The sequence below is a fragment of the Heteronotia binoei genome, chromosome 13, assembly GCF_032191835.1.
Source record: "Heteronotia binoei isolate CCM8104 ecotype False Entrance Well chromosome 13, APGP_CSIRO_Hbin_v1, whole genome shotgun sequence".
Lineage (NCBI taxonomy): Eukaryota > Metazoa > Chordata > Lepidosauria > Squamata > Gekkonidae > Heteronotia > Heteronotia binoei.
This window is the reverse complement of record NC_083235.1, coordinates 7,337,761-7,621,552: the sequence shown is the minus strand read 5'-3', so window position 1 is coordinate 7,621,552 and position 283,792 is coordinate 7,337,761. Positions and strand designations below refer to the sequence as shown.

The 283,792-nt window shown below is 50.5% G+C and overlaps 6 protein-coding genes across 6 annotated transcripts in view; 3 read left to right on the top strand and 3 right to left on the bottom strand.

Annotated features, from left to right (window-relative positions):
- LOC132581438 (ceramide kinase-like) overlaps window positions 1–32,435 on the top strand; it is a 33,642-nt gene extending 1,207 nt beyond the window's left edge. Inside the window, exons 2-12 of the mRNA XM_060252679.1 lie at window positions 167–292; window positions 3,601–3,729; window positions 5,240–5,303; window positions 7,999–8,144; window positions 8,840–8,914; window positions 14,885–15,037; window positions 16,868–16,973; window positions 20,285–20,361; window positions 25,181–25,380; window positions 28,642–28,835; window positions 31,686–32,435. Coding sequence (XP_060108662.1) covers window positions 167–292; window positions 3,601–3,729; window positions 5,240–5,303; window positions 7,999–8,144; window positions 8,840–8,914; window positions 14,885–15,037; window positions 16,868–16,973; window positions 20,285–20,361; window positions 25,181–25,380; window positions 28,642–28,835; window positions 31,686–31,749 — 1,334 coding nt within the window. The 3' untranslated portion in view covers window positions 31,750–32,435. The remainder of the gene's footprint in view (window positions 1–166; window positions 293–3,600; window positions 3,730–5,239; window positions 5,304–7,998; window positions 8,145–8,839; window positions 8,915–14,884; window positions 15,038–16,867; window positions 16,974–20,284; window positions 20,362–25,180; window positions 25,381–28,641; window positions 28,836–31,685) is intronic.
- Window positions 32,436–32,930: 495 nt separating this feature from the next.
- On the bottom strand, window positions 32,931–97,569 carry G6PD (glucose-6-phosphate dehydrogenase). The gene is made up of 12 exons (XM_060252739.1): window positions 97,398–97,569; window positions 64,701–64,738; window positions 64,506–64,614; window positions 62,738–62,955; window positions 60,530–60,688; window positions 59,567–59,692; window positions 58,068–58,161; window positions 54,104–54,290; window positions 52,391–52,626; window positions 44,248–44,324; window positions 37,709–37,801; window positions 32,931–33,544 (listed from the first exon to the last, which is right to left on the bottom strand). The coding sequence occupies exons 1-12, from the start codon at window positions 97,524–97,526 to the stop codon at window positions 33,454–33,456; spliced, it is 1,557 nt and encodes a 518-aa protein (XP_060108722.1). The 5' UTR covers window positions 97,527–97,569; the 3' UTR covers window positions 32,931–33,453.
- Window positions 97,570–123,454: 25,885 nt separating this feature from the next.
- On the top strand, window positions 123,455–158,608 carry IKBKG (inhibitor of nuclear factor kappa B kinase regulatory subunit gamma). Its single transcript, XM_060251906.1, has 14 exons — window positions 123,455–123,633; window positions 125,188–125,396; window positions 126,708–126,806; window positions 133,175–133,348; window positions 133,498–133,562; window positions 135,514–135,576; window positions 141,091–141,181; window positions 142,429–142,547; window positions 145,516–145,668; window positions 145,803–145,899; window positions 147,632–147,781; window positions 150,216–150,358; window positions 154,461–154,522; window positions 157,842–158,608. The coding sequence occupies exons 1-14, from the start codon at window positions 123,459–123,461 to the stop codon at window positions 157,997–157,999; spliced, it is 1,758 nt and encodes a 585-aa protein (XP_060107889.1). The 5' UTR covers window positions 123,455–123,458; the 3' UTR covers window positions 158,000–158,608.
- A 48-nt stretch (window positions 158,609–158,656) lies between these two features.
- On the bottom strand, window positions 158,657–187,821 carry SEPHS2 (selenophosphate synthetase 2). The gene is made up of 8 exons (XM_060251907.1): window positions 187,508–187,821; window positions 181,785–181,888; window positions 180,456–180,563; window positions 178,216–178,370; window positions 176,055–176,145; window positions 171,477–171,576; window positions 160,751–160,963; window positions 158,657–159,423 (listed from the first exon to the last, which is right to left on the bottom strand). The coding sequence occupies exons 1-8, from the start codon at window positions 187,779–187,781 to the stop codon at window positions 159,194–159,196; spliced, it is 1,275 nt and encodes a 424-aa protein (XP_060107890.1). The 5' UTR covers window positions 187,782–187,821; the 3' UTR covers window positions 158,657–159,193.
- A 9,476-nt stretch (window positions 187,822–197,297) lies between these two features.
- SHFL (shiftless antiviral inhibitor of ribosomal frameshifting) lies at window positions 197,298–240,671 on the top strand. The gene is made up of 9 exons (XM_060253104.1): window positions 197,298–197,454; window positions 212,533–212,674; window positions 215,318–215,367; window positions 222,444–222,491; window positions 227,316–227,345; window positions 231,891–232,046; window positions 235,299–235,402; window positions 236,295–236,443; window positions 239,741–240,671. Exons 1-9 carry the CDS (start codon window positions 197,425–197,427, stop codon window positions 239,956–239,958), a joined length of 927 nt encoding a protein of 308 aa, XP_060109087.1. The 5' UTR covers window positions 197,298–197,424; the 3' UTR covers window positions 239,959–240,671.
- A 13,183-nt stretch (window positions 240,672–253,854) lies between these two features.
- ANGPTL6 (angiopoietin like 6) lies at window positions 253,855–276,921 on the bottom strand. The gene is made up of 5 exons (XM_060251916.1): window positions 276,349–276,921; window positions 264,175–264,370; window positions 256,007–256,197; window positions 255,147–255,417; window positions 253,855–254,060 (listed from the first exon to the last, which is right to left on the bottom strand). The coding sequence occupies exons 1-5, from the start codon at window positions 276,919–276,921 to the stop codon at window positions 253,867–253,869; spliced, it is 1,425 nt and encodes a 474-aa protein (XP_060107899.1). The 3' UTR covers window positions 253,855–253,866.
- Window positions 276,922–283,792: the final 6,871 nt, after the last annotated feature.

The window sequence follows — 283,792 nt, the reverse complement described above, 5'->3', positions numbered from 1 at the left end:
TCTCTCAGCCCCACCCACCTCACAGGGTGTCTGTTGTGGGGGGGAAGGTAAAGGAGATTGTAGGCTGCTCTGAGACTCTGAGATTCAGAGTTAAGGGCAGGATGTAAATCCAATATCATCATCATCTGGTGAACCTTTCAACGGTCTCTTCTCTTCTTGTCCACAGTGTTTTTCATTCAGAGAGAGAAGGAAAGACGTTGGAGCCTGGGATCGCTGGAGTTCACTGCCCCACCTGGGTCGGAGCTGGCCCTCCACTGGGTCACAGCCTTGCAGAACTGGATTTCTCACCACGGTCAGCCCCAGATATCCTGGGATGGAGGAGGGAGGGAGGAGGATGGAGGAGGATTGGAGCTGCAAAGAAGAGGGCACTTTACAGGGGGGGCTACACCGCAGGGCACGGTTGCCTTGGCAAAGGATTAGACCAGTGAGGGTCCATCTAGTCCAGCATCCTGTCTCACCCATTGGCCAACCAGCTCTTCCAGAGGGCCAACAAGACAGAGAGGCTGAAGCCTTCATAAGGACATCAAAAGAGCCTTTCTGGATCAGACCAGTGAGGGTCCATCTAGTCCAGCCTCCTGTCTCACACAGTGGCCAACCAGTTCCTCTGGAGGGCCAGCAACAGGACAGAGAGGCTGAGGCCTTCCCTTGAGGAGAACAGAAGTGCCCTGCTGGATCAGACCAGTGAGAGTCCCATCTAGTCCAGCATCCTGTCTCACTCAGTGACCAACCAGTTCCTCTGGAGGGCCAGCAACAGGGCAGAGAGACCAAGGCCTTCCCCTGAGGAGAACATCAGAAGAGCCCTGTTGGGTCAGACCAGTGAGGATCCATCTAGTCCAGCCTCCTGTTTCATTCAGTGACCAACCAGTTCCTCTGGAGGGCCAACAAGAGGGCAGAGAGGCTGAGGCCTTCCCCTGAGGAGAACATCAGAAGAGCCCTGCTGGGTCAGACCAGTGAGGGTCCATCTAGTCCAGCCTCCTGTCTCGGTGACCAACCAGTTCCTCTGGAGGGCCAACAACAGGGCAGAGAGGCCAAGGCCTTCCCCTGAGAAGAAAATCAGAAGAGCCCTCCTGGGTCAGACCAGGGAGGGTCCATCCAGTCCAGCCTCCTGTCTCACACAGTGGCCACCCAGTTCCTCTAGAGGGACAACAACAGGCCAGAGAGGCAGAGGCCTTCCCCTGAGGAGAACATCAGAAGAGCCCTGCTGGGTCAGACCAGTGAGGGTCCATCTAGTCCAGCCTCTTGTCTCAAAGAGTGGTCAACCAGTTCCTCTGGAGGGCCAACAACAGGGCAGAGAGGGTGAAGCCTTCCCGAGAAGAACATCAGAAGAGCCCTGCTGGGTCAGACCACTGAGGGTCCACCTAGTCCAGCCTCCTGTCTCACACAGTGGCCAACCAGTTCCTCTGGAGGGCCAACAACAGGGCAGAGAGGCCGAGGCCTTCCCCTAAGGTTGCCTCCTGGCTCAGGGATTCAGAGGATTAGTACCTCTGAATGTGGAGGTTCCCCTCAGCCACCATGGCTAGTAGCCATTGATAAACTTCTCCTCTATGAAGCTATCTAATCCCTTTGAAAGCTGTCCGTTTCTCTGGCTGTCAGTACACTCTCTCTGTGTAAAGCAGTCTTTCCTGAACCTACTACCCATCAGCTTCGCTGGATGCCCTCGAGTTGTAGTCTTTTAGGAGAAGAAGAAAACATTCTCTTTGTTAACTCTCTCCACTCAAAATCCCTCATCATCTTGGTCGCCCACCTCTGTACTTTTCCCAGCTCTGTATGCAGCATTCCAACTGGGGCACACCATTGAACCCTGGAGAAAATAGCTGCTTTGGAAGGTGGGTTTTATGGCATTATATGCTCTGAGGTGCCACAGGGTGTAGATGGAACTCTCTGTCTGGGGCAGCGATGCTCTGTCTGCTTGGGAGGGCCACAGTGGAAGGGCTTCTGGTGTCCTGGCCCCACTGGTGAGCCTCCTGATAGCAGCTGGGTTTTTGGCCACTGTGACACAGAGTGTTGGACTGGATGGCCCACTGACCTGCTTCAACATGGCTTCTCTTATGTCTGGAGCAAGTGATGCTCTGTATTCTTGGTGCTTGGAGGGGGCACAGTCGGAGGGCTTCTAGTGTCCTGACCCCACTGATGGACCTCCTGATGATGCCTGGGGTTTTTTGCTACTGTGTGACACAGAGTGTTGGACTGGATGGGCCATTGGCCTGATCCAACATGGCTTCTGTTACCTTCTTATGTGACACAGAGTGTTGGACTAGATGGGCTACTGGCCTGATCCAACATGGCTTCTCTTATGTTCTTATATGACCCAGAGTGTTGGACTAGATGGGCCACTGGCCTGATCCAACATGGCTTCTCTTATGTTCTTATGTGACACAGAGTGTTGGACTGGAGGGGCCATTGGCCTGATCCAACATGGCTTCTGTTATGTTCTTATATGACACAGAGTGTTGGACTAGATGGGCTACTGGCCTGATCCAACATGGCTTCTCTTATGTTCTTATGTGACACAGAGGGTTGGACTGGAGGGGCCATTGGCCTGATCCAACATGGCTTCTGTTATGTTCTTATATGACACAGGGTGTTGGACTAGATGGGCCACTGGCCTGATCCAACATGGCGTCTCTTATGTGACACAGAATGTCAGACTGGATGGGGCATTGGCCTGATCCAACATGGCTTCTGTTATGTTCTTATATGACACAGGGTGTTAGAGTAGATGGGCTACTGGCCTTATCCAACATGGCTTCTCTTATGTTCTTATGTGACACAGAGTGTTGGACTGGAGGGGCCACTGGCCTGATCCAACATGGCTTCTGTTATGTTCTTATGTGACGCAGAGTGTTGGACTGGAGGGGCCACTGGCCTGATCCAACATGGCTTCTCTTATGTTCTTATGTGACACAGAGTGTTGGACTGGATGGGCCATTGGCCTGATCCAACAGGGCTTCTCTTATGTTCTTATGTGACACAGAGTGTTGGACTGGATGGGCCATTGGCCTGATCCAACAGGGCTTCTCTTATGTTCTTATGTGACACAGAGTGTTGGACTGGATGGGCCATTGGCCTGATCCAACATGGCTTCTCTTATGTTCTTATGTGACACAGAGTGTTGGACTGGATGGGCCATTGGCCTGATCCAACAGGGCTTCTCTTATGTTCTTATGTGACACAGAGTGTTGGACTGGATGGGCCATTGGCCTGATCCAACAGGGCTTCTCTTATGTTCTTATGTGACACAGAGTGTTGGACTGGAGGGGCCATTGGCCTGATCCAACATGGCTTCTCTTATGTTCTTATGTGACACAGAGTGTTGGACTGGATGGGCCATTGGCCTGATCCAACAGGGCTTCTCTTATGTTCTTATGTGACACAGAGTGTTGGACTGGATGGGCCATTGGCCTGATCCAACATGGCTTCTCTTATGTTCTTATGTGACACAGAGTGTTGGACTGGATGAGCCATTGGCCTGATCCAACATGGCTTCTCTTAGGTTCTTATGTTCCCCAAACCCCACCCTCCCCAGGCTCCACCCCCAAATCTCCAGAGATTTTCTAACCCGGGGCTGGCTCCCTGTCTCCTTCCCTTTCTCCCTTCCAGGCATCGCGAGGCCCAAAAACCTTCTGGTTTTCATCAACCCAGTCGGGGGACGCAAGAAGGCTGCGAGGATCTACCAGGGCCAGGTGGCTCCGCTTTTTGCCCTGGCAGGAATCCATGCTCACGTTATAGGTTAGCCTCAGTTCTCTCCCCCTTCATTCCCACTGTCGACCTGTCCTTTCGCTGGCTCCTTCCTTTCCTAAAAATGGCCCCGTGGTCCAGAATGGTAAAGCAGCAGTACTGCAGTCAGAGACCTCTGCTCATGACCTTAGTCCGATCCCAGCGGAAGCTGGGTTCAGGTAGCCGGCTCAAGGTTGACTCAGCCTTCCATCCTTCTGAGGTTGGTCAAATGAGGACCCAGCTTGCTGGAGGGAAAGCGTAGATGACCGGGGAAGGCAAGGGCAAACCACCCCGTAAAAAGTCTGCCATGAAAACGTGAAAGCAACGTCATCCCAGAGTTGGAAACGACTGGTGCTTGCACAGGGGGTTACCTTTACCTTTTAAGAGCCCCGTGGCACAGAGTGGTAAATCTGCAGTACTGTAGTCAGAGCCCTCTGCTCATGACCTGAGTCCGATCCCAGCGAAAGCTGGTTCAGGTAGCCAGCTCGAGGTTGACTCAGCTTTCCATCCTTCCGAGGTCGGTAAAATGAGTTCCCAGCTTGCTGGGGGGAAAGTGTAAAAGACTGGGGAAGGCAATAGCAAACCGCCCTGTAAAAATGTCGTGATGCGATGTCACCCCAGAGTCGGAAATGACTGGTGCTTGCACCTTTTTTTTACTAAATTTGATCTCTGGCTTAAAGGACCTTTATGCTGAAGCATACACTACTAAGAATTGCGAGTGGAGTCTGCTCTCCTGGTTACATTTTGCTCCAATAATTTATGAACGAAGACCATCTTTGTGCCCATCCATTGCCTCCTCTTAGCTGCTTACAAATGGCTATTTTTCCATACCCATGATTAACCAACATTTCTGCAGCCCGATTCCAGTAGATGGTATAGGAATAGGTTTCCACTGGCTCGTGACTAATAATCTTATTTATTTAATATCTTGCTTTTCTTCCCAATGGGGACCCGAAGTGGCTTTTGCATCATTGAACATATGAACATATGAAGCTGCCTTATACTGAATCAGACCCTGGGTCCATCAAAGTCAGTCTTGTCTTCTCAGACTGGCAGCGGCTCTCCAGGGTCTCAAGCTGAGGTTTTTCACACCTATTTGCCTGGACCCTTTTTTTTGGAGATGCTGGGGATTGAACCTGAGACCTTCTGCTTCCCAAGCAGATGCTCTACCACTGAGCCACCGTCCCTCCCTCATCGGCGCAGAGTGGTAAAGCAGCAGTACTGCAATACTGTGATCTGAACTCTCTGCTCACAACCTGAGTTCCATTCCAGCAGAAGCCGGCCCAAGGTTGACTCAGCCTTCCATCCTTCTGAGGTCGGTCAAATGAGCACCCAGCTTGGTGGGGGGAAAGTGTAGATGACTGGGGAAGGCCATGGCAAACCAACCCGTAAAAAGTCTGCCGTGAAAATGTTGTGAAAGCAACATCACCCCAGAGTCGGAAACGACTGGTGCTTGCACAGGGGACCTTTCCTTTCCTTTCTTAAAGCAATGACCTGCGTTCCCTTTTCTCCCCCCACCCAGAGACCAGCCGTGCCAACGAAGCTCGCGAGTACATTTTGCATCAAGACCTTTGCAACTTTGACGGGTAAGGAGGGCAGCTGGCCTGCGGGTGCCCGTGTGGTGCTCCCTACCTCTGAGAGGATTGACCTTGGATTCAGTTTCCAGCCAGAAGGTGGGGCTACCTTGAACCCAGATCCTCGTCTGTGACGTATAGACGTCAGGAGCAGGACAGAAACCAACTCCAGTGGCGGACTGGGTCTAAAAATATTGGTTGCCAGGAGACCTAGGGGGTCCACCCACAACTTTAAGGCTATCATTTAATTTCTGTAAGAAATAAATAAGATTTTCAAAAAATACATGTGGAAAAAATTACAATTAAAACTATATATATATATATATATATATATATATATATGTATATATGTATATATATATATATATATATATATATATGTATATATATATATATATATATATATATGTATATATATATATATATATATATATATATATATATATATATATATATATATATATATATATATATATATATATATATATAGTTTTTATGGACAGAAACAGTGGACAACAATCCAAGTGCCATCAGGAGGTCCACTAGTGAGGACAGGACACTAGAAGCCCTCCCACTGCCCCCCCCCCAAGCACCAAGAATACAGAGCATCACTGCCCGAGACATAAGAACATAAGAGAAGCCATATTGGATCAGGCCAATGGCCCATCCAGTCCAACCCTCTGTGTCACAAAGTGGCCAAAACCCAGGTGCCATCAGGAGGCCCATCAGTGGGGCTAGGACACTAGAAACCCTCCCACTGTGCCCCCCCCACCCCCCGAACCAAGAATACAGAGCATCACTTGCTCCAGACATAAGAACATAAGAGAAACCATGTTGGATCAGGCCAATGGCCCATCCAGTCCAACACTCTGTCTCACACAGTGGCCAAAACTCAGGTGCCATCAGGAGGTCCACCAGTGGGGCCAGGACACCAGAAGTCCTCCCACTATTGACCCTCCCTCCCCAAGCACCAAGAATGCAGAGCATCACTGCCCCAAACATAAGAACATAAGAGAAGCCATGTTGGATTAGGCCAATGGCCCATCCAGTCCAACACTCTGTCTCACACAGTGGCCAAAACCCAGGTGCCATCAGGAGGTCCACCAGTGGGGCCAGGGCACCAGAAGTCTTCCCACTGTTGACCCCACCTCCCCAAGCACCAAGAATACAGAGCATCACTGCCCCAGACATAAGAACATATACATATACATATACATATATATATATATATGTAATTACAGTGTACATATATTGTACATATTACTGTCAATACAGGTTGCATTTTTTCAAGCTACTAAAAGGTCATTAACCTTTTTAACATATTGCCTAATGATTAAGGGGGCCCACTGGCCATCGGGCAAGCCGACACCCTGGCCAGTCCGCCACCGACCAACTCATAGAGCATTTGGCTTCAGATGGCTTGTAAAAACATAGGGGGGTGGAATTAACCCAATACAATTGAATCAAGAACCTAAAAGGTAAGAAAGAAACTTAGTAGAGCCGGGGTGTCGAAGTCATTTGTTAGGAGGGCCAGAACTGACATAAAGGTGACCTGGTTGGGCCGGGCCATGTCAGGCTGGGCCATATGTGTACCTATTTAAAATTAGGTAGCAGAGATATCATCATCATCAGTTTTATTTATATCCCGCCCTCCCCGCCGAAGCAGGCTCAGGGCGGCTATATAAACTATATAAAGGACACAGACAAACACAGATTTAAAAAAAACCCTTAAAACATGCTCAAAACATTAGCACTCATTGATCTTAAAGATGCTTTCTTTGTATCTCTCCCATGGGATTCAGGGAACTGGACAAAGGAAGCTCTGGCTCTTTCCTTCCTTCCCCAAGGGACCAGGTGGGGGAGGAGCCTCAGCCAATAGAAGGAAGAGAGGCTTGGCTCAGTAGCTCTGCTGTGCGACTGAGAGAGCCTGGCGAAGCAAGCTCTCCCTTCCCCCTTCCTCCTCAATGGAGGAGCCTCAGCCAATGGAGAAAATAGAGGTTTTGCTCAGTAGCTTCTGTGTGATTGAGCAAGCCTGGCAAAGCAAGCTCTTTTGCAGAAGGAAGCAAGAGAGGGAGAAGGAAGCAGATGGCATCTAGTTGCTTGGGGGCCTGATAGGAGCCTCCCGGAGGCCTGATTTGGCCCCTGGACCACATATTTGACACCCCTGAAGGGTCACTAGTTAAAATCTAGTGCATTCTTGTTATTAATAAAAATACACAATAATTGTATGTGTGTCATTTGTACTTTATAGCAAGGCTTTCCTTGGGCCCCTGTGTGTTTTTTTAAACTTTTCTCAAAATAAGTACATGTATTTTTACTTCTGAAGAGCCCCATGGCGCAGAGTGGCAAAGCTGCAGTACTGCAGTCCGAGCTCTCTGCTCACGACCTGAGTTCGATCCCGGCGGAAGCTGGGTTCAGGTAGCCGGCTCCGGGTTGACTCAGCCTTCCATCCTCCCGAGGTCGGTCAAAGGAGTCCCCAGCTTGCTGGGGGGAAAGTGTAGATGACTGGGGAAGGCAATGGCAAACCACCCCGTCAAAAGTCTGCCGTGCAAATGTCGTGATGTGACGTCACCTGAGAGTCGGAAACGACTGGTGCTTGCATAGGGGACTACCTTGACCTTCTTATTTTTACTTCTAACAAGCATATCTCAGGCTTTAACTATTGGCCTTCGACTCAGTTTCTTTCTTACCTTTTCGCCCTCCACAGCCTGGTGAGCGTCGGAGGCGACGGCACTTTCAACGAGGTGATGGCCGCGTTGATCGAGCGGACGCAGCGCAAGGCGGGGGTCTCGGAGGAGGACGGGGACGCTGAGCTTCTTTCGCCGCACCTTCGTATTGGCATCATCCCCGCAGGTGGGGAAAAGGGTCATCGCCGGGGCTTTTTTGGGGCGGGAGCACACAGGAGCACAGCTCCACCTCAAAAAAGACATCCTAGCATTGGGGAAAGTCCCAAAAAGGGCAACTAGAATGATTAAAGGGTTGGAACCCTTTCCCTAGGAAGAAAGGTTAAAATGCTTGGGGCTCTTTAGCTTGGAGAAACGTCGACTGAGAGGTGACATGATAGAGATTATGCATGGGATGGAGAAAGTAGAGAAAGATGTACTTTTCTCCCTTTCTCACAAAACGAAAGCTCGTGGACGTTCAATGAAATTGCTGGGCAGTCGGGTTAGAACGGATAAAAGGAAGCACCAAAGGGTGATTAACATGTGGAATTCACTGCCACAGGAGGCATAGATGGCTTCAAGAGGGGATTGGATCAACATCTGGAGCAGAGGTTCATCAGTGGCTATTAGCCACAGCATATTGTTGGAACTCTCTGTCTGGGGTAGTGGTGCTGTGCATTCTTGGTGCTTGGGAGGGGCACAGTGGGAGGGCTTCTAGTGTCCAGGCCCCACTGATGGACCTCCTGATGGCACCTGGGGATTTTTTGGCCCCTGTGTGACACAGAGTATTGGACTGGAGGGGCCATTGGCCTGATCCAAGATGACTTCTCTTATATCCTTAACATAGAGCTGGCAACCTGACTTGTCTTATATTCCTGCCCCCAGGCTCAACGGACTGCGTCTGCTTTGCAACCGTGGGAATAAATGATCCCGTCACCTCTGCTCTGCACATCGTTATAGGTACCCTTTGGTTTTCTTCTTCTTCCTCCAGGCAGGGACAGCTTCAGTGTTCCTTCAGGTGGGACAGTGCCAGGGCTGCAGGGGCTTAATAGTGGTGGCCCTCCTGGTAGGCACAGTGGTGGTGTGGAGGAGAATCCTAGAGTTGAAAGGGACTTCCAGGGTCATTGTCCAACACTCTGCACAATCCTGGAACTTCACAAATACTTCTGCTGGAAGTATGCAATGGCCTTGGGTAATCCATAGCTCTGGCAGAGGTTGTCTTAGCTCTGAGCTGTTCAGAGTGATTCAGAGAGAAGGGCGGGGTACAAATCTGCAATTCAATATAATCTTATTCTTCACTCTGAGCTGCTCAGAGCTTCTGATTCAGAGAGAAGGACGGGGTATAAATCTTCAATAAAATCTTCAGTCTGAGCTGCTCTGAGTCTCTGATTCAGAGAGAAGGGCAGGATATAAATCTGCAATTCAATATAATCTTCTTATTCTTCGCTCTGAGCTGCTCAGTCTCCCATTCAGAGAGAAGGGTGGGGTATAAATCTAAAATTCAATATAATTTTCTTATTCTTCGCTCTGAGCTGCTCAGAGTCTCCCATTCAGAGAGAAGGGTGGGGTATAAATCTTCAGTTCAATATAAACATCTTATTATTTGCTCTGAGCTGCTCAGAGCCTCTGATTCAGAGAGAAGGGCGGGGTATAAATCTGCAATTCAATATAATCTTATTCTTCGCTCTGAGCTGCTCAGAGTCTCCCATTCAGAGAGAAGGGCAGGGTCTAAATCCACAATTCAATATGATCTTCTTATTCTTTGCTCTGAGCTGCTCTGAGCCTCTGAGTCAGAGAGAAGGGCAGGGCATAAAGCTGCAGAGAGGAGGACGGGGTATATATTGAATTGAGCTGCTCTGAATCTCTGATTCAGAGAGAAGGACGGGGTATAAAGCTGCAATTCAATATGATCTTCGCTCTGAGCTGCTCTGAGTCTCTAATTCAGAGAGAAGGATGGGGTATAAAGCTGCAATTCAATATGATCTTTTTCGTCTTCTTCGCTCTGAGCTGCTCAGAGTCTCTAATTCAGAGAGAAGGACGGGGTATAAAGCTGCAATTAAATATAATCTTCTTCGCTCTGAGCTGTTTAGAGTCTCTGATTCAGAGAGAAGGACGGGGTATAAAGCTGCAATTCAATATAATCTTCACTCTGAGTCTCTGATTCAGAGAGAAGGGCGGGGTATAAATCTTCAATAAAATCTTCTTTGGTCTGAGCTGCTCTGAGTCTCTGATTCAGAGAGAAGGGCAGGATATAAATCTGCAATTCAATATAATCTTCTTATTCTTCGTTCTGAGCTGCTCAGAGTCTCCTATTCAGAGAGAAGGGCGGGGTATAAAGCTGCAATTCAATATGATCTTCTTCTTCTTAGCTCTGAGCTGCTCAGAGTCTCTAATTCAGAGAGAAGGACGGGGTATAAAGCTGCAATTCAATATGATCTTCTTCTTCGTTCTTAGCTGCTCAGGGTCTCTGATTCAGAGAGAAGGACGGGGTATAAAGCTGCAATTCAATATGAACTTCTTCTTCGCTCTGAGCTGCTCAGAGTCTATGATTCAGAGAGAAGGACGGGGTATAAATCTGCAATTCAATATAATCTTCTTCTTAGCTCTGAGCTGCTCAGAGTCTCTAATTCAGAGAGAAGGGCAGGGTATAAATCTGCAATTCAATATAATCTTCTTCGGTCTGAGCTGCTCAGAGTCTCTGATTGAGAGAGAAGGGCGGGGTATAAAGCTGCAATTCAATATAATTTTCTTCTTCTTCGCTCTGAGCTGCTCAGTGTCTCTGATTCAGAGAGAAGGGCGGGGTATAAATCTGCAATTCAATATAATCTTCTTCTTCGCTCTGAGCTGCTCTGAGTCTCTGATTCAGAGAGAAGGACGGGATTTAAAGCTGCAATTCAATATAATTTTCTTCATCTTCGCTCTGATTCAGAGAGAAGGGCGGGGTATAAATCTGTATTTCAATATAATTTTCTTCTTCTTCGGTCTGAGCTGCTCTGAGTCTCTGATTCAGAGAGAAGGGTGGGGTATAAGTCTGCAATTCAATATAATCTTCTTCTTCGCTCTGAGCTGCTCTGAGTCTTTTTGAACTTGCCAACAAACCTGGAAGGTGGTTGGCTTATAGGATGGGAAAAGAGAAGAGCAAAAGATTACGACGTTGAAAGATGAGAACAATAAAGAGAATAATCAAAAGCAAGATATATGTCAAATTGTGGAGCAGTTTTATAAAAAATTATATGAAGAGAAACAAGTTCAGAAACCGGAGTTAGAAGAATATATTAATCAAAATAATCTCAACAAATTTACAGAGGAACAGCAAAGAATTCTAAATGAGCCAATAACAATAAGGGGATTTCTTGAGAGTAGTAGAAGCAATATATTCCTCACAAAATGCAAGGGTGACAGTGAATGGTGATCTAACAGATGTTATATTCAAAAAGGTACAAGACAAGGCTGTCCGTTGTCACCTCTACTCTTTATCTTATCTTTAGAGATGTTGAATAATCAAATAAGGGAAGATGCAAATATAAAGGGAACTGTGATAAAAGATGAACAATATAAACTCAGAGCCTTTGCTGATGATTTAGTCTTTATACCAGAACAACCGATGGATTCAATTTACTGTCTTTTAAACAAGATTAAGCAATTTGGCTATTATGCAGGATTGAAGATTAACTATCATGAAACAAAATTTCTGACAAAGAATATGACGATGGAACAAATTCAATCCTTCCAGCAAAAATCAGGATTTTTGTATGAAAAAAGAATTAAATATTTAGGTGTTGTTATTTCAAATAGATGCAGCAACTTAAAAGCAGACAATTATGATAAACTACTCAAAGAAATTTAAAAAGATTTGGAAAATTGGCACGATTTGAACTTATCTTTAATGGGAAGAATAGCCCTAATAAAGATGAATATTTTACCAAGATTGTTATTTCTGTTTCAAACCATTCCAATTTTTTTAAATAGTGAATTTTTTCAAGAATGGAACAAGATGGTTGCCAAATATGTTTGGCAAGGCAAAAAACCTAGAACTAAACTAAAGATACTGCAGGATTCTAAATTAAGAGCAGGCATGGGCCTGCCAGATTGGCAGGTATACTATAAAGCATCTGTACTTTTATGGGTAAGAGACTGGATACTTTTGAATGACAAGAGACAATTGATACTAGAAGGACATGATTTGACTATGGGTTGGCATGCATATTTATGGTATCAAAGACTTGAAGGCCACTCCTATTTTAAGAATCATTGGTTTCAAAAATCCTTGTATCATACGTGGTCGTGTTTAAAAACTAGAACTTACCAAAAGATTGCAAGATGGGTTTCCCCAGTAGAAGCATTTACCCATCCAAATCTCCTAAAACTAAATCAGAATTATAGGTATGACGACTTGTTGGGAAAAGATAACCAATTGAAAAACAAAGAACTGGAAAATGTGGTTATTAAAATGAATTGGCGGTTGAGAATGCGAGTGGAATCTAGATATGCCAAAGACAAGGTGATAGGTTTTAATACAGAACAATATGTGTTTGACAAAAAAATTTTGGGCCCACAAGAAATGTTAATCTCCAATTATATGCATATCTACTTCAAATGAAGACACAAGATGGTAAAGGATTGTATGGTCCAATGGGCAAAAAACTTTGGTTACAATATTGCATTAGAAGACTGGGAAAGACTGTGGAAGCTTAACGTTAAATTAACTAGGTCAGTAACTTTCAAAGAAAATCTATATAAGATGTGTTATAGATGGTACCTGACTCCACAGAAATTGTGTAAGATTTATACTACTATGTCCAACAAGTGTTGGAAATGTACTAAACAGATTGGTTCCTTTTACCATATGCAGTGGGCATGTGAGATTGTGAAAGACTATTGGAAAATGGTACATGAAATGCTACAAAAGATCATGAAGACACAAATCCACTTCAAACAAAAAGTATTTTTATTGAATATATTTCCTGAGGACTATTCCAAAGAAATGAGATACGTTGGCACACTTTAACACAGCAGCTAGGATTCTTTTGGTGCAGAGATGGAAATCGCAGGAAATCCCCATGAAAATGGACTTGGTGGGAACATTTTGGAAACAGCAGAGCTATACTTCCTGTCCCAGTTCTTGGCTGGGAAATCTAAAGAAGAAGCAAGAAAATATTGGATGAAATTTTATGCCTGGTTAGATAATCAAGACTCTTAAATTCTCTGATGTTAACTTATTTTTTTTCTTATTTTTTCCTGTATTTTCTACTGTCAAATCTACCTTTATTGGAATTGTCGAAATTATTAGATAGCTTTAACAAAAGGTGTATACTATAAAATTGGAAAATGGATTATGTACCGTTGAGACAAAAATAATAGGGGACAATTTATGTAGAGAAAAATGGCAGAATGAAGCTTTTTGAAAGTATTTTTTATGCAAAATAATACCCGAATGTATTGTGCTTTTTATTTTCCTATTCCCCATCCCTGTCTTTTTCTGAAACTAATAAAACTTTTTGAAAATCCAAGACTGACTCAGCTTTCCGTCCTTCTGAGGTCGGTAAAATAAGGACCCAGCTTGCTGGGGGGAAAGTGTAGAGGACTGGGGAAGGCAAGGGCAAACCACCCCGTCAAAAGTCTGCCGTGAAAACGTTGTGATGCGACGTCACCCCAGAGTTGGAAACGACTGGTGCTTGCCCAGGGTTACCTTAACTCTTAGCCACTACACCACACTGGCTCTGCAAAGTCTCTTTTTCTGTCGAAGTCCGGTTTGTGTTTCCCCTAGTGGAAAGGGTTCTGGGGGAGAGAATAGATCCAAGTGGGCAGCTGTGTTGGTCTGAAGCAGTTGAACAAAGCAGGAGTCCAGTGGCACCTTTAAGACCAACCAAGTTTTATTTAGAACGTCACCTTCCGTGTGCTCTCTAAGCACACGTCATCAGTCGAGGGGATCGGGTATTGTGGGCTGAAATACAAGCGGTTTGAAGATTAAGCGTGCAGACTGGTCACATGGTAAACCAGTGTGGCTTGGCCATTTGGCCTGGAGAGCCATAAAAGGTAACCAAGTCCTCTGCCAATTGGTGTTTCTGTAAATCTAGGTGAATCACAAAAGGACACGCATTTCCCAGTTGTAGTCCACCTAATTTACTTATCAACGTCAATCTATACATTATAAACATCGTTCTAGTCTGCCGTTAGAAAACGAGAACGCATAAAATGGTGTTTTAACAATTTATTGATAACATATGGTTACAAAACTTAATTATAAATTTTCTGTACTAACCCATCTGGTATTTCAATCCCCCCTCCCTCCAATGTTGACTTCCCGAAGTTATAGATTTAAATTCAATACTAAAGCTACTACTGACCGATCAAAGTTCAATATATATTTTTTCTCATTAATACTAAAAAATTGTCCAATGTCTTTTTACATTCCACTCTTTCTCCATATATTCTTTACATTTCTTCCACTCCTTTTTAAACACGTCCAAATCATAGTCTCTTAGAGTTCTAGTTAATTTGTCCATCTCACTCCACGATAAAACTTTCTTGATCCAGTCCCATTTCTCTGGTATTTTTTCTCGTTTCCACAGCTGCGCATACAATGTCCTAGCAGCTGAGAGCATGTACCAAATTAAAGTCTGAGAAAATACATAAAATGAACATGGGTTAAGTATATGTAATGAGACAAATAGCCAATATCCCTTATTTGAATATGTCAATATAAAACATTATTCTGATACATTATTATAAAAGAGAAATAAATTGGAATACTGAGAGGGGGTTTAGCATATGTAGTGAGATAAAAAACCAATATCCCTGTTCAGTCCTGGTGGGGGGGTGTTTGTTCCAAGTTTCATAATAATTTGTAGTTAGTTCCTTTGCAGTAAAACAGGAAGGGGCCGCTCTCTTCATCTCTGTCTCCTGAGCCCCTCTCCTCTGTCTTCCCAGGGGACAGCCAACCCCTCGATGTCTGCAGCATTCGGCACAACGGAAAGCTGCTCCGCTATTCCGTCTCTCTGGTGGGCTATGGATTTTACGGCGACGTGGTGAGCGCCAGTGAAAAGCATCGTTGGATGGGACCAGCACGCTACACCTATACAGGTACACTGGGAGATGGGAGGGAGGAGGAAAAGACTGGGATGAACTACATTAACATAGGCTGGGACCGATTTCGCACTTAGACCTTTAATTCTGGTTTAGCTCTGTCCCCAAACTGACATTCTGCATGAGAATCAGAGAAACTGACTCTATGATTCTATGAATTTAGTGCAGAATGTCTGCTTGGGGACAGGGCTAAACCAGGATTAAAAGTCTAGTGAGAAACTGGTCTGTCTTGTCCATTTCCCCATGGGCAGCCCAGTGATTAAAGGAACCTCGCAAAAAAAAGGCATGAAGTCAACACGACTTTCCCCTCTTTTTGGAGGAAAGGCATTCAGAGATATCCCGCCTCTAAATTTGAAGGCTGAGATGACTGGACAGCGCTACTGATGTAACAACACAAATTTGAGCAGACTTTGGAGGATGGCGGAAGACAGGAGGGCCTGGCGTGACTCGGTCCATGGGATCACAAAGAGTCAGACTCCACGGTGCTGCTGAGCAACAACAGGAATAAACAGCTTTAAAGGGGGATTCATGGAGGAGAAGTCTATCAGGGGCTACTAGCCATGGTGTCTCTTTATATTCAGAGGCACTAATTCTCTGAATCCCAGAGCCAGGAAGCAACATCAATGGCCTCTCTACCCTGTTGTTGGCCCTCCAGAGGAACTGGCTGGCCACTGTGTGAGACAGCAGGCTGAACTAGATGGGCCCCTGGACTGATCCAGCAGGGCTCTTCTGATGTTCTCAGGGGAAGGCCTTGGCCTCTCTGCCTGTTGTTGGCCCTCCAGAGGAACTGGCTGGCCCCTGTGTGAGACAGGAGGCTGGACTAGATGGACCCTCACTGGTTTGACCCAGCAGGGCTCTTCTGATGTTCTTCTCAGGGAAAGGCCTCGGCCTCTCTGCCCTGTTGTTGGACCTCCAAAGGAACTGGTTGGCCACTGTGTGAGACAGGAGGCTGGACTAGATGGACGCTCACTGGTCTGATCCAGCAGGGCTCTTCTGATGTTCTTCTCAGGAGAAGGCCTCGGCCTCTCTGCCCTGTTATTGGCCCTTCAGAGGAACTGGGTGGCCACTGTGTGAGACGGGAGGCTGGACTAGATGGACCCTCACTGGTCTGATCCAGCAGGGCTCTTCTGATGTTCTTCTCAGGGGAAGGCCTCAGCCTCTCTGCCCTGTAGCTGGCCCTCCAGAGGAACTGGGTGGCCACTGTGTGAGACAGGATGCTGGATGGGATGGACCCTCACTGATCTGATCCAGCAGGGCTCTTCTGATGTTCTTCTCAGGGGAAGGCCTCGGCCTCTGCCCTGTTGTTGGCCCTTCAGAGGAACTGGGTGGCCACTGTGTGAGACAGGAGGCTGGACTAGATGGACCCTCACTGGTCTGTTCCAGCAGGGCTCTTCTGATGTTCTTCTCAGGGGAAGGCCTCGGCCTCTCTGCCCTGTTATTGGCCCTTCAGAGGAACTGGGTGGCCACTGTGTGAGACGGGAGGCTGGACTAGGTGGACTCTCCCTGGTCTGACCCAGCAGGGCTCTTCTGATGTTCTTCTCAGGGGAAGGCCTCAGCCTCTCTGCCCTGTAGCTGGCCCTCCAGAGGAACTGGGTGGCCACTGTGTGAGACAGGATGCTAGACTAGATGGGCCCTCCCTGGCCCAGCAGGACTCTTCTGATGTTCTTCTCAAGGGAAGGCCTCAGCCTCTCTGCCCTCTTGTTGGCCTTCCAGAGAAACTGGTTGGCCACTCTGTGAGACAAGATGCTGCATTAGATGTACCTTCACTAATCTGATCCAGCAGGGTGCTTCTTTTTACATTCTTATATTCTCCAATCTTGCCTCCAGGAACGAAGGCAGTGCTAAGCCACCGTAGCTATGAAGGCACAGTGGAATTCAAAGTGGCAAAGCTGGGGGAAGCCAATCCGCGGGACCAGACACGCTGCCGGTCAGGGTATGTTGATGGAATAAGGATCCACCTCATAGCTTGTTGCGAGGATTATGTAGTTGTCACAAAGAAAACCCTACAAAACCTATATATGTTTAAGAGCCTTTATGTGCCAGGCATTCAAAGCAATGACCTCCTCAACTGATTGAGAGCTGGTTTAGGGCAGCGGCTAGGCCAAGCTCGCTTAACGTAAGGGCCACATAAACGAAACTCCAGATGTTTGAGAGCTGCAAGACATGAACAAATATTTCACACACGTCTTTCCTAAAAATTCTTAATACTTTCTTTGCACAGAAAGATAAAATACATATGGATGCACTTGACAACATGACCATGCTAGGAGGAGACGTTTTAAAATACAAAAGCTGGGAATAACAGTCCCTGTAAAACCAACACAGGGAAAGGTTTAGGAATGATCTTTTAGCGCCCATGGGAGAAAGAAACACACGTGTACCACATAAATCACTGACCACCGTTTGCATCGTTATGCATCTCTCTTTTCCTTGACACAAAGGCTAGTAAATACAGCTCCTACAAGAGCTATGAATCTTAAGGGGTAACCCTGTGGCCCCCTCTTTAATTCCATCCCTCCTTCCAGCGGCTTCCTTGTCTCTTGTGCTCGCTTTCCCTTCTCGACGTCTCTGGGTGACCACTGTGGTGGAGAAGGGCTTGCAAGCCTGCCAGTTTCCCGCTCCTTCCCTGCTTCACACAAGGAGGAAATAGTTGGCGACCTATAGGTCAGCGCTCAGAGGGTGACTGAGGTCGCAATACTAAGTAAGCTTACTTCAGAGTAGGCCTGCATTAAGTTCCTCCTTGGCCTCCAGGAGCTGCAGTGAAAGAGCCACATGTGGCTCCCGAGCCACAGTTTGGCCACCCCCAAGCTAGGGGGTTGGTCTAGAAGGCTGGAGACGCCAGTTCAAACCCCCACTCTGCCACAGAGTTTGCTGGGTGACCTTGGGCCAGTGGCTGTCTCTCAGCCAATTGCAGTAACCTTTAATGGCGTAACAATAGTTTACAAAAAGGGAATGAGCATGCAATTTGCCCATATGTCAAGATAAAACAATACAGACACATCGAATTGTAATGCCAATTGATAAATGATAGGGATTAAAAAGGGCAGTAATCTTAATCTTGAGTATCACAGACAACAAAAAAAGAATGAAATTTTTACAGTAAAAGGGCTTAACTGGGGACATGATTAAACATTTAAAAAACCCTTTAATGGGATGAAACAGAGACAGGATTCAAAATGGGCGAAACTGAGTAAAAACTCAGCCTAGGGAGCCAGTTTGGTGCCGTGGTGAAGTGTGTGGACTCTTATCTGGGAGGACCAGGTTTAATTCCCCACTCCTCCACTTGCAGCTGCTGGAATGGTCTTGGGTCAGCCATAGCTCTGGCAGAGCTGTCCTTGAAAGGGCAGCTTCTGGGAGAGCTCTCTCAGCCCCACCCACCTCACAGGGTGTCTGTGGTGGAGGAGGAAGGGAAAGGAGATTGTAGGCTGCTCTGAGACTCTGTCCTTGAAAGGCAGCTTCTGGGAGAGCTCTCTCAGCCCCACCTACCTCACAGGGAGTCTATTGTGCAGAGAGAAGATATAAGAGATTGTAAGCCGCTCTGAGTCTCTGATTCAGAGAAACGGCCGGGGTATAAATCTGCAATTCCTCTTCAGTTCTTCTAATCTGCCTCACAGGGTTGTTGTGAAGATATAGACGAAGAAGGGTGGAATGTATGGAAATGAATACCTGGATCCAGGGCTTTTTGGGTAGAACTCATTTGCATATTAGGCCACACACCCTGATGCCAAGCCAGCCGGAACTGCGTTACTGCTCAATAAAAGCCCTCCCTGGGACAATTGGAGTCCTGGAAGCTCACCAGGGAACCTTGGATCAGTCACGCCCACTCAGCCTAGCCTGCCTTGCAAGGTCGTTGTGAGGATAAAATGCAAAAGAGGAGAATGGCATCAGCCACTCTGGGTCCCTCTTGGGGAGAAAAATGGGATACAAATGAAATAAATAAAAACAGAGAGAGATAATATGATCACCATCTTCAAGTCCTTGAAGGGCTGTCATAGAGAGGATGGGGTGGAATTGTTTCCTGTGGCCCCGGAAGGTAGGACGGGAACCAGTGGGTTGAAATTAAATCCAAAAAAGTTCCCTTCCAACTCTGGTGAGGGGTCTGAAGACCAAGTCCTATGAGTAAAGGTTGAAGGAACTGGGGATGTTTAGCATGGAGAGCAGGCGGCTGAGAGGTGATAGGATCCCCATCTTCAAGGACTTGAAGGGCTGTCCTATAGAGGATGGTGTGGAATTGTTTTCTGTGGCCCCGGAAGGACAGACAAGAACCAAAGGGTTGAAATTAAATCAGAAGAGTTTCCAGCTCAACATGAGGAAGAACTTCCTGACCGTTAGAACGATTCCTCAGTGGAACAGCCTTCCTCGGGAGGTGGTGGGCTCTCCTTCCTTGGAGGTTTTTCCACAGAGGCTAGATGGCCACCTGACAGCGATGAAGATCCTGTGAATTTAGGGGGAGGTCTTTGTGAGTTTCCTGCATTGTGCAGGGGGTTGGACTAGATGACCCTGGAGGCCCCTTCCAACTTTAGGATTCTATGATTCTATTATTCTAAGCTGGAACGGGTCCAGAGGAGGGCGATGAAGATGGTGAAGGGTCTGGAGACCAAATCCTATGAGGAAAAGTTGAAGGAGCTGGGGATGTTTAGCCTGGAGAGGAGGCGGCTGAGATGTGATAGGATCACCATCTTCAAGTCCTTGAAGGGCTGTCCTATAGAGGATGGGGTGGAATTGTTTTCTGTGGCCCTGGAAGCTCGGACCAGAACCAAAGGGTTGAAATTCAATCAAAAGAGTTTCCGGCTCAACATTAGCAAAAACTTCCTGACCGTTAGAGCGGTTCCTCAGTGGAACAGGCTTCCTCCTTGGGAGGTGGTGGGCTCTCCTTCCTTGGAGAAGGAAGGCTAGATGGCCATCTGACAGCAATGAAGATCCTGTGAATTGAGGGGGAGGTCTTTGTGAGTTTCCTGCATTGTGCAAGGGGATTGGACTAGATGACCCTGCGGGGGGGGCTCTGTGATTCTGTGATTCTATGCAGGGGTAGTTTTGTAGAAAAAAAGGTGGTGGAGCTCATCCAGGGATCATTAAGCAGCTGCACCTACTATTCCATGGACAAGGGAGGGGGGAGGAAAGGGAACCCTCAGAAAGGTTCAGGAGCTGCGCTCCTGTGAGCTCCTGCTGAATCAGAGGCCTGATTCTATGACAGCCAGGAACATGGATGGGAAGATCAGTAACGACCTTCTCCCCTCTTTCCAGCTGCCTGGTCTGTTCAGAGTCTAGCAGACACCTCCTGGCTGAAAGCGAAGAAGAGACGGAGTCGGAGGGATGCGCAGGTGAGAGCGCGGAGCGTTGGGATTGGCATTTCGGGGCTGTTCAGCTACTGACAGGGCTTGGGTCTGGTTCAGCTCCCAGAGAGGCCGGCCAGCCAGATAACAGTCAGCTGCAACCCTTTTCGCTCCGTACGATGTCTCAGAGCCAGGGATAGAATTTCCACTGTAAGCAGTGGACAACCGAGGAATGACATGATAGAGGTTTACAAGATTATGCATGGGATAGAGAAAGTAGAGAAATAAGTCCTTTTCTCCTGTTCTCACACACCCCCTGATGCCAAGAACTCTTTGGGACTTGGAGAAATGAAAGAGCAGCCGGGTTAGAATGGATAAACGGAAGCCCTTCTTCACCAAAAGGGGGATAAACATGTGGAATTCACTGCCGCAGGAGGTGGTGACGGCTACAAGCATAGCCAGCTTGAAGAGGGGATTGGATAAAAATATGGAGCAGAGGCTATTAGCCACAGCGTATTGTTGGAACTCTCTGTCTGGGGCAGTGATTCTCTGTATTCTTGGTGCTTGGGGGGACACAGTGGAAGGGCTTCTATCCCCACTTGTAGACCTCCTGATGGCACTTGGGTTTGTTTTTGTTTATTTGGGGGTTTTTTTCTGTGGCCAGTGTGTGACACAAAGTGTTGGACTGGAGGGGCCATTGGCCTGATCCAGCATGGCTTCCCTTATGTTCTTATGTGACACAGAGTGTTGGACTGGAGGGGCCATTGGCCTGACGCAACATGGCTTCTCTTATGTTCTTATGTGACACAGAGTGTTGGACTGGAGGGGCCATTGGCCTGATCCAACATGGCTTCTCTTATGTTCTTATGTGACACAGAGTGTTGGACTGGAGGGGCCATTGGCCTGACCCAACATGGCTTCTCTTATGTTCTTATGTGACACAGAGTGTTGGACTGGATGGGCCATTGGCCTGATCCAACATGGCTTCTCTTATGTTCTTATGTGACACAGAGTGTTGGACTGGATGGGCCATTGGCCTGATCCAGCATGGCTTCTCTTATGTTCTTATGTGACACAGAGTGTTGGACTGGATGGGCCATTGGCCTGATCCAGCATGGCTTCTCTTATGTTCTTATGTGACACAGAGTGTTGGACTGGATGGGCCATTGGCCTGATCCAGCATGGCTTCTCTAATGTTCTTATGTGACACAGAGTGTTGGACTAGATGAGCCATTGGCCTGATCCAACATGGCTTCTCTTATGTTCTTATGTGACACAGAGTGTTGGACTGGATGGACCATTGGCCTGATCCAACATGGCTTCTCTTATGTTGTTCTGTGACAGTGTTGAACTGGGTGGGCCATTGGCCTGATCCAACATGGCTTCTCTTATGTTCTTATGTGACACAGAGTGTTGGACTGGAGGGGCCATTGGCCTGACCCAACATGGCTTCTCTTAGGTTCTTATGTGACACAGAGTGTTGGACTGGAGGGGCCATTGGCCTGACCCAACATGGCTTCTCTTATGTTCTTATGTGACACAGAGTGTTGGACTGGAGGGGCCATTGCCCTGATCCAACTTGGCTTCTCTTATGTTCTTCTGTGACACAGAGTGTTGGACTGGATGGGCCATTGCCCTGATCCAACATGGCTTCTCTTATGTTCTTATGTGACACAGAGTGTTGGACTGGAGGGGCCATTGCCCTGATCCAACATGGCTTCTCTTATGTTCTTATGTGACACAGAGTGTTGGACTGGATGGGCCATTGGCCTGACCCAACATGACTTCTCTTATGTTCTTATGTCATGAACATGTGGAATTCACTGCTGCAGGAAGTGGGCAATGTTACCTCTAAGCCAGTCGAATTCATTTGTAATGAGGGTGTCGAATTTATTTGTTATGAGGCCCAAATCTGACATAAATGAGACCTTGTCGGGCCAAGGCATGTCAGATTGGGCCGGGCCATGTCTGTACCTATTTATGATTAGGTAGCAGAGATATAAACTTTAAGGACACAGACAAACACAACGATTTTTTAAAAAAAAACCTTAAAACATTAACATGCGGTTTTAAAGGTGCTTTCTTTGTATTTCTCCCATGGGATCCAGGGAACTGGGCAAAGGAAGCTCTGGCTCTTTCTTTCCTTCCCCAGGGGACCAGGAGGGGGAGGAGCCTCAGCCAAAAGAAGAAAGAGAGGTTTGGCTCAGTAGCTCTGCTGTGTGATTTGAGAGAGCCTGGCAAAGCAAGCTCTTCCCTCCACGCCTTCCTCCTCAAGGGAGGAGCCTCAGTCAATGGAGAAAATGGAGGTTTTGCTCTGTGGCTCATGTGCTGTTGAGCAAGCCTTGCAAAGCAAGCTGCAATGCAGAAGGAAGCAAGAGAGAAGGAAGCAGATGACAGCCAGTTGCCCAGGGGCCTGATGGGAACCCTCTGGGGGCGTGATTTGGCCTTCAGGCCGCATGTTCGACACCCCTGGGTTAGATCATCTGGTTTGCTGCTGGCCTAACAAACTGGCTCAGCGTCGCCACCTGGTCTTTAGGTCTGAGACTGCGAAGGCCCCTTGCCTATAAAGAAGTCGGTCTTCTAGTTCCTTCTCTAGCTTAATGGTGACTGCTTGAGATCCTGAGAGACAGCCACTGTTTGCTGGCAACGCTGTTTGGCATTTCCTGCTTCTGCCTTCCATCGGTAGTCGGGTCAAGCCTTCACTCTAAACTTTGTACCCCACCCCCAAAAAGACCTTATTGTCTCTAAGGTTCTAACAGACGTTGATCTAGGGCGGGGCTGAGGAATGTCCAGCCCGAAGGCCATTTACGGCCCTCAAGATGACTTGGTCTGGTCCTTGGGGATTGCTGGTCCATTTCTCCCCCCTCCCCATTTATTTCCGCTTATTTGGGTTGTGGTAGATAACGCACTGAAAATGTCAAGACTGTGTGCGATTGCGATAAAAAAGGCCAACGCCCTGCTGGGAATTATTAGGAACGGAATTGAAAACAAATCAGCCAGTATCATAATGCCCCTGTATAAATCGATGGTGCGGTCTCACTTGGAATACTGTGTACAATTCTGGTCACCGCACCTCAAAAAGGATATTATAGCATTGGAAAAAGTGCAGAAAAGGGCAACTAGAATGATTCAAGGGTTGGAACACTTTCCCTATGAAGATAGGTTAAAACACTTGGGGCTCTTTAGCTTGGAGAGACGTCGACTGCAGGGTGACATGATAGAGGTTGACAAGATTATGCATGGGGTGGAGAAAGTAGAGAATACAATACAAGAACTCATGCGCATTCAATGAAATTGCTGAGCAGTCAGGTTAAAACGGGTAAAAGGAAGTCCTTCTTCACCCAAAGGGTGATTAACATGTGGAATTCACTCCCACAGGAGGTGGTGGCGGGTACAAGCATAGCCAGCTTTAAGAGCGGATTGGATAAAAATATGGAGCAGAGGTCCATTAGTGGGTGTTAGCCACAGCGTATATATATATATATATACGTGTGTGTGTGTATGTGTGTGTATGTATATGTGTGTGTGTGCATACACACACACATATATTGGCCACTGTGTGACACAGAGTGTTGGACTGGATGGGCCATTGGCCTGATCCAACATGGCTTCTCTTATGTTCTTATTTCCTTTTCTTCCATTTCTTTATTTTCCTTTATTATTCTTTCTTCCCTCCATTTCATTTCCCCTTTCTTCCCCCCACTCCTTTCTTTCCCTTTCTTCCTTTTTCTCACTTCCTCCCTCCCTCTCTCCTGGCTTGTTCTACAAAAAAAGCTCTGGACCTAGGCATTTGCCTAGGACCGCAGGCCGGTGTGTGTGTGTGTGTGCCAAATAAGCTCTCCCCACATGACTTCAAATAGAAGAACAATTATTTGCATTAATTTTGCCAGCCTGATTCCTTCTCCCTCAGCGGAACACTGTTTTTTTAAGTTAATAATTTTGTATGGCCCACAAATGATGTTATAAATATCCAAATGGCCCTTGGCAGAAAAAAGGTTCCCCACCCCTGATCTAGGATATGATAACGCTCTAATATTAACAAAAGGGAAACCATAGAATTTTTATGAACAAGCCATGGAAATGGATGTTTAAAGGCAGGAATAGCTGCAGCACTGGTTTCTCTTCCGGTTGCCTAAACTTTTCTCCCTTTACTAAAGATTTGCTGAAGGAATGTTTATGAGTGTTTGGTGAATTTTTTGAGGCTCTGTTGTGAGTCAGTTTGGTGTAGCAGCTAAGAGTGCGGACTTATCTAGGAGAACCAGGTTTGATTCCCCACTCCTCCCCTTGGAGCTGCTGGGATGGCCTTGGGTCAGCCATAGCTCTTGCAGGAGTTGTCCTTGAAAGGGCAGCTTCTGTCAGAGCTCTCTCAGCTCCACCCACCTCACAGGGTGTCTGTTGTGGGGGGAGAAGATATGGGAGATTGTAAGCCGCTTTAAGTCTCTGATTCATGGAGAAGGGCGAGGTATAAATCTGCAATTTTTCTTCTTCTAGAGCCAGTTGGGAGTAGTGGTTAAGTGCGCGGACTCTTATCTGGGAGAACCGGGTTTGATTCTCCACTCCTCCCCTTGCACCTGCTGGAATGGCCTTGGGTCAGCCGTAGCTCTCGCAGGAGTTGTCCTTGAAAGGGAAGCTTCTGTCAGAGCCCTCTCAGCCCCACCCACCTCATGGGGAGAAGATATAGGAGATTTCAAGCTGCTCTGGGTCTCTGATTCAGGGAGACGGGCGAGGTATAAATCTGCAATTCTTCTTCTTTACAACTTCAGTACCAGAAGCTCACAAAGTGGAATTGTTGCTCCCAAGACTTTTGCATCTTAGAGGGAAAAGGGATCACGGACAGGCATTTCTCCCTTCCCGGTTTCCCCTGCAGGTGGGGAGTGGCAGCGGGTGCGAGGCCGATTCCTGGCCGTCAACGTGACTTCCATGAGCAGCGCCTGCCCCAAGAGCCCTGAGGGCCTGTCCCCCTGCGCCCACCTGGCCGACGGGACGGCTGACCTCATCCTGGTGCGTGAATGCTCCTTGCTCTCTTTCTTGCGGCACCTGACAAGGCACACCAACGCTTCGGACCAGGTATGGAAAACATGGAGGGAGCAGGCTCTCCCACCTCTCCTCTCTCACTGTACGTGGGTCAGGGCGGGAACTGTTTGTTCTAAATGCACAAGCCTCAGAAGCTAAGCATGGTCGGCGCTAAGCGGTACCTGGATGGGGCACTGCCAAGGAACTCAAGTCAGTTGGGTGTCGTGGTGAAGTGCACGGACTCTGATCTGGGAGAACGCGTCTTGATTCCCCCACTCCTCCACTGGCAGCTGCTGGAAGGGCCTTGGGTCAGCCAGAGCTCTCGCAGGAGTTGTCCTTGAAAGGGCAGCTGTTCTGAGAGCTCTTTCAGCCCCATCCACCTAACAGGGTGTGTGTTGTCGGGGAGGAAGATAAATGAGACTGGGAGCCTCTCTAAGACTATGAGTGAAGGGTGGGATATAAATCCAATATTGTCGTCGTCATCACTTGTCCTTGAAAGGGCAGCTTCTGGGCGAGCTCTCTCAGCCCCACCCACCTCACAGGGTGTCTGTTGCAGGGGAGGAAGGGAAAGGAGATTGTAGGCCGCTCTGAGACATTGTCTTTGAAAGGGGAGCTTCTGAGAGAGTTCCCTCAGCCCCACCCACCTCACAGGGTGTCTGTTGTTGGGGAGGAAGGGAAAGGAGATTGTAGGCTGCTCTGAGTCTCTGTCTTTGAAAGGGCAGCTTCTGGGAGAGCTCTCTCAGCCCCACCCACCTCACAGGGTGTCCTTGAAAGGGCAGCTTCTATGAAAGCGCTCTCAGCCCCTTCCTCACAAGGTGTCTGTTGTGTGTGTGTGGGGGGGGGGGAAGTAAAGGAGATTTTGACCATTCTGAGATTCAGAGTATAGGGTTAGGGTAAGCCACTCTGCAACTCCTAGATTCAAAATGAAGGGTGAGATATAAATCCAATATCATCATCATTTATATCCCACCCTTCACTTTGAATCTAGAAGTCTCAGAGTGGCTTACAATCTCCTTTATCTTCCTCCCCCACAACAGGCACCCTGTGAGGAGGGTGGGGCTGAGAGAACTCTGCAGAAGCTATGCTTTCAAGGACCACCCCCTGCAATAGCTAAGGCTGACCCAAGGCCATTCCAGCAGCTGCAAGTGGAGGAGTGGGGAATCAAACCCGGTTCTCCCAGGTAAGAGTCTACACACTTAACTGCTACACCAGACTAGCTCTCCTGACATCTTTAGATGGAAGGAGGTCTGGCCTGTGAAAGACCTCTGCTGGAGACTGTACAGGGCTAGAGGAACAAATGCTCTGTCCAGGGGTGGTTTTGTGGAAAAATAGGTGGTGGAGCTCATTAGCATAACTCATTAGCCACCTCCCCCACAGCCAAAAGCAACCCAATGCAAGAAAGGAGAGCCCCGGGCGAGCGAGGCCTGCATCAGCTGGCTAGAGATCCAGCCAGCCCAAGCAGGCCTCGCTTGCCTGTGACTCTCCTTGGCCAACACCCCACCAGTCAAAAGACCAGCAAGCCGCCCGCTGCCCAAAATCACATAAGAAATGGAGAAAGGGTGGTGTGGGCTTCTCCAGGGGTGAATGAGGGCTGCTGGAGGTATGACAAAGCCCCTGGGGGCTGGCTGGCTGGCTGGCTGCCCGCTCTCCTAATCCAAGGATTGTTATGCAGCTGCATTTACTATTTAATGGACAAGACTTTTAAGGCCTTGAGCGGTCTGGGACCGATGTCTCTACGGGGACCTCCTCCTCCGCTATGTCCCCGGAAGGGCGTTGCGCTCCAGTGGTCGAAATCTGCTGGTGATCCCGGGCCCGAAAGAGGTCCGGCTGTCCTCAACAAGAGCCAGGGCTTTCTCAGTCCTGGGCCCCGACTGGGTGGAGCACTCTGCTTGAAGCCATCGGGGCCCTGCGGGATCTTTGACAGTTCCACAGGGCTTGTAAGGCAGAGATGTTCTGCCAAGCCTTTGCATGAGGACGGCAACAGTTGCCATGGTGACACCTTTTCGTCCCCACCCCCTCTTCTGCCTTTAGGTAGGAAAAATCCAATGCATGGTTATAGGATGGGGGAGACGTCTTAGCAGTAGTCTGTGCGAAAAGGATCTAGGGGTCTTTTAGTGGATCATACGCTGAACATGAGTCAGCAGTGTGATGCGGTGGCTAAAAAGGCAAATGCAATTTTGGGCTGTATCAACAGAAGTCTAGTGCCCAGATCATGTGATGTGATGGTATCACTTTATTCTGCTCTGGTGAGACCTCACCTGGAGTCTTGTGTTCAGTTTTGGGCACCACGTTTTAAGAAGGATCTAGACAAGCTGGAACGGGTCCATAGCAGGGCGACGAAGTTGGTGAGGGGTCTGGAGACCAAGTCCTATGAGGAAAGGTTGAAGGAGCTGGGGATGTTTAGCCTGGAGAGGAGGTGGCTGAGAGGTGATAGGATCACAATCTTCAAGGACTTGAAGGGCTGTCATATAGAGGATGGAGTGGAATTGTTTTCTGTGGCCTCGGAAGGTAGGACCAGAACCAATGGGGTTGAAATGAAATCTAAAGAGTTTCCAGCTCAACATTAGGAAGAACTTCCTGACCGTTAGAGCGGTTCCTCAGTGGAACAGGCTTCCTCCGGAGGTGGTGGGCTCTCCTTCCTTGGAGGTTTTTACAGAGGCTAGATGGCCATCGGACAGTGATGAAGATCCTGTGAATTTAGGGAGAGGTGTTTGTGAGTTTAGAGCGGTTCCTCAGTGGAACAGGCTTCCTCCTTGGGAGGTGGTGGGCTCTCCTTCCTTGGAGGTTTTTACAGAGGCTAGATGGCCATCGGACAGCGATGAAGATCCTGTGAATTGAGGGGGAGGTGTCTGTGATTGTGCAAGGGGTTAGACTAGATAACCCTGGAGGTCCCTTCCAGCTCTATGATTCTAGGATTCTTGGGGGGATCCCCCCACCCCTGACATGATGTGCTAAGAGCACTCTAAAGACGCCATCAGCGTTTGTAATTTTTTACTGTAATTGATATGTATGTATTTTTTACTGTTGTGCATTGCCCTTAGCCTGGCGATTCATTAAATGTAAATAATAAAAAGGTAGGTGGGGAGGAGGGGGGGGACCGTCAGAGAGGTTCAGGAGCTGAGCTCCGGTGAGCTCCTGCTGAATCTGAGGCCTGGCTCTGTCGCAGCCCGAGGGTGCTGGCCATGGTCTTCCATTCATTTGAATGGGAGCGTAAGAACTGAGAAGACGACAGGCGAAACATTTGGCCTGCAGCTGTTGCACACGGACACCCATCCCGAGAGGTCAGGTCCGGATCGTTCTTGTTTCGCCCCTCAGTTTGACTTGCCGTTCGTGAGCGTGCATCGGGTGCGAGCCGTTCGTTTCACTGCCGCGGAAGACAGCGAGGAGGAGGGAGAGCTGCCTGCCCAGGCGCAGACGGGGCTCTGCGGGGGAATATGCCGGGGAGGATCACGGCGTAGCTGCTGGACCTGTGACGGGGAGACCCTGAACCACACTGACATCAGCATCAGGTAGGTGGTCTGAACGGAGGGGGCAAAGGTTCCTGGGCTTGGTCGAAGTAGCTCAGGTGGAGAGGAAGACGAGGCAGTGACCTTACCAGAATCTGGAATGGGGGTCTTCCAATCTTTTTGAGCCTATGGGCACTTAGAATTCTGACCCACATAGAAGATTGCAGATTTATGCCTTGTCCTTCTCTCTGAATCAGAGTCTCAGAGCGGCTTACAATCTCCTGTATCTTCTCCCCACACAACCCTGTGAGGCGGGTGGGGCTGAGAGAGCTCTCCCAGCAGCTGCCCTCTCAAGGACAGCCCTGGGAGAACTTGTGACTGATCCAAGGTTACACCAGCAGGTGCATGTGGAGGAGTGGGGAAATCAAACCCAGTTCTCTCAGATAAGAGTCCACACACTTAACCACTACAAAGTGGCTCTCTAGGAAGAAGATATTGGATTGATATCCCACCCGTCACTCTGAATCTCAGAGCGACTTACAATCTCCTTTACCTTCCTTCCCCACAACAGACGCTCTGCGAGGGGGGTGGGGCTGAGAGAGCTCTCCCAGAAGCTGCCCTTTCAAGGATAGCTCTGTGAGAACTTGTGACTGATCCAAGGTTACACCAGCAGGTGCATGTGGAGGAGTGGTGAATCAAACCCGGTTCTCCCAGATAAGAGTGCACACACTTAACCACGACAAACTGGCTCTCTAAGAAGATATTGAATTGATATCCTACCCGTCACTCTGAATCTCAGATGGCTTACAATCTCCTTTAGCTTTCTCCCCCACAACAGACACCCTGTGAGGTGGGTGGGGCTGAGAGAGCTCTCCCAGAAGCCCCCCTTTCAAGGACAACCTCTGCCAGAGCTATGGCTGACCCAAGGCCATTCCAGCAGCTGCAAGTGGAGGCGTGGGGAATCAAACCCAGTTCTCCCAGATAAGCCCTTTCAAGGACAACCTCTGACAGAGCTCTGGCAGATAAGAGAGCTCTGGCTGACCCAAGGCCATTCCAGCAGCTGCAGGTGGAGGAGGGGGGAATCAAACCCGGTTCTCCAACATAAGAGAGCTATGGCTGACCCAAGGCCATTCCAGCAGCTGCAAGTGGAGGAGTGGGGAATCAAACCCGGTTCTCCCAGATAAGAGAGCTATAGCTGACCCAAGGCCATTCCAGCAGCTGCAGGTGGAGGAGGGGGGAATCAAACCCGGTTCTCCCAGATAAGAGAGCTCTGGCTGACCCAAGGCCATTCCAGCAGCTGCAGGTGGAGGAGGGGGGAATCAAACCCGGTTCTCCCAGATAAGAGAGCTCTGGCTGACCCAAGGCCATTCCAGCAGCTGCAGGTGGAGGAGGGGGGAATCAAACCCAGTTCTCCCAGATAAGAGAGCTCTGGCTGACCCAAGGCCATTCCAGCAGCTGCAAGTGGAGGAGTGGGGAATCAAACCCAGTTCTCCCAGATAAGAGAGCTCTGGCTGACCCAAGGCCATTCCAGCAGCTGCAAGTGGAGGAGTGGGGAATCAAACCCAGTTCTCCCAGATAAGAGAGCTCTGGCTGACCCAAGGCCATTCCAGCAGCTGCAAGTGGAGGAGTGGGGAATCAAACCCAGTTCTCCCAGATAAGAGAGCTCTGGCTGACCCAAGGCCATTCCAGCAGCTGCAGGTGGAGGAGGGGGGAATCAAACCCGGTTCTCCCAGATAAGAGAGCTCTGGCTGACCCAAGGCCATTCCAGCAGCTGCAGGTGGAGGAGGGGGGAATCAAACCCAGTTCTCCCAGATAAGAGAGCTCTGGCTGACCCAAGGCCATTCCAGCAGCTGCAGGTGGAGGAGGGGGGAATCAAACCCAGTTCTCCCAGATAAGAGAGCTCTGGCTGACCCAAGGCCATTCCAGCAGCTGCAAGTGGAGGAGTGGGGAATCAAACCCTGTTCTCCCAGATAAGAGAGCTCTGGCTGACCCAAGGCCATTCCAGCAGCTGCAAGTGGAGGAGTGGGGAATCAAACCTGGTTCTCCCAGTTAAGAGAGCTCTGGCTGACCCAAGGCCATTCCGGCAGGTGCAAGTGGAGGAGTGGGGAATCAAACCTGGTTCTCCCAGATAAGAGAGCTATGGCTGACCCAAGGCCATTCCAGCAGCTGCAAGTGGAGGAGGGGGGAATCAAACCCGGTTCTCCCAGATAAGAGAGCTCTGGCTAACCCAAGGCCATTCCAGCAGCTGCGAGTGGAGGAGTGGGGAATCAAACCCGGTTCTCCCAGATAAGAGAGCTCTGGCTGACCCAAGGCCATTCCAGCAGCTGCAAGTGGAGGAGTGGGGAATCAAACCTGGTTCTCCCAGATAAGAGAGCTCTGGCTAACCCAAGGCCATTCCAGCAGCTGCAAGTGGAGGAGTGGGGAATCAAACCTGGTTCTCCCAGATAAGAGAGCTCTGGCTGACCCAAGGCCATTCCAGCAGCTGCAAGTGGAGGAGTGGGGAATCAAACCCGGTTCTCCCAGATAAGAGAGCTCTGGCTGACCCAAGGCCATTCCAGCAGCTGCAAGTGGAGGAGGGGGGGGGAAATCAAACCCGGTTCTCCCATGTAAGAGTCTGCCCATTTAAACACTACACCAGACTGGCTCTCATAAGAATCCGCACACTTAACCACTGCACCGAACTGGCCATAGTCCGCCCTCCAGAGCAGACGTTTTATCCAGGGGAGCTGATCTCCGTTGATCAGTTGTAATTCCAGAAGATCTCCAGGCGCCTGGTGGGAGGTTGGTGACCAGGAACCCAAAGGGGGAAGGGCCAGGCTGCCCGAAGGCCGATCCGAGAACTGCAAAACCAGCCGGAGGCTCTCAGGACGGTTACCACCCCGTCTCTTGACTTCTCTCCCTCTCTGTCTGCAGGGTGCACGCGCGGCTCATCCTCCTCTTTGCCCGGGGCATTGAGCGGGCCTGCTGCATGCCCTAGGGAACCAGCACAAGGAACTGACAGCTAACGACCAGCACTGAAGCGTGAGCGCTGCCCCAGGATCCGGGCGGCTGTGGATGTCGGAGAGCCGGCGGCAGAATAATTCCCAGCTGCCCCTGCTTAGTGCGGCCCTTCCTGGGGACGTTCCGGCTCCAAAGGAGGCTGTAGAAGAGGCTCAGCTGCGCCCCCAAAATACATACCTGCCGTGCAGGTGAAAAACTCCAGTCTCTCCCATTTGGCCCAGCTGCTGTCACTATGCCCAAGATCGACTCCTTCCTCCTCTGAGGCAGACTTAAGGCTCCAGTGGTTCGCACCAGCGGTCCCCAACCTTTTTGGCACCGGGGACCAGTTTTGTAGAAGACAATTTTTCCAGGGTCTGAGGTGGGGGTGCGATGGTTTTCTGCACTTCTAGTAGTTGGTGTGGTGGTGAAGTGCACAGATTCTTAACTGGGAGAACGGGGTTTGATTCCCCACTCCTCCACTTGCACCTGCTGGAATGGCCTTGGGTCAGCCATAGCTCTGGCAGAGGTTGTCCTTGAAAGGGCAGCTTCTGGGAGAGCCCTTTCCAGCCCCACCCACCTCACAGGGTGTCTGTTGTGGGGGAGAAAGATAAGAGAGATTGTAGGCCGCTCTGAGGTTCAGAGTGGAGGGCAGGATATAAATCCAATGTTGTCGTCGTCTTCTTCATCTTATTGTTGTTGTTATTATTATTATTACTAAAAAAAATAACAGTAGTCCCCTGTGCAAGCACCAGTCATTTCCGACTCTGGGGTGATGTTGCTTTCGCGTTTTCACAGCAGACTTTTTACGGGGTGGTTTGCCGTCGCCTTCCCCAGTCATTTACACTCCCCCCCCCCCCCCCAGTAAGCTGGGTCCACATTTGACCGACCTCGGAAGGAAGGAAAGTTGAGTCAACCTGGAGCTGGCTACCTGAACTCAGCTTCCGCTGGGGATCGAACTCAGGTCACGAGCAGAGCTTAGGGCTTTACCACTGAGCCACGGGGCACCCTATTATTATTACTGCGCCATAATATAGAATGAAATAATTATATAACTCAACGCCCAGTTGCTAACAGGCCGTGGACTGGCACGGCCCATGGATCCGGGGTTGGGGACCCCTGGTTTACATGAACACCCCCCCCGCAAGGAAGAAAATGCAAAAGACCACAGACACCTTCAAATAATTCTCTCGGTTTATGGAAGCCCAGCAAGCAGCCTGGGCGGGAATGTAACAAGTAATGCAGCGAGAAGCGACGCTAGTGCAATTGACAGAGCAGCATGTAGACAGGGGGGGAGGAGACAGAGCCCTTCCTTCCCAGAAGCCTCTCTTCCTCGCCTGGGCAAGGATTCCCTTCAGAGCAGTGCCAGAGTTTGGAAGAGGACGCTGGGCCAGCCCAAGGGGAGTGGCTGGGTATGGAGCTCAGCTAAGATGGAAGGGGGGTTGAGGCCCGCAGCACGGGCCGGAGAGGAGCGGCAGCCTGGTCTGCGGGAGTTTCCGGTACGACGGGGCGGAGTGCATCGGTAGCTACACCCAGCCAAGCAACTGCGGGAGACACCCCCACGCTTCCTACATGGTCTCCTGGGGAGGGGGGGAGAGAAGAAAAGGCTGGCGCTAGCCCCGCGGCCAGCTGGCCGGGCCAGCTTGGCGTCTGCTGGGAGGAGTGGGCCAGACAGATTGTCCTCACGGCAGGAGAGACCCAGCGCTCACAGCTTGTGAGGGTTCACCCAGCGGTAGGTTCCTTCGTACTGGAATCCGACCCTCTTCATCAGCTCGTCCGCCTCGGGAGGGCCGCGGCTGGAGAGAAAGAAGCAGAAGTCCCTGGCTCGTTATTTAAGAACATAAGAACAGCCATGTAGGATCAGGCCAATGGCCCATCCAGTTCAACACTCTGTGTCACATAAGAACATAAGAGAAGCCATGTTGGATCAGGCCAGTGGCCCATCCAGTCCAACACTCTGTGTCACATAAGAACATAACAAGCCATGTCGGATCAGGCCAATGGTCCCTCCAGTCCAACACTCTGTGTCACATAAGAACATAAGAGAAGCCATGTTGGATCAGGCCAGTGGCCCATCCAGTCCAACACTCTGTGTCACATAAGAACATAAGAGAAGCCATGTTGGATCAGGTCAATGGCCCATCCAGTCCAACACTCTGTGTCACACAGTGACCAATATATGTGTGCGTGTGTATACACGCACACACATATATATATTCTGTGGCTAATAGCCACTGATGGAACTCTGCTCCATATTTTTATCCAATCCCCTCTTAAAGCTGGCAAAGCTTGTAGCCGCCACCACCTCCTGTGGCAGTGAATTCCACATGTTAATCACCCTCTGGGTGAAGAAGGACTTCCTTTGATCCGTTTAAACCTGACTGCTCAGCAATTTCATTGAATGCCCACGAGTTCTTGTATTGTGAGAAAGGGAGAAAAGGGCTTCTTTCTCTACTTTCTCCATCCCATGCATTATCTTTTCACCCCGCAGTCAACCTTTCTCCAACGAAAGAGCCCCAAGCGTTTTAACCTATCTTCATAGGGAAAGTGTTCCAAACCTTTAATCATTCTAGTTGCCCTTTTCTGCACTTTTTCCAATACTATAATATTCTTTTTGAGGTGCGGTGACCAGAATTGTACACAGTATTCCAAATGAGACCGCACCATCGATTTATACAGGGGCATTATGATACTGGCTAATTTGTTTTCAATTCGCTTCCAAATAATTCCCAGCATGGCGTTGGCCTTTTTTACTGCAATCACACACTGTCTTGAAATTTTCAGTGAGTTATCTACCACGACCCCAAGATCTCTCTCTTGGTCAGTCTCTACCATCATCATCAAAGGCTCCTTAGAAAGCTTGAGAGTCATGGAGTAAAAGGACAGGTCCTCTTGTGGATCAAAAACTGGCTGAGTAATAGGAAGCAGAGTGAGTATAAATGGGCAGTCTTCACAGTGGAGGACGGTAAGCAGTGGGGTGCCGCAATGCTCGGTACTGGGTCCCATGCTCCTTAACTTGTTCATAAATGATTTAGAGCTGGAAGTAAGCAGTAAAGTGGCCAAGTTTGCAGATGACACTAAATTGTTCAGGGTGGTGAGAACCAGAGAGGATTGTGAGGCACTCCAAAGGGATCTTTTGAGGCTGGGTGAGTGGGCGTCAACGTGGCAGATGAGGTTCAATGTGGCCAAGTGCAAAGTAATGCACATTGGGGCCAAGAATCCCAGCTGCAAATACAAGTTGATGGGGTGTGAACTGGCAGAGACTGATCAAGAGAGAGATCTCGGGGTCATGGTAGATAACTCACTGAAAATGTCAAGACAGTGTGCGTTTGCAATAAAAAAGGCCAACGCCATACTGGGAATTATTAGGAAGGGAATTGAAAACAAATCAGCCAGTATCATACTGCCCCTGTATAAATCGATGGTGCGGTCTCATTTGGAGTACTGTGTGCAGTTCTGGTCGCCGCACCTCAAAAAGGATATTATAGCATTGGAGAAAGTCCAGAAAAGGGCAACTAGAATGATTAAAGGGCTGGAGCACTTTCCCTATGAAGAAAGGTTGAAACGCTTGGGACTCTTTAGCTTGGAGAAACGTCGACTACGGGGTGACATGATAGAGGTTTACAAGATAATGCATGGGATGGAGAAAGTAGAGAAAGAAGTACTTTTCTCCCTTTCTCACAATACAAGAACTCGTGGGCATTCGATGAAATTGCTGAGCAGACAGGTTAAAACGGATAAAAGGAAATACTTTTTCACCCAAAGGGTGATTAACATGTGGAATTCACTGCCACAGGAGGTGGTGGCGGCCACAAGCATAGCCACCTTCAAGCGGGGGTTAGATAAAAATATGGAGCAGAGGTCCATCAGTGGCTATTAGCCATAGTGTGTATATGTGTGTATATATATATATATAAAAAAATTGGCCACTGTGTGACACAGAGTGTTGGACTGGATGGGCCATTGGCCTGGTCTAACATGGCTTCTCTTATGTCCTTATGCCAGTTCACAACTCATCAACTTGTATTTGTAGCTGGGATTCTTGGCCCCAATGTGCATTACTTTGCACTTGGCCACGTTGAACCTCATCTGCCATGTTGACATCCACTCACCCAGCCTCAACGGATCCCTTTGGAGTGCCTCACAATCCTCTCTGGTTCTCACCACCTTGAACAATTTAGTGTCATCTGCAAACTTGGCCACTTCACTGCTTACTCCCAACATTAATGAACAAGTTAAAGAGCATGGGACCCAGTACCAAGCCCTGTGGCACCCCACTGCTTACCGTCCTCCGCTGCGAAGACTGCCCATTTATACTCAGTCTCAGCTTTCTATTAATTTGCCAGTTTTTGATCCACAAGAGAACCTGTCCTTTTACTCCATGACTCTCGAGCTTGCTAAGGAGCCTCTGATGAAGAACTTTATCAAAAGCTTTCTGGAAGTCAAGGTAAACAACATCTATCGGGTCTCCTTTGTCCACATGTTTGTTCACCCCCTCAAAGAACTGTAACAGGTTAGTGAGGCAAGATCTTCCTGTACAGAACCCATACCGAGTCTTCCCCAATAACTCGTGTTCATCAACGTGCCTACTCATTCTGTCTTTGATAATGGTTTCTACCAACTTTCCCGGTATTGAAGTCAGACTGACTGGCCTGTAATTTCAGCGGGAGCGGGAAATGGGTGGGGCTCCCTGACTTCCTTGAGCCTGGGGACACCTTTGGGATTCTGACATGGTGTGCTGGGCGCAGCCACAATGGAGTGAGGACCCCTGTGCTGTGGTGATTGTTGTTCTGTCGCACAGTCGAGTCCGACTCTTTGCGACCCCACGGACCGAGTCACGCCAGTCCCTCCTGTCTTCCACCATCCTCCGAAGTCTGCTCAGATTTGTGTCAGTGACATCAGTAACACTGTCCAGCCAAGGTAAAGGTAGTCCCCTGTGCAAGCACCAGTTGTTTCCGACTCTGGGGTGACGTTGCTTTCACAACAGACTTTTTACGGGGTGGTTTGTCATTGCCTTCCTCAGTCATCTCCGCTTTCCCCCCAGCAAGCTGGAGACTCCTTTTCCCGACCTCGGAAGGATGGAAGGCTGAGTCAACCTCGAGCCGGCTACCTGAAAACCCAGCTTCCGCCGGGATCGAACTCAAGTCATGAGCAGAGAACTCGGACTGCGGTACTGCAGCTTTACCACTCTGCGCCACGGGGCTCTGTGGTGATGGCTGCTGCCAAAGCAACACTTCAGCCAATCTATCAGAAGCCATACTGGGCAAAAGCCTGCCACCGGGTTTTCATAGAAACTGTCCTGAACATATATGTTTGTGTGTATACAATATAACTCTCACCTGTGGATTTGTAAATCCCTTCCCCCTAGGGCTGCCAATCCCCAGTTGGGGGCAAGAGATCCCCCGGTTTGGAGGCCCTCCCCCCACTTCAGGGTCATCAGAAAGCAGGGAGGGGGGGAGGGAAATGTCTGCTGGGCACTCCATTATTCCCTAGGGAGATTGATTCCCTTAGGGTATAATGAATTGATCTGCGGGTATCTGGGGCTCTGGGGGGTGGTTTTTTGAGCTAGAGGCACCAGATTTTCAGCACAGCATCCAGCACCTCTCCTCAGAACACCCACCAAGTTTCAAAAAGGTTGGACCAGAGGGTCCAATTCTAGGAGCCCCCCAAAAAGGTTCCTTTATCCTTCATTATTTCCAGTGGAGGGAAGTCATTGAAAAGGCGTGCGGTCCCTTTAAATGGGATGGCCAGCACTCCCTTTGGAGTTCAATTGTGCTTGCCACACCCTTGCTCCTGGCTCCACCCTCCCCATGTCTCCTGGATCCACCCCCAATATCTCTTGGCTCCACCCCCAATATCTCTTGGCTCCACCCCCAAAGTCCCCAGATATTTCTGGAATCGGCCCTGGCAACCCTACTCCCCTCCCCACACACGCACCCCCCCTCCTCTTCCAAATTTACCTCCCATAGCGATAGGGAATCGGTTTGGTCTTCTCGGCCTCGATCTTGTGGAGCAACGGAGTGAAGATTCGCCAGGCCTCGCGGAGCTCATCGCTGCAGGGGCAGAGAAGACAACGTTAGGCTGGCTCGCGAGGAGCTCGGCCGAAGAAAGTGAAGAAGAGGACGGCTGAAATGTTTTTAACTGTTTGATTGTTTGCGGCAGGGGTGGCCCACGGTAGCTCTCCGGATGTTTTCTTTGCCTCCACCTCCCATCAGCCCCAGCCATCGGCCATGCTCGCTGGGGCTGATGGGAGTTGTAGGCAAAAAAAAACATCCGGAGAGCTACCGTTGGCCGCCCCTGGTTTACGGCATTTATAGACTGCCCTTCTCACAGTTGGAAGACCTCTCCCCTAAGATCAAACCCTCCCTCCAAACTGGACAAACTGGGAGTCTGGGAGAACACGGAAGAATATTTTCTCTTTTGGAATAAGCGAAATTCTGTTCAAGACAAGGTTTTATTCATTCAAATTGTCACAGCACACGTTCTAAAAAAGAATCTTCAGCGTGTTTTTGTGTGTGTGAGTAAAATGTGGTCATGTCACAGCTGACTTTGGACAAACTCCAGCAAATGGCTTTCAACTTGGCAAGCAAGGAACAGAGGTGGTTTGCCATGGCCTTCCCCTGCAGAGTCTTCCTTGGTGGTCTCCCGTCCAAGTACTGAGCCTGCTTAGCGTCCAACTTCTGGCGACCCCAGCAAGGGGCTTTCTGGGCAAGGGAGAAGCAGAGGTGGTTTGCCACTGCCTTCCTCTGCAGAGCCTTCCTTGGTGGTCTATCCAAGTACTGACCCTTCTTAGCTTTCAACTTCTGGCAAGCCCAGCAAAGGGCTTTCAAGGCAACTGAGAAGCAATTTTGCCACTGCCTTCCTCTGCAGAGCCTTCCTTGGTGGTCCCCCATCCAAGTACCAACCCTGCATAGCTTCCAGCTTATGGAGACCCCAGCAAGGGGCTTTCAAGGCAACTGAGAAGAAGAGGGAGTTTGCCATGGCCTTCCTGTGCAAATCTATCTTGGCAATCTCCCATCCGAGTACTGACCCAGCTTAGCTTCCAAAATCCGATGCTATATCAGGCTCTAGCATCCCACATCCTCAAGTCCTCAAGCGGGCGGAGGTTACGAGCATCGAGGCATTGCTGTTGAAGACGCAGCTGCGCTGGGCAGGGCGTATCTCCAGGATGGAAAACCACCGCCTTCCCAAGATTGCCCTGTATGGCGAACTTTCCACCGGCCATCGAAATAGAGGGGCACCAAAGAAGAGGTACAAGGACTCCTTGAAGAAATCCCTTGGCACCTGTCGCATCAACCATCACCAGTGGTCTGACCTAGCCTCAGATCGCAAAGCATGGAGGCACACCATCCACCAGGCTGTCTCTTCCTTTGAGAACGCACGCACAGCTGGTCTTGAGGACAAAAGGAGATTGAGGAAGAATCGTACTGCTACAGCACCAACCCCAAATCAGACTTTTCCCTGCAGCCACTGTGGCCGGACCTGCCTGTCCCGCATTGGTCTTGTCAGCCACCAGCGAGCCTGCAGCAGACGTGGACTACTGCACCCTTCTTAAATCTTCGTTCGCGAAGTCAAGCCGAGAGAGAGAGCGAGAATACCACATCCCCTCCTCTCCAGCATTACACAGCGCTAATCCCTGTGTGTACTGCTGTACACATGTACCGTTTTCAAGGCTGCCTGTCCTTAAACGCAGTGTTGTGCCCAAAATTAACCATCTGCCGCGTGTGACGAAAATATGGCCGTATTACAGTTTTCTGGGGTTTGGTTTTTTTTTTTAATTTGCAACTTTCATTCCCCCCCCCCCTTCCTCTCAAGATACGCGTGGGCAAGCTTACACAGTTACTCTGTTTGGCACTGACGTCGTTGCAATTTGGTTTGTAGAGCATTTTGGCATTTCGAGCTCTGACCGGGATGGCCCGGGCTAGCCCAAGCTTGTCAGATCTCAGCAGCTAAGCAGGCTGGATCCTGGTTAGCCCGCGGATGGGAGACCGCCAAGGAAGTTCAGGGTTGCAGCGCAGAGGCCGGCAATGGCAAGCCACCTCTGTTCGACTTTTTCCTCGAAACCCCTCCTGGGTCACCATCAATGTTCCCTCTAAGCTGCAGAGTCTTGCGAGCAAAAACTCTACGTTGTGAGCTGCTGGCATGAAAGCGGCGAGCTCCTGCATCCATCAGTGCGCTCTGGGGCCAGCCTTCCTGAGCGAAGACAAAAAGGCGTGAGCCGGAGGCTAAAGATCGGTGAGCTGGTTCACCCTCACTCAGCTGAGAGGGAACGCTGGTCGCCGCAAGTCAGCTGCAACTTGACGGCATGTAACGGACGTATCGGCAGGATGGCTGTACCATGCCACCTAGTGGTACATTGATTCGAACGGAACTGGAGTTTAACTGTGTCGGGTTTCGTCAGGTAGTGTTGTGCCTTCACTGTGCATACATTATTTTATGTTTGTTTATTTATTTATTTATTCGAGATTTATATCCCGCCCTTCCCACAAGTGGCTCAGGGCGGCTTCCAAAATTGATCAAACATGAAAATTAAACAATTTTAAGTATAAAAACAATTAAATATTTAAGCAATTAAAACCTTAAAAACCAATAACATTTCAATTACATATAAACAGATGGCTGGCCAAGTTACATCAAGTTTTCATCCTAGCTAGGTGTAAGCTAGCCGGAAGAGGGTCGTCTTACAGGCCCTGCGGAACTGAACCAGGTCCCGCAGGGCCCTCACCTCTTCCGGCAGCTGATTCCACCATGTGGGGGCCATAACGGAGAAAGCCCTTTCTCTGGTGGATTTCAAGCGGGCTTCTTTTGCCCTGGGGATAGTGAGGAGATTTTGTGTTCCTGACCTCAGTGCTCTCTGGGGAACATGTGGGGAGAGACGGTCCTTCAGGTAGGCAGGTCCCAGGCCATATAGGGCTTTAAAGGTATGTTCTGATGTCTGTGCATGTCGTGTGCTGCCCTTGTGGGAAATGGAACGGTGTGGCCAAACAAATCACTTCATATCTTGAACAAATTTACTTCAATAACCTTGAACGTATGAAGCTGCCTTCTACTGAATCAGACCCTGGCTCCATCCAAGTCAGTATTGTCTACTCAGACTGGCAGCGGCTCTCCAGGGTCTCAAGCTGAGGTTTTTCACGCCTACTTGCCTGGACCCTTTTGAGTTGGAGATGCTGGGGATTGAACCTGGGACCTTCTGCTTCCCAAGCAGATGCTCTACCACTGAGCCGCCATCCCTCCTTCTATACAGAAGTATCCTATGCAATACAAAGTGCCACAAGGCAACACATAAATAATCTCAAAGTCCAAAGAGTCTTGTAAAAAAACCACTAAGGTGTGGTCAAACCATGATAGTTCCAAACATGAACGGAGCGGTGAAAATATGGACTTTGAGATTATTTATGTGTTGCCTTGTGGCACTTTGTATTGCATAAGATACTTCTGTATAGAAGGTTATTGAAGTAAATTTGTTCAAGATATTAAGTGATTTGCTTGGCCACACAGTTGCTTTGTGTTTTGGTTTGAATTTTCGACTGTGTTCTGCTTTATTATTGCTCACATCTTGTGGGAAATGGGGTAAGACAGAAATTAAATATTACTATAATATTTACATGGCATTTTAAAAGTGTCTTCATTATGTTGGAACAGTATTCTAAGTCAATAACGTTATTTCAGTAGTTTCAGAAACGTTCGTTTCCTGCAGCTAAACAACAGGATTGCTGGTTTGGTGTAGTGGTGAAGTGTGCGGACTCTTATCTGGGAGAACCGGGTTTGATTCCCCACTCCTCCACTTGCACCTGCTGGAATGGCCTTGGGTCAGCCATAGCTCTGGCAGAGGTTGTCCTTGAAAGGGCAGCTGCTGTGAGAGCCCTCTCCAGCCCCACCCACCTCACAAGGTGTCTGTTGTGCGGGAGGAAGGTAAAGGAGATTGTGAGCTGCTCTGAGACTCTTCGGAGTGGAGGGCGGGATATAAATCCAATATCTTCATCTACCTCACAGGGTGTCTGTTGTGGGGGGGGGGAGAAGGGAAAGGAGATTGTGAGCCGCTCTGAGACTCTTCGGAGTGGAGGGTGGGATATAAATCCAATGTCTTCATCTATCTCACAGGGTGTCTGTTGTGGGGGGGGGGAGAAGGGAAAGGAGATTGTGAGCCGCTCTGAGACTCTTCGGAGTGGTGGGCGGGATATAAATCCAATATCTTCATCTACCTCACAGGGTGTCTGTTGCGGGGGAGGAAGGGAAAGGAGATTGTGAGCCGCTCGGAGACTCTTCAGAGTGGAGGGCGGGATATAAATCTAATATCTTCATCTACCTCACAGGGTGTCTGTTGTGGGGGAGGAAGGGAAAGGAGATTGTGAGCCGTTCTGAGACTCTTCGGAGTGGAGGGCGGGATATAAATCCAATATCTTCTTCTTCTTCTTACACCCAGTGTTCCCTGTAAGCTGAGTTAGTGTGAGCCAGGTCACAGTTCTTTAGCCTCCACCTCACAGATATTTGTCTTAGCTCAGGAAACATGGCTCCAGAGCAAGCTAATTGATGTAGCGGCTCACATCTTTAATGCCAGTAGCTCACAACGCAGAATTTTTGCTCACAAGGCTCCACAGCTCGAAGAGAGTAGTAGCAGTAGAAGAAGAAGATACTGGATTTATATCCCGCCCTGTACTCTGAACCTCAGAGACTGAGAGTGGTTCACAATCTCCTTTATCTTCTCCCACCCAAAACAGACACCCAGTGAGGTAGGTGAGGCTGAGAGGGCTCCCACAGCAGCTGCCCTTCCAAGGACAACCTCTGCCAGAGCTATGGCTGACCCAAGGCCATTCCAGCAGTTGCAAGTGGAGGTTCTCCCAGATAAGAGTCCGCACACTTCACCACTACACCAAACTGGCTCTCTAAGAAGATGATATTGGATTGATATCCCGCCCTCCACTCCGAATCTCAGAATGGCTCACAATTTCCTTTATCTTCCTCCCCCACAACAGACACCCTGTGAGGTGATTGGGGCAGAGAGGGCTCTCACAGCAGCTGCCCATTCAAGGACAACTCCTGCAAGAGCTACGGCTGACCCAAGGCCATCCCAGCTGCAAGCGGAAGAGTGGGGAATCCAACCCGGTTCTCCCAGATAAGAGTCCGCACACTTAACTATTACACCAAACTGGCTCTCCTGCCCTTCATTACCCAAAGGAATCTCAGAGCGGCTTACAGATCTCCTTTCCCTTCCCCTCCCCACAACAGACACCCTGTGAGGTAGGTGGGGCTGAGAGAGCTCTGACAGAAGCTGCCCTTTCAAGGACAACATGTACGAGAGCTCTGGCTGACCCAAGGCCACTCCAGCAGGTGCAAGTGGAGGAGTGGGGAATCAAACCCAGTTCTCCCAGATAAGAGAGCTCTGGCTGACCCAAGGCCACTCCAGCAGGTGCAAGTGGAGGAGAGGGGAATCAAACCCAGTTCTCCCAGATAAGAGAGCTCTGGCTGACCCAAGGCCACTCCAGCAGGTGCAAGTGGGGGAGTGGGGAATCAAACCCGGTTCTCCCAGAGAAGAGAGCTATGGCTGACCCAAGGCCACTCCAGCAGGTGCAAGCGGAGGAGTGGGGGGAATCAAACCCAGTTCTCCCAGATAAGAGAGCTGTGGCTGACCCAAGGCCATCCCAGCAGGTGCAAGTGGAGGAGTGGGGAATCAAACCCGGTTCTCCCAGAGAAGAGAGCTCTGGCTGACCCAAGGCCATTCCAGCAGGTGCAAGTGGAGGAGTGGGGAATCAAACCCGGTTCTCCCAGATAAGAGAGCTCTGGCTGACCCAAGGTCATCCCAGCAGGTGCAAGTGGGGGAATCAAACCCAGTTCTCCCAGATAAGAGAGCTATGGCTAATCCAAGGCCATGCCAGTGGGTGCAAGTGGAGGAGTGGGGAATCAAACCCCGTTCTCCCAGATAAGAGAGCTATGGCTGACCCAAGGCCACTCCAGCAGGTGCAAGTGGAGGAGTGGGGAATCCAACCCGGTTCTCCCAGATATGAGAGCTATGGCTGACCCAAGGCCACTCCAGCAGGTGCAAGTGGAGGAGTGGGGAATCAAACCCCGTTCTCCCAGATAAGAGAGCTATGGGTGACCCAAGGCCACTCCAGCAGGTGCAAGTGGAGGAGTGGGGAATCAAACCCGGTTCTCCCAGATAAGAGAGCTCTGGCTGACCCAAGGCCATTCCAGCAGCTGCAAGTGGAGGAGTGGGGAATCCAACCCGGTTCTCCCAGATACGAGAGCTATGGCTGACCCAAGGCCACTCCAGCAGGTGCAAGTGGAGGAGTGGGGAATCAAACCCCGTTCTCCCAGATTAGAGTCTGCACACTTCGCCGCTGCACCAAACTGGCTCTCGCTACCCCAAACTGAGTACTGGATGCCGCAGGAGCTTTTGTGGACTGCAGCCTGCTTTCCCAGAGCCGCCAGCACCTTGCTGGCAACGGACCCGCCCCTGTGCTTGCCCTCCGCTCCTGCCGCCAAGTCCTGGGCCACCTACCTGCGAACAAAGTGCATCTGGCTGCCGCAGAAGACGTCGAGGATGAGGCGCTCGTAGGCGTCCGGGAGCTTCACATCCTGCGGAGAGGAGAAGGGGACAAGAGCCATCAAGGGGGGGCGGAGCTGCGGCTCTCCAGGGAGCCTTGCTTACACCATCCGTTGCCATGGGTACTGAAGGGGAGAGAACCTGGGTGAAAGCTAGCTACGGGGTTCCCAGCTCTGGGTTGGGAAAGACCTGGAGAGTTTGGGGATGGAGCCTGAAAAGGAGGGGGGGGGCTATAACACCACAGAAGCCACTTTCTGAAGCAGTCGGGGTCTCTGTCACCCAGGGATCAGCTGCGATGCCAAGTCTCCAGCCGCCACCTGGAAGCTAAGCGACCGAGGTGAGAGATCTGGATCGAGGCGGCTCGGCAGTACTGATGTCGTTGGACCTGTCGGCAGCGTTCGATACGGTCGACCATCGGCCGCTGACCCGCCGTCTCGCCGACGCGGGGATTCGGGGGTTGGCCTTGCGACGGCTTTCCTCTTTCCTTGACGGTCGGGGACAAAGGGTGGCGATTGGCGGTGAACTGTCCCGGAGGCGCGCACTTGACTGCAGGGTGCCTCAGGGGGCAGTGCTTTCCCCAATGTTGTCCAACGTCTACAATGCGCTCCCTTGCCCAGATTGCCCGGAGGTATGGGTTGGGTTGTCATTGGTACGCTGATGACACCCAGCTCTATCTACTGATGGACGGACGGCCTGACTGTGTCCCAGAAAATTTGAACCTGGCGCTACAAGCCGTGCCTAGATGGCTTGGGCTGAATAGATTGAAGCTCGATCCAGTGAAGACAGAGGTACTTAGCTTGAGTCGTGGTGGTCCGGGAAGGGAAATCCTCCTACCGGCGTCTGACGGTGCGCCACTGGCAATGGCGCACAAGGTCAAGAGCTTGGGGGTGCTACTGGAGCCTGCCTTGACAATGGAGGCCCAAATAGCAGCCACTGCTAAATCCACATTTTCCATCTTAGGTGGGCAAGGCATTTGGTCCCCTTCCTGGAGCACGGTGACCTGGCAACAGTGATCCATGCAACGGTAACCTCGAGGCTGGACTACTGTAATGACCTCTACATGGGGCTGCCCTTGTGCTGAACCCAAAAGTTGCAGCTAGTGAAGAACATGGCCGCCCGGCTGTTATTGGGGCTTCCCAGGTGGGAGCACATTCAGCCAGGACTACGTGAACTGCACTGGCTGCCAATAGTATACCGGATTCGTTACAAGGTGCTGGTTATTACCTTTAAAGCCCTATATGGCCCAGCACCTGCCTACATTAGGGACCGTCTCTCCCCACATGTTCCCCAGAGAGTACTTAGATCGGGATCACAAAATCTATTAGTAATCCCCGGGCCGAAGGAGGCCTGATTGAAATCAACCAGACAGGGCCTTCTCAATCGTAGCCCCCTGCTGGTGGAACCGACTGCCAGATGAAGTGAGGGCCTTGCGGAACCTTGTGCAGTTCCGCAGGGCCTGCAAGACCTTCCTCTTCCGGCTGGCATTCAATTGGCTCGGGACCCGGTACTTAAGAGAAGTGGAAGAAGGCCGTCGCCACCAGAATAGCGCCAACTCAATATTCTGTTTTAATCATTGTGTATCTATTTTATTACCGAATGTGTAATTTTAATACTTGTTAATTTAATTCTTTGTGGGATTTTTATAAGGCCAGTTATATTTCTGCATTAGAGTAACTTTATTTGTGCTAGCTTTCAGAAGCACAATTGAGGCTAATTCATACACGGAAGCGTTGGTTTATATCTGGAACAAAGGAAGGAATTCATTCCTTCTAACTCGGTGCTACGTCTCTGATCCAGTTTGACCAGTTCCTTTGCGGCTAATTCCATAGGAAGCTTAAAGAGATGGGTAACCTGAGCCTGCTTCGGTGGGGAGGGCGGGCTAGAAATCCAATCAAATCAATCAATAAATAATAAAGACAGACAAGGGTGGCAGAGATACCAACCAACGCTTCTGTGTATGAATTAGCCTCAATTGTGCTTCAGCAGGAGAAGAGGGAGGGACAGTGGCTCAGTGGTAGAGCATCTGCTTGGTAAGCAGAAGGTCCCAGGTTCAATCCCTGGCATCTCCAAAAAAGGGTCCAGGCAAATAGGTGTGAAAAACCTCAGCTGGAGATCCTGGGGAGCCGCTGCCAGTCTGAGTAGATAAGGCAGCTTCATATGTTCATGGGGAGGGACGGTGGCTCAGTGGTAGAGCATCTGCTTGGTAAGCAGAAGGTCCCAGGTTCAATCCCCGGCATCTCCAACTAAAAAGGGTCCAGGCAAGCAGGCATGAAAAACCTCAGCTTGAGGCCCTGGAGAGCCGCTGCCAGTCTGAGTAGACAAAACTGACTTTGATGGGCTGAGGGTCTGGGTCAGTATAAGACAGCTTCATATATGATAGGGAAGGCAGGTGGCTCAGTGGTAGAGCATCTGCTCGGGAAGCAGAAAGTCCCAGGTTCAATCCCCAGCATCTCCAACTAAAAGGGTCCAGGCAAGTAGGCGTGAAAAACCTCAGCTTGAGGCCCTGGAGAGCCACTGCCAGTCTGAGTAGACAAAACTGACTTTGATGGGCTGAGGGTCTGGGTCATTATAAGACAGCTTCATATACTCATATGATAGGGAAGGCAGGTGGCTCAGTGGTAGAGCATCTGCTCGGGAAGCAGAAGGTCCCAGGTTCGATCCCCGGCATCTCCAACTAAAAAGGGTCCAGGCAAGCAGGCATGAAAAACCTCAGCTTGAGGCCCTGGAGAGCCGCTGCCAGTCTGAGTAGACAAGACTGACTTTGGTGGACCGAGGGTCTGATTCAGTAGAAGGAAGCTTCATATGTCCAAGAGCCAAACACCTAATGATGTATATGTATATATATATATATTTTTAAAAGTCCACAGAGGCAATTTCCTTAGGTCAATTTCCTAAAAGGTGCAGGTTCAGTCTCCTGTGAAGCAAATGGGACCACCGTCAGAACGCCAAGGGGAACAGGCAAACATCGACTGGTCAATGCAGATTCTTAGACGTGCAGAAAATGTCTATTTTTACTGCATAAGAGCTAAGCGAGGTATCCGCAAATTCAGAACCCGTTTTTGCCTTCCAGGCTTCCTCTAAGCTGTGCGGTAAAACACCGTATTTAAAAACGGCACATACGTAAATCGATACGCGATACGCAAACCTGGCTCCCCTCCTGCTGAAGTTTCGTTTGCTATAAATATATTTTGATCGGGACAGTTCTATTTTGGCGTTAAGAGTGATTTTATTCGTGCGACATTTCAGAAGCACGACGGAGACTAATTTATACACGGAAGCGGTGCTTTGTATCACCCGGAGGTTGGCAACCCTAAATACCGGGTGGGTCACTGCCTGGGACTGCACAGGTAAGAGTTCAGAATGCTGAACGGTCTAAGGCATCGTCCCCGTAGGCGTGTCCGTTCCTTGACGAGCACAAAAGGGAAGCGATGGTTTTTGCAGGTGTCGAGGACTGTCGTAAATCAAGCGCTGTAGAGTAGACTGTCTGAAGACAGCTCAACAAAAATAAGAGAGGGATTAGAGCTCTTAGATTGCCCATCTCTTTAAGCTTCTTGTGGAATTAGCTGCAAAGAAACTGGTCAAACTGGATTGGAGACGTAGCACCGAGTTAGAGGGGATGAATCACTTCCCTCGTGCCAGGTAATGTAAATAATCTCCAAAGCTGCTATGTGTGCTCCATCAGGAAAAAAAATTAAAAAGGGAGTTTTGGTGGATGTGTACCATTCACGTGTACACGGGGGAAACGGGGTGCCCTCTTCTCCTAAGTCTAATTTCCACCCTCGTGAAGATTGCTAATAGAAATGTGAAGAAAAGGGAGATGCAATCGTAGAACTTCAAGGCCTCATCTAGCATGGCCCTGTATGTTAAGAAAGCAAGGATGAATGGCCTCTGGGAGCTCACCTTAACAGGGTGTGGAGGGTGGGGTTGTCAGGGGGAGGGGACGGTTCCCAGCTCCAGGTTGGGCTAGACCTGCAGATTTGGGGATGGGGCCCAGGGAGGACAAGAGCCTCAGTGGGGCCCAAGGCCACAGAGTCCCCCCCTCACTCCAAAACAGCTATTTTCTGCAGAGGAACTGATCTCTGCAGTCTGGAGATGAGATGGAATTCTGGGGGATCCCCAGGTCCCACCTGGAGGCTGGCATCCCTGAACCTCAGTGGGGCACAAGGCCACAGAGTCCCCCCTCCAAAGCAGCCCTTTCCTACAGGGGAACTGATCTCTGCAGTCTGGAGGTGAGCTGGAATTCCAGGGGATCCCCAGGTCCCACCTGGAGGCTGGCATCCCTGAACCTCAGTGGGGCACAAGGCCACAGAGTGCCCCCTCCAAAGCAGCCCTTTTCCTCCAGGGGAACTGATCTCTGCAGTCTGGAGAGGAGCTGGAATTCTGGGGGATCCCCAGGTCCCACCTGGAGGCTGGCATCCCTGAACCTCAGTGGGGCACAAGGCCACAGAGTCCCCCCTCCAAAGCAGCCCTTTCCCCCAGGGGAACTGATCTCTGCAGTCTGGAGAGGAGCTGGAATTCCAGGGGATCCCCAGGTCCCACCTGGAGGCTGGCATCCCTGAACCTCAGTGGGGCACAAGGCCACAGAGTCCCCCCTCCAAAGCAGCCCTTTTCTCCAGGGGAACTGATCTCTGCAGTCTGGAGAGGAGCTGGAATTCCAGGGGATCCCCGTTCCCACCTGGAGGCTGGCATCCCTGAACCTCAGTGGGGCACAAGGCCACAGAGTCCCCCCTCCAAAGCAGCCCTTTCCCCCATGGGATCTGATCTCTGCAGTCTGGAGAGGAGCTGGAATTCCAGAGGATCCCCAGGTCCCACCTGGAGGCTGGCATCCCTGAACCTCAGTGGGGCACAAGGCCACAGAGTCCCCCCTCCAAAGCAGCCCTTTCCTCCATGGGAACTGATCTCTGTTGTCTGGAGAGGAGCTGGAATTCCGGTGGATCCCCAGGTCCCACCTGGAGGCTGGCATCCCTGAACCTCAGTGGGGCACAAGGCCACAGAGTGCCCCCTCCAAAGCAGCCCTTTTCCTCCAGGGGAACTGATCTCTGCAGTCTGGAGAGGAGCTGGAATTCTGGGGGATCCCCAGGTCCCACCTGGAGGCTGGCATCCCTGAACCTCAGTGGGGCACAAGGCCACAGAGTCCCCCCTCCAAAGCAGCCCTTTCCCCCAGGGGAACTGATCTCTGCAGTCTGGAGAGGAGCTGGAATTCCAGGGGATCCCCAGGTCCCACCTGGAGGCTGGCATCCCTGAACCTCAGTGGGGCACAAGGCCACAGAGTCCCCCCTCCAAAGCAGCCCTTTTCTCCAGGGGAACTGATCTCTGCAGTCTGGAGAGGAGCTGGAATTCCAGGGGATCCCCGTTCCCACCTGGAGGCTGGCATCCCTGAACCTCAGTGGGGCACAAGGCCACAGAGTCCCCCCTCCAAAGCAGCCCTTTCCCCCATGGGATCTGATCTCTGCAGTCTGGAGAGGAGCTGGAATTCCAGGGGATCCCCAGGTCCCACCTGGAGGCTGGCATCCCTGAACCTCAGTGGGGCACAAGGCCACAGAGTCCCCCCTCCAAAGCAGCCCTTTCCTCCATGGGAACTGATCTCTGTCGTCTGGAGAGGAGCTGGAATTCCGGTGGATCCCCAGGTCCCACCTGGAGGCTGGCATCCCTGAACCTCAGTGGGGCACAAGGCCACAGAGTCCCCCCTCCAAAGCAGCCCTTTCCTCCAGGGGAACTGATCTCTGTAGTCTGGAGAGGAGCTGGAATTCCGGGGGATCCCCAGGTCCCACCTGGAGGCTGGCATCCCTGAACCTCAGTGGGGCACAAGGCCACAGAGTCCCCCCTCCAAAGCAGCCCTTTCCTCCAGGGGAACTGATCTCTGCAGTCTGGAGAGGAGCAGGAATTCCGGGGGATCCCCCCTGGAGGCTGGCATCCCCAGCTGAGGGGCTTATCCAGGGCAAATGCCACCTGCTGAAGTTTCTTTTTCTTTAGCTGGGCAGCGCCTTCCAGTATACTTCGGCAACGACTTCTATAGCACGTTAGACTGGTTATCGCCAAGGGACTGATTCAGCGTAAATATTTACTGAAGGTTTAAGTAATGGCTTAGAAAATAAGCAGAAAAACCTCAAGAAAAATCCTGAATTCAAAACCGTAACTGCTGTACTCAAAGGCTGCCCAATTCGACATCGTGAATTTATGACTACACCATAAAATGCTTTCTGAGGCTGCTTTCTCTTCCAGGTCTCCTTCTGTGCTCAGCTTCCTTCCCCCCCCCCTTAAAAACAAAACCCAAATTGCCTTCCCCCCCCGCCCTCACAGAGACATATTTGAAAACAGGCTAGCTGTAGTTTGGCTTTCTAGTCAGTGGAGGGAAGGAAGGGGGCACCCCTGCAACCCCCCACCCCCCCAAAATTAACCTTCTACGGTCATCGTTTCCCTCATAGTCGTCAACAGGTGACAAGTATTCAAGAACAGAGGGGCAGAGCATCATAAGAACATAAGAGAAGCCATGTTGGATCAGGCCAGTGGCCCATCCAGTCCAACACTCTGTGTCACACAGTGACAAAAAAAAATTGTGTGTGTGTGTGTGTGTGTATATATATATATATATATACACACACACACATACACACACGCACACACACACACACACACGGTGGCTAATAGCCACTGATGGACCTCTGCTCCATATTTTATCTAAACCCCTCTTGAAGGTGGCCATGCTTGTGGCCGCCACCACCTCCATCACATGCCAGATTGTCACCTAACCCAACCCAAAAAGCCTAGCAGGAATGCCTTTGCATGTTAGGCCACACCCCCTAATGGCCATTGTTTCACATCAGGCTTTTTTTTGTAGAAAAAGCCCAGCAGGAACTCATTTGCATATCAGGCCGCTCCCCGATGCCAAGCCAACTGGAACTGCATTCCTGCTTTTAAAAAAAGAAAAGGGAGAAAAAGCCCTGATCCCTCTACTTCCCTGTATTTAGGCTTCCCTTGTGCGCACAGCTCCACCTCCTGGGGCAGCCGTTTTGTGATTACTTCCACCACAATTCCAAAGGTGCCCACAAGCTCAAAAAGGTGGGGACCTCTACTTTACAATGCATTCCAAAATGTTCTGCAGCTACGCAAACAGGCACATATGAAGCTGCCTTCTGCTGAATCAGACCCTCTTTGGTCCGTCCAAGTCAGTCGTCTACTCAGACTGGCAGCAGCTCTCCAGGGTCTCAAGCTGAGGTTTTTCACGCCTCTTTGCCTGGACCCTTTTTAGTTGGAGATGCTGGGGACTGAACCTGGGACCTTCTGCTTACCAAGCAGATGCTCTGTCACTAAGTCACAGTTCCTCCCTTATCATACGAACAAATGAAGCTGCCTTATAGTGGATCAGACCCTGGGTCCATCAAAGCCAGTATTGTCTATTCAGACTGGCAGCCGCTCTCCAGGGTCTCCAGCTGAGGTTTTTCACACCTACTTGCCTGGACCCTTTGGAGTTGGAGATGCCGGGGACTGAACCTGGGACCTTCTGCTTACCAAGCAGATGCTCTATCACTGAGCATCTGTCCCTCCTCATGAACGTATGAAGCTGCCTTCTACTGAATCAGACCCTCGGTCCATTCAGGTCAGTCTTGTCTACTCAGACTGGCAGCAGCTCTCCAGGGTCTCAAGCTGAGGTTCTTAACTCCTACTTGCCTGGACCCTTTTGAGTTGGAGATGCCGGGGATTGAACCTGCGACCTTCTGCTTACCAAGCAGGTGCTCTATCGCTGAGCTGCCGTCCTTCCCCAAATGAATATATGAAGCTGCCTTCTACTGGATCCATCAAAGTCAGTCTTGTCTACTCAGCCTGGCAGCGGCTCTCCAGGGTTTCAAGCTGAGGTTTTTCACACCTACTTGCCTGGACCCTTTTTAGTTGGAGATGCCGGGGATTGAACCTGGGACCTTCTGCTTCCCAAGCAGATGCTCTGCCACTGAGCCACCGTCCCTCCCCTAAGCATGGAACCAGGTGCCCAGCTTTATACAAAATTTACAATCTTCGCCTGCTACGAGTGTGAGGCTCCCGTGGGCCCTTCGCATGGGGCTAGCCCTCCCTCAACGCAGAGAGCCCCGAGAGCTCTTTGGACCTTGTAGCGGTTGCCGTAAGTGAGGTCGAGCTCCGACTCTTCCGGGTTGAAGAACATGCCGGGCTTCTTGGTCATCATCTTGGTGTAGACGGCCTCGTTGGGCTGCACGCGGATCACCAGCTCGTTGCGCTTGCACTGCCGCTGGAAGATGTCGCCTGGCACGTCCCGGAACTGCAGCCGCACCTCGGCCTTGCGCTCGTTCAGAGCTTTGCCGCAGCGCAGGACGAAGGGCACGCCTGGATGGGGAGGGTCAGAAAGAGAGAGGCGATCTCAGAGAGAGCTAGGGTCTCCCCCCTCACCCACCCCTACGGGTCACGACCGTTTCCTTAAAGCTGGAGAGTTTTGTGAGTAAAAATTCTGCTTTGTGAGCGACTGGCATTAAAGTCGTGAGCTACTGCATAAACTATTGTGCTCTGGGGCCATTTTTCCTGGGCTGACAAAAATGTGTGAGCCGGAGGCTAAAAATCTGTGAGCTGGCTCACACTAACTCAACTTAGAGGGATTCCTGATCACAATCCAAGTTCCCTCTAAGCTGCCGAGTCTTGTGAGCAAAAATTCTGCTTTGTGAGCTCTTGGCATTAAAGTCGTGAGCTACTGCATTAATTATTGTGCTCTGGGGTCATTTTTCCTGAGCTAAGACAAAAATGTGTGAGCCGGAGGCTAAAAATGTGTGAGCTGGCTCACGCTAACTCAGCTTAGAAGGAACACCGATCACAATCCAAGTTCCCTCTAAGCTGCAGAGTTTTCTGAGCAAAAATTCTACTTTGTGAGCGACTGGCATTAAAGTTATGAGCTACTGCATAAACCAGGGGTCCTCAACCTTTTTAAATAGGGGGCCAGTTCACTGTCCCTCAGACTGTTGGAGGGCCGGACTGCCGTTACGGTACAAGGCCGCGGGCCGTCAGTTCTCCGTCTTCTGCATCTCTCTCCCTTCCCCACACCACACACCCCGGCCTGGGAACTCACCTCACCTCGGTATCGCCTCACACTCTGTCTCCGCCGCCTCAGCCCAGTGCCGGAAGTGTGCGTTGCTAACGCAAGTTTAGGTCGAACGTCACTTCCGGTCTGATTTTGCCATAACCCGGCGGGCCGCATAAACGTCCTCAGCGGGCCGCATCTGGCCCGCGGGCCGTAGGTTGAGGACCCCTGGCATAAACTATTGTGCTCTGGGGCCAATTTTCCTGAGCTAAGTCAAAAATATGTGAGCCAGAGGCTAAAAATGTGTGAGCTGGCTCACGCTAACTCAACTTAGAGGGAACACCAATCACAATCCAAGTTCCCTCTAAGCTGCAGAGTCTTCTGAGCAAAAATTCTACTTTGTGAGCAACTGGCCTTAAAGTTATGAGCTCCTGCGTAAACTATTGTGCTCTGGGGTCATCCTTCCTGAGCTAAGACAAAAATGTGTGAGCCGGAGCTTAAAAATCTGTGAGCTGGCTCACGCTAACTCAGCTTCGAGGGAACACTGATCACAATCAATTTCAAGCTGCAGAGTCTTGTGAGCAAAAATTCTACTTTGTGAGCGACTGGCATTAAAATCATGAGCTCCTGCATAACTTATTGTGCTCTGGGGTCATTTTACCTGAGCTGACAAAAATGTGTGAGCTGGAGGCTAAAAATGTGTGAGCTAGCTCACACTAACTCAACTCAGAGGGAACACTGTTCACGACACCTGTGTCCGGATGTTGCTCTTCCCTCCCCTCCCGCCGTGCTCACCATCCCATCTTTCATTGTCCACGTAGACCACCGCAGCAGCGAAGGTGGGGGTGGTGGAGCCGGGCGGGACTGTCCGGTCATCCAGGTAGCCCTTCTGAGCTTCCCCCTGGCCCACCGGGTCCCCCACGTACTGGCCGAGCACCACGTTCTCCGGCTGCACCTCCGAGATACACTTGAGCACCTTGACCTGGCGGGGGGGAAAAAGAGGACAGTGTCAGAGATCTTCACAGGACAGCAAAGTGACATGGCCTAGAGAGCCAGTTTGGGGCAGTGGTTAAATGTGCAGACTCTTATCTGGGAGAACCGGGTTTGATTCCCCACTCCTCTACTTGCAGCTGCTGGCATGGCCTTGGGTCAGCCATAGCTCTGGCAGAGTTGTCCTTGAAAAGGTAGCTTCTGGGAGAGCTCTCTCAGCCCCACCCACCTCACAGTGTTTTGATTCCCCCCTCCTCCACTTGCACCTGCTGGAATGGCCTTGGGTCAGCCACAGCTCTTGCAGAGGTTGTCCTTGAAAGGGTAGCTTCTGGGAGAGCTCTCTCAGCCCCACCCACCTCACAGTGTTTTGATCCCCCCCTCCTCCACTTGCACCTGCTGGAATGGCCTTGGGTCAGCCACAGCTCTTGCAGAGGTTGTCCTTGAAAGGGTAGCTTCTGGGAGAGCTCTCTCAGCCTCACCTACCTCACAGGGTTTTGATTCCCCCCTCCTCCACTTGCACCTGTTGGAATGGCCTTGGGTCAGACACAGCTCTTGCAGAGGTTGTCCTTGAAAGAGCAGCTGCTGTGAGAGCTCTCTCAGCCCCATCCACCTCTCAGGGTGTCTGTTGTGGTGGGGGGGAGGTAAAGGAGATTGCAAGCTGCTCGGAGACTCTGATTCAGGGAGGGGTATAAATCTGCAATTCTTCTTCTACTGGGGAATCTATGCTTGTATCTTCTAGCAAAAGGGTCCCCAGATCTTGTTGAGACAGTAGAAGAAGAAACTATTGGATTTATGCCCCCACCCTATACTCGGAATCTCAGTCTCAGAGAGGCCTACAATCTCCTTCTTCCCCCACAACAAACGCCCTGTGAGGTGGGTGGGGCAGAGAGAGCTCTGACAGAAGCTGCCCTTTCAAGGACAACCTCTGCTAGAGCTCTGGATGACCCAAGGCCATTCCAGCAGCTGCAAGTGGAGGAGTGGGGAATCCAACTTGGTTCTTCCAGATAAGAGTCCGCACACTTCACCACTATGCCAAACTGGCTCTCCCAAAGCAGGCACTTTTGGAATGTCGAACTGCTGCCGTAGGGGTTTAATTACAGGACGTCGGGAGGCTCCAAGCTACAATACCCTCTTTTATTTGGAGCAACTATTTCTGAATGTGTGCACCTTGCAGATTCCAAAAAAAAGATAGAGCTTCTGGCATCTTCTGAAGCACTTCCTGTCCACAGGGGGAAAGGAAGTTTGGTGTAGTGGTGAAGTGCGCAAACTCTTATCTGGGAGAACCGGGTTGGATTCCCCACTCCTCCACTTGCAGCTACTGGAATGGCCTTGGGTCAGCATAGCTCTGGCAGAGGTTGTCCTTGAAAGGGCAGCTGTTGTCAGGGCCCTCTCAGACCCACCCACTCACAGGGCGTCTGTTGTGGGGGAGGAAGGGGGAGGAAATTGTGAGCCGCTCTGAGACTCTGTCCTTGAAATGGCAGCTTCTGGAAGAGCTCTCTCAGCCCCACCCACCTCACAGGGCGTCTGTTGTGGGGGAGGAAGGGAAAGGAGATTGTAGGCCGCTCTGAGACTGTCCTTGAAATGGCAGCTTCTGGGAGAGTTCTCTCAGCCCCACCCACCTCACAGGGTGTCTGTTGTGGGGGAGGAAGGGAATGGAGATTGTAGGACGCTCTGATACTCTGTTCTTGAAAGGACAGCTTCTGGGGAGAGCTCTCTCAGCCCCACCCACCTCACAGGGTGTCTGTTGTGGGGGAGGAAGGGAAAGGAGATTGTGAGCCGCTCTGAGACTCTGTCCTTGAACGGGCAGCTTCTGGAAGAGCTCTCTCAGCCCCACCCACCTCACAGGGTGTCTGGTGCTTCCATCCAAGTATCGCCCCTGCTTAGCTCCCAGCTTCTCACAACCCCCAGCAAGAGGGCTTTGAGGCAAGTGAGAAGAAGAGGTGGTGTGCCATCACCTTCCTCTGCAGAGCCTTCCTTGGTGGTCTCCCATCCAAGTGCTGACCCTGCTTAGCTTCCAGCTTATGGAGACCCCAGCAAGGGGCTTTCGAGGCAAGTGAGAAGCAGAGGTGGTGTGCCATCGCCTTCCTCTGCAGAGCCTTCCTTGGAGGTCTTCCTTCCAACCCTGCTTAGCCTCTGAGATCTGACCAACTCTATACCATGCTGCATTCCTTCCCCATAAACTGCTTACATTTGGTCAATTCAGAAGTGCTACGCGTATTTCTTCAGTAATATGCATGACCGAGGCTTTTTTGGTAGCAGGAACTCCTTTGCCTGTTAGGCCCCACACTCCTGATGTAGCCAATTCTCAAAGAGCTAACAGGGCTCTTAGTACAAGGCCTACTGTAAGCTCCAGGAGGATGGGCTGTATTAGGGAGGTGTGGCCTAATATGCAAAGGAGTTCCTGCTGAGTTCCTGCTCACAAAAAAAGCCCTGTGTGTGACAGATTACAAATCTCTCATAACCATCATGTGTCTTGATCCTGGGTTTCCAGGGCACATCCATATGGCACAACAAGCCTACTGCGCATGCATATTTGGAAGTGATAATTGTGCTGAAAATGAAACTTAGCTAAAGAACCCATTGTTTCCAAAAGGGGCGGAAAGTTGGAAATTGTGACCGATTTTGCACTAGGCTTCCTCCGGGTGGTCTCCCATCCAAGTACCAGCTTATGGAGAGCCCTTTTGCTCCCGGCGCTTCTCTTGGGTTTTGCACAAGAAGAAGATGATGATATTGGATTTCTATCCCGCCCTCCACTCCGAAGAGTCTCAGAGCAGCTCACAATCTCCTTTCCCTTCCTCCCCAACAACAGACACCCTGTGAGGTAGATGAAGATATTGGATTTATCTCCCGCCCTCCACTCCAAAGAGTCTCAGAGTGGCTCACAATCTCCTTTCCCTTCCTTCCCCACAACAGGCACCCTGTGAGGTAGATGAAGATATTGGATTTATATCCCGCCTTCCACTCCGAAGAGTCTCAGAGCAGCTCACAATCTCTTTTCCCTTCCTTCCCCACAACAGGCACCCTGTGAGGTAGATGAAGATATTGGATTTATATCCCGCCCTCCACTCCGAAGAGTCTCAGAGGGGCTCACCTCTCCTTTCCCTTCCTCCCCCACAACAAACACCCTGTGGGGTAGATGAAGATATTGGATTTATATCCCACCTTCAACTCCAAAGAGTCTCAGAGCGACTCACAATCTCCTTTCCCTTCCTCCCCCACAACAGACACCCTGTGAGGTAGATGGAGATATTGGATTTCTATCCCGCCCTCCACTCTGAAGAGTCTCAGAGTGGCTCACAATCTCCTTTATCTCCCTCCCCCAAAACAGACACCCTGTGAGGTGGGTGGGGCTGAGAGGTCTCTCCCAGAAGCTGCCCTTTGAAGGACAACCTCTGCTAGAGCTATGGCTGACCCAAGGCCATGCTAGCAGCTGCAAGTGGAGGAGTGGGGAATCAAACCCGGTTCTCCCAGATAAGAGTCTGCACATTTCACCACTACACCAAACTGGCTCTCTAAGAAGAAGGAACTGGATTTATATCCCACCCTATACTCTCTGAATCTCTGAGTCTCAGAGCAGCTCACAATCTCCTTTACCATCCCCATCCCACAACAGACACCCTGTGAGGTGGGTGGGGCTGAGAGAGCTCTCCCAGAAGCCCCCCTTTCAAGGACAACTCTGCCAGAGCTATGGCTGACCCAAGGCCATTCCAGCAGCTGCAGGTGGAGGAGTGGGGCTGAGAGAGCACACTGAATCTGGACTTGCTCTTACCTTTTCATCTCGCACGTCGTCGGAGCTGGTGGAGGCTGGTTTCTCCATGGCCACCAAGCACAGCATCTGCAGGAGGTGGTTCTGCATTACATCCCTGCAAAGAGACGGGAAGAGTCCCTGTTGGACCACGCAGCAGGACTCAGTCGTCGATCACGGCAGCCCCTGGCATGAGCCCTGACGAGGAGGAGCTGGAAGGGTTAACAGACCTGGAAGAGTTGCCAGCCAGTTCCTCAGCTGAACAAACAGCAGCTGGCCCATCAATCACTCTCCAGGCACCAGTGTCAGCTGTTGACCATCAATCTCCTCCAAGCTCCCCTCATCCCATCTCAAGAGTTCGAAGCAGGCTCTGGAAAGAACTTTCAGAGCGAAGACATGAGGCACACTGAGGCTTCAGATCTCTCAGCCCTGAGTTCTAGCAGAGTCACTGCCACCCTGGGAGCAGGCTGATTGAGACTCCCGTATAGCTCCCACCCAGCACCTGGTAACCTTGTGGAAGCAACAAGTCTATTCTCTGGCTTGCATCCACGCTCCTTCCTGATTCCTGACCTGCTCGATTTCCTTGGCACCCTGACCTTTTGGCTTTTGGACACTGACTTCTGATTCCGGTTTGTGATTCTGCATTGGTGACTCGGCTCCTGCTTGACTTCCTGGACTTTGACCTTGGACTGGCTTTGGGTTCCTGCCTGCCTGCACCCGGAGAAGGTGACAGCCCCACGCAGTGTTGTGCCGACTCTGTTCCTTCGATCCAGGCCAGTGTTTTAGACCAGGGGTCCCCAACCGCTGGGCCGTGGTCTGCTAGCAACTGGGCCATGGACGTTGGAGCAAGGCAGAGTGGCCCCAGACCAAAGAGGCAGCACAGCCTTGCACGGAAGGCGGGCTTGGAGCGAGGCCGTGCTGCCTCTTTCATCCACCCAGGTCCCGGGCTGGCAGAAGGGGCAGCGCTGCTGTAACCTCAGCCTACCCCTCATTTATAGACCAATCAGCTGATTGGCAGGGGTCTTTAAACGGGAGGGGGAGGCAGAAACAGCCTCAGTCTCCCCTCCCCATTTAAAAACCCCTGTGGGGGGGAGGGATGTGATGTGGGCGGCAGGGGGGGGGGAGCCTGGGGTGGCAAAACCTCCAGTGCCGCCTCCCCCGCCAGTCTGTGGAAAAATCATCTTCCATAAAACTGGTCCCTGGTGCCAAAAAGGTTGGGGGCCACTGTTTTAGACCACCCTAGTTCACTCAGGAAATGATGGTTTCATCCGCAGGGACAACGTCACCCCTTCTGATTTTCCAGCTGCACACAATCCAAAAAAGCCGTCAACTCCAGAAACAGGAGATCGGTGAGACCCATCAAGGACCAGTCATCGTGGCCAAAGCTATTTTGCAGGAACTCTGTGGAGACCCAGCCCCACACACAGGGCTCATAGCCCCGGTAAAGCGTTCATGGTTTTCCCACACACAGAAGCACCCCCCCCCAGCAAGCAGCCAGGCTCCTCCCGCAAGCCGCCCCTCACCGGATAATGCCAAACTCATCGAAGTAGCCGCCACGACCCTCGGTGCCAAATGGCTCTTTGAAAGTCAGAATGACGCAGGCGACGTTGTCTCTGTTCCAGACGGGGCCGAAGATCCGGTTCCCAAACCTGCAGGGGAAGGAGAGGTCTGAGTCAGATGCTGCAGGGTGGGGGCACAAGAACTGCACAGCCCAAGGCTGGAGGGGCCAAACCTGCTCAATAGAAGAGCCACACGGAATAAACACCAGATGTTGAAGAGCCACAAGACAAGGGAGGGAGGGAGGGAGGGAGGGAGGGAGGAAGGAAGGAAGGAAGGAAGGAAGGAAGGAAGGAAGGAAGGAAGGAAGGAAGGAAGGAAGGAAGGAAGGAAGGAAGGAAGGAAGGAAGGAAGGAAGGAAGGAAGGAAGGAAGGAAGGAAGAACGAGAGAAAGAGAGAGAGAAAGAGAGAGAGAAAGAGAGAGAGAAAGAGAGAAAGGAAGGAAGGAAGGAAGGAAGGAAGGAAGGAAGGAAGGAAGGAAGGAAGGAAGGAAGGAAGGAAGGAAGGAAGGAAGGAAGGAAGGAAGGAAGGAAGGAAGGGAGGGAGGGAGGGAGGGAATGAGGGGGGGAGAGAGGAAGAAAAGAAGGGAGGGAGGAGGAAGGAAGGAAGGAAGGAAGGAAGGAAGGAAGGAAGGAAGGAAGGAAGGAAGGAGAAAGGGAGGGAGGGAGGAAATAAATGGGGAGGGAGGAAGAGGTGGAAAGAAAGCAATTTTAACTTTAAATGCCTTCTCCAAGCTGTTCTGATGGGGTAGCGGGGGCTTTGAGAGCCGGAGTTGCAGTTTGGCCACCTGTGGTCAAATGAAAGGGCACCCCTCCCCTTTTAAAAAATAACTAGTGTCCCACCCAACAATGTTCCAGCCAAGTCTACATCCTGCCCCACCCTCCATCAAAAGTCCGTTCTGCTGCCACGTCCCAAGTTCCCCATCGTACCTGAGCACCATCAGGTTCTGCACCATCTCTTTGCCCAGGTAGTGGTCGATGCGGTAGATCTGGTCTTCCCTGAACAGCGCCGAGATGTGATCCGACAGCCTGTTGGAACTCTCCAGGTCCTTGCCGAAGGGTTTCTCCACGATGATGCGATTCCAGCCGCTGGAGACAGATCAGGGAGGGGAACAAGCGTCCGTTTTTCAGTGGACGTTGCAATCGGGGCGGGGGGGGAGAGATGAGGCCAAGTGACCGACACCCTGCAACACTCCCACATGCGGGACTCTGAAAGTTAAACCAGGCTCAGCGGATTTCCTTAAGGCTCCCTTACAACATTTATACGGTTTCTCTGGGAACTTTCCAGAGCGTTGAAATCCCATTCTCTGATCGTTGTAAGCCTTGCTGACTTGCTAACCCCTGGCTTTTAACCCAAGCAGGTCTTGGGTCGCTGTGCCTCTATTTCCTTCCCTTTCTCCTTTTAATCCACTTTCTGCCTTCCCCAGGCACAGGGCCGGTGCGTGGGAGTAGGCAGTCGCCTAGGGCGCCACCTGGCGCCCCCTCCCTGACGCATAACTCTGGCTCCTGACCACCGTCGCCTTGTCCTCTCCCATCACCCAGCTGCCCTCAACAAAGCCAAGCCGCCACCCCCCCTCTCCCCGATGTGTGACTTAGCCTCCCGCCTTCATCCTGTCCTGCCACTCTCCTTCCTAACATGGCCGCCAAGCGCTTAACCTCACAATTTTTTTTTATAATGTCACTTTTTTTAAAAAAAAAAAATTAAAAATCAGTCAATTAAAAATGTGAAAAGTTTCACGTTTGGCGCACTTCAATTTCCCTATTTTTTAATAATTGGGGGGGGCACTAGGGGGTGATTCGCCTAGGGCGCCAGAAAGCCTAGCGCCAGCCCTGCCCAGGCACACAGCAGGGCCAAGTACTGCCAAGTTCTTTGGCACTAAAAGGTGCCAAAGGTGCAAAAGGTGACTCTGGGGTGACATTGCTTTCATGACGTTTTCATGGCAGACTTTTTATGGGGTGGTTTGCCATGGCCTTCCCCAGTCATCTACACTTCCCCCCCCCCCCCAGCAAGCTGGGTCCTCGGAAGGATGGAAGGCTGAGTCAACCTGGAGCCAGCTACCTGAACCCAGCTTCCGCCGGGGATCAAACTCAGGTCGTGAACAGAGAGTTCAGACCACAGTACTGCAGTACTGCAGCTTTACCAATGGCAAGAAAAGGCGGGATATAAAAATAAAGTTATTATTATTATTATTATTATTATTATTATTATTAAAGGATGTCCCCTGCAAAAGCACGAGGCATGACGTCTGGGGTGACGTCGCATCACAACGTTTTCATGGCAGACTTTTTACGGGGTGGTTTGCCATGGCCTTCCCCAGTCATCTGCACTTTCCCCCCAGCAAGCAGGGGACTCCTTTGACCGACCGCAGAAGGACGGAAGGCTGAGTCAGCCTTGGGCCGGCTACCTGAACCCAGCTTCCGCCAGGGATCGAACTTAGGTCGTGAACAGAGAGTTCAGACCCCAGTACTGCAGTACTGCTGCTTTACCAATGGCAAGGAAAGGAAAGGTTCCCTGTGCGAGCACCAGTTGTTTCCGACTCTGGGGTGACATTGCTTTCATGACGTTTTCATGGCAGACTTTTTACGGGGTGGTTTGCCATGGCCTTCCCCAGTCATCTACACTCCCCCCCCCCCCCAGCAAGCTGGGTCCTCGGAAGGATGGAAGGCTGAGTCAACCTGGAGCCAGCTACCTGAACCCAGCTTCCGCCGGGGATCAAACTCAGGTCGTGAACAGAGAGTTCAGACCACAGTACTGCAGTACTGCAGCTTTACCAATGGCAAGAAAAGGAAAGGAAAGGTCCCCTGTGCAAGCACCAGTCGTTTCCGACTCTGGGTTGACGTTGCTTTCGCGACGTTTTCATGGCAGACTTTTTACAGGGTGGTTTGCCATTGCCTTCCCCAGTTATCTACACTTTCCCCTCCAGCAAGCTGGGTCCTCATTTGACCGACCTCGGAAGGATGGAAGGCTGAGTCAACCTGGAGCCGGCTACCTGAACTCAGCTTCCGCTGGGATCGAACTCAGGTCGTGAGCAGGGAGCTCAGACTGCAGTACCGCAGCTTTACCAGTCTGCGCCATGGGGCTCCTGCTCACTGCCAGTTCTCAAAAATAACCCCACCCCTAGCAAGCCAAGCTCTTACACTGTACTCATGCAGCTATCCCGGATGTTCTGGGTGACGTCCTCGTAGACGCTAGGTGGCAAAGCCAGGTAGAAGAGCCGGTTGGCTTTCTCGCCGTTGTGCAGAGAGTTCAGGTGAGCGTTGAGCCGTTCAAAGGAGGCCCGGTCATCGTACTTTCCTTGGATATAGGAGTTGCGGGAAAAGAACTCCTCCAACTTCTCTTGTTCGTCGGGGGTGGCCTAGAACAGTTACACGCAGGGGTGTCAAGCTCATTTGTTACGAGGGCGGGATCTGACATAAATACCTTGTAATGTAATGCCAGGTAGCAGAGATATAAACTTTATAAAGGACAAAACCAGAATTAAATGCTTGTTTTTTAAAAAAAAAACTTAAAATAAAACATGGTTAAAACGTTAGCGCTCGTTGGTCTTAAAGGTGCTTTCTCTGTATCTCTCCCATGGGATCCAGGGAACTGGGCAAAGGAAGCTCTGGCTCTTTCTTTCCTTCCCCAGCGGACCAGGAGGGGAAGGAGCCTCAGCCAATAGAAGGAAGAGTGGCTTGGCTCAGTAGCTCTGCTGTGTGATTGAGAGAGCCTGGCTTTTGGCGGGGGAGGGCGCCTTTTGGCGGGGGAGGGCGGGATATAAGAATAAAATTTGCTTTGCTTTGCAAAGCAAGCTCTCCCTCCCCCCTTCCTCCCTAAGAGAGGAACGTCAGCCAACGGAGAAAATAAGAGGCTTTGCTCTGTGGCTCCTGTGCGATTGAGCAAGCCTGGCAAAGCAAACTGTGATGCAGAAGGAAGCAAGAGGGAGGGAGAAGGAAGCAGACAACAGCCAGTTGCTTGGGGACCTGATAGGAGCCCTCCAGGGACCTGATTCAGCCCCATGTTGACACCCCTGAGTTACGGCATTCTTACAGTAAGAAGGGCTACTTGTCTTCTACTATCCTCTAGACTTGAATGCAGGCCTCTCACTAAGACTGCAGTTGCTTTCTACCCCACCATCATCCAGGCAGAGAGAATCAGTCATGCTGTCAGCTTCTCATGGGCACACCATGAAATTAAGAAGCAGTAGGCTTAGAACAGGTAAAAGGAAGCCCTTCTTCACCCAAAGAGGAATGAACATGTGGGATTCCCTGCCGCAGGAAGTGGCGGCGGCTACAAGCACAGCTAGCTTCAGAAGGGGTTTGGATGAAGATATGGAACAGATGGCTATGAGCCACAAGGTTTAGATAAAACACTCTCTCTGGGGCAGTGATGCTCTACATTCTTGGTGCTTGGGGGGCAACAGTGGGAAGGCTTCTGGAGATCTGGCTCCACAGGTGGACCTCCTGATGGCCCTTGGGTTTTGGCAACTGTGTGACTGGATAGGTCATTGGCCTGATCCAACATGGGGCAGTGATGCTCTGTATTCTTGGTGCTTGGAAAAGCAAGCGTGGGACGGCTTTCTGAGGTTCTGGCCCCGCTGGTGGGCCTCCTCGGGTCACCTGGGTTTTACGGAATGTTGGACTGGATAGGCCTTTGGCCTGATCCAGCATGGCTTCTCTTATGTCTGGGGCAGTGGTGCTCTGTATTCTTGGTGCTTGGAAAGGTAAGAGAGGGAGGGCTTCTGAGGTTCTGGCCTCGCTGGTGGGCCTCCTGGGGTCATCTGGGTTGGACTGAACGGGCCATTGGCCTGATCCAGCATGGCTTCTCTTATGTTCTTGTTGGAGGATATACTTCAGCAAGCTTAAAAGCATGAGCAACATCTAGTGGACACGGTGAAGCGGTGCCGGGCTACGAGTGAATTCTTACCTTGAGGTATGGCTGGCTTTGCTTGCGGATGTCGGCCACGGTGAGCTTGGACCGGGCATAACCCACCACATACGTGTCGTCTGGAAGCAGCCCATCTCGGAACAGCCACCTGCACAGGAGATCAGAGAGGCTGCAATGTGAGAACAGGTAAACGAGAAGGCGAAGAAAGCTTGTGGATAGCAAAATGGGACTTACCAGGTGGTGGGATAGATCTTCTTCTTGGCTAGGTCTCCCTGGAAATGGAGCGGGGGGTGGGGAAGAGAAGAAACATTCCATCAGTGCTAGGGAAGGAAAAAAAGGTGTGCGAAGAAGAAGAGGAGGAGGAGAAAGAGGGGAGCAGGAAGAAAAAGAAGAGAAAAAAGAAGAAAAAGGAGAAGGAAAAGAAGAAGAGGAGAAGGAGGAGGAAGAGGGGAGCAGGAAGAAAAAGAAGAGAAAGAAGGAGAAAAAGGAGAAGAAAAAGAAGAGGAGGACTGCAGATTTATACCCTGCCCTCAGAGACTCAAAGCAGCTTACAAGAAGAAGAAAAAGAAAAAGAAGAGGAGGAAGAAAAAGAAGGAGAAGAAGGAGAAAAAGAAAAAGGAGAAAAAGAAGAGGAAGAAGAAGAGGAGGAGGAGGAAGAAAGGGAGGAGGAAGAAAAAAAAGAAGAGAAAGAAGGAGAAAAAGTTGAAGAAGAAGAAGAGGAGGAGGAGGACTGCAGATTTATACCCAGCCCTCAGAGAGGCTCACAATCTCCTTTATCTTCCTCCCCCACAACAGACACCCTGTGAGGTAGGTGGGGCTGAGAGGGCTCCCACAGCAGCTGCCCATTCTTAAGGACAACCTCTGCCAGAGCTATGGCTGACTCAAGGCCATTCCAGCAGCTGCAAGTGGAGGAGTGGGGACTCAAACCCGGTTCTCCCAGATAAGAGTCCACGCACTTCACCACTACACCAAACTGCCTCGGCTGGCGTTCAGATGACCCGAAAAAGAACTGTCCCTTTAGATAGATAGATAGATAGATAGATAGATAGATAGATAGATAGATAGATAGATAGATAGATAGATAGATAGATAGATAGATAGATAGATAGATAGTCATTGTTCTCAACAAAAAGAGAGCAACGAAATGAGGTGCTCTTCCACAAAACATACCAACACATCAAACACACATATTCATATTCATACCATTTAAATACATCTAAAACCATTAAAACCATTTAAATACATCTAAAACAGATAAACATTCATAAAACCATTTAAACCATTTAAACCATTTAAATATATCTAAAACAGATAATCCTTCATAACCCTGCATTTAGCCTAACCACAGCACTTGGATAGAAACTGTCCTTAAATCTGTTTGTCCTAGCCTTCAACACTCTATATCGTCTACCTGACGGTAAGATCTCAAATAGCAAATGGTCCAGATGTGAAGGGTCCCTTAGGATCATTTGTATCTTCCTTTTACATCCCATATTATACAGATCCACCAATGAGGGGAGAGAACATCCACAAATCTTTTGTGCTCTTCTCGTCACTCTTTGGAGCACCCTTCTCTCTGCTTCTGTGCAGCTCCCAAACCACACGCAGAGGCAATAAGATAAAATGCTCTCAATGGAACTACGATAAAAGGCAACCAGCAGACTCCCTGACAGTTGTAGTGATCTTAAGAGTCTTAAGTAGTATAGTCGTTGCTGGGCCTTTTTCTTTAGAGCTAAAGTATTTGCCCCCCTTGTTAGATCCTGTTTCATGGTAATTCCCAGAAACTTCCATTCTGTCACCTGTTCTACCATAACACCATCAATAAACAACGGCTGGATGTCCAAACTATTCTTCCTGTAATCCACTATAATTTCCTTCGTCTTATTTATATTAAGCTGAGTTAATTATTATATATTTAAGCTGAGTTAGTGTGATCCAGCTCACAGGTTTTTGGCCTCTAGTTCAAACATCTTTGTCTTAACTCAGGAAAAATGGCCCCAAAGCAAGCTAAGTTGTACAGTAGCTCACAACTTTAATGCATGTAGCTCAGAAAGCGGAATTTTTGCTCACAAGTCTTCACAGCTTAGAGGGAGTATTGGTCCTAATGTTCCTCTTTCCCCATGACCAGGCAGTCCCATGACAAGAGAGAGAGTTTGGTGTAGTGGTTAAGTGTGCGGACTCTTCTCTGGGAGAACGGGGTTTGATTCCCCACTCCTCCACTTGCACCTGCTGGCATGGCCTTGAGTCATCCATAGCTCTGGCAGAGGTTGTCCTTGGAAGGGCAGCTGCTGTGAGAGCCCTCTCAGCCCCACCCACCTCACAGGGTGTCTGTTGTGGGGGAGGAAGGGAAAGGAGATTGTGACCGCTCTGAGACTCTGTCCTTGAAAGGGCAGCTTCTGGGAGAGTCCTCTCAGCCCCCCCCCCCAGCTCACAGAGTGTCTGTTGTGGGGGAGGAAGGAAAAGCAGATTGTAGGCCGCTCTGAGACTCTGTCCTTGAAAGGGCAGCTTCTGGGAGAGCCCTCTCAGCCCCGCCCACCTCACAGGGTGTCTGTTGTGGGGGGGGAAGGGAAAGGAGATTGTAGGCTGCTCTGAGACTCTGTCCTTGAAAGGGCAGCTTCTGGGAGAGCTCTCTCAGCCCCACCCACCTCACAGGGTGTCTGTTGTGGGGGAGAAAGATAAAGGAGATTGTAAACCACTCTGAGACTCTGATTCAGATAGAAGGGCGAGGTATAAATCTGCCATTCTTCTTTTTTTTTCATCTGGATTACATTTAGAAGGACTCAGGAGAGAGAAAGAGGCCTTCCGTCAGAGTCTCAAACACATTATCCCAAGTTTAACATCATTATATGCAGACAACGACGGTACTCCAATCCAATCCAGTCCCACCTTTATTGGCATAACGAAAAGAGATACGCCGGGACTTGTCAACCAAACAACAATCAGGCATGTCTGTTCAAAGCATAAAAGGCTAAACTAAGGTTAAGATCACAATTAAACCCGCTTAGAATAATTTGCAACGATTCCAGCCAAGAATTTAGCAACAGCTTTTGTGATATCGATTATGTTGTACTTTAATAGGAAACGGCAATCAATCCTATTTCCTTGAACGCAGGACGGTACTTGAACGACTGAGCTACTCATTACAACCAGTGACATCAACCGCAATCAGGAACAAGATAACGGAAAGCCACATCCCCCGTTCAGTTCATTCCTCTTCCGTCACAAATATCCATCTCTGCTGCAACCGCATCACTACCTCATGATCGCCTGCTTCCCGGAGGTAATATTGGGGGGTTAACAGGAGCAGAGTACGAAGGGGAGCACGTCTAGCCCCCTCCTATTCATGCTCCCACAGTCTGCCAAATTTCACGTCCCTCTTTCCTCTCCCAATCTTTCATGAAACTTCTCTCCTCTCCTGTAATACTAGAAACTGAGGTCATCCACTGAAGCTGAAGGGTGGGATCAGGGTTTTCTTTTTTTGGAGCAGGAACTCCTTTGCATATTAGGTCACACACCCCTGATGTAGCCGATCCTAAGAACCAAAGAGAAGCCATGTTGGGTCAGGCCAATGGCCCATCCAGGCCAACACTCTGTGTCACACAGTGGCCAAAACCCCAGGTGCCATCAGGAGGTTCACCAGTGGGGCCAGGACACCAGACGTCCTCCCACTGTTGCCCCCCAAAAAATACAGAGCATCACTGTCCCAGACGTAAGAACATAAGAGAAGCCATGTTGGATCAGGCCAATGGCCCATCCAGTCCAACACTATGTGTCACACAGTGGCCAAAAAACCCCCCAAGTGCCATCTCCAGAAGCACTGGCACTGTTGACCGACCCCCCCCCCCCAAGCACCAGGAATACAGAGCATCACTGCCCCAGGCATAAGAACATATGAGAAGCCATGTTGGATCAGGCCAGTGGCCCATCCAGTCCAACACTCTGTGTCACACAGTGGCCAAAGGACAGCTTCTGGGAGAGCTTCTCAGCCCCACCCACCTCACAGGGTGTCTGTTGTGGGGGAGGAAGGGAAAGGAGATTGTATGCCACTCTGAGACTCTGTCCTTGAAAGGGCAGCTTCTGGGAGAGCTTCTCAGCCCCACCCACCTCACAGGGTGTCTGTTGTGGGGGAGGAAGGGAAAGGAGATTGTAAGCCGCTCTGAGACACTGATCAGAGAGAAGAGCGGGGTATAAATCTGTGGTTGTCTTCTTCTGATTCTTTTCTCATTGTGCCTGATCTGTCATCCTGCTCCCTAGAGGCCACTGGTTGGCTGCCATGGGGACAGAATGTTGGACCTGACAGACCTTTGGTCGGATCCAGCAGGGCTCTACTTAAGTTCTTAAGGTCTGCACATGCTTTGTGCACGCAGAGTTTCGGAGACCTTCGGGAAGAGGTGAGACTTATACCATCCCGAAGTTCCAGCAAAGTTCGGCTCCCTCTTTCGTGCAAGCGAGATCTATGCCCATTGGTTTGTTTGCTCTGGAGCAGGGCCCGGATTCCGTTGCCCAACCCCTCTGCCGCCCAGTGCCTTTCTTCTCACATCTCACGCCACCCTTGTGTCTGGCGGTGCTACTCTCCGGGTCTTTGTCCTTTCAAGGGGCACCAGGCGGGAGCTTTGCTTCCACCCAATGCTGTGCCTGACGGCAAACACGCCGAGTCATGCTGCGTTAACCAAGCTGGAAGCCGCGCCTTCGGGCTCTCGGCCTGGCGCCTCGCACCACCGGGGCGGATCGGCGCTCGGTTGCTAAGCGGCAGAACAGGCCAAAACAATCTGGAGGGGGGAGGGGGGGAAACCCTGCCTGGCCCTGTCGTGAGAGGAGTGACAGGGGCAGCTGAGGCCAAGTTGGAATTTCAAAGGAAGGGAGTCTTCACAAATATCATTCAGGATGAGGGACGTCTGGGCAGGAGGGACCACAAAGAGAGAACCCACCCGCTCTTCTATCCAGTTGCGGGGAAGTGGGGGGGGGGGGAGCGCATTGATATTTGAGCACCAGTGTGCCTTTTTTTAGATGCCTTGTCATTTCTCTGTATCGAAGACGACGATGATGGCAGATTTATACCCCGCCCTTCTCCCTGAATCAGAGACTACGAGTGGCTTACAATCTCCTGTATCTTCTCCTCCCACAACAGACACCTTGTGAGGTGGGGGCAGATTTATACCCCGCCCTTCTCCCTGAATCAGAGACTCAGAGCGGCTCTCCTCCTCTCCTCTTCCTCTCCCTTTAAATTGGGGTGTGTATGTGTTAAGCTCTGTCAGGTAGCTTCTGGCTCATGGGACCCTATGAATTAATCATCTCAAAACATCCTACTGTGAACAGCTCAGTTCTTGCAAATTGTGAATTAATGATGTCAGAACAGCCCGTCGTTAACAGCTCAGGTCTTGCAAACTGGGGGGGGGGGGCGTGGCTTCTTGGTTGGCTCTTCCTTGTTTCCTGCTGACTTCAACTTTCCCTAGCATGATGGTCTTTCCCAGTGATTCTTTGTCTTCTTATAACGTGACCAAAATAGAAGATGATATTGGATTTATATCCCGCCCTCCACTCCGAAGAGTCTCAGAGTGGCTCACAATCTCCTTTCCCTTCCTCCCCCACAACAGACACCCTGTGAGGTAGATGAAGATATTGGATTTATATCCCGCCCTCCACTCCGAAGAGTCTCAGAGTGGCTCACAATCTCCTATACCTTCCTCCCCCACAACAGACACCCTGTGAGGTAGATGAAGATTTTGGATTTATATCCCGCCCTCCACTCCGAAGAGTCTCAGAGTGGCTCACAATCTCCTATACCTTCCTCCCCCACAACAGACACCCTGTGAGGTGGGTGGGGCTGGAAAGGGCTCTCACAGCAGCTGCCCTTTCAAGGACAGAGGCTCAGAGCGGCTCACAATCTCCTTTCCCTTCCTCTCCCACAACAGACACCCTGTGAAGTGGGTGGGGCTGGAGAGGGCTCTCACAGCAGCTGCCCTTTCAAGGACAGAGGCTCAGAGCAGCCTACAATCTCCTTTTCCCTTCCTCCCCCACAACAGACACCCTGTGAGGTAGATGAAGATATTGGATTTATATCCCGCCCTCCACTCTGAAGAGTCTCAGAGCGGCTCACAATCTCCTTTATCTTCCTCCCCCACAACAGACACCCTGTGAGGTAGATGAAGATTTTGGATTTATATCCCGCCCTCCACTCCGAAGAGTCTCAGAGTGGCTCACAATCTCCTATACCTTCCTCCCCCACAACAGACACCCTGTGAGGTAGATGAAGATTTTGGATTTATATCCCGCCCTCCACTCCGAAGAGTCTCAGAGTGGCTCACAATCTCCTATACCTTCCTCCCCCACAACAGACACCCTGTGAGGTGGGTGGGGCTGGAAAGGGCTCTCACAGCAGCTGCCCTTTCAAGGACAACCTCTGCCAGAGCTCTGGCTGACCCAAGGCCATTCCAGCAGCTGCAAGTGGAGGAGTGGGGAATCAAACCCGGTTCTCCCAGATAAGAGTCCGCACACTTAACCACTACACCAAACTGGCTCTCCAATAGTTTAGTTGTTTTAACTTGTAGGGAGAGTTCAGGCTTGACTTGATCTAGAACCCACTGATTCTGGCAGTCCACAGTATCCATAAACTCTCCGCCGAAGCCACATTTCAAAGGAATCTACTTTTGTCATAGAATCACAGAATCATAGAGTTGGAAGGTACCTCCAGGGTCATCTAGTCCTACCCCCTGCACAATGCAGGAAACTCAAAAACGCCTCCCCCTAAATTCACAGGATCTTCATTGCTGTCAGAGGGCTGTCTAGCCTCTGTTGAAAAACCTCCAAGGAAGGAGAGCCCACCACCTCCCGAGGAAGCCTGTTTCACCAAGGAAGAAGAAGAAGAAGAAGATAGTGGATTTATATCCCGCCCTCCACTCCGAAGAGTCTCAGAGCGGATCACAATCTCCTTTACCTTCCTCCCCCACAACAGTCACCCTGTGAGGTGGGTGGGGCTGAGAGGGCTCTCACAGCAGCTGCCCTTTTCAAGGACAACCTCTGCTAGAGCTATGGCTGACCCAAGGCCATTCCAACAGGTGCAAGTGGAGGAGTGGGGAATCAAACCTGGTTCTCCCAGATAAGAGTCCACACACTTAACCACTACACCAAACTGGCTCTCTACACCAAACTGGCTCTCTACACCAAACCGCTCCAATGATCAGGAAGTTCTTCCGATTGTTGAGCCGGAAACTCTTTTGATTTAATTTCGACCCATTGGTTCTGGTCCGACCTTCTGGGGCCACCTTCTGCCCTGTCAGCTTTCTTCGCTGCCCAACTTTTACATCGATACGTAGTAATGAGGAATACTGCATGCAGCACAAACTTTTTTTTAAACACCTACCTTCTCTGCAAAGGCGTTAGGCCTAACCTCTTAGGGTGTGGCGCCAGATCTCTGGTTGCATTTAAATTTCTGTGAAATCAGCTGCGATAGGGAAGAACATCAATCAGGGATAGAGTGCTAAGGTGGATGGGGGCTTTCATTCCGTCCCCACCTGAGATAAACTCCACCCCCAATTGCTATTAGTGCCAGTGGGGTGTGGTGGGGGTAGGGGGTGCCAGGCTACCTTGTCTTTGCAATTCTACCAGAGCTGATGTAGCCTAATTTCTAATTAGGGTTGCCAAATTTAGGACCGGGAAATTCTTGGGAGAATTTCCTTCCTCCTTGACTCCATGGTGTATCATAGAATCAGAAAGCTGCAATTTTCTCCAGGGGAAATTGATCTCTGTAGTCTGGAGATCATCTATAATTCCAGGACATCTCCAGGCCCCACCTGGGGGCTGTCAGCTCTATGGAGAAATAGGGCGGACGTGTAGGGAGAAAGGAATAACCACTCCTGTTCCAGCACCAGGGCCCCAATCCGAAACCCCATGGCTGCTTTTAAAGAAAATTAAAGACATACAGTCTAAGATTCCCAGGAATTCATCCAGTGGCACCCTTAGCCCCCAACCAAAACAAACTCTAAGCCTCAACAATTACTCACAGTCATCCCTTGCTGCCCTTGTCTCCACCTTTCCTTCCTGCTTAACAAACAAAAATTCAGATGGCAAATATCTCAAGGCAGGACTCCCATCTGTTTTTACAAATCTGTAAAGTACTGTCTACAACTGATGACCCTATATTTAAAAATGCGCAATTAAATTATAGTAGCTTATCCATCTGAGCACATTCACATATACATACGTGCCGGGGTGTGTGTGAGAACACAGCTGAGAAAGGTTATGTGAGGAACAATGCTCATAAGAACATAAGAGAAGCCATGTTGGATCAGGCCAATGGCCCCTCCAGTCCAACACTCTGTGTCACAGAAGAACATAAGAGAAGCCCTGTTGGATCAGGCCAGTGGCCCATCCAGTCCAACACTCAGTGTCACATAAGAACATAAGAGAAGCCCTGTTGGATCAGGCCAGTGGCCCCTCCAGTCCAACACTCTGTGTCACATAAGAACATAAGAGAAGCCATGTTGGATCAGGCCAGTGGCCCATCCAGTCCAACACTCTGTGTCACATAAGAACATAAGAGAAGCCATGTTGGATCAGGCCAATGGCCCATTCAGTTCAACACTCTGTGTCACATAAGAACATAAGAGAAGCCATGTTGGATCAGGCCAGTGGCCCATCCAGTCCAACCCTCTGTGTCACATAAGAACATAAGAGAAGCCCTGTTGGATCAGGCCAGTGGCCCCTCCAGTCCAACACTCTGTGTCACATAAGAACATAAGAGAAGCCCTGTTGGATCAGGCCAATGGCCCATTCAGTTCAACACTCTGTGTCACATAAGAACATAAGAGAAGCCATGTTGGATCAGGCCAGTGGCCCATCCAGTCCAACCCTCTGTTTCACATAAGAACATAAGAGAAGCCCTGTTGGATCAGGCCAGTGGCCCCTCCAGTCCAACACTCTGTGTCACATAAGAACATAAGAGAAGCCCTGTTGGATCAGGCCAATGGCCCATTCAATTCAACACTCTGTGTCACATAAGAACATAAGAGAAGCCATGTTGGATCAGGCCAGTGGCCCATCCAGTCCAACCCTCTGTTTCACATAAGAACATAAGAGAAGCCCTGTTGGATCAGGCCAGTGGCCCCTCCAGTCCAACACTCTGTGTCACATAAGAACATAAGAGAAGCCCTGTTGGATCAGGCCAGTGGCCCCTCCAGTCCAACACTCTGTGTCACATAAGAACATAAGAGAAGCCCTGTTGGATCAGGCCAATGGCCCATCCAGTCCAACACTCTGTGTCACAGAAGAACATAAGAGGAGCCCTGTTGGATCAGGCCAATGGCCCATCCAGTCCAACACTCTGAGTCACATAAGAACATAAGAGAAGCCATGTTGGATCAGGCCAATGGCCCCTCCAGTCCAACACTCTGTGTCACATAAGAACATAAGAGAAGCCCTGTTGGATCAGGCCAATGGCCCATCCAGTCCAACACTCTGTGTCACATAAAAACATAAGAGAAGCCCTGTTGGATCAGGCCAGTGGCCCCTCCAGTCCAACACTCTGTGTCACAGAAGAACATAAGAGGAGCCCTGTTGGATCAGGCCAATGGCCCATCCAGTCCAACACTCTGAGTCACATAAGAACATAAGAGAAGCCATGTTGGATCAGGCCAATGGCCCCTCCAGTCCAACACTCTGTGTCACATAAGAACATAAGAGGAGCCATGTTGGATCAGGCCAGTGGTCCCTGGCCCCTCCAGTCCAACACTCTGTGTCACAGAAGAACATAAGAGGAGCCCTGTTGGATCAGGCCAATGGCCCATCCAGTCCAACACTCTGTGTCACACAGTGACCAATATACACACACACACACTCTGTGGCTAATAGCCACTGATGGACCTCTGCTCCATATTTTTATCTAATCCCCTCTTGAAGCTGGCTATGCTTGTAGCCGCCTCCACCTCCTGTGGCAGTGAATTCCACATGTTAATCACCTATTGGGTGAAGAAGGACTTCCTTTTATCCATTTTAACCTGACCGCTCAGCAATTTCATGGAATGCCCACGAGTTCTTGTATTGTGAGAAAGGGAGAAAAGGACTTCTTTCTCTACTTTCTCCGTCACATGCATAATCTTGTCAACCTCTATCATGTCACCCCGCAGTCGACGTTTCTCCAAGCTAAAGAGTCCCAAGCGTTTCAACCTTTCTTCATAGGGAAAGTGTTCCAGCCCTTTAATCATTGTTCTTGTCATTGAAGCCCTTTGCGAGCCAGGGCTTAAACATCTGGAGCGCTGCCTCTCCATACATGAACCTGCTATGTCAGCTGTGTTCCTCATATCTGTTTGAGTGTTCATGGTACCACCAGAAAGGAAAACATGTTCCTCTTGATCTTTGGCCTGTGGTAGTGACGGTATGGCATAGCGTGCCAGAGAAGTTTAAGAAGGTCTGGTCTTTACCAGTTCTTTGGAAAGTCTGAAAGTCAGTTCTTTCTCAAAAACTGATTGTCTAATTGTCTGGCCTTTTCAGAAGGTCCCTCACAACAGACACCCTGTGAGGTAGATGATGAAATTGGATTTATATCCCGCCCTCCACTCCGAAGAGTCTCAGAGCGGCTCACAATCTCTTTCCCCTTCCTCCCCCACAACAGACACCCTGTGAGGTGGGTGGGGCTGAGAGGGCTCTCCCAGCAGCTGCTCTTTCAAGGACAACCTCTGCCAAAGCTATGGCTGACCCAAGGCCATGCTAGCAGGTGCAAGTGGAGGAGTGGGGAATCAAACCCGGTTCTCCCAGATAAGAGTCTGCACACTTAACCACTACAACAAACTGGCTCACAGAAGACATTGAATTTATATTCTGCCCTCCACTCAGAGTCTCAGAGCGGCTCACAATCTCCTTTCCCTTCCTCCCCCACAACAGACACCCTGTGAGGTGGGTGGGGCTGGAAAGGGCTCTCACAGCAGCTGCCCTTTCAAGGACAACCTCTGCCAGAGCTATGGCTGACCCAAGGCCATGCCAGCAGGTGCAAGTGGAGGAGTGGGGAATCAAACCCGGTTCTCCCAGATAAGAGTCTGCCCTTTCAAGGACAACTCCTACGAGAGCTATGGCTGATCCAAGGCCATTCCACCAGCTGCAAGTGGAGGAGGGGGGAATCAAACCCGGTTCTCCCAGATAAGAGTCTGCCCTTTCAAGGACAACTCCTACGAGAGCTATGGCTGACCCAAGGCCATTCCACCAGCTGCAAGTGGAGGAGGGGGGAATCAAACCCGGTTCTCCCAGATAAGAGTCTGCCCTTTCAAGGACAACTCCTACGAGAGCTATGGCTGACCCAAGGCCATTCCAGCAGCTGCAAGTGGAGGAGGGGGGAATCAAACCCGGTTCTCCCAGATAAGAGTCCGCGCACTTCTTCCAGGTAAGAGTCCGCACACTTAACCACTACACCAAACTGGCTCTCACAAAGGAGTGAAATAGCTCCCGTGAAGTTAGCAATAGGAACAGAATCAGGAATGATAGTTTCTACATATGAATCCGTAACAAAAAGGGCTGCAAATAGCTCAGATGGAGATCGGTGATAAGGACTGCATGAATAAACAACCTTGCAGAATGAGTGACAACTGAGCAGGATTTGGGCATTATGAGGAAACAGTGTCAGCCTGCATACGAAAGGCTGCGACTCAGGTCAAGTTTTCTCCCAGCGTCAACAACCTCCCCGCAGGCAAATAAGTAACTGAGAGTCAGCCGCAGGTTCCCAGGGAACTTAACGCAAAGTCTCAAAGAAAGGGAGAGAAACTAAACCTGGCTTCTGCAGGAAGATTTGGGCCATGGGGAAACTACCGCCTGGGCAAAGAAGGGAGAAAATGAGCCAATTTAACGTGTCTCGTACCCGGCCTTCCTATGAGATGTCCAAGGATTTCTGAGGATTCAGTTTTATAGTTTGGGTGCCAGCACTTGGTCGCTTAGAGACCACCCTCTCTGATTCATGATGGATTTAGGCAGATCTTAAGGCAGAGAGCATGAAGGGAGAAGGAGGAGGATGAGAACACTGCAGATTTACACCCTGCCCTTCTCTCTGAATCAGAGACTCAGAGCAGCTTTGTTGTTCAGTCGCACAGTCGAGTCCGACTCTTTGTGACCCCAAGGACCAAGTCACGCCAGGCCCTCCTGTCTTCCACCATCCTCCGATGTCTGCCCAAATTCGTGTTTGTTCCATCAGTAACACTGTCCTGCCGTCTCCTCTTTTGCCGTCCCCTTCTTCTTTTGCCTTCTGTCTTTCCCAGCATCAGGATCTTCTCCAGGGAGTGCTCCCTTCTCATTGGGTGGCCAAAGGATTTGAGCTTCAGCTTCAGCATCTGACCTTCCAGGGAAGACTGGGTTGATTTCCCTCAGGGCTGACTGATTTGATCTTCTTGCAGTCCGAGGGACTCTCAAGAGTCTTCTCCAGCACCACAGCTTGAAAGCATCTATTCTTCTGCGCTCGGCCTTCCTTATGGTCCTGCTCTCACAGCCATACATTCCTACTGGGAACACCATCGTTTTGACTACGCGGACTTTTGTCGGCAGGGTGATGTCTTTCCCAGCATCAGGGTCTTCTCCAGTGAGGGCTCCCTTCTCATTGGGTGGCCAAAGGGTTTGAGCTTCAGCTTCAGCATCTGACCTTCCAGGGAACAGTCTGGGTTGATTTCCCTCAGGGCTGACTGATTGGATCTTCTTGCAGTCTGAGAGACTCAAGAGTCTTCTCCAGCACCACAGCTCAAAAGCATCTATTCTTCTGCACTCGGCCTTCCTTATGGTCCTGCTCTCACAGCCATACATTACTACTGGGAATACCATCACTTTGACTATACGGACTTTTGTTGGCAGTCTGATGTCTCTACTTTTTATTATACTGCCCATGTTCACCATAGCTGTCCTCCCAAGGAGCAAACTTCTTTTAATTTCATGGCTACAGTCACCATCTGCAATGATCTTGGATCCCAGAAATGTGAAGTCTGTCACTACTTCCAAGCCTCCCCCTTCTATTTGCCAAGGTGTGATGGGGTCAGTTGCCATGATCTTAGTTTTTTTGATGTTGAGTTTCAAGCCTACTTTTGTGCTCCCCTCTTTCACCCTCAACAAGGGGTTCTTTAGGTCCTCCTCACTTTCTGTCAATCTCCTATATCTTCTCCCCACACAACAGACACCCTGTGAGGTGGGTGGGGCTGAGAGAGCTCTCCCAGAAGCTGCCCTTTCAAGGACAACTGTTACAAGACCTATGGCTGACCCAAGGCCATTCCAGCAGCTGCAAGTGGAAGAGTGGGGAATCAAACCTGGTTCTCCCAGATAAGAGTCCGCACACTTAACCACCACACCAAAATAAAGTACACAATTGTATCATCCCGAAACCATCCCCCCCCCCTCCCCCCGTCAGTGGAAAAATTGTCTTCCACAAAACCGGTCCCTGGTGCCCAAAAGGTTGAGGATCACTGCTGTAGACTGCCCAAAAGTCTAATAAGTGGGTTCTAGATCAAGACACGCCTGAACCCTTCCCAGAAGCTAAAATGACTAAACTAAGTCTGTCTTACTTTGGTCAGATTAGGAGAAGACAAGCGTCACTGGAAAAGCCAACAATGCTAGGAAAAGCTGAAGGCAACAGAAAAAAGGGGAAGCTCAACAGAAGATGGATTGACTCAGTCAATGAAGCAATGGCCTTCCGTCTGCAAGAGCTCAGCGAGCCTGTTAATGACAGGGTATTTTGGAGGTTGTTACTTCACAGGGTTACTATAGGTCAGCAGTGACTCGAAGGCGCTTAGCACCCTCCCCCCCCTCAAAAACCTGGCTCAGCTCCCTCATCTCCCTTCTGAGCAGGAATCGAACCTTCTTCAGACCAATCCAGGTAGGCAGCCTGAAGCTGTAGAACAAAGCAGGAGTCAAGGAGCCACCTTTAGGTTTTATAACCAAGTTTTATATTCAGGATGTAAGCTTTCGTGCGCATGCACGCTTTTGCAGACGAGGAATGAATTACATGTAGCTGGTGGGGTTTGGAATGCAAAGTGGCACAAAGTGAAAATCCAGCAGCAGAATAGTAAAGGTCCATCAGTGGCTATTAGCCATAAGGTAGAGATGGAATACAGCAGCCCCGCGGCGCAGAGTGGTAAAGCTGCAATACTGCAGCCCTAAGCTCTGCTCACGACCTGAGTTCGATCCCAGCGGAAGATGGGTTCAGGTAGCCGGCTTGAGGTTGACTCAGCCTTCCATCCTTCCGAGGTCGGTAAAATTAGCATCCAGCTTGCTGGGGGAAAGTGTAGATGACTGGGAAAGGCAATGGCAAACCACCCCGTAAGAAGTCTGCCGTGAAAACATTGTGAAAGCAATGTCACTCCAGAGTCGGAAACGACTGGTGCTTGCACAGGGGACTACCTTGACCTTTTTAAAGTTAACTAATTCAGAAAACCTTTGATCTGGGTTGCATTGGCATGGGAAACCAATAAAACAGTAACGTGTCAGAATGTGAGAATGCCTTGTTAATTATTCTATTGCTAATAAGCCTGGGTCAAAATGAGGACATTTCTTTCCCAGAGGTTTTTCCCGTCCAACTAATTCACCTTTTAACATGTAACACAAATATATATGTCATTCTAGTTGGCCATTAGAAAAAAAATTATAGTGAATTAATATATAGCGGGAGATGGGTTTAGCATACGTAATGAGACAAACAGCTAATATTCCTTGTTTGAGTATGTCAGTACAAAAACATTATTCGGATATGGTATCCTAAAAGAGAAATACATTGGAATACTGTGGATATATAGATAGCCATACTTGGTGAAAGTGGGTTTAATGTATGTAATGAGATAAAAAAGCCAATATCCCTGTTCAGTCCTGCTTTGTTCTACTTCCTCAGACCAGTCATTGGAGCACAATGGGACTCACGAGGTGCATCCAAGTAACGCCTTCCTGCAAACACAGGGCTGCAGCATCTAACCAGGAACTTGCAAACAGCACAGAAAACTGTTCCTGTCAACCATGGGTCAAAGCATCCCACACTACTGGACGGCAGGGATCTGAAGTACTGGGAAAGCCAACTGGATCCCCAGAATGACAGTGATCTAGTTGTGCCTCCGGGATTAACCTTGTTCTGCGTCGTATCAGGCAACACCAAATCCTTTGGCTCTTACAAGAGCTTTGCTTTCTATTTTAAATATAAGCATACGCTTCGTTCCTTCCCTGCAGTGATAGCAGAAACTCAGAAGAGCATAAGAGAAGCTGCGCTGGATCAGCCCAATGGCCCACCGAATGGTACATATGAACATATGAAGCTGCCTTATACTGAATCAGACCCTCAGTCCATCAAAGCCAGCATTGTCTTCTCAGACTGGCAGCGGCTCTCCAGGGTCTCAAGCTGAGGTTTTTCACACCTATTTGCCTGGACCCTTTTTTGGAGATGCCAGGGATTGAACCTGGGACCTTCTGCTTCCCAAGCAGATGCTCTGCCACTGAGCCACCGTCCCTCCCCAACGCTGTGTCACACAGTGGCCGATATCTAGGGGCCGCAAGGTGGTCCCCCAGTGGGGCCAGGACTCCAAAAGACCTCTCACTCTTGCCCCCACAAGCACTAAGAAGACAGAGCATTGCTGCCCCAGAAATCGTTTAATTTAATTTTTCAATTCTACCCCGCCCAACCCCGCAAGCGGGCTCAGGGCAGCTTACAACATTAGAACAACATGAAAATGAATCACTTCCAAAGCATCATAACCGCAGATATGTCGATCAGATTCGAGAACAACAATCAGTACAACAAACCACACAGTATTGTGTAGGCTGGAAGCTTTCAACACAGCTTGTGCGCCTCGATGGTAGGTTGCTGGGTGAGGAATGACTTCACAGGACGCCCGCCGGGTCAAGTAAAAGCCTGGTAGAAGAGCTCCTTCTAACAGACCATGCAGAACTTGGAGAGGTCCCACAGGGCCCGGATCTCCAATGGGAGCTCATTCCACCAGATAGGGGCCTGGACCAAAAATGCCCTGGCCCTCATTGAAGCCAGACAGACATCCTTAGGTCCAGGGATCACAAGAAGAAGTTGCGTAGCACTGATCGCAGCGCTCAGGGGGGCTCAAATGGGGAGAGGCGGTCCCAAAGATATACTTAAGAGAAGCCTTGTTGTATCAGGCCTGTGGCCCATCCAGTCCAACCCTCTGTGTCACAAAGTGGCCAAAAAAACCCAGGGGCCATCAGGAGGTTGGCAGAGACTGACCAAGAGAGAGATCTCGGGGTCGTGGTAGATAATTCACTAAAAATGTCAAGACAGTGTGATATTGAAATAAAAAAGGCCAACGCCATGCTGGGAATTATTAGGAAGGGAACTGAAAACAAATCAGCCAGTATCATAATGCCCCTGTATAAATTGATGGTGCGGCCTCATTTGGAATACTGTGTGCAATTCTGGTCACCGCACCTCAAAAAGGATATTATAGCACTGGAAAAAGTGCAGAAAAGGGCAACTAGAATGATTCAAGGTTTGGAACACTTTCCCTATGAAGAAAGGTTAAGGCACTTTAGCATGGAGAAACATCGACTGCGGGGTGACATGATAGAGGTTGATAAGATTATGCATGGGATGGAGAAAGTAGAGAAAGAAGTCCTTTTCTTCCTTTCTCACAATACAAGAACTCGTGGGCATTCAATGAAATCGCTGAGCAGTCGGGTTAAAAGGAAGTCCTTCTTCACCCAAAGGGAGATTAACATGTGGAATTCACTGCCACAGGAGGTGGCGGCGGCTACAAGCATAGCCAGCTTCAAGAGGGGATTGGATAAAATATGGAGCAGAGGTACATCAGTGGCTATTAGCCACAGTGTGTGTGTGTATATATATATATGTGTGTGTGTCACACATATATTGGCCACTGTGTGACACAGAATGTGGGACTGAATGGGCCATTGGCCTGATCCAATATGGCTTCTCTTATGTTCTTATGTCTGGGGGAGCAATGCTCTGTATTCTTGGTGCTTGGGGGGGCAAGAGTGGGAGGGCTTCTAGTGCCCTGGCCCCATTGATGGACCTCCTGATGGCACCTCAGTTTTTTGGCCCCTGTGTGACACAAAGTGTTGGACTGGATGGGCCATTGGCCTGATCCAACATGGCTTCTCTTATGATGATATTGGATTTATATCCCGCCCTCCACTCCGAAGAGTCTCAGAGCAGCTCACAATCTCCCCTACCCTCCTCCCCGCCACAACAGACACCCTGCGAGGTAGATGAAGATATTGGATTTATATCCCGCCCTCCACTCTGAAGAGTCTCAGAGCAGCTCACAATCTCCCCTACCCTCCTCCCCGCCACAACAGACACCCTGCGAGGTAGATGAAAATATTGGATTTATATCCTGCCCTCCACTACGTTCTTATGAGGTCCCCAGTGGGGCCAAAACTCCAGGAACCCTCCCACTCTTGCCCCCCCAGCACCAAGAAGACAGAGCATCCCGGTCCCAACAGGGTTCCATGCATACTTTGTGGCTAATAGCTACTGGTGGATCCCTGCTCCTATCTCCCACCTTCAAACAGGCAAAAGTCTTCTTCCTCATTTCTTGGCTTTGTTACAAGTGTACTCAGGAGTAGATAACGCCCGAGAAACAGAGATTCTTGGACTATTGTTTAGCCTTTCCTCTTCTTCCCCACAAAAATATCCCTCCCCTTTCTTGGCCAGATTAACCTCCCTTTCTCAACACAGACTAAAGGCAAGCTACGATGCTGTTTGAGATAGGTATCAAGAAAAACCAAAGAACCACAAGACGTTAAAAACTTAATTCACGTAGTCTGGAAAGGCTCTTTTTAAGAACGCCGCCTCCGGCAACGGAGTGCCGACGACAAGGAGGCCTTTTCTGATGCAGGCCGGATCCAAGCGGTTTCTCCACATTTGTCCACAAACTGTGCGCCCCTCCTGCCTCACTGGAGGTGGAGTGACCCATAGAAGCTGCCAGCTTTCCAGCACCCGATCAGGGCTGGAAGCTTTTTATCTAATGCAAACATTGACAAATGAGGTCCCCTGTGAGTGAACTGGGCTGAAAAGGTGTGAAGCAGCCAGGGCACACGAGGTTCGCGGCTGGATGGGGCATGCGCTACTTTCTTTCTAGGTGCACTTGCTCTGTGTGTGGGCAGGCTGGAGAATCTGACAGCTAAACTCCAGCATTCTTAGCCTGTGAGATGCTGTCTTCATATTATATGAACATATGAAGCTGCCTTCTACTGAATCAGACCCTGGGTCCATCGAAGTCAGTATTATCTACTTAGACTGGCAGCGGCTCTCCGGGGCCTCAAGCTGAGGTTTTTCATGTCTATATGCCTGGACCCTTTTCAGTTGGAGATGCCGGGGATTGAACCTGGGACCTTCTGCTTACCAAGCAGGTGCTCTACCACTGAGCCACCGTCCCTCCCACTGGACCTCCCACATTGCTTCCAGATGAAGAAAAAAGGGGGCAGGTCCTAGAGTACAAGAGCTGAGGACTAGAACTATAGGTTTTAATAGGTATAGATGCTTTTATCAATCAGCGAGGGGCTACAAGCTTTGGGGGAGTGCTAGACTAGTTTGGTATTTATGAACCAATGTGGTGTATGGTTACAACGCTGGACTAGAGAGCCAGGTTCAAACAGCTTCTCTGCCAAGAAATTCACTGGACTTGTCACCAGGGTCTTCCCTCTAAGCTGAGTTGGCGTGACTTGCTCACAGATTTTTAGCCTCCAGCTCACACATTTTTGCCTTAGCTCAGGAAGGATGGCCCCAGAGCACACTAATTTATGCAGTAGCACACAACTTTAAGGCGAGGAGCTCACAAAATAGAATTTTTTCTCACAAGACTCTTCATCCTAGAGGGGACATAGCTCACTCTCTGTCAAGCTGAACTATCTCACAAGGCTGTTGTGAATATAAAATGGAGGAAGGGAAAAAAACATGTACGTTGCATTGAGCTCCTGAAGGCAGGTTGGGACAAAAATGTACTAGGGATGGAAATGTAGAAGAAGATGGAAATGTAGAATATCACTTTTTTGTTTGTTTGTTTTTCATTTCCATCCTTCTCGTGTGTAGCAGAATTTGGGACTTTCTCCTTTGCTTGAAATTTCAACCTCCACCTTGCAAAAACATACACTGAGAACCTGCATAGCGGAGGGGTTAAAGTGTCGGACTAGGATCTTGGAGATGCAGGTTCGAAACCCCATTTTGCCATGGAGGCTTGCTGGGTGACCTCGGGTCAGTCATACTCTCTCAACCTAACCTACCTCACAGGGTTGTTGTGAGGATAAAATGGAGGCGAGGAGAATGACGTACGCTGCTTTGGGTCCCCAGTGCGTCATACTGAAGATGGAAAGGAGAATTAATGACGTAAGCCACTTTGGGTTCCCCCTTTGGGAAAAATGGGGCATATAAATAAATATATGACATAAGAACATCGGAAGAGCCCTGCTGGGTCAGACCAGTGAGAGCCCATCTAGTCCAGCCACCTGTCTCACACAGTGGCCAGCCAGTTCCTCTGGAGGGCCAGCAACAGGGCAGAGAGGCCGAGGCCTTCCCATGAGAAGAACATCAGAAGAGCCCTGCTGGATCAGACCAGGGAGGGTCCTTCTAGTCCAGCCTCCTGTCTCACACAGTGGCCAGCCAGTTCCTCTGGAGGGCCAGCAACAGGGCAGAGAGGCCGAGGCCTTCCCCTGAGAAGATCATCAGACAAGTCCTGCTGGATCAGACCAGTGAGGGTCCTTCTAGTCCAGCCTCCTGTCTCACACAGTGGCCAGCCAGTTCCTCTGGAGGACCAACAACGGGGCAGAGAGGCTGAGGTCTTCCCCTGAGAAGAACATCAGAAGAGCCCTGCTGGGTCAGACCAGTGAGGGTCCATCTAGTCCAGCCTCCTGCCTCACACAGGGGTCAGCCAGTTCCTCTGCAGGGCCAACAACAGGGCAGAGAGGCTGAGGCCTTCCCCTGAGAAGAACATCAGAAGAGTCCTGCTGGATCAGACCAGGGAGGGTCCTTCTAGTCCAGCCTCCTGTCTCACACAGTGGCCACCCAGTTCCTCTGCAGGGCCAACAACAGGGCAGAGAGGCTGAGGCCTTCCCCTGCGAAGGACATCAGAAGAGCCCTGCTGGTTCAGACCAAGGAGGGTCCATCAAGTCCAGCCTCCTGTCTCACACAGGGGCCAACCAGTTCCTCTGGAGGGGCAGCAACAGGGCAGAGAGGCTGAGGCCTTCTCCTGAGAAGAACATCAGAAGAGTTCTGCTGGATCAGACCCATGAGGGTCTGTCTAGTCCAGCCTCCTGTCGCACACAGTTCCTCTGGAGGGCCAACAACAGGGCAGAGAGGCTGAGGTCTCCATTTAACATTAGCACCAAATTGTTTTAATAATGTTTTAATTGTTATACTGTTCAAAGTTTTAATTAGTCATTGTTTTATATTGTAAATGCTTTTATTGTTGTGAACCGCCCTGAGCCTGCTTTGGCAGGGAGGGTGGGATATAAATCCAAATAAATAAATAAAATGAGAACATCAGAAGAGTCTGATGGATCAGACCAGTGAAAGTCCACCTATTCCAGCTTCCCGTCTCACACAGAGGACATCCAGTTCCTCTGGAGGGCCAACAACAGGGCAGAGATGCCGAGGCCTTTCCCTGAGAAGAACAACAGAAGAGCCCTGCTGGATCAGACCAGTGATGGTCCATCTAATCCAGCCTCCTGTCTCACACAGTGGCCACCCATTTCCTCTGGAGGGCCAACAACAGGGCAGAGAGGCTGAGGCCTTCCCTGAGAAGAACATCAGAGGAGCCCTGCTGGATCAGACCAGGGAGGGTCCATCTAGTCCAGATTCCTGTCTCACACAGTGGTCAACCAGTTCCTCTGGAGGGCCAACAACAGGGCAGAGAGCCCAAGGCCTTCCCCTGAGAAGAGCATCAGAAGAGCCCTGCTTGATCAGACCCGTGAGGGTCCATCAAATCCAGCCTCCTGTCTCACACAGGGGCCAACCGGTTCCTCTGGAGGGCCAACAACAGGGCAGAGAGACCGAGGCAGAGGCCTTCCCCTGAGAAGAGCATCAGAAGAGCCCTGCTTGATCAGACCAGTGATGGTCCATCTAATCCAGTCTCCTGTCTCACACAGGAGCCAACCAGCTCCTCTGGAGGGCCAACAACAGGGCAGATAGGCCGAGGCGTTCATAAAAACGTCAAAAGAGCCCTGCTGGGTCAGACCAGTGAGGATCCGTCTAGTCCAGCGTCCTGCCTTACCCAGTGACCAAGCAGTTCTTCTGAAGGGACGACAACAAAGCACAGAGGCCCCTCCCCGGTGCTGCCTGCTGGCTCTGGGAGTCAAAGGATTATTGCCTCTGGAAGTGGAAATAGCAGTCACTGATAGACTTATCCTCCATGAATCTATCTAATCCCCTTTTAAAGCTGTTTATTCCCGGGGCCATCGCTACATCCTCCGGCAGCAAATGCCACATTTTAATCGCTCTCCGTGTAAAGGTCCATCCTGAACCTACTATTCCCCCAGTTATGCACTACGACAAAACCGGACGCCTCTTTGCAAGCTGGGGATAAAGAGAGGAGGGTTGTTGCTTTTCCCTCCGTCGCCGGAAGGCTCACTTCCCTCTTTCAACCAGAGGATTGCACCGCACGCGTGACTCGACAAAACCCGGTGCGCCCCTTTTAGCATGTGCGTGAGCGCCCGGTGACCTCCTCCTCCTCTTTTGAACAGAACTATGTCGTTCACTGGGCGGCTCCAACCAGCGTCGGGCCGCCTCGCCTTACAGGCAGGGATACCCAAGCGGAGGCTGGGCGGTCAAAGCAACCACAATAAAAGACGAGCCATCAGTTTTGACCACACCGTGCAATTTGGCAGTGTTGTAAGGAACAGCGCGTTGAGGGAGGGGCAGAAATAGCTCACTGGAAGCCAATGAGAGGCAAAGTACCCCGGCCTCCCCCTCATGGGTTAATGCGGACAGTAATGGGCCTGGTCCACCCTGCAGGTGTTGGTCTCTGGACCTGCACCCTTCTTATCTTCAAGGGCAGAGATGGGAGTGTGCAGTTAGCTTCTCGAGGACCTGCGGTCCATGTGATGGGAGGGAGAGAGGAGGGGGATGAGGTCATTGTCTAGAGGCTTCTCCTAGAAGAGTGTTCTGATCGGATGTCGTCCTCACCTGATATCGCGAGCTAAGGCCCTGAAGGAGAGAGACCGGCGGGGACTTTGACAGACTGAAGGTCTGAACTACGACCAGCTTGAAATGTATAATATAGTGGGTTCTAAGTACTGAAGAATTGTGGGTTCTAAGCATTGAAGAATTGTGACAGCCGTGATAACAAGCTCTTAACGGCAGCGATAACCAGTGCCAGTTTGGTGTAGTGGTTAAGTGTGTGGACTCTTATCTGGGAGAACCGGGTTTGGTTCCCCGCTCCTCCACTTGCACCTGCTAGCATGGCCTTGGGTCAGCCATAGCTCTGGCAGAGGTTGTCCTTGAAAGGGCAGCTGCTGTGAGAGCCCTCCCAGCCCCACCCACCTCACGGGGTGTCTGTTGTGGGGGAGGAAGGGAAAGGAGATTGTAGGCCGCTCTGAGCCTCTGTCCTTGAAAGGGCAACTTCTGGGAGAGCCCTCCCAGCCCCACCCACCTCACAGCGTGTCTGTTGTGGGGGAGGAAGGGAAAGGAGATTGTAGGCCGCTCTGAGACTCTTCGGAGTGGAGGGCGGGATAGAAATCCAGTATCTTCATCTACCTCACAGGGTGTCTGATGTGGGGGAGGAAGGTAAAAGAGATTGTGAGCCGCTCTGAGACTCTTTGGAGTGGAGGGCGGGATATAAATCCAATATCTTCTTCTTCTTCTTTATTGCATACAGCATGGTAGATGGCTGTACAGTTCAACTCCCGAACGGGCCCCACAAGGCCAACTATATACATTACTGTGTTCCCGCGCTAGTGCGTGATTGGGCCATTCAAACCAGCCGGGGGCCTGTGATTGGAGCAGGGCAGTTAGGATTTGGATCCTATTGCCCCATCGTTCCTAAGTCTCCAAGCTCATCCTTCAGGCTCCAATGAGCCAGGCCGGAACACCATTTGGTCCCACATGTATTCACATACATAACAAATTGCAATCAGTGTTCCCTCCAAGCTGAGTTAGTGTGAGCTAGCACACAGTTTTTTAGCCTCCAGCTCACACAATTTTGTCGTCGCTCGGGAAAAATGCTCCCAGAGCACAATAATTGATGCAGGAGCTCACAACTTGAATGTCAGTAGCTCGCACCTTTTAATGCCAGTCGCTCACAATGTAGAATTTTTGCTCACAAGACTCAGAGGGAACACTGATTGCGATCGCTAGCAGCGTAGAGGGCGCCTGAGCCTCAGCCTTTGAATTTAAGGTTTGTGCCACCTGATGTGAGTTCTAAAAACTGTTAGGTAGTTAAGCCAATGAATAGCTTCCTTGTGTTTTTTTTCGCCGCATGATTTTAGGGCAATGTATTGGCTACGGAATAAACTTTCATATCGGTAGAAATTGAACTAAACTTTATAAATCCTTTTAAAAATTAAACAATACTCGGATTACTTGCGCACATCTGCCCTGAGGACTCATGGGGTTCAGCCTAGGACTCCTCGGCACCTGGGCCTTTGCACAGTAAAGAAATTTCTACAGCATCATCGTGAAGATCGTTTCAGAGATTAGCCATGCCAATCTCCTGTAGAAGATAGATTCAAATCCAGGACCACGTAGAGACCAATGAAATGTTCAGGGCATCAGAATTCCAGAGTCAAAGTTCCTTCCCTACCTGGCTAAGGGAGCTCCAACTCTCAAAAGTGCATACCCCCCCCCCAAAAAAAATCTTGTTGGCCTCCTAGTTGCTACTGGTCTGGTCAAATCTAGTTGTTCTAGGGCTACCTTCTGAAACCATCTGAGTTAGGAAATTTGGGATAAGGTGTCCAGCAGCATCGTAAGACAAAGAAGACGGCAATGAAGAAGACGAAGAAGGCTGTAGCTTTATACCCTACCCTTGTCTCTGAATCAGAGACTCAGAGCGGCTTACAGTCTCCTACATCTTCCCCCCCCCCCCCGCCAACAACAGACACCCTGTGAGGTGGGTGGGGCCGAGAGAGCTCTCACAGCAGCGGCCCTTTCAAGAGCAACTCCTGCGATAGCTATGACTGACCCAAGGCCATTCCGACGGCTGCAAGGGGAGGAGTAGGGAATCAAACCCGGTCCTCCGAGATAAGAGCCCTTGCACTTAAGCACTACACCGAACTGGCTCTCTGATGCGGGTCTCTCAAATGCAGCTCATATATAGCAGGGAGAGCTAGTTTCGAGGCCTGTAGTATTTTAAAAGCCAACAAGATTTCGGGGGTATAAAGCTTCCAGAAGTCAAAGCCCTCCTTTTTGTCAGATGCAAGCGGGAACGGAGATCTGAGTCCTCTCTTCCCAACCAGATGGCGCGCATTGTGCCTTTGCATCCTGACTTTCTTCTTTGCCGCACCTCTCCCACCTTCCGACTGGGATTCGAAGGCTCAGAGATCTCCATTCCTAATTGGATCTGATAAAGGAAGCAGGATGACGCCGCAAAAATCATCGTCTTGGTCTCTAATGCTACTGGACTCCGATCCAGCTATAGTATCAGCAGTATCTGCAAGCGCCCCCCCCGCCACCTCCCAGCAACGGCACATCCATCGTCGCCAAGCACTATATATTTCTGCAAGCCGGAAGCCGCACCAACTTAGCCTTTAACCCTTCTTTTTATCACTGCCTCCTCCCACCTTTGGGCCCATCTAACAACTAGGTCTGATGCATTATTGTAAAACGCGAGTGCCTCTGAGCACAAGTGGAGCGCCCTCCCCTCTCCGACGGGCAAGTGCAGCACAGCCTGTTTCTGGGCAATTAGAGCGAGGCTTCGTCCCTGAGGCCCCGGCGATTATAATATTAAGCACTGCCTCTGGCTCTCTTAATGACATTCTGAGGGCAAGGGTTGAAAGGCTTCTAAAATGCCAATTACTCCAGCAGTGTTCCCATAACACCGCTCAACCTTGTACTGGAACTCCATTATCCAGCTGCACCTGCTCGTCAGCATGCCAGAAGAAGAAGAAGATATTGGATTTATATCCCGCCCTCCACTCCGAAGAGTCTCAGAGCAGCTCACAATCTCCTTTCCCTTCCTCCCCCACAACAGACACCCTGTGAGGTAAATGAAGATATTGGATTTATGTTCCGCCCTCCACTCAAGAGTCTCAGAGCGGCTCACAATCTCCTTTCCCTTCCTCCCCCACAACAGACACCCTGTGAGGTAGATGAAGATATTGGATTTATATCCCGCCCTCCACTCTGAAGAGTCTCAGAGTGGCTCACAATCTCCTTTACCTTCCTCCGCCACAACAGAAACCCTGTGAGGTAGATGAAGATATTGGATTTATATCTCGCCCTCCACTCCGAAGAGTCTCAGAGCGGCTCACAATATCCTTTCCCTTCCTCCCCCCTCACAACAGGCACCCTGTGAGGTAGATGAAGATATTGGATTTATATTCCGCCCTCCACTCCGAAGAGTCTCAGAGCAGCTCACAATCTCCTTTCCGTTCCTCCTCCACAACAGACACCCTGTGAGGTAGATGAAGATATTGGATTTATATCATCATCATCATCATCATCAATGTTATTTATATCCTGCCCTCCACTCCAAAGAGTCTCAGAGTGGCTCACAATCTCCTTTAACTTCCTCCCCCACAACAGACACCCTGTGAGGTAGATGAAGATATTGGATTTATATTCCACCCTCTACTCCAAAGAGTCTCAGAGCGGCTCACAATCTCCTTTCCCTTCCCCCCCCCCACAACAGACACCCTGTGAGGTAGATGAAGATATTGGATTTATATCATCATCATCAATTTTATTTATATCCTGCCCTCCACTCCAAAGAGTCTCAGAGCGGCTCACAATCTCCTTTCCCTTCCTCCCGCAAAACAGACACCCTGTGAGGTAGATGAAGATATTGGATTTATATCCCGCCCTCCACTCCGAAGAGTCTCAGAGCGGCTCACAATATCCTTTCCCTTCCTCCCCCCCCACAACAGGCACCCTGTGAGGTAGATGAAGATATTGGATTTATATTCCGCCCTCCACTCCGAAGAGTCTCAGAGCGCCTCACAATCTCCTTTCCCTTCCTCCCCCACAACAGACACCCTGTGAGGTAGATGAAGATATTGGATTTATATTCCACCCTCCACTCCGAAGAGTCTCAGAGCGGCTCACAATCTCCTTTCCCTTCCTCCCGCAAAACAGACACCCTGTGAGGTAGATGAGGATATTGGATTTATATCCCACCCTCCACTCCGAAGAGTCTCAGAGCGGCTCACAATCTCCTTTACCTTCCTCCTCCACAACAGACACCCTGTGAGGTAGATGAAGATATTGGATTTATATCCCGCCCTCCACTCCGAAGAGTCTCAGAGCGGCTCACAATCTTCTTTATCTTCCTCCCCCACAACAGACACCCTGTGAGGTGGGTGGGGCTGAGAGGGCTCTCACAGCAGCTGCCCTTTCAAGGACAACCTCTGCTAGAGCTATGGCTGACCCAAGGCCATGCTAGCAGGTGCAAATGGAGGAGTGGGGAATCAAACCCTGTTCTCCCAGATAAGAGTCCACACACTTCACCACTACACCAAACTGGCTCTCCTAGCCAGCCCGAGACATTTAAAAAAACCCTCCAAAATGCAAATGCGGCACTGTCGCCTCGTACTTACACACAAACCCAAACACCCCCCCCTCAAAAAAGAGCAGGAGGGAGGGAGCCAGACTTCAAGTCTAGTTAGCACCTTTGAGACCAACCAGATTTTGGGGTTATCAGCTTTCGTGGGCAAGTTATGTTGGTCTGCAGGAGAAGAGCCAGATTCTAATCCAGGAGCACCTGAGAGACCAATTAAGATGGTGAAGGTACAGGCTTTCAAGAGTCAAAAGCTTCCTTCGTCAGATACAAGTAGGAGTGCAGACCTCTGAGTCCTTGTACCCATTCTGACTTGTAGCTGACGAAGGGGGCTTTGAATCTTCAGAGCTCATACCCTGGAAACCTTCTTGGTCTCTAAGCTGCGACCGGACTTGAACCCAGCTGTTCTGCACCAAACCAACATGGCTACCCGCAGAAACCGTGTAAACAAAAGAAAAGAGATACCACAAATGACTCCAAGGGCTGACTTTTGTGAATGTGCTAAGTCAGGGGTGGCCAAACTGCAGCTCAGGAGACACATGTGACGCTTCTACACATATTCCGTGACTCTCAAAGCCCCCACCATCTCATTGGCCAACTTGGAGAAGGCATCTCTCTCTTTAAATCATTTCTCCAAGCCAGCCTGTGGCTTGGAGAATGCATTTAAAGTTAAAGTTGCTTTCTTTCCACCTCTCCCACCCACCTCCTTCCCCCATCTATTTGCCTGCCAGCTCGGTGTAGAGGTTAAGTGTGCGGACTCTTATCTGAGAGAACTGGGTTTGATTCCCCACGTCTCCACTTGCAGCTGCTGGAATGGCCTTGAGTAAACCATAGCTATCCCAGGAGTTGTCCCTGAAAGGGCAGCTGCTGTGAGAGCCCTCTCAGTCCCACCCACCTCACAGGGTGTGTTGTTAGGGGAGAAGATATAGGAGATTGTGAGCCGCTCTGAGTCTCTGATTCAAAGAGAAGGGCAGGGCTGAGCCTGCCTTTGGCGGGGGAGGGCGGGATACAAAAATAAATTTATTATTATTATTATTATTATTATTATAAATCTGCAGTCTTCTTCTTCTCCCTCCCCGTCTTGTGGATCTCAAACATCTGACATTTATTCTATGTGGCTCTTACATTAAGCATGTTTGGCCACCCCTGCGCTAAATTATGGCTACTTTGGCTGAAATGTCTCTCCCCCTTCCCAAGCAAACACTTACACTTTGCACAAAGTAAATTTTGAAACTATGTGTAGGAGACGAGAACAGAACGCAAGCTTCCATGGGAGCTAGTATCACAGGCTGATCTGGACTGGCACCAGATTACCAATGCGTTGCTAAATCTAAGATTTCGTTGGGATCAGCCACCTAACCCCCAGCCACCCCCGCCCTGAACGTGCCCTTCAAGCACTGCCAGCCCTCCACCGAAAGGGAAGTCGATTACACACTGTGCGGTAATCGCTGTGCCCGCTTACACAACTGCACACCCCCAGCTGAAGATGGAGCAGCTTACACAAGGGGCAGGAGCCGCTGTGGGCATTCCATGAAACTGCTGAGCAGTCAGGTTAGAACGGATAAAAGGAAGTCCTTCTTCACCCAAAGGGTGATTAACATGTAGAATTCACTGCCACAGGAGGTGGCAGCGGCCACAAGCATAGCCAGCTTCAAAAGGGGGTTAGATAAAAATATGGAGCAGAGGTCCATCAGTGGCTATTAGCCACAGTGTGTATATATGTGTGTGTATTTTGGCCACTGCATGACACAGAGTGTTGGACTGGAGGGGCCATTGGCCTGATCCAACACAGCTCCTCTTATGTTCCTATGTGACACAGAGTGTTGGACTGGAGGGGCCAGTGGTCTGATCCAACATGGCTTCTCTTATTTTCTTATGTGACACAGAGTGTCTGACTGGATGGGCCATTGGCCTGATCCAACATGGTTTCTCTTATGTTCTTATGTAACACAGAGTGTTGGAGTGGATAGGCCATTGGCCTGACCCAACATGGCTTCTCTTCTGTTCTTATGTCCATTATCATTGCATCGTCATGAACATAACCCATCGCAACACAATGATGTCAGGACATCACAGGGGAATGACAGTCAATATGGCCGCATATCACATCCCGAGTAGAATAACAGAATCCTAGAGTTGGAAGGGACCTCCAGGGCCATTTATTCCAACCCCGTGCACAATGCAGGAAACTCACAAATACCTCCCCCTAAATTCACAGGATCCTCATTGCTGTCAGAGGGCCATCTAGCCTCTGTTGAAAAACCTCCAAGGAAGGAGAGCCCACCACCTTCTTAATTGTCCACATACCAGGTCCAGCCCTTTCCTATTTCCAGAAGAAGCAAATAATCTATTTTTTCTGCAGTTAGCTGGAAAAGCAATTTTCATTCCCATCCCTACAAGTGACAATTACCAACCAAATGAGACATGTGTTTGCAACCCAGCATTCACGCTTTCAAGTCACACAGAATTCCTCCTGGGCTGGCTGATTAAGGGGGAAGCAGGAAGGTACCAAAAGTTATTACAATTGCTTTTGTGTCCAGTCACTGCAATTTAATTGCTTGCATCCTCATTTTAAATGCTACTTTGGATTCATTCTGTGGCCACTTGGCCATTTTTTCCTAGCCAGTCAACTCTGTCTGCTGACTCCTTTCCATAGGCATTGTATTGTCATTCCTTAATAGCGCAGACTGTTTTCATTTCCAACTGTTACCCAATACGACTCACCACTGATGTTTTAAACACATGATGGGCAACCACGTTAGTCTGTCCGTAGCAGCAGAAAAGAGCAAGAGACCAGAAGCACCTTAAGAACTAACAAAATTTGTGGTGGGGTGTGTGTGGAGATTCCACGAGTCAGATGTCTGAAGAAGTGAGCAGTGACTCATAGAATCATGGAGTTGGAAGGCACCTCCAGGGTCATCTAGTCCAACCCACTGCACAATGCAGGAAACCCACAAACACCTTCCCCTAAATTCACAGGATCTTCGTCGCTGTCAGGTGGCCATCTAGCCTCTGTTTAAAAACCTCCAAGGAAGGAGAGCCCACCACCTCCCAAGGAGGAAGCCTATTCCACTGAGGAACCGCTCTAAACTCACAAACACCTCCCCCTAAATTCACAGGATCTTCATTGCTGTCAATGGCCATCTAGCCTCTTGAAAAACCTCCAAGAGAGCCCACCACCTCCCAAGAGGAAGTTTGTTCCACTGAGGAACCGCTCTAAACTCACAAACACCTCCCCCTAAATTCACAGGATCTTCATTGCTGTCAATGGCCATCTAGCCTCTGTTTAAAAACCTCCAAGGAAGGAGAGCCCACCACCTCCCGAGGAAGCCTTTTCCACTGAGGAACCGCTCTAAACTCACAAACACCTCCCCCTAAATTCACAAGATCTTCATGGCTGTCAGATGGCCATCTAGCCTCTGTTGAAAAACCTCCAAGGAAGGAGAGCCCACCACCTCCCAAGGAGGAAGCCTGTTCCACTGAGGAACCGCTCTAAACTCACAAACACCTCCCCCTAAATTCACAGGATCTTCATTGCTGTCAATGGCCATCTAGCCTCTGTTGAAAAACCTCCAAGGAAGGAGAGCCCACCACCTCCCGAGGAAGCCTTTTCCACTGAGGAACTGCTCTAAACTCACAAACACCTCCCCCTAAATTCACAGGATCTTCGTCGCTGTCAGGTGGCCATCTAGCCTCTTGAAAAACCTCCAAGGAAGGAGAGCCCACCACCTCCCAAGGAGGAAGCCTGTTCCACTGAGGAACCGCTCTAAACTCACAAACACCTCCCCTTAAATTCACAAGATCTTCATGGCTGTCAGATGGCCATCCAGCCTCTGTTGAAAAACCTCCAAGGAAGGAGAGCCCACCACCTCCCGAGGAAGCCTTTTCCACTGAGGAACTGCTCTAAACTCACAAACACCTCCCCCTAAATTCACAAGATCTTCATGGCTGTCACATGGCCATCTAGCCTCTGTTGAAAAACCTCCAAGGAAGGAGAGCCCACCACCTCCCAAGGAGGAAGCCTGTTCCACTGAGGAACCGCTCTAAACTCACAAACACCTCCCCCTAAATTCACAGGATCTTCATTGCTGTCAATGGCCATCTAGCCTCTGTTTAAAAACCTCCAAGGAAGGAGAGCCCACCACCTCCCGAGGAAGCCTTTTCCACTGAGGAACCGCTCTAAACTCACAAACACCTCCCCCTAAATTCACAAGATCTTCATGGCTGTCACATGGCCATCTAGCCTCTGTTGAAAACCCTCCAAGAAAGGAGAGCCCACCACCTCCCAAGGAGGAAGCCTGTTCCACTGAGGAACCGCTCTAAACTCACAAACACCTCCCCCTAAATTCACAAGATCTTCATGGCTGTCAGATGGCCATCTAGCCTCTGTTGAAAAACCTCCAAGGAAGGAGAGCCCACCACCTCCCAAGGAGGAAGCCTTTTCCACTGAGGAACCGCTCTAAACTCACAAACACCTCCCCCTAAATTCACAAGATCTTCATGGCTGTCAGATGGCCATCTAGCCTCTGTTGAAAAACCTCCAAGGAAGGAGAGCCCACCACCTCCCAAGGAGGAAGCCTGTTCCACTGAGGAACTGCTCTAATGGTCAGGAAGTTCTTCCTCATGTTGAGCCGGAAACTCTTTTGGATTTAATTTCAACCCGTTGGTTCTGGTCCTACCTGAGGCTACAGAAAACAATTCCACAACATCCTCTATATCAGGGGTCCCCAACCACTGGGCCGTGGACCAGTACTGGTCTGTGGTCTGCTAGCAACCGGGCCGCGGAGCAAGGCAGAGCAGCCCTGGACTGAAGAGGCAGCGCGGCGTTGCTCCAAGGCTGCCTCCCCTTGCAAGGCCACTGCCTCTTTCGTCCACCTGAGTCCCGGGCTGGCAGAAGGGGCAAGAGCCGCTGTGACCTTAGTCTATCCCTCATTTATAGACCTCCACCAATCAGCTGATCGGCAGGGGTCTTTAAATAGGAGAGGGAGGCAGAAACAGCCCGTCTCCCCTCCCCATTTAAAGACCCCCCCTATGGGGAGCAGGTATGTGGCATGGGCAGGGGGGGGGCAGCCTGGAGTGGCAAAAAAAACAGCACCACCACCCCCGGTCCCTGAAAAAATTGTCTTCCACGAAACCGGTCCCTGGTGCCAAAAAGGTTGGGGGCCACTGCTCTATATCAGGGATGGCCAACGGTAGCTCTCCGGATGTTTTTTGCCTACAACTCCATCAGCTCCAGCCGGTGGCCATGCTGACTGGGGCTGATGGGAGTTGCAGGCAAAAAACATCCGGAGAGCTACCGTTGGCCACCTTTGCTCTAGATGACAGCCCTTCGAGGACTTGAAGATGGTGATCTTATCACCTCTCGGCCGCCTCCTCTCCAGGCTAAACATGCCCAGCTCCTTCAGCCTTTCCTCATAGGACTTCGTCTCCAGACCCCTCACCATCTTTGTCACCCTCCTCTGGACCCGTTCCAGCTTGTCTATATCATGCAACCTCATCCCCTGCCATGCATTTCGTAAGTCTTTAAAGTCTTGGTCTTCTCTACTGCTAGAGACAGATTAACACGGCTACCCATCTTGATCAATCTCCATGGGCGTGATCGTTGGACCACGAGGAAAGCTTACAGGAAAAAATGTGCTGTCGGGAGGGGAGTTTTACAGATGTAGACACAGAAACGTATTGCCGGAAGGGACCCCCAAGGGCCATCTGGTCCAACCCCCTGCACAATGCAGAACATTCTTATTGAACATATGAACATATATACTGAACATATGAAGCTGCCTTATACTGAATCAGACCTTTGGTCCATCAAAGTCAGTATTGTCTTCTCAGACTGGCAGCGGCTCTCCAGGGTTTCAAGCTGAGGTTTTTCACACCTATTTGCCTGGACCCTTTTTTGGAGATGCCGGGGATTGAACCTGGGACCTTCTGCTTCCCAAGCAGGTGCTCTACCACTGAGCCACCGTCCCTCCCCACCCCCTACTTCCCCAGCGAACCCTGCTCAACGCCCACAAGAAGCAGATGAACTACTGAAACAGAAATTGATGTCACCGGCCGCCAAACTCCGCAGCCCTTTTGTGCTGTCTCACGCAGAAGGCTTGTGCCTTCACCGCTGGTCCCATCCTTTCCAGCATCCGCTGAAACACCTCCATTCGAAGCATCCACTGAGACGCCTCTCCGCCACACGGGCTCTCCTCCAGCTAGGCTAAGTCTACCGCTCCGAGGAACAGTCTCGTTCCGCCTCATCCGAACGGCCACCGTCTCCGGCCCGCGTTGACGCCCTGTCATCAAGACCCCGGAAACTCACCGAAGCCCCCAAGATGATGAAGATGTGGGTATCCGACTGGAGGAAATCATTCCCCTCGCACAGCTCCTGCCGTAGCATCCCACAGACAACCTCGAGACTGAGCTCCTCCTGGACTGGATGACGGCTCATAATGGCAGTCTTGTTGCCTGGGGGGAAAAGGAGTCGGTCAGGTGAGGCGACGTGGGCAGAACCCCCGTCTCTTCCCGCCCTCTTGCCCTCCCCTCTCCACCCGGTAGCGAGGGATGCTCAGGCGAGCAGCGTTTCCAACTCCTTCTTCCCGTCTTGGCACCAGCCGTGCCAAGAGAAACGCCGGATCGATCCCTTGGACTCAAGTCTCAACTTGCTGCCTAGGTGTTCAGCTCGGCACCCGCCATGCCGTTTTGACAATGCCACGCAAGTACTGACTCAACGGCTGCCAGATTCCACCTTGCTCAGCTAGACGGGTCCAAAACTGTGGGGAAACCGGTTGGAGGCGAGAAAAAGCCTTGGTAAGGAAAAGGGCACCCAGGAAAAGTGACCTTCCGTGTGTGTGTGGCGTCTACGAAAACCTGTCTTCATACCTGGTGATCCCAGAAAATAAGAAGAAGATATTGGATTTATATCCCACCCTCCACTCCGAAGACTCTCAGAGCGGCTCACAATCTCCTTTACACCCTGTGAGGTAGGTGGGGCTGAGAGGACTCTCACAGCAGCTGCCCTTCCAAGGACAACTTCTGCCAGAGCTATGGCTGACCCAAGGCCATTCCAGCAGCTGCAAGTGAAGGAGTGGGGAATCAAACCTGGTTCTCCCAGATAAGAGTCTGCACACTTAACCACTACACCAAACTGGCTCTCCAGAGGATTGGGGGGGTGGGGAGGATGTACATTACATGTAGTTCCCAGGATCCACCCTCAGGGTTTGCAATTCAAACATGAAGACCCGTGCAGAGGAAAAGGGGAGATTAAACGGACTTTTTCAAAAATGTAATTTTGTACACAGGAGGTGATGGCAGCTACAAGCATAGCCAGCTTCAAGAGGGGATTGGATAAACATGGAGCAGAGGTCCATCAGTGGCTCTTAGCCACAAGGTATAGATGGAATTCTCTGTCTGGGGCATGTGATGCTCTGTATTCTTGGTGCTTTGGGGGGGGGGGCAGCAGTGGGAGGGCTTCTAGGCCTGATTCAGCATGGCTTCTCACATGTTCTTTTGTTGCTTTCCCACCAAAAATTGCTGCTTTTACTCTCTCTCTCTCTCTCTCTCTGTGAAAGGGTTATCAGTAACAAATCATCACAACAGAAGTTTTTTTTTAAAAACCTCCCCACCCCCCATGCTTGTCACCTCCTTAGAATCACAGCCCTTACAGCTTCAGGGCAGATATCTTTTAAAGGAGGGAGGGGCGGAAGAGATTTGGGGTTTGCCTTTTTTTTATTTTCGGCTGTACCTGAAAATGTTTTAAACTATTATTGCAAGCTGCCTTAAGGCACGCGAAGAGGCCGTATATGAATGTTTTAATTAATGAATTAATGGGGAGGGGTAATTACAGGAATGCAGAGAAGCAAAACCGGTGTCTTTGATTGGGGGCAGTTTTCTGAACCTACAAAGTTCAAGTCACATGCCTTTTCTTCCTTCAACAGGCTGTGGCAACAGAGAGAGAAGGAGAAGTTAAGAGCGGCAGAAATCTCAACACAGTTGAATTCCTGGAAGGGGGGGGCAAGCCAGCGTCTGCCCACGTGCCCCCGGAGCCGGCCGGCAGCTTGAATGCCATGAACAGAGGAGGAAGTGTGGGCTAGTGGGCAGAGCCAGGAAAGAACCAGGGTTCAGAGTGGGAGGTGGAAAACCGCAAAAGAAAGGAGGACAAGAAAACAGAGACTTTAATGCTGAGTCCTCGCCACCTCCCTTTGTCTGTCTGCCCTCGCGCCTGTGCTTGGCCCACCCTATGTCACCCTCTCTGGACCCCCCCCCCCAAGCCTGTCAGGTCCGCATCAGAGAGGGGAAGAGGAGGAAAATATACTCCAATATTCAGGAGGGAGGAGGGAAGCATGAAGGGGGCCTTATAACCACAACAACCTGAGACAGTCCCTAACCCGGAGACCCCTTTCTCTTTTGCCCCTTACCACTCAACCTCCCTTGCCGTCCCTTATCCCACCCCACAGGACACCTCCACCTCCCCTTATTCCCATGCCTTTCACCCCACACACGTCCCTTCTCCTTGACCTCCCTGTTCCTCAGCCACACTCAGCCTGATCCTGCCCTATTTAACCCCACAAGTGCCCCCTTTCTGAGCCCAACTCAGCCCAACCCCCATGTCTTCTTTTTTTTCCCCCACATATGCTCCCCTCTTAAGCCCCCATGACCCCTTTCACCCCACATGGTCCCTTCTCCGTGACACTCCCCATTCCTCAGCCCCATGCAAACCCTTTCTGAGCCCAACTCTAACCCCCCACATCCCCTTTTCACCCTACACATGCCCACCTCACAAACCCCCATCTTCACCCCCACTCTTCCCATAAACCCTCTTGCCTCGCATGGTACCTTCCCCTTGACCACCAGCCCCCGTTTCCCAGCCCCACTCAACCTGCCCCCTTCCACCCCACACATATCCCTCATCCTGACTCACACCTCTCTTCTTCACCCCACATATTCCCTTCTCCTCGACCACTCCCTTCCTCAGCCCCACTCATCCCATAACCCTTTTCACCCTACATTTCCATTTCCTACCCCCCCCTCCGTCCCATCCCTCAGCCCCATGCAACCTGATCCTGCCCCACCTCACACAAAACCCCCTTCCTCCGACTAACCCCACACATCCCTCTCTCCTCGACCACCCCTTTCCTCAGGCCCACTCGCCCCATAACCCCTTTCACCCCATATGGTCCCTTCTTTTGCCAACATCCTTCAGCCCCACTCCTGCCCCCTTCCACCCCACACAACCCCCCCTTTCTCAGCCTGACCCTTCTCCTCAACCAGCCCCTTCCTCAACCCCACTCACCCCCATAACCCTTCTCATCCCACATAGCCCTCTCTCCTTGCCCCCAGTCCCTCAGCCCTACTCAACCCGATCCTGCCCTCTTCTGCCCCTCACGAACCCCCCAGGGCTGTTTTTTTTTAAGCAGGAACGCACAGGAATGCAGCTATGGCTGGTTTGGTGCCAGGGGGTGTGTGGCCTAACATGCAAATGAGTTCCTGCTGGGCTTTCCCCTACAAAACAAGTCCTGCAACCCCACCCCCACCGCCTGTCCTCAGCCTGATCCCACACCCCCCCTCTCCTCGACTGCCCACTTCCTCAGCCCCACAACCCCTTCCACCTCACTCTTCTCCTTGCCCCTCAGCCCAACTCAGCTGGATCCTGCCCCCTTCCACCCCACACATACCCCCTTCCTCAGCCTGACCCCATACCTCCCTCCTTCACCCCACACCTCTCCTCGATCACCCCCTTCCTCAGCCCCACAACCCCTCCCACCCCACTCTTCTCCTTGCCCCACAGCCCCACTCAACCTGATCCTGCCCCCTTCCACCCCACACCTCCCTCCTTCACCCCACACCTCTCCTCGATCACCCCCTTCCTCAGCCCCACAACCCCTCCCACCCCACTCTTCTCCTTGCTCCACAGCCCCACTCAACCTGATCCTGCCCCCTTCCACCCCACACCTCCCTCCTTCACCCCACACCTCTCCTCGATCACCCCCTTCCTCAGCCCCACAACCCCTCCCACCCCACTCTTCTCCTTGCCCCACAGCCCCATTCAACCTGATCCTGCCCCCTTCCACCCACACCTCCCTCCTTCACCCCCTTCCTCAGCCCCACAACCCCTCCCACCCCACTCTTCCCTTGCCCCACAGCCCCATTCAACCTGATCCTGCCCCCTTCCACCCCACACCTCCCTCCTTCACCCCCTTCCTCAGCCCCACAACCCCTCCCACCCCACTCTTCCCTTGCCCCACAGCCCCATTCAACCTGATCCTGCCCCCTTCCACCCCACACCTCCCTCCTTCACCCCCTTCCTCAGCCCCACAACCCCTCCCACCCCACTCTTCTCCTTGCCCCACAGCCCCACTCAACCTGCTCCTGCCCCCTTCCACCCCACACCTCCCTCCTTCACCCCCTTCCTCAGCCCCACAACCCCTCCCCTTCTCCTTGCCCCACAGCCCCACTCAACCTGATCCTGCCCCCTTCCTCAGCCTGACCCCACACGCCCCCCTTCCTCAGCCCCACTCCTCCCACCCCACATGCTCCTTTCTCCTCCCCCACCCCATCCCTCAGCCCCACACAACCTGGTCCTGCCCCTCTTCCTCCAGCTGACCCCACGCCTTGACCCCTTCTCCTCGACCGCCCCTCCCCATGAGCCCTCTCATCCGCGCCCCACAGCCGAGCCGCCGCTTCCCGCCGTACCTGGCATGGCCCCGGCTGCGCTCCGGCCTCCCCCAGCTCCCCCCGCGCCCATCTTCCCCCGCGGGCCCTGACAGCCGCCCCGCCCCGCCCCTCGGCCCGCCCACGCCGCCCCGCCGCCAATCGCGCCCCGGGCCGGGGGAGGGAGAGCCAACGGGAGGCGCCCTCCCCCGCCTTCGCCCCGCCCCCGCCGCCTTCGCCCCGCCCCTTGCTCGCGCGGCGACGGTTTTCCCTCCGCCGATGAGGGAAGAGGAAACACGCGGCGCGGCCCCCGCCCTCCCAGTGACCCCAATAAAGAGCCTTCCCCCTCACGTCTCAACGCGCCCTGCCTCCGAAACGCCGCTTCTCCCGCGCGGGCAGAAATCCAACCCGTGCAGCCGCCCCAGTTCGGTTTCTGCCTGCCCCGACACGCGTGTCAGCCGCGTCCACACGTGCAGGAAAGGGAAGGTTTCTTATTCCCCACGCCTGGCTTTGCAGGCGGAAGCGGCCGGCGGCTGAACCCGGGCCGGCTTACATAACGCGAACGGCGACGAGGAAGGCCCTTCTTCCTCTCCCGACATGGCCGCGGCGGTTGGAAGCAGGGCAGTTGCTGACTGCACACCAGCGGTGCCGAGCCGCGGTTGCCAATCCCCAGGCGGGCGGAGAAATCCAACGCGCAGGGCTTTCCCTGAAAACCAGCCTCCCTGCAGCCCACGGGCTCACCAAACGACTCAACGATTGCAAAAGCGTATATTCGTTCATGGGAGACCATGCAGATAGTCCTGAGCAAAACAGGGAACCGGTTCACCGAGAATCAATCCGGTCTTTATAGCAATCGTTGCTCAGTTCAAGCCTGGTGAAAGAGTTGTGCAATTGAGCCGCGTCTCTCAATAGATTGCAGCCAGCAATCCGAAAGGTTGAAAAGAACAAGGTCGTACTGGAACCCTTGTTTCGCACAGGCTTCTTCGAGCTGCAAAAATGCTTTTTACGATATTTTCATACCCTGGGCAAAAAACCGCCATTCAACGCTATTCAAGTGCCTCTCGATGTTGGAACGGAATGGCGTTTTTTGCCCAGGGTATGAAAATGTTCTTAAAAGGATTTTGTTGTGCTCTTTCTTTTTTACCCCTCCCCCCCCCCCACACACAACAAAAAAAACTTGCTTCTGGGCTCCCTTGTCTTCTGGGCTTTTTTCATGGAACGATTCAGACCAACCTTGTTCCCCCCACCTGAATCTAAATCCAAGTCTGAATTGGTTTAATTCTGCCACTGCCTGACGTTTCTTATTCTTGCAAAAACTGTCTTTGTAAATGTAAATTTAATCCGAAGAAAAGTCCTTTTTAAACTTTTCAAAGTCCCTCCTTTTTTTTTTCATTCTCTTTTTTAAACTTAACTTTATATATTATTCTAAGAGCCCCGTGGCACAGAGTGGTAAAGCTGCAGTACTGCAGTCGGAGCCCTCTGCTCACGACCTGAGTTCGATCCCAGCAGAAGCTGGTTTAGGTAGCCAGCTCCAGGTTGACTCAGCCTTCCATCCTTCCAAGATCAGTCAAATGAGTACTCGGCTTGCTGCGGGGAAAGCGTAGAGGACTGGGGAAGGCAATCGCAAACTACCCTGTCAAAAGTCTGCTGTGAAAACGTCGTGAAAGCAATGTCACCCCAGAGTTGGAAACGACTGGTGCTTGCACAGGGGACTACCCTTACCTTTTTACCATTATTCTAGGATCAGATTCAGCCAGGCTAAGTTCTTTTCAGAGCATCCTTCCCTGTGGACATCAATTAAAAATCAATAAAAACATTTGTATACTAAACCCACAAAAACAAAACTCAGCAATTAATCTGTTACAATGGCATTAGGACTATCAAATGTGCCACTGCCTCACTGGATGGTGCCAGACAGATGGGAACCATCACTGTCCTCAAAGAAACACCGGAATATATTAGGGTTGCCAATTTCCAGGTGGGGCCTGGAATTACAGCTCACCTCCATATGACAGAGATCAGTTCCCCTGGAGGAAACAGCTGCTTTGGAGGGGGGACTCTGTGGCCTTGTGTCCCGCTGAGGTTCAGGGATGCCAGACTCCAGGTGAGACCAGGGGATCCCCCAGAATTCCAGCTCCTCTCCAGACTACAGAGATCAGTTCCCCTGGAGGAAAGGGCTGCTTTGGAGGGGGGACTCTGCGGCCTTGTGCCCCACTGAGGTTCAGGGATGCCAGCCTCCAGGTGGGACCTGCGGATCCCCCGGAATTCCAGCTCCTCTCCAGACTACAGAGATCAGTTCCCCTGGAGGAAAGGGCTGCTTTGGAGGGGGGACTCTGTGGCCTTGTGCCCCACTGAGGTCCAGGGATGCCAGCCTCCAGGTGGGACCTGGGGATCCCCTGGAATTCCAGCTCCTCTCCAGACTACAGAGATCAGTTCCCCTGGAGGAAAGGGCTGCTTTGGAGGGGGGACTCTGTGGCCTTGTGCCCCACTGAGGTTCAGGAGAGCCAGCCTCCAGGTGGGACCTGGGGATCCCCCGGAATTCCAGCTCCCCTCCCCAAATCTCCAGGGATTTCCCTGCATGGAGTTGGCAACCCTGTGACTCGACTTCCAATCTCTCATGAAAACAGGAAGCTGAAGTTGGTTCCTTTTTAAAAAAAATTGAGACTTTTACTTCCTGGGATTTCCCAATTCTCATCCTTTTCGAACCAAGCATGGTTTCCCTCCAGGGAGAGAATTACAGGCTTTTGAGAATTGGCGTCAGAAAGGCGGAGGGACGGTGGTTCAGTGGTAGAGCATCTGCTTGGGAAGCAGAAGGTCCCAGGTTCAATCCCCGGCATCTCCAAAAAAGAGTCCAGGTAAATAGGTGTGAAAAACTTCCACTTGAGACCCTGGAGAGCTGCTGCTAGTCTGAGAAGACAATACTGACTTTGATGGACCAAGGGTCTGATTCAGTATAAGGCAGCTTCATATGTTCATAACTAGATTTACAGATCTTTTAGACAAAGGGAAAGTAATGGAAAAAAATCTAAACTTGAGACCAAATTGGGGGAACCAATCCCTTGGTTCCGTTATTTTCTACTCGGGCATCTGGTAATCACAACGCTTCTTCATAACAACTCGATCGGACCCTTTACAGCTTTTGAAATCCTGCTAAAGAATCAAAAATCGAATGAATCGGGGCTGGTGTCAAAACTGTATAAAATACTCCTTGGTGATACCAAAAGAAAAAATACCACATTATTTAAAACGATGGCAAGAAGACTGTCAAAATAGAGTAACAGAGGAGGATTGGGATCAACTTTGGAATACCTTCAGTTTCACTTCAAAAAATTTTAACATACGATTCCAGGCTCTAAACATGGCTACCCGTTGGTATTATACTCCTAAACAACTCTGTAGCATGAAAGCTATTAGTAGCCCTTTCTGCTGGAAAGACTGTGGACGAGGTGGTGACCATACATCTGTGGTGTTCCTGCCCTAAAATTCATAATTTTGGGGTTCTTATATTAAAAGAAATTAAGGAAATCACTGGAGAATCTCTCCCCTTTCATCCAGAGACTGTTCTGTTAGGCCCATGCACCATCAAACCACATTTCTGTAGACAGGATTGCCCTCTTGCTGACAGTGGCAGGATTGGAGGTTGCTACAAACTGGAAAGACCAGGCTCTGCCTTCGATACATGCTCGGAGAACCTGACTGTGGGATTATTTCCTACAAAGTAAAATCTCAATTTATAGTGCTGATGCTCTGACAGAACGTACTCAAGAAAAGTTGACTGTGTTCTGGTTCCAAATAGCGGACTATCTCACCAAACATAATATTCTCCAAAAAACCCCACGCTTTTATCCTGATATGCTCTATTTCTAATATGTTCTGGGCTCACTTTCTCTCCTCTGGTCTGTGAGCTCTAATTATTTGAGTTTGATGAACTGGATTTCTTTTGGGTATAATCAATTTTATTAGTAACATACGGTAGCAAATCTATATCAATATCTTATAACTTAAAAAGAAAAATTTATCTACCCCATATCTTACTTTTCTCCCATCCCTCCCCCCGTTGTTTGACCCCTGCCAGTTTTATTTACTTAAAAAAAACAAATATTAAAAGTACCCTTAACTATTAAAAAATCAAAAGTTATAGTCTTCTTTTTTAAGACTTAATCATTATTAAAAATTGTCCAGTGTCCTTTTATTTTCCACTATTTTTCTACGTATCTTCTGAACTTCTTCCACTCCATCTTAAAAACTTCTAAATCATAGTCTCTTAATATTCTTGTTAATTTGTCCATTTCACTCCATGTCATAACTTTTATAATCCAATCCCATTTCTCTGGTATTTTTTCTTGCTTCCACAACTGCGCATACAATGTCCTAGCAGCTGAGAGCAAGTACCAGATTAAAGTTCTATCTTCTTTTGGAAATGTTTCCATTTGTACTCCCAACAGAAAAGTCTCTGCAACTTTGTTAAACTCATATCCCAAGATCTTAGAAATCTCTTGCTGAATCATCTGCCAAAATGTTTTAGCTCTTTCACAAGTCCACCACATATGGTAGAAAGAACCTTCATGCTTTTTACATTTCCAACATCTGTCTACAACTGATGAACTGGATTTCTTAATAGAATACTGGGACAGTTGTTTGTACATTCCTACAGTAGAATCAGTCAAAAGAAGGTATTTTCCACTGGATGCTCTTCTGTTTAATTGTATGACTGCTCCTTGGTTCTCTGTTTTATGGATTACTCTTTCTTTTTCTTGTTTTTTTAAATTTTGTTTATTATATCCTCACTAAGGCTGCATTATTTGAGGTAATAGACTACAGTTGGGGTGGAGGGAGATAAAGGAGATTGTGAGCCGCTCTGAGACTCTGAGATTCAGAGTGGAGGGCGGGATATAAATCCAAAACGCATCCACCTACAGCTCTGCCCTGGGATCGAATTCCCACTCGTGCCACCATGAAAGCACACTGATTGACCTTTCTGAAAATCTGTTAATAGAAATCGAATTAATTTTTTAAAAAAGTTTTCGCAGTCCCTTATTCGTAAATTCAACCCAAAACACTGAAGAGAGTTTGAAAGCTCTGAACCCCCAAATAAGGTCTGGACCCCCATATATCATATACCCCCACGTTCAGGGGACTCTGCCCTTTGAGAAGACACCTGCTGCTTCATGGACCGCACACCTTCTAAATGCCTTCCCGCAAATTGGAAATAATGAATGATAGGGGCACCTTCTTTTGGGGCTCAGAGAGTTGGACCCCCTGGTCCAATCCTTTTGACACTCGGAGGGTGTTGTGAGGAGAGGCGCCGGATGCTATGCTGCAAACTTGGTGCCTCTACCTCAAAAGCAGCCCCCCCCAGAGCCCCAGATACCCACAGATCAATTTGCCATTATATCCTATGGGAATCATTCTCCATAGGGAATAAGGGAGTGCCTGCAGACATTTCCCTCCCCCCAAAGTGGGGGGAGGGCCTCCAAACCAGGGGATCCCCTGCTGGCAACCCTAGCTGACTTCCTCTGTTTTATCCCCACAACAACCCTGCCAGGTAGGTTAGGCCGAGAGCATGTGACCGGCCCAAGGTCAATCAGTGTGCTTTCATGGTGGCACGAGTGGGAATTCGATCCCAGGGCAGAGCTGTAGGTGGATGCATTTTGGCACGAACTCCCGAGACTCCCTTGCACCCCCTGTCGCCTGCTATCCATTCCTCCTTCTGATATTATTCACCCCACAGGATTCCCCCTCAGGTCCTTGCGAAATGTCAGTGCTTTCACAATTTGGAGAAGTACCGTCATTTCCCCGCAGATATTGCATTCCTCTGTGACTTGTGATCAGCGACCGAGTTTACAGAGCCAGTTAAGTCCTTCTCAGCCTAATTAAATCGACGGGTTTAGAAGGGCATAAATAGATCCAGGCGGGCAGCTGCGCTGGTCTGAAGCAATAGAACAAAGCCGGAGAACAAAGCAATAGAACAAAACACCTTTAAGACCAACGTAGTTTTATTCAAGATCTAAGCTTGTGTGCTAAGCTTGAGAACCAGTTTGGTGTAGTGGTGAAGTGTGCGAACTCTTATCCGGGAGAACCAGGTTTGATTCCCCACTCCTCCACTTGCACCTGCTGGAATGGCCTTGGGTCAGCCATAGCTCTGGCAGGAATTGTCCTTGAAAGGGCAGCTTCTGGGAGAGCTTTCTCAGCCCCACCCACCTCACAGGGTGTCTGTTGTGGGGAGAGAAGCTATAGGAGACTGTAAGCCACTCTGAGTCTCTGATTCAGAGAGAAGGGTGGGGTATAAATCTGCAGTCTTCTTTTTCTTCTAAAAGCACACTTCCTCAGATGATAGCATGGGAATTAGCAGTACCCTCTCGCTATACGTAGCGGCCCCGTGACACAGAGCGGTAAAGCAGCAGTACTGCAATACTGTGATCTGAACTCTCTCCTCACAACCTGAGTTCGATCCCAGCGGAAGCTGGTTCAGGCAGCCGGCTCGAGGTTGACTCAGCCTTCCATCCTTCCGAGGTCAGTAAAATGAGTCCCCAGCTTGCTGGGGGGAAAGTGGAGATGGCTGGGGAAGGCAATGGCAAACCACCCCGTAAAAAGTCTGCTGTGAAAACGTTGTGAAAGCGATGTCACCCCAGAGTCGGAAACGACTGGTGCTTGCACAGGGGACCTTCCCTTTCCTTTCCTCGCTATATGTAGGACTGCTAATTCCATCCCGTACTATTGTCTGATGAAGTGTGCTTTTAGCAGACAAAAGCTTATATCCTGAATAGAATTTTGTTGGTCTTAAAGTTACCACTGGACTCCAATTTTGTTCTAAGGGCAAAACTGTTTAGGATTCCACTGTAAGAGACTGACGCATAGGGAAAAAGATCGCCTTGAAGGTGGGGGGCGGAAACGTGAATCTGAGAAAAACCACAATATGTAATAATAATAATTTTTTATACCAATAATAATAAATTTTTGTACCAACTAGATCTGAGTCCGGTAGCACTTCAGAAGCCAGCGAGATTGTGGGGGGTCTCTGTTTTGGATAATCAAAGCTCTCTTGGTCAAAAACTCACATATCAACGAAGGGGGCTTTGACACTCAAAAAGTCATACTCCGAAAAACCCGTTGGTGCTACAGAAGCCTAAAGTCCAGATCACATGAAGTGATGGTATCACTTTACTCCACTCTGGTAAGACCTCACCTGGAGCACTGTGTTCAGTTTTGGGTACCACATTTTAGGAAAGGCATAGACAAGCTGGAATGGGTCCAGAGGAGGATGACAAAGATGGTGAGGGGTCTGAAGACCAAGTCCTATGAAGTAAGGTTGAAGGAGCTGGGCATGTTTAGCCTGGAGAGGAGGCAGCTGAGAGGTGATATGATCACCACCTTCAAGTACTTGAAGGGCTGTAGAGGAGGGTGTGGAATTGTTTTCTGTGGCCCCAGAAGGTAGGACCAGAACCAAAGGGTTGAAATTAAATCAAGAGTTTCTGGCTCAACATTAGGAAGAACTTCCTGAGAATTTGAGCGGTTCCTCAGTGGAACAGGCTTCCTCCTTGGGAGGTGGTGGGCTCTCCTTCCTTGGAGGTTTTTCAACAGAGGCTAGATGGCCATCTGACAGCAAGGAGGATCCTGTGAATGTAGGGGGAGGTATTTGTGAGTTTCCTGCATTGTGCAGGGGGTTGGACTAGACGACCCTGGAGGTCCCATCCAACTCTATGATTCTCTAGAGGACTTGAATGTCACTGGAGACGGGTTACCCTCTGACACAGGAGTCACGATAAAAGTGGCTGCCACACCTTCAGTCACACAGTGTTGTGGGGGGCGGCTGCTGCCACTGCAGCATTTTCAAAAAGTTGTGTAGCTGGATCTGCAGCAGCTCCCTCAAGAAGCCTAGTCAGGGACAGCTCTGCTTGGTCCTGCCCCTTTTCTAAAAGCACTTGTAGGTCTCAGGAAAGTTGTCTTCGGTTGCTGTGGCGTCCACAGCGCAACGTGTTGGAGACTGTTGCTGTATGCATAAAAACCATTCAGCAAGCCTTCTGCACGCATTTCCTTGTATGGGGACCAACAATCAGTAAGCGGCTGGTCTCTCTCTCTCTCTCTCTTTCGCTTTATCTTTTACATCTATATTAAACAATCTTGTTGAACTGCCTTGTCCTCATTCCCTTTGGAATGCAGCTCTGGCGCCCTCAGCGGAGAACCATAAAACCTCTTGCAGCTCTGATTAGTTTTCAACAAGCGTTGCCCAGGAAAACTTCCTGTTACGTTAAGTGCTGCCATAAAATAATTAAGAGCCATTGTATACAGGGATCTTCCTTTAGACAGTGGAGTATTCTTCAAATACCAAGCACAGAAGGGAATTGTAAACAACGCCAGGACCACGGAGGTTTCACCACCAGGAAATAACAAGGAAATACTCTCCGTGTACAAAACAATATCAAAATAAAATTCAAGCGATACAAAATGTTGCGATACAAAATTACAGTGACGACAATATAAATTTAGAGTGACAAAAATACCATCCTCAGCGCGCAATTTTGCTACTATCCACAAAATAATGCAGCATAAAGAACATAAGAGAAGCCATGTTGGATCAGGCCAATGGCCCCTCCAGTCCAACACTCTGTGTCACATAAGAACATAAGAGAAGCCCTGTTGGATCAGGCCAGTGGCCCCTCCAGTCCAACATTCCGTGTCACATAAGAACATAAGAGAAGCCATGCTGGATCAGGCCAATGGCCCCTCCAGTCCAACATTCTGTGTCACATAAGAACATAAGAGAAGCCATGTTGGATCAGGCCAGTGGCCCCTCCAGTCCAACATTCCGTGTCACATAAGAACATAAGAGAAGCCATGCTGGATCAGGCCAATGGCCCCTCCAGTCCAACACTCTGTGTCACATAAGAACATAAGAGAAGCCATGTTGGATCAGGCCAGTGGCCCCTCCAGTCCAACACTGTGTCACAGAAGAACATAAGAGAAGCCGTGTTGGATCAGGCCAATGGCCCCTCCAGTCCAACATTCCGTGTCACATAAGAACATAAGAGAAGCCATGTTGGATCAGGCCAGTGGCCCCTCCAGTCCAACATTCCGTGTCACATAAGAACATAAGAGAAGCCATGCTGGATCAGGCCAATGGCCCCTCCAGTCCAACACTCTGTGTCACATAAGAACATAAGAGAAGCCATGTTGGATCAGGCCAGTGGCCCCTCCAGTCCAACACTGTGTCACAGAAGAACATAAGAGAAGCCATGTTGGATCAGGCCAGTGGCCCCTCCAGTCCAACATTCCGTGTCACATAAGAACATAAGAGAAGCCATGCTGGATCAGGCCAATGGCCCCTCCAGTCCAACACTCTGTGTCACATAAGAACATAAGAGAAGCCATGTTGGATCAGGCCAATGGCCCATCCAGTCCAACACTCTGTGTCACATAAGAACATAAGAGAAGCCATGTTGGATCAGGCCAATGGCCCCTCCAGTCCAACATTCTGTGTCACATAAGAACATAAGAGAAGCCATGTTGGATCAGGCCAACGGCCCATCCAGTCCAACACTCTGTGTCACAAAAGAACATAAGAGAAGCCATGTTGGATCAGGCCAATGGCCCCTCCAGTCCAACATTCTGTGTCACATAAGAACATAAGAGAAGCCATGTTGGATCAGGCCAATGGCCCATCCAGTCCAACACTCTGTGTCACAGAAGAACATAAGAGAAGCCATGTTGGATCCGTCCAATGGCCCATCCAGTCCAACACTCTGTGTCACATAAGAACATAAGAGAAGCCATGTTGGATCAGGCCAATGGCCCATCCAGTCCAACACTCTGTGTCACATAAGAACATAAGAGAAGCCATGTTGGATCAGGCCATTGGCCCCTCCAGTCCAACACTCTGTGTCACATAAGGACATAAGAGAAGCCATGTTGGATCAGGCCAATGCCCCATCCAGTCCAACACTCTGTGTCACATAAGAACATAAGAGAAGCCATGTTGGATCAAGCCAATGGCCCCTCCAGTCCAACACTCTGTGTCACATAAGAACATAAGAGAAGCCATGTTGGATCAGGCCAATGGCCCATCCAGTCCAACACTCTGTGTCACAGAAGAAAATAAGAGAAGCCATGTTGGATCAGGCCAGTGGCCCATCCAGTCCAACACTCTGTGTCACACAGTGGCCAATATATATGTGTGTGTATATAAACACACACATATATTTACACTGTGGCTAATAGCCACTGTTGGACCTCTGCTCCATATTTTTATCCAATCCCCTCTTAAAGCTGGCTAGGCTTGTAGCCGCCACCATCTCCTGTGGCACTGAATTCCACAGGAGCATTCACTCAATGCAGTCCAATGATGATACCAAAACTGGTCCGATCTCCTTTCAGATCTAGATAATCCTTCTTCTGGTTCTGTCCTTTTTGCTTGTAGGTGCCGTAGTTTGGTGGTGCCTTAATTCATTACAATTCACTGTATTCTGTGAAAAACATACGCAGCATAATTTCAAACGAAGACTGGGTTACTCTAAGTGAATGCTGCATTGTTTTATGGACAGTAGCAAAGTTGTGCGGTGAGGATGGTATTGTTGTCACTCTACATTTATATTGTTGTCAGTGTTATTTTGTATCGCAAAGAAGGAATCACTTGAATTATATTTCGATATTGTTTTGTATCCGGAGGTTTTTTTTTTGTTATTTATGGATGGGAATTCAGCAGGTTGTCCTGACCTGGTCACCCCATTCCAACACTTCCACAGATAAACACACGTAGATAATAACCATGTAGGTCTGAAGCAACAACACAAAGTTTGAGTCTAGTGCCACCCTTAAGACAAAAAAAAAATGGCTGCTTTGGAGGGGGGACTCTGTGGCCTTGTGCCCCAGTGAGGTTCAGGGATGCCAGCCTCCAGGTCGGACCTGGGGATCCCCAAGAATTCCAGCTCCTCTCCAGACTACAGAGATCAGTTCCCCTGGAGGAAAGGGCTGCTTTAGAGGGGGGACTCTGTGGCCTTGTGCCCCACTGAGGTTGAGGGATGCCAGCCTCCAGGTGGGACCTGGGGATCCCCTGGAATTCCAGCTCCTCTCCAGACTACAGAGATCCTGGGGATTTTGGAGTGAAGTCTGGGAAAGGCCAGGAGACAAGGGACCCCAGGAGGAGGCTGGGTCCACTGTCTGGGACATAGGGTTGCCAATCTCCAGGTGGGGGCAGGGGATCCCTCGGTTTGGAGGCCCTCCCCCCGCTTCAGGGTCATCAGAAAGCGGGGGGAGGGGAGGGAAATGTCTGCTGCGAACTCTATTATTCCCTATGGAGATTTATTCCCACAGAAAATCATGGAGAATTGATCCGCAGGTATCTGGGGCTCTGGGGGGGGGCTGTTTTTTGGGGTAGAGGAACCAAATTTTCAGTATAGCATCTAGTGCCTCTCCCCAAAATACCCCCCAAGTTTTAAAACGATTGGACCAGGAGGGTCCAATTCTATGAGCCCCAAAAGAAGGCGCCCCTATCATTATTTCCTATGGAAGGCAGGCATTTAAAAAGGTGTGCTGTCCTTTGAAATGTGATGGCCAGAACTCCCTTGGAGTTCAATTATGCTTGTCACACCCTTGTTCCTGGGTCCGCCCCCAATGTCTCCTGGCTCCACCCTCAAAGTCCCCAGATATTTCTTGAATTGGATTTGGCAACCCTACTGGGACAGCCATTTTCTCTAGGGGAGCAGATCTCTGGAGATCAGCAAGTCCTTGGTGGTTTTGAAGCTGGTGGTCTGCAGGCACTAAAATTAATCATCATGTGTCAATAAGAAGAGGGATGAACCTTGGTGTTTCAGATCCTAACGACAGAGGAAGAGCTGGCAAAGCCAAAATGGGAACAAACCTTTTTTATAGCGGCCTACAATCTCCTTTCCATTCCTCTCCCACAACAGTCACCCTGTGAGGTGGGTGGGGCTGAGAGAGCTCTCCCAGAAGCTGCCCTTTCAAGGACAGCGGCTCAGAGCATCCTACAATCTCCTTTCCCTTCCCCCCCCACAACAGACACCCTATGAGGCGGGTGGGGCTGAGAGTGCTCTCCCAGAAGCTGCCCTTTCAAGGACAGAGTCTCAGAGCTGGCCTACAATCTCCTTTTCCTCCCTCCCCCACAACAGACACCCTGTGAGGTGGGTGGGGCTGAGAGAGCTCTCCCAGAAGCTGCCCTTTCAAGGACAGAGGCTCAGAGCAGCCTACAATCTCCTTTCCCTTCTTCCCCCACAACAGACACCCTGTGAGGTGGGTGGGGCTGAGAGAGCTCTCCCAGAAGCTGCCCTTTCAAGGACAGAGGCTCAGAGCATCCTACAATCTCCTTTCCTTTCCTCCCCCACAACAGACACCCTGTGAGGTGGGTGGGGCTGAGAGAGCTCTCCCAGAAGCTGCCCTTTCAAGGACAGAGTCTCAGAGCTGGCCTACAATCTCCTTTTCCTTCCTCCCCCACAACAGACACCCTGTGAGGTGGGTGGGGATGAGAGAGCTCTCTCAGAAGCTGCTCTTTCAACTCCTGCCATAGCTCTGGCTGACCCAAGGCCATTCCAGCAGCTGCAAGTGGAGGAGTAGGGAATCAAACCTGGTTCTACTAGGTAAGAGTCTGCATACTTAATCACCACACCAAACTAATAGAAATAAAGTGCACAGTGGCATCATCCCAAAACCATCCTCCCCACACCCGTGGAAAAATTGTCTTCCACAAAGCCAGTCCTTGGTGCCCAAAAGGTTGGGGACTGCTGCTCTAGAGAAGACCCAAGGGACAGCAATCCAAGGCCTCCTTCCATCTTGTTTAGACCACTAAATCTCTTATCTCAATTGATGTCTGTATTCATTTTTAATGGCCAGAAACCACTTGGAGAGCGGTTTTGTGTTGTTTGTAAAAGCTGAGTGGAAAAAAAAATGCAACCAATCCATCTCTCAGTAATTTAAGATTTCACACTTTCCCAAACCGCAACAGAATGGCAGCTCCACAACGGGCAGGAAACGGTGGAATTAGAAAAGTGGAAGAACCATCCAGTCCTAGTTCCCCCCCTTGATCTTTAACATGCAGAGATTTGAAAGGAGAGGAGCATCTTAGAATAGTCCAGTACTGCCGATCATGACACCACACTGGCGTGTTAACGTTTCTGGCAAGAGGAGAAATAAATGTATACATGAAGTTGCTGTGGGAAGACACCGAGATACCGTCTCCAGTTTTGAGCTGAAAAATCCCTGGAGATTGTTGCTAGTTCTGAGTTGGAAAGTATCCTGAAATTTGGACAGTGGCACCTGAGGAGGGTGGGACTTAAGAACATAAGAGAAGCCATGTTGGATCAGGCCAATGGCCCATCCATTCTGTGTCACATAAGAACATAAGAGAAGCCATGTTGGATTAGGCCAATGGCCCATCCAGCCCAACACCCTGCGTCACGCAGTGGCCAAAAAACCCAAGTGCCATCAGGAGGTCCACCAGTGGGGCTAGAAGCCCTCCCACTGTGCCCTTCCCAAGCACCAAGAATACAGAGCATCATTGCCCCAAACAGAGAGTTCCAACGATAAGTTGTGGCTAATAGCACTAATGGACCTCTGCTCCATATGCTTATCCAATCCCCTCTTGAAGCTGGCTATGCTTGTAGCCACCACCACCTCCTGTGGCAGCGAATTCCACATGTTAATCACTCTTTGGGTGAAGACGTACCTCCTTTTATCCGTTCTAACCCGACTGCTCAGCAATTTCATTGAGTGTCCACGAGTTCTCGTATTGTGAGAACGGGAGAAAATACTTCTTTCTCTACCTTCTCTATCTCATGCATAATCTTGTAAACCTGTATTATGTCACCTCTTGGTTGACGTTTCTCCAAGCTAAAGAGCCCCAAGCGTTTTAACCTTTCTTCATAGGGAAAGTGTTCCAACCCTTTAGTCATTCTAGTTGCCCTTTTCTGCACTTTTCCCAATGCTATAATATCCTTTTTTTGGTGCAGTGACCAGAATTGCACACAGTATTCCAAATGAGACCGCACCATCAATTCATAAAGGGGCATTATGATACTGACTGATTTGTTTTCAATTCCCTTCCTAATAATTCCCAGCATGGGGAGGGAAGGATGTATACTGCTCTACAGCTCACCCTCCAAAGCACCCATTTCCCCCTGGGGAACTGATTTTCTAGAAATCAATCATAACTCTAGATCTCAAGGCCCCATCTGGAGATTGGCAACCCAAGCAGCAGTTTCCTATTCCTATTCCTGCAACGTGGTCCGCCTCTCTAACAGTAGGACGGGGCTGCGTCTGGGCGATACAACATTTGCTTTGCGCGCAAAAGGCACCGAGCGACAATCCAGTCGCTTGTCTGAATGCAGAATTGTTGCACTCGTTTCATGCAACAGGCGAATGCCGCACTCACAAAATAATAATGCACTTTCAACCAACTTTCAATGCACTTTCAATGCCAATTTATCTTGAATCAAGAGATCCCAGACTTTATCAAACCGTTGACGAATATTAGGGCTTTTGTCAGATTCCCATCATTGTGCCACACTAATTTTAGCCGCCATTAATAACATAGAGAGTAGTTCTAAGTTCAAATTAGAGCAAGGTTTCTTATTCCACATGTTAAGAAGGATCGACTCAGGTAAGAAAGAGATATGACAAACTGGAGAGCCAGTTTGGTGTAGTGGTTAAATGTGCGGACTCTTATCTGGGAGAACCGGGTTTGATTCCCCACTCCTCCACTTGCAGCTGCTGGAATGGCCTTGGGCCAGCCATAGCTCTGGCATAGGTTGTCCTTGAAAGAGCAGCTGCTGTGAGAGCTCTCTCAGCCCCACCCACCTCACAGGGTGTCTGTTGTGGGGGAGGGAGATAAAGGAGATTGTGAACCGCTCTGAGACTCTTCGGAGTGGAGGGCGGGATATAAATCCACTATCTTCTTCTTCTTCTTCTTCTTCTTCTTCTTCTTCTTCTTCTTCTTCTTCTTCTTCTTCTTCTTCTTCTTCTTCTTCTTCTTCTTCTTCTTCTTCTTCTTCTTCTCTTCTTCTTCTTCTTCTTCTTCTTCTTCTTCTTCTCTTCTTCCCAACAGGATTTTACTGTGTGAATTGGCAAAATCCAGTTGGAAAGTACATTGAAGGTGAGTAAAAGTGCATTATTTAGCGCAGGGTGTCGAACTCATTCGTATGAGGGCTGGATCTGACCTAAATAAGACTTTGTTGGCTGGGCCATGTGTGTCATAAAATGAATACCAGGGGAAGGATGTGGGGAAATAGGCACACTAAAAACATTGTTGGTGGGATTGTCCCACAATAAAATCATTTTGGAAATCAGCGCTAAAGATTGCTATGGAAATAATAGGCTGTGACACCCCATTCTTACCTGATTCGATCCTGCTTAACATGTGGAATAAGAAACCTTGTTCTAATTTGAATTTAGAATTACTCTCTGTTTTATTAATGGCGACTAAAATTCATGTGGCACAATGTTGGAAATCTGAGAAAAGTCCTAGTATTCGTCAATGGTTTGATAAAGTCTGGGATCTCTTGATTCAAGATAAATTGGCATCCTGCATTTTGAAATATGAAAATCCATTATTAGCATTATTAGATACCATTGTCGAAAAATGGTTTGGGTTTTTTTTTTGCATACATAAATGAAAAACCATCGTCCAGTTCATCTATTCCAACTAAATATCTGGACTACATCCTGTATTCATTGGATCTTCAAATATGTTGTTAAAATTTAACCTGAGTTAATGATTTTTGTATGTAATTTTTATTTATGTTTCTGTTTTTGCACTTTTTCTGTATGTTTTATAACTGTAAGTGATGTTATTTTTATATACTTAGTATTGGTTTGACTGTGCTAAAAATAATAAAAATGTGAGTCATAAAAAAAATGAATACCAGGAAGCAGAGATATAAACTTTATAAAGGACACAGACAAAAACAAAGAAGCTTTAAAAACTTAAAATAAACCATGCTTAAAACAGTATTCGTTGGTCATAAAGGTGCTTTCTTTGTATCTCTCCCATGTGATCCAAGAAACTGTGCAAAGGAAACTCTCGCTCTTTCCATCCTTCTCCAGGGGACCAGGAGGGGGAGGAGCCTCAGCCAATAGAAGAAAGAGAGGCTTGGCTCAGTAGCTCTGCTGTGCTATTGAGATACCCTGTCAAATCAAGCTATCTTCCCCCTCACCCCTTCCTCCCTAAGAAAGGAGCCCATGGAAAAAGCAGAGGCTTTGCTCTGTATCTCTGGTGCAAATGCAGAAGGAAGCAAGAGAGAAGGGGAAGGAAGCAGTCCACAGCCGCTTGCTCGGCGGCCTGATGGGAGCCCTATGGCGGCCTTATTTGGCCACCGGGCCGTATGTTTGACACCCTTGATTTAGTGTGTGTGCTCGCAGCCATTGAGGCTTTTTACCCCTTGAACCGAAATCCCGAAGCAGAAGCCGGAGCTATCGTATATTGCTCTAGCCCTTTTTTCCTTACCTCTATGTACAGTCCGGTTTCTCTTCCTCCCGCCGTTGTTGATGTCATGACGTCTTAGAAACACAGTTCTTTTGTGCGCGCACTAACTTTCCCGGTTATTTTTGACACCCTTGGGTTTTCCTGGGTAGAGTAGGCTCAAAGTACAGCCTCTCCATGGAAAACGCCGGACATATTCAGCTCCAGTTGCAAACGTCTTATCCCGACCGACTCCTTAAAAAAAAAAAAGAATAACGCCAGCAAAGACTGTGTGGCACTGCATACTTTCCCAGTCTCTGGGACCCTCTTCTTGAGTGTAAAAGGGTGGCAAGTGATTGCATTTTTAAAAAGCGTTTTTATTATTTGCCTGCAAAGATTTCCTGCTCTGGGGAAGGAAAGACCCGTCCAAATATTAATTGTCCATTCTCTGGAGACGGCGGCTGGGAGACGCGCTCCAAAATGCTAAGCCCGCCAGTCTCCAGGCGGTGGCTGGAGATCTCCCGGAATTACAATGGATATCCTGGCTAGAAATCACTTCCCCCCGGAGAAAATGGGCTGCTTTGGAAGATGGACTCTATGGCACTATACCAAATCTCCAGGAATTCCAGAGCCCAGAACTGGCAACCTTCTCTTAAACAAAAAAAACCCCAATATGGGATCACAATTAAGATACAAGAAATACAAAACAGAACTGTGATACAAGGGCTACCATACTTACGAATTTCACAATAATAGACAATAAAAACAATTTTCAACAGAGCTCATTGTCGATTAGACACATACAGCATGCAATTAACTAATACTCCTAATAATAGACGCAGTGCTATGAGCATATACGTTCCTTGTAATAACGAAGTGAATAATTTGAGGATAAAGTTTTGAATTCATCCCAGGGTCTTCTAAATGCACCAAATTCGTGTAAGAACGCATTGTTATCTGTATTTTGAAGGTCGTTCCTTAAAAATGGAGAGTGTTTGGCCAGCAGTGAAATGGGAGGCTTTGCACGAGTTTTTAAAGAAAGATACCGGCTTACTCCTTTCACGACATACAGCTCAACAACAAGAAGACATTAACAATACTGAAGAAATGGCAGCACAAAACGCGTCTGTTATTATTATTAGTGAATCCCATGCTGCACGGCTAATTAATTGAGGAACACAACTGTTTTGTAATTTGGGGTTTTTATTATTGTACTATTGCAAATGTTGGTCTTTTATGCTGTGTAAGCCGCCCTGAGCCTGCTTTGGCGGGGAGGGCGGTCTATAAATAAAAAAAATATGATGATGATGATTATTATTAATCAACAAGGAGCTCCGTTGAAAATTGTTTTCATTGCCTATCATAGCGAAATGCATAAGTCAACGCAGGGTAGCCCCGAGAGCACAGTTCTGTTTTGTATTTCTTGTAGTTGAACCGTCGCTTCAAACCAGAATCCGCTTTGGACAAAATCCGGAATTCTCCTTTTGCAAACGGAGGGGCGGGCTTGAGAAAGGAAGGACAGCAAGCAACCCCTCCCCTCCCCCCGGTTCTGCAAATGCAACCTAATGCAGATCAGGGAATCTCCCTGCCCCGCGCACGACGGCCCTGCAACGTCGGCCAGCCTCTTGCCCTCTCTTCCTCCACCCCACCCCCACCCCTTTGAGGCCTCCCGGCGTCACATCCGCCCGGCCGCTTGCTTTCGTTTCTCCCACTGCCTTTCTCTTTCGGCCGATTGTTTCCGGATCGCACCAAAACAAGCGACGAGGAAGGAGGAAGCGGCCCGGGGACGCCTGGAGCTGGGGAAGCCCGAGGTGGAGCCGATCCCCTCTTTCCCCGGGTGGCTTTTCTGTGCGTGTGGCTGGCTTGGGAGGGAGGCTTGGGGTTCAGGGAGGGGAGCCGCTCCAGCGCGTGTGCGCTCCCTCCCCCTTCCCAATAAGCGCCAGATGTTCCTCTTCTGCCACAGCTGGCTTTAAGCAGAAAGAAGAGCCCCGCAGGGTAGGCCGGCCGACCCGTCGCCCTCTTTCCAGTAGGGGCTGACCGCGAAGCTTGGAGCAGGGGTGGTGGGGTTGCCAATCCCCAGGTGGGGGCAGGGGATCCCCCGGTTTGGAGGCCTTCCCCCCCTTCCGGATCATCACAAAGCAGGGAGCGGGGAGGGAAATGTCTGCCGGGCGCTGGAGAGACCGTTTCCCATAGGGTATAATGGAAGATTGGTCCGTGGATATCTGGGACTCTGGGAGGGGGGGGGGAGGGGAGTGTTGTGTTTAGAGGTAGAGACCCCATATGTTCAGCATAGCATCTGGTGCCTCTCCCACCCAAGTTTCAAAAAGATTGGATCAGGAGGTCCAGTTTTAGAAGCCCCCAAAGAAGGTGCCCCTGCCCATTATTTCCAATGGAGGGAAGGCATTGAAAAGGGGTGCGGTCCCTTGAAATGGGATGGCCAGGACTCCCTTTGGAGTTCAACTGCGCTTGTCGGACCTTTGCTCCTGGCTCCGCCTCCAATGTCTCCTGGCTCCGCCCCCAAAGTCACCAGATATTTCTTGAGTTGGACTTGGCAACCCTCAGGCGCACGCGGGCAGGCAAGGTGCAGTAGTCCTTCCCCCCATCCCGGTTGCTTCGTCTTTCTTCGATAGCTGGTACTGCCACGTTGGGCCGGGAGTTCTGCTGGAATTGCCACAGGTCTCTGGGGTACCAGGTCAGTTCCTCTGGAGGAGAGGTCAGCTTGGGGGACCGTGTGGCATTTCATCCCTCAGGGAAGTCCTTCCGCTGATCTCCAGGAATGAAGGGCTGTCATCTAGAACAGGGGTGGCCAACGGTAGCTCTCCAGATGGTTTTTTTTGCCTACATCTCCCATCAGCCCCAGCCAGCATGGCCAGTGGCTGGGGCTGATGGGGATTGTAGGGGAAAAAAACATCTGGAGAGCTACCGTTGGCCACCCCTGAAGAGGATGGGGTGGAATTGTTTTCTGTGGCCCCAGAAGGTAGGACCAGAACCAGTGGGTTGAAATTAAACCAGAAGAGTTTTCAATCAACATGAGGAAGAACTTCCTGACTGTTAGAGCGGTTCCTCAGTGGAACAGGCTTCCTCCTCAGTGGTGGGCTTTCCTTCCTCGGAAATTTTTCAACAGAGGCTAGATGGCCATCTGACAGCAGTGAGGATCCTGTGAATTTAGGGGGAGGTGTTTGTGAGTTTAGAACTCAGTGGAACAGGCTTCCTCCTTGGGAGGTGGTGGGCTCTCCTTCCTTGGAGGTTTTTCAACAGAGGCTAGATGGCCCTCTGACAGCCATGAGGATCCTGTGAATTTTGGGGGAGGTGTTTGTGAGTTTAGAGCAGTTCCTCAGTGGAATAGGCTTCCTTGGGAGGTGGTGGGCTCTCCTTCCTTGGAGTTTTTTCAACAGAGGCTAGATGGGCATCTGGCAGCAATGAGGATCTTGTGAATTTAGGGGGAGGTGTTTGTGAATTTCCTGCATTGTGCAGGGGGTTGGACTAGATGACCCTGGAGGTCCCTTCCAACTCTACGATTCTATGATTCTAATTCATCATCCCAGCGGTGGCCAAACTTGCTTAATGTAAGAACCACACAGAATAAACATCAGATGTTTGAGAGCCACCAGACATGAACATCAGGTGTTTGCGAGCCGCAAGACAGGGAGGGAAAGAGAAAGGGAAATTGAGGGGAGGTGGAAAGAAAGTAACTAACTTTAAATGTATTCTCCAAGCCCTTGCTAGCTTGGCGTGGAAAAGTAATTTGGGGGAGGTGTTTGTGAGTTTAGAGCAGTTCCTCAGTGGAACAGGCTTCCTCCTCGGGAGGTGGTGGGTTATCCTTCCTTGGAGGTTTTTCAACGGAGGCTAGATGGCCATCTGACAGCAATGAAGATCCTGTGAATTTAGGGGGAGGCGTTTGTGAGTTCAGAGCGGTTCCTCAGTGGAACAGGCTTCCTCCTTGGGAGGTGGTGGGCTCTCCTTCCTTGGAGGTTTTTAAAGAGAGGCTAGATGGCCATTGACAGCAATGAGGATCCTGTGAATTTAGGGGGAGGCGTTTGTGAGTTCAGAGCGGTTCCTCAGTGGAACAGGCTTCCTCCTTGGGAGGTGGTGGGCTCTCCTTCCTTGGAGGTTTTTAAAGAGAGGCTAGATGGCCATCTGACAGCAATGAAGATCCTGTGAATTTAGGGGGAGGCGTTTGTGAGTTCAGAGCGGTTCCTCAGTGGAACAGGCTTCCTCCTTGGGAGGTGGTGGGCTCTCCTTCCTTGGAGGTTTTTAAAAAGAGGCTAGATGGCCCTCTGACAGCAATGAGGATCCTGTGAATTTAGGGGGAGGTGTTTGTGACTTTCTTGCATTGTGCGGGGGGTTGGACTAGCTGACCCTGGAAGTCCCTTCCAACTCAGGAGGGGGTGGGCTCTCCTTCCTTGGAGGTTTTCCAACAGAGGCTAGAGGGCCATCTGACAGCAATGAGGATCCTGTGAATTTAGGGGGAGGGATTTGTGGGTTTCCTGCATTGTGCAGGAGGTTGGACTAGATGATCCTGGAGGTCCCTTCCACCTCTGTGATTCTCTCCCCAAATACAAAAGTTGAGGGCATCCAGTGAAGCTCATGGGCGATAGATAGATAGATAGATAGATAGATAGATAGATAGATAGATAGATAGATAGATAGATAGATAGATAGATAGATAGATAGATGTGGATTTCTATTCAGCTCTTTCCCATAAGGGCTCAGGGTGGAATAGATTCAGGAGAGACAAAAAGAAATACGACTGAGGAGTGATTAAAATGTGGAATCAGAGTGTATAGTGATGGACACAGGAATAAGCTTTAAAAAGGGATTAGATAGATTTGTGGAGGACCAAGATTACTGGTTACTGGGCACAGCTGCTGAGGGGAACCTCCACATTCTGAGGCACTTATGCAAAGCCAGGCGGGGGAGGGCAACATCAGGGGAACACCTTGCTGTTGGCTGTCTAGAGGAACTGGCTGGCCACTATCTGAGACAGGAGGCTGGATGAGATGGACCCTCACTGGTCTGACCCAAGAGGACTCCTCTGATGCTCTTCTCAGGGGAAGGCCTCGGCCTCTCTGCCCTGTTGTTGGCCCTCCAGAGGAACTGGTTGGCCTCTGTGTGAGACAGGAGGCTGGACTAGATGGACCCTCATTGGTCTGACCCAGCAGGGCTCTTCTGATATTCTTCTCAGGAGAAGGCCTCAGTTCCTCTGCCCTGTTCTTGGCCCTCCAGATGAACTGGCGGGCCATTGAAACAGGATGCTGGACTACATGGGCCACTAATCTGGTCCAGCAGGGCACTTCTCATGTTCTTATGTTCATCCTCAGGGTTGGCTGGATGTGTGCAGCTCCAAAGGGGTGGATTAGCAACATGGTGCAGCCGGGCAGCAGTGACTGTACCATGATGGGAGACTATTCCTCCTTCGGGAGAGCCGCTGCCCCCCAATTGCCACCCGAACTGGCAGGACACGAGGTGATCCAGCACTTCCTGGCCGAGAACAGAGACCTCAAAGGTGAGTGGGGCATGGAGTGAAGCCCTGGGTAGAGGAGATCCCAGTGGAGTGTTAAGAATGAACAGGGAGAGGAAGGGCTGAGGCTCAGGGGAAGGGTCTCTGCTTGGCATGCGGAAGGTCCCAGGTTCAATCCCTGGCATCTCCAGTTGAAAGGACCAGGCGGGAGGGGATGGGAAAGACCTTGACCTGAGACCCTGGCTCAGTGGCAAAGCCTCTACTTGGCATGCAGAAGGTCCCAGCTTCAATCTCCGGCATCTCCAGTTAAAAGGACCAGGCAGGAGGGGATGGGAAAGACCTTGGCCTGAGACCCTGGCTCAGTGGCAGAGCCCCTGCTTGGCATGCAGAAGGTCCCAGGTTCAATCCCCGGCATCTCCAGTTGAAAGGACCAGGCGGGAGGTGATGAGAAAGACCTTGACCTGAGACCCCAACTCAGTGGCAGAGCTTCTGCTTAGCAGGCAGAAGGTTCCAAGTTCAATCCCCGGCATCTCCAGTTCAAAGGACCAGGCAGGAGGGGATGGGAAAGACCTTGGCCTGAGACCCTGGCTCAGTGGCAGAGCCTCTGCTTGGCATGTAGAAGGTCCCAGGTTCAATCTCCGGCATCTCCAGTTCAAAGGACCAGGCAGGAGGTAATAAGAAAGACTTCTACCAAAGACTATGGACTATCAGATACCGGAGAGCTGCTGCCAGTTGGAGCTGACAGTACTGACTTTGATGGACTGAGGGTCAGATTCAGTAAAAGGCAACTTCACTAAGGGATAATAATATTAGGGGCAAGTCTGTGGATAAGTGGAAAAAAGAAAATAGACGATATTGGATTTATACCCCGCTTTGCACTCTAAATCTCAGACTCTCAGAGTGGCTTTCAGTCTCATTGTTACAACAAGAGGAGAGCATGGGAAGAAATCACTTTGATTGTTACCCTCCTCTCCCCCCCCCCATCTGTTCTCTAAGGGCAACTGGAATGATTCAAGGGTTGGAACCCTTTCCCTATGAAGAAAGGTTAAAACGCTTGGGGCTCTTTAGCTTGGAGAAATGTTGACTGAGGGGCAACGTGATAGAGGTTTACAAGATGATGCATGGGATGAAGAAAGTAGAGAAAGAAGTCCTTTTCTCACAATACAAGAACTCGTGGGCATTCGATGAAATTGTCGAGCAGTCGGGTTAGAACAGATAAAAGGAAGTCCTTCTTCACCCAAAGGGTGATTAACACAAGGAATTCACTGCCACAGGAAGTGGTGGCAGCTACAAGCATAGACAGCTTCAAGAGGGGATTGGATAAACATCTGGAGCAGAGGTCCTTCAGTGGCTATTAGCTACAGCATATCGTTGGAACTCTCTGTCTGGGGCAAGTGATGCTCTGTATTCTTGGTGCCTGGGGGGCCACAGTGGGAGGGCTTCTGGTGTCCTGGCCCCCCAGGTGTTCTGGTGCCCTGATGGACCTCCTGATGGCACCTGGATTTTTTTGGCCACCGTGTGACACAGAGTGTTGGATTGGGTTCGCCATTGGCCTGATCCAACATGGCTTCTCTTACGGTTTTATGTTCTTATGAGTAGAAGCCATCCGGCAGAGTAACCACATGCTACGGGAACGCTACCGGGAGTTCCTGCAATTCCAGGCTTCCAACAAGGAAGAGAAGGACTTTCTCATGCGCAAGTTCCAGGAGGCACGGAGCATCGTGGAAGGTTTGCAGTTGGAACGGGCACAGCTGAGAAGGCAGCTGGAGGAGGCTGTCCGGAAACTGGAGCTGCTGAAGAGCCAGCAGGTGTGTGGGCCGGGGGTGGGGGAGGGGGTGGCTTTCCGTCCTTCCGCTGTCCAGTTTGGTGTGGTGGTTAAGTGTGCAGACTCTTATCTGGGATAACCAGGTTTGATTCCCCGCTCCTCCACTTGCACCTGCTGGAATGGCCTTGGGTTAGTCACAGCTCGCGCACAGCTGCCCTTGAATTGGCAGCTTCTATCCGAGCTCTCTCAGCCCCACCTACCTCACAGGGTGTCTGTTGTGGGGGAGGAAGGTAAAGGAGACTGTGTGCAGCTCTGAGACTCTTAAGATTCAGAGTGAAGGGTGGGATATAAATCCAGTATCATCATCATCTTAATACGTTTTCATTCTCGGAGCCAGTTTAGTGTGGTGGTTAGGTGCGCTGACTCTTATCTGGGAGAACTGGCTTTGATTCCCCACTCCTCCACTTGCAACTGCTGGAATGGCCTTGGGTCAGCCATAGGTCTCGCAGAGGGTGTCCTTGAAAGGGCAGCTTCTGTCCGAGCTCTCTCAGCCCCACCTACCTCACAGGGTGTCTATTGTGGGGAGGGGAAGGGAAAGGAGATCTGCAAGCCGCTCTGAGACTCCTTTGGGTAATGAAGGGCAGGAGAGCCAGTTTGGTGTAGTGGTTAAGTGTGCAAACTCTTATCTGGGAGAACCGGGTTTGATTCCCCACTCTTCCGCTTGCTGCTGCTGGAATGGCCTTGGGTTAGCCATAGCTCTTGCAGAGCTGTCCCTGAAAGAGCAGCTTTTGGGAGAGCTCTCTCAGCCCCACCTACCACATAGGATGTCTGTTGAGGGGGGGAGGGAAAGGAGATTTGTAGGCCACTCTGAGACTCCTTTGGCTAGTAGAGGAAAGGAAAGATCCCCTGTGCAAGCACCAGTCATTTCTGACTCTGGGGTGAGGTCGCTTTCACGTTTTCATGGCAGACCTTTTTATGGGGTGGTTTGCCATTGCCTTCCCCAGTCATCTACGCTTTCTCCCTAGCAAGCTGGGTCCTCATTTGACCAATCTCAGAAGGATGAAAGGCTGAGTCAACCTGGAGCCGGCTACCTGAATCCAGCTTTCGCTGGAATTGAACTCAGAGGGCTCCGACTACAGTACTGCAGCTTTACCACTCTGCGTCACGGGGCTCTCGTGTTGGCTAGTGAAAGGCAGGGTATAAATCCAATCCCCTCTTCTTCTCCTCCTTTTCATCCCTTTCTCCCCCATAGGTGTTAAAGACCTCTCCCTCGGAACTAAGGAGGTATGCGCTGGAATGAAGAATGTGGGGATACTAGAGAATAATTGGTATCGTTTTGCTTTCTCATCCGCAGGCGACTCTTCGGCCGTCTTCTCCAGAGGAAGGGGCCTCTGGAGCCCAGGAAGAGGCAGACACTGTGACCCTTACTCAAGAGGAAGCCGTTCTTGCCGTGGTAAGGCTTTGTACCTCCATCCAGGTCAGGGGTGACCAAACTGCGGCTCAGGAGCCACACGTGGCTCTCTCACACATATCGTGTGGCTCTCGAAGCCCCCCCCATCCCACTGGCTGGCTTGGAGAAGGCATTTCCCTCTTTAAATCACTCTTCTAAGCCAAGCCAACTGGCATTTAAAGTTAAAGTTGCTTTCTTTCTACTGCTCTCTCCCCCCATACCCCATCTATTTGCCTTCCTTCCTTTCTCCCTTCCCTCCTTTCCTTCCTTTCTCCCTTCCTGTCAAGCATGTGTTTTACATTCAGTATTAAATGATAAGGTTGGTTTTTCCCTGTAGAATGCTTTCCCATGTAATTGCATATCAAAGCGAAGCAGCTCTCCTTTCTTCTCACCTCCCTTTTCTCTTTCCCACCTTTGAGTAGCAAATGTAGGAATGCTAGGCTTTGATAGCAGGCGCCTCCCTGAGAGGTTTCCACACTGTAACCATCAACTGTAAGAAGAATGCCTGAGACCCAGGGAAGTTTTAACCACAAAGATAGGCTATTGCATAGTTTGTAGTAATTCACACGTTCTTGTTATGTCTTTGAGATATCACGCTGGAATACTTTGATGTAACCCTTAAAACGTTATGCTTTGCAATACTTTGTATCACTTTCAAGGTGTCTCACCTTGAAGCAACAATGGATTATCAATAAACTAAGAATTTGTATTAAACAATTACTTAGTTATCTGAAACTTCCATGCATGACATTTCCCTCCTTTCCTCCCTCCCTCCCTCTCTCCCTCCCTTCCTTCCTTCCTTCATATGGACATATGAAGCTGCCTTATACTGAATCAGACCCTTGGTCCATCAAAGTCAGTATTGTCTACTCTGACTGGCAGCGGCTCTCCGGGGTCTCAAGCTGAGGTTTTTCACGCCTACTTGCCCGGACCCTTTTTTGGAGATGCCAGGGATTGAACCTGGGACCTTCTGCTTACCAAGCAGATGCTCTACCACTGAGCCACCGTCCCTCCCCTTCCTTCCTTCTTTCCTTCCTTCCTTCCTTGCTTCCTTCTCTCCCTCCCTTCCTTTCTCCCTCCCTCCTATGCTTCCTTCTCTCTCTCCCTCCCCTCCTTTCCTTTCTCCCTCCTTTCCTTTCTCCCTCCCTCCTATGCTCCCTTCTCTCCCTCCCTCCCTCCCCTCCTTCCTCCCTCTCCTCCTTTCCTCCCTCTCTCCCTCCCTTCCTTCCTCCAACATCTGTGTGGCTTTTATGTTAAGCAAGTTAACTCTCTCCACCTTTTCACTGTGTGCTTAAGTAAATGTGAGTAAGAGAGCCAGTTTGGTGTAGTGGTTAAGTGCGCGGACTCTTATCTGGGAGAACCGGGTTTGATTCCCCACTCCTCCACTTGCAGCTGCTGGAATGACCTTGGGTCAGCCATAGCTTTGGCAGAGGCTGTCCTTGAAAGAGCAGCTGCTGGGAGAGCCCTCTCAGCCCCACCCACCTCACAGGGTGTCTGTTGTGGGGAAGGGAGGGAAAGGAGATTGTGAGCCGCTCTGAGACTCTTGAGTGGAGGGCGTAATATAAATCCAATGTCATCTTCTTCATAAACTCCTCTCATGTCTCCCCCTCCTTTTAATCGTTTCTTTTCTACACTGGAAAGAGTCCTAGACTCTTCAGCCTTTCTTCACAGGGAAGGTGCTGCAGCTCCCTCATTCTCTTGGTCGCCCCGCTCTGTCCTTTCCCCCAGCTCTGCCATGTCCTTTTGGAGATACGGGAACTGTCCACTGTATTCCAAAGGAGACCTCAGCATAGATCCATACAAGGGGCCGTTGCAATATCAGCCGTTGCATTATCAATCCCTTTCCTACAACTTTGATATCCGTAAAAGGTTAGCTTTGCATTTGTTAGAACACCTGGTTTCGGTTTACCGCATTTAGCACCCGAATAGTTCTAAGAGGTCAGGGAAGGAGAAAAGTGACAGTTGGAAGAGGGCCGTTGGAGGCAGAAAGAAGGGAGTGAGATCGCACACAGGGGGACTCCCAGCAGAAGGGCAGGGAATGGGGCAGATTTGTCGTTTTATTCTTTTGGTGTGGTAACGGGGGACACATTTGGACTCTGTTAGCCTGTTCAGGTTTGTTGGTTGTTCCCACGTGAGGCAGGGAAATATCAGAAGTTCCCATCCTGTTTCCCTCCGCCTCTTCCACCTGTGTAAAGACTCTCTTACGACCTTGAACGGCGGCTTATTCGTTTAATATGTTTTCCTGGAAGGGTTTTTCTTAGCCTCTCAAACGACTCACACTTCTCGAGGGTAGCTATTGTGAAAAAGCCTGACAGAAAAATCCAACACGTGCAGGATGAATCACGGTGAACCCTTGAGAGCCAGTTTGGTGTGGTGGTGGAGTGTGCAGACTCTTATCCAGGAGAACCGGGTTTGATTCCCCGCTCCTCCACTTGCACTGGCTGGAATGGCCTTGGGTCAGCCATAGCTCTCGCAGGAGTTGTCCTTGAAAGGGCACCTTCTGTCAAAGCTCTCTCAGCCCCACCCACCTCACAGGGTGTCTGTTGTGGGGGAGGAAGGGAAAGGAGATTGTAGGCCACTCTGAGACTCTGTCCTTGAAAGGGCACCTTCTGTCAGAGCTCTCTCAGCCCCACCCACCTCACGGGTGTCTGTTGTGGGGACGGGGGGGAAGGTAAAGGAAATTGTGGCCGCTCTGAGACTCTTGAGATTCAGAGTATAGGGTGGGATATAAATCCAATATCGTCTTCATCACAAGCTGGGGTGTTCAGCAAGGTAGCAAGGAGAGGATTGTTGATGGGGAAATTTGCTTTGACCCAAATTTCTGCTCCAGGTGACGATAAGCTCTTAGGAACTTTAATACCCTCCCTTGTGCTTTTACTGTTGTTCAGATTATCTTCACATTCTATGCCTTTTAACAGACAGTGCTCAGTCTTGGAAAGGGTGTCATCTTCATTAATTTTATAATCTGATTCCCGCCCCCCTCCCCGTGTACTTGGGGAAATTGTTGAACAAGCAGACCCCTTATTTTCAATACTCCCGCTAAACTGTGGAGTCCTGGGAGCAAAAATTCTACTTTGTGAGCTACTGGCATTAAAGTTGTGAGCTACTGCATAAATTATTGTGCTCTGGGGCCATTTTTCCTGAGCTAAGGCAAAAATGTGTGAGCCGGAGGCTAAAAATAAGAACCTAAGAGAAGCCATGTTGGATCAGGCCAGTGGCCCATCCAGTCCAACACTCTGTGTCACATAAGAACCTAAGAGAAGCCATGTTGGATCAGGCCAGTGGCCCCTCCAGTCCAACACTCTGCATCACATAAGAACATAAGAGAAGCCCTGTTGGATCAGGCCAACGGCCCATCCAGTCCAACACTCTGTGTCACACAGTGGCCAAAAATATATATATATATACACACACACACTGTGGCTAATAGCCACTGATGCACCTCTGCTCCATATTTTCCTCTAACCCCCTCTTGAAGCTGGCTATGTTTGTAGTCGCCACCACCTCCTGTGGCAGTGAATTCCACATGTTAATCACCCTCTGGGTGAAGAAGTACTTCCTTCTATCCGTTTTAACCCGACTGCTCAGCAATTTCATTGAATGCCCACGAGTTCTTGTATTGTGAGAAAGGGAGAAAAGGACTTCTTTCTCTACTTTCTGCATCCCATGCATGATCTTGTAAACCTCTATCATGTCACCCCGCAGTCAACGTTTCTCCAAGCTAAAGAGCCCCAAGCATTTTTAACCTTTTTTCTTAGGGAAAGTGTTCCAAACCTTTAATCATTCTAGTTGCCCTTTTCTGCACTTTTTCCAATGCTATAATATCCTTTTTGAGGTGCGGTGACCAGAATTGTACACAGTATTTCAAATGAGACCACACCATCGATTTATACAGGGGCATTATGATACTGGCTGATTTGTTTTCAGTTCCCTTCCTAATAATTCCCAGCATGGCGTTGGCCTTTTTTATTGCAATCGCACACTGTCTTGACATTTTCAGTGAGCTGGCTCACGCTAACTCAGCCTAGAGGGAACACTGGTCACAATCAATGTTCCCTCTAAGCTGCAGAGTCTTGTGAGCAAAAATTCTACTTTGTGAGCTCCTGGCATTACAGTTGTGAGCTGCTGCTTAAATTAGCATGCTCCAGGGGGTCCTCCGTCCTGAGCCGAGACAAAAAGTGCATGAGCCGAAGGCTAAACTGAGCTGGCGCACACTAACTCAGCTTAGAGGGAACTCTGCTGACTTTTGTCTCTGAGCGTGTGTATCGTGATTTCACAGCTTTACAACAATGCCGAATGGGACTTGACAGGTTGAAAATGACTTATGAACCCCACCTACCTGCACTCTCTCTCTGTACCACTTGGGAGCTGGCAATTATTAAACTCATTGCTGTTATGTGTCAAAATTCAGTTTAGGATAAGTTTCAGGGCAACTTGAGACAGTTTATTACTCAAGGCGGGTAGCTGTGTTTGTCTGTAGTGGCAGAAAAGAGTCCAGTAAGCACCTTAAAGCAGAGGTGTCAAACATCTGGCCCAGGGGCTGAATCAGGCCCCCGGAGGGCTCCTATCAGGCCCTCGAACAACTGGCTGTCATCTGCTTCCTTCTCCCTCTCTCTTGCTGCCTTCTGCATCGCAGCTTGCTTTGCCAGGCTTGCTCAATCGTGCAGGAGCTGCAGAGCAAAACCCCTATTTTCTCCATTGGCTGAGCCTCCTCCCTTGCTTTTGTTAGTCTTTTTGCTCCTGGACTCTGGCTCTTTTCTGTTGCTAAAGACAGACTAAAATGGCTACCCGTCTTGATCTTTCTTCTTTGGTATTACCTTCAAGCCTAACAAAATTGGTGGCAGTGAGGTTTTTTTGAGAAGAGGAAAGCATTGGATTTATATTCCGCCCTCCACCCTGAATCTCAGAGTCTCAGAGTGGCTCACAATCTCCTTTATCCACTACACCAAACTGAGAGCCAGTTTGGTGTAGTGGTTAAGTGTGCGGACTCTTATCTGGGAGAACCTGGTTTGATTCCCCACTCCTCCACTTGCACCTGCTGGAATGGCCTTGGGTCAGCCATAGCTCTGGCAGAGGTTGTCCTTGAAAGGGCAGCTGCTGTGAGAGCCCTCTCTAGCCCCACCCACCTCACAGGGTGTCTGTTGTGGGGGAGGAAGGTAAAGGAGATTGTGAGCCGCTCTGAGACTCTTCGGAGTGGAGGGCGGGATATAAATCCAATATCTTCTTCATCTTCTTCTTCTTCCCCCCGCAACAGACACCCTGTGAGGTGGGTGGGGCTGAGAGAGCTCTCCCAGAAGCTGCCCTTTCAAGGACAGAGTCTCAGAGCGGCCTACAATCTCCTTTCCCTTCCTCCCCCACAACACCCTGTGAGGTGGGTGGCGCTGAGAGAGCTCTCCCAGAAGCAGCCCTTTCAAGGACAGAGTCTCAGAATGGCCTACAATCTCCTTTACCTTCCTCCCCAACAACCCTGTGAGGTGGGTGGGGCTGAGAGGGCTCTCACAGCAGCTGCCTTTTCAAGGACAGAGTCTCAGAGCGGCTCATAGTCTCCTTTACCTTCCTCCCCCACAACAGACACCCTGTGAGGTGGGTGGGGCTCTGACAGAAGCTGCCCTTTCAAGGACAGAGTCTCAGAGCGGCTCACAATCTCCTTTACCTTCCTCCCCCACAACAGACACCCTGTGAGGTGGGTGGGGCTGGAGAGGGCTCTCCCAGCAGCTGCCCTTTCAAGGACAACCTCTGCCAGGGCTATGGCTGACCCAAGGCTATTCCAGCAGGTGCAAGTGGAGGAGTGGGGAATCAAACCCGGTTCTCCCAGATAAGAGTCCGCGCACTTTAGCACTACACCAAACTGGCTTTGCACACTGGTGTCACTGCACACCACTTTAAAGCCCCACTTCGATCGCAAAAGCTCGCAGCCTGTCACAAATTTTGTAAATTACTCGGTTTCAGTTTTGGTTAACGGACAAGTCCTTCTCTTGGAGCAGGATTGCCGGGTTCCGATTCAGTCCTGTCCCCTGGTTGTCAAAGTCACCATCTGTCACACATTCTGGTTGTGCGGTTTTGAACAGTTGGTTCCCGAGTCTTCAGGCGCTGGCCAGAAGCGGGTCAGCCACCGAGAACCTGCGGGATTTGCTTGTTTTCAGGAATTCTAGCAGGAGCTCCTTTGCATATTAGGCCACACACCCCTGGTGTAGCCAATCCTCCTGGAGCTTACAAAAAAAGAGCCTTGTAAGCTCTTGAAGGATTGTCTACATCAGGGGTGTGTGGCCTAATATGCAAAGGAGCTCCTGCTAGAATTCCACACCTGCTAGCTCTAAACTTCCGCCGTCCCGATTCCACGTTTTCTTCTCCCTTTCCTCGTGCCTTGTCAGGTCCCGGAAATGCCAAAAGAGCAGAAAGTGAGGCCGGGGGAAGATGTGAAGGCGCTCCAGGAAGCCATCGAGGCCCTGAAGAAAGAGAATCTGTCCTTGCAAGCCGAGAACTGCGCGTTACAGCTGGCGACGAAGATCTCCGTGCCCTCAGAAGAGTCCTCGGCAAAGATTAAAGTAAGAGCTCGGGGCGGAAGGGGAGCCTCGTGCGCGCTGGGGTTGAAGATTTAGCCACAGCCCTAGAACTCCGATGGCGTTCCGGAAAGCGAGAGCGCCGGCTAGAGCGGCAGAGTTGAGCTCATGATGTCCCGCAACTTTCTCCCCAGGAGAATGGACTTCCGGCAGAGTGCCCCCTGGAGGTGGAGTCCCTGCAGGGTTCCGGGGATGACAGGTAAGGTCAAGGTCAAGCCATACGTGTTTGTAAGACTCCTGTTGCTAGAATGTCTCAGAGTTCCGTCCAGGGTGCTCTTGGGCATGCATTACGTATGTCTGATAGTTAATATCATTTAGGGGGCAGGCTGTAGCCGAGAGTCCTCAGCATGGTGCCCCCTGACATTTTTCTTTGTGCCCAGCAAAGGAGACCAGATGAGTTTTTTTGGCCAGCGGGGCTTTCAGTTAGCTCAGGGGCGGCCAAATTTGCTTAACGTAAGAGCCACATAGAATAAACGTCAGATGTTCGAGAGCTGCAAGGAAGAAAGGCAGGCCCCAGCCCCCTTTCGCAGGGTGTCTGTTGTGAGGGGGGGGAGGGAAGGTAAAGGAGATTGTGAGCTACTCTGAGATTCGGAGTGGGGGGACGGGGCGGGATACAAATCCGGTATCATCATCATCTTCTTCTTCATTTTGGGCTTGTTTGAATCTAAGAGACTCGAGGAGAAGCTAAAGAGTTGATGTGCGATTAAAGAAGTAAATCATAGAAAATAAAATAATCCAAAGTGTGTGTGGGGGGGGGGATGTAAAAAACACGAAGGTTCTTTTTACCATATGTGGTGGACTTGTGAAAGAGCGAAAAAGTATTGGCAGATGATTCAACAAGAGATTTCTAAGATCTTGGGATACGAATGTAACAAAGTTGCAGAGACTTTTCTGTTGGGATTACAAATGGCAAAATTTCCAAAAGAAGATAGAACTTTAATCTGGTACTTGCTCTCAGCTGCTAGGGCACTATATGCGCAGTTATGGAAGCAAGAAAAAAATACCAGAGAAATGGGATTGGATTGTAAAAGTTCTGACATGGAGTGAGATGGACAAGTTAACAAGGACCTTAAGAGACTGCGATTTAGAAGTATTTAAGATGGAGTGGGAAAAGTTCAGAAGATACGTAGAAAAAGAGTGGAAAATAAAAGGACATTGGACAATTTTTGATAATGACTAAGTACAAGAGGGAAGAGGATATTAATTTTGGTTCTTATTAATTAAGGGTACCTTTAATATTAAGATTTTAAGTATATAACACCGGCGGGGGGGGGGTCAAGTAACGGGGGGAGGGGTGGGTAGAAAGTAATATATGGGATAGATAAAAAAGTAATTATTAATGATGTAAGAAATTGAAATTTATTACCAGATGTTACTAATAAAATTGTTTGAAGACAAAGTGTGTGTGTGCGGGGGGGGGGGGAGGGCGGAATTCTGCTTTGCGGCTCAGCGTGGTTCGCTCACAGCCTCGAGGCTCAGAAGCCGTGCCATTAGAGGAAGGCAGTGGGGAAAATTTTGCCCTTTGCCACACCAAGTGACAAAGCAAGACCTGGCCTACAGGTTTCCCGTCGCTGGAGGCAGATTCAGGAGCGCAGAGTAGGATTGCTGAGTCCAATTCAAGAAATATCTGGGGACTTTCGGGGTGGAGCCAGGAGGCACTGGGGGCGGAGCCAGGCGCAAGGTCGTGACAAGCAAAATTGAACTCCAAAGGGAGTTCTGGCCATCACATTCAAAGGGACCGCACACCTTTTAAATGGATTCCCTCCGTTGGAAATAATTAAGAGTAGGGGCACCTTCTTTCGGGGCTCCCCCTCCCCCCCGGAGGGTCTTTTGAGGAGAGGCATTGGATGCTATGCTGCAAATTTGGTGCATCTCCCTCAAAATACAGCCCCCCCCCCAGAGCCCCAGATATCTGCAGATCAGTTCTCCATTATTCCCTATAGGAATCAGTCTCCATAGGGAATAGTGGAATGCTCAGCAGACATTCCCCCCTCCCCCGCTTTCTGATGACCCTGAAGTGGGGGGAGGGCCTCCAAACCGGAGGATCCCCTGCTCCCACCTGGGGATTGGCAACCCTAGCGCAGGGAGTTGGCACCGCAAAGCAGGTCGTAAGGGATGTTACCGATTGGCCATCTGTTCTCTCTTTGCAGGAAGGGTTCCAGCGGGGACCAGGCCAAGCAGCTGTCTCAGAAGCTGAAGGAGGTGGAAGAGGAGTAAGTTTGTACTCATAGGCCGCTTGCGAGGGCCTTTCCTAATGCCCGCCCCGTGTTTTTAGGCAGTGGGCGGCACCAAGTGGGGCTTGTTACCCCTGCGAGGCTGCTGGGTATTCAATTGCTTGTGCAGATTTTCAAAAGACATTTGACAGGAATCTCCACAGTGTGACCGAAGGAGAGCCGGGGCAGCCGTGTTTGTTGACGTCACAGTATTGATCGGACGGCAGAGGAGAAACTGAGCCACGACAAAGGAAAACACTCTCCATAAGAACATAAGAGAAGCCATGTTAGATCAGGCCAATGGCCCATCCAGTCCAACATTCTGTGTCACACAGCGGCCAAATATACACACACACACACACACACACACACACACACTGTGACTAATAGCCACTGATGGACCTCTGCTCCATATTTTTATCTAACCCCCTCTTGGCTGTGCTTGTGGCCGCCACCACCTCCTGTGGCAGGGAATTCCACATATTAATCCCCCTTTGGGTGAAGAAGGACTTCCTTTTAACCCGACTGCTCAGCGATTTCATTGAATGCCCACGAGTTCTTGTATTGTGAGAAAGGAAGAAAAGGACTTCTTTCTCTACTTTCTCCATCCCATGCATAATCTTGTCAACCTCTATCATGTCACCCCCGCAGTCGATGTTTCTCCAAGCTAAAGAGCCCCAAGCGTTTTAACCTTTCTTCATAGGAAAAGTGTTCCAAACCTTTAATCATTCTAGTTGCCCTTTTCTGCACTTTTTCCAGTCCTATAATATCCCTTTTGAGGTGCGGTGACCAGAATTGCACACAGTATTCCAAATGAGGCCGCACCATCGATTTATACAGGGGCATTATGATACTGGCTGATTTGTTTTCAATTCCCTTCCTAATAATTCCCAGCATGGCGTTGGCCTTTTTTATTGCAGACGCACACTGTCTTGACATTTTCAGTGAGTTATCTACCACGACCCCAAGATCTCTCTCTTGGTCAGTCTCTGTCAGTTCACACCCCATCAACTTGTATTTGTAGCTGGGATTCTTGGCCCCAATGTGCATTACTTTGCGCTTGGCCACATTGAACTGCATCTGCCACGTTGATGCCCACTCACCCAGCCTCAACAGATCCCTTTGGAGTGCCTCACAATCCTCTCTGGTTCTCACCACCCTGAACAATTTAGTGTCATCCGCAAACTTGGCCACTTCACTGCTCACTCCCGACTCTAAATCATTTATGAACAAGTTAAAGAGCATGGGACCCAGTACCGAGCCCTGCGGCACCCCGCTGCTTACCGTCCTCCACTGCGAAGACTGTGTCAAACACAATTCTGACTTGTTACGAGTAATAGGTATCAGAATACAAAAAAGGTATCAACGGCACCCAGCATCTCAGTCACGCACAAAGTTAAAACCTTATTGGTTCCACAAGGCGCCTGTGTCCTTATGTGGCTCAGAGCCGCTATATTACGCTCAGTGCAATGTGCGGTTTCCTAGGTCCAGTAGTGCCAGGAATTATTCAGTCCTCAACCGTGTCAGTTTAGAATTCTACAAAACAATAATCACATGACTGACAGACGGGGCATATTACAGGCACTCTTAACATGAAAAACATATACATCGGAGTGAGCAGTGAAGTGGCCAAGTTTGCGGATGACACTAAATTGTTCAGGGTGGTGAGAACCAGAGAGGATTGTGAGGAACTCCAAAGGGATCTGTTGAGGCTGGGTGAGTGGGCTTCAAGGTGGCAGATGCGGTTCAGTGCGGCCAAGTGCAAAGTAATGCACATTGGGGCCAAGAATCCCAGCTGCAAATACAAGTTGATGGGGTGTGAACTGGCAGAGACTGATCAAGAGAGAGATCTTGGGGTCATGATAGATAACTCACTGAAAGTGTCAAGACAGTGTGCGTTTGCAATAAAAAAGGCCAACGCCATGCTGGGAATTATTAGGAAGGGAATTGAGAACAAATCAGCCAGTATCATAATGCCCCTGTATAAATCGATGGTGCGGTCTCATTTGGAGTACTGTGTGCAGTTCTGGTCGCCGCACCTCAAAAAGGATATTATAGCTTTAGAGAAGGTGCAGAGAAGGGCAACTAGAATGATTAAAGGGCTGGAACACCTTCCCTATGAAGAAAGGTTGAAACGCTTGGGACTCTTTAGCTTTGAGAAACGTCGACTGCGGGGTGGCATGATAGAGGTTTACAAGATTATGCATGGAATGGAGAAAGTAGAGAAAGAAGCACTTTTCTCCCTTTCTCACAATACAAGAACTCGTGGGCATTCGATGAAATTGCTGAGCAGAGAGGTTAAAACGGATAAAAGGAAGTACTTCTTCACCCAAAGGGTGATTAACACGTGGAATTCACTGCCACAGGAGGTGGTGACGGCCACAAGTATAGCCACCTTCAAGAGGGGTTTAGATAAAAATATGGAGCAGAGGTCCATCAGTGGCTATTAGCCACAGTGTATGAATGTATATAACATTTTTTGCCACTGTGTGACACAGAGGGTTGGACTTGATGGGCCGTTGGCCTGATCCAACATGGCTTCTCTTATGTTCTTATGTTCTTATACGAAGACTGTTACAGGTACTTGTAATATGCCCCGTCTGTCAGTCATGTGATTATCGTTTTGTAGAATTCTGGACTGACACGGTTGACGACTGAATAATTTCTGGCACTATTGGACCTAGGAAATTGTACACAGTTCACAAGATTGGTCCCTAGAAGAAGGATTAGAGATCCAAAACGGCTTTCAAAGCGGCCCGGTTCTCCGTTGGACCTTTTTTCTCAACATTGCACTGAATATAATATAGTGGCTTTCAGCCACATAAGCACAGTAGGAGCCTTGTGGAACTTATGAGGTTTTAACTGTGGGCACGACTGAGATGCTGCGTACTGTTGACACTCTTTTGTATTTTGATACCTATTATTCATAACAAGTCAGAATTGTGTTTGACACGGGGAGTTTTTTCTTTGTGGCAGCTGTGTTTGTGGCAGTGATTTGGAAAGAAGCCCACAGAAGCCAACTGAACCCGAGTGGAGAAATATTAGAAACAATGCAGGGTGTCCTACGGGAAAGTCACATGGGCTGGGCGGGCGGTGCCGACAGGGCAAAAAATAGAGGAGAAAATAAGAACATAAGAGAAGCCATGTTGGATCAGGCCAGTGGCCCATCCAGTCCAACACTCTGTGTCACACAGTGGCCAAAAAACCAGGTGCCATCAGGACATAAGAACATAAGAGAAGCCATGTTGGATCAGGCCAATGGCCCAACCAGTCCAACACTCTGTGTCACATAAGAACATAAGAGAAGCCATGTTGGATCAGGCCAATGGCCCAACCAGTCCAACACTCTGTGTCACATAAGAACATAAGAGAAGCCATGTTGGATTAGCCCAATGGCCCATCCAGTCGAACACTCTGTCACATAAGAACATAAGAGAAGCCATCTTGGATCAGGCCAGTGGCCCATCCAGTCGAACACTCTGTCACATAAGAACATAAGAGAAGCCATGTTGGATCAGGCCAGTGCCCCATCCAGTCCAACACTCTGTCTCACATAAGAACATAAGAGAAGCCATGTTGGATCAGGCCAATGGCCCCTCCAGTTCAACACTCTGTGTCACATAAGAACATAAGAGAAGCCATGTTGGATCAGGCCAGTGGCCCATCCAGTCCAACACTCTGTGTCACATAAGAGAAGCCATGTTGGATCAGGCCAATGGCCCATCCAGTCCAACACTCTGTGTCACATAAGAACATAAGAGAAGCCATGTTGCATCAGGCCAATGGCCCATCCAGTTCAACACTGTGTCTGTCACACAATGGCCAAAAAAAAAGGAGGTTCACAAGTGGGGCTAGAAGCCCTTTCCACTTTGCCCCCCCCACAAGTACCAAGAATACAGAGCATCACCGAGGAAGTGACCTTGTTACTGGAACAAACTGGTCTGGAGCAACCCTTGGCCTGCTTGCAAAGTAAAGACAGCAGGAAGTTTGTTTGGCTGGGAAACTTCCAAGTTTCAGTACTAGTTGTGTGTTCTGTAAATGTCCTTGAAAGGAGTTCCTCCCCCACCACCACGTGATTCTACGCTTGCAGGGTCTGAAGATTGTGCCATAAAGCATTCAGCAGCTTTGGAAATTATTTTAGTGCTCTGTCTTTGACACAGCCACAGGTTTGGGCTTATAGGGTGACTGCTTCTCCATGAAAGACGCCGGCATACATAACACAGACTAGATGGACCACTGGTGTGATCCAGCAGGGCTCTTCTGAGGTTCTTCTCAGGGGAAGGCCTTGGCCTCTCTGCCCTGTTGTTGGCCCTCCAGAGGAACTGGGTGGCCACTGTGTGAGACAGGAGGCTGGACTAGATGGACCCTCACTGGTCTGACCCAGCAGGGCTCTTCTGAGGTTCTTCTCAGGGGAAGGCCTCGGCCTCTCTGCCCTGTTGTTGGCCCTCCAGAGGAACTGGCTGGCCACTGTGTGAGACAGGAGGCTGGACTAGATGGACCTTCGCTGGTCTGATCCAGCAGGGCTGTTCTGAAGTTTTTCTCAGAGGAAGGCCTCAGCCTCTCTGCCCTGTTGTTGGCCCTCCAGAGGAACTGGGTGGCCACTGTGTGAGACAGGAGGCTGGACTAGATGGACCCTCCCTGGTCTGATCCAGCAGGGCTCTTCTGAGGTTCTTCTCAGGGGAAGGCCTTGGCCTCTCTGCCCTGTTGTTGGCCCTCCAGGGGAACTGGGTGGCCACTGTGTGAGACAGGAGGCTGGACTAGATGGACCCTCACTGGTCTGACCCAGCAGGGCTCTTCTGAGGTTCTTCTCAGGGGAAGGCCTTGGCCTCTCTGCCCTGTTGTTGGCCCTCCAGAGGAACTGGCTGGCCAGTGTGAGACAGGAGGCTAGACTAGATGGACCTTCACTGGTCTGATCTAGCAGGGCTCTTCTCTTATTCTTCCAAAGGGAACCTGCAGCGGCCATTTTGTGACTGCCTGTGCAGGACGGCATCCATTTTGTGGCTGCCCCCACCATGCCATGTCAGAATTCTAGAAGTGCCCGCAGTCTCAAAATGGCCAGGGACCCTTGGAGTAGGGGCGGAAAGGATGGAACAAAGGAAAAAAAGGGATACTCAAGTGGGTGCAGGGGGCGGGTAGTGGATAGGACAGGTTGTCTAATGTGGCTGAAGAGGCAGAGATCGGGGCCGTGTGGAATTTATTGCCATTCCGTAGGGCCTGTAAAACAGTCGTTCCGTTGTTCAGTTGTTGCCTTTGCTTGAGGCAACCGGGCATCCGGAAAGATCTTAGCCTCACCGCACCCCATTACTGGTATTGGGGAGGGCGGAATATAAATGTGAATAATAAATGAATGAATGAATAAGCAATCCGTTCAGTTTCGGTATCACACTTGGCTATTGAGTGATAGAATTTGCAGGGCGTTTCTGCCAGCAGAGGGGGTTACAGCCGTTTCGGGCAAGCGGCACGTAAGCGTCAGCTGCTCATGCTCTCGTTCCCCCCCCCCCCCCCCGGCTGCAGGAGGGAAGCCTTTCGCCAGCAGCTGGCATCCGCCCAGGAGGAGTTGGCCCACTTGGCAGCCCGGCAGCAAGAGACCCAGCAGCAGCTGCAGGTATGGACATACGGAGAGCCAGTTTGGTGTAGTGGTGAAGTGTGCGGACTCTTATCTGGGAGAACCGGGTTTGATTCCCCACTCCTCCACTTGCAGCTGCTGGAATGGCCTTGGGTTAGCCATAGCTCTGGCAGAGGTTGTCCTTGAAAGGGCAGCTGCTGTGAGAGCCCTCTCAGCCCCACCCACCTCACAGGGTGTCTGTTGTGGGGGGAGAAGATATGGGAGATTGTAAGCCACTCTGAGTCTCTAATTCAGGGAAAAGGGCGGGGTATAAATCTGCAATTCTTCTTCTTCTACTGAATCAGACCCCCCTCAGTCCATCCAAGGCAGTGTCGTCTACTCAGACTGGCAGCGGCTCTCCAGAGTCTCCAGCTGAGGTTTTCCACGCCTCTTTGCCTGGATCCTTTTGAGTTGGAGATGCCGGGGATTGAACCTGGGACCTTCTGCTGACCAAGCAGATGCTCTGCCACTGAGCCATTGTCTCTCCTCATGAACATATGAAGCTGCCTTCTACTGAATCAGACCCTGGGTCCATCAAAGTCAGTATTGTCTACTCAGACTGGCAGCAGCTCTCCAGGGTCTCCAGCTGAGGTTGTTCACACCTCTTTGCCTGGAGTCTTTTTTGGAGATGCCAGGGATTGAACCTGGGACCTTCTGCTGACCAAGCAGATGCTCTACCACTGAGCCACTGTCCCTCCCTTATCTTATGACCATATGAAGCTGCCTTCTACTGGATCAGACCCTTGGTCCATTGAAGTCAGTATCGTCTACTCAGATGGGCAGGGCTCTCCAGGGTCTCAAGCTGAGGTTTTTCACGCCTCTTTGCCTGGACCCTTTTTAGTTGGAGATGCCGGGGATTGAACCTGGGACCTTCTGCTTACCAAGCAGATGCTCTACCACTGAGCCACTGTCCCTCCTCATGAACATATGAAGCTGCCTTCTACTGAATCAGACCCCCGGTTCATCAAAGTCAGTCTTGTCTACTCAGACTGGCAGTGGCTCTCCAGGGTCTCCAGCTGAGGTTGTTCACACCTCTTCGCCTGGACGCTTTTGAGTTGGAGATGCCTGGGATTGAACCTGGGACTTTCTGCTGACCAAGCAGATGCTCTACCACGGAGCCGCCGTCCCTTCCAAACGCGGCAGCCGCTCCCCCCACCCCACCAAGCCCGGGAAGCGAAAACAGGCCGGGCCTCTGCCCCTTCCACACTTCGAAGATCCTGACTGTGTGACGCTTTCCCCCTCTACAGCAAGTGGGGGAGGATAAGGCCTCCCTCAAGGCTCAGGTGACCTCTCTGCTGGGGGAGCTACAGGAGAGCCAGGACCGCCTGGAGACCAGCACGCAGGAAAAGAAGGCGCTGGAGGAAAGGTAAGGGGGGCTCTGGGAGGCCCACGGGGTTTGGCTCAGGCCCCGGCCTCTAAGCTGGCAGGCCTCTCTGCCTGGCCGGTGATGTAACCGTTAGGGCACAATGCACTGGGTCTGGTCTATGAGGCCAGGTCACGGGAGAACTCAAGGCAGCTGCAGGCCTGGGCCCCTGAAGAGCAGGCAGAGTTTCTCGGTCACCTTCCGTTGTGGAACAACGGGCCGCTGCTTGGAATGCTGGGAACAGTCGGGCTCCCCGGACCCTTCCGGAGGAGCCTCTCGTCTTGAAAGAGGGCAAACAGGCTTGACTTGTCCCGGGAGAGGCCAGCTGTACCCGGAGCAGGGCTTCTTGTTTCTCCTCGAGGGGCTGGAGAGAAGGTCTGAAGCGGGGACGATCGGCAGGCCGTTTAAGGCGTTTTCACCAAAAAGCGCAAGCGAAAGGAGGACAGAAAAATGCTGAATAGTCAGAGGTTGATCTTTGGTATTTCCCGCCGTCGCTCGCGGTGCTGAAGAGGCCAAACGGGTTTCCCTCTCTGGGAGAGCGGTCGGGATGGAGAAGCCGAAGAAACCGCTGCTGGTAAACTGGGCGTCGAAAGCGGCCTACTTCTCCCTTGACGAGGGGAACCGCTTCCGGCGCTATGGCAAAGAAGACTATAGAAGGTGCATCGGAAATGGGTTGAACTCAGCAGTGTCCCATTATGTTCTCCTCTAAAGCGGGGGTCCCCAATAGGGCGCCCACAACACCTTTCCCGGCACCTGCCAGATGTTTTTAGAAACCGGGTGGGGCTTTTGCTTAGCATGGCTTCTGATTAGCTACTGAAGATCAGATTGGCTGTAGTGGGGGTATAGTACCGCTTTTGGCTGGAGCATTTCTGCTATCCACTGCTCTCAGCGGTTTCGAGCAGAGCTATGGAATCTGGTGTCCACTAACTGCCAAATTGTACTTTTATTTGTTGGTTTTAGAAATGTAATGAACGAATGTAGAGGTTTTTATGTTGTTACCCGCCCTGAGCCTGCCTTGGCAGGATATAAATCCCGTTGGGTGGGTGGGCAGATGGATGGATGATAGATAGAAGATAGGTAGGTAGATGATGATGGATGGATGGATGGGTAGGTAGGTGGGTGGGTGGGAGGATGGATGATAGATAGATGATGGATGGATAGATAGATGGATAATAGATGCATGGATGGATGATGGATGGAAGATAGATGATGGATGGATAATAGATGGATGGATGGATGGATGGATGGATGGATGGATGGATGGATGGATGGATGGAGAGAGATGGATGGATGATGGATGGAAGATAGATGACGGATGGATAATAGATGGATGGATGGATGGATGGATGGAGAGAGAGATGGATGGATAATGGATGGATGGAGAGAGAGAGAGATGGATGGATGATGGATGATGGATGGAAGATAGATGATGGATGGATAATAGATAGATGGATGGATGGATGGAGAGAGAGAGAGAGAGAGATGGATGGATAATAGATGGATGGATGGATGGAAGATAGATGATGGATGGATAATAGATAGATGGATGGATGGAGAGAGAGGGATGGATGATGGATGGATGGATGGAGAGAGAGAGAGATGGATGATAAATGATGGATGGATGGATGATGGATGGAAGATAGATGATGGATGGATAGATGAATCGATAATAGATGGATGGATGGAGAGAGAGAGAGAGAGATGGATGATGGATGGTAGGTAGATGGATAGATGATAAATGATGGATGGATGATGGCTAGATGGATGGATGGCTAGATGGATGGACAGACGATAGATATTTGTGGGGGGGGGGGGGGGTGAAGAGATTCTGCTCACCCAAGAATCTCTTGGTGCTGGAGGAAAGTGCCATCAAGATGCAGCTAACACAGGGTGCTCCCATAGGGTTTTCAAGGCCAAGAGGCGTTCAGGTGTGGTTTGCCATCGCCTGCCTCTGCATAGCAATTGTGGACTTGCCTAGCGGTCTCCCCTTCGAGTGTTAGCCAGGGTCGACCCTCCTTAGCTTCCGAGATCTGATAAAGGCTGGGCCATCCAGGGTCAGGACGGAGACAAACATTGGAGACGGAGAGGCCATTGCTTGCCTTTGCCCAGCAACCCTGGACTTCAGTGGTGGTCTCCCACCACTGACCAGGGCTGACTCTGCTTCGCTTCTGAGCTCTGACGAGATCAGGCTAGCCTGGGTCCATCGAGGTCAAGCCAAAAGACAAGCAGAGGTGGTTTGCTGTTGCCTGCCTCTGCATAGTAACCCTGGAGCAACCCAGTTTGGTGTAGTGGTTAAGTGCGCGTACTCTTATCTGGGAGAATTGGGTTTGATTCCCCACTCCTCCACTTGCACTTGTTGGAATAGCCTTGGGTCAGTCATAGAACCGGGTTTGATTCCCCACTCCTCCACTTGCACCTGCTGGAATGGCCTTGGGTCAGCCATCGCTCTGGCAGTTTGTCCTTGAAAGGGCAGCTGCTGAGAGAGCCCTCTCAGCCCCACCCGCCTCACAGAGTGTCCGTTGCAGGGGAGGAAGGTGAAGGAGATTGTGAGCCGCTCTGAGACTCCCACGTGAAGGATCTTTGATTATCTGGGAGAACCGGGTTTGATTCCCCCCTCCTCCACTTGCAGCTGCTGGAATGGCCTTGGGTCAGCCTTAGCTCTGGCAGAGGTTGTCCCTCAAGGGGCAGCTTCTGTCAGAGCTCTCTCAGCTCCACCTACCTCACAGGGTGTTGGTTGCGAGGGGGAGGGAGACGGTAAAGGAGATTGTGAGCTGCTCCGGGACTCAGAGTCTATGGCGGGATATAAATCCAATATCATCATCTTCTTGGCGGTCTCCCTTCCAAGCACGAACCGGGGCCGACCCTGCTCAGCTTCTGACATCTCACAAGATGGAGCTGGCCTCGGCCACCCGAGGTCAGGGCGAGCATCTCTTCCTAGCAGGTAAAGGTGTGTCCCCTTTGTTTCCTTCAGGGTGCACGGGGCCGCCGAGCGACTGCAGCACCTGGAGAAGGAGGCGGAGGCCCGGACCAAGCAGCACAGCGTTCAAGTGGATCAGCTGCGGCTGAAGGTGCAGGACCTGGAAAGCGCCCTGCGGGTGGAGAGGCAGAGCGCCACGGAGGAGAAGTGAGTACGGGCAGAGCTCCGGAGGGACGAGAGGCAGTTCAGCTAGGCATCGTCCAATCTGAACTGTGCGGCAAGTTCCCGTAATCTGATGCTTTCTCTCTCTCTCTCTCTTTCGCCTCCCCCCCCACAAACAGGAAAAAGCTAGCCCAACTCCAGGGGGCTTATCACCAGCTCTTCCAGGAGTACGATGCCCACATCAAAGCCAGCATGGAGAACGAGAAACGCATCAAGGTGGGAGAAGGGAGAGAGGCTTGGCTCAGTAGCTCTGCTGCGCGATCGAGGGAGCCCGGCAAAGCTAGTTTCTTCCCTCCCTTGCCTCAGCCAATGAAGAAAAGAGGTTTTGCTCTGTAGCTCCTGGGCAATTGAGCAAGCCGGGCAAAGCGAGCTGTGATGCAGAAAGAAGCAAGGGAGAGGGAGAAGGAAGCAGACGACAGTCATTTGCTCGGGGGGTGATAGGAGCCCTCCGGGGGGCTGATTCAGCCCCTGGGCTTCATAGAATCATAGAGCTGGAAGGGACCTCCAGGGTCGTCTAGTCCAACCCCCTGCACAATGCAGGAAACTCACAAATGCCTCCCCCTAAATTCACAGGATCCTCATTGTTGTCAGATGGCCATCTAGCCTCTGCTTAAAAACCTCCAAGGAAGGAGAGCCCACCACCTCCTGAGGAAACTTGTTCCCCTGAGGAACCGCTCTAAGCTCACAAATAACTCCCCCTAAATTCACAGGATCTTCATTGCTGTCAGAGGGCCATCTAGCCTCTGTTTAAAAACTTCCATGGAAGGAGAGCCCACCACCTCCCGAGGAAGCCTGTTCGAGTGAGGAATCGCTCTAACGGTCAGGAAGTTCTTCCTAGTGTTGAGCCGGAAACTCTTTTGATTTAATTTCAACCCCATTGGTTCTGGTCCTACCTTCCGGGGCCATAGAAAACAATTCCACCCCATCCTCTCTATGACAGCCCTTCAGGTACCTGAAGATGGTGATCCTCTCACCTCTCAGCCGCCTCCTCTCCAGGCTAAACATGCCCAGCTCCTTCAGCCTTTCCTCATAGGACTTGGTCTCCAGGCCCCTCACCAGCTTCGTCGCCCTCCTCTGGAGGTGTTTTCCACCCCTGATCTGGATGATCCTGCATGGAGCAGGGGGTTGGACTAGATGACCTTTGTGGCCCCTTCCCACGCTGCGAGTCCCTGATTCTAAGGCAGGCTAGCCGTAAAGGAAGACCTTGGGGTGGGGTGGAAGAGATGGTGGCCTCTCTTGCATTCCTTTCCGTTCGCAAGAGCAGGAGGGGGATGGCTGTTGAGGTCATCGGGGAAAGTCCCGACGGGCTTGAAATTGGTAGCCCTCGTGGGACAGGGAACGCTTTATGAGAGCCAGTTTGGTGTGGTGGTGAAGTGTGCGGCCTCTTACGTGGGAGAACCAGGCTTGATTCCCCACTCCTCCCCTTGCAGCTGCTGGAACGGCCTTGGGAGAGCCATAGCTCTCGCAGAGTTTCCCTTGAAAGGGCATCTTCTGTCCGAGCTCTCTCAGCCCCACCCACCTCACGGGGTGTCTGTTTTGCGGAGGGAAGATATAGAAGATTGTAGGCCGCTTTGAGACTCTGTCCTTGAAAGGGCAGCTTCTGGGAAAGATCTCTCAGCCCCACCCACCTCATAGGGTGTCTGTTGTGGGGGGGGGGGGAGATAAAGGAGATTGTGGGCCCCTCTGAGCCTTTGTTCTTGAAAGGGCAGCTTCTGTCAGAGCTCTCTCAGCCCCACCCCACCTCACAGGGTGTCTGTTGTGGGGGAGAAAGGGAAAGGAGATTGTGATTGCTCTGAGATTCAGAGTATAGGGCAGGATATAAATCCAACATCATCTTCTTCATCCCTCTCTTGGCCTGGAGCCTTTTTCCAAGGCCGTTTAAAAAAACCCACCACCTCAGTCTGCCCCTGCAACACGTGCCCGCCATCTCTGTGCTCTCTTTCCTCAGGTCTTGGATCAGCAGGCCGTCGAGCTCTCTGACCAGCTGCAGCAAGCTGAGGAGGCCCTGGTGGCCAAGCAAGAGCTGATCGACAAGCTGAAGGAGGAGTCCGAGCAGCACAAAGCCGTCATGGAGACCGTGCCGGTCCTGAAGGCGCAGGTGAGAGGCAGGAGTGGCCAAACTGCGGCTCAGGAGTCACGTGTGGCTCTCAAAGCTCCCACCATCCCATCAGTCAGCTAGGAGAAGGCATTTTTAAATCACTTTGCCAAGCCAGCTAGCAGTTAGGAGAATGCATTTGGAATTAAAGTTGCTTCCTTCCTACCTCTCCCTCCCCATCTGTTTCCTTCCTTCTTACCTCTCCCTCCCCATCTGTTTCCTGCATTCCTACCTCTCCCTCCCCATCTGTTTCCTGCCTTCCTACCTCTCCCTCCCCACCTGTTTCCTTCCTTCCTACCTCTCCCTCCCCAACTGTTTCCATCGGTTTAGCTAGGAGAAGGCATTTCTCTCTTTAAATCACTTTGCCAAGCCAGCTAGCAGTTAGGAGAATGCATTCAGAATTAAAGTTGCTTTCTTCCTACCTCTCCCTCCCCATCTATTTCCTTACTTCCTGTCTCTCCTTCCCCATCTATTTCCTTCCTTCCTATCTCTACCTTCCCTTATATTTCCTTCCTTCACTCCCTCCTTCCTTTCCTTCCTTCCTTCCCTCTAGGGACGGGATGGCCAAACTTTGACTTAGGAGCCACCCATGGCTCTTTCACATGTTCCCTCTAAGCTGCAGAGTTTTGTGAGCAAAAATTCTACTTTGTGAGCTACTGGCGTTAAAGCGGTGAGCTGCTGCATAAATTATTGTGCCCTGGGGCCATTTTTCCTGAGCTAAGACAAAAATGGGTGAGCTAGAGGCTAAAAATCTGTGAGCTAGCTCACGCTAACTCAGCTGAGAGGGAACGCTGATTGTGTGGCTCTCGAAGCCCCCCCACCACACCCTGTTGGCTGGCTTGGAGATGGCGTTTGTCTCTTTAACTCTCTTCTCTAAGCCAAGCCAGCCAGTGGCGGGGAGAATGCATTTAAAGTTAAAGTTGCTTTCTTTCCACCCCTTCCTTCCTCTTCCCATCTATTTGCTTCCCTCCCTCAAATGTCTGACATCCATGTCTTGTGGCTCTCAAACATCTGATGTTCATTCTGTGTGGCTCTTACATTAAGCAAGTCTGGCCGCCCCTGGATGAAGGGAAGGGTTTCTGATGGCCAGTCAAAAGCCTTGCTGGGCAACCCCCTCCCCCTTACTTCCTTGATTTGCCCCTCCTGTTGTATCTTGGCCTAGGCCTGCTGATTCTGCAAAACGCCTGGAAATTTAGCTACTATTAGCAACCTGAGCAGATTCAAGGAGCACAGCCATCTTGTTTTAATGCGGTTAAACTGTAAATTGTCTCTTACACTGCAAAGTGCCTCTTGGTGAACCTTTATGGTTTTAATGAATCCAACGTACGTTTTTACGTTGTTACCCACCCTGAGCCTGCTTTGGCGGGACATAAATCCCCCTAAGAAATAATTAAATAATAAAAACACTTGACAGGAAACAGGAAAAGCTCTTTGGCTTTGTGGCGAAGCACACGGACTCTTAGCTGGGTTTGATTCCCCACACCTCCTCCACACGCAGCTGCTGGCGCGACCTTGGGTCAGTCATAACTCTCTCAGAGCTGTTCCTGTCAAGAGCAGTTCTCGAAAAGAGCTCCCTCAGCCCCACCTGCCTCACAGGTTATCCGTCGTGAGGAGATTGTAGGCCGCTCTGAGACTCCTGAGTGGACAGCAGGGTATAAACCCAGTCTCCTCCTCTTTGTCTTCTCTTCTGCTTTCCTTCTCCTTCTTCTGTGCCAAGGTGCCCACAGACACCATGTGGGGGAGCCCTAGTCTAGGGGGGTGAAGCATGGATGAGAAAGAATTGGGGGGGGGGGGAAGTCAACCTCTAAACCAGGGGTGCCTAACTCATTTGTTATGAGGGCCGGATCTGGCAAAATGAGACCTGATTGGGCCAGACCGTCTTGGGCTGGGCCACGTGTGTACCTATTTAAGATTACGTGGCAGAGATATAAATTTTATAAAAAACACAAACACAAATGTGTTTTTAAAAAAACTTAAAACGTTAGAACTCATTGGTCTTAAAGATGCTTTCTTTGCATTTCTCCCATGGGATCCAGGGAACTGGGCAAAGGACGCTCTGGCTCTTTCCTTCCTTCCCCAGGGGACCGGGGGGGGGAGGAGCCTCAGCCAATAGAAGGAAGAGAGCCTTGGCTCAGTAGCTCTGCTGTGCGATTGAGAGAGCCTGGCAAAGCAAGTTCTCCCTCCCCAAGGGAGGAGCCTCAGCCAATGGAGACTGTAGAGGTTTTGCTCTGTAGCTCCTGTGCGATTGAACAAGCCTTGCAAAGCGGGCTGTGATGCAGAAGCGAGAGAGAGGAAGAAGGAAGCAGATGACAGCCAGTTGCTCGGGAGCATGATAGGAGACCTCCGGGGCCTGATTTGGTCCCCGACACCCCTGCTCTAAACAAAGCGTGTGCGCAGGACCCTAAGGCATGAAATCACAGCTCCCCTCTCCTCTCAGGCGGACATCTACAAGACGGACTTCTTGGCGGAGCGCCACGCTCGCGAGAAGCTCCACGAGCAGCGGGAAGCCCTGCTGGAGCAGCTGGCCCAACTGCAGCGCGACTACGAGAAGCTGAAGGCCGACTCGGAGGGCACCAGCCGGTGAGTGGGGGGATGGAGCACCGTGCTGAGGCGGCCATCTTTTTCATGAGAAGTTGTTTGTTTTTTACTAGTCACGTCTGTCACAGCGACTGAGGGGAACCTCCACGTTCGGAGGCCGTGACCCTCTGAATCCCAGAGCCGGGAGGCAACATCAGGGGAAAAGTCGTTAACAAGCCATGCTAGGGTTAATTTAAAACAAAACAAAAAGTTAATATAATTGTTTCACAGGTATGTAGATAATGCCTGTCACATTTTTTAGCACTACCTGTCCAAGAGTTATGAAAGACAGGTTGCTTACCTGTAACTGTAGATTATAACAGTTCCATCCTCTTTATTTTATCAGTGGGCGTTCCAGATGCTCTGAGACTGTGCTGTGTTCAGGGCAATTTAATTTATTTGACTGATGTTGTCTTAACATTGCTTGTTCGTTGTTGTCCCAGTCAGTGTGTCCCTCTCAGCAGAGTTAGCGAGACCCAGCTCACAGATTTTTAGCCTCCAGCTCTCACATCTTTGCCTTAGCTCAGGAAGGATGACTCCCAGAGCACACTATTTTGTGGAGTAGCTCTCCACTTTAATGCCAGCAGCTCACCAAGTAGAATTAACTGCCACTGGAGGGGGTGATGGCTACAAGCATAGCCAGCTTTAAGAGGGGATTGCATAAAAATATGGAGCAGACGTCCATCAGTGGCTATTAGCCACAGTATGTATGTATGTGTGTATATATATATATATATATATATATATATATATATATATATATATATATATATATATATGTGTGTGTGTGTGTGTGTGTGTGTGTGTGTGTATACACACACACACACATATATTGGTCACTGTGTGACACAGAGTGTTGGACTGGATGGGCCATTGGCCTGACCCAACATGGCTTTTCTTAGGTTCTTATGTGACAGAGTGTTGGACTGGATGGGCCATTGGCCTGACCCAACATGGCTTCTCTTATGTTCTTATGTGACAGAGAGTGTTTGACTGGATGGGCCACTGGCCTGATCCAACATGGCTTCTCTTAGGTTCTTAAGTGACACAGAGTGTTGGACTGGATGGGCCATTGGCCTGATCCAACATGGCTTCTCTTAGGTTCTTATGTGACAGAGTGTTGGACTGGATGGGCCATTGGCCTGACCCAACATGGCTTCTCTTATGTTCTTATGTGACAGAGAGTGTTTGACTGGATGGGCCACTGGCCTGATCCAACATGGCTTCTCTTATGGTCTTATGTGACACAGAGTGTTGGACTGGATGGGCCATTGGCCTGATCCAACACGGCTTCTCTTAGGTTCTTATGTGACACAGAGTGTTGGACTGGATGGGCCATTGGCCTGACCCAACATGGCTTCTCTTATGTTCTTATGTGACACAGAGTGTTGGACTGGATGGGCCATTGGCCTGACCCAACATGACTTCTCTTATGTTCTTATGTGACAGAGAGTGTTTGACTGGATGGGCCACTGGCCTGATCCAACATGGCTTCTCTTATGGTCTTATGTGACACAGAGTGTTGGACTGGATGGGCCATTGGCCAGATCCAACATGGTTTCTCTTATGTTCTTATGTGACACAGAGTGTTGGACTGGATGGGCCATTGGCCTGACCCAACATGGCTTCTCTTATGTTCTTATGTGACACAGAGTGTTGGACTGGATGGACCTTTGGCCTATTCCAACATGGCTTCTCTTATGTGACACACAGTGTTGGACTGGAGGGGCCATTGGCCTGATCCAACATGGCTTCTCTTATGTTCTTAATTTTTGCTCACAAGACTCTGCAGCTTAGAGGGAACAAGTGGTCTAAGTTAAGTTTTACTCTATCTGGTTTTTCTTTTTTCAGGGTCTCCTTCATTTTGTTTGTTCTTTTTTGTTATGGGAACCAGCGAGATTAGGCCGAGCAGGGCTTAGCGCTGATAGCGTCTTTGGATTCTTTTGCCTTTGCCATCTTTGAGCCTTGCTGCCTTTCTCTCTGGGTTTATCTCAGTTTATTTCTTGGCATCATTTTGCTTTGATTCCTTTCTTTTCGCTCCTTCCTTCCTCTGCAGCTGTTCCTTCGTTATGTTCCAGTCTTGGGAGTTGGGGGGGGGGCGGCGGTGAAGAAACTATTTTATGGTGTTAACTTTGTTTCACTCTGAATTTTACCTCCATTTATTTGTTTAACTGTATTTAAATCTATTTATTTCTACTCTGTATAACTTTATTTTGTTTCTATTCTACTGTAATTCTTTTAGATAAGTACTGCATTCAACGTTCCCTCTAAGCTGCAGAGTCTTGTGAGCAAAAATTCTGCTTTGTGAGCTACTGGCATTAAAGCTGTGAGCTCCTGCATAAATTAGTGTGCTCTGGGGTCATCCTTCCTGAGCGAAGACAAAAATGGGTGAGCTGGAGGCTAAAAATCTGTGAGCCACCTCACGCTAGCTCAGCTTAGAGGGAACGCTGATTGCATTGCTAGCTGTTTTTGTTGAACTGTTCCTGTGTTTTTTCATTGTTGATAACGGTTGCTGATATTGATCTTCTGTTTGCTGGTTATATTAAGCATCTTTAGGTGGTGGCTGGAGCAGTGTTGGTTTGCTTAGTTTTTGCTCTTGGTCTGCTCTCCTCTGGAGAGCCAGTTTGGTGTAGTGGTTCAGTGTGCGGACTCTTATCTGAGAGAACCGGGTTTGATTCCCCACTCCTCCACTTGCACCTGCTGGCATGGCCTTGGGTCAGCCATAGCTCTGGCAGAGGTTGTCCTTGAAAGGGCAGCTGCTGTGAGAACCCTCTCCAGCCCCACCCACCTCACAGGGTGTCTGTTGTGGAGGGGAGGAAGGGAAAGGCGATTGTGAGCCGTTCTGAGACTCTTCGGAGTGGAGGGCGGGATATAAATCCAATATCTTCATCTACCTCACAGGGTGTCTGTTGTGGGGGAGGAAGGGAAAGGAGATTGTGAGCCGCTCTGAGACTCTTCGGAGGGGAGGGTGGGATATAAATCCAGTATCTTCATCTACCTCACAGGGTGTCTGTTGTGGGGGGGAGAAGATATAGGAGATTGTGAGCCACTCTGAGACTCTTCAGGGTGGAGGGCGGGATATAAATCCAATATCTTCATCTACCTCACAGGGTGTCTGTTGTGGGGGAGGAAGGGAAAGGAGATTGTGAGCTGCTCTGAGACTCTTCGGAGTGGAGGGCGGGATATAAATCCAATATCTTCATCTACCTCACAGGGTGTCTGTTGTGGGGAGGAAGGGAAAGGAGATTGTGAGCCGCTCAGAGACTCTTCGGAGTGGAGGGCGGGATATAAATCCAATATCTTCTTCTACCTCACAGGGTGTCTGTTGTGGGGGAGGAAGGTAAAGGAGATTGTGAGCCGCTCTGAGACTCTTCGGAGTGGAGGGCGAGATATAAATCCAATATCTTCATCTACCTCACAGGGTGTCTGCTGTTGGGGGAGGAAGGGAAAGGAGATTGTGAGCTGCTCTGAGACTCTTCGGAGTGGAGGGCAGGATATAAATCCAATATCTTCATCTACCTCACAGGGTGTCTGTTGTGGGGGAGGAAGGGAAAGGAGATTGTGAGCTGCTCTGAGACTCTTCAGAGTGGAGGGCAGGATATAAATCCAATATCTTCATCTACCTCACAGGGTGTCTGTTGTGGGGGAGGAAGGGAAAGGAGATTGTGAGCTGCTCTGAGACTCTTCAGAGTGGAGGGCAGGATATAAATCCAATATCTTCATCTACCTCACAGGGTGTCTGCTGTGGGGGGGGGGGGAAAGGTAAAGGAGATTGTGAGCCGCTCGGAGACTCTTCGGAGTGGAGGGCGGGATATAAATCCAATATCTTCTTCTGGTGAATTCAAGGCCTGGTTATGCTAGTTACCAGTTCTGATACATCAAGCGCATTGATCAAAGCATTTTCTGGTTGCCCCTAACCAAGCGGACACTTTCTAAACGCAGTGTTACCGGTCGAACACCGAACTCTGCACAGTAGTTTGCAGTACCGGCGTGGCACTCCTGCCAGATGAACACGGCAAGCACCCTCGCATCACTTCCGGAGAAGCAGCCTCCCCTGGGCTGTGCCGTTCGTAGCTAACGCTCAGCCTTCTTTCCTCTCCCGCAGGGCTCTGATGGAAGAGATGAGGAATCGCCACGCCGAGGTGCGCCCCCCACCTTCTCAGACACGTGAGTACCGGAAAGGCCTTAATTAACCATGCAGCAGGTAGACTTCCGGCACCGGGGTATAAATCAGGGGCTGAAAAAAAGGTAAAGGCAGTCCCTTGTGCCAGCACCGAGTTGTTTCCGACCCTTGGGACGACGTCACGTCAGGACGTTTTCTTGGCAGACTTTTTTACCCGTGGCGCAGAGTGGGAAAGCTGCAGTACTGCGGTCTGAACACTCTGCTCACGACCTTAGTTCGATCCCAGTGGAAGCTGGTTCAGGTAGCCGACTCCAGGTTGACTCAGCCTTCCGTCCTTCCGAGGTCGGTCAAATGAGTCCCCGCTTGCTGGGGGGAAAGCATAGATGACTGGGAAAGGCAATGGCAAACCACCCCGTAAAAAGTCTGCCGTTAAAACGTCCTGATGTGACGTCACTCCATGGGTCGGTAACAACTTGGTGCTGGCGCAAGGGACTACCTTAACCTTGGAAGAGCCCTGTGGTGCAGAGTGGTAAGCTCTGCTTACGATTTGAGTTTGGTCCCAGCAGAAGCTGAGTTCAAGTAGCCGGTCTAAGGTTGACTCAGCCTTCCATCCTTCCAAGGTCGGTCAAATGAGTCCTCAGCTTGCTGGGGGGAAAGCGTAGATGACTGGGGAAGGCAATGGCAAACCACCCCGTAAAAGGTCTGCTGTGAAAATGTTGTGAGAACAACGTCACCCCAGAGTCGAAAACGACTGGTGCTTGCACAGGGGACCTTTCCTTTCCTTGTTTATTTTATTCTTGTCTTTGTCCCGTGGCGCAGAGTGGTAAAGCAGCAGTACTGCAGTGCTGTGGTCTGAACTCTCTGCTCACGACCTGAGTTCTATCCCAGCGAAGCTGGATTCAGATAGCCGGCCCAAGGTTGACTCAGCCTTCCCTCCTTCCGAGGTCGGTCAAATGAGGACCCAGCTTGCCGGGGGGAAAGCATAGATGACTGGGGAAGGCCATGGCAAACCACCCCGTAAGAAGTCTGCCGTGAAAAGGTTGTGAAGCAACGTCACCCCAGAGCCGGAAACGACTGGGGCTCGCACAGGGGACCTTTCCTTCGCCATTGCCTCCCCCAGTCCTCTACACTTTCCCCCCAGCAAGCTGGGGACTCATTTTCTGACCAACCCCTCGGAAGGATGGAAGGCTGAGTCAACCTCGAGCCGGCTCCCTAAAAACCCAGCTTCTGCTGGGACCAAACTCCGATCGTAAGCAGAGGGCTCCGATTGCAGTACTGCAGCCTTACCACTCTGCGCCACGGGGCTCTTCCAAGGTAAAGGCAGTCCCTTGTGCCAGTACCAAGTTGTTACCGACCCATGGAGTGACGTCACATCACGTTTTCACAGCAGCCTTTTGACGGGGTGGTTTGCCCTTGCCTTTCCCCCCAGCAAGCTGGGTCCTCATTTGACCCACCTCGGAAGGCTGAGTCAACCTGAGCCGGCTATCTGAACCCAGCTTCCGCCGGGATCGAACTTGAGTCATGAGCAGAAGTTGGACTGCAGCTGAGCAGTCTGTGCCACAGGGGCTCCTCAATCAGATGCTTCAAAAGGCCCGTGGCAGAGCTGGGGGAAGAGGGGGGTCCCGTTTCTGCCTCTTCTCATCTGCAGCAGATAGTAGAAGTCAGCTCCTGCAACGGCGAGTGTGCTCTGGGGTCATCCTTCCTGAGCTGAGACAAAAAGGTGTCAGTTGGAGACTAAAAAACTGCGAGTTGGCTCACGCTAACTCAGCTAAGAGCGGTGGTCCTCAACCTTTTTGGCAGGGCGGGGGCACCCCATTCAGCCTCCCCCCCTGCGCAGCCTTGCCGCCTCTTAAAGGTGCATCTTCACTCCTACTTTCTTCTGCTGCTTCTAACCAACACGGCTGTCCCCTTGGCTCTCTCCTCCGCTTAGATCTATCCTCCTCCCCCCCCCCCCCGGTTTCCTCCTCCCTTCTTCGTCCCTCCCAGCGTAGCCTTGCCGCCTTCTCCCGCCCCTTCCGTTTTCACCATTTTAAGGCCGGGGAAGGGGCGGTGAAGCTCTTCCCAGGCCGAGCCTCCCCCCAGGAGGAGGCAAGGACAGCTGATCGGCGGGGAGGAGGAGGTCTGCCTGGGAGGGTTTCACCACTCCTAGAATGGTGAAAACAGGGGGGAAGAGGTGCCGTGGGGGAGGCTGCGGGGCGGCTGCAAACAGGCCATGGCCCAGTCCGCAGCCCCGGGGGTTGGGGACCCTTGGCTTAGAGGGAACACAGGTCAGGGCGTGTGTGAAAGAAGTCCTTTTCTCCCTTTCTCACAATACGTGAACTCGCGGGCACTCCATGAAATTGCTGAGCACGGTCGGCTTAAGACAGATCAAAGGAAGTCCTTCACCCAAAGGGTGATGAACACGTGGAATTCGCTGCCGCAGGAGGCGGTGGCGGCTACAGGCACAGCCAGCTTCAGGAGGGGATGGGATAAACATATGGAGTAGAGGTGTATTGCTGGAACTGCCTGGGGCAGTGATGTTCTGTATTCTTGGTGCTTGGGGGTGGGGGCAAAGTGGAAGGGCTTCAAGCCCCACTTGTGAACCTCCTGATGGCACTTGGGGGGTTTTTTTTGGCCACTGTGTGACAGTGTTGGACTGGATGGGCCACTGGCCTGATCCAACATGGCTTCTCTTATGTCTGGGGCAGTGATGCTCTGTATTCTGGGTGCTGGGGGGGCACAGTGGGAGGGCTTCTAGTGTCCTGGCCCCACTGATGGACCTCCCGATGGCACCTGGGTTTTGGCCACTGTGTGACAGTGTTGGACTGGATGGGCCATTGGCCTGATCCAATATGGCTTCTCTTATGTGTGTGTGTGGGGGGGAATGGAACTCTGAGCCCAGCATGTATTTACCTGACGTCCTTGCTGCCTTTCCAGCCTACCTGATGGGCGCCGCCCCCTTCCACCTCCCTTCTTTTAAGCCCTTTTACTGTCAAATTTAATTCTTTTTGTTGTCATTTGTGATACTCAGGATTAAGATGGTCCTTTTTATCCCTATTATTATTATCCAATGGCATTATAATTTGATGTACCGATATTGTTTTATCTTGACATGTGGGCAAGCTGCATACTCATTCAACGCAAGCTACCGTTATGCCATTCAAGCGAATTGGAAAGGCAGGGTATAAATCCATCTCTTCTCCTCCTCCTGGCCCCACCTACCTTCTAAAACCACTTGGCAAATGCCATGATGCCCACAAGCTACAAGCCTCGCTTTGGGGACTCCTGGCCTAACTGAAAATTCTGGGGGTCAGGGTGTGTGTGTGTGGGAACGGGACTCTGAGCCCAGCGTGTGTTTACCTGCCGTCCTTGCTGCCTTTCCAGCCTACCTGATGGGCGCCGCCCCCTTCCACCCCCAGCTGACCGCGGGGCCAAGGCACAGCGTGGCGGAAGAGCAGCCGGACTACTGCTGCCCCAAGTGCCAGTACAGAGCTCCGGACATGGACACGCTCCAGATCCACATCATGGACTGCATACTGTGACGGCCGCGGAGGAGGAGTCCCCCCTGCCTGACTGCGAAAATGTGCTTTTTTTGCTGCGTGGCCTTAATCGGAGCCCGGTGATTCGGCTGCTACGAGTTGACCTTGGACGGTTGTGCTCCTCTCCTGCACCCCCCCCCATCCCCTCCCCACAAATTTAACTTTTTTTTTTCTTCTCCTTCAAGTGTGGTTGAGCCTGCTGCTCTCCTTTTGGGGCTCGGCGGCCGTGGGGGAGAAGGGCTGTTGCACTGTTCCTTAGGTGGTTATGAATGTCGTCACGGTCTGCTGTATTAGCGCGAGTAACGCCATCCTTTTTGGGGGCGAGCGGATTCAGGGTAAACGAGTACAGAGAAGCGTTCTCGTTTTGGGGTGCAGTAAGAGACGTTTCTGCGTACCTCGTTGGCTGCGAAAGAGCCGTGTTCTAATCCGACCCTATAGTGCCTTTCACGTTTCCTCAGGCCGACTGCGAGGAGGCAGAAAATGTATAGAAAAACCGTACCAAAGGGAGACCGACCGTTCTCCTCTGCTTCCTGAGGAGCTGCTGGTTTCGGCAGCCGCGGGAAAGCCGCTGTGTAACTCTTCCCTACGATTGATTAAAGCAAAGTTGCAATATTGCTGTTTCTCCCCGGCACCCCCTTTCACGCCACCGCTCCACAGCAGTTGTAGGAATCAACTTTTTATTAACTCAATCACCAATAATTTACAACCCGAGACAACGCCCCACGGAGCCAAGCTTCGGCGCCGCTCCCGCCTCTGCGCTTCTTCCGCTCCTCCGAGCCCACGGCTGGGGTTTCGAGGGAGGTGCTTCATTAAGAGAGGAGGGGGCCGCCGGCCCGGCCGAACGGCTTCGTTGAGCTGCTCGCCGCCCTTGTTTTTTGGACCAGCTGCTCAGTCTGACCCAAAAAAACCCAGGAGAGCTTCGGGGGCAGAAACCCTATTCCAATAAATAATTCAAGTTGCTATTTTCTCCAAACATCAACAGAAATTTACCTGCTGGCAAAACCAATTGCTGTTTCCCCCACCCCGCGCGTGGCAGAAAGGATCCAGCTGCTGCTCTTTGCCCGGCAGAAAGGACACGGCGCCCTCCCCAGAGACCACTGTGCCATAGGTGGTGAATGCACGGCGACCGAGGGCCTCCTACGCTGCCCGTATCAGCTGAGAGCCTGCGATGGGGAGGCGAAAACCGTTCTTCCGGCTTCAAGAAGTGGCTTCTGGGCTGGCGCTGGAATTGTTGTCTTGGGGGGAGGCGGTGGCCCCGCGGGGGTTCACTTCGATGATGCGGGGCTTGTCGATGATGCGGGCGGTCTGGTTGCCTTTCTCCACGATGCCGATGATCCAAGCCTGGTGCCCCTCCCCGTACTTGGGGGATTTGATCTCGGCGCAGAAGCGGGCGGCCTGCTCCCGGGGGAGGCAGATCAGCAGCCCCCCTGCAGAGGGAAAAGAGCAGAGTTAAGGCCGCCGGTGGGGTCGGACTGCTGCCGAAAGCCCCCCCCCTCCCCAATTGGAGGGTCGCTAACGTGGGATTCACTGCTGCAGAAAATTCACGGTGGCAGCTTCCACCGCAGACATAGGGAACAAAATGTCCATTGGTAGCTATGAGCCGCAAGGTCTAGATCGGGGTGACCAAGCCTGCTTAACTTAAATCGGGTGACTAATGGTAGCTTCTCCAGATGTTTTTTTGCCTACAACTCCCATCAGCCCCATCCAGCATGGCCAATGGCTGGGGCTGATGGGAGTTGTAGGCCAAAAAAAATCTGGAGAGCTACCCTTGGCCACCCCTGGACTAAAAGCATCAGATGTTTTGAGAGCCGCAAGACACGAAAGATGGAAAGGGAGGGAGGGCCAACAGGTGGGGGGAGGGAGAGGGGGAAAGAAAGCAACTTTTACTTTAAATGCATCCTTCAAGCCGCTGGCTGGCTTGGCAAAGCTATTTGTAAAGAGAGAAGTGCCTTCTCCAAGCCATCCGACAGGGCAGGGGGGGCTTCAAGAGCCACCCAGTATGTGTGAAAGAGCCACATGTGATTCCCGAGCTGCAATTTGGCCACCTCTGCTCTAGACTCTACGCCACACTGGCTCTTGGCTTCAGTTGCATTTACGCCTTGTGACTGGAAGGGCCACTGGCCTGATCCAACATGGCTTCTCTTATGTTCTTATGTGACACAGAGTGTTGGACTGGAGGGGCCACTGGCCTGATCCAACATGGCTTCTCTTATGTTCTTATGTGACACAGAGTGTTGGACTGGATGGGCCATTGGCCTGATCCAACATGGCTTCTCTTACGTTCTTATGTGACACAGAGTGTTGGACTGGATGGGCCACTGGCCTGATCCAACATGGCTTCTCTTATGTCCTTATGTGACACAGAGTGTTGGACTGGATGGGCCAGTGGCCTGATCCAACATGGCTTCTCTTCTGTTCTTATGTGACACAAAGTGTGGGACTGGATGGGCCATTGGCCTGATCCAACATGGCTTCTCTTATGTGACACAGAGTGTTGGACTGGATGGACCATTGGCCTGATCCAACAGGGTTTCTTATGTTCTTATGTGACACAGAGTGTTGGACAGGATGGGCCACTGGCCTGATCCAACATGGCTTCTCTTATGTGTCACAGAGTGTTGGACTGGATGGGCCACTGGCCTGATCCAACATGGCTTCTCTTATGTTCTTATGTGACACAGAGTGTTGGACAGGATGGGCCACTGGCCTGATCCAACATGGCCTCTCTTACGTAGCCCTGGCTGCCCGGCTTACCAGATGTCTCTGGGGACGTCCCCTGCAGGAGCTTTGACCGTGTGCCGCTGGCCTTGCTGACGGCTGCCATCTTTGCGATGATGGGCAGGTTGTGGATAACGAAGGAGACCTCACTGCGCTGCTGCTTGGCCAAGTTCTGTGCGTGGCCCAGAATGCCGAAGCCTGTGATGTCTGTAGCCGCGTGAGCGTTGAACGTGTGCATCAGACTCGCAGCTGCAAGAGGAGGAAGGTTTTGCAGGCAGAAGGGGTTTTTAAAATTCATTTTAAACATTTGTTTAGCTGCCTGTCTTCTTTACCCAGCTCAAGGCAGCTTAGACAACATGAATATAAAAAATCATAAAACAAACTCCATAGAAATATGGAAAACCACCATTTAAAGTCACAATTTAAAGGTAAAGGCAGTCCCCTGTGCAAGCACCAGTCATTTCTGACTCTGGGGTGACGTTGCTTTCACAATGTTTTCACGGCAGACTTTTTACGGGGTGGTTTGCCATGGCCTTTCCCAGTCATCTACACTTTCCCCCCAGCAAGCTGGGGGCTCATTTGACCGACCTCGGAAGGATGGAAGGCTGAGTCAACCTCGAGCCGGCTACCTGAACCAGCTTCTGCTGGGATTGAACTCAGGTCGTGAGCAGAGGGCTCCGACTGCAGTACTGCAGCTTTACCACTCTGCACCACAGGGCTCTAAAAAAGGTAGTCCCCTGTGCAAGCACCAATCATTTCTGACCCTGGGGTGACGTTGCTTTCATAGTGTTTTCACGGCAGACTTTTTACGGGGTGGTTTGCCATGGCCTTCCCCAGTCATCTACCCTTTCCCCCCAGCAAGCTGGGGGCTCATTTGACCAACCTCGGAAGGATGGAAGGTTGAGTCAACCTTGAGCCAGCTGCCTGAACCCAGCTTCCACCGGGGTTTGAACTCAGGTCATGAGCAGAGAGTTCAGACTGCAGTACTGCAGCTTTACCACTCTGCGCCACAGCATAAATACAAAAACATAAAACTACATAGAAAAATGGAAAACCACCATTTAAAGTCACAATTTAGGACTGCATTCATCAAATGCGCTCCTAAATAAAACCGTCTTCAGCTGCCTCCTAAAGAGGTCCAGGTGCAGCTCCCTAGAGAGGCTGTCGTCCTGTCATGGGGCTACCACCGAAAAGGCCCCGTCCCTCTCTCTCGTTTGCCCACTAAACGAACTTCTTTGATTCAGTCTGGAGAAGAGGAAGCTGAGTGGGGACACTGAAGTACCTGAAAAGCTGTCACTCAGAGTAGGGTATGGAGTATTAATTCCAATAACAGGTTTATATTAATAAGCAGAAAGGGACCGGCTGGGTATTGGAAATTTGAGTAGTTCAGCAGTGGAATCAGGTACCTAGGGAGGTGATAAGCCACCCCCACTGGCCAAGCAGCAGCTAGACGAAGACTTGTTGGATGCTGTAGGCCAGCGGTCCCCAACCTTTTTGGCACCAGGGACCAGTTTTGTGGAAGACAATTTTTCCATGGACTGGTTTGCGGGGGTGGGGGGGATGGTTTTGGGATGATGCAATTGTGCACTTAATTTTGGTGATATGGTTAAGTGTGCTGACTCGTATCTGGGAGAACCGGGTTTGATTCTCCACTTGCAGCTGCTGGGATGGTCTTGGGTCAGCCATAGCTCTCTCAGGAGTTGTCCTTGAAAGGGCAGTTTCTGTCTGAGCTCTCTCAGCCCCACCCACCTCACAGGGTGTCTGTTGTGGGGGAGGAAAGGAAAGGAAAGGAGATGGTGAGCCGCTCTGAGGTTCGGAGTGGAGAGCAGGATATAAATCCAATGTTGTTGCTGTCGTCTTATTACATTGTAATATATCAGGGGTGGCCAATGGTAGCTCTCCAGATGTTTTTTGCCTACAACTCCCGCTGATGAGTCATATATCTTCAGATGTATTAAACTGAGACTATGGGAATCGGAGGAAACGAAATTACGGCCAACTGACCCTTATATTTGCTCTCCAGCTTCCTTAGGTCTTTATGCTTTTTGTGGCAAAATGCCCAATTATCTATCAGACCTAACCACTCCAAGTCATCGCAGGGCATTTATGTTGGCTATACTAAACGCGTTTCCCTCCAAAGTTTTACAAGGGAGATATCAGCGAGTCCCTTTAGCCGACAGACTTTGCTCCTGTGGAGCAATACCCCTGACTCAATCCAGCATATATTGCTTGATTGTCCTTTATACCATAACCTCCGTAAAGATTTATTTGGCAAGCTTTCTTTTTCTCCAGATTTGTCTATTCTGCCACCCTGTTATTATTTATTGAGTGATACTGAGGGGGTGGTTAGTGAGGCTGTGGCAAAATTTCTGGCTGACATCCTTAAATTTAATCCTGACCATGTTTGAATGCATCTGTAAGCTCGGTTTTATTTTGATTTTATCTCCAATGTTTAAATTTTTATATTCTGTGTATTTTTATCTGAATCTATTATGCCATTAAAGGTTTGGTATGGTATGGCCTAAAACTCCCATCAGCCCCAGCCATTGGCCATGCTGGCTGGGGCTGATGGGAGTTGAAGGCAAAAAACATCTGGAGAGCTACCGTTGGCCACCCCTGAAATATATAATGGAATAATTATACAACTCACAGCCCGGTTGCTAACAAGCCATGGACTGATGCCGGTCCACGGCCCAGGGGTTGGGGACCCCTGCCATGGACTGATCCTGCATTGAGCAGGGCAGAGGACTAGATGGCCTGGACAGCCGCATCCAACTCTATGACTAGTGGGACAGTCAGGAAGTCCTCTCTGTGATCTTAATTCCCTGGCAGGAACATACAGGAGAAGCCAATCAAAACCAGTACCTTTAGTTGGGCACGGGAGTGGATCAGTAGAAGAGGAGAGTGGATGTATACCCCCACCCACCCTTCACTCAAGAGTCTCAGAGCAGCTTACTGTCTCCTTCCCTTCCTCTCCCCATCGAAGAAACCCTGTGAAGTGGGTGAGGCAAAAGATCTGAGTGAACTCATAACAGAGAGCCGTTCTTTCAAGAGCAAAGAACAGCTCAGAGAGAACTCGTAACTGACCCAAGGTCACTCCAGCAGCTGCATGTGGAGAAGTGGGAAATCAAACCTGGCTCTCGGGAGGTGGTGGGCTCTCCTTCCTTGGAGGTTTTTCAACAGAGGCTAGATGGCCATCTGACAACAATGAGGATCCTGTGAATTTAGGGGGAGGTGTTTGAGTTTCCTGCATTGTGCAGGGGGTTGGACTAGATTATCCTAGAGGTCCCTTCCAACTCTATGATTCTGTGATTACAGTCAGCCGCTCTCAACCGCTACACCAAACTGAAGAATTGATTTTATACCCTGCCCTTCAGTCTCCGAAGGAGTCTCAGAGCTGCTCACAATCTCCTTGTATCTTCCTCCCCCGCAAGAGACCCCCTGTGAGGCAGGTGTGGCCGAGAGAGCTCTGACAGAAACTGCCCTTTTCAGAATATCACTGAGAGAACTATTCTAAAAGTTCTGCAACTGGCCCAAGGTCACCCGGCTGCCTTTATCCAGAGAAGTGGGAAATCAAACCCAGTTCTCCCAGATTAAAGTCCGCCCTCCTAACCACTATGCCAAACCGGCAGTATGCCTGCTATTGTGTGGGGGGGGTCACATACTCCCAGCTGCTGGCCCCAATCAGCCATCTAGCCACAGCATTCTGAACAAGCTGCAGCTCCTGAACACTCTTCAAGGGGCAGCCCCAAGCAGAGCAGATTGCAGTAGTCCAGTCTGGTTGTGAGAAGCAGGCAAAGGGAAGCTTCTAGAACAGGGGTCCCCAACCCCTGGGCCATGGACTGGTGGTACTGGTCCGTGGCCTGTTAGCAACCGGTCCGTGAGTTGTTTCATTATATATTGCAATGTAATAATAATAAGACAACATTGGAATCCCAGTAGCTCACAATCTCCTTTATCTTCCTCCCCCACAACAGAAACCCTGTGAGGTGGGTGGGGCTGAGAGAGCTCTCCCACAAGCTGCCCTTTCATGGACAGCTCTGCAAGAGCTATGGCTGACCCAAGGCCATTCCAGGAACTGCAAGTGGAGGAGTGGGGAATCAAACCCGCTTCTCCCAGAGAAGAGTCCGCACACTTTGGGAGGGACGGTGGCTCAGTAGTAGAGCATCTGCTTGGTAAGCAGAAGGTCCCAGGTTCAATCCCCAGCATCTCCAACTAAAAAGGGTCCAAGCAAGTAGGCGTGAAGAACCTCAGCTTGAGACCCTGGAGAGCCATGAATGGGGCTGTGGCTCAGCGGTAGAGCATCTGCTTGGTAAGCAGAAGGTCCCAGGTTCAATCCCCAGCATCTCCAACTAAAAAGGGTCCAGGCAAGCAGGCATGAAAAACCTCAGCTTGAGACCCTGGAGAGCCGCTGCCAGTCTGAGTAGATGACACTGACTTTGACAGACCAAGGGTCTGATTCAGTACAAGGCAGCTTCATAGGTTCACTTAACCATCACACCAAAATAAAGTGCACAATTGTATTATCCCAAACCCTCCCCCCCCCCACCCCAACCGCTGTTCCATGGAAAAATTGTCTTCCACAAAACGACCCTTGGCACTTACCGTGAGGGGTCCTTCTCCTAGGAGGTCAGGAGGACATCTTGGTGTTTTCCCACCGTCCAATCAGGGAGGCAGGATTCAAAAAACTTCTTCCTCTTCCTGTTGGCTGTGGGAACCACCCCTCAGTTCGGGTGACTCCGAGCAGCAGTATGTATATAATTGATCTAGAAAAACAAGAAACTTCTAACATACATAACTAACCGTCTGCCGACGGCCTCAGCCTCAGGTCTAATAGACTAGCTAGAAGAGGCAGGTCCTAAGCAGACAGAGAAATGAGAAACAAGAAACAGGCCAAACGGGCAACAGACAGTGGAGTGAGAGGCTTAGGTTGACGGAGACAGAAGACATAGAGTATAGGTTGCCCGAGGTAGGGCGATAGACGGGAGGGCAAGATGTCCTCCTGACCTCCTAGGAGAAGGACCCCTCACGGTAAGTGCCAAGGGTCGTTCTCCCTAGGAGGCGGAGGACATCTTGGGTGCTCCTAGAGCAGTAGGTCAATTAGGGTGGGGTCGCCCTACTCAGGTAGGACATGTTGCAGGATTCGTCTACCAAAGGCCGCGTCCGCCGATGCGTAGGTATTCAGTTTGTAGTGTCGCACGAAAGTGGAGATAGAGGACCACGTAGCCGCCTTACACACCTCCTCAACTGAGGCGTTCCTGTTGAAGGCTGCGTTGGTGGCTGCGCTTCTGGTCGAGTGTGCCGTGATTCCTGGTGGAATCTCGAGACGTAATGTCTTGTACGCCTCTGTTATACACTGTTTGATGGCGTAACTAATGGCAGACTTGGACATCTTCAGGCCCAATCTGGGTGCCGTCACGTTGATGAACAAGGAGTCCGTCTTACGTAGAGGTTCTGTTCTGATCAGGTAGATCTTGATTGCCCTGCGTACGTCCAGCGTGTGCCACGTGCGTTCCTTCGGGTGCTTGGGATCCGGGCAGAAGGAAGGTAAGTTGATTTCTTGACTTTGGTGGAATTTAGATGAGACCTTAGGTTGGAAGGTAGGGTCCGGGTAGAGGACCACTTTGTCCTTGTGGAATACGCATAGCTCCTTTTTTGCCGACAGGGCTCCGATTTCGGAAACCCTTCTGGCTGACGTTATTGCCACCAGGAAGATCGTCTTCATGCGCATCATCCTAAGGGGCACAGACATGAGTGGCTCGAAGGGCGGACCTGTTAGGGCTGACAGCACCGGGTTCAGTCTCCAGGTCGGAAAACGGTGAGATTGAGGCGGCGAGCTCAAGGAGGCCCCTCTAAGGAACCGTCGGATGTGAGGGTGGGACGGCAGGCTCGTGCCCTCCACCTGTTGCAGCACTGAGGACAGAGCTGCGATCTGTCGCCTGAGGGTGGCTGGCCTCAGGCCTGACTGCAGACCGTCCTGAAGGAATTGGAGGACCTTAGGGACAGAAGGACGTAAGGGGTCCACCTTCTTCCTCCGGCACCACCTGTGGAAGGCCTTCCAAGACATGTTATAGATCCGCGTGGTGGATTCTTTTCTAGAAGCTAGTATGGTGCCAGTCACCTCACTAGTATACCCTAGATCTAATAGCGATCTCCTCTCAACCTCCACGCGGTCAATCTCAGCCATTCTGGATGAGGGTGCCACACAGGCCCCTGCAGCAGCATGTCTGGCCAGGTCGGTAAATGGAGTGGTTCCTCCATGGACATCTGTTGGATTGAAGAAAACCATGGACGCCGAGGCCACCAGGGTGCAACCAAGATGACCTCGGCCCCCAGTGTCCTGATCTTTCTGAGTAACCTCGGAATGACTGGAATTGGAGGGAAGGCATACAGCAGATCTTGAGGCCACGGGGATGTTAGCGCGTCTGTGGCCTCCGCCTGACTGTGGAAGTACCTTGTGAAGAATCGGGGAAGTTGGTGGTTTTGATGAGATGCGAATAGGTCCAGTGCTGGAGATCCAAAATGCTCTGCTATCTTCAGGAACAGAGACTTGTTGAGAGACCACTCTCCCGCCTGGATGTTTTCCCGGCTGAGCCAGTCTGCCTTGACGTTGCACGTCCCTTTGATGTGTTCCGCTCTTATCGACTTCAGGTGGCACTCCGCCCATTTGAACAGCTTCTCGGCCTCCCTGTAGAGGGAGCTGGACCTGGATCCCCCTTGATTGTTTATGTAGGCTTTCGCTGCTATGTTGTCTGTTCGTATCAGGACATGCTGTCCAGATACTTGGTCCTGGAAGTGAAGCAAGGCTAGCCGGATTGCCCGAAGCTCCAAGAGGTTGATTGGCAGGTTCGATTCCTTGGGCGTCCACCGACCCTGTGTGGGTGTCTCGTTTAGGGTTGCCCCCCAACCCGATAGGCTGGCGTCCGAAAACAGTTGCAACTCTCCCTCTGCGAAGAAGATTCTCCCCTGACGCAGGTTGCTGGCCTTGGTCCACCACATCAGGCTCTCCTTTACCCCCATGGGCAACGTCAGTGATATGGAGCTTCTCTCCATGATTTGAAGCTGGTAGGGACGTAGAAACATCTGCAGTTGCCTGGTGTGATGGCGTCCCCATTGCAAGGCCTCTAGGTTTGAAATTAGAAGGCCCATGAGTTTTGCCAGCATCTGGAGCATCGATGCCGGCTCTTGAATCACCTGTCGCACGAGCGTCACGGTCTTCAAGATCTTGGCTTCTGGGAGGAAGATGGATCTCAGGTTCGTGTCGATTATCATGCCCAGGTGCTCCAGTCTCTGGGTTGGCCGCAAGTGGCTCTTGTCCAGATTGATTAGGAAACCGTGTTGCTGAAGGCAGTTGATGGTACTCCGGACGTCCTGCTCTGCATTCCTCCTCGACGAGGATCTTAGTAACAGGTCGTCGAGGTACGGGTGAATGTGTATGCCTCTCTGCCTGAGGAGGGCGATCAGGTTCACCAACACCTTGGTGAACACCCGTGGGGCCGTTGCCAGGCCGAAGGGCAGGGCTCTGAACTGGTAGTGACGTCCGTTCACGCAGAAACGTAGGAATTTGCGATGGGCAGGTAGAATCGGAATATGAAGGTAGGCCTCTGTCAGGTCCAGCGAAGCCATGTAGTCCCCGTGACTCAGGGCCTCTGTTATTGACTTGATGGATTCCATCCTGAAGCGGCGTAGCTTGATATTCCTGTTCAGAAATTTTAAGTCCAGGATTGCCCTCCAGTCCCCGTTCTTTTTGGGAACTGTGAAAAAGATAGAATAAACACCTAGATATTTCTGCTTCGTAGGAACTTGTTCTATTGCAGCAATATCCAGAAGGTGGCGTATAGCTTTGAAGGTGACCTCCCTCCGCTCTGGGTTCGAGCGAAGGGGGGAGATGATGAAGCGATCTGGGGGGGTGCGCCTGAACTCTATCGGGTAGCCCCGAGATACAATTTCTAGAGTCCAAGAGTCCGCCTGCGACTCCGCCCAGGCCTGATGGAAGTGTAGCAGGCGGCCCCCTACTGGGATGCGCTCCCAGTCATGCTTTATTGGGCTTGGAGCCCCTCTCAAACTTGTCCGATCTCTCAGGCTGGTTTCTGTGGAATCTGGGGTTGGAGAAGCCCTTACGGAAATTCTGCTTGGGTTGACCCCAGGCTGCTTTTCTAAACTCTTGCTTGGGCTTTGGGGCGCTGGAGGAGGTCCGAAAGGAACTAGGTCCAAAACCTCGTCTGTCTGGACGTCTGAGGAACTTGGGCATAGCTTTCTTTTTGTCCCGTGTCTCCACGAGGATCTTTTCCAGGGCGTCTCCGAATAGCTTCTCTCCTTGGAAAGGGTAGGCTGACACGATTGATTTTGAGTGTATGTCGGCCGGCCAGGCCCTAAGCCACAGGCCCCTTCTTGTCACGGCGTTGGACGCCATAGCTCTGGCAGAGAAGGTAAGGGCGTCCAGGGAAGCATCTGCTGAGAATTCAGCTGCCCGCAGGAGTCTGCTGGTGCCCTCAAGGATCTTTTTATCTGCGTCTGGTAGAAGCTGTGAAAGACGCCTTATCCACACTATGGCTGCTCTAGATACTATGGAGTTAGCAGCAGCAGCCTTAATGGCAAAGGCCGTAGCCTCGTGTGTCTTCTTCACGGCCAGGTCAATTTTTCTGTCCCAGCTGTCCCGAACGGACCCCTGGCCGTCCTCTGCTAGCAACCCATGGGACTGTAAAGCTGCCACCGGCGCATCTACCAGGGGTACCTGTAGCATATCATTGGCAAAGGTGGGCAGCTCATACAACTTCCTGACAGAGTTGGGAACCTGCCTGCTGGCACTTGGCTTGGCCCACTCTGCTTTCAGTTGGCGCTCGAAAAATACTGGGAAGGGGAAGGCCCTGTCAGGAGAACGATACTTTGGAAAAAACTCTGAGTTCCCCTCGGACTTGTTCTTGGGGTTGGTCAGAGAACTGGGAGCCTCCTGTTCCTCAGGGGCCGCCTGGAGGTCCAGGGCAGCTAACACCTTGGCCAGAAGAGGCTGGAATTCTTCCGCCCTGAAGAAACGTGAGGAGGGTTCTGGCACAGACGCACCTTCTATCTCCTCATCAGAAAGAAATTCGCCCTCCTCCCGTTCTCCCTCTTCTGACTCCTCCGACTGATCCCCATACTGGGATCTCTCACCTTCCAGAGGATCATTGACTAAATAACCCCTGGTGGCCCTAGGGTAGTGGTCTTGGACCCTGGGCCTCTTAGGCGATGGAGATCTGGAGGGGGGACGTGGGCTAGAGGGCCTTCGTCTCCTATGGGTGGCTGCTTCCACTGCAGCACCCACTGTCTGTCTTATCGACTCTAAAAAATCAGCAAATAAAGAGGGTCCCATAGTGGGTACGTTACCCAAGCCCGCCCGGGGCTGGCTGGTCTGTGCAGCTTCCTGGTGTGCCTGGGCCTCGTGGAGATCGAAGTCTCCCGCCTGGAGGGTGGCATCCATCGGTCCCCGTCTCTGCAGACTGCCCAGCTGCTGGTCGCCGTCCTTATGCGCCTTCCTGCGCTTCTCGGAATGGCCATCGGGGCCAGATCGGCATTCTGAGGAGGAGGCCTCCTCCGCTGCCGACGACGACCAGCGCCGCCTGCGCTCGTTCTCCGCTCCTCTTCTGCCCCTACAGGGCACGTTGCCGGCAGCCGTGGCAAGCCCCGCGGTCATGCCGGCTCCGGAAGGCGGCCTTTCGGCCCCGCGCAGAGCGCTGGGGGCCGAGTCGTCCATCAAGAAGGCGTCCCTCGCTCTGCGCGCCATCAGCTGACCTCTCTCTCTTCGCGCCGCGGCTTGAAAGTACACAGCTCGGGCCGCCGGCGCGCCGCTCCTCTTCGTTGAGGGGAAGAAGGTGGAAGAGGGAGGGAGGCTTAGAGGAGGGATCAGAGGCAGCAAGTTGGTTAAGAAAACAATCAGGTAAGGCAAAGGACAAGGTGAGGAAGAAATCTACTAGGCTAGAGAGAGAAAAGGTAAAAAGGTAAGCAGGAAAGGATAGGAACCTATCCTAGCACATGCTCTCCCTGTCGAGGCAGGAAAAGAACTGAGGGGTGGTTCCCACAGCCAACAGGAAGAGGAAGAAGTTTTTTGAATCCTGCCTCCCTGATTGGACGGTGGGAAAACACCAAGATGTCCTCCGCCTCCTAGGGAGAACTGGTCTCTGGTGCCAAAAAGGTTGGGGACCACTGCTCTAGAAGATGGTGGTGATAGCAGCAGTGGGCTGATCCAGTCTGCCTAACAGAGGCTCTCTTCTTGAATAGAAGAAGCCATCCGTTCATGTAGAATGCCTGCCCCTCTATGCCGGAAGCCTGAACCACAGTTAGAAGGATCAGTTAAGAGGTGATGGGAAAGACCTCTGCCTGAGATCCTGGAGAGCTGCTGCCAGTCTGAGTAGACAGTACTTTGATAGACGAAGAGATTCAGGAAGAAACAACTTCACGTGTTTGACCCTGTTACTCATAAAACACGGATTTTCTCCTTCGAGAACTCAAAAGCAGGCGGACTAATGAGACTCCAGAAAGCTCAATTCATCTAGGTTTTCAGGCCCCCAAATGCACCCGAAATCTTAAGGATTTTATTTTCAGGCGTGAAATAAAAGGTCTGCAACTGGCCCAAGGTCACCCGGCTGGCTTTATCCAGAGAAGTGACCTGCTTTATCTTTTTTTGGGGGGGGGGAATGGGGCAGTGCAGCTGTCTTAATGCCGACAGCTCTTGCAGCCACAGCCGTTCTACTGCCAACAAGGTACGCTTCGGTAGTCAGGGCCTTACCTGTTCTGTTCAGCATGGCCATACTGAACATGGCTTCCTGGTAGGCCAGTTCGACATCTTCTTTGGAGACCACCAGCTTAATCTTATTCCACTTCTCCGGCTGCGACGGAAAGAAAGGCATTTAAGACGAGGCGGGGGCATATCCAGGGATCGTTTTGTAAAAAAACAGGTGGTGGAGCTCGTTAGCATAAATCATTAGCATACACCGCCCCTCCCCCCCAGCCAAAAGCAATGCGATCCAAGAAAGGAGAGCCCCGGGTGAGCAAGGCCTGCTTGGGCTGCCTAGAGATCCAGCCAGTCCAAGCAGGCCTTGCTCACCTGGGGCTCTCCTGGGCCACCCCCTCTCCCCAGTCAAAAGGCCAACAAGCCACCTGCCGCCCAAAATCACATAAGAAGTGGAGAAAGGGTGAGGTGGGCTTCTCCAGGGGTGAATGAGGGCTGTTGGGGACGTGGCAAAAGCCCCTGGTGGCTGGCTGGCTGCCCGCTCTCCTAATCTAGGGATTGTTATGCAGCTGCACCTACTAGTCAATGGACAAGGGAGGTGGGGAGGAAGAGGGGGAACCCTCAGAAAAGTTCAGGAGCTGTGCTCCTGTGAGCTCCTGCTGAATCTGAAGCCTGGGCATATCAATTGCTCACTTCTAGTACCAGAGGCCTATTGTCTCAGGTCAAATTAGAATGCTGCAACACAATAAAAACCACTATTTCAAACCAACTGGCTCAGCAACTGCACCAAGAAGTCCCTGTACTTTCCCACCAACTTACAATTTAGGAACGGGCTGTGATGGAGCATCTGCTAGGCATATAGAAGGTCCAGGTTCAATCCCCAGCATCTCCAGTTTAAAAAGATCTTAGCAGTAGCTGATGTGAAAGAGCTCTGGGCTTGAGACCCTGGAGAGCCGCTGTCAGTCTTCAGCACTCAATATTGACTTGAATGGACCAAGGGTCTTTTTTTGTACATGGCAGCTTCATGGCAAAGGTTTTCAGGGGTAACATTTTTACATAATTGCTTAAGTCTAATCTAGGGCCCGTGGCCCTCGTCTGATAGCGGCCTCCCGTTTTGTTTTTACAAAATTTTCTTTATTATAAGAAGATATTGAAGAAGATGATATTGGATTTATATCCCGCCCTCCACTCTGAAGAGACTCAGAGCGGCCTACGATCTCCTTTCCCTTCCTCCCCCACAACAGACACCCTGTGAGGCGGGTGGGGCTGAGAGAGCTCTCCCAGAAGCTGCCCTTTCAAGGACAGAGTCTCAGAGCGGCCTACAATCTCCTTTCCCTTCCTCCCCCACAACAGACACCCTGTGAGGTGGGTGGGGCTGGAAAGGGCTCTCACAACAGCTGCCCTTTCAAGGACAACCTCTGCCAGAGCTCTGGCTGACCCAAGGCTATTCCAGCAGGTGCAAGTGGAGGAGTGGGGAATCAAACCCGGTTCTCCCAGATAAGACTCCGCGCACTTAACCGCTACACCAAACTCGAACAGCTTACAGAAAATCATAAAACGTCAAAATACGCTACAACATAAACTCAACACCCAAATAATATTACATAAAGTCAATTTATTTATTTATTTTAGTGCATTTCTATTCCGCCCATTCCCTGTAGGGCTCAGGGCAGAGTCCAACATACGATAAAACAATACAATACTAAAATAAAAACACTTTACAGACAGACAGCTCAACAGCACTCAGAAAACTTCACCGTATCATCGCGTATTGCCCGGCCTGGCCGTCTCACATCATGATATTTCAGAGATGGCAGATATTATTCCATTTCCTAGCACAGGTGACAGTGCCGACAGGGGAGGCCAACCAGATCAAGAATAGACGCCCGCGCCCTCAGCTAAAAGCCTGGCGGAACAGCTCCGTTTTACAGGCCCTACGGAAGGCTAATAAGCCAGGTAGGGCCCGGATCTCTGGAGGGAGCTGATTCCACCAGGTCGGGGGCCAGGACTGAAAAAGCCCTGTCCCTAGTTGAGGCGAGGCGGGCGTCTCTTGGGCTGGGGACGGCCAACAGATGTTGGGAGGCCGAATGTAATGACCTCCCGGGCATATATGGAAGGAGACGGTCCCGCAGGTATGTAGGTCCCAGGCCGCGTAAGGCTTTGAACATTAAAACTAAAACCTTGAAGCAAATCCGGTACTCAATGGGCAGCCAGTGCAGACTGCGGCGCGCCAGCCCAATGCCCACCCGTAAAGGTGGTGCAGTCAGCAGGCGAGCCGCCGCATTCTGCACCCACTGCAGTTTCCGGATCAGTCTCAAGGGTAAGTCGGCGTAGAGCGAGTTACAGTAGTCTAGTCTGGAAGTGACCATTGCATGGACCACTGTAGCCAGGTCCTGGGGGGATAGATACGGTGCTAGCTGCCTGATCTGCTGAAGGTAACAAAAGGCAGACCTGGCAAACATTGTGATCTGGGCCTCCATGGAAAGGGAGGCATCCAAGGTCACTCCCAAGTTCTTCACATGTTGGGCTGGCACCAATGTGGCACCGTCCAAAGCTGGGAGCTGGATGCCCAGACCCATCCCACCCCGACTCAGGTACAGGACCTCCATCTTAGCTGGATTCAGCCAGTTTGGTGTAGTGGTTAAGTGCGCGGACTGTTATCTGGAAGAACCGGGTTTGATTCCCCACTCTTACACTTGCAGCTGCTGGAATGGCCTTGGGTCAGGCATCGCTCTGGCAGAAGTTGTCCTTGAAAGGGCAGCTGCTGTGAGAGCCCTCTCCAGCCCCACCCACCTCCCAGGGTGTCTGTTGTGGGGGAGGAAGGGAAAGGAGATTGTGAGCCGCTCTGAGACTCTTTGGAGTGGAGGGCGGGATATAAATCCAATATCTTCATCTACCTCACAGGGTGTCTGTTGTGGGGGAGGAAGGGAAAGGAGATTGTGAGCCGCTCTGAGACTCTTTGGAGTGGAGGGCGGGATATAAATCCAATATCTTCATCTACCTCACAGGGTGTCTGTTGTGGGGGAGGAAGGGAAAGGAGATTGTAGGCTGCTCTGAGCCTCTGTCCTTGAAAGGGCAGCTGCTGTGAGAGCCCTCTCCAGCCCCACCCACTTCACAGGGTGTCTGTTGTGGGAGAGGAAGGGAAAGGAGATTGTGAGCCGCTCTGAGCCTCTGTCCTTGAAAGGGCAGCTGCTGTGAGAGCCCTCTCTCCAGCCCCACCCACCTCACAGGGTGTCTGTTGTGGGGGAGAAAGGGAAAGGAGATTGTGATCCGCTCTGAGACTCTTTGGAGTGGAGGGCGGGATATAAATCCAATATCTTCATCTACCTCACAGGGTGTCTGTTGTGGGGGAGGAAGGGAAAGGAGATTGTGAGCCGCTCTGAGACTCTTCGGAGTGGAGGGCGGGATATAAATCCAATATTATCTTCTTCTTCAGTCAGCTCTGTTGTAACCACCCAGCCACGGCTCCCAATGCCTCGGACAACCGGTCAAGGACGGCGACTGGCCGAAAATAATATTGGCATGAGAATGGCTCCCTGTGGCACTCTACATATAGAAGAATTGCAGATTTATATCCCACCCATCTCTCTGAATCAGAAAGTCAGAGCGGCTTACAATCTCCTATATCTCCTCTCCCCCACAACAGACACCCTGTGAGGTGGGTGGGACTGAGAGGGCTCTCACAGCAGCTGCCCTTTCAAGGACACAGTCTCAGAGCGGCTCACAATCTCCTTTACCTTCCTCCCCCACAACAGACACCCTGTGAGGTGGGTGGGGCTGAGAGGGCTCTCACAGCAGCTGCCCTTTCAAGGACAACCTCTGCCAGAGCTGTGGCTGACCCAAGGCCATTCCAGCAGCTGCAAGTGGAGGAGTGGGGAATCCAACCCGGTTCTCCCAGATAAGACTCCACGCACTTAACCACTACACCAAACTGGCTCTCTATAACTGGACATAAGTGGATCCATATAAGTGGATGCCACAAGGAAGTCTGTTCGCCAAGCACCACACTTTGTTCCCACCCCCAGAGAAAGGAGGAAAACAACTGTAAGGCCACCCCCTGAACTCCGGTGACGGCGAGGCTGTGGGTCATAAGGTTGTAATCGACTATGTCAAATGCTGCTGACAGATCGAGAAGTAGCAGCAGCAAAGTATTTAGCAAAACGGATTCTTTAAAAAGGTGACCTGCTTTTCCATCACAGGCTTATGTTGAGGTATATCAGCACGTGACTGGAGCTCATCAGTGATCTTATCTAGTATAAAGAATCCCAAAGTTTGAGAAGTCAAGCCCGTGTGTCAGGGGACTGTTCTTCTTTCCATTTACAAGCAATAACTGCTTTAGCTGCAGTATGTAAAGTCAGGGGTGGAATTCTAGCAAGAGCTCCTTTGCATATTAGGCCACACACCCCTGATGCAGCCAATCCTCCAGGAGCTTACAGGGCTCTTTTATGTCAGCTCTCGGAGGATTGGCTAGATTGGTGGGGTGCGGCCTAATATGCAAAGGAGCTCCTGCTAGAATTCCACCCCTGAGTAAAGTCTCCATCCCATTTCGAAGCAGACCCCTGTTTAGCAACCTCCCGTCCCTTGGCAGAATATAATCTGCAAGACCAGTTAGCTTTCCCACGGCTGAGCACTTACGTTATCGAGCCACTGGTGAGCGCTCACGGCCACCTGCGTCCCCAGAGGCTTGGTCAGGACGAGGACGTCCCCTGGAACGGCGCTCTCCGGCCTTGTATCAAATAAACAAAGTCCAAAGCTCAGCAATTTGCACACGTTTCCCAGTCTCCCCACCAGACAAGTTCCCAGAACTGTGCTTGCAGTCAGTCCCTTCAAAACATTCTCTGGGCCACAAACAGCCTTTCCCACTGCCCTTGACATTCCATGAAATGAAATCTAAATATTCTTAGTGAAATAAACACTGTCGGGCCTGAAACGGAGATTGTGATTCCCTATCGCCCGCCCTTGCTCCATGGCTCGCAGAAATTACAGGAGCAATCTCTAAAAAAATAAAGAGAGCCCCGTGGTGCAGAGTGGTAAAGCTGCAGCACTGCAGTCGGAGCCCTCTGCTCACGACCTGAGTTCGATCCCAGCAGAAGCTGGTTCAGGTAGCCGGCTCCAGGTTGACTCAGCCTTCCATCCTTCCGAGGTTGGTAAAATGAGTCCCCAGCTTGCTGGGGGGAAAGCGTAGATGACTGGGGAAGGCAATGGTAAGCTACCCCATAAAAAGTCTGCCGTAAAAACATTGTGAAAGCAACCTCACCCCAGCGTCGGAAACGACTGGTGCTTGCACAGGGGACTACCTTTACCTTTTTAAAACTGTTTTTATCACCCACCCTTGCTCCGTGGCTTGCAGAAATTACAGGAGCAATCTCTACCCCAACGCAACTCCTCTAAAGTTGTTTATCAGCCATTAAAGACCGCATAACCTTTAAAAAAATTATTTATTCAAAATATTTATTAGCCTTCTTTCTTCCTTGCAGAACTTAATGTGACTTGCAATATTGTGTTTGTAATCTGCTCTGACCCCGGCATGGGAAAGGGCGGAATATAAATTTACTAAATAAATAAAAATGATCAGAAAACAATAAGACCGTACAAATAAAGCGATAATTATAAATCCATAAATGATCAACATTTAAAAATTCCAATGAGGACTGCCAATTTTAGAAAAACCAGTTAAACACAACCCTAAATAAAACTCTCAGCTCACAAAAGATCAATAGTGAAGGGGTAAAGTGCACCACCCCAGGGAGATTGCTCTGTAATTCTGGGGCTGCCACCAAAAAGGCCCTCTCTCGTATGCCCCCCCCAGCAGGTGAGCTTCTTTGATTGGTGAGACAAAAGAAGAAGAAGAAGAAGAAGAATGGCAGATTTATACCTTGCCCTTCTCTCTGAATCAGAGACTCAGAGCAGCTTACAATCTCCTTTGCCTTCCTCCCCCACAACAGACACCCTGTGAGGTGGGTGGGGCTGAGAGGGCTCTCACAGCAGCTGCCCTTTCAAGGACAACCGCTGCCAGAGCTATGGCTGACCCAAGGTCATTCCAGCAGCTTCAAGTGGAGGAGGGGGAATCAAACCCGGTTCTCCCAGATAAGAGTCTGCACACTTCACCACTATACCAAACTGACTCAATAATGAGAAGGGACTCCCCTTGTGGCCTTAATTCCTTGGCAGGAATAAGAACAAGAGAAGCCATGTTGGCTCAGGTCAACGGCTCATCCAGTCCAACACTTAGTGTCACACAATGGCCAAAAAAACCCCAAGTGCCATCAGGAGATCCATCAGTGTGGGGCCAGAACACTGGAAGTCCTCACACTATTGTCCCTCCCAAGCACCAAGAATACAGAGCATCACTGCCCCAGACAGAGAGTTCCAACAATATGCTGTGGCTAATAGCCACTGATGGACCTCTGCTGCATATGCTTATCCAATCCCCTCTCGAAGCTGTCTATGCCTGTAGCCGCCACCACCTCCTGTGGCAGTGAATTCCACGTGTGAATCACCCTTTGGGTGAAGAAGCACTTCCTTTTATCCGTTCTAACCCGACTGCTCAGCAATTTCATGGAGCGCCCAAGAGTTCTCGTATTGTGAGAAAGGGAGAAAAGGACTTCTTTCTCTGCCTTCTCTATCCCGTGCATAATCTTGGAAACCGATGCAGGGCAAAACGCACTCCTCCCGGTATCTTGTCAGATAAAGCCGTGTCAGGTTTTAAACATGACCTTCTGGGCCTACAGGGGGCATCCTACCGTCACCTTTCTCAAATCACCCCTCACCTTTTCACAAATATCCCGATACTCACAAGATAAACTCATTGGGCTGACAGACCACGGTCGCGACTCCTCCAACGATGATCCAAGGATTCAAGACTGTCTGCCCACCAGTTACCGAGGTGCCGCCGTCTTCCGCTGCATCCCGGAAGCCCTTGATAATCAGCGGCATGATTTTGTCCCGCTCCTGGGTGAAGGGCAATAATAAGGGGTTCAGGAAACTACCTTGGTTCTCAAGCTTCTTGCAGGAAGTGGGAAGCTGGGCCTAGAATACTAAGGGCTATTTCCTGCCGATGTATTTTGCTGCAAACTACTCTTGGCGACAAATGCTCAGTTGAGACAACATATGTGGTTTGCAACATGGCTTAAGGGAGAGGCTATGGCTCAGTGGCAGAGCCTCTGCTTGGCATGCAGAAGGTCCCAGGTTCGATCCCTGGCATCTCTAGTTGAAAGGACCAGGCAGGAGGTAATGGAAAAGGCATAGAGCTGAGACCCTGACTCAGTGGCAGAGCATCTGCTTGGCATGCAGAAGGTCTCAGGTTCAATCCCCGGCACCTCCAGTTAAAGGGACCAGGCAGGAGGTGATGGAAAAGACCTTGACCTGAGATCCTGGCTCAGTGGCAGAGCCTCTGCTTGGTATGCAGAAGGTCCCAGGTTCAATCCCTGGCATCTCTAGTTGAAAGGACCAGGCAGGAGGTGATGGAAAAGACCTTGACCTGAGATCCTGGCTCAGTGGCAGAGCCTCTGCTTGGTATGCAGAAGGTCCCAGGTTCAATCCCTGGCATCTCTAGTTGAAAGGACCAGGCAGGAGGTAATGGAAAAGGCATAGAGCTGAGACCCTGACTCAGTGGCAGAGCATCTGCTTGGCATGCAGAAGGTCTCAGGTTCAATCCCCGGCACCTCCAGTTAAAGGGACCAGGCAGGAGGTGATGGAAAAGACCTTAACCTGAGATCCTGGCTCAGTGGCAGAGCCTCTGCTTGGTATGCAGAAGGTCCCAGGTTCAATCCCTGGCATCTCTAGTTGAAAGGACCAGGCAGGAGGTGATGGAAAAGGCCTTGAGCTGAGACCCTGGCTCAGTGGCAGAGCCCCTGCTTGGCATGCAGAAGGTCCCAGGTTCAATCCCCGGCATCTCCAGTTAAAGGGACCAGGCAAAAAGCGGTCTGGGAAAGCTATTTCTGCTTGAGACTCTGGAAAGCCCGCTGCAAGTCTGAGTGGGCCAAGGGTCTGATTCAGTATGGCAACTTCCAAGTGCAATAGGCAGGCAAACGTGAACAAAACCCGCCCCCCCATGGTCTGAAATGGCTTGAAAGCCATTGGGACTATGTTAGGTCTGTGTTGGCAATCCATGATTTGCCTCTGGAGATTACTGTAACTTGAGACTGGAATGCAGACACGTACCTAAAGTACACAAGCAGCTCTATGCTTTGGTTGGCCCAACAGGAATCTCAAACTATGATTTTTGCCATGATATCTAAGCTCAGCTAGCTGTGGAGGTATTTTTGCTGAAGCTAAGATCAAACAGCCAATCAAATCCCAGAGGGAAACGACCACTAGAAATATAATTATCTGCAGAACCTTTGCCATAATTTCAATTGAAAATCTCATGTAAGTGGCATATATAAAATACCCATTTTGCAAAATGGTCAAGGGGTGGAATTCTAGCAGGAGCTCCTTGGCATCTTAGGCCACACCTCCCTGATGTAGCCAATCCCTCCAAGAGCTTATAGTAGGCCCTGTACGAAGAGCCCTGTAAGCCCTTGGAGGATTGGCTACATCAGGGATATTCAGGGATGGAATTCTAGCAAGAGCTCCTTTGCATCTTAGGCCACGCCCTCCTGATGTAGCCAATCCCTCCAAGAGTTTATAGTAGGCCCTGTACGAAGAGCCCTGTAAGCCCTTGGAGGATTGGCTACATCAGGGATATGCAGGGGTGAAATTCTAGCAAGAGCTCCTTTGCATATTAGGCCACGCCCCCTGATGTAGCCAATCCTCCAAGAGTTTATAGTAGGCCCTGTACGAAGAGCCCTGTAAGCCCTTGGAGGATTGGCTACATCAGGGATATGCAGGGGTGGAATTCTAGCAAGAGCTCCTTTGCATATTAGGCCACACACCCCTGATGTAGCCAATCCCTCCAAGAGCTTACAAGGTTCTTTTCTGTAAGCTCTTGGAGGATTGGTTACCTCAGGGGGGGGCGTGGTCTAATATGCAAAGGGTCTCCTGCTAGAACTCCACCCCTGCTTAGAAGCTAAGAGGATCCCGGGCGCTCCTCACCTCTTCGGTCATCTTCTGGCTCACACTCAGCAGCATGAGCATGTTGTCGCACTCGGTGATGCCCATGGCGTACAGGTCGCTCAGCACGTTGGCGCAGGCGATGCGGCCCTAGATCAGACACAGATGCAGCGACAGGCACTGAATCAGAAGGGAAATGACACACAGGGCAATTGTCTTCGTGAGCCTCCCGCTCCAAAAGCTGCCTCCTCCCAGGTAGAACATTCAAGGCTCTGGTCAGATGCCCAACTGAGCCCCCTCCTAACCAGTTTGGTATAGTGGTTAAGTGCGCGGACTCTTACAGAATCATAGCGTTGGAAGGGACCTCCAGCGTCATCTAGTCCAACCCCCTGCACAATGCAGGGAACTTCACAGGATCTTCATTGCTGCCAGAGGGCCATCCAGCCTCTGTTGAAAAAGCTCCAAGGAAGGAGAGCCCACCACCTGGGAGAACCAGGCTTGATTCCCCACTCCTCCACTTGCAGCTGCTGGAATGCCCTTGGGTCTCGTAGAGCTCTCGCAGATATTGTCCTTGAAAGGGCAGCTTCTGGGAAAGCTTTCTCAGCCCCACCCACCTCACAGGGTGTCTGTTGTGGGGGAGGAAGGGAAAGGAGATTGTGGCTGCTCTGAGACTGTCCTTGAAAGGGCAGCTCTGGGAGAGCCCTCTCAGCCCCACCCACCTCACAGAGTGTCTGTTGTGGGGGAGGAAGGGAAAGGAGATTGTGGCCGCTCTGAGACTGTCCTTGAAAGGGCAGCTCTGGGAGTGGCTTCTCAGCCCACCCCACCTCACAGGGGGTCTGTTGTAGGGGAAGAAGAGAAAGGAGATTGTAGGCCGCTCAGAAACTCTGTCCTTGAAATGGCAGCTCCGGGAGAGCCCTCCCAGCCCCACCCACTTCACAGGGTGTCTGTTGTGGGGGAGGAAGGGAAAGGAGATTGTAGGCCGCTCTGAGACTGTCCTTGAAAGGGCAGCTTCTGGGAGAGCTCTCTCAGCCCCACCCTCCTCACAGGGTGTCCATTGTGGGGGAGGAAGGGAAAGGAGACTGCAGACCGCTCTGAGACTCTGTCCTTGAAAGGGCAGCTGCTGGGAGAGCCCTCTCAGCCCCACCCACCTCACAGGGTTCTGTTGTGGGGGAGGAAGGGAAAGGAGATTGTGACCGCTCTGAGACTCTTGAAAGGGCAGTTGCTGGGAGAGCCCTCTCAGCCCCACCCACCTCACAGGGTGTCTGTTGCAGAGGAGGAAGATAAAGGAGATTGTGAGCCGCTCTGAGATTCAAAGTGGAGTGCAGGATATAAATCCAATAGCATTTTCTTTTTCTTCTTCTGACCACTCACCATCATATAGGGATCCTCCACCAGGGGATAAAAGAAGTCTGTGGTCTGTACGAGGGAGAGACCCCCATGCCTCAGGGGGATAACGCAGGAGTCCATTCCAATGCCTGCAAGGAAGAAGAGGCGTCGCATTTTAAAAATTATTTTACTCTTTATTTCCTGCCTTTCTCCCCAGTGGGGGCCCAAAGTCGCTTACATTATTCTCCTCTCCTCTGGTTTATCCTCACAACAACCCTGAGAGGTAGGTTAGGCTAGGGGTGGCCGAACTGCAGCTCGGGAGCCACACGTGGCTCTTTCACACTTATTGTGTGACTCTCGAAGCCCCCGCTGCCCCATTGGCTGGCTTGGAGAAAGCGTTTGTCTCTTTAAATCACTTCTCCAAGCAAAGCTAGCCAGCAGCTTGGAGAATGCATTTAAAGTTAAAGTTGCTTTCTTTCTCCCTCCCTCCCTCTTTCATCCATCCATCTATCCTTGCGGCACTCAAACATCTGACGTTAATGTGGTTTGCCATTGCCTTTCCTAGTCATCTACACTTTCCCTCCAGCAAGCCGGGTCCTCATTTTACCATCCTCGAAAGAATGGAAGACTGAGTCAACCTTGAGCTGGCGACCTGAACCCAGCTTCCGCCAGGATCGCACTCAGGTCATAAGCAGAGAACTCGGACTGCAGCCTCTTAACCCAACTATACTTTATTACATATCTTAATCTCCAAGGTGTTCCAAGCAGTACGTTTGGAAAACGTTTTCACCACTTATCCAGAGACCCGCTCAAGACAGCTCACAAAGTACAGAAAGCGCAATAAAACCAGAACATCAGTACAGAAAGCGCAATAAAACCAGAACATCAGTGTTAAGCAGTACCAGTAACAAACCACGGGCATAAAGCAACAGTCAGAAGCCTAATAAAGCAATCTTCAAGCTAAGAGCCATAAAAATCTGCTGTAAAATAATTTCAGAACCCCATCTATTGAAAGTCCAGGTAAAAAGAAAGGTAACAGCTACCTAGGAGACAGACTTTCTCTCAGTGGTAGATCATCGGTCCCCAGCATCTCCAATTAAGAAAGCGGAGCCGGCAGTGGGTGATGCAAAAGAGCTAAGAGACTTTGGAAAGCTGCTGCCAGCCTGCATAGACAATACTGCCTTGCAGGGCTTTTTTTGAGCAGGAACAGAATTCCGGCTGGCTTGGTGTCAGGGGGTGTGGCTTAATATACAAATGAGGTCCCGCGGGGCTTTTTCTACCAAAAAAAAGGCCCTGCCTTTCCCTCTCCTGCTTAGTAGGGTCATTTCCGTTTGAAACGTGATTGGGGATGCGGCTTCTCGTAGGAGTGCTAACTCTGAGTTGGGGAATTTCTGGAGCTTTGAGAGACACAGCCTTGGGAGGGAGGGTTCTGGGGAGGGGAGGAGCCTCAGTGGGATAAAACGCTCCAGATTCCACCCTCCAAAGCAGCCGCTTCCTCCAGGGAAACGGATGTGATTCCAGGTGATCCCCAGGTTCCTCCTGGAACTTGGCAACCCCAGGACTTTTTTGAGTGGGAACTCAGTTCCAGCTGGTTTGGTGCCAGGGGTGTGGCCTAATATGCAAATGAGTTCCCGCTGGGCTTTTTCTACAAAAAAAAGAAATTATATGGATGGCCTTATTCAGCATAAGGTAGTTTTGCTCTGACCTGGATAGCTCAGGCAAGTCCATTCTCCTCAGATCTCAGAAGCAAAGCAGGGCAAATACTTGGAAGCCCCTAAGCAAGCACCTGGATGGGAAGCCTCCAGGAAATACCAGGACCAGGATGCAGAGGCAGGCAATAACCAACCACCTCCCTGAATGCTGAAGCCCTACTGGGATCGCCAGAATTCAGCCATGACTTCCAGGCACGCATGCATGCACACACACATACATACAGAAAATACTAACAAAAAAAGCATAAGGCAATTTCACGTCTTCATGTTCACGAGACACCAAGTAAGCTTCAAAAGGAAGGATATTCCGAAATTAAGAGGCCACCACTGAACAAGCTCCGTCTTAACCTGTTGCACCTCTGCAGACAGCAGGCACAGAAAGCAGGGCTGTGCAGTACAGGAGGAGGTGGGTCCTCAAATCCCCAGGTCCCAAGGTGTTCTCCTACCCTCACACCCCCCCACACAGCAACCTTGTTTGGTAGGCTGCACTAAGAAATGTTTCATGGCAAAGTAAGAACGCTGCTTCAGTTCAGCTTTCAACCTCCCCCCCCCCCCACCACACACCCTCCGCCCTCCAAATCTAGCAACCTAAGGAGAGAAGTTTAGGGCAGCACCTTGGGACAGACACACATCATCAGCCTAACCTACCTTACAGGGTTGTTGTGAAGATAAAAGGGAGGGAAAGAGAACAATGTAGCCCCCCCCTTTGGGTATCTGGAAGAAAGCAAGGTAGAAGCACCCAAAATTAAATACAAATGAAGCAGCCTTGCAGAAAGAAGCAAGCAAGATGATGATGATGATATTGGATTTATATCCCGCCCTCCACTCTGAATCTCAGAGTGGTCACAATCTCCTTTACCTTTCTCCCCCACAACAGACACCCTGTGAGGTGGCTGGGGCTGAGAGAGCTCTCCTAGAAGCTGTTTCAAGGACAGAGTCTCAGAGCGGCCTACAATCTCCTTTCCCTTCCTTCCCCACAACAGACACCCTGTGAGGTGGCTGGGGCTGAGAGAGCTCTCCTAGAAGCTGTTTCAAGGACAGAGTCTCAGAGCGGCCTACAATCTCCTTTCCCTTCCTTCCCCACAACAGACACCCTGTGAGGTGGCTGGGGCTGAGAGAGCTCTCCTAGAAGCTGCCCTTTCAAGGACAAAGTCTCAGAGCAGCCTACAATCTCCTTTCCCTTCCTCCCGCACAAGAGACACCCTGTGAGGTAGGTGGGGCAGAGGGAGCTCTCCTAGAAGCTGCCCTTTCATGGACAGAGTCTCAGAGCGGCCTACAATCTCCTTTCCATTCCTCCCCTACAACAGACACCCTATGAAGTAGGTGGAGCTGAGAGAGCTCTCCCAGAAGCTGCCCTTTCAAGGACAGCTCCTGCGAGAACTATGGCTGACCCAAGGTCATTCCAGCAGCTGCCAGTGGAGGGGCAGGGAAGAGTCCAGTAGCACCTTAAAGACTAATAAAATTTGTAGCAGGGTTATAAGCTTTAGTAATCCACAGTTCACTTATTCAGAACAGATGAAGAAAGCAGTGACTCATGAAAACTGTCATTTTTAGTCTTCAAGGCACTACTGTACTCTTTCTCTTTCTATAGCTATGAACAGATTAACATGGCTACCCCTCTTAATCATTAATTTTGTCTTCAAAGGATTCCTGCTGTTTTCTACAGCTGCTTGAAGGCATTTAACCCCACTGAGGTCCCATCCCACCCAGGCTCCACTCCCAAATCTCCAGGAATTTCCCAACCTAGAGTTGACAACCCTACCCCCGTCCCCTGCTAGTGGCCACGGGGAGAACTGACAGCCCTATATAAGAATGAGAATAGCCTTAAGAGAAAGTCAAGATAGAAACAAAGTAAATAGATTAACCCTGATGTGCTATTTTGGTATGTGACATTTTTTCTTTCCCCTAAATGAGGAAAAAATTGTTGATGTTAATTCAATTAAGCTAGTGTTAGGCTCTGGGTGGGTGCTTTACAATATTGGATAATATCATCATATAAAAACCACTACAATCAATAAAGTGAAATACGTTAGAAAATCCCAATGGCATCCTATTAACATTCTTCTGTTCCAAAATGTAAGAATGGAAGCCCAGTCACATTTAGGATGCTGCCCTACACATGAAGCTGCCTTATATCGAAGCAGACCCTTGGTCCATCAGGGTCCATACCGCCTACACAGACAGGCAGCTGCTCTCCAGAGTCTCAAGCCAAGGTCTTTCCCATCACCTTCTACCTAGTCCTTTTAACTGGAGATGCCGGGGATTGAACCTGGGACCTTCTGCATGGCAAGCAGAGGCTCTGCCACTGAGCCAGGGTCTCAGGTCAAGGTCTTTCCCATCCCCTCCTGCCTGGTCCTTTTAACTGGAGATGTCGGGGATTGAACCTGGGGCCTTCTGCATGCCAAGCAGAGGCTCTGCCACTGAGCCAGGGTCTCAGGCCAAGGTCTTTCCCATCCCCTCCTGCCTGGTCCTTCTAACTGGAGATGCCGGGGACTGAACCTGGGACCTTCTGCATGGCAAGCAGAGGCTCTGCCACTGAGCCAGGGTCTCAGGCCAAGGTCTTTCCCATCCCCTCCTGCCTGGTCCTTCTAACTGGAGATGCCGGGGATTGAACCTGGGACCTTCTGCATGCCAAGCAGAGGCTCTGCCACTGAGCCAGGGTCTCAGGTCAAGATCTTTCCCATCACCTCCTGCCTGGTCCTTTTAACTGGAGATGCCGGGGATTGAACCTGGGACCTTCTGCATGCCAAGCAGAGGCTCTGCCACTGAGCCAGGGTCTCAGGTCAAGGTCTTTCCCATCACCTCCTGCCTGGTCCTTTTAATTGGAGATGCCGGGGATTGAACCTGGGACCTTCTGCATGCCAAGCAGAGGCTCTGCCACTGAGCCGGAGTATCAGGTCAAGGTCTTTCCCATCACCTCCTGCCTGGTCCTTTTAATTGGAGATGCCGGGAATTGAACCTGGAACTTTCTGCACGCCAAGCAGAGGCTCTGCCACTGAGCCAGGGCCTCAGGTCAAGGTCTTTCCCATCACCTCCTGCCTGGTCCTTTCAACTGGAGATGCCGGGGATTGAACCTGGGACCTTCTGCATGCCAAGCAGAGGCTCTGCCATTGAGCCAGGGTCTCAGGTCAAGGTCTTTCCTGTTCCCTCCTGCCTGGTCCTCTCAACTGGAGATGCCGGGGATTGAACCTGGGACCTTCTGCATGCCAAGCAGAGGCTCTGCCACTGAGCCAGGGTCTCAGGTCAAGGTCTTTCCTGTTCCCTCCTGCCTGGTCCTTTCAACTGGAGATGCCGGGGATTGAACCTGGAACTTTCTGCACGCCAAGCAGAGGCTCTGCCGCTGAGCCAGGGTCTCAGGTCAAGGTCTTTCCCATCCCCTCCTGCCTGGTCCTTTCAACTGGAGATGCCGGGGATTGAACCTGGGACCTTCTGCATGCCAAGCAGAGGCTCTGCCACTGAGCCAGGGTCTCAGGTCAAGGTCTTTCCCATCCCCTCCTGCCTGGTCCTTTCAACTGGAGATGCCGGGGATTGAACCTGGGACCTTCTGCATGCCAAGCAGAGGCTCTGCCACTGAGCCAGGGTCTCAGGTCAAGGTCTTTCCCATCCCCTCCTGCCTGGTCCTTTCAACTGGAGATGCCGGGGATTGAACCTGGGACCTTCTGCATGCCAAGCAGAGGCTCTGCCACTGAGCCAGGGTCTCAGGTCAAGGTCTTTCCCATCCCCTCCTGCCTGGTCCTTTCAACTGGAGATGCCGGGGATTGAACCTGGGACCTTCTGCATGCCAAGCAGAGGCTCTGCCACTGAGCCAGGGTCTCAGGTCAAGGTCTTTCCCATCCCCTCCTGCCTGGTCCTTTCAACTGGAGATGCCGGGGATTGAACCTGGGACCTTCTGCATGCCAAGCAGAGGCTCTGCCACCAGCCAGGGTCTCAGGTCAAGGTCTTTCCCATCCCCTCCTGCCTGGTCCTCTCAACTGGAGATGCCGGGGACTGAACCTGGGCCTCCTGCATGCCAACCCCTTCCATCCCCAGGGCCGCCCTCCGGCTTGCGGGTCTCACCGAGGGTGGGCGTGGGGGTCCCGGTGTCGGCCGCCTCCCCCTCCCCGGCCAGCTCCGCGCGGGGCGCGCCGAGTCCCTCCAGGAGTCTGAGCAGCGTCTCCTGGGGGACTTTGCAGCCTCAGCCGCGCAGCTCCCCGAAGCCGGTGAGCTTCCAGCTCGGGCTAAGGCCCAGCGCCTCGGGCTCGAAGGGCCGGTACCCGGGCGGGCCGGGGCTGTGCGCGGCCGTTGCCATGGGCGGGAGAGGGGCGGACGGGGAACCAGCCAGCGCCGCCATGATGGCTTCCAGAGAAGGTTGACCCTTGAGCTCGCCGCGAGATCCCGTTGGGAAGGCTCGCGAGAGTTGGGAGGTACACGCCAGACGAGCCCCCCGGCGCTTCGTCTGCTCTACGATCCCGCGAGATTTAGGGAAGAGCGTGGGACCAGGCTGTGGAGCTTCCTCAGCTTTAAGATTCCGCGAGAGTTTGAGAAGAGAGCTTTAACGGCTCCAAGTTATCGCGAGAGGCCTAGAATAAATACAATCATGCTCTTCAAGGTCTCGCGAGAATTTGAGAAGCGAGCCCGACCAGGCCCGTTAGGCTTTAACGGCTGCAAGTTATCGCGAAAGACCTAGAATAAAAACAGTCATGCTCTGCAAGGTCTCGCGAGAATTTGAGAAGAGTGCCGGAGCAGGCCCGTTAGGTTTCAACGGCTCAAAGTTATCGCGAGAGGCCTAGAATAAATACAATCATGCTCTTCAAGGTCTCGCGAGAATTTGAGAAGCGAGCCCGACCAGGCCCGTTAGGCTTTAACGGCTGCAAGTTATCGCGAAAGACCTAGAATAAAAACAGTTATGCTCTGCAAGGTCTCGCGAGAATTTGAGAAGAGAGCCGGAACAAGCCCGTTAGGCTTCAACGGCTCCAAGTTATCGCGAGAGGCCTAGAATAAATACAGTCATGCTCTGCAGGGTCTCGCGAGAATTTGAGAAGAGAGCCGGACAAGGCCCTTTCAACGGCTTCAAGTTCTCGCGAGAGGCCTGGAAAAGGCCGGTTGCCCTTCATCAGTTCTAAGATCTCGCGAGAGGTAGGGTGAGCCGTGGCGAACTTGTTTTTTTCATAGTACTTGACGGACAACCACTCGGGCGGGAGGCGGGGCTTCTGTTCTAGTCTCCCCCCCCCGTCCCAGGAGGGTCGCAGTGAAAGAAAACTGCAGAATTCTGTGGTTTTCTTGTTTTAATTGTGGTTGGTCGAGAAAGAGGCTCAGCAGGAGCACATATTTTCCCCTCTCCTTATTTTTTTGTGCATGCAACTTAAAAAAAAATTAAACTGTAACATGCTAGGGTTTTTAGCCTCCAGGTGGGGCCTGGAGATCTCCCGCTTTGACAACTGATTTCCTGCTGGCAGAGATCGGCTCCCCCAGAGGAAATGGCTTCTTTGGAGCAATGCTTTTCCTTATCTTATTTTGGAGCAAAGACTTTCCCCTCACCTATTTTTTTGTGCATGTAACTTAAAAAAAACCTTTTAAAATGCCAGGTTGCCAGCCTCCAGGAGGGGCCTGGAGATATCTTGCTTTTATGACTAATCTCCAGCTGGCAAAAATCAGCTCCCCTGGCGAAAATGGCTGCGTGAAAGGGTGGACTTTAGGGCATTGTCCCATGCCGAGGCCTCTCCCCTCCCCAAACCCCGCCCTTTCTTGGATCTTATAAAAAAAGCCCAGCAGGAACTCAGCATATTATACCACATCCCCTAATATTAGCATATTAGGTCACACACTCATTAGCATATTAGGTAGGGTTGCCAATCCCCAGACGGGGGCAGGAGATCCCCCGGTTTGGAGGCCCTCCCCCCGTTTCAGGGTCATCAGAAAGCGGGGGAGGGGGAGGAAATGTCTGTTGGGCACTCTTTTATTCCCTATGGAGACCGATTCCCATGGAGAAGATAATGGAGAATTGAGCTGAGGGTATCTGGGGAGGCTGTATTTTAAGGTAAAGGCACCAAACTTGCAGCATAGCATCTGGAGACTCTCCTCAACATAACTGCCAAGTTTCAAAAAGGTTGGGCTGAGGGGTCCAATTCTATGAGCCCCCAAAGAAGGTGCCCCTATCCTTCATTATTCCAAATGGAGGGAAGGCATTTCAAAGGTGTGCGGTCTTTTTAAATGTGATGGCCAGAACTCCCTTTGGAGTTCAATTGTGCTTGCCACACCCCTACTCCTGGCTCCACCCCCAAAGTCCCCAAATATTTCTCGAGTCGGACTTGGCAACCCTAATATTAGGCCACACCACCTGGGATAATCAAGGGCAAACTGAACCGTGACAGTAACTTCTCCAGACCCTGCAGCATTTCTGGCCGGCCAGCCAGGCCCCCGGGAGGCTGCTGCACAGTACATCTGGGCCCTTGGATCCCTGTAGGGTTGCCAAGTCCAATTCAAGAAATATCTGGGGACTTTGGGGGTGGAGCCAGGAGACATTAGGGGTGGAGCCAAGATCAAGGCTGTGACAAGCATCATTGAACTCCAAAGGGAGTTCGGGCCCTCACATTTAAAGGGACGGCACACCTTTTCAATGCCTTCCTTCCATAGGAAATAATGAAGGAGAGGGGCACCTTCTTTTGGGGCTCATAGAATTGGACCCCCTGGTCCAATATTTTTGAAACTTGGGGGGTATTTTGGAGAGAGGCACTAGATGCTATACTGAAAATTTGGTGCCTCTCCCCCCAAAAAACAGCCCCCCCCAGATACCCGCGGATCAATTCTCCATGATTTTCTATGGGAATAAATCTCCATAGGGAATAATAGAGTTCCCAGAAGACATTTCCCTCCCTTCCCCCCCGCTTTCTGACGACCCTGAAGCGGGGGGAGGGTATCCAAACTGGGAGATCCCCTGCCCCCACCTGGGGATTGGCAACCCTAGATACCTGCCTGGCCCTGGGGAGGCTGCTGCACAGCGCAGCTGGGCCCCACAATCCTCGCTGGCCAGCCAGGCCTCAGGGAGGCTGCCACATGGCTCGGTTCAGTCCAGCAATCCCCGAGGGCCACACCAAGTGACTTCAAGGGCCGCATATGGCCCTTGGGACAGAGCTTCCCCACCCCTGCTGTAGAGCAAGGGTTCGCAACATGGTGCCTATGGGTCCAACTCTCACAGCCATGCATTACTACTGGGAATACCATCGCTTTGACTATACGGACTTTGGCATTGTGTGTGCGTCTCTCAGGTGAAGCAAACGCTGGAAACAAAACCATGGCGGAAGGCTGTTAACACAAACTATTACTATTGCTGTATCGTATGTATTATCGCAACGCGCATAAACCGAAACGAGATGTCAATATTTCACAACGATGTCCATTCGACGCGTTCCGTCTTAACGAAGTTCAAAAAGTCTTTTCGACTCGATGGAATGCAAGGTGTACAGACGCCCCAAAGGCTTCGTAGAGTGGATTTCACGATGAAGAACGACTGGGATGAAAATGGAGCGCGGGGACTGCTTCGCGCACGCAGCCTACAATCCCAACATTCAAAGGACGAATGAAAGTTCTATACGCGTCTGTGGCTACACGCAGGGCTCTTTTTCGAGCAGGAACGCACAGGAATGCCGTTCCAGCTGGCTTGGTGTCAAGGGGTGTGGCTAGGGTTGCCAATCCCCAGGTGGGGGCAGGGGATCCCCCGGTTTGGAGGCCCTCCCCCTGCTTCAGGGTCATCAGAGAGCGGGGGGGGGGAGGTAAATGTCTGCTGGGAACTCTGTTATTCCCTGTGGAGATTTATTCCCATAGAAAATCATGGAGAATTGATCCACGGGTATCTGGGGCTCTGGGGAGGGGGGCTGTTCTTTTGGGTAGAGGCACCAAATTTTCAGTATAGCATCTAGTCCCTCTCTCCAAAATATCCCCCAAGTTTCAAAAAGATTGGACCAGGGGGTCTAATTCTATGAGCCCCAAAAGAAGGTGCCCCTATCCATCATTTCCTATGGAGTTCACTCCCTTTGGAGTTCAATGATGCTTGTCACAGCCTTGATCTTGGCTCCACCCCTAATGTCTCCTGGCTCCACCCCCAAAGTGTCCTGACTCCACCTCCAAAGCCCCCAGATATTTCTTGAATTGGACTTGGCAACCCTAGGTGTGGCCTAAGGTGCAAATGAGTTCCTGATGGGCTTTTTCTCGAAAGAAAAAGCCCTGGCTACATGCAACAGGTTTCCCTGGTAGTGCTGCCAAGTTACATGTGCCTTCTCTGTTGTGGCCCCCATGACTGGTGCATGGGAGTACGCCAAGCAGGTGGCCGCCTAGGGTGCAACCTGGCCTAGAGGGCACCGCCAGGCACCCCCTCACCCCACGTGCATGCCGGGCACCTGTGTGGACGGCACCTGTGTGGTGCGCTCATCGGAGGCCGGCAGGGATAAATTGTTCAGCTGCATAGTCGAGTCCGACTCTTTGCGACCCCACGGACCAAGTCACGCCAGGCCCTCCTGTCTTCCACCATCCTCCGAAGTCTACTCAAATTAGTGTTTGTTACATCAGTAACGCTGTCCAGCCATCTCTTCTTTTGTGTTCTGTCTTTCCCAGCATCAGGGTCTTCTTCAGGGAGTGCTCCCTTCTCATTGGGTGGCCAAAGTATTTGAGCTTCAGCTTCAGCATCTGACCTTACAGGGAACAGTCTGGGTTGATTTCCCTTAGGACTGACGGATTGGATCTTCTTGCAGTCCGAGGGACTCTCAAGAGTCTTCTCCAGCACCACAGCTCGAAAGCATCTTTTCTTCTGCGCTCGGCCTTCCTTAGGGTCCAGCTCTCACAGCCATGCATTACTACTGGGAATACCATCGCTTTGACTATACGGACTTTTATGGCAGTCTGATGTCTCTACTTCTTATTATACTGCCAGGTTCGCCACAGCTGTCCTCCCAAGGAGCAAACGTCTTTTAATTTTATGGCCACAGTCACCATCTGCAGTGATCTTGGATCCCAGAAATGTGAAGTCTGTCACTACTTCCAAGTCTCCCCCTTCAATTTGCCACAGTGTGATGGGGCCAGATGCCATGATCTTAGTTTTATTGATATTGAGTTTCAAGCCTACTTTTGTGCTCCCCTCTTTCACCCTCAACAAGAGGTTCTTTAGGTCCTCCTCACTTTCTGCCATTAGAGTAGTGTCATCTGTATATCTGAGGTTGATGTTTTTCCTGGCAATCTTAATTCCGGCTTGTGCTTCTTCCAGGCCAGCATTCTGCATGATGTACTCTGCATATAAATTAAATAAGCAGGGTGACAATATACAATCTTGTCAAACTCCTTTTTCTATTCTAAATAGGGATAAATTAACCAATTGTAAAAGCTGAAGAAGAGCCAATTACAGTTTCTAAAAACTGGCTCCTGTTGAAGTTGTCCGCTGCCACTCATCCTTCCTACTCTACTTTAACAGAGCCACAGAGTGGGAGCCAAAAGGATCAAGTAGAAATTGTCATGTGAAGGTCTTGTCCCTGGCACCTCCAGCTAAAAGGATCAAGTAGAAATGGTCACGTGAAGGTCTTGTCCCTGGCACCTCCAGCTACAAGGATCAAGTAGAAATTGTCATGTGAAGGTCTTGTCCCTGGCACCTCCAGCTAAAAGGATCAAGTAGAAATTGTCATGTGAAGGTCTTGTCCCTGGCACCTCCAGCTAAAAGGATCAAGTAGAAATGGTCACGTGAAGGTCTTGTCCCTGGCACCTCCAGCTACAAGGATCAAGTAGAAATGGTCATGTGAAGGTCTTGTCCCGGGCACCTCCAGCTACAAGGATCAAGTAGAAATGGTTACGTGAAGGTCTTCCTAGTTTCTAAAAAGTTCACCAGGCACTATGATGCTAGGGTTGCCAGCCTCCAGGTGGGGCCTGGATATCTCCTGCTTTGACAGCTTATCTCCAGCTGGCAGAGATCAGCTCCCCTGGAGAGAAAAAGGCTGCTTTGGAGGATGGACTCTGAGGCCTTATGCCCCACTGAGGTCTAGTTGAATTCCAGAAATATCTGGAAACTTTGGGGGTGGAGCCAGGAGACTTTGGGGGTGGAGCCAGGAGCAAGGTTGTGACAAGCACAATGGAACTCCAAAGGGAGTTCTGGCCATCACTTTTAAAGGGACCACGCTCCTTTTAAACACCTTCCCTCCATTGGAAATAATGAAGGATGGGGCGCCTTCTTTGGGGCTCACAAAATTGGACTGCCTGGTCCAATAGTTTTGAAACTTGGAGGGTATTTTGGGGAGAGGCCCTGGATGCTATGCTGAAAATTTGGTGCATCTACCTCAAGAAACAGCTTCCACAGAGCCCCAGATACCTGCATATCAATTCTCCTTTATACCCTATTGGAATCAGTCTCTATAGGGAATCATGGAGTACCCAGCAGACATTTCCCTTCCTCCCCCCTCTGCTTTCTGATATCCCTGAAGTGGGGGGAGGGCTTCCAAACCAGAGGATCCCCTGCCCCCACCTGGGGATTGTAGCAACTCAGAGCAACGTGGAAGGACGGTAAGCAGTGGGGTGCCACAGGGCTCAGTACTGGGTCCCATGCTCCTTAACTTGTTCATTAATGATTTGGAGTTGAGAGTAAGCCATGAAGTGGCCAAGTTTGCGGATGACACTAAATTGTTCAAGGTGGTGAGAACCAGAGAGGATTGTGAGGCACTCCAAAGGGATCTGTTGATGATGGGTGAGTGGGCGTCAACGTGGCAGATGAGGTTCAATGTGGCCAAGTGCAAAGTAATGCACATTGGGGCCAAGAATCCCAGCTACAAATACAAGTTGATGGGGTGTGAACTGGCAGAGACTGACCAAGAGAGAGATCTTGGGGTCGTGGTAGATAGATAACTCACTGAAAATGTCAAGACAGTGTGCGACTGCAATAAAAAAGGCCAATTATTAGGAAGGGAATTGAAAACAATTACGCCAGTATCTTAATGCCCCTGTATAAATCGATGGTGCGGTCTCATTTGGAATACTGTGTACAATTCTGGTCACCGCACCTCAAAAAGGATATTATAGCATTAGGAAAAGTGCAGAAAAGGGCAACTAGAATGATTAAAAGTTTGGAACATTTTCCCTATGAAGAAAGGTTAAAACACTTGGGGCTCTTTAGCTTGGAGAAACGTCGACTGCGGGGTGACACGATAGAGGTTGACAAGATTATGCATGGGATGGAGAAAGTAGAGAAAGAAGTACTTTTCTCCCTTTCTCACAATACAAGAACTCGTGGGCACTCCATGAAATTGCTGAGCAGTCAGGTTGAAACGGAGAAAAGGAAGTCCTTCTTCACCCAAAGGGTGACAAACATGTGGAATTCACTGCCACAGGAGGTGGCGGCTACAAGCATAGCCAGCTTTAAGAGGGGATTGGATAAAAATATGGAGCAGAGGTCCATCAGTGGCTGTTAGCCACAGTATCCATCCATCCATCCATCCATCCATCCATCCATCCATCCATCCATCCATCCATCCATCCAGATAGATAGACACAGAGTGTTGGACTGGATGGGCCATTGGCCTGATCCAACATGGCTTCTCTTATGTTCTTATGAAAAGAGAAGCAGGTTTACAGTCTCTTTCTCTCCCATCATCTTCCTTCCTTCCTTCCTTCCTTCCTTGTGGCTCTCAAACATCTGATGTTCATGTCTTGCAGCTCTCAAACGTCTGACATTTATTCTATGTGGCTCTTACGTTAAGCAAGTTTGGCCACCTCTGCTATATATGGATGTGGAAGTTGAAAAATGAAGGAGGCTAAGAGGAAGAAACAGGATTCATTTGAGATGGGGTGTCGGAGGAGAGTTTTATGGATCCTGTGCACCGCCAGAAAGACCAATAAGCGGATGCTAGATCAAGTCATGCCTGAATTCTCTATGGAAGCTAAAATGATGAAACTGGGGCAATAATGAGAAGACAGGAGTCACAGGAAAAGACAAGGATGCTGGGGAAAGTGGAAGGAAGCAGGGAAAGGAGGTGACCCAACAGGAGATGGACAAACTCCGTCAAGGAAGCTCCAGCCCTCCGTTTGCAAGACCTGAGCGAGGCTGCTGTGAGGATGGGCCATTCTGGCAGTCATGAATTCGTAGAGCTGCCATAAGCTGAGAGCGACCTGACAGCGCTTAACACATACTCTACTTCAGTGGTGCATTTCCAGATATTATTACAGGGATAGAACATTTTTTCCTGCAGACCTTTTAGTAGCCTTGGTCAGCCAGCAAGTCGCCGCGGCAGGTGGGGGTGGCAGGGTGGGGGGAGATGTTGAAAAACCAAACCCTACCCCAGGGGCGGCCAAACTATGAGAGCCACATAGAATAAACGTCAGATGGTTGAAAGCTGCAAGACATGGCCATCAGACGTGGAAGGAAGAAAGGGAGGGAGGGAAGGAAGGAAGAAGATGGGGAGGGAGAGGGAGGTGGAAAGAAAGCAACTTTAATAAATGCATTCTCCAAGCCAACCAATGGGGCGGTGGGGGCTTTGAGAGCCACACGATATGTATGAAAGAGCCACATGTGACTTCCGAGCCACAGTCTGGCCACCCGTTCCCTATCCCCACACTCCATCCAGAGAGGTGTAATGGTTAAGGTGTTGCTAGCATCACACCCCCTCAGCCTAGCCTACCTCAAAGGGTTGTTGTGAGGACAAAATGGATGAGAAGGAATAAAGCTGAGATGTAAATAAAATAAATGCCTGGCTTTAATTGGAAAGATAACAAAGAAGCCGACACACGCATCCGTTTGACTCCAAAAGTTTCACTTCTCAGTTTGGCACCGCCAGGCTCTGATGCCTTCAGCTGCTGCTGGAGAGGCAGAAATCCAACTGGTGAAGCTTGCTCGGCAATTGGCGTGCAGAGAGAGGCAAAACCACACCTGTTGAACATCAGCTTCTGAAATGGCTATTTCTTGTGGGTATGAATGATTCTCAGCAGCTCCGTGAGATGCCTGCCCCGGAGAAGAAGAAATGCAACTGGTGAAAGCTAGCCTGGCGTACAGAGAGAGGCAAAACTGCACCTGTTGAACATTGGCTTGCCTATCACCTCTTGCAAATAATCCATGGCAGCTCTGCGCGATGCCTGCCCCGGAGAGGCAGAAATCCAACTGGTGAAGCTTGCCTGCCTTGCAAAGAGCTGCAAAACCACACCTGTTGGACATGGGCTTCTCATAAATGGTTCTTGGCAACTCTGCACAATGCCTGCCCCGGAGAGGCAGAAACCCCACTGGTAAAGCTTGCCCGGCATGCAGAGGGCTGCAAAACTGCACCTGTTGAACATCAGATTGCCTAACACCTCTTGAGAATAGTCCTTGGCAGCTCTGCATCATGCCTGCCCCGGAGAGGCAGAAATCCAACCAGCGAAGATTACCTGGTGTGCAGAGAGCAGCAAAACCGCACCTGTTGGACATCGACTTGCCTAGCGCCTCTCGCAAACGGTCCTCGGCAGCCCTGCGCAATGCCTGACCAGGAGAGGCAGAAACCCCACCGGTGACACTTGCCCGGCGTGCAGAGAGTGGCAGAACCGCATCTGTTGAACATCAGCTTCCTAACGCCTCTCGTAAATGTTCCTCGGCAGCCCTGCGCAATGCCTGCCCGGGAGAGGCAGAAACCCCACCGGTGAAGTTTGGCCGGCTTGCAGAGGGCTGCAAAACCGCACCTGTTGGACATCGGCTCGCCTAATGCCTCTCGCAAACGGTCCTCGGCAGCCCTGCGCAATGCCTGCCCCGGAGAGGCAGAACCCCCACCGGTGAAGCTTGCCCAGCGTGCAGAGAGTGGCAAAACCGCACCTGTTGGACATCGGCTCGCCTAAGGCCAGAGAGCGAAAGCGAAAGCAGCTCCGGCGGCGGGGCTGGGCTGGGCTGACAGGGCCCGCCCCCGGCGGCGGCTTCTCCCCGGCCAAGTTGGGACGAAGCGACCCGCTCGGTCCTCCGAAGCTCCAGCAGCGCCGTCGTGGGTTCCCTCCGCTTGCCGCGCCAGCCAGCCATGCACCGCATCGGGCAGGAAGAGGTGGAGGTAGGCGCCGCTGTGGCCCTGCGGGGCACCCAAAGGCGCTGCTGCTGGGCGGGGCGGGGCTGGACGGGAGGGGGGGCTTTTGCAAGATCTGGGGGGGCTGCTGCACCCGGGGAGACCGTGGGACGGCCCCCTCATCTAGGGTTGCCAGCCTCCCGGTGGGGCCTGGAGATCTCCCGCTTTGACGACTGATCTTCAGCGGGCAGAGATCAGCTCCCCTGGAGGAAAGGGCTGCTTTGGAGGGGGAGGGGGGGACTCTAGGGCACTGTTCCATGCTGAGGCCCCTCCCCTCCCCAAGCCCCGCCCTCTTCGGGATCCGCCCCACCCCCCAGAGTCTCTAGGCGTTTTCCAACACAGACGTGGCAACCGGAACACCCACAGAATCCCCGCCCTCGTGGGAAGGAACAACATCAGGGGAAATAGACCAGCTCTAGCAGGGGTGCCCAAAAAGCCACATAGAATAAACGTCAGACGTTTGAGATCTGAATGAGAGATATGAACATGAGATGGTTGAGAGAGGAAGGAAGGAAGGAAGGAAGGAAGGAAGGAAGGAAGGAAGGAAGGAAGGAAGGAAGGAAGGAAGGAAGGTGATAATAGATAGATAGATAGATAGATAGATAGATAGATAGATAGATAGATAGATAGATAGATAGATAGACAGACAGACAGACAGACAGACAGACAGAGATATGATAGACAGAGAGATAGATAGATGATAGAGAGAGAGAGAGAGATGAAGGGAGGGAGAGGTGGACAGAAAGCAACTTTAACTTTAAATGCATGGTTTGGCTTGAAGGAGAAGTGATTTAAAGAGACGGTAAATGCCTTCTCCAAGCCGGCCTACGGGGCGGTGGGGGCTTTGAGAGCCACGCAAGATGTGTGAAAGAGCCACATGTGGCTCCCTAGCCACAGTTTGGCCCCCTGAGCTATAATGATGGTCACAGGAATAGACAGCTTTGAAAAGGGGAGAATAGGCCTAGTGGTGTCCCTTAGCCATGGTGGCTGAGAGGAGCCTCCCCATCCAGAGGCACTAAACCTCTGCATCCCAGAGCCAGGGGCAAACATTAGGGGAAGGCCTCGGCCTCTCTCTCTGCCTCGCTGTTGACCCTCCAGAGGAACCAGCTGGCCTCCATGTGAAGCGGGATACTGCACTAGATGGACTGTTGGTCTGAGCCAGCAGGGCTTCTCTGATGTGGTCTGATCCAGCACAACTCCTCTGTGCCCATGTGGTTGGCCCCCCAGAAGAACTGGTTGGTTGCTGCGTGAGACAGGATGCTGGACTAGATGGACCCTCCCTGGTCTGATCCAGCAGGGCTCTTCTGATGTCCTTATGAAGGCCTCAGTCTCTCTGCCCTGTTGTTGGCCCTGCAGAGGAACTGGTTGGCTGCTGTGTGAGACAGGATGTGGGACTAGATGGACCCTCCCTGGTCTGATCCAGCAAGGCTCTTCTGATGTTCTTATGAAGGCCTCGGACTTTGTGCCCTGTTGTTGACCCTCCAGAGGAACTGGTTGGATGCTGTGCGAGACAGGAGGCTGGTCTGGTTGGACCACTGGACTGATCTAGCAGGGATCTTATGATGTTCTTATGAAGAAGGGATTAAATAAACATCTGGAGCAGAGGTCCATCAGTCGCTATTAGCCACATCATATTGTTGGAACTCTGTGTCTGGGGCAGTGATGCTCTGTATTTTTGGTGCTTGGGGGGCACAGTGGGAGGGCTTCTAGTGCTCTAGCCCCACTGGTGGACCTCCTGATGGCACCAAGGCTTTTTGGCTGCTGTGTGACACAGAGTGTTGGACTGGATGGGCCACTGGCCTGATCCAACAGGGCTTCTCTTATGTACTTATGTTCTCTTAAGGCCTCTGCCTCTGTGCCCTGTTGTTGGCTGTCCAGAGGAACTGGTTGGCTACTGCGTGAGACAAGATGCTGGTCTGGATGGACCACTGGACTGATCCAGCAGGGGTCTTCTAAAGTTATTATGAAAGCCGTAGCCTCCATGGCCTGTTTGTTGGCCCTGCAGAGGAACTGGTTGGCCACTGTGGGAGACGGGATGCTGGACTGGATGGACCCTTGCTGGTCTGATCCAGCAGAGCGTGAAAGCCCCCAGCCCCCTCCACACCTTCCCTCCCCTACAGTTGAAATCCACAGCTATACAGCTCCCGAACCTGGAAGTTCCATTCAGCAAGCATGGCTCCTAAACTACCCACCCTGAAAATGAGAAAAGAGAAATTCTGCAAATGCTCTCTGATTTATTTATTTTTTTAAAAAAATGGATGTTGAAGAAGAAGAAATGTAGATTTATACCCCACCCTTCTCTCTGAATCAGAGACTCAGAGCGCCTTACAATCTCCTTTATCTTCTTCCCCCACAACAGACACCCTGTGAGGTGGGTGGGGCTGAGAGAGCTCTCCCAGTAGCTGCCCTTTCAAGGACAGAGTCTCTGAAAGAGTCTTACAATCTCCTTTATCTTCTTCCCCCACAACAGACACCCTGTGAGGTGGGTGGGGCTGAGAGAGCTCTCCCAGTAGCTGCCCTTTCAAGGACAGAGTCTCTGAAAGAGTCTTACAATCTCCTTTCCCTTCCTTCCCCACAACAGACACCCTGTGAGGTGGGTGGGACTGAGAGAGCTCTCCCAGCAGCTGCCCTTTGAAGGACAACCTTGGCCAGAGCTATGGCTAACCCAAGGCCATTCCAGCAGTTGCAAGTGGAGGAGTGGGGAATCAAACCTGGTTCTCCCAGATAAGAGTCCACACACATAACCACTACACCAAACTGGCTCTCTGCCCAATGCACTAGCATTTGGGTTCTGGAGCCAAACCGTGGCTCTTATTAAAATTGCAAGGGGGGGGCAGATTGCAAAGGCGGAGTACGGGATGTGATCAGTATTCCCTCTAAGCTGAATCAGTGTGAGCTAGCTCACAGTTTTTTACCCTCTGGCTCACACATTTGTGTCTCAGCTAAGGAACGATGGCCCCAGAGCAAATTAATTGATGCAGCAGCTCACAATTTTAATGCCAGTAGCTCATAAAGTAGAATTTCTACTCACAAGACACCACAGCTTAGAGCAGGAGTGTCAAACATGCGGCCCAGGGGCCAAATCAGACCTCCCCCGGAGGGCTCCTATCAAGCCCCAGAGCAACTGGCTCTTGCCTGCTTCCTTCTCCCTTTCTCTTGCTTCCTTCTGCATCTCGACTTGCTTTGCAAGGCTTGCTCACAACTTGAGTTCGATCCCGGCAGAAGCTGGGTTCAGGTAGCCGGCTCGAGGTCGACTCAGCCTTCCATCCTTCCGAGGTCGGTCAAATGAGGCCCCAGCTTGCTGCGGGGAAAGCGTAGATGACTGGGGAAGGCCATGGCAAACCACCCTGTAAAAAGTCTGCTGTGAAAAAGTTGTGAAAGTAACGTCACCTCAGAGTCGAAAACGGCTGGTTGCTTGCACAGGGAACTACCTTTACATTTAGAGCCCCGTGGCGCAGAGTGTTAAAGCTGCAGTACTACAGTCCTAAGCTCTGCTCACGACCGGAGTTTGATCCCTGGTGGAAGCTGGGTTTTCAGGTAGCCAGCTCGAGGTTGACTCAGCCTTCCATCCTTCCGAGGTCCATCCTTCCGAATGAATCCCCAGCTTGCTGGGGGGGAAAGTGGAGATGACTGGGGAAGGCAATGGCAAACCACCCCATAAAAAGTCTGCCGTGAAAACGATGCGAAAGCCACGTCACCCCAGAGTCGGAAATGACTGGTGCTTGCACAGGGGACTACCTTGACCTTGACCTTTTTTTGGTCTTGGAAGAAGAAGAGGAGCAAATGATTTGGCCAAAAGCTGGAGGTAGAGAAGCAGAGGTCACGGGAAAGGTTCCATATTCCCTCCAGCAGGCTCATTCTCCCCTGCCGATCCCGCCCTGCCGTTAACGTTATAGGGTAAACAAGAGGTTGTCACGCAATGTTGTCTCCTCTGGACTGTTCAGAAAATTGCCTTTGGGGAATCAGAGAGATACGCGCGTGCTTCATGCGCAGTGTGCGGGGCCTGGTTGCGAGGCACGGCTTCGTGAACAAGCAGGGGGAATTTGAAAGTGAAGGGATGTGGACGGGGATAGAGTTGCCAAGTCCAGTTCAAGAAATATCTGGGGATTTTGGGGGTGGGGACAGGAGACGTTGGGGGCGGAGCCTGGAGACGTTGGGGGCGGGGCCAGGAGCCAGGTTGCGGCAAGCAGGATTGAACTCCAAAGGGAGTGCTGGCCGTCGCGTTTAAAGGGACCGCGCACCTTTTAAATGCCTTCCCTCCGTTGGAAATAACGAAGGCTAGGGGCGCCTTCTTTGGGGGCTCACAGAATTGGACCCCCTGGTCCAATCCTTTTGAAACTTAGAGGGTGTTTTGGCGAGAGGCACTGGATGCTATGCTGAAAATATGTTGCCTCCATCTCAAAAAGCAGCCCCCCGCCACGCTCCAAATAACCCGTGGATCAATTCTCCATTATTCCCTATGGGAATCGGTCTCCATAGGGAATATTGGAGTGCCCAGCAGACATTTCCCTCCCTTCCCCCTACTTTCTGATGACCCTGAAGTGGGGGGGAGGGCCTCCAAACCGGGGGATCCCCTGCCCCCACCTGGGGATTAAAAAATCAAAGGTACATAACCCACCGTGAAAACCAGCTTCTGTTATTAAATTATACAAGGTCAACAAAAAAGAAACACAGATTCCACCGTCATAAATTACAAAACAACCATAACTTTTAGTCCTTAATAGAAAAGGAAGCAATAGCACCAAGAGTCTTTCTTTTCATCCTATGGTAAAACTTCCCGTCTCATTCCATGAAATCCTGGTGTAGCACCCCAGATGTTTAATGTCTGTCCAAAGATGCAGCCATTAATCCAAGTTTCCAAGGACAAGGTCGTACGGAACCCCTGTTTCGCGTGAGCTTCTTCCAGCTGCAACAATTCTGAATCCAGTTTGGAGATCCAGTTTGGTGTAGTGGTGAAGTGTGCGGACTCTTATCTGGGAGAACCGGGTTTGATTCCCCGCTCCTCCACTTGCACCTGCTGGAATGGCCTTGGGTTAGCCAGAGCTCTGGCAGAGGTTGTCCTTGAAAGGGCAGCTGCTGTGAGAGCCCTCTCAGCCCCACCCACCTCACAGGGTATCAGTTGCGGGGGAGGAAGGGAAAGGAGATGGTGAGCCGCTCTGAGACTCTTCGGAGTGGAGGGCGGGATATAAATCCAATAGCTTCATCTACCTCACAGGGTGTCTGTTGTGGGGGAGGAAGGGAAAGGAGATTGTGAGCCGCTCTGAGACTCTTCGGAGTGGAGGGCGGGATATAAATCTAATATCTTCATCTACCTCACAGGGTGTCTGTTGTGGGGGAGAAAGGGAAAGGAGATGGTGAGCCGCTCTGAGACTCTTCGGAGTGGAGGGCGGGATATAAATCCAATAGCTTCATCTACCTCACAGGGTGTCTGTTGTGGGGGAGAAAGGGAAAGGAGATGGTGAGCCGCTCTGAGACTCTTCGGAGTGGAGGGCGGGATATAAATCCAATATCTTCATCTACCTCACAGGATGTCTGTTGCGGGGGAGGAAGGGAAAGGAGATTGTGAGCCGCTCTGAGACTCTTCGGAGTGGAGGGCGGGATATAAATCCAATAGCTTCATCTACCTCACAGGATGTCTGTTGTGGGGGAGGAAGGGAAAGGAGATTGTGAGCCGCTCTGAGACTCTTTGGAGTGGAGGGCGGGATATAAATCTAATATCTTCATCTACCTCACAGGGTGTCTGTTGTGGGGGAGAAAGGGAAAGGAGATTGTGAGCCGCTCTGAGACTCTTCGGAGTGGAGGGCGGGATATAAATCCAATATCTTCATCTACCTCACAGGATGTCTGTTGCGGGGGAGGAAGGGAAAGGAGATTGTGAGCCGCTCTGTGACTCTTCGGAGTGGAGGGCGGGATATAAATCCAATATCTTCTTCTTCTTCTTCTTCTTCTTCTGAATAACATGAATAATATACAATAAAACCATATGCACATAAGCCATAAAAACATTTTAAACCCTGACTAAAATCAACAAACCTCTTAGCAATTTCTCTGAAGTGTTAGGCCAAACAGCCAGCATATTTGAAGGAACACCTACAAGGTGCTACAGTGAGTTATGCTTAAATGGCTTATAGGCGGCAGGTGCAAGAATTCAAGACGTTCCTTAAAGCTACAGAGTACCCAGCTACAGTAATGCTAAAAACTTATTATAACAAATATCCAAAGCACATGCCAATAAATTATTTTGTAAACAGTATATTTTATAAAAAAACATGCCTCCTGGGGATTAGCAACCCTAGACAGGAAGCTTTCTGGAGGACCATGATAAAAAGAAGCTGAAAGCCTTGCAGCATTTGTTGTGATGAGGGGAAGCTCTGCTTGCCCAATGGTGGGGCGGAGGAAGTTGCTGTTGAGTCACGGCTGACTTATGGCCACCATGTAGAGTTCCCAAGGCAAGAGAAGGTCAGAGGTGTTGTCATTTCCTGCCTCTTCATAACAACCCTGGGCTTCCTTGGTGGGCACCCATCCAGGTATTAACCAGGACCAAGCCTGTTTTTTTGTTTTTATGTGTATTTCCTGTTGTGCATTGCCTACAGCCTGGCATTGGCTGGGATGAGGCAATTCCCTCCTCCTTCTCCTCTTCCTCTTCATAACCACTACACCAGAGCCAGTTTGGTGTAGTGGTGAAGTGTGCGGACTCTTAACTGGGAGAACTGGGTTTGATTCCCCACTCCTCCACTTGCACCTACTGGAATGGCCTTGGGTCAGCCATAGCTCTGGCAGAGGTTGTCCTTAAAAGGGCAGCTGCTGTGAGAGCCCTCTCCAGCCCCACCCACCTCACAGGGTGTCTGTTGTGGGGGAGGAAGGGAAAGGAGATTGTGGAGAGCCAGTTTGGTGTGGTGGTTAAGTGTGCAGACTCTTATCTGGGAGAACCGGGTTTGATTCCCCACTCCTCCACTTGCACTTGCTGGGATGGCCTTGGGTCAGCCATAGCTCTGGCAGAGGTTGTCCTTGAAAGGGCAGCTGCTGTGAGAGCCCTCTCAGCCCAACCCACCTCACAGGGTGTCTGTTGTGGGGGAGGAAGGGAAAGGAGATTGTAGGCCGCTCTGAGACTCTGTCCTTGAAACGGCAGTTTCTGGGAGAGCTCTCTCAGCCCCATCCACCTCACAGGGTGTCTGTTGTGGGGGAGGAAGGGAAAGGAGATTGTAGGCCGCTCTGAGACTCTGTCCTTGAAACGGCAGCTTCTGGGAGAGCTCTCTCAGCGCCACCCACCTCACAGGGTGTCTGTTGTGGGGGAGGGAGGGAAAGCAGATTGTGAGTCGCTCTGAGACTCTTCGGAGTGGAGGGCGGGATATAAATCCAATATCTTCATCTACCTTACAGGGTGTCTGTTGTGGGGGAGGAAGGGAAAGGAGATTGTGAGCCGCTCTGAGACTCTTCGAAGTGGAGGGCGGGATATAAATCCAATATCTTCATCTACCTCACAGGGTGTCTGTTGTGGTGGAGGAAGGGAAAGGAGATTGTGAGCCGCTCTGAGACTCTTCAGAGTGGAGTGCGGGATATAAATCCAATATCATCATCTTCTTCTTCTTCCTGATGAGAGCAGGCAAGCCTGGGCTATCCAAGTCAGAGCAAAAGATGAACAGAGGTGGGGTTTCCATTGCCTGCCTCTGCGTAGCAGCCCTGGGCTTCCTTGGTGATCCTCCCTTCCAAATACTAACCAGTGCTGACCCTTGGCTTCTGACATCAGACCAGATTGAGGTAGCTATCCACATTTGTGCAGAGGTGGTTATTGCCTGCTATTGCCTGCCTCTGCATAGCAACCGTGGGCTTCCAGGTCAAAGAGAAATAGAGGTGCTTTGGCCATTGTCTGCCTCTGTATAGTAGCCCTGGATTTCCTTGGTGGTTTCCTAGCCAAGTGCTTACCAGGACTGGCATAAGAACATCAGAGAAGCCATGTTGGATCAGGCCAGTGGCCCATCCAGTCCAACACTCTGTGTCACACAGTGGCCGAAAAAACCCAGGGGCCATCAGGAGGTCCATCAGTGGGGCCAGAACACTAGAAGCCCTCCCACTGTGCCCCCCCAAGCACCAAGAAGACAGAGCATCACTGCTCCAGACATAAGAACATAGAGAAGCCATGTTGGATCAAGCTGCACAGTTTTAATGTAAAATGTAAAATTTTAAGGTTTTTAGGTTTTAAATGTTTGAATTTAAATGTATTAATTTGTTCCGATTTTATTGTTTTATTATTTGTTGTAAGCCGCCCTGAGCCACTTGTGGGAAGGGCGAGATATAAGTTACGGAATAAAAAAATAAAAAAAATAAGCCAATGACCCATCCAGTCCAACACTCTGGGTCACATAAGAACATAAGAGAAGCCATATTGGATCAGGGCAATGGCCCATCCAGTCCAACACTCTGTGTCACATAAGAACATAAGAGAAGCCATGTTGGATCAGGCCAATGGCCCCTCCAGTCCAACACTCTGTGTCACATAAGAACATAAGAGAAGCCATGTTGGATCAAGCCAATGACCCATCCAGTCCAACACTCTGGGTCACATAAGAACATAAGAGAAGCCCTGTTGGATCAGGCCAATGGCCCATCCAGTCCAACACTCTGTGTCACATAAGAGAAGCCCTGTTGGATCAAGCCAATGACCCATCCAGTCCAACACTCTGTGTCACATAAGAACATAAGAGAAGCCCTGTTGGATCAGGCCAGTGGCCCATCCAGTCCAACACTCTGTGTCACAGAAGAACATAAGAGAAGCCATGTTGGATCATGCCAATGGCCCCTCCAGTCCAACACTCTGTGTCACAGAAGAACATAAGAGAAGCCCTGTTGGATCAGGCCAGTGGCCCATCCAGTCCAACACTCTGTGTCACAGAAGAACATAAGAGAAGCCATGTTGGATCAAGCCAATGACCCATCCAGTCCAACACTCTTGGGTCACACACTGGCCAAAACCCAGGGGACATCAGGAGGTCCATCAGGACACCAGTGGGTCCAGGACACCAGAAGCCCTCCCATTGTGCCCCCCCCGCACCAAGAAGACAAAGCATCAGTTGCCCCAGACAGAGAGTTCCAACAATACGCTGTGACTAATAGCCACTGATGGATCTCTGCTCCAGATGTTCATCCAATCCCCTCTTAGGTTGCTTAGCTTCCAAGATCTGATGAGATCAGGCTAGCCTGGGCTATCCAGACTAGGGCTACATAATTGGCAGCATGTAGGGCACTTTTTTAATAGAAAAACCCCAGCAGGAACTCATTTGCATATTAGGCCACACCCTCTGACACCAAGCCAGCGCGTTCCTGCTCAAAAAAAGTCCTGGCAGCACGTAAGAAACTGGGTTTTGAGCAAATGTCAAGACACTTGAGCGACGGCGTCAAGGTGCCAGCAAACGTCTAGCTCTCCAGAGCGAGAAGAAGAGGAACTGTGCAGGGACTTGTGCTTGTTCGTTGCGCAACTGCTGGGGCGGAGCAGGGCCGGTCACGTCACTGAGGAGTCAGCGGACTTCGGGGCAGGAAATGCCGGACGCTTGTTTGTGACCTGAATCGAGTTTGGCAGCTCTGAGAACGGGGCCGTAAGAAGGAAGAGTCTGAGACAATGGACAGTTTCCTTTTTTTAGAAACCAGCGCTCCGCAATGCCTCTGAATTGTAGCGGCCCGTTCGAAAGGTCTCTGACCTGGGTGCTTAGGCTGGCCTGATCTCATCAGCTCTTGGAAGCGAAGTAGGGTTAGTACTTGGAGGGGGGGGGGGGACACCACCAAGGAAGCCCAGGGTTGCTGTGCCAAGGTAGGCAATGGCAAACCACCGCTGTTCATCTCTTGCCTTGACCTGGGTGGTGCAGGCTGGACCAATCTCATCAGGTCTCAAAAGCGAAGCAGGGTTAGCACTGGCCAGTAGGTGGATGGGAGACCCCTGAGGAAGTCCAGGGTTGCTGTGGAGAGGCAGGCAATAGCAAGCCACCTCGCTTCAGCTATTGCCTTGACCTGAAAGACCCGGGCTAGCCTGGTCTCACCAGATCTCGAAAGCTAAGCAGTGTTGGTCCTTGGAGGGGAGACCACCAAGGCAGCCCACGGTTGCTGTGCAGAGGCAGGCAATGGCAAAACGCCTCTGAATGTCTCTTGCCTTGAAAACGTATGCGGTTGTGTCATGATCCTGGGCCTGCAGGCCCCAGGGAAGCCTGCTTAGGAGTTACTGCGGAAAATCTACATCTCCCAGGATCCCCTCTGTCCCTCTGATTGGGAGGGACAGTTTGGTGTAGTGGTTAAGTGTGCGGACTCTTATCTGGGAGAGCCGGGTTTGATTCCCCACTCCTCCACTTGCACCTGCTAGCATGGCCTTGGGTCAGCCATAGCTCTGGTAGGAGTTGTCCCTGAAAGGGCAGCTGCTGTGAGAGCCCTCTCCAGCCCCACCCACCTCACAGGGTGACTGTTGTGGGGGAGGAAGGGAAAGGAGATTGTGAGCCGCTCTGAGACTCTGTCCTTGAAAGGGCAGCTGCTGTGAGAGCCCTGTCAGCCCCACCCACTTCACAGGGTGTCTGTTGTGGGGGAGGAAGGTAAAGGAGACTGTGAGCCGCTCTGAGACTCTTCAGAGTGGAGGGCGGGATATAAATCCAATATCTTCATCTACCTCACAGGGTGTCTGTTGTGGGGGAGGAAGGTAAAGGAGATTGTGAGCCGCTCTGAGACTCTTCGGAGTGGGGGGCGGGATATAAATCCAATATCTCCATCTACCTCACAGGGTGTCTGTTGTGGGGGAGGAAGGGAAAGGAGATTGTGAGCCGCTCTGAGACTCTTCGGAGTGGAGGGCGGGATATAAATCCAATATCTTCTGATTGGGTAGCGAGGGTTTTGGAGGGAAACATGCCCAGAGAGGGGTGGGGCCTGGGAAGACAATATATAAAGGCCAAGCTGAGGAAGTAGGTGTTCTTTCCCTGGAAGGCTTAGCTAGAGGCAGGCTGTCGCTTGGAGAGCTGGAAGCAAGGGAAAGGCCCTTACCCAAGGGGGTAAGTGTTAGTATTAGTTTAGGGGCTGTATACATAGACGCGTTAGGGCATTTGTTTATTTTCCCTTTACCCTTTAACTGTTTTATGCACCTTGTTAATTTATATTGCCCTGAAATAAACCTTTTTGTTGTTGTTTGCTCTGCCTGGTCCTCACGCCCATTATTTGGCCTAGCTAAGGGAGGCCTCAAAAAGCCCTGTGGCGCAGAGTGGTAAAGCTGCAGCACTGCAGTCGGAGCCCTCTGCTCACGACCTGAGTTCGATCCCTGCGGAAGCTGGTTCAGGTAGCTGGCTGCAGGTTGACTCAGCCTTCCATCCTACTGAGGTCAGTCAAATGAGTCCCCAGCTTGCTGGGGGGAAAGTGGAGATGACTGGGAAAGGCAATGGCAAGCCACCCTGTAAAACGTTGTGAAAGCGACGTCACCCCAGAGTCGAAAACGACTGGTGCTTGCACAGGGGACTACCTTTACTATTTTTTTAAAGGGAGACCTGGAAGGGCTTGGGAAGGTGTACTCTGGGCCTTCTCAAGGGAGACCCTTAACCCAGAGTGGTGTCAGCAATTGGTAAGACCCCCCCCCCCCGCCCCGAGTCATGACAGGTTGCTATAAGTTGCTCTAAGTTGGCCTGACGGCACTTTATATGCAACCACACAATTTTAAAGGGCTGCAAACCTTTACATCTGGGAAAGTTACATTCTGCAAGCGGTTTGAATGACAGACTGTGAACTCGTCGGTTCTTTCCCGCGGCACAGAACCGGAGCAAGCAATGCCCCAGCGAAACAACCATCTTGCACGTTTACATTTAATCGAGGCACAGTAGCCGCAGCTGTGCTTCTGCCCGTGTAACTCTGGTTACGTTAGGCAAGGCAAAGCGAGAAACATCTGGCGTCGGCGAAAGAGGACGACGAGACAAATCCCTTGAGGTGCAGAAAACTTATCTGCGGAAAGAATAACGGGTCTCCTGGTTTCTCTTCGGTGGACTCGTTGCAGTTTTTTAACCTGACTGTTTCAGGGAGCTTTTGGCTGTTTCTCTCTGACCCTTTGCTAGGATGATATCATGTCGTTAGAATGATCCTGTGAATTTAGAATCATAGAATCATAAAATCATAGAGTCGGAAGGCATCCCCTAAGGTCATCTAGTCCAACCCCTTGCACAATGCAGGAAACTCACAAACACCTCCCCCTAAATTCACAGGATCTTTGTTGCTGTCAGAGGGCCATGTAGCCTCTGTTGAAAAACCTTCCAAGGAAGGAGAGCCCAATTTCATAGAATCATAGAGTTGGAAGGGACCTCTAGGGTCATCTAGTCCAACCCCCTTCACACTGCAGGAAACTCACAAACACCTCCCCCTAAATTCACAGGATCTGCATTGCTGTCAGATGGCCATCTAGCCTCCGTTTAAAAACCTCCAAGGAAGGAGAGCCCACCACCTCCCGAGGAAGCCTGTTCCACTGAGGAACCACTCTAACGGTCAGGAAGTTCTTCCTAATGTTGAGCCGGAAACTCTTTTGATTTAATTTCAACCCATTGGTTCTGGTCCTACCTTTCGAGGCCACAGAAAACAATTCCACACCATCCTCTCTATGACAGCCCTTCAGGTACTTGAAGATGGTGATCCTATCACCTCTCAGCTGCCTCTCCAGGCTAAACATCCCCAGCTCCTTCAACCTTTCCTCATAGGACTTGGTCTCCAGACCCCTCACCATCTTCGTCGCTCTCCTCTGGACCCGTTCCAGCTTCTCTATATCTTTCTTAAAACGTGGTGCCCAAAACTGAACACAATACTCCAGGTGCAGAGTAAAGCAATACTATCACATCAAGTGATCTGGACACTAGACTTCTGTTGATACAGCCCAAAACTGCATTTGCCTTTTTAGCCACCGCATCACACTGTTGACTCATGTTCAGCGTATGATCCACTAAGAACCCTAGATCCTTTTTTGCACATACTGCTAAGACAAGTCTCCCTCATCCTATAACCATGCATTGGATTTTTCCTACCTAAATGCAGAACTTTGCATTTATCCCGGTTAAAATTCATTTTATTGGTTTTAGCCCAGTTTTCCAGCCTGTCAAGGTCACCCTGTATCCTGTTTCTGTCTTCTTCTGGGTTTGCAACCCCTCCCAATTTAGTATTATCTGCAAATGTAATAAGCGTTCCCTCTATTCCTTCATCCCAATCATCGATAAAGATGTTGAACAAAACAGGTCCCAGGACAGTTGCTCAGGGTTATGTTTGCCTTGGGCAAACACGGCAGGTAGGGCAAAGGTAGGGGGTGGAAATCCCTTGGGAAGTTCTTGATGCAAGAGCCCGGAAATTGTCCTGCATTGCCAGCTGCCTTGGGTGCCTTGTGACCTCGTACTGTCAAACGAACACGAAAAACAGCCCCTTTCTCTGTTTTGCAGCGATCAGATCTCTCCCCAGGGGACTGCTGTCTTTAAAATTTGTGGGTTTTTTTGAAAGAGCAACTGTGCGGTTTTGGGAAGGCCCTCCCAAATTAGGTTTCCATGCACATAGCTCAGCTGTTGTACATCAAGGAGGGGGATTTTCCTCGTAGTTGTTTTTTTGTCCCCAAAGAGTGTTAAAGCTGCAGTACTGGAGTCCTAAGCTCTGCTCATGACCTGAGTTTGATCCCCGGCGGAAGCCGGGTTTTCAGGTAGCCGGCTCGAGGTTGACTCAGCCTTCCATCCTTCTGAGGTCGGTCAAAGGAGTCCCCAGCTTGCTGGGGGGGAAGTGTAGATGACTGGGAAAGGCAATGACAAACCACCCCGTAAAAAGTCTGTCGTGAAAACGTTGTGAAAGCAACATCACCCCAGAGTTGGAAACAACTGGTGCTTGCACAGGGGACCGTTCCTTTTTTCCATACCTGATTTAAGGTGGCCCCATAGGGTTTTAAAGGCAAGAGACATTCAGAGATGGTTTTGGCACTGCCTGCCTCTGCATAGCCACCCTGGTATTCTTTGGAGGTCTCCCATCCAAATACTAGACAAGGTGGGCCCTGCTTAGCTTGGAATCATAGAATCTTAGAATTTAAAATTTGGAAGGGACCCCCCAGGGTCCAACCCCCTGCGCAATGCTGGAAATTCACAGGTACTTCCTCCTAAATTCACAGGGTCCGCATTGTTGTCAGATGGCCATCTAGCCTCCGTTTAAAAACCTCCAGGGAAGGAGAGCCCTCCTGAGGAAGCCTGGATTCTTCTTCTTCTTCTCCATCTTTTTCTCCTCCTTCTCCTCCTCCTCTTCCTCTTCCTTCTCCTTCTTCTCCTCTTCCTCCTCCTTCTCTTTCTCTTCCTCTTTCTCCTCCTCCTCCTCTTCCTTCTCCTCCTCCTCCTTCTTCTTCTCGTTCTGCTCCTCCTCTTTCTCTTTCTCCTTTTTCTTTTTCTCCTCCTCCTCTTCCTTCTCCTTCTTCTCCTTTTCCTTCTCTTTCACTTTCTCCTCCTCCTTCTTCTCCTTCTCCTCCTCCTTCTCTTTCTCCTTCTCCTCTTCCTCCTTCTTCTGCTCCTCCTTCTCCTCCTCTTTCTCTTTCTCCTTCTTCTTCTCCTTTTTCTCCTTCTCCTCCTCCTCCTCTTCCTTCTTCTCCTCCTACTCCTTGTTCTCCTCTTCTTCCTTGTTCTCCTCCTCCTCTTTCTCCTCCTCCTCCTCCTCTCCTCCTCCTCCTCCTCCTTCTTTCTCCTCCTCCTCCTCCTTCTTTCTCCTCCTCCTCCTCCTCTTCCTTCTCCTCCTCCTCCTTCTTCCTTCTCTTTGAAAGGTAGCTTGAAATATCTGTTAGATGTCTCCCCCACCAGATCTTTATCAGGATCTGCAAAAGGTGGAATATGAATAATATGATCTCAATGGAAGCACGCTACGTTTTAACTAGTTTGCCCCAGTCCTACTGCGAACGAATTCTATACGCGAATGAGCCATCAGCTCTAGGAGGGACAGCTATTAAAGGGAAAGTTGAATGGGCCTCGCTCAGCCAAGAGAATATTTTCATTATTCTGAACTGACCTATCTGAACTGAGAACGTTTTCATTCTGAACTGAACTCTCCTCTCCCTTCTTGGGGCAGCTGGAGAAAAGCGTCCGCCGACTGCGGGAGAAGTTTTACGGGAAGGTGACCATCGAAGATGCGGTGGGCCTGATGCGGAAGTTCAGTAACAATCATGACTTGGCTTGCAAGCGCATCATTCTTTGCAAGAATCAGATGGACGGTGAGTCAGGTCTTCATGCATGGTCAGGAGCACTGTGCGTGTTGGTTGGGATAACTGCAGGCATTCACTTTATACCCTGCCTTTGTCCACAACGGAGCTAGAAGGTGGCTTCCGTGCATGAAAGCATGGATGTGGACAGGAGTCGTTTTGTAGAAAAATAGGGGGTGGAGCTTATTAGCATAACTCCATGGCGCAGAGTGTCAAAGCTGCAGTCCTGCAGTCCAAAGCTCTCCTCACGACCCGAGTTCGATCCCCAACGGAAGCTGGGTTCAGGTAGCCGCTCGAGGTTGACTCAACCTTCCATCCTTCCGAGGTCGGTCAAAGGAGTCCCCAGCTTGCTGGGAGGAAAGGGTAGATGACTGGGGAAGGCAATGGCAAACCAACCCGTCAAAAGTCTGCCGTGAAAGCATTGTGGAAGCAACGTCACCCCAGAGTCAGAAACGGCTGTTTGCTTGCACAGGGAACTACCTTTACCTTTAGAGCCCCGTGGCGCAGAGTGTTAAAGCTGCAGTTCTGCAGTCCTAAGCTCTGCTCATGACCTGAGTTTGATCCCCGGCGGAAGCTGGGTTTTCAGGTAGCCGGCTCGAGGTTGTCTCAGCCTTCCATCCTTCCGAGGTCGGTCAAATGAGTCCCCAGCTTGCTGGGGGTCAAGCATAGACGACTGGGGAAGGCCATGGCAAACCACCCAGTAAAAAGTCTGCCGTGAAAACGTTGTGGAAGCAACGTCACCCCAGAGTCGGAAACGGCTGGTGCATGCGCAGGAAACCTTTCCTTTCCTTGGCATATGCCCCTCAGCCAACAGGGCCGGATTAACAACTAGGCCAAATAGGCACTGGCCTATGGGCCCACACACCTTTAGGGACCCCGGGATGTCTCCATCCCGCCCCCCAATTTCCCCCCTGCTTACAGCCCTCCCAGCCTGAACACGCAGCCAGCAACTGAGCCGCTCTTTGCCCAACTCGCCTGCTGTGGCTGGTGCTGGCGCGACCGCCAAGTTTGCCTCTCTCTGCCTCTTCAGCTTCGTCGAAGGGGCTTTGGAGAAGGGGCCTACAGGCTGCAGAGGGGGCCACGGGCAGTGGGGCAGGCACTCCACCGCTGAGAGAATTGGCGAGGGGCCCCCCCAAGATTTCGACTGCCTAGGGGCCTCCGCAGGGTTTATTCCGGCACTGCCAGCCAAAAGCGACCTGATGCAAGAAAGGAGAGCCCCAGGTGAGCGAGGCCTGCTTGGGTTGGCTTGAGATCCATCCAGCCCAAGCAGGCCTTGCTTGCCTGGGGCTCTCCTGGGCTGCCCCCCACCAGTGAAAAGGCCAGCAAGCCACCCGCCACCCAAAATCACATAAGAAGTGGAGAAAGGGTGGGGTGGGTTTCTCCAGGGGTTCATGAGGGCTGCTGGGTGCGTGGCCAAGCCCCTGGTGGCTGGCTGCCCGCCCGCTCTCCTAATCCAGGGATTGTTATGCAGCTGCACCTCCTATTCAATGGACAAGGGAGGTGGGGAGGAGGAGGGGGAACCTTCAGAATGGTTCAGGAGCCGCGCTCCTGTGAGCTGCTGCTGAATTTGAGGCCTGGATGTGGACACATAAAGCTGCCTTCTGTTGAACCAGGCCATCTAGATCAGCACTGTCTACTCAGGCCGGCAGCTGCTCTCCAGGGTTTCAGGTGGAGGTCTTTCCCATCCCCTCCTGTCTGGTCCCTTTAATTCGGAGATGCCGGGGATTGAACCTGATACATTCTGCATGCCAAGCAGAGGCTCTGCCACTGAGCCAGGGTCTCAGGTCAAGGTCTTTCCCATCACCTCTTGCCTGATCCTTTCAACTGGAGATACCGGAGATTGAACCTGAGACCTTCTGCATGCCAAGCAGCGGCTCTGCCACTGAGCCAGAGGCTCAGGCCAAGGTCTTTCCCATCACCTCCTGCCTGGTCCTTTTAACTGGAGATGCCGGGGATTGAACCTGGGACCTTCTGCACGCCAAGCAGAGGCTCTACCACTGAGCCAGGGTCTCAGGCCAAGGTCTTCCCCATTCCCTCCTGCCTGGTCCCTTTAACAGGAGATGCTGGGGATTGAACCTGAGACCTTCTGCCTGCCAAGCAGAGGCTCTGCCACTGAGCCAGGGTCTCAGGTCAAGGTCTTTCCCATCCCCTCCTGCCTGGTCCTTTTAACTGGAGATGCCGGGGATTGAACCTGGGACCTTCTGTCTGCCAAGGAGGATTTCTGGCTAAACTGGTCTGGAGAAAAATGCTGACTGACCTCGTTGGCATTGTGGACTGTGTTAATGTGTACTTATACAGCTATTCAGACTTTTGAAAGAACAACCAGAACTTATATAAAACAAGAGAGTCTTTTCTTCAGGTTTATGTAAAGCATTGATTGCACAGAACTGGTTCACTGGGTTTTTTTTTGTTTTTAAACTAACTCACCTGGAGGCTAGCAGCCCTGGGATGGGCAGAGAAGGAGTACAAAGGATGCAAATGTAACTGTAATACAAATTAGCAGGGGAAATACAAAGAAAAAAAAAACCAGAACCAGTTATTTTTCATAGATTCCCCCCCTCCCCAGCCTTAATATTGAACTTCCTTACCTGCAGAAGTCCAAACCTCCTTTGTGTTAGCAGAATCACATTCAGTTTGTTTTATTTTTCCCTTTAGATACGGATACGGAAGATGAGGGCGACCTGGCAGACGATCCAGTGGCTTTGGTAACGCTCTCTCCGTCTATCTTGAAAAGCTGCGGTGGCTGAACACAGGGCCGGCTCGCCCATTAGGCAAATTAGGCATTTGCCTAGGGTGCCAGGAGGGGTGGGCGCCGAATTGGGTTCCGGAAGGGAGAGGGGAGTGAAGCTTCGTCGGGCGCTCTCTTGAGAACACTGTACTGCCTGTCCAAGCGAGTAAGGAGAAGGCCGGGGAGGAGAGGGCAGAAGGTGGCCTGCCCACCGCCAATGTTCCCTCTAAACTGCAGTATCTTGTGAGCAAAAATTCTACTTTGTGAGCTCCTGGCATTCAGGTTGTGAGCTGCTGCATCAATTAGTTTGCTTTGGGGTCAACCTTCCTGAGCTAAGACAAAAATGTGTGAGCCGGAGGCTAAAAATCTGTGAGCTGGCTCACACTAACTCAACTTAGAGGGAACACTGGTCACAATCAATGTTCCCTCTAAGCTGCAGAGTCTTGTGAGCAAAAATTTCAGAAATATCTGGAGACTTTGGGGGTGGAGCCAGGAGACACTGGGGTGGAGCTAGGGGGAGGGGGTGAACGGTGCTAAGGAGCGCGGCGAGCCGCCCCATCTTGGAGCGGGCGGCCACTGCGCTGCTGCCGCCTCTTCTCCGCTCACCGTAGCTGCTCCTCGGAGATGGGCTCAGGCTGAGCCCATCTCGGAGGAGCAGCTAAAATGAAGGACCCAGATTCGTGGCTCGCCACGCTCCTGGCCTGCCTCCACCCTCCCCTTCTCTGATTTTACCTCAGAGGCGGAGCGGGTGATGGCGCTGCGCTGCTGCCGCCTCTTCTCAGCTTCATCTTAGCTGCTCCTCCGAGATGGGCTCAGCCTGAGGCAGCCGCACAGCGGCGCCGCCCGCTCCGAGATGGGGTGGCTTGCCGCGCTCCTTGGCGCCGTTTCCCCCCTCCCCCCGCTTCCGTTTTTTTGGGGAGCGGGGGAAGAGGCTGGAAATCCTGGGGTCCCCCGCCAGGGCGGGAGGGTTGGGAAGCCTATGAGCTACCAGCATTAAAGTTGTGAGCTACTGGCATTAAAGTTATGAGGTACTGCATATACCCCTGGGCCGCATATTTGACACCCCTGATTGTGCTCTGGGGCCATTTTTCCTGAGCTAAGACAAAAATGTGTGAGCTGGAGGCTAAAAATCTGCAAGCTAGCTCACGCTAACTCAGTTTACAGGGAACACTGCTCACTGCCGCCCACCCCCCCGCATGCTCAGAGGAACAACGCCAGCCTTCTCCTTACTCACTACTTCAACGGGCAGCTCCTCTGGGCGTGTCGGTGTGGGGGGGAGGGCAGAGCGTGGCACCATGTTGCGGCGCCACACAGAAGACGGGAGGGAAAGGGAGGAGGCGCAGGTGAGCAGAGAAAAGGGGTGGGGGGGTGGGGCCACGGCGCCCAGCAAGTCTGCCCGGGGCGCCACAAACCCTCGGGCCGTCCCTGGTTGAACAGCGAGGACCTGTTTCTTTCCTCTCAAGATGAGAAGTCCAGGTGTAGGGTGCGTCCTCAAGTTGAAGACGTGACCGGGGAGGCACCGGGGAGGTGGGAAAGGGAGGCAAAAGGTTAAGAGTGACCGGTCAACTGATTGCTCACGTGTGGGGTAGCCAAGCCTCCAGGTGGCAGCTGGAGATCTCCCAGGATGGCAACAGAACTCCAGGCAACAGAGATCCATTTCCCAGGAGAGAATGGCCGCTTCGGGAGGTGGGCTGTATGGACAAGGGTGTCGAATTCATTTTTTATGAGGGCCTAATCTGACATAAATGAGATCTTGTCGGGCTGGGCCACGTCAGACTAGGCCAATATGTACCTAATTAAAACTAGGTAGCAGAGATGTAAACTTTATAAAGGACACAGACAAACACAACGAACATTGTTTTTTTCTTAACTTAAAGCATGCTTAAAACATTAGCACTTGTTGGCCTTAAAGGCGCTTTCTTTGTATTTCTCCTATGGGGCCCAGGGAACTGAGTAAAGGAAGCTCTGGCCCTTTCCTTCCTTCCCCAGGGACCAGGAGGGGGAAGATTCTCAGCCAATAGAAGGCAGAGAGGCTGGGCTCAGTAGCTCTGCTGTGTGATTGAGAGAGCCCGGCAAAGCAAGCTGTCCCTCTCCGCTTTCCTCCCCAAGAGAGGAGCTTCGGACAATGGAGAAAATGGAGGTTTTGCTCTGTCGCTCCTGCGCAATCGAGCAAGCCTTGCAAAGCAAGCTGAGATGCAGAAGGAAGCAGGATATAGGGAAAAGGAAGCAGATGACAGACAGTTGCTTGGGGGCCTGATAGCAGCCCTCTGGGGGCCTAATTTGGCCCCCGGGCCGCATATTTGACACCCCTAATTATATGGCATTACGCCTTAGAACATAAGAGAAGCCCTGTTGGATCAGGCCAATGGCCCCTCCAGTCCAACACTCTGTGTCACATAAGAACATAAGAGAAGCCCTGTTGGATCAGGCCAATGGTCCATCCAGTCCAACACTCTGTGTCACATAAGAACATAAGAGAAGCCATGTTGGATCAGGCCAATGGCCCCTCCAGTCCAACACTCTGTGTCACATAAGAACATAAGAGAAGCCCTGTTGGATCAGGCCAATGGCCCATCCAGTCCAACACTCTGGGTCACAGAAGAACATAAGAGAAGCCCTGTTGGATCAGGCCAATGGCCCATCCAGTCCAACACTCTGGGTCACATAAGAGAAGCCATGTTGGGTCAGGCCAGTGGCCCATCCAGTCCAACACTCTGGGTCACATAAGGACATAAGAGAAGCCCTGTTGGATCAGGCCAATGGCCCATCCAGTCCAACACTCTGGGTCACATAAGAGAAGCCATGTTGGGTCAGGCCAGTGGCCCATCCAGTCCAACACTCTGGGTCACATAAGGACATAAGAGAAGCCCTGTTGGATCAGGCCAATGGCCCCTCCAGTCCAACACTCTGTGTCACATAAGAACATAAGAGAAGCCCTGTTGGATCAGGCCAATGGTCCATGCAGTCCAACACTCTGTGTCACATAAGAACATAAGAGAAGCCATGTTGGATCAGGCCAATGGCCCCTCCAGTCCAACACTCTGTGTCACATAAGAACATAAGAGAAGCCATGTTGGATCAGGCCAATGGCCCATCCAGTCCAACACTCGGGGTCACAGAAGAACATAAGAGAAGCCCTGTTGGATCAGGCCAATGGCCCATCCAGTCCAACACTCTGGGTCACATAAGAGAAGCCATGTTGGGTCAGGCCAGTGGCCCATCCAGTCCAACACTCTGGGTCACATAAGGACATAAGAGAAGCCCTGTTGGATCAGGCCAATGGCCCCTCCAGTCCAACACTCTGTGTCACAGAAGAACATAAGAGAAGCCCTGTTGGATCAGGCCAATGGCCCCTCCAGTCCAACACTCTGTGTCACATAAGAGAAGCCATGTTGGGTCAGGCCAGTGGCCCATGCAGCCCAACACTCTGGGTCACATAAGGACATAAGAGAAGCCCTGTTGGATCAGGCCAGTGGCCCATCCAGTCCAACACTCTGTGTCACATAAGAGAAGCCCTGTTGGATCAGGCCAATGGCCCATCCAGTCCAACACTCTTTGTCACAAAAGAACATAAGAGAAGCCGTAATGGATCAGGCCAATGGCACATCCAGTCGAACACTCTGTGTCACATAAGAACAGAAGAGAAGCCATGTTGGATCAGGCCAATGGCCCCTCCAGTCCAACACTCTGTGTCACATAAGAACATAAGAGAAGCCATGTTGGATCAGGCCAGTGGCCCCTCCAGTCCAACACTCTGTGTCACATAAGAACGTAAGAGAAGCCCTGTTGGATCAGGCCAATGGCCCATCCAGTCCAACACTCTGTGTCACATAAGAACATAAGAGAAGCCATGTTGGATCAGGCCAGTGGCCCCTCCAGTCCAACACTCTGTGTCACATAAGAACATAAGAGAAGCCCTGTTGGATCAGGCCAATGGCCCATCCAGTCCAACACTCTGTGTCACAGAAGAACATAAGAGAAGCCCTGTTGGATCAGGCCAATGGCCCATCCAGTCCAACACTCTGGGTCACATAAGAGAAGCCATGTTGGGTCAGGCCAGTGGCCCATCCATTCCAACACTCTGGGTCACATAAGGACATAAGAGAAGCCCTGTTGGATCAGGCCAATGGCCCATCCAGTCCAACACTCTGTGTCACATAAGAACATAAGAGAAGCCATGTTGGATCAGGCCAGTGGCCCCTCCAGTCCAACACTCTGTGTCACATAAGAACATAAGAGAAGCCCTGTTGGATCAGGCCAATGGCCCATCCAGTCCAACACTCGGGGTCACAGAAGAACATAAGAGAAGCCCTGTTGGATCAGGCCAATGGCCCATCCAGTCCAACACTCTGGGTCACATAAGAGAAGCCATGTTGGGTCAGGCCAGTGGCCCATCCAGTCCAACACTCTGGGTCACATAAGGACATAAGAGAAGCCCTGTTGGATCAGGCCAATGGCCCCTCCAGTCCAACACTCTGTGTCACAGAAGAACATAAGAGAAGCCCTGTTGGATCAGGCCTGTGGCCCATCCAGTCCAACACTCTGTGTCATATAAGGACATAAGAGAAGCCCTGTTGGATCAAGCCAGTGGCCCCTCCAGTCCAACACTCTGTGTCACATAAGAACATAAGAGAAGCCCTGTTGGATCAGGCCAATGGTCCATGCAGTCCAACACTCTGTGTCACATAAGAACATAAGAGAAGCCATGTTGGATCAGGCCAATGGCCCCTCCAGTCCAACACTCTGTGTCACATAAGAACATAAGAGAAGCCATGTTGGATCAGGCCAATGGCCCATCCAGTCCAACACTCGGGGTCACAGAAGAACATAAGAGAAGCCCTGTTGGATCAGGCCAATGGCCCATCCAGTCCAACACTCTGTGTCACATAAGAGAAGCCATGTTGGGTCAGGCCAGTGGCCCATCCAGTCCAACACTCTGGGTCACATAAGGACATAAGAGAAGCCCTGTTGGATCAGGCCAATGGCCCCTCCAGTCCAACACTCTGTGTCACATAAGAACATAAGAGAAGCCCTGTTGGATCAGGCCAATGGCCCCTCCAGTCCAACACTCTGTGTCACATAAGAGAAGCCATGTTGGGTCAGGCCAGTGGCCCATGCAGCCCAACACTCTGGGTCACATAAGGACATAAGAGAAGCCCTGTTGGATCAGGCCAGTGGCCCATCCAGTCCAACACTCTGTGTCACATAAGAGAAGCCCTGTTGGATCAGGCCAATGGCCCATCCAGTCCAACACTCTTTGTCACAAAAGAACATAAGAGAAGCCGTAATGGATCAGGCCAATGGCACATCCAGTCGAACACTCTGTGTCACATAAGAACAGAAGAGAAGCCATGTTGGATCAGGCCAATGGCCCCTCCAGTCCAACACTCTGTGTCACATAAGAACATAAGAGAAGCCATGTTGGATCAGGCCAGTGGCCCCTCCAGTCCAACACTCTGTGTCACATAAGAACGTAAGAGAAGCCCTGTTGGATCAGGCCAATGGCCCATCCAGTCCAACACTCTGTGTCACATAAGAACATAAGAGAAGCCATGTTGGATCAGGCCAGTGGCCCCTCCAGTCCAACACTCTGTGTCACATAAGAACATAAGAGAAGCCCTGTTGGATCAGGCCAATGGCCCATCCAGTCCAACACTCTGTGTCACAGAAGAACATAAGAGAAGCCCTGTTGGATCAGGCCAATGGCCCATCCAGTCCAACACTCTGGGTCACATAAGAGAAGCCATGTTGGGTCAGGCCAGTGGCCCATCCATTCCAACACTCTGGGTCACATAAGGACATAAGAGAAGCCCTGTTGGATCAGGCCAATGGCCCATCCAGTCCAACACTCTGTGTCACATAAGAACATAAGAGAAGCCATGTTGGATCAGGCCAGTGGCCCCTCCAGTCCAACACTCTGTGTCACATAAGAACATAAGAGAAGCCCTGTTGGATCAGGCCAATGGCCCATCCAGTCCAACACTCGGGGTCACAGAAGAACATAAGAGAAGCCCTGTTGGATCAGGCCAATGGCCCATCCAGTCCAACACTCTGGGTCACATAAGAGAAGCCATGTTGGGTCAGGCCAGTGGCCCATCCAGTCCAACACTCTGGGTCACATAAGGACATAAGAGAAGCCCTGTTGGATCAGGCCAATGGCCCCTCCAGTCCAACACTCTGTGTCACAGAAGAACATAAGAGAAGCCCTGTTGGATCAGGCCTGTGGCCCATCCAGTCCAACACTCTGTGTCATATAAGGACATAAGAGAAGCCCTGTTGGATCAGACCAGTGGCCCATCCAGTCCAACACTCTGTGTCACATAAGAGAAGCCCTGTTGGATCAGGCCAATGGCCCATCCAGCCCAACACTCTGTGTCACATAAGAGAAGCCATGCTGGATCAGGCCAATGGCCCATCCATTCCAACACTCTGTGTCACAAAAGAACATAACAGAAGCCGTAATGGATCAGGCCAATGGCACATCCAGTCCAACACTCTGTGTCACATAAGAACAGAAGAGAAGCCATGTTGGATCAGGCCAATCGCCCATCCAGTCCAACGCTCTGTGTCACATAAGAACATAAGAGAAGCCATGATGGATCAGGCCAATGGCCCATCCAGTCCAACACGCTGTATCACACAGTGGCGAAAATACTCACACATACACACACACACACTGTGGCTAATAGCCACTGATGGACCTCTGCTCCATATTTTTATCCAATCCCCTCTTGAAGCTGGCTATGCTTGTAGCCGCCGCCACCTCCTGTGGCAGTGAATTCCACACTTTAATCACCCTTTGGGTGAAGAAGTACGTACTCCCTTTTATCCGTTTTAACCCGACTGCTCAGCAATTTCATTGAATGCCTTGCCTAGGTCATCGCCGTTTCCTTCCAGTGGCCGTGCCTAGGTCATTCCCCGTTGCCTTCCAGCGGCCTAGTCAAATATGTCTTCTTATGTTTCTCTTCTTTTACAGCCCCAATATGGCCTCAATTGTCTGCACCTCTCCTCTGTCCGAATAGCAACTTCTAATCTTTTTCCTTTTCTGTCTAGAAAGTGATAGACAAGCTGAAGAAAGAAGAGGAGGAGAAGAAGAAACAGGTGACGGAAGGAGGAGATGGATGCTGAGGGGGGTGGTCTCCATAGGGTTGCCAAGTCCAATTCACAAACTATCTGGGGACTTCGGGGGTGGATCCAGGAGACATTGGGGGTGGAGCCAGGAGCAAGGGTGTGACAAGCATAATTGAACTCCAAAGGGAGTTCTGGCCATCCCATTTAAAGGGACCGCACGCCTTTTAAATCCCTTCCCTCCATTGGAAATAATGAAGGATAGGGGCACCTTCTTTGGGGGCTCATAGAAGTGGACTCCCTGGTCCAATCCTTTTGAAACTTGGAGAGTACTTTGGGGAGAGGCACTGGATCCTATACTGAAAATGTGGTGCCTCTAACTCAAAAAACAGGCCACCCCAGAGCCCCAGATATCCGTGGATCAATTCTCCATTATCCCCTATGGGAATCTGTCTCCATAGGGAATAATGGAGTGCCCAGCAGACATTTCCCTCCCCCCTCCCGATTTCTGATGACCTTGAAGCGGGGGCAGGGCCTCCAAACTGGGGGATCCCCTGCCCCTACCTGGGGATTGGCAACCCTAGGTCTCCAACTAGCTGGGGATGGGAGGGGGAACGTCTGGTCCTTTTGATAAAAACTGAATGTGAAGCCTTGAGCAGTGCGAACTTTTCATGGAACGGAGGCCAATAACGTCACCTGGTATTTATATCAGATCCGGCTGATGCCAAAGGGACAGTTAGAGGGAGCAGTTTCCAAGTTAGTAACCCTAGGAAAGGAAAGGTCCCCTGTGCAAGCACCAGTCGTTTCCGACTCTGGAGTGACATTGCTTTCACGTTTTCACGGCAGACTTTTGACGGGGTGGTTTGCCATTGCCTTTCCCAGTCATCTACACTTTCCCCCCAGCAAGCTTGGGGACTCCTTTGACCGACCTCAGAAGGTTGGAAGGCTGAGTCAACCTGGAGCCGGCTACCCAAACCAGCTTCCGCTGGGATCGAACTCAGATCGTGAGCAGAGGGCTCTGACTGCAGTACTGCAGCTTTAACACTGCGCCACGGGCCAATGAAAATCAGCACGGGGGTGGGGAAAGTGGAAGCAGCTTAGGGAGGGGGGGGTACAAAAATATCAAAAATATTGTGCAAAACACACTCTTGAATAGTTTGTACAGAATTAAGTATATTAAATTATGTCATATAATGAACAGCATACAAAAGTAAGCATACATTCATACATTCAGAAATTAAAGCCAAACAAGAGTCTCAAGTACAGTATTTCTCTCTCAAGTACAGTATTTCTCTCTCAAGTTCTCTCTCAAATCTAATTAGCGGCTTGATACTGAAATGGGCGTTTGAGAGAAAACTTGGCTGGAATTTTCGGTTGGCTTAAGAGGAAGCTGCAGGAGCAGCGGAACGCAGTCAAAGCCGGTGTCTGCGTGAAGGCGAGAATTTTTCCTTCGGAAGCCAACAAGCAACGGAGGGGCTCCTGTGGAACTTTATTATTGAGTCTTAGTACTCTGTTTGGAAAATTAAGAGACTTGAGGGGCCCCCCCTGAAATACTGTACTTGAGACTTTTGTTTAGCTTTAATTTCTGAATGTATGCATGTATGCTTACTTTTGTATGCTGTTCATTATATGACAATTTAATATACTTAATTTTGTACAAACTCTTCAAGAGTGTGTTTTGCACAATATTTTTGATATTTTTGTATTCCATATATTGTGCTGCCATTGTTCTTTTGCATTGTTATTTAGGGAGGGGAGTAGGCTGGATACTGAGAGAAGGGTGTGGTAGATTTGCATTGCATGTTGGCAGAAATGGGAGATGTACCAGGTGGGTGTTGTCTGCCCCGGTCACTGGGTCACCTAGGGTTGCCAAATCTGATTCAAGAAATATCTGGGGACTTTGGGGGTGGAGCCAGGAGTAAGGTTGTGACATAATTGAACTCCAAAGGGAGTTCTGGCCATCAGAACTCCAAAATTTGTAATTCTACACTAAACTGGCTCTGGCAGGAAGTGAAGAACCAGGAAAATGACTTGGAATCTAGGAGGCCGGAGGGTTAGAAAAAAATTAAAGACAGATGTCTTGTTCATTTTATTCCTGTCTTGTCTTTGTCCCTAAGGCAAGAGGGCCAGTTTGATGTAGTGGTTAAGTGTGCAGACTCTTATCTGGGAGAACTGGGTTGATTCCCCACTCCTTCACTTGCAGCTGTGCGAATGGACTTGGGTCAGCCATAGCTCTGGCAGAGGTTGTCCTTGAAAGGGCAGCTACTGTGAGAGCCCCATCAGCCCCACCCACCTCTCAGGGTGGAAGTCTTTTAAGAGCCAGTTTGGTGTAGTGGTTAAGTGTGTGGACTCTTATCTGGGAGGACTGGGTTTGATTCCCACTCCTTCACTTGCAGCTGCGCGAATGGCCTTGGGTCAGCCGTAGCTCTCGCACAGGTTGTCCTTGAAAAGGCAGCTTCTGTCAGAGCTCTCTCATCCCCACCCACTCCACAGGGTGTCTGTTGTGCAGGAAGAAGATAAAGGAGATTGTGAGCCGCTCTGACACTCTGAGATTTGGAGTGGAGGGTGGGATATAAATCCAATATCATCTTCTCAGCGTTTTCCTCTCCAAAGTGACCCTCAGTGTTTTCCTCTCCTCTGGTTTTATCCTCACAACAACTCGGTGAGGTAGGTTAGGCTGAGAGTGCGTGAGCGGCCCAGGAGCACCCAGTGAGCTTCCAACGGCAGAGTGGGGATTCGAACTTTTAGCCATGATGCCACTCCGGCTCTTCGAAATATTGGCTTCTGTGCCCTCTTTGTAATTCTGTATTTGCTAAACCAGGGTGTCGAACTCATGAGGGCCGGATCTGACATAAATGAGACCTTGTTGGGCCGGGCCAGGTGTGTACCTATTTAAGAACAGGCAGAGATATAAACTTTATAAAGGACACAGACAAACATACTTAAAGCTTTTAAAAAAACTTAAAATAAAACATGCTTAAAACGTTAGCACTCATTGGTCTTAAATGTACTTTCTTCATATCTTTCTCACGGGATCCAGGGAACTGGGCAAAGGAAGCTCTGGCTCTTTCCTTCCTTCCCCAGGGGACCAGGAGGGAGGGAGGCTCAGCCAATGGAAGGAAGAGAGGCTTGGCTCAGGAGCTCTCCTGTGCAATTCAGCAAGCCTTGAAAAGCAAACTCTGCCTCCCCCCCTTCCTCCCCAATGGAGGAGCCTCAGCCAATGGAGAAAATAGAGGTTTTGCTCTGCAGTTATTGTGCAATTGAACAAGCCTTGCAAAGCCAGCTGTGATGCAGAAGAGAGAGAGGAGAAGGAAGCAGATGACAACCAGTTGCTCAGGGGTCTAATAGGAGCCCTCCCGGGGCCTGATTCAGCCCCCGAGTCACATGTTTGACACCCCTGTGCTAAACGAGCTGCCGAAGACAGAGCCGGCCCAGCTGTTGGGGGCGGAGATGGGTGGGGTGGGGGGTGCGTGCAGAGTATTGTTCAGCGTAAGCCACTGCTTCTTCTTTTTTTGTTTTTGTTATGTAGGTGGACCCAAGGGAAGACTTTGGGTGTTCCTGCCAGGCTCATTGGAGCCATACGGGCTGAGCTTGGGGACATGGGAACAAAGGGCTGCAGGATCCAAATCTCTGCAGCCCTAGACCAATCACAAGCCCCCCACCGGTTTGAATGACCCAATGACGTGCTTGTGCGGGAACCCAGAGATGTATATAAGTTCGGCCCCCTTGGCCCCATCCCCAGTCTTGTAATGTAACCTTATACTATGTCATTAAAGAGCTTGCTATCCCTTCTCCCAAGACTCCTCCATGCATAGAACCCACCATACAGCAGTGGCGACGAGGATGGGATCCGGATGAGCGAGGTCCAGGGCCTAACCTACCTCACCGGGTTGTTGGGAGGATAAAACCAGAGGAGAGGAAAACACTGAGAGTCACTTCGGTGAGGAAATCTGACCTTGGTTCCAAGGGGGGTCTGGGCAAATCTCCCATCCCAAGGAACTTGGGTAAGAAAGTTGAGGTTGAATGTAAGGCAGATAAGCTCGGCCAACGTTAAGAACATAAGAACATGAGAAGCCATGTAGGATCAGACCAATGGCCCATCCAGTCCAACACTCTGTATCACCCAGTGGCCAAAAAAACCCAGGCGCCATCAGGAGGTCCATCAGTGGGACCAGGACACTAGAAGCCCTCCCACTGTGCCCCTCGCAAGCACCAAGAATACAGAGCATCCCTGCCTCAGACATAAGAGAAGCCATGTTGGATCAGGCCAGTGGCCCATCCAATCCAACACTCTGTCTCACATAAGAGAAGCCATGTTGGATCAGGCCAATGGCCCATCCAGTCCCAGCACTCTGTGTCACACAGTGGCCAGAAAACCCAGGTGCCATCAGGAGGTCCATCAGTGGGGCCAGGACACTAGAAGCCCTCCCACTGTGCCCCTCCCAACCACCAAGAACACAGAGCATCCCTGCCCCAGACAGAGAGTTCCAATAATACGCTGTGGCTAATAGCCACTGATGGACCTTTGCTCCATATGCTTATCCAATCCCCTCTTGAAGCTTGTAGCTGCCACCACCTCCTGTGGCAGTGAATTCCATGTGTTAATCGCCCTTTGGGTGAAGAAGTACCTCCTTTTATCCGTTCTAACCCGACTGCTCAGCAATTTCATGGAATGTCCACGAGATCTCGTATTGTGAGAAAGGGAGAAAAGGACTTCTTTCTCTACCTTCTCTATCCCATGCATAATCTTGTAAACCTTGATTGTGTCACCCCTCAGTTGACCTTGTGTGCTTGGGAGAATGCTCCTTTAGGCCTCTGTATGCTTAACTTTATTTATTTCCTTTGCAGAAACCAAAGAACGACCCTAACAATTACCATAAAATCCAGGTGAGTGTGAAAATTGGGGGGGGGGGGGGGGGCAGCAGCCACAGGCGGAACAACAGCTTTCGTAGACCAGTCTGATCCAAATCACATCTTGGCTTTTAGCTGGGCGGGGGGGAGGGAATACAACAGACTAGGAAGGGAACATAAGAGAAGCCATGTTGGATCAGGCCAATGGCCCATCCAGTCCATATACATACACACTGTGGCTAATAGCCACTGATGGACCTCTGCTCCATATTTGTATCCAATCCCCTCTTGAAGCTGGCTATGCTTGTAGCCGCCACCACCTCCTGCGGCAGTGAATTCCACATGTTAATCACCCTTTGGTGATTAATCCTTTTATCCGTTTTAACCTGACTGCTCAGCAATTTCCTTGAATGCCCACGAGTTCTTGTATTGTGAGAAAGAGAGAAAAGGACTTCTTTCTCTACCTTCTCCATCCCATGCATAATCTTGTCAACCTCTCTCATGTCACCCCTCAGTCAACGTTTCTCAAACTAAAGAGCCCCAAGCGTTTTTACCTTTCTTCATAGGAAAGTGTTCCAACTCTTTAATCATTCTAGTTGCCCTTTTCTGGACTTTTTCTAATGCTATAATATCCTTTTTGAGGTGCGGTGAAAGCTCCATATGGATCATGGCCTTAGCATCCATTCATCTGGAACAACGGCCATCTTCTAGCCCATGGGTGGCCAAACTTGCTTAATGTAAGAGTTGCATAGATTTGACGTCATGTTCGAAAGCCGCAGGACAAGAACATCAGATGTTTGAGAGCTGAAAGAGGAAGGAAGGAAGGAAGGAAGGAAGGAAGGAAGGAAGGAAGGAAGGAAGGAAGGAAGGAAGGAAGGAAGGAAGGAAGGAAGGAAGGAAGGAAGGAAGGAAGGAAGGAAGGAAGGAAGGAAGGAAGGAAAATAGATGGGAGGGAGAGAAAGGTGGAAAGAAAACTAACTTTAAATGCATAATGTAAGCCGCTGGCTGGCTTGTCTTGAAGAAATGATTGAAGGGGCAAAATGCCTTCTCCCAGCGAGCTGACAGTGTGGAGGGGGCTTCGAGAGCCACACAATATGTTTGAAAGAGCCACATGTGGCTCCCGAGCCACAGTTTGGCCACCCCTGTTCTAGTCAATAGGCTTTTCCAGAGCTTTTTGTGCAAGAAAAAAAAAGTCCAGCAGGAGGACCTCATTTGCATATTTGGCCACACCCCCTGACAGCACCATTGTTTCGCACAGAGCCTTTTTAAAAGAAAAGGCCCGGCAGGAACTCCTTTGCAAATTAGGCCACACCCCCTGGCGCCAAGCCAGCCAGAACTGCGTTCCTGTGCGTTCCTGCTTTTTTTAAAAAAAAAAAGGCTCTGGACTTTTCTGCAATCTTATTTTCTTTGGTTGTAAGTTCCTGTCTCTTGGGGAGGGGGGTGGAATCTGTTACGCACATGTTTTGCTCTCTCTAGCAGTTGCTTCAGTATTACAGTGCTTTATGTCGGGTCCTCAACCCCCGGTCCGTGGCCTGTTAGCGACTGGTCCGTGAGCTATATAACTATTTCATTATATATTACAATGTAGTAACAATAACAATAAGATGACGACATTGGATTTCTATCCTGCCTTCCAGTCTGAATCGCAGAGTCTCAGACCCGCTTACAATCTCCTTGATCTTCCTCCCCCACAACGGACACCTTGTGAGGTGGGTGGGGCTGAGAGAGTTCTCACAGCAGCTGCCCTTTCAAGGACAACCTGTGCGAGAGCTATGGCCGACCCAAGGCCATTCCAGCAGCTGCAAGTGGAGGAGTGGGGAATCAAACCCGGTTCCCCCGGATAAAAGTCCACACACTTAACCACCGCACCAAAACAAAGTGCACAATTGTATCATCCCGAAACCATCGCTCCCCCCCCCCCCCCCCCGTCCGTGGTATAACTGTTTCCACAAAACCAGTCCCTGGTGCCAAAAGATTGGGGACCACTGCTTTATGTCCAGCATATGCAGGAACTAAACTGGTGTAATTTCAGATCGATCACTAGAGGGCGCGGAAAGCATGCAAAACAGAACTAACCCCCCCCCCCCCTTCCCAAGAAACAGGAATTTAGAAGAGAAGAAATTGATAATGTGGAAAACCCCTAATTCCTGCACAAATTTGGCCAGGAAAGGGCCTGATTAGAATACGCAGAGTGCCTGTACGTCTGCCCTCTAGCTGGTACAACATGGTTTGTCTATAGGGGTGGTGGATTGCTCTGGAATAGGCACCTCATGGTGTCAAGAAAAACTATTTTTAGAATTTTATTTTTTTCTTTAAACATTTATTAGTTGCCTTACTTCCTTATGGAGCTCTCTGCCCTGTTGCTGGCCTCCCAGGGGAATTAGCTGACCACTGTGAGAGACGGGATGCTGGACTGGATGGACCCTCTCTGATCTGACCCAGCAGGGCTCTTCTGACGTTCTTCTCAGGGGAAGGTCTCGGCCTCCCTGCCCTGTTGTTGACCCTCCAGAGGAACTGGTTGGCCACTGTGTGAGACAGGAGGCTGGACTAGATGGACCCTCCCTGGTCTGACCCAGCAGGGCTCTTCTGATGCTCTTCTCAGGGAAGGCCTCAGCCTCTCTGCCCTGTTGTTGGCCCTCCAGAGGAACTGGGTGGCCTCTGTGGGAGACAGGAGGCTGGACTAGATGGACCCTCCCTGGTCTGACCCAGCAGGGCTCTTCTGACGTTCTTCTCAGGGGAAGGCCTCAGCCTCTCTGCCCTGTTGTTGGCCCTCCAGAGGAACTGGTTGGCCACTGTGTGAGACAGGAGGCTGGACTAGATGGACCCTCCCTGGTCTGACCCAGCTGGGCTCTTCTGATGCTCTTCTCAGGGGAAGGCCTCAGCCTCTCTGCCCTGTTGCTGGCCCTCTAGAGGAACTGGTTGGCCACTGTGTGAGACAGGAGGCTGGACTAGATGGACCCTCCCTGGTCTGACCCAGCAGGGCTCTTCTGATGCTCTTCTCAGGGGAAGGCCTCAGCCTCTCTGCCCTGTTGTTGGCCCTCCAGAGGAACTGGCTGGCCCCTGTGTGAGACAGGAGGCTGGACTAGATGGACCCTCCCTGGTCTGACCCAGCAGGGCTCTTCTGATGCTCTTCTCAGGGGAAGGCCTCAGCCTCTCTGCCCTGTTGCTGGCCCTCTAGAGGAACTGGTTGGCCACTGTGTGAGACAGGAGGCTGGACTAGATGGACCCTCCCTGGTCTGACCCAGCAGGGCTCTTCTGATGCTCTTCTCAGGGGAAGGCCTCAGCCTCTCTGCCCTGTTGCTGGCCCTCTAGAGGAACTGGTTGGCCACTGTGTGAGACAGGAGGCTGGACTAGATGGACCCTCCCTGGTCTGACCCAGCAGGGCTCTTCTGATGCTCTTCTCAGGGGAAGGCCTCAGCCTCTCTGCCCTGTTGTTGGCCCTCCAGAGGAACTGGGTGGCCACTGTGTGAGACAGGAGGCTGGACTAGATGGACCCTCCCTGGTCTGACCCAGCAGGGCTCTTCTGATGCTCTTCTCAGGGGAAGGCCTCAGCCTCTCTGCGCTGTTGCTGGCCCTCTAGAGGAACTGGGTGGCCACTGAGTGAGACAGGAGGCTGGACTAGATGGACCCTCACTGGTCTGACCCAGCAGGGCTCTTCTGATGCTCTTCTCAGGGGAAGGCCTCAGCCTCTCTGCCCTGTTGCTGGCCCTCTAGAGGAACTGGTTGGCCACTGTGTGAGACAGGAGGCTGGACTAGATGGACCCTCACTGGTCTGACCCAGCAGGGCTCTTCTGATGCTCTTCTCAGGGGAAGGCCTCAGCCTCTCTGCCCTGTTGCTGGCCCTCTAGAGGAACTGGGTGGCCACTGTGTGAGACAGGAGGCTGGACTAGATGGACCCTCACTGGTCTGACCCAGCAGGGCTCTTCTGATGCTCTTCTCAGGGGAAGGCCTCAGCCTCTCTGCCCTGTTGTTGGCCCTCCAGAGGAACTGGGTGGCCACTGTGAGAGACAGGAGGCTGGACTAGATGGACCCTCCCTGGTCTGACCCAGCAGGGCTCTTCTGATGCTCTTCTCAGGGGAAGGCCTCAGCCTCTCTGCCCTGTTGTTGGCCCTCCAGGGGAACTGGTTGGCCACTGTGTGAGACAGGAGGCTGGACTAGATGGACCCTCACTGGTCTGACCCAGCAGGGCTCTTCTGATGCTCTTCTCAGGGGAAGGCCTCAGCCTCTCTGCCCTGTTGCTGGCCCTCTAGAGGAATTGGGTGGCCACTGTGTGAGACAGGAGGCTGGACTAGATGGACCCTCCCTGGTCTGACCCAGCAGGGCTCTTCTGATGTTCTTCTCAGGGGAAGACCTCACCGTCTCTGCCCTGTGGTTGGCCCTCCAGAGGAACTGGCTTGCCCCTGTGTGAGACAGGAGGCTGGTCTAAATGGACCCTCAGTCATTTGACCTACCAGGGCTCTTCTGATTTTCTTATGCCATATTAACTGTAAGGGGGAAGCTCCTCAGCAGTTTTTTTTGGGGGGTGAATTTGCGGGATCCACCCCCCGAGACTCACCTTCTTCATGTTTGTTCTGCCCCCAGGAAGTCGCTCAGCAGATGAAAAGGCTGCCTCTGACGGAGAAGAACTTGCGCATGTTCAACAACGCCCAAAACAACCTCATCCCTCCGTCGGACTGCCAGTTTTCTTGCCAGTCCTGTGATAGTATGTGGTGGCGCCGCGTCCCAAAGCGCAAACAGGTGTGTGTGCGTATGTGTGTGTAGGTGAGCGGGTATACTCCTTAGAGTAGTGAAAAGTGGAAGTATAAAGACCAGCTCTTCTTGTGCATAAATAAAGTCTTTGATGTTTTTATTTATGAGGAAAGCTGGTTTCTATACCCCGTTTTTCATGACTCAAAAGAAGTCTCAAAGTGGCTTGCAATGGAGAGAGCCAGTTTGGTGTAGTGGTTAAGTGTGCGGACTCTTATCTGGGAGAACTGGGTTTTATTCCCCACTCCTCCACTTGCAGCTGCTGGAAGGGCCTTGGGTCAGCCATAGCTCTCACAGAGGTTGTCCTTGAAAGGGCAGCTGCTGTGAGAGCCCTCTCCAGCCCCACCCACCTCACAGGGTGTCTGTTGTTGGGGAGGAAGGGAAAGGAGATTGTGAGCCGCTCTGAGACTCTTCGGAGTGGAGGGCGGCATATAAATCCAATATCTTCATCTACCTCATACGGTGTCCTGTTGTGGGGGAGGAAGGGAAAGGAGTTTGTGAGCCCCTCTGAGACTCTTTGGAGTGGAGGGCGGGATATAAATCCAATATCTTCATTTACCTCACAGGGTGTCTGTTGTGGGGGAGGAAGGGAAAGGAGATTGTGAGCCGCTCTGAGACTCCTTGGAGTGGAGGGCGGGATATAAATCCAATATCTTCATCTACCTCACAGGGTGTCTGTTGTGGGGGAGGAAGGAAAAGGAGACAGTGAGCCGCTCTGAGACTCTTTGGAGTTGAGGGCGGAATATAAATCCAATATCTTCATCTATCTCACAGGGTGTCTGTTGTGGGGAAGGAAGGAAAAGGAGATTGTGAGCCACCCTGAGACTCTTTGGAGTGGAGGGCGAGATATAAATCCAATATCTTCATCTACCTCACAGGGTGTCTGTTGTGGGGGAGGAAGGTAAAGGAGATTGTGAGCCACCCTGAGACTCTTTGGACTGGAGGGCGAGATATAAATCCAATATCTTCATCTACCTCACAGGGTGTCTGTTGTGGGGAGGAAGATAAAGGAGACAGTGAGCCGCTCTGAGACTCTTCAGAGTGGAGGGCGGGATATAAATCCAATATCTTAATCTACCTCACAGGGTGTCTGTTGTGGGGGAGGAAGGGAAAGGAGATTGTGAGCCTCTGAGACTCTTCGGAGTGGAGGGCGGGATATAAATCCAATATCATCATCATCATCTCTCCCCACAACAGGTGCCTTGTGAGGATGGTGGAGCTGAGAGTGTTTGGAGGGAACTGTGACTAGCCCAGAGTCTCTCACCAGGTTTCATGGGGAGCGGAACTGGGAAATCAAGCCCGGTTCTTAAGATTAGAGTCTGCTGCTCTTAACCACTACACCACACTGGTTCTATTCTTGGCACACAGAAAGTCTCAGTTTCAGTTCCAAGCATCTCCAGTTGAAAGGATGAGGCAGGAGTTGATATGAAAGACCCTGGAAGATGAAGAAGAAAAAGACAAAGACGACTACATTGGAATTATATCCCACCCTATATTCTGAGTCTCAGAGTGGTCACAATCTCCTTTTACCTCCCCCCTGCCCACAACAGACACCACTACACCAAACTGGCTCTCAGTGAAGAGGCACTGCCAGTCTGAATAGACCTCAATGAACCAAGGGTAGGGTTGCCAGAATCAATTCAAGAAATATCTGGGGACTTTGGTGGTGGAGCCAGGAGCAGGGCTGTGACAAGCATCATTGAACATTTAAACGGTCTGAAGAAGAAGAAGAAGAAGATATTGGATTTATATCCCGCCCTCCACTCCGAAGAGTCTCAGAGCGGCTCACAATCTCCTTTCCCTTCCTCCCCCACAACAGACACCCTGTGAGGTAGATGAAGATATTGGATTTATATCCCACCCTCCACTCCGAAGAGTCTCAGAGCGGCTCACAATCTCCTTTCCCTTCCTCCCCCACAACAGACACCCTGTGAGGTAGATGAAGATATTGGATTTATATCCTGCCCTCCACTCCGAAGAGTCTCAGAGGGGCTCACAATCTCCTTTCCCTTCCTCCCCCACAACAGACACCCTGTGAGGTGGGTGGGGCTGGAGAGGGCTCTCCCAGCAGCTGCCCTTTCAAGGACAACCTCTGCCAGAGCTGTGGCTGACCCAAGGCCATTCCAGCAGCTGCAAGTGGAGGAGTGGGGAATCAAACCCAGTTCTCCCGGATAAGAGTCCGCACACTTAACCACTACACCAAACTGGCTCTCTCTACCTCTCCTCTCTTGGCTTGGCTTCTCGAACGAAGATTTAAGAAGGGTGAAATAGTCCACGTCTGCTGCAGGCTCGCTGGTGGCTGACAAGACCAATGCGGGACAGGCAGGTCCGGCCACAGTGGCTGCAGGGAAAAGTCTGATTTAGGGTTGGTGCTGTAGCAGTGCGATTCTTCCTCAATCTTATAAATGCCTTCCCGCCATTGGAAATAATGAAGCATAGGGGGCACCTTCTTTTGGGGCTCATAGAACTGGACCCCCAGGTCCAATCTTTTTGAAACTTGGGGGGGGGGGGGAGTGTTTAGAGGAGAGGTACCAGATGCTATGCTGAGAATTTGGTGCTTTTACCTAAAAAAAACCAAACAGCTCCCTCAGAGCCCCAGATACCCACTGATTGATTCTCCATTATACGCTATGGGAACTGGTCTCCATAGGGAATAATAGAAAGAAAGGATTGGATTTATACCCTGCCCTTCACTCAGAGCAGCTTCCGATCTCCTTCCCTTCCTCTCCCCACAACAGGCGCCTCGTGAGGCAGGCAGGTGGGGCTAAGACAGTTCAAAGAGAACTGTGACTGGCATTTCAACAAAAACAACAGAGCCAGTTTGATGTAGTAGTTAAGTGCACAAACTGTTATCTTGGAGAACCAGGTTTGATTCACCACTCCTCCACTTGCACCTGCTGGAATGGCCTTGGGTCACCCAGAGCTCTCTCAGAGGTGTCCTTTGAAAGGGCAGCTTCTGTCAGAGCTCTCTCGGCCTCACCCAGCTCACAGGGTGTCTGAGACCCTGAGATTCAGAGTATAGGGTGGGATATAAACCCAATACCTTCTTCTTAGAGAGCCAGTTTGGTGTAGTGGTTAAGTGTGCGGACTCTTGTCTGGGAGAACCAGGTTTGATTCCCCTCTTCTCCACTTGCAGCTCCTGGAATGGCTTGGGTCAGCCATGGCTCTCCCAGCTATGGAGTGACCCTCACCTGGTGTCCAGGTTGGCTGGGATTTGGATCTCTCCTGTGACATCTTTTGCAGGTTTCCCGTTGCCGCCTGTGCGGGACCCGCTATGACCCGGTGCCAGCCGACAGGATGTGGGGCACTGCCGAATTCCACTGCTCTAACTGTGGACGGCCCTTCAGGTGAGAAGGAGGATTGTGGGTCCTTGGCAGAGCCGGCTCATCCACTAGGCAAACTAGGCGGTTGTCTAAGGCGCCAGGAGGGAGGGGGGCACCGAATTGGGCTCCCCCCCCCGGTACCCAAGAGCCTAACTGTCCACAGGCCAAGGAGCTTCACTTTGTGGCTGAAGTTAAGCTGGGGCAGCCATTTTGTAACTGGTCTGAACTCTCTGCTCACGACCTGAATTCAATTCCGGCAGAAGCTGGATTCAGGTAGCCAGCCCAAGGTTGACTCAGCCTTCCATCCTTCCGAGGTCGGTCAAATGAGTACCCAGCTTGTTGGGGGGGGTGGGAAGCGTAGATGACTGGGGAAGGCAACGGCAAACCACCCCATCAAAAGTTTGCCGTGAGAACATTGTGAAAGCAACGTCACCTCAGAGTCGGAAACGACTGGTGCTTGCACAGGGGACCTTTCCTTTCCTGTTACATAGACAGTTGTAGTGAAAATTAATTCCACAGTAATACGAAACTTCTGCTGGCAATACGCACAAAAGCTACCGTCCACGTAGAGAGCACATGAAAGCTGACGTCCGGAATAAAACTAAGTTGGTCTTAAAGGTGCTACGTGACTCCTATTTTGTTCTACTGCTTCGGACCAACACGGCTGACTACTCAGATCTACACACACACGCACCGTCGTTGTTTCTCTAATATAAGAAGATCACCAGAATGCAGAACATTCCCCCACAACAGACACCCTGTGAGGTGGGTGGGGCTGAGAGAGCTCTGACAGAAGCTGCCCTTTCAAGGACAACCTCTGCCAGAGCTATGGCTAACCCAAGGTCATTCCAGAGGGAAATAAACCTGAAATAATATATTGACACGCAACGGGACTCTCTCCATCTCTCTCCTGCAGTGGCTTGGCTCAGATGGGGATCCCGTCTCCCTGTTTCATTTGTCGTTCCCCCGTGTACCCGAGCCACATCGTTCCCCCTCGGAAGGCCCAGGGACCTCGGACGAGGCAGCCGCATTCCTGCTTTGCAGAGGACTGTTACAACCGCAGAGGTGAGATCAAACATTAAATAGTGGGTTCAATGCATGGAGAGGCAAGTTGCCAAGAGCAGCGCTCTTTTATCAGTTGATAGCAGCATTGCAATCAGGGGTGGAATTCTAGGAAGAACCCCTTTGCCTATTAGGCCACACACCCCTGATATAGCCAGTCCTCTTAAAGCTTACAAAAAAGATCCTTGTAAGCTCTTGGAGGATTGGCTACATCAGGGGGGGCGTGGCCTAATAGGCAAAGGAACTGCTGCTAGAATTCCACCCCCGATTGCAGCTATGAACTACAACTCCTGAAGGGGGCCAAATGTTACACGGTCAAGTTCCTGCGCTCGGGTGCCATTGGGTCATTTGAACCAGGAGGGGGGATGGCGATTGGTTCGGGGAAGCAAAAGATTTGAATCCTGCTGCCCATTGTTTCCAATCTCCTGGCCTCATTTTGTAGCCAGAGCTCCTTTGCATATTAAGAAGAAGAAGAAGACACTGGATTTATATTCTGCCCTCCACTCCAAGTCTCAGAGCAGCTCACAATCTCCTTTATCTTCCTCCCCCTCAACAGACACCCTGTGAGGGGGGGTGGGGCTGAGAGAGCTCTGACAGAAGCTGCTCTTTTAAGGACAACCTCTGCCAGAGCTATGGCTGACCCAAGGCCATTCCAGCAGGTGCAAATGGAGGAGTGGGGAATCAAACCCAGTTCTCGCAGATAAGAGTCTGCACACTTCACCACTACACCAAACTGGCTTTCTGTTAGGCCACACACCACTGATGCAGGCAATCCTTCTGGAGCTTACAGTAGGCCCTGTACTTAAGAGCCCTGTAAGCTCTTGGAGGATTGGCTATATCAGGGAGGTGTGGCCTAACAAGCAAAGGAGCTCCTGCTACAAAATGAGCCCTGCCAAGTCTCCAAGTTCAGTCCTTCAGGCTCCAATGAGCCAGGCAGGAACTAACCACACACGCAAAACATGAAGTCACATACACAACATACGTACTGTGAATACAAACTGCCTCAGGGGTAGGGTTGCCAAGTCCAATTCAAGAAATATCTGTGGACTTTGGGGGTGGAGCCAGGAGACATTAGGGGTGGAGCCAAGATCAAGGCTGTGACAAGCATCATTGAACTCCAAAGGGAGTTCTGGCCATCACATTTAAAGGGACGGCACACCTTTTCAATTCCTTCCTTCCATAGGAAATAATGAAGGATATTAATGAGGGCTGCAAGCAGGGGGGGGAAACTGGGGGGTGGGGAAGCCTGCCTGGGGCCCCTAAAGGCGTGGGGGCCCATTGTAGGGTTGCCAAGTCCAATTCCATAAATATCTGGGGACTTTGGGGGTGGAGCCAGGAGACTTTGGGGGCGGAGCCAGGAGCAAGGGGGTGACAAGCAGGATCGAACTCCAAAGGGAGTTCTGGCCGTCACATTTAAAGGGGCCACACACCTTTCAAATGCCTTCCTTCCATAGGAAATAATGAAGGATAGGGTCACCTTCTTTGGGGGCTCATAGAATTGGACCCCCTGGTCCAATCTTTTTGAAACTTGAGGGATATTTTGGGGAGAGGCACTAGATGCTATACTGAAAATTTGGTGCCTCTACCCCCCAAAACAGCCCCCCCCCGAGCCCCAGATACCTGCAGATCAATTCTCCATGATTTTCTATGGGAATAAATCTCCATAGGGAATAATAGAGTTCCCAGCAGACATTTCCCTCCCCTCCCCCCGCTTTCTGACAACCCTGAAGCGGGGGGAGGGTCTCCAAACCGGGGGATCCCCTGCTCCCACCTGGGGATTGGCAACCCTACTCAGGGGTCCGCTGTGCGCTGGGTATCCAAGGAGAAGGTGGGAGTCTACAGTTCTGTCTCGCCCAGGGGTCTCCAATCCCAGTGTTCACAGACACCTTTTCTGGCACCCGCCAAGTGTTTTTAGAAAATGGGAGGGGGCCAGGTGGGATGTTGGCCAGCAATGTGTCTGATTGGCTGCTGGAGTTTTTAAAAAATCTTGCTTTGGCGGCAGCTGCCACCACAGGCCAAGGAACTTCACTGTGTGGCTGAAGTTAAGCTGGGGCAGCCATTTTGTAACTGGTTCCACCTCCTGCCACCACAGGCCAAGGAACTTCACTGTGTGACCGAAGTTAAGCTGGGGCAGCCATTTTGTAACTGGTTCCAGTTCCTACCACCACAGGCCAAGGAACGTCACTGTGTGGCCGAAGTTAAGCTGGGGCAGCCATTTTGTAACTGGTTTCACTTCCTGCCACCACAGGCGAAGGAACTTCACTGTGTGGCCGAAGTTAAGTTGGGGCAGCCATTTTGTAACTGGTTCCACCTCCTGCCACCACAGGCAAAGGAACTTCACTGTGTGGCCGAAGTTAAGCTGGGGCAGCCATTTTGTAACTGGTTCCACCTCCTGCGGCAGCCATTTTATGCCAGCCATTTTATGGCTGCACCCATCGTGAATTCCAAAGGTGCCCACAGGCTCGAAAAGGTTGGGGACTCTGATCTAGCCAATGGTGGCACCATCCTCCATTGAAGGAGAAAAGTGCCACTCTTATCGGAATATAGATCTGTTGGATCCAATCCTGAGTAGATGGAGAAGGTTGGTGGGCAGTCTTTTGGGAATGTTGTGTCCAGTGTTTGTCACAAAGAGGAGTAGCGCAGGGGTCCTCAAACTTTTTGAGGCTGTTGGGCACCTTTAGAATTCTGACTTGTGCGTGCCACACCAAAATGGCTCCCTTGGGAGGCAGAGCCAAAACCAAATGGCTGCCTCAGGAGGTGGAGCCAAACCAAACAGTCCCCCTGTTTACACCCGGAAAGAATGCAGTCCTGAAGTTTTATGACAGGTAGCCAATGACGTGGCTCCTGGTTTTTGATCTAATCTGATAACCCTGTAATTATGATATTTTGTTTGGATGTGGTTTATTTAATGTTGTTGTAACGTTTTTAATGTCGTAAGCCTCCCTGAGCCCGCTTGCAGGATAGGGCAGGGTATAAATTGAAACATTAAATTAACTTAAATTAAACTTCACTGGCAGTAGCTCACGGAGTAGAACTTTTGCTCACAAGAAGGAGCTTTTTTTTTTTTAGCAGGAATGCCCAGGAACGCAGTTTCGGCTGGCTCAGCATCAGGGGGTGTGGCCTAATACGCACCCCCTCTACAAAAAGCCCTTAGTGAAACAATGGCGATGTCAGGGATGTGTGCCCTAATATGCAAATGAGTTCCTGCTGGGCTTTTTCTACCGAAAAAGCCTTACCCACATCCATCACCAAAACAGAGTTGGCTCTTCTTACTGTCCGTCCTTCTCTCCCCCTTCCCAGAGCCCCACGTTCCAGGAACCCACTGTGTGCACCCTCGAAGCCGAGTGCGGAGCGGCTTGCCCAAAGTCATCCACCCCTGTCAAGAGCACGCGAGCACCGGCTCCACCGTGGCCACCTGTTTGAGCCAGGGCAGCCTGGCCCAGTTTGACATCGACCAGCTCATTTTGGAAGACCTGCAGGAGCTGGAGAAAGAGGAAGATGGGGGAAGCAGCAATTAACCCCTGCGAGTGAGTGACGGAGGGGCGCGCCAGGTTACAGCCCCGTAGCAGCAGCTGCGGCAGGAGAGAGTCTGTTTGCCCTTTGCCAAGCCGCAGTTGTCGTACTGGGCACGGATCCTCCTCCGTTGCCCCTTTCCTGTGGACCATTCCTGGGCTTTACACTGGCTTTACACTGTACTCTTTCCTCCCACCCTGGCTAGATTTTGCTTTTGTGGTCTAGCGTTGATTTCTGCGCCAGGGAACACGTCTCTCGACCTCATTCTGCGCCGTCCTCCAAAATCACTTCTGGCTCACCGCTGCCACCTCTTGGGACCAAAGATTTGAAGTAGGGGAGCTGAAGGACCAGTTATCTGTGTCACAGCCCCAGGGCCGGATTAACTATAAGGCTGAGTAGGCACTGGCCTATGGGAAAGGGCTGCCATTCCCCAAGGGGGCTACGCTATGCTGCCCAAAAGCAACTGTGTTAAAAAGAAATCACTTACTAGAATGAATGAATGAACGAACGAACGAACTTTTTATTACGGTCATAGACCAATATAAAAACTATAACACATCCTGTAAAAACCCTCCTAAACTACATAAAATACAATAAAACACATAAAACTTTTCCGCACCTATACAGGTCGGGGATAACTAAAATATAATTTAACCAATCTTAAAATCCAGAATCAGTTCAAATGAATATAAAATCCTTTAAATCAGAATATAGAAAATCGTTTATAACCTAAAATTCAAACAGATCATACAAAACCTACCGTTTCTTGTCTCTTAGTATGGAACTTCCCAAGGTAATGGCAGAATTCAGCTATCTGTCTAGAGACAGATGGACTTGCATCCACCAAAAGTTTCTCCAAACACGACCTGTCCGCATCTGCTATTGGTTTGACTACAAACGGGGAAACAAACCTGTCCCTAGATGCTTGGTGGAATGGGCATTGAAAAAACACACGAGTCATCGACTCCACCTCTCCCGTAGCACAAGAACAGCGTCGATCTTCGTATGGAACTTTTCTATATTTCCCTTCTAACACTTTGGAGGGCATGGCTGCGCATCGAGCCAATGTAAAGGCTCTTCTGTGAGCTGATACCTCCAAATAAGAAAAGTACTTGGCCATCCTCATAACATATTTGGTCTCAGTAGACGCCAAAAAAGAAGGGGCCTGTACTTACTAGAAGAAACCAGAGCCCCATGGCGCAGAGTGGTAAAGCTGCAGTACTGCAGTCGGAGCCCTCTGCTCACGACCTGAGTTCGTTCCCAGCAAAAGCTGGTTCAGGTAGCCAGCTCGAGGTTGACTCAGCCTTCCATCTTTCTGAGGTCAGTCGGTAAAATGAGTCCCCAGCTTTCTGTGGGGAAAGTGTAGATGACTGGGGAAGGCAATGGCAAACCACCCCGTAAAACAGTCTGCCGTGAAAACGTTGTGAAAGCAACGTTACCCCAGAGTTGGAAATGACTGGTGCTTGCACAGGGGACCTTTCCTTTAGAGCTGCCCCGTGGCGCAGAGTGGTAAAGCAGCAGTACTGTGGTCTGAACTCTCTGCTCACGACCTGAGTTCGATTCCGGAGGAAGCTGATTCAGGTAGCCAGCTCGAGGTTGACTCAGCCTTCCATCCTTCTGAGATCGGTAAAATGAGTCCCCGGCTTGCTGGGGGGAAAGCGTAGAGGACTGGGGAAGGCTAATGGCAAACCACCCCGTAAAAAGTCTGCCATGAAAACATTGCGAAAGCAACGTCACCCCAGAGTTGGAAACGACTGGTGCTTGCACAGGGGACCTTTCCTTTAAAGCTGCCCCGTGGCGCAGAGTGGTAAAGCAGCAGTACTGTGGTCTGAACTCTCTGCTCACGACCTGAGTTCGATTCTGGCAGAAGCTGGTTCAGGTAGCCGGCTCGAGGTTGACTCAGCCTTCCATCCTTCCGAGGTGGGTCAAATGAGTCCCCAGCTTGCTGGGGGGGAAAGCGTAGATGACTGGGGAAGGCAATGGCAAACCACCCCGTAAAAAGTCTGCCGTGAAAACATCATGATGCGACATCACCCCAGAGTCAAAAATGACTGGTGCTTGCACAGGGGGACTACCTTTACCATTTTTTTAAAAAAATAAATCACTTACTAGGCTGGACTCCGCTCTACAAAAAGAATTTGGAGTGAAACACCCATTGGAGATTAAAAAGTTTCTTCAGAGTCACCCAGTGGAACGAACTATTGCTAAAGGGACTATCTTTTTAACTTTTTGATATCTTTGTATGAACGTATTTGCTGTTGCAGCATCTATGAAATGAAATGTAATTTTCTATATTCGAGTACAGGGGTGGCCAACGGTAGCTCTCCAGCTGTTTTTTGCCTACAACTCCCATCAGCTGGCTGGGGCTGATGGGAGTTGTAGGCAAAAAAACAGCTGGAGAGCTACCGTTGGCCACCCCTGTAATCTAGTAAGTGATTTATTTTTAACACAGTTGTTTTTCGGTAGCATATCGGTACTGTGTTGCCACTGTGTTGCTCACAGTCCCCAGGTGGGGGCAGGGATCCCCTGGTTTGGAGGCCCTCCCCAGGGGGGAGGGGAGGGAAATGTCTGCTGGGCACTCCGTTATTCCCTATGGAGACTTATTCCCATAGAAAATAATGGAGAATTGTTCCACGAGTATCTGGGGCTCTGGGGGAGCTGTTTTTTGAGGTAGAGGCATCACATTTTCATTATAGCGTCCAGTGCCTCTCCCCTAAATACCCCCCAAGTTTCAAAAAGATTGGACCAGGGGGTCCAATTCTATGAGCCCCCAAAGAAGGTGCCCCTATCCTTCATTATCTCCTATGGAAGGAAGGCATTGAAAAGGTGTGTGGCCCCTTTAAATGTGACGGCCAGAACTCCCTTTGGAGTTCGATCCTGCTTGTCACCCCCTTGCTCCTGGCTCCACCCTCAAAGCCCCCTGGCTCCACCCCCAAAGTCCCCAGATATTTATGGAATTGGACTTGGCAACCCTACAATGGGCCCCCACGCCTTTAGGGGCCCCAGGCCGGCTTCCCCACCCCTCAGTTTCCCCCCCCCCCCTACTTGCAGCCCTCCCAGCCTGCACACGCAGCCAGCAACTGAGCTGCTCTTTGCCCAGCGTGCCCGCCAAGTTTGCCTCTCTCTGCTTCTCCCCTGCAGCTTTGTCAACGGGGCTTTTGAGAAGGGACCTGCAGGGGAGGCTGCAGGCGGCAGAGGGGGCTGATCCAACTCTGAGATAATTTGGGAGGGGCCCACCAAGCTTTTGACTACCTAGGGGCCTCCAAAGGGTTTAATCCAGCCCGGCACAGCCCCGATTTTGAGAGCCTGTATCCCTTATTCCTGACCAGCTGTGTGTGAATCTTTCCAAAGAACCCCTTGTAGCGTGCTCTTTGGAAACTGTCTTGGCGCCTGCCTTACGGGTGAAAACAGTGCCTTACGTTGCTGAAATTGTGTATTATGTTAGAACCCGGCCTCCGGGTTTAAAGTTTTCAATGCCTGTCTCTCTTCTGCGGTTGTGCGTTTTCTGTCAATGGTGAATGTATTGGATACGCTACCGACCTTGTTCCTCCACCCCGGGTGTGACAATTAAACATTGTTTTTTTCTCACTGAACTGTGGTACGCTGCATTATCTGATTTCAGTATGCTCGAGGGCCACCATCCAGGGATAAGGATGGGGGAGACTTAGCAGTAGTCTGTGCGAAAAGGATCTAGGGGTCTTAGTGGATCATACGCTGAACATGAGTCAACAGTGTGATGCGGTAGCTAAAAAGGCAAATGCAATTTGGGGCTGTATCAACAGAAGTATAGTGTCCACATCACGCGATGGGATGGTATCGCTTCACTCTGCTCTGGTAAGACCTCACCTGGAGTATTGTGTTCAGTTTTGGGCACCACATTTTAAGAAGGAGGTAGACAAGCTGGAGAGGGTCCAGAGGAGGGCGACGAAGATGGGGAGGGGTCTGGAGACCAAGTCCTATGAAGAAAGGTTGAAGGAGTTGGGGATGTTTCGCCTGGAGAGGAGGTGTCTGAGAGGTGATCTGCTCACCATCTTCAAGTCCTTGAAGGGCTGTCATAGAGAGGAGAGTGTGGAATTGTTTTCTGTGGCCTCAGAAGGTAGGACCAGAACCAATGGGTTGAAATTAAATCAAAAGAGTTTCCGGCTCAACCTTAGGAAGAACTTCCTGACCGTTAGAGCGATTCCTCAGTGGAACAGGCTTCCTCGGGCGGTGGTGGGCTCTCCTTCCTTGGAGGTTTTTAAACAGAGGCTAGATGGCCATCTCACAGCCGTGAAGATCCTGTGAATTTAGGGGGAGGCGTTTGTGAGTTTCCTGCATTGTGCAGGGGGTTGGACTAGATGACCCTGGAGGTTCCTTCGAACTCTACGATTCTATGACTATTTATTTTATTTCTTTACTTTGTGTGTAAGCCCAGGTGGCTTACACAACTCTCCTCCATTTTATCCTCAAAACACCCCTGTGAGGTAGGTTAGGCTGAGAGAGTGGGGCGGGCCAAACGTCGTGCAGTGAGCTCCCATGGCAAGAACGGGGATTCGAACTTGGGCCTCCCAGAACCTAGTCTCAGCACTCTAACCACTACACCACACTGCCTCTTTGATTCGCATGTATCCCTGTGCCGGGGAGAACCCTGTAGAAGACTGGTCTGGATCCAAGTATCTGCTGAGCGGCCTTCCTTGAATGTAGCCAGCAAATAAAACAGACCGTGATAGACGGTTCTTTTTTTTGTAGCAGGAACTTCTTTGCATATTAGGCTACACCCTCCGGATGGAGCCAATCCTCCAAGAGCTTACAGGGCTCTTCTTGCGGGGCCTACTGTAAACTCCAGGAGGATTGGCTACATCAGAGGGGTGTGGCCTAATATGCAAAGAAGCTCTTGCTAGAATTCCACCCCTGCATATCCCTGATGTAGCCAGTCCTCCAAGAGCTTACAGGGCTCTTCTTGCAGGGCCTACTGGAAGCTCCAGGAGGATTGGCTACATCAGGAAAGCATGGCCTAATATGCAAAGGAATTCCTGCTACCAAACAAAAAGGGCTGGAAATGATGGTTCTCTTAAAGCATTACAATGTTTATAAAGTAGAATTGCTGTAACATATTGTTGCATGCTACAGGGGTGGCCAACGGTAGCTCTCCAGATGTTTTTTGCCTACAACTCCCATCAGCCCCAGCCAGCCAACGATAGCTCTCCAGATGTTTTTGCCTACAACTCCCATCAGCCCCAGCCAGCCAACGGTAGATCTCCAGATGTTTTTGCCTACAACTCCCATCAGCCCCAGTTTGGCTGGCTGCGGCTGATGGAAGTTGTAGGCAAAAAACATCCGGAGAGCTACTGCTGGCCACCCCTGACTCATAAGATTAATGCAAAAGGCAACAGCACTTCATCCAACAGGTAAAGAGAAATGTGGTCTCAAAAAATAAGTCCCAAGCATGCCAAACTAATATCACAGTCCCATGTCACTCTATTTTAGCTGCTTGCAGACATATTTGGACCTGGAGACTCCTCTCCCAAATGTGGGGTGCAGGAACCACGAGCCCAGCGATCGTTTTGTCTCTGTCGAGAGCCCCGGTTCACCTTGCAATATAGCAGGGGCGGCCAAACTTGCCTAATGTAAGAGCCACATAGAATAAATGGCAGATGTTTGAGAGCCACAAGACATGAACATCAGATGTTTGAGAGAAGGAAGGAAGGAAAATAAACAGGGAAAAGAGGAGGGAGGGAAGGTGGGGGAAAAAGCAACTTTAAATGCATTCCCCAAGCCACCAGCTGGCTCGGCTCGGAGAAGTCATCTAAAGAGAGAGATGCCTTCTCCAAGCCAGCTGACTGAGTGGTGGGGGTTTCAAGAGCCACATAATATGTGTGGAAGAGTCACATGTGGCTCCCGAGCCGCAGTTTGGCCACCCCTGCTATATAAAATGGTAAAGGTCGTCAGCTGTGCCAGCACCAGTCGTTTACGCCTCTGGGGTGACGTCGCTTTCACAACGTTTTCACGGCAGACTTTTTGTGGGGTGGTTTGCCCTATGCCTTCCCCAGTCATCTACGCTTTTCCCCTGGCAAGCTGGGTCCTCATTTGATCGACCTCGGAAGGGTGGAACGCTGAGTCAACCTGGAGCCGGCTACCTGCACCCAGCTTCCACTGGGATAGAACTCAGGTCGTGAGCAGAGCTTAGGACTGCAGTACTGCAGCTTTAACACTCTGCGCCACGGGGCTCTTCCTCTGCTATATAGCCTCCCTGAAAATGTCTAAAATCATTTCAGAACGGAACAAGATAAAGCCCGTTTTCAAATGCTGTTATATAGCAATCTTCCGCTCAGCTCCGTGTTCTCTCTGTGATATTAGTTTGGAGTGCTTGGGGCTTATTTTTTGAGACTGTATTTCTCTTTACCTGTTGGGTGGCGAACTGCTGCTGCATTTTGTATTAACCTTACGAGCACACGCAATGTGCGATATCCGTTCTGCTTTACAAGCACTGTAATGCTTTAAGAAGACGGTTATTTCTGTCTGGGTCTGTTGTTGTTTTTCCCCCTGGCTTTCCGCTGTACGGACCGTGTTCCCTACCGTTGGCGTGCTTCCTTGAACATAAGTAGCGCTTCCTTGAACATAAGTGGTTATTCTTCCTGTGGCAGAAGGGCCACTTGTCAGAGGGAGACAACTGGAGCCAAAAGGAAAGGTGGGGGTCTAAATATTTTAATACAAATCAACGAGTAAATAAATAAAACTGTGCTGAATGGATTGGTAGGGAAGGGGTAAGGACCAGCCCATCCTCTAGGTGGCCACACTGCAGCTTGGGAGTCACGTGTGCCTCTTTCACACATTCTGCGTGGCTCTCAAAAGCCCCCACTGCCCTGTCGGCTGGCTTGGAGAAGGCATTTGTGTCACGGGCTGGGGCCAGGCCAGGCGAAGTCCAGGGGCAGTCCAAGGTCTGTAGCTGGGTAGCAAGGAGGGTCCAAAGCGCCAAAACCGAATCACAGTCCAGGTATCGTAGGTCAGAGGTTCAGAAGCCGAAGTCAGGGGGTCCAGAAGTCAATGCCAGAGTCAGGGGGTCCAGAAGCCGAAGTGGCTGCTAGAACGTCAGGTAAGTGACTAGTTGCTTCCAGTTTGGTGTAGTGGTTAAGTGGTTAAGTGTGCGGACTCTTATCTGGGAGAACCGGGTTTGATTCCCCACTCCTCCACTTGCACCTGCTAGCATGGCCTTGGGTCAGCCAGAGCTCTGGCAGAGGTTGTCCTTGAAAGGGCAGCTGCTGGGAGAGCCCTCTCCAGCCCCACCCACCTCACAGGGTGATTGTTGTGGGGGAGGAAGGTAAAGGAGATTGTGAGCCGCTCTGAGACTCTTTGGAGTGGAGGGCGGGATATACAATCCAATATCTTCTTCTTCTTCCACAAAGCCTTCTCTCAAAGCCCACAGCTATATAGCCCTCTGCTGTCTGTTGCCCATTTGGGCTAATTGCTGACTCAGAGGGCAGCCAGGATCCTGCTGAGACTAAAGCATCCTCACTCCTAGAAGGGCCAGAATCCTTTCAAAACTCAGGGCTCAGGGAGCGTCTTGCTCGTGAGCGTGCCGCCCTCCTCCGATCCCTGAGGTCCTGACGAAGGCGGTCACGCACACGAGCCACCCGAGAGGGTGAGGCAGGGGGGCTTGGATCTTCTCCAGCAGGAGGCAGGGGCACTGGTGCAGGTGGCAGGGGCACAGTTTCTTCTGCAGGCTCGGCTTCTTCTGCAGGGCCCCCAGCACCCATGACAATTTGTCTCTTTAAATCACTTCTCCAAAACAAAGCCACTCTGGTGGCTTAGAGAATGAAGTTAAAGTTCCTTCCTTCCTTCTGTGTCACACAGTGGCCAAAACCCAGGGGCCATCAGGAGGTCCATCAGTGGGGCCAGGACTCCAGAAGCCCTCCCACTGACCCCTCCCCAAAGCACCAAGAAAACTGAGCATCACTGCCCCAGACATAAGAACACAAGAGAAGCCATGTTGGATCAGGCCAGTGGCCCATCCAGTCCAACACTCTGTGTCACATAAGAACAGAAGAGAAGCCATGTTGGATCAGGCCAGAGGTCCATCCAGTCCAACACTCTGTGTCACATAAGAACATAAGAGAAGCCATGTTGGATCAGGCCAGAGGCCCATCCAGTCCAACACTCTGTGTCACATAAGAACAGAAGAGAAGCCATGTTGGATCAGGCCAACGGCCCATCCAGTCCAACACTCTGTGTCACATAAGAACATAAGAGAAGCCATGTTGGATCAGGCCAACGGCCCATCCAGTCCAACACTCTGTGTCACATAAGAACATAAGAGAAGCCATGTTGGATCAGGCCAGTGGCCAATCCAGTCCAACATTCTGTGTCACATAAGAACATAAGAGAAGCCATGTTGGATCAGGCCAGTGGCCCATCCAGTCCAACATTCTGTGTCACAGAAGAACATAAGAGAAGCCATGTTGGATCAGGCCAGTGGCCAATCAGTCCAACATTCTGTGTCACATAAGAACATAAGAGAAGCCATGTTGGATCAGGCCAGTGGCCCATCCAGTCCAACATTCTGTGTCACACTGGCAAAAACCCAGGGGCCATCAGGAGGTCCACCAGCAAGGTCAGAACTCCAGAAGCCCTCCCACTGTTGCTCCCCCCCCAGCACCAAGAATACAGAGCATCACTGCCCCAGACATAAGAATACATGAAAAGCCATATTGGATCAGGCCAGTGGCCCATCCAATCCATCACACTGTGTCACACTGGCCAAAACCCAGGGGCCATCAGGAGGTCCACCAGCAAGGCCAGAACTCCAGAAGCCCTCCCACTGTTGCCCCCCCCCCCCACAGCACCAAGAATACAGAGCATCACTGCCCCAGACATAAGAATACAAGAGAAGCCATGTTGGATCAGGCCAATGGCCCATCCTGTCTAACACTCTGTGTCACACAGTGGCCAAAACCCTGGTGTCATCAGGAGGTCCACCAATGGAGCAAGAACTCCAGAAGTCCTCACTCCCAAGCAGCAATAATACACTTTTGATAACAAGATTTTCAGGGGATAACTTTTTGAGAGTCACAGCTCTCTCCTTCAGAGCTAGATTCGAGTCCATTGTAAGAGAACAACAAGAATTTTGGGGTCTAAACTTTAAAGAATCAAAACGCCCTTTGGTGGTCTGGACTGGAATCTCATTCACACAGCTGGTTTGGGCAGATGGCTCAACTTGTACTTGGATTTGAACCCAGCTCTTCAAATGTATTGGGGAGGCTGGGTTTCTGTGACCCTGTCAAGGAATAATCAGCCGAGACTGCTGGCGTTCAGATGACATAGAAAGACTCAGCAAATGTGGACAACTTATACTTTGGCATACTTTATTTTGAGGGCAGCTAACATCAGCTTCCCAGAGAAGTTCAGGATAGTTGAAGGAACACCATTAACTAGCGACGTCATGAGGCTCATGCAGAAAAAAATGCATTTGCCTTCGTTGATGAATGGTTGTTCTCTGGAGCGGCCTTTTTTCGGAGAGTGGAGAGAAGGAGAAGACGACTGCAGATTTATACCCCCCATTTAGAGTCTCAGAGTGGCTCACAATCTCCTTTCCCTTCCTCCCCCACAACAGACACCCTGTGAGGTGGGCGGGGCTGAGAGAGCTCTCCCAGAAGCAGCCCATTCAAGGACAGAGTCTCAGAGCGGCCTACAATCTCCTTTCCCTTCCTCCCCCACAACAAACACCCTGTGAGGTGGGTGGGGATGAGAGAGCTCTCCCAGAAGCTGCCCTTTCAAGGACAGAGTCTCAGAGTGGCCTACAATCTCTTTTCCTTTCCTCCCCCACAACAGACACTCTGTGAGGTGGGTGAGGCTGAGAGAGCTCTCCCAGAAGCTGCCCTTTCAAGGACAGAGTCTCAGAGCAGTCTACAATCTCCTTTCCCTTCCTCCACCACAAAAGACACCCTGTGAGGTGGGTGGGGCTGAGAGAGCTCTCCCAGAAGCTGCCCTTTCAAGGACAACCTCTGCCAGAGCTCTGGCTGACCCAAGGCCATTCCAGCAGGTGCGAGTGGAGAAGTGGGGGAATCAAACCTGGTTCTCCCAGAGAAGAGTCCGCGCACTTAACCACTACACCAAACTGTAGGTGGGGTGAAGGATACGAAAAGCCGTTACAGAGATCGAAGAGAGGAGGTAGGCCTCTTTCTAGAAACAGCCCTTGAAAAGGAAAGCTTAAACATGCGGCTGACGGAATACAGCATGGGTCACTAATGTGGTACCGATGGGCACCGTGGCACCCACCGACACACTTTGTGATGCCAGCTAAGTGTGTTTAGAAAGCAGGGGTGCCACGTGGGCTCTTGACCAGCAAAGTCATTTGAGATTTGATCGCTGTGCAGATCTTTTAAAAGATTGCTGCAGTAACACAGGGATCTTCACGGTGTGACTGAAGGTAAGCAGTGGCAGCCATTTTGTAGCTGGCTCCGCCTCCTGCAGCCACTAGGGTTGCCAATCCCCAGGTGGGGGCAGGGGATCCTCTGGTTTGGAGGCTCTCCCCCCACTTCAGGGTCATCAGAAAGTGTGGGGGGGGGAGGGAAATGTTGCTGGGCACTCCATGATTCCCTAGGGAGACCGATTCTCATAGGGTATAATGGAGAATTGATCTGTGGGTATCTGGGGCTTTGAGGAGGCTCCGTTTTTTGAGTTAGAAGCACCAAATTTTCAGCATAGCATCCAGCACCTCTCCTCAAAACACCCTCCAAGTTTCAAAAAGGTTGGACCAGGGGGTCCAATTCTATGAGCCCCCAAAGAAGGTTCCCTTATCCTTCATTATTTCCAATGGAGGGAAGGCATCGAAAACGTGTGTGGTCCCTTTAAATGTGATGGCCAGAACTCCCTTTGGAATTCAATTGCTCTTGTCACAACCTTGTTCCTGGCTCCACCCCCAAAGTCCCCTGGCTCCGCCCCCAAGGTCCCCAGATATTTCTTGAATTAGACTTGGCAACCGTAGCAGCCCCCATCCTCTTGCTGCAGCCACCATGCCGTGTCAGAATTCCAAATGGGCCGGCAGGTTCAAAAAGATGTGAAACGCTGCAGGTTGTACCATCGGGCTTCCAGCGGAGGGACTGGTTTTACGCCAAACCGCTATTCCAAGGCCTGTTTTGCTCCACCACGGCTTCACTGGCTGGGAAGAGTTGGGAAGGGATTCCTTTCTTCAAATCCATTTCAGTCTGGGACAAATCACCAGGAACATGATCGCTTCTGATGAAGAGAGCTGCGTTTCTCAAAAGCTTATGTCACAAAAAAAATTGTTAGTCTTAAAGATGCTACTGAACTCTTGACTATGCTAACTTCAGGATGTTCAGTGTAGCCACATCTGGCTATTTCAGCTTTATTGTTTCGGAATAGATTTATCCTCTGGCTGTTCCCAGATCTCTCTGGGCTGTAGCACAGTCTGGATAAGGCAGGGAATTTCCCTCCATACTAGGTTTGCCACAACATCTTTGATGATTCTTCTGCCGGTATCTTTATAAACCAAGAATCTTGCGATTGCAGCAGAGTTGCGTTCTGCCGCAGGGTGTCTCCGTTCCTACGTCTGTAAATAGGGTTGCCAAGCCTCCGGCGGGGGACTGTTTTTGCGTGCGCAAAGTGCGCGCGGTACAATGCCGTCATCGTGCCAGCCGTTCGAGGCGTTTTCGGGAAAACTCTATGGTTTCCCCCAGACGCTCTAGCATTTTGGGAGGGGAAAACTCTATGGTACCTATTGTATTAGTATTTAAAATTATTTAAATTGTACCATAGAGCTTTCCCTTCCAAAACGCTAGAGCATCTGGGGAAACCACAGAGTTTCCCCGGAAACGCCTAGAACGGCCGGTGAACAATGTTGTCGGCGCAATGATGGGGAGAGTCCAGACATACTTTAAAACAGAAGCCAGTCCAAAGCCCCCCTCTCCCTTCCCCTGCCCTGCCTTTGCACGATAGGAGACGTACCCTCGATCCTGTGCAGCCAGGGAAGGGGCAAATGGCTTCCCTGTGACAATTTCCACTGGAGAAAAGGGCAAGGGAGGGAAGGCAGTTGGGCTGTCAATCCCCAGGTGGGGACAGAGGATCCCCCGGTTTGGAGGCCCTCCCCCTGCTTCAGGGTCATCAGAAAGCGAGGGGGGGGGAGGAGGGAAATGTCCACTGGGCACTCCATTATTCCCTATGGAGACCCATTCCCTTAGGGTACAATGGAGAATTGATCCGTGGGTATCTGGGTGAGGGGAGGCTGCTTTTGGAGGCAGAGGCACCACATTTGCAGCATAGCATCTGGTGACACTCCTCATAATAACCCCCAAGTTTCAAAAAGATTGGACCAGGATGTCCGATTCTGTGAGCCTCAAAAGAAGGTGCCCCTATCCTTCATTATTCCAAATGGAGGGAAGGTATTTAAAAGGAGTGGGGTCCCTTTAAATGGGAGGGCCAGAACTCCCTTTGGAGTTCAATCGTGCTTGTCACACCCTTGCTCCTGGCTCCACCCCCAAAGTCTCCTGGCCCCACCCCCAAAGTCCTCAGGTATTTCTTGAATTGGACTTGGCAACCCTAGAAGGCAGAAAGTAAGTTTTGGGGTATCCCCTGCTGCAAAGTGCTCCAAGCCGCACTGAGCAGTTTTTAGGGTGAGTCCCTGATGTACCTGTGGCTGAGTTGGGCCAGGGGACCCCCTGCTCTAACCTGATTCATGTCACATGTCTCATACAGTTAGGCCTCAGACAAAACCACTGGCCCCTGTATTGAACACTCAGCAGTGTAGCCCAGAGTTTTTGAAAAAAAGAGAAAAAAACCCTGCTTCCTAGAAGGGGTGGTTGGGGGAGGGGGGATGCATGGGTGCCAGAGGATGTAGTGATGGCCACAGGCAGAGAGGGCTTTAAAGGGGGATGTGACTGATTCGAGAAGGACAGGACTATCAGTGACTATGAGGAATGGTGAGGAAAGGGAACCTCCATATTCAGAGGCAGTAATCCTCCAGAGCCGGGAGGCAACATCAGGGAAAGGTCTTGGCCTTTATGCCCTGTTGTTGGCCCTCCAGAGGAACAGGTTTGGCCACTGTGTGAGACAGGAGGCTGGACTAGATAGTCCCTCACTGGTCTGATTCAGCAGGGCTCTTCTGATGTTCTTCTCAAGGGAAGGCCTTGGCCTCCCTGTTGGACCTCCAGAGAAACTCGTTGGTCACTGTGTGAGACAGGAGGCTGGACTAGGTGGACCCTCCATGGTCTGACCCAGCAGGGCTCTTCTGATGTTCTTCTCAGGGGAAGGCCTCAGCGTCTTTGTCCTGTTGATGGCCCTCCAGAGGAACTGGCTGGCCACTGTGTGAGACAGGAGGCTGGACTAGATGGACCCTCCCTGGTCTGACCCAGCAGGGCTCTCCTGATGTTCTTCTCAGGGGAAGGCCTCGGTCTCTCTGCCCTGTTGCTGGCCCTCCAGAGGAACTGGCTGGCCACTGTGTGAGACAGGAGGCTGGACTAGATGGACCCTCCCTGGTCTCATCCAGCAGGGCTCTTCTGATGTTCTTCTCAGGGGAAGGCCTCGGCCTCTCTGCCCTGTTGTTGGCCCTCCAGAGGAACTGGTTGGCCCCTGTGTGAGACAGGAGGCTGGACTAGATGGACCCTCACTGGTCTGATCTTCTGATGTTCTTCTCAGGGGAAGGCCTCAGCCTCTCTGTCCTGTTGTTGGCCCTCCAGAGGAACTGGTTGGCCACTATGTGAGACAGGATGCTGGACTAGATGGACCTTCACTGGTGTGATCCAGCAAGGCTCTTGAGATGTTCTGGCAGAGCTGGTTTTTCCCCAAGATCTGCCCCAGAGATGGTACATGTGACAACACTGTGGTAAATGTGTCTCCAGGACACAATACCTTCTGTTCTTAAGTATGTCTGTACTCCCTCAGCATCTGATTTCTTAGTCCCCACCCCCTCCCCCGAGGGAAAACTAGGTGCTTGGTGTGCGTTGGATCATCATGGCCACCTTGCGGAGTGAGTAGGCACCACCACGAAACTCTGCCCAGTAGACACCGTCCTGGTAGCGGCTCCGGTAATGGCCCCCCTTGTACCAGATGCCGTTCAGGTTGGAGTGGGCACACATATTGTACCACCATCCCCCTTTCTGGTAGTGGGCGCAGTTCCCTGTGGAAAGAGAAAAGGGGGAAAATGGCATCATAAATGTTTGCAGCTGAGGAAAAAAACTAGTACCAAGAATACCTGTAGCCGAAGGGGGAAATGTCATCCAAAAATGCCTGCAGCTGAGAGAAAAAAAGTCATCCAAAATGCCTGCAGCTGAGGGAAAAAATGGCATCAAAATGCCTGCAGCTGAGGGGGAAAAATGTCATCCAAAAATGCCTGCAGCTGAGGGGAAAAATGGCATCAAAAATGCCTGCAGCTGAGGGGGAAAATGGCATCAAAATGCCTGCAGCTGAGGGGAAAAAATGTCATCAAAAATGTCTGTAGCTGAGGGAAAAAATGTCATCCAAAAATGCCTGCAGCTGAGGGGGAAAATGGCATCAAAATGCCTGCAGCTGAGGGAAAAAAATGTCATCCAAAAATGCCTGCAGCTGAGGGGAAAAATGGCATCAAAATGCCTGCAGCTGAGGGGAAAAATGGCATCAAAATGCCTGCAGCTGAGGGGGGAAATTGCATCAAAATGCCTGCTGCTGAGGGGAAAAAATGTCATCCAAAAATGCCTGCAGCTGAGGGGGAAAATGGCATCAAAATGCCTGCAGCTGAGGGGAAAAAATGTCATCCAAAAATGCCTGCAACTGAGGGATAAAATGTCATCCAAAAATGCCTGCAGCTGAGGGGGAAAATGGCATCAAAATGCCTGCAGCTGAGGGGGAAAATTGCATCAAAATGCCTGCAGCTGAGGGGAAAAATGGCATCAAAATGCCTGCAGCTGAGGGGGAAAATTGCATCAAAATGCCTGCTGCTGAGGGAAAAAAATGTCATCCAAAAATGCCTGCAGCTGAGGGGAAAAATGGCATCAAAATGCCTGCAGCTGAGGGGGAAAATTGCATCAAAATGCCTGCAGCTGAGGGAAAAAATGTCATCCAAAAATGCCTGCAGCTGAGGGGAAAAATGGCATCAAAATGCCTGCAGCGGAGGGGAAAAAATGTCATCCAAAAATGCCCGCAGCTGAGGGGAAAAATGGCATCAAAAATGCCAACTATCTATCTCTTGGAGTTCCTTCCTGCCTGTCTCTCCCTTCTGGCTCCTTACCGGAGTAAGCGTCATGGTCACGGTCGAGCGTGCTGAACTGTCGCCCGTTGTGCCAGGAGAAGGAGTCGCCAGCACTGCCCTGGTAGCGCCCCAGACGCAGCCGGTAGGAATCACTTTCAGGCGCCAGGGCAAAAACATCATAACTAGCTTGTGCCTGTCGCCCGTTCCAGTCTTCCAGAAGCACCCGCAGCATGTACGAGCCCTGGCGAGTCAGCCAGTGGATGTGATCCAGGCCCAGCCAATGCTCTCCGTCCAGATTCCCAAAGCCATGCTAGAGGGTCATAACAAGCAAGACATTAATTGGACAGCATTTGCTCTAGAAAGAACATGAGAGAAGCCAATGGCCCATCCAGTCCAACACTCTGTGTCACACAGGGGCCCAAACCCAGAGGCTGTCATGAGGTCCACCAGCAGGGCCAGAACTCCAGAAGCCCTCCTACTGGTGACCCCCCTCCCCAAGCACCAAGAATACAGAGCATCACTGCCCCAGACATAAGAATGCTGTATCAGGCCAATGGCCCATCCAGTCCAACACTGTGTCACACAGTGGCCGAAACCCGGGCCCATCAGGAGGTCCACCAGCAGGGTCAGAACTCCAGAAGCCCTCCCACTTTTGCTTCCCAAGCTCCAAGAAGACAGAGCATCAATGCCCCAGACATATGAGAATCTGTGCATCAGGCCAGAAATTCCTAGAGTGTCGCCCACAAGTGACATCACCTTCTTTCCAAACTTCACCCTCAGGCATCTCCTTAAAAACCGCTTGGCGTTTGTTGAGGCACTGTTGGCACCCCTAGTGATCCTTAGTTTTCCTACCCAAAGTTTGGGTACCTTTCAACTCCCGGCATGCAACAGTCTCACACCTTATAGTGCTGCCAGGTGGTGAAGAAGTTGACCGACCCGTCCTGCCGCCGCTGGATGACGGTCCATCCGCCCCCATCATAATCCTGGTCACACCAGGCCTGGAAGATCCCATGGGAGCCAGCTGGCTCTAGCATGGTGACGCCGGTGGCCTGCCCATCTTGCTGAGCCGCTTGACAGTCCCGCCAAGGCCCTGTGCCGTGAAGAGAAAGATGACTCATTAGTTGAACAAAGCAGGAGTCAAGTGGCACCTTTAAGACCAACCAAGTTTTATTCAGAACGTAAGCTTTCATGTGCTAAAAGCACGCTTCAAAGAGCCAGTTTGGTGTAGTGGTTAAGTGCGCAGAGTCTTATCTGGGAGAACCAGCTTTGATTCCCCACTTGCAGCTTCTGGGTCAGCCATAGCTCTGGCAGAGGTTGTCCTTGAAAGGGCAGCTTCTGTCAGAGCTCTCTCAGCCCCACCCACCTCACAGGGTGTCTGTTGTGGGGGAGGGAGATAAAGGAAATTGTAAGCCAGCTACCTTAGCGCAGAGGTCCAAAACCCTTTTGTGCCTGAAGGCAGGGATTTTTTTGTAGCAAGAACTCTTTTGCATATTAGGCCACACCCCCTTGATGCAGCCAATCCTCCAAGAGCTTACAGGGCTCTCACTTGCTTCCTTCTGCATCACAGTTTGCTTTGCAAGGCTTGCTCAACTGCATAGGAGCTACAGAGCAAAACCTCTATTTTCTCCATTGGTTGAGGCTCCTCCCTTGGGGAGGAAGTGGGGGAGGCGGAGCTTGCTTTGCCAGGCTCTCTCAATCGCACAGCAGAGCTACTGAGCCAAGTCTCTCTTCCTTCTATTGGCTGAGGCTCCTCCCCCTCCTGGTCCCCTGGGGAAGGAAGGAAAGAGCCAGAGCTTCTTTTGCCCAGTTCCCTGAATCCCATGGGAGAGATACAAAGAAAGCACCTTTAAGACCAACAAGTGCTAATGTTTTAAGTATGCTTTAAGGTTGTTGTTTTTTTAAAATCTTTAATTGTGTTTGTATCCTTTATAAAGTTTATATTTCAGCTACCTAATCTTAGATAGGTACACACATGGCCCGGCACGATAAGGTCTCATTTATGTCAGATCCGGCCCTCATAACAAATGAGTTCGACACCCCTGGTCTATCTAGTTCAGCATTCTGTCTTATACAATGGTCAACCCGTTCTTCTGGAGAGCCAGTGATAGAGACCTCTCCCTGATGTTGCCTCCTGGAATTGGGATTCAGATTTAGTGCCTCTGGATGTGGAGGTTTACCTCAGTCACCTTGGCAATGAGCCATTGATAGGCTTATTAATGTTAGGCCAAATGCCCTCAAAACGAGGTTGGGGAATTAGTTAGGTGGGCACCTGGCTCATTAGGAATCTTTTTATCAATTTATACCAGGCTCAACCATCCAGAGGGTAAATGCTCAATAAAAAGGACTCTAATTTAATAAAAACCAATTGTAATTTATTTAGAATAATAGTTCTTACACACAGGATAAAAATACAAAACAATCACACATTCACACAGGCCTAAGAAACACAGATAGATTGATAGGGGAACATATAAGGGTAAACAGACAGGGTAATATTTACCATCGTAGTCTTCAAGGAAGGTTCCAATGGCGACATAAGAGGACAGGGGAAATGGACCCAAAACTGTGGCCAGAATTGGGGATGGATCTAGACAGCGGACCTGGGATACTGTTAGATGCACACATGAGTGGAGTTGGGTCAGAGGTTAAATAGACTCCCTTAGACCCCTTAGGGGATGGGAGGTGACGGGGAGGAGAGATGGGAGGCTCTGTGATGACCATGAAGGCTGGACATTAGCAGAGCCAATGGTGAGTCCTTTGGTGACATCCAATTGGGTGTTTGCTTTGACCAATGAACTTCACCTTAGTCCTGTGAACCTGGAAATTTCCAAGTTGCAATACGGCCTAAGGCGGCTCCAGTATGGAAATGGCTAGGTACTTGGGATTAAGTGGGCTTATCTGGGAAGGTGACAATAGGGAATCAAATATTGACCTAGGTATCCCCAGTGTGGACAAAAGGACTTGATTGTGACAGGAGAAGTTCTTCCTCTTTTCTCATCATCTTCTGGGCAGGAGTTATTGTTTAGGGTATTGCCCGGCAATCAGGAACATTAGTTGAGCTGTTAATCCATTCATGGGGCAGATGGGTTGCTTGCGAGCCAAGGGTGACACAGGGTGTGTACGTGAGCCTTCCGCTATGAAGGAATGAAGTCCAGCCTGGCAGGAAGATGGCTACAAGTGGTGTTAGCGAGACACAGTGGATTCCATGCTCAACGCCTCAACAACGGTCGCCTGGATAGCTCCGTGGCGGCGCAGCTTCTTCCCTACCATGGCGGGCCCAAGCAGTGCCAGGGAAACGTCCGTGCACATTGGCAAGCACTCTATACCGGTTTAGAATGCCTGCACACTTAGGCTGTTTGCACACATGAGTCCCTTTTAGTCCCTGGTTCATGGAAAACAGGCTAGAAACTGCTTGCCTGTACAGTTCATGGTGGTGTGGCTTCTGCCACTGCAGTGGCCAAGACTGGGCACACAAGGAGTAGCTGGCAGCTCATTTGTAGAATGCTGCTGCAAAGCTGAGGCTGATAGTATCCACATAAGCCTTAGAAACTGTAAGCAAAGTCCACTTCTTAGAGCAGATGTGTGAGAGTCAAAACTCCAGGCACCCTGGCAACCATACTGGTGATCACGATGTCCATATGTATGAAAAGTAGGGGGCTTTTTCCTCACATTAGGGTTTGTAGAATCTTTCGGGCTCAAGTGCCATGTTCTACTGGAGAAAGTTATCCTTCCAGACGTTTTGTTCTCAGCTGTGGAGAACATCCTCAGTGGCGTTGCAGCTGGAGCAGGCGCTCAGACCTTCTTGGCTGCTGTGCATTGAGTGGGGCCAGGGCTGCTGGAGAGCTGCTATTTGTAGGCTGGAGGGGGTGTGATGAAAGGGCAATTGGTTTGTGGATGTGCCCATTGTTTGGTGGGGCTTCCTGGAAGGGTAGTGATAAGGAAACTTTGATAGACTTATTCTTCATTAATCAATCTAATGCCCTTTTTAAAGATCTTTTCTGCACTTTTTCCAATGCTATAATGTCTTTTCTGAGGTGCGGTGACCAGAATTGTACACAGTACTCCAAATGAGGCCGCACCATAAGCCGATTGGGTTACCTGATGAAATATCCTTTGATTCTCAAAAGCTCCTACCCTGAAAATCTTGTTGCTTTCTCAGAAGCTTCCGGACTTTCGAATCCAGCTCTCCTGATGCGCCGTTGAGCATCTTTGGTTTCTACATTATGGTTTCTCGCACAATGGCCAAACTTGTTTTGCTGTGAGCCAGGCTGAGTTCTCTTTGCAGAAGGGACCAAAGGCAGGATAGAATTATTTTAATTCATCCATTTTTAAGAAGGGAACCGGCCTGTCTCCTCCACGCTACATCTGAGAGGCACTGCGTTCTTGTTTTATGGTACATGTCAGCCTCAAAAGCTTACCAATAAATCAAAAGCGTTTTCTCCCCGGCAACGGCTGCTTGTTGTCCTGCCAAATTTCTGCACCAGGTGGGAGGATTTTGTGCTTCAAGATGAAGGGAGTGCAGGGAGGCGGGGAGGAGGTGGTATTTGTATAGGCAAAAGCATTTTTTATTTGGCTCTGGACTACAGATGTCTTGGGGAAGGCGCACGTTCCCCTGCACAGAGTACATGGGGGAAAAGAAAACACATGTTGCCAGACATGGGGGAAGGAGATACCATCACCTGTATTGTAAGAGGGTATATGTCTACATAGAGCCCCGTGGCACAAAGTGGTAAAGCTGCAGTGCTGCAGTCCAAGCTCTGCTCACGACTTGAGTTCGATCCCGGCGGAAGCTGGGTTCGGGTAGCCGGCTCAAGGTTAACTCAGCCATCCATCCTTCCGAGGTCGGTCAAATGAGGACCCAGCTTGCTGGGGGCTAAGTGTAGATAATGGCAAGGAAAGGAAAGGAAAGCACCGGTCGTTTTCAACACTGGGGTGATGTTGTTGGAAGGCTGAGTCAACCTTGGGCCGGCTACCTGAACCAGCTTTCGCTGGGATAGAACTCAGGCTGTGAGCAGAGAGTTCAGATCACAGTACTGCAGTACTTCTGCTTTACCAATGGCAAAGGAAAAGGAAAGGTCCCCTGTGCGAGCACCAGTCGTTTCCGACTTTGTGGTGACGTTGCTTTCACAACGTTTTCACGGCAGACTTTTTACGGGGTGGTTTGCCATTGCCTTCCCCAGTCATCTATGCTTTCCCCCCAGCAAGCTGGGGACTCATTTTATTGACCTTGGAAGGCTGAGTCAACCTCAGGCCGGCTACCTGAACCACCTTTCGCTGGGATACAATTCAGGCCGTGAGCAGAGAGTTCAGCTCACAGTACTGAAGTACTGCTGCTTTACCACTCTGTGCCACGGGGCCGCCAATGGCAAAGCACCCCATAAAAAGTTTGTCAAGAAAACATCGTGATGTGACGTCATCCCATGGGTTGGTAACGACTTGGTGCTTGCCCAGGGGACTACCGTTACCTTTTATACACCTGCACATTTGTAAACAATAAAACAGGTGGGTTGGTTTTTTCTGGGATGTTGAACCATCCTTGTAACGGTGAAGGATTAATGTCTGATCCATCCTTGGCCCGTCAAGTATTATCTACTCAGACTGGCAGCCGCTCTCCAGGGTCTCAAGCTGAGGTCTTTCACTATTACCTGATCCTTTCGATCGGAGACAGTGGGGATTGAACCTGGGACCTGGGGGGCGTGGCCTGATATGCAAAGGAGTTCCTGCTACAAAAAAAGCCCTGTGGCGTAGTGAGGCGGTTTGGTGTAGTGGTTAAGTGTGCGGACTCTTATCTGGGAGAACCAGGTTTGATTCCCCACTTCTCCACTTGCAGCTGCTGGAATGGCCTTGGGTCAGCTGTAGCTCTCGCAGAGGCAGTTTCTGTCAGAGCCCTCTCAACCCCACCCACCTCACAGGGTGTCTGTTGTGGGGGGAGAAGGTAAAGGAGATTGTGAGCCGCTCTGAGATCTCTGATTCAGAGAGAGGGGTGGGGTATAAATCTGCAGTCTTCTCCTTCCTTCCTTCCTTCCTTCCTTCCTTCCTTCCTTCCTTCCTTCCTTCCTTCCTTCCTTCCTTCCTTCCTTCCTTCCTTCCTTCCTTCCTTCCTTCCTTCCTTCCTTCCTTCCTTCCTTCCTTCTCGAATAGCCTTTCACACATGAAGCTGCCTGGTGTTCTACGGAGGTCTCCAGTCCAAGTCCTTCAATCAATCAATCAACATTTTATTTATATCCCGTCCTCCCCACCGGGCAGGCTCAGGGGGCTAACAACACCAATCCTTGTGAGGGCTGACTGTGTTTAGCTTCCAAGAACTGATGAGATCGGGTTTGCCTGAGCTATCCAGGTCAAGCCTAACGTGTTTCCATTTTGTAAGTAGAACTTCTTTCTCCTGTTACCATTGGAGTCAGGTCATCTTTGTGGTTCAGTCTCACCATCGAGTCCGACTCCTTGCGACCCCACGGACCGAGTCACGCCAGGCCCTCCTGTCTTCCGCCATCCTCCGAAGTCTGCTCAAATTCATCAGATCGTCTTAGCAACTGGTTTGAACAGCATTTTCCTCATAACTGGGAAATGCAGAGGATCAAGGATACTTCTGTGCTCCCAAGGCAATTAATTTTTTTTGTACATTTCTGTATGCCAAGAAAGGCAATGAACTGAACTGAACATTTAACCCAATACCTCGTGGGCCATTTAAAAAGACAGTTGGGTGTGTTGTTCTCTCGTAATCTTATCGCCTGGCCAAAGACATTCTAAATCCACTTCAAAACATGCATTTCTGTACAGCTCAGAAAGCATGCTGACACCAATGTCGTAATGTTGCGCTATTATCATTCAGATGTCTCACACACCCTTCTCCCAAACGAGAACCGTTTTCAAAATGTGCAGCATGCCAAATGTGTTTAAAAGGGGGAAGGCAGATGCAGCTCGTAAATCTTATTTATACGATGAGATAACGGAGCTGGTTGAACTTACTTTGGCTTTGGCTTTGTTTATATGACTCCAAGTTCACCAGAAAGCCAGAGCTAGATGTCCAACTCAGAAAAGAACCACCGAGGATTTTTGTTCTGCTTCGAAAAGCATAAGAATGTCAGAAGAGCCCTGCTGGATCAGACCACTGAGGGTCCATCTAGTCCAGCCTCCTGCCTCACACAGTGGCCAGCCAGTTCCTCTGCAGGGCCAACAACAGGGCAAAGAGGCTGAGGCCTTCCCCTGAGAAGAACATCAGAAGAGCCCTGCTGGGTCAGACCAGGGAAGGTCCATCTAGTCCAGCCTCCTGTCTCACACAGTGGCCAACCAGTTCCTCTGGAGGGCCAACAACAGGGCAGAGAGGCCGAGGCCTTCCCCTGAGAAGAACATCAGAAGAGCCCTGCTGGGTCAGACCAGGGAAGGTCCATCTAGTCCAGCCTCCTGTCTCACACAGTGGCCAGCCAGTACCTCTGGAGGGCCAACAACAGGGCAGAGAGGCCGAGGCCTTCCCCTGAGAAGAACATCAGAAGAGCCCTGCTGGGTCAGACCAGGGAAGGTCCATCTAGTCCAGCCTCTTGTCTCACACAGTGGCCAACCAGTTCCTCTGGAGGGCCAACAACAGGGCAGAGAGGCCAAGGCCTTTTCCTCATAAGAACATCAGAAGAGCCCTGCTGGATCAGACCAACAGCAGGGCAGAGAGGCTGAGGCCCTCATAAGAATATCAAAAGAGCCTCCTTGGATCAGACCAGAGAGGGTCCACCTAGTCCAGCATCCCATCTCACACATTAGCCATCCAGTTCCTCTGGAGGGCCAACAACAGGGCAGAGAGGCAAAGGCCTTTTCCTCATATGAACATCAGAAGAGCCCTGATGGATCAGACCAGTGAAGGTCCACCTAGTCCAGCATCCTGTATCTTACAGTGGCCAACCAGTTCTTCTGGAAGACCAACAGCAGGGCAGAGAGGCTGAGGCCCTCATAAGAATATCAGAAGAGCCTCCTTGGATCAGACCAGAGAGGGTCCACCTAGTCCAGCATCCTGTATCTTACAGTGGCCAACCAGATCTTTTGGAAGACCAACAGCAGGGCAGAGAGGCTGAGGCCCTCATAAGAATATCAGAAGAGCCTCTTTGGAACAGACCAGCGAGGGTCCACCTAGTCCAGCATCCTATATCTTAGAGTGGCCAACCAGTTCTTCTGGAAGACCAACAGCAGGGCAGAGAGGCTGAGGCCCTCATAAGAATATCAGAAGAGCCTTCTTGGATCAGACCAGAGAGGGTCCATCTAGTCCAGCCTCCTGTCTCACACAGTGGCCACCCAGTTCCTCTGGAGGGCCAACAACAGGGCAGAGAGGCTGAGGCCTTTTCCTCATAAGAACATCAGAAGAGCCCTGATGGATCAGACCAGTGAAGGTCCACCTAGTCCAGCATCCTGTATTTTAGAGTGGCCAACCAGTTCTTCTGGAAGACCAACAGCAGGGCAGAGGCTGAGGCCCTCATAAGAATATCAGAAGAGCCTTCTTGGATCAGACCAGAGAGGGTCCATCTAGTCCAGCCTCCTGTCTCACACAGTGGCCACCCAGTTCCTCTGGAGGGCCAACAACAGGGCAGAGAGGCTGAGGCCTTTTCCTCATAAGAACATCAGAAGAGCCCTGATGGATCAGACCAGTGAAGGTCCACCTAGTCCAGCATCCTGTATTTTAGAGTGGCCAACCAGTTCTTCTGGAAGACCAACAGCAGGGCAGAGGCTGAGGCCCTCATAAGAATATCAGAAGAGCCTTCTTGGATCAGACCAGAGAGGGTCCATCTAGTCCAGCCTCCTGTCTCACACAGTGGCCACCCAGTTCCTCTGGAGGGCCAACAACAGGGCAGAGAGGCTGAAGCCTTCCCCTGAGAAGAGCATAAGAAGAGCCCTGCTGGGTCAGACCAGTGAGGGTCCATCTGGTCCAGCCTCCTGTCTCACACAGTGGCCACCCAGTTCCTCTGGAGGGCCAACAGGGCATCGAGGCCGAGGCCTTCCTAAGAACATCACAAGAGCCCTGGTGGATCAGACTCTGCTCTCCCCGGGCTCCACCCCCCCAAATCTTATTGGCGGCCACGCCCTCTCTCACCCGTGCTTCTGGTGGGCACAACAGCAGGGGGTGGGACAGTCGAAGCAGGTGGGCCGGATGCCTCGTGTGGCTGGGGCCGGACAGGAGCCATCTGAAGACTCTGATCTCGCTGGATGTCATTGAGCGCATCGAATTGAATCCTGCTTTCGTTGGCAACGCTGGAAGGCTGGTAGGGCACCACAGGGACTAGAGGGGGCTGTGGAGAGAGAAGAGGCATCATCACGGCCTTTCTTGTAGCAGGAACTCCTTTGCCTATCAGGCCACACCCCTCCCTGATACAGCCAATCCTCCTGCAGCTTACAGAACACCCTGTGCTCAGAGCCCTGTAAGCTCTTGGAGGCAGGGCCAGCTTGCCCACTAGGCAAACTAGGTGGTTGCCTAGGGCGCCAGGAAGGTGAGTGTGCCAAAATTGGGCTCCCCTAGGGTTCCCAAATCCCCCGCTAGGCCTGGAGACCCCCGGTTTGGAGCCTCCTCCCCCCCGCTGGCCATAAAAGGGAAAGCGGGGGGAGGGGAGGGGGAGAACGGCAGCCCTTCCCACCCAGCCCCGATCGCAGCAGCCAGAGCTCTTCTGTTTTCTCAGGCTGCTTCCCACCCGCAGTCAGCTGGCCGGTGAAGGGAGGGGAGCCCAGCCCCGCCCCCAAAGGACCATGTGCCTTTGCGCCTCCGGAGGTGAGTGAGTTCTGCCGGCTTCCTATTCCATGCCATAAAGTGCCCAGCTGGTGTGCCTGTGTTGCTGTGAGAAGCTGGCAGCAACTCGTGAGTACAGAGGCCAGTCCCCTGCATCAGATTTGCCAGGAACGGGGAGGGGGGTGGAGAGGGAAGCGTCTTCTCATAGGGTATAATGGGGAATTGATCTGGAGGTTTCGGGGGCTCTGGGGGAGCTGTTTTTTGAGGTAGAGGCACCAAATTTTCAATATAGTATCTCGTGCCTCTCCCCAAAGTATCCCCCAGGGGGTCCAATTCTATGAGCCCCAAAAGAAGGTGCCCTTATCCTTCATTATTTCCTATGGAAGGAAGACATTTAAAAAGGTGTGCTGTCCCTTTCAATGTGATGGCCAGAACTCTCTTGGAGTTCAATTATGCTTGTCACACTCTTGTTCCTGGCTCCGCCCCAATGTCTCCTGGCTCCACCCCCAAAGTCCCCAGATATTTCTTGAATTGGACTTGGCAACCCTAGGCTCCCCCCTCTCCTGGTGCCCCAGGCAAGCGCCTAGTTTGCCTGCCTCCTCTGCCCGCTCACCAGCCGCCACCATCTCCACTGCCCGCCCTTTCCCTTCGCTGCCCCCGTCACCCCTCCTTTCCCTTCCCTTCGCCACCACCACAATCACAGCACTCCACACCAGGGCCCTGCCAGTCCCAACGCAGCATGCATCTTACACCAGTGTGGTGTAGTGGTTAAGTGTGTGGACTCTTATCTGGGAGAGCCGGGTTTGATTCCCCACTCCTCCACTTGCACCCACTGGAATGAACTTGGGTCAGCCATAGCTCTCGTAGGAGTTGTCCTTGAAAGGGCAACTTCTGTCAGAGCTCTCTTAGCCCCACCCACCTCACAGGGCGTCTGTCATGGGGGTGGAAGGGAAATGAGATTTTAGGCCGCTCTGAGCCTCTGTCATTGAAAGGGCAGCTTCTGGGAGAGCTCTCTCAGCCCCACCCACCGCACAGGGTGTCTGTTGTGGGGAGGAAGGTAAAGGAGATTGTAGGCCGCTCTGAGCCTCTGTCCTTGAAAGGGCAGCTTCTCGGAGAGCTCTCTCAGCCCCACCCACCTCACAGGGTGTCTGTTGTGGGAGAGGAAGATAAAGGAAATCGTAGGCTGCTCTGAGACTCTGTCCTTGAAAGGGCAGCTTCTGGGAGAGCTCTCTCAGCCCACCCACCTCACAGAGTGCCTGTTGTGGGAGAGGAAGATAAAGGAGATTGTAGGCTGCTCTGAGCCTCTATCCTTGAAAGGGCAGCTGCTGGGAGAGCCCTCTCAGCCCCACCCACCTCACAGGGTGTCTGTTGTTGAGGGAAGAAGGTAAAGGAGATTCTGAGCCGCTCTGAGATTCGGAGTGGAGGGCGGATATAAATCCAATGTCATCGTCGTCTTCTTCTTCTTCTTCTTCTTCTTCTTCTTCTTCTTCTTCTTCTTCTTCTTCTTCTTCTTCTTCTTCTTCTTCTTCTTCTTCTTCTTCTCCTCCTCTCCTCCTCCTCCTCCTCCTCCTCCTCCTCCTCCTCCTCCTCCTCCTCCTCTTTAGAAGGACAAGGCTGGAGAAGGTTTGGCTCCCCCTCCCTTCCACTTCTGGAAATGTGGGGGGAGAAGCCTTCACTTTAGCATGTCCTTCTAATAGGCTTGCCAATCCCCAGGTCCCAGCAGGGGTTCTCCTGCTTTCCAGGTTCTTTCCTGAACCCAATCAGCTGACTGGCAGGGGGAAGCCCCGCCCCCACAACCATGCTGTGCCTTTCCCCCTTTGGAGGCTTCAGTCTCTCTTGGAAAGCCTTCCTCTGGATGGGGTGTCTGCGTCTTTAAGGCTGAAGGGAGCAGGGGTCGGGGGGAGGAGGCAGAACAACATGGCTGTGAAAGGAGCCCCGACCCTCCGTTTGTTGCACAATCCTTGCAGAGGTCCTTTGCATAGTGCGAAGGTCAACTTGAACCTTTGGTTGCCCTGTGAAAAACTTGGAAGTTCAGCAACTCGTGAGTAGAGGCGCCAATCCCCAGGTGGGGGCAGGGGATCCCCGGTTTGGAGGCCCCCCGGAGCTTCAGGGTCATCAGAAATAGGGGGGCGGGAGGGAGGGAAATGTCTGCTGGACCATAGGGTGTAATGGAGAATTAATCCTGGGGTATCTGGGGCTCTGGAGGGGTGGTTTTTTGAGTTAGAGGTAACAAATTTTCAGCATAGCGTCTATTGAGTCTCCTCAAAATATTCTCCAAGTTTCAAAATGATTGGACCAGGGGGTCCAATTTTATAAGCCCCAAAGGAAGGTGCCCCTATCCTTCATTATTTCTTTTTTTTAATTTAAACCAATTTTATTATTAAATAGATATAATACAATACAAACAAACAACCTAAACATCAAACCATAACAATAATTACAACTTTTGCTATTCAGCCATGTTTACATCATATTAATAAGAATCTTAATAATATACAAAATTTACATATTTCTCTGGTAACTTACATAAAGCACTTTGGTGAGTTTAAATAAATTCGAAAAAGGGAACCATTTTTCAATAAAATTATTTTTGTTTCCCATATCTTTGTCTTCTGATTGTTGCAGATTGCTTGCAATTTTGTCCATGGTCATAATATCCCAAATTTTTAAAAACCAAAAATTTAAAATTAAAGGACAATTCCATCAGCAATGGATGAAAGAGGCCATGACATTACACCCTCTCCAACAATTTGCGTCGTTCGATCTCTTTGCATGAAATACTTGTACAGGTGTCAAATACCATCTAGAAAATATTTTAAAGTTTTGTAGCCTTAGGTTCAATAAAGGAGTATGATATAGTTTTGACGACCGTATATTGGACCAATTTTCTGTTGTTTTGTTGGCCACAATCTTCATTCCAGGCTGTTTGTTGGGAGGTTTCTATGTTTAATGAATGCTGATTGAGTGCTTTGTAGATAATTGCTGTTTCCCCCTTAATTTTAGGTTCTGAGTCTGTCAGTGCCTCTTCAAAGGCATTTATTTATTTATTTATTTATTTATTTATTTATTTATTTATTTATTTATTTTATTTGTAATTTATATCCCGCCCTTCCCACCAGGTGGCTCAGGGCGGCTTACAACATATAAAAACTAACATAGAATATAAAATTAAGCATAAAAGGTTAACATTTCATAATTTTACATAGTTCAAATCTAGACATTTGTCACAGTTATATACGTAAACATTAAAACCATACAGCTATCTTACAGCTACACTCAGTTCAAGTTCAGTGCCGGTTAGTTGTGGGCCAGCCAGAAGAGGACTGTCTTACAGGCCCTGCGGAATTGAGCAAGGTCCCGCAGGGCCCTTACATCTTCCGGCAGCTGGTTCCACCAGGAAGGGGCCATTACGGAGAAGGCCCTGTCCCTTGTAGTTTTCAAATGGGCTTCCTTTGGCCCCGGGGACAACAAGGAGATTTTGAGTTCCCGATCTCAGTACTCTCTGGGGTCTATTTAATGGTCTATTGATTTGTGATAAAATATTTGGGGTATGCAATAGGTGATGTACCTGTCTATATTGCAACCAATTAGCAACAAGGTGATATTTGCTTTCTAGATTTTTATTTGTTCTCATTACATTGTTTATATTCAAATGTTTAAATCTATAAACTCCTTTTTGCCTCCAGTTTTGAAAATTAGCCTTATCTTTAGCAGCAGGAAACCAATCCTGACCTAAAAAGACTGTGGCAGGAGAAGGAGAGGAACTAGCTTAGATTTGTATTTGTCCCACACATTCAAGGTAAGTGTTAAGAAGGTATTATGGTAAATATTGGGATTACAAGATTTAGAAAGGTTCCAAATTGTTTCATGAAGTAGGTCTGGTTCTATATATGTTTGCTCTATTTGGATCCAGTCTTTTTCTGTGTTAGGTGTAGAGTATAATATAATATATTTTAATTGTGCAGCCAAGTAATATTTTTCCAGATCAGGCAGAGCAAGGCCTCCGTGAGCTAAAGGTTTAGTTAGCACTGAGTAAGCAACTTTATGTTTCTTCCCTGCCAAAATATAGTTTAAAATCATAGATTTCCATTTTTAAAAAATCTCAGACCTAATTAGCACAGGGAGGTTTTGAAATAAAAATATAAATTTCGGTAAAATAAAAACTTTGATTTGTTCAATTTTTTCTAATAAATTCAGTGATAGCTTCCCCCAATCTTTGAAATTAACAATGAATTTATCAAAGGTTCAAAATTTGCCTTGAATAAATTCTGTAAATTTAGAGGGATCATAATACCTAGATGTCTGAAGGCTGTTGATACCCATTTAAAAGGAAAGTTCCCCTTTATCTCAAGTTCCGTGTTTTCTGACAACCAAATAGGATATATTTCAGATTTATTAAAATTTATTGTAAATCCTGCTACCTTCCCAAATTCTTCAATTAAATCCATCAATTTATATAGGGATGCCATTGGATCAGTACAGTAAAAAATAGCATCATCAGCAAATAAACTCAATTTATAAGAAACTTTTGGTGAACCAATTGCTACTCCAGTAATTTGAGAATCAGAATGTATAGCTTGTGCTAATGGTTCTAACGATAAAGCAAACAAAACAGGTGACAACGGACACCCTTGCCTAGTCCCTCTTGTCAAAGTCCAAGTTTGCGAATTACAGTTGTTTATTGAAAGATGAGCTTTAGGTTCTTTGTAAATTGCATCTATTGTATTTTATTGAAATCATGGTTGTTCCATGTCTGTGAGCCGCCCTGAGCCTGCCTTTGGCGGGGGAGGGCGGGATACAAAAATAAATTTATTATTATTATTATTATTATTATTATTATTATTATTATTATTATTATTATTATTATTATAAAATTTGGGCCAAATCCCATGTGCTTAAGAACTGCCTTGAGTAAGGGAATTTCTACCTTGTCAAAGGCTTTTGCAGTGTCTAATGAGAGTATGATTGCCTCAACATTGTTATTTTTGCAGTAATTAATGATGTTAAGGGATTTTCTTATGTTGTCTGTAATTGATCTTTCTGGAATAAATCCAGCTTGATATTTGTGTATATGATATAATCTCGTTTAATCTTGCCGCTAAAATTGAAGAAAAGATTTTAAAATCATGGTTTAAAATAGAAATTGGTCTATAGGAACCTAAATGTAATTTATCTTTGTCAGGTTTAGGAAGAATAATTACTCTAGCTTCTTTCCATGATTCTGGGATTGAGCCACTCAGTAGGACTGAATTGCAAGTATCTAACAGAGGAGTTAATATATTTGGTAAAAAAATTTTATAGAATTCTGTTACTAAACCATCGCTTCCTGGCGCTTTGTTGTTTTTCATGTTTTTAATGATTTTTCTGCAATTCTGTACTACTAACTGGTTTTTCTAATAGCTTTAGATGTTCTTCTGTAATTTTGTTTTTAAAATCAATTTTCTTAAGAAAATCCTCAATGTTTGATTGTTGGGGCTTGTTTGACGTATATAAATTTTTAAAATGCTCTAAAAATTGCAAAATGATTTCTTTGGTTTTTAAATGAAGAGAACCCTGTGGAGATCTAACGGCATGTATTAATGATGAAGATTTTTTTTAATAACCCTATGTTTTAACAATTTCAAATATTTGGGAGTTTTAGTTACATATCTCTGCTTTAAATAAAGAAGTTGATTTTGGCAAACTTGAAGGTAATTCAATAACAATAGCGACATTATATGCCCCAAACAATAATCAGAGTTTATAGAAAATGTTCTTATAAAACTAAGTGAATTTAAACAAGGTGAAATAGTGCTTGGGGGAGATTTTGGGATCTGCTATCAAGTTGAGATCTCCCCCAAGCACAATTTCACCTTGTTTAAATTCACTTAGTTTTATAAGAACATTTTCTATAAACTCTAACTGATTTTATTCAAACAAGCCTTGGTTTTGTGAATATGTTATACTTACAATAGATGTAACTTTCAAATAATAAGCCCTTAAGAAAATATATACCAAAATTAGCATTAGTATACTTTATGAGTATCTACCATATCTACACTTCTCATACAATTCTAAAAAACACACAAAAACTTTGAGAATAATATGCTTATTGATCCCTCATAATTGATAAACCCTCTAAAGTCTTATATACAATTACTATGCATAGCTATATGTAGTAAAAATTTTGTATAGAGAAAAAAGAAAAAAAACTAGAATATATCATGTTATACTTTTCAGTTATTATATGATTATCTTAAACCTAAGCTATAATTAATCAACATCACAATGATAAATATAAAAAAAAAATCAACACTATCTCCCTTACAAGAACTAAAATCAGGCTCTTAATGCCATCCATGAACACTACCTAAAATACAATAGTTTTACATCAAAAATTATTAGTTTATAATAATAATGGTACTTTTTAATTTATATATATACATATTCTTTCTCCCTTTCCCTACCCCCCTCCTATTCACTCTATCCCCCCACCCTTATCTACCCCCAACCTATATAAACTACTTGACTAACCATCTATATTATACTTTCTATTTGACTCTATAAAATTTAAAATTAAGTACCTTTTTTTAAAATAGGAATTATTGACAACCTTTTAGCCTATGAAAAATAGCATTTATTAATCATTAAAACCTTTATTGGATACATTCCAATCACTAAATTATACTAATTAATTAATTAGATGTTATTTAATCTTCCTCTTAATGTTCTCAAATCACCCATTAGAATTCCTATACTATAGCAGAACAAAATTATTAAGCAAATCTAAATTCCTATAAAAAGTTAAAACTGTAGTAAATCATTGAATAATACTTAAAATTTCTTATCTATCATTATAATTCATATTAAGCAATAATTTATAACAATTCATTCATTATGATGAGTATGAAATACAGCTTATAAACTTAAAGAACTATTTCATAACTATTTACAACATGTTAGTACTGTGCCCCCATGCTTCCAGATCTCTGGTGGAATTCCATCAACTCCTGCTGCCTTGCCACTTTTCAGTTGCTTGATGGCTTTAACAGTCTCTTCTAGGGTGGGATCTCATCCAACTCTGTTTTCACCGGTTGAAGTGGGGTGAGGTGGATTGCTGAATCTTGAACTACGCGGTTGGCACTGAAGAGAACCTGAAAATACTCTGACCACCGGTTCAGTATGAGTGCCCTGTATGGCGAACTCTCCACCGGCCATCGAAATAGAGGGGCACCAAAGAAGAGGTACAAGGACTCCTTGAAGAAATCCCTTAGCACCTGTCACATCAACCATCACCAGTGGTCTGACCTAGCCTCAGATCGCAAAGCATGGAGGCACACCATCCACCAGGCTGTCTCTTCCTTTGAGAACACACGCATAGCTGGTCTTGAGGACAAAAGGAGATTGAGGAAGAATTGCACTGCTTACAGACCAACCCTAAATCAGACTTTTCCTGCAGCCGCTGTGGCCGGATCTGCCTGTCCCACATTGGTCTTGTCAGCCACCAGCGAGCCTGCAGCAAACGTGGACTATTGCACCCTTCTTAAATCTTCGTTCGCGAAGCCAAGCCGAGAGAGAGACAACATGTTAACTTAAAGCATAGGTGTAATGTTTATATTTATTGGGCTCTTTTTAAATAAGAGTTCAATTAATATCTTGTGGAATTCTCATCAACAGACAAAAAGACTGTCCTTTCCATCCTGCAGTTTTGTTAGAAGTACACCTCTGGAACGAAACAAAAGCAGTTTAATAAGTCATATGCATCAGCCTTTAAACCATCGTATAGCACAAAAGCAAAGAAGCAGTTAACTGGACTAATTTTCCGTTTGAGTAGTGGCTAGCAGCATTTCTTCTTCTTCCTGTGTAATAGAAACGTTGAGAGCTGCCAGTAGAGCTTTTCCTGAGATTCCGTCCGAGGCTTGAAAAAGCGCACCATTTTTGAAGACCAGAATATCTGACACCGGACTCCAGCAAAATCTAATTCTCTTCCCAAAGAATTTGGAAGAAACAACTTTCAGTAATCGACGCTTTTTTAGAGTCTCTGGCGATAGATCTGTGAGGACAAGCACCTTCTTCCCTTTAAACTTGAAATCATTTTTTCGCGCCTCTTGCAGAACCGCGTCTCTAAGCTCAGTGGAGTTAAATTGTACGAGGATATCTCCTGGGTCTGTTTTTTTCCAATGAGAGCTTTTGACCCTATTCTGTATGCTTTATTAATGGTATTTAGAGAAATACCCTCAAATTTCACAGTCTTCTCAAGCCATTCAATCATAATTTTTGTTATTGATCTATTATCTTCCATGCCCTCCTCTATCCCCCTTACTTTCAGATTTCGCTCGTGCCAGCGATTTTCTAACGGCATAATTCTCTCCGTTGCCTTGGTTTCAAAGCTTTGAAGGGCCTTGATTTCATCTTGTGCAGCATATAACATCTCAGTGGCATTTTCAGCCACATTAGAGGTTTCTTTCAGGTCTGTTGCAAGGGAGTCAAGTTTAATATTTACTGGTTGCAGTAAGTTGGTTATCGAGTTTGTAAAAAAACATGCAGAGCTCATCTTTAAAAACAGATGAGTCTTTTTTTGTGATAGGGCCTCGTCATTCACCACATTGTAATCAGAACGGGGAGAGTTAGTAACGGGCGCCATTTTGTCCCTCTGTGGAGAGCCGCTATCGCTTGAGGATTTTCTGTTAGAAGTAGGGGGGGAAAGGCTTTCTACCATTTTAGCTGTCTTCTTGGCTGATCTGGGATTCTTCCATTCACTTTTCCTCATTTTTTGGAACGAATGAAGCTATAAATAGTGTCTTTATTAGAGGTATGGAGGGAGAGAGATCAGAGCTTGCTTAAAATGCATCCACCAATGTTCAAGCGACGCCCCCTCCCCATCCTTCATTATTTCTAATGCAGAGAAGGTATTAAAAATGTATATGGTCCCCTTAAATGTGATGGCCAGAACTTCCTTTGGAGTTCAATTGTGCTTGTCACAACTTTGCTTATGGCTCCACCCCCAGTGTGTCTCCTGACTCCACCCCCAAAGTCCCCAGATATTTCTTGAATTGGACTTGGCAACCCTACCTTCTAAAGATAAGTTGCACACCGTGTCGGGCCCGCAGGGCCCAGGCATGGCACGCTGTGAACGTGCGGGTGGGGGGAGTGAAGGGAAGGGGGTGCCACTGCTGCCTCGTGGCACCTGAGGGGAGTGCGATGGAGCAAGGCGCTGCATAGCAGTGCCACAGAGCGGGCTAGGCTTCCCAATCCCAGGTCTGAGTGGGGGATCCCCTAGTTTTACAGGCTTCCCCCCGCCCCCAGCGAGCTGGCCGGCGGGGAGAAGCCCCCCCCCCCATAGCCACCACCTACCTGTAGATCTCCGGCAGCTTTAGAAACCTGCAAATAAGTTCCATTTTAAAATGTTTGTGTGTGCCTTTAAATAAGAGCAGGAAGCAGGAAGTACTTCACTGGGAAGGGTCAGCAGCATCCTTCTTCAAAGCAGGGTCCCTCCGTTTGTTTTGTTTTCATTTCAGAGCAAGTAAGTGTGTGTTAGGGTTGCCAATCCCCAGGTGGGGGCAGGGGATCCCCCAGTTTGGAGGCCCTCCCCCCTCGCTTCAGGGTCATCAGAAAGCAGGGGGCGAGAGGGAAATGTCTGCTCAGCACTTCATTATTCCCTATGGAGACTTATTCCCATAGGAAATAATGGAGAATTGATCCACGGGTATCTGGGGCTCTGGGGGGGGGCATTTTTTGAGGTAGAGGCATCTAGCATCTAGTGCCTCTCCCCAAAATACACCCCAAGTTTCAAAAAATATTGGACCAGGAGGCCCAATTCTATGAGCCCCAAAAGAAGGTGCCCCTATCCTTCATTATTTCCAAGTGGAGGAAGGCATTTAAAAGGTGTGCGGTTCCTTTAAATGTGATGGCCAGAACTCCCTTGGAGTTCAATGATGCTTGTCACACCCTTGCTCCTGGCTCCACCCCCAAAGTCTCCTGGCTCCAATCCCAAAGTCCCCAGATATTTCTTGAATTGTACAGGGCCCACTGTAAGCTCAAGGAGGATTGGCTATATCTGGGAGGTGTGGCCCAATATGCAAAGGAGTTCCTGCTACATTCTCCCCTGTTGTCGTTGCAGGAGAAGGAAGGCCATTCAGATTTCCACACCCTTGAAGCCAAGGGAGAGAGCTGGGGTTCCCACATGCCTACTTACGGCAGGAGTTTAACTTCCTGTTTTGCTCAAAATGCTTTATCCCAGCAAAAGTTTGCTTTCCTATCATAAATTATAAGCCACAATATTAATTATTAGAGATTATAACCCCTGGAGTATACATCGCTTAAAGTTAAAACATTCATTCAGTTTTCCGGACAATGTTGTCAATTACACATCTGTGCTTTTGCATAGTATGAAGATGGAAACATGTTTCCCACATTATACACAAAATGTAAGTATGCTTTAATTCTGTGTATAATATAGGCAACAGGTTACATATACGATGAAACATGTTTCCCATGTTATTAAACGTTTCCCATATTATTTATTGATGGAATAAAAATATTTTTGAAATAATACGCCGATTATACAGGGAGCCTCGGGCTTTTTGTCCTTACCCAACTGGGGACCAACCCAACCCTCTTAAACTGATCTCTGTAGTTCTGGAGATGAAGTGGAATTCCAGGGGATCCCCAGGTCCCACCTGGAGGCTGGCATCCCTGAACCTCAGTGGGGTCCAAGGCCACAGAGTCCCCCCTCCAAAGCAGCCCTTTCCCCCAGGGGAACTGATCTCTGTAGTCTGGAGAGGAGCTGGAATTCCAGGGGATCCCCAGGCCCCACCTGGAGGCTGGCATCCCTGAACCTCAGTGCGGTCCAAGGCCACAGAGTCCCCCCTCCAAAGCAGCCCTTTCCTCCAGGGGAACTGATCTCTGCAGTCTGGAGAGGAGCTGGAATTCCAGGGGATCCCCAGGTCCCACCTGGAGGCGGGCATCCCTAAACCTCAGTGGGGCACAAGGCCACAGGGTCCCCCCTCCAAAGCAGCCCTTTCCTCCCAAGGGAACTGAGCTCTGCAGTCTGGAGAGGAGCTGGAATTCCAGGGGATCCCCAGGTCCCCCCTGGAGGCTGGCATCCCTGAACCTCAGTGGGGCAAAAGGCCACAGAGTCCCCCCTCCAAAGCAGCCCTTTCCTCCAGGGGAACTGATCTCTGTAGTCTGGAGAGGAGCTGGAATTCCAGGGGATCCCCAGGTCCCACCTGGAGGCTGGCATCCCTGAACCTCAGTGGGGCACAAGGCCACAGAGTCCCCCCTCCAAAGCAGCCCTTTCCTCCAGGGGAACTGATCTCTGCAGTCTGTAGATGAGCTGGAATTCTGGGGGATCCCCAGGTCCCACCTGGAGGCTGGCATCCCTGACCCTCAGTGCGGTCCAAGGCCACAGAGTCCCCCTTCCAAAGCAGCCTTTTCCTCCAGAGGAACTGATTTCTGCAGTCTGGAGAGGAGCTGGAATTCTGGGGGATCCCCAGGTCCCACCTGGAGGCTGGCATCCCTACGACTTCCTGACCACGTCTGATCCCTCCCGGTCCCCTCCAACGGTACCTGTGGGCGCGTCCTGCCCCCGTTCCCTTGCTGGCAGTCCCTCTCCAGGCGGCTGATGAGGGCGCTCTGATTGTTCACCAGGGCAGCCAGGGCCTGGTATTTGCCCTCCAGCTGGCGGTAGTTGGCGGCCACCCGCAAGGCCTCGGCGGAGGCGTTGGCCACCTGCCCTTCCAGCTGCGAGGTCTGCACCGGCCGCTCCCGCCGCTGGAGGATCTCATGGAGGAGCTGGGTGTACAGCTGGGTGACGCGGGCGTTGACGTTGCGGCTCTCCTTCCGCAGGGCCTTGACCTCACTCACCACTGCTCCGTCCACCTCCACCAGGCGACGCAGCTCGTCCATCTGGGCCTGCTGCTGACTGAGCTGGTAACGCAGCTCTTCCACCTCGCTGCGGTTGGGGCCCGGCGGCTCGGGGGGAGGGCGCACGCTGCTCCAGCACACGGCCCCCGTGAACTTCTGCTGGGGCAAGACGAAGGTGTACGTGCACCGGGGGCCTGTCAGAGGTTCGGGCCCCGGCAGGACGGGTCTGGCCAGCAGAAGCAAAAGGAGCAGCAGTGCCAACGTCTGAAACACCATGGTGTTGTGGGGCGGACAGCAAGATGGATTCCCCAGTGGAACTGTGGAGGAGAGAAGCAACAGCTTAATATCAGAATGTGAGGAGAGCCCTGCTGGATCAGACCAGTGAGGGTCCATCTAGTCCAGCCTCCTGTCTCAGTGACCAACCAGTTTCTCTGAATGGCCCCTTCCCCTGAGAAGAACAATCAGAAAAGCCCTGCTGGATCAGACCAGTGAGGGTCCATCTAGTCCAGCATTCTGCCTCACACAGTGGCCAACTAGTTCCTCTCTGGAGGGCCAACAACAGGGCAGAGAGGCAAGGCCTTCCCCTGAGAAGAACATCAGAAGAGCCCTGATGGGTCAGACCAGTGAAGGTCCACCTAGTCCAGCATCCTGCATCGTACAGTGGCCAACCAGTTCTTCTGAAGACCAACAGCAGGGCAGGGAGGCTAAGGCCCTCATAAGAATATCAGAAGAGCTTTCTTGGATCAGACCAGAGAGGGTCCACCTAACCCAGCATCCTGTATCTTAGAGTGGCCAACCAGTTCTTCTGGAAGCCCAACAGCAGGGCAGGGAGGCTAAGGCCCTCATAAGAATATCAGAAGAGCCTCCTTGGATCAAACCAGAGAGGGTCCACCTAGTCCAGCATCCTGCATCGTACAGTGGCCAACCAGTTCTTCTGGAAGCCCAACAGCAGGGCAGGGAGGCTAAGGCCCTCATAAAAATATCAGAAGAGCTTTCTTGGATCAGACCAGAGAGGGTCCACCTAGTCCAGCATCCTGTATCTTACAGTGGCCAACCAGTTCTTCTGGAAGCCCAACAGCAGGGCAGAGAGGCTGAGGCCCTCATAAGAATATCAGAAGAGCCTTCTTGGATCAGACCAGTGAGGGTCCATCTAGTCCAGCCTCCTGTCTCACACAGGGGCCAACCAGTTCCTCTGGAGGGCCAGCAAGAGGGCAGAGAGGCTGAGGCCTTCCCCTGAGAAGAACCTCAGAAGAGCCCTGCTAGATCAGAGGGTCCACCTAGTCCAGGGAGGGTCCATCTATTCCAGCCTCCTGTCTCACACAGGGGCCAACCAGTTCCTCTGGAGGGCCCCAAACCGGGCACAGAGGTTGAGGACTTCCTGTGATGTTGTTGCCATCTGGCGCCAGGATTTGGATGGCTGACTGCTTCTGATAGTGGAGGTTCCCTTTAGTCACCATGGCTAGTAGCTACTGATAGCTCTCTCTTCCATGAAACTGCCAAGCCTTTTTTAGAGCCATCTGTGCTTGTGGCCTTCACTGCTTCCTCTGGCAGTGAATCCCACATTTCAATCACTCTGTGTAAAGTAAGATTTTCTTTTGTCCTAGGGTTGCCCCATTACCCATCAGGGAAGAAAAGTTGGCAACCGGGTTTTGTGCTGGATATTTAAATCGTGGAGTGATGAGTGCAGGATACCCTAATTGCGAGTGCATGGGACTGTGACTTTAAGAACTGCGAGAAGGGTTTATGTTCTAAATGCAATGATACGAACAATGTAGGAGTCCAGTTGCACCTTGAAGACCAACCAATTTTTATTCGGAACGTCAGCTTTCGTGTGCTCTCTAAGCACGCTTCCTCAGACGAGGGGGTCAGGTATCGTGGGCTGAAAGACAAGCAGTGTGTTGATTAAGTACGCAGACAGATCACATGGTAAACCATACTTAATCAACAACTGCTTGTATTTCAGGCCACTACCTGACCCCCTCGTCTGAGGAAGCATGCTTAAGAGAGCACACGAAAGCTGACGTTCCGAATAAAAAATTGGATAGTCTTAAAGGTGCCACTTTGACTCCTGCTTTGTTCAACTACTCCAGACCAGCACGGCTGCCCGCTTGGATAAGAACATACGAATCTATGAATAACGTATGTAATATATGAGACGCATAACATGCTCTTTTGATGTGTTCTAGGAAAAGAATAGAATTTGGTTCGCAATGGATTTAAGTGGTCTTTAAGACTTTTTCACCAGCAATTTGTGTTGTTCAATCCTCAGCTGGGGCCAAGGGATCCCCCAGAGGCCCTCCCCCTGAGGAAGAAGATAGAAGTTATTGGATTTATATCCCGCCCTCCACTCTGAATAGTCTCAAAGCGGCTCACAATCTCCTTTCCCTTCCTCCCCCACAACAGACACCCTGTGAGGTAGATGAAGATATTGGATTTATATCCCGCACTCCACTCCGAAGAGTCTCAGAGCGGCTCACAATCTCCTTTCCCTTCCTCCCCCACAACAGACACCCTGTGAGGTGGGTGGGGCTGGAGAGAGGGCTCTCACAGCAGCTGCCCTTTCAAGGACAGAGGCTCAGAGCGGCTCACAATCTCCTTTCCTTTCCTCCCCCACAACAGACACCCTGTGAAGTGGGTGGGGCTGGAGAGGGCTTTCACAGCAGCTGCCCTTTCAAGGACAGAGGCTCAGAGCAGCCTACAATCTCCTTTTCCCTTCCTCCCCCACAACAGACACCCTGTGAGGTAGATGAAGATATTGGATTTATATCCCGCCCTATACTCTGAAGAGTCTCAGAGCAGCTCACAATCTCCTTTCCCTTCCTCCCCCACAATAGGCACCCCGTGAGGTAGATGAAGATATTGGATTTATATCCTGCCCTTCACTCCGAAGAGTCTCAGAGCGGCTCACAATCTCTTTTCCCTTCCTCCCCCACAATAGGCACCCTGTGAGGTAGATGAAGCTATTGGATTTATATCCCGCCCTCCACTCCGAAGAGTCTCAGAGCGGATCACAATCTCCTTTCCCTTCCTCCCCCACAACAGACACTCTGTGAGGTAGATGAAGATATTGGATTTATATCCTGCCCTTCACTCCGAAGAGTCTCAGAGCGGCTCACAATCTCCTTTACCTTCCTCCCCCACAACAGACACCTGTGAGGTAGATTAAGCTATTGGATTTATATCCCGCCCTCCACTCCGAAGAGTCTCAGAGCGGATCACAATCTCCTTTATCTCCCTCCCCAACAACAGACACCCTGTGAGGTGGGTGGGGCTGGAGAGGGCTCTCACAGCAGCTGGCCTTTCAAGGACAACCTCGGCCAGAGCTATGGCTGACCCAAGGCCATGCCAGCAGCTGCCAGTGGAGGAGTGGAGAATCAAACCTGGTTCTCCCAGATTAGAGTCCGCACATTTAACCACTATATCGAACTGGCTCTCCCTGCTTCAGGGTCATCATAAAGCAGGGGGGTAGGAAATGCCTGCTGGGCACTCCATTATTCCCTATGGAGACCGATTCCCGTAGGGGATAATGGAAAATTGATCCATAGATATCTGGTGCTCACGAAGGGCTGTTTTTTGAGATGGAGGCACCCAATTTTCAGCATAGCACTTGGTGCCTCTCCTCAACCCCGCCCCCCCAAGTTTCAAAAAGATTGGACCAGGGAGTCGAGTTCTATGAGCCCCCCAAAGAAGGTGCCACTATCTTGCATGATTTCCTATGGAAGGAAAGCATTTAAAAGGAGTGTGGTCCCTTTACATGTGATGGCCAGAACTCACTTGGAGTTCAATGATGCTTGTCACACCCTTGCTCCTGGCTCCACCCCCAATGTCTCCTGGCTCCACCCCCCAAAGTCCCAGATATTTCTTGAATTAGACTTGGCCACCCTAGCTTGCTGCCTGTCTCTCTCTGCTCCGACAAGCCAGACAGCAAACAGAAATAGAGAAAATATACATATTAAAATATGGCGCAAGGAGGTTGTGTTTGGATCTCAGTCAAAGCTCCAGTTCGGATGGACAAGGAGAAACCCAGATTGCTTCCCGGTCCCTTCTTTCCATCTTTCGTCAGTGGTGCCCCCCTTCTCTCACCCCCTTGTTGCAAGCCAGAAAATGGATCCAGAGTTGCTCTCAGTTTGCAAGCCTGAAGGTCTCTTCCCCAATGCCAGCTTCGCTTTTCTGGCTTGGGACGCCCTGGGAAAATGGTGCCAACTTGGCTCCACAAAGGCCATAAAGTCCTTGCCACCGAAACCCTCGTATCCGCTCCATTTCTGAGTTGCTTCCCTTGTGGTTCTCATTACTGAAGCGAGAATTCCACAGCCGGGATGGGCTGAAACACAGACACTGGGGCTAGAATCAGATGAGGCTTTCCCTCCACTCCACATCTACGAGGGATGCAATTCCACCCATAAAAACACAGGCCTTTTGCTCGAAGCTAGTTGTTCTTAAAATTGCCAATCCCCAGGTGGGGGCAGGGGATCCACCAGTTTGGAGTCCCACCCCTCGCTTCAGGGACATCAGAAAGCGGAGGGGGGAGGGAAATGTCTGCTGAGCACTCCATTATTCCCTATGGAGACCGATTCCCATAGGATATAATGGAGAATTGATCTGTGTTTATCTGGGGCTCTGGGGGCCCTGTTTTTTGAGGTAGAGGCACCAAATTTGCAGCATAGCATCCCGTGCTTCTAAGAACAGAAGAACATAAGAGAAGCCCTGTTGGATCAGGTCAATGGCCCATCCAGTCCAACACTCTGTGTCACAGAAGAACAGAAGAGAAGCCATGTTGGACCAGGTCAATGGCCCATCCAGTCCAACACTCTGTGTCACAGAAGAACATAAGAGAAGCCCTATTGGATCAGGTCAATGGCCCATCCAGTCCAACACTCTGTGTCACAGAAGAACAGAAGAGAAGCCATGTTGGATCAGGTCAATGGCCCATCCAGTCCAACACTCTGTGTCACAGAAGAACAGAAGAGAAGCCATGTTGGATCAGGTCAATGGCCCATCCAGTCCAACACTCTGTGTCACAAAAGAACAGAAGAGAAGCCATGTTGGATCAGGCCAATGGCCCATCCAGTCCAACACTCTGTGTCACAGAAGAACATAAGAGAAGCCATGTTGGATCAGGCCAATGGCCCATCCAGTCCAACACTGTGTCACAGAAGAACATAAGAGAAGCCATGTTGGATCAGGCCAATGGCCCATCCAGTCCAACACTCTGTGTCACATAAGAACAGAAGAGAAGCCATGTTGGATCAGGTCAATGGCCCATCCAGTCCAACACTCTTGTGTCACACAGTGGCCAATATATGTGTGTGTGTGTGTATACACATACACACACACACACACATATATATAAACATAAGAACATAAGAGAAGCCATGTTAGATCAGGCCAATGGCCCATCCACTCCAACACTCTGTGTCACACTGTGGCCAAAAAAAAAAATTATACACACACACACATACACACACACACACACACTGTGGCTAATAGCCACTGATGGACCTCTGCTCCATATTTTTATCCAATCCCCTCTTGAAGCTGTCTATGCTTGTAGCCGCCGCCACCTCCTGTGGCAGTGAATTCCACATGTTAATCACCCCTTGCGTGAAGAAGTACCTCCTTTTATCCGTTCTAACCTGACTGCTCAGCAATTTCATTGAATGCTCACAAGTTCTTGTATTGTGAGAAAGGGAGAAAAGGACTTCTTTCTCTACTTTCTCCATCCCATGCATAATATTGTCAACCTCTCTCATGTCACCCCGCAGTCGATGTTTCGCCAAGCTAAAGAGCCCCAAGCGTTTTAACCTTTCTTCATAGGGAAAGTGTTCCAAACCTTGAATCATTCTAGTTGCCCTTTTCTGCACTTTTTCAAATGCTATAAGGTGCGGTGACCAGAATTGCACACAGTATTCCAAATGAGACCATCATAGAATCGGACCCCCTGGCCCAGTCTTTTTGAAATTTGGAGGGTGTTTTGAGGAGAGGTACCGGATGCTGAAAACGTGGTGCCTCTATCTCAAGAAACAGCCCCCAAATACCCACAGATCAATTCTCCATAATACCCCATGGGAATCGGTTTCCATAGGGAATAATGGAGTGGCCAGCATATATTTCCTTCCCTCCCACAACCTACTTTCTGATGACCCCGAAGCAGGGGGAGGGCCTCCAAACTGGGGGATCCCCTGGCCCCACTTGGGGATTGGCAACTGCCGCCCTGAGACACCTAGGTGAGAAGGGCGGGGTATAAATCTTAATATAAATAAATAAATAAATAAATAAAACTCTAATTACAATTGTCTTTGCATAGATCCAAAGCAAATGTACACAACGGCCAATACAAGACACGCATAGGCAATAGAACACCATGGTAAAGTAGGGATGCCAGCCTCCGGGTGGGACCTGGGGATCCCCCGGAATTCCAGCTCCTCTCCAGACTGCAGAGCTCAGTTCCCCTGGAGGAAAGGGCTGCTTTGGAGGGGGGACTCTGTGGCCTTGTGCCCCATTGAGGTTCAGGGATGCCAGCCTCCAGGTGGGACCTGGGGATCCCCCGGAATTCCAGCTCCTCTCCAGACTACAGAGATCAGTTCCCCTGGAGGAAGGGGCTGCTTTGGAGGGGGGACTCTGTGGCCTTGTGTCCCACTGAGGTTCAGGGATGCCAGCCTCCAGGTGGGATCTGGGGATCCCCTGGAATTCCAGCTCCTCTCCAGACTGCAGAGATCAGTTCCCCTGGAGGAAAGGGCTGCTTTGGAGGGGGGACTCTGTGGCCTTGGGCCCCACTGAGGTTCAAGGATGCCAGCCTCCAGGTGGGATCTGGGGATCCCCTGGAATTCCAGCTCCTCTCCAGAATGCAGAGATCAGTTCCCCTGGAGGAAAGGGCTGCTTTGGAGAAGGGACTCTGTGGCCTTGTGCCCCACTGAGGTTCAGGGATGCCAGCCTCCAGGTGGGACCTGGGGATCCCCCGGAATTCCAGCTCCTCTCCAGACTGCAGAGCTCAGTTCCCCTGGAGGAAAGGGCTGCTTTGGAGGGGGAACTCTGTGGCCTTGTGCCCCACTGAGGTTCAGGGATGCCAGCCTCCAGGTGGGACCTGGGGATCCCCCAGAATTCCAACCCCTCTCCAGACTACAGAGATCAGTTCCCCTGGAGGAAAGGG

Coding starts and splice junctions, on each gene's coding strand:
- G6PD (XM_060252739.1), bottom strand. CDS start 97,526: ATGAGCCGTCATCCAGTCCAGGAGGAGCTCAGTCTCGAGGTTGTCTGT. Junction 60,689..62,737: donor GATAGCTGCATGAGTACAGT/GTAAGAGCTTGG, acceptor ATCTGTCTCCAG/CGGCTGGAATCGCATCATCG. Junction 54,291..58,067: donor ACGACGTGCGAGATGAAAAG/GTAAGAGCAAGT, acceptor CCCCCCCGCCAG/GTCAAGGTGCTCAAGTGTAT.
- SHFL (XM_060253104.1), top strand. CDS start 197,425: ATGCACCGCATCGGGCAGGAAGAGGTGGAG. Junction 215,368..222,443: donor CAGACGATCCAGTGGCTTTG/GTAACGCTCTCT, acceptor TTTTCTGTCTAG/AAAGTGATAGACAAGCTGAA. Junction 232,047..235,298: donor GCGTCCCAAAGCGCAAACAG/GTGTGTGTGCGT, acceptor CATCTTTTGCAG/GTTTCCCGTTGCCGCCTGTG.
- IKBKG (XM_060251906.1), top strand. CDS start 123,459: ATGTGTGCAGCTCCAAAGGGGTGGATTAGCAACATGGTGCAGCCGGGC. Junction 123,634..125,187: donor CGAGAACAGAGACCTCAAAG/GTGAGTGGGGCA, acceptor TCTTATGAGTAG/AAGCCATCCGGCAGAGTAAC. Junction 145,669..145,802: donor CAGAGCGCCACGGAGGAGAA/GTGAGTACGGGC, acceptor CCCCACAAACAG/GAAAAAGCTAGCCCAACTCC.
- ANGPTL6 (XM_060251916.1), bottom strand. CDS start 276,921: ATGGTGTTTCAGACGTTGGCACTGCTGCTCCTTTTGCTTCTGCTGGCC. Junction 256,198..264,174: donor TGTGCCCACCAGAAGCACGG/GTGAGAGAGGGC, acceptor TTCACGGCACAG/GGCCTTGGCGGGACTGTCAA. Junction 254,061..255,146: donor TGACCATGACGCTTACTCCG/GTAAGGAGCCAG, acceptor CTCTTTCCACAG/GGAACTGCGCCCACTACCAG.